The 209530-nt window shown below is 42.0% G+C and overlaps 2 protein-coding genes across 8 annotated transcripts in view; both read left to right on the forward strand.

Moving 5' to 3' along the window:
• Positions 1–5086, forward strand: part of usp33 (ubiquitin specific peptidase 33) — a 129921-nt gene extending 124835 nt beyond the window's left edge. For 2 of the 3 annotated variants that reach the window (XM_072273338.1, XM_072273337.1), the window contains exon 25: positions 1–731. This exon is cut by the window's left edge and continues 452 nt beyond it. Coding sequence is in view for 1 of the 3 variants with exons in the window: in XM_072273339.1 (XP_072129440.1) it covers positions 744–898 (155 nt within the window). In the remaining 2 variants the exon portion in view is untranslated. The other variant, XM_072273339.1, reaches the window with a different exon arrangement.
• An 18883-nt stretch (positions 5087–23969) lies between these two features.
• zzz3 (zinc finger, ZZ-type containing 3) lies at positions 23970–206820 on the forward strand. 5 transcript variants are annotated; one of them, XM_072273340.1, is made up of 13 exons: positions 23974–24031; positions 63888–63970; positions 97171–98728; positions 162585–162723; positions 168779–168926; positions 169292–169422; positions 172031–172102; positions 174618–174719; positions 175620–175715; positions 184839–184994; positions 199965–200099; positions 201679–201779; positions 204326–206820. In XM_072273340.1, the coding sequence occupies exons 3-13, from the start codon at positions 97236–97238 to the stop codon at positions 204468–204470; spliced, it is 2718 nt and encodes a 905-aa protein (XP_072129441.1). In that variant the 5' UTR covers positions 23974–24031; positions 63888–63970; positions 97171–97235; the 3' UTR covers positions 204471–206820. The 5 variants fall into 5 exon arrangements, with proteins under 5 accessions (XP_072129443.1, XP_072129441.1, XP_072129442.1 ...); XM_072273341.1 differs by lacking the exon at positions 23974–24031 and adding an exon at positions 25285–25515; XM_072273342.1 differs by lacking the exon at positions 63888–63970 and having other exon boundaries at positions 23970–24031.
• The last annotated feature ends 2710 nt before the right edge of the window (positions 206821–209530 follow it).

Raw genomic sequence — 209530 nt, forward strand, 5'->3', positions numbered from 1 at the left:
ATAGCACGCTAACAAGCCCTTGCAGCCCAACGAGCCTGCGCTGCCCAAATACACCATGCAACTAATTAACATACAAACCCTCTACATCTTTGGAATGTGGGAGGAAACCTGAGCACCTGGATGAATTCTGGCTTGGGCACTATGGTCGCATGGTGCTATTACAACTCGGGGTGTTCCATACTCCAGATTTCAATTCTGATACCTCCTATTCCACGTTCTCCCCATGACCATGTGGGTTTCCTCTGGGTGTTCCAGTTTTCTCTCACGGACCAGATAGGTACCGGTTATTCGGTCAATTGGTCATTGTAAATTGTCCTGTGATTAGAGTGATGTTAAATGGGTGTTCTGCAAGAAATTTCTAAATGAAATCTCTTATCATAAATCATAAATGAAATAAAATAAATAAATGAAATCATAAATCCACACATTCACAAGGAGAACATACAAACTCCTTGCAAATAGCAGTGGAATTAAACCCACCAGCACTGTAATAGCAATACATTAACCCCTACACTACCATACTGCCCTGGTTGATTTAGAGCCAATTAACTTGGCCACTTGTAGAGGTATCAAAAATAAAATATCAGCTTTGTCTTAGCAAATTCAAAAACTCATTCAAGACATTTTCAATAAGGGTTGTGATTTTACGAGGCTGCTTTTACATGATTGAGTCCCAAGAGGTGTAAAATGCAATCTATTTTTGGGTGGTGGTGATAACCAAATTACGTAACTTTCTCACCCAGGAGCGGATTCCGGCCAAATTTCAGAGGAGACATGGAACTTCCTGCACTCCATCTATGGAGGGGGCCCAGAGGTCGCTCTGCGGCAGAGCGTCAGCCACCAGGATGTGTCATGTGTAGAAGAAAAAAATGAGGTTGAAATCCGCCCTGTCCAATAATGGTTAAAGGCAAACGTTAAAAAACTGAAACTGAGATGAATTATGCTGAAGCTTAAGCATTCCAGGATGTGAGATATTTTCTGAATATAATTCTTTCAGTGGCATTACAGTATGTGTTTGGGACAATCACAAAGTAATCCCTGTTTTGTAACGTAGTTTAATGTAGGTTTCTGGTCTGCCTGTACTGAAAGATGGATGTGTTTTCTAGGTGATATCTGATGTAGATTTGGTTGTGAAAGGCCCATGCACTGAAAGTGTACTAGTATGAAACAAGTTGCTTATATTAAGTCAACTCAGGAAAGCACTGATTTTTTTTTTTGCACTGCACTGTGGATAACACATTGAAAATTGCAAATGCCTTGTCCTTGTGACAGTAAGCAGGTAAGAGAATATTCCTGAGAGCTCACAACAATTATAAACATGAGTCGAAGTATAATGTCTAGGCCAAGTTAACTCATGCACACATTGATAGAAATTATAATATTCAGCCCATTATTCTTTATTCATTTCATAAAGAAAGCCATTCAGCCCAATATTTTCATGCTAGCTCTTCAATTGGATATAACTTGCTTTCTCTACCTTCTGTCAATAGCTATTAAATTTCAGTAATATTGCCTCTCTCTTGGTATAATAGGTTTCTAAATTATAGGGAGAGTGAGCACGTTTCTATTCATCAATTTGTAAACCAATTGTAATTATCTTACATTGTTTACATCCTTTCCAATTTTCTTTTTTATGAAAACTTGTTAAATTAGTATAACATTCAACCATTCATGAATATAGCCAAGCAAAACAGTTCTTTTCATGCCAAGGTACAAAACATATTATCAACAGCACATAGCACATAAAGCCTCTATGATTACGAGAACAAAAAACAATACAGAAGAAAAATATATATAGCTCAAATCTCTGAATGGCATGACCTGTAAATTGATGGTACATGGGATGTTGTCCTGGTCCAGCTTATTGAATTACTTTGACTATCTTCTTTGCTGTAGAACCACTCCTAAATTAATTAGCACTCAGTTACTGTCAGTTTTGTCTGAGTTTTACAGTTGTGAATTCAAACTCCCCTCTGGAGATTTTAACATCCAATTTACACTGCTGTACTGTTGGAGGTGCTATAAAGGTACCAGTACTCTCGGCAAAAGATCAACCCTATGCCGGGACATTCTCTCAACAGCCCACTCTGGTGTACTGCTGAGGGAATTGAGGATGCTGTCCTCCTACAAGACTGTCAACATCTGTCCCACATCCAAGATCTAAAGATCCCAGAATCCTGACCCAACCAATTCCATTAAATCCATATCAGCATTTGTGTATACTCTGCTAAGAATGCATTATTTTAAAAGGAATTTTCCCTGAGTAAAGCATTTTGGGCTGCTTGAGAGGAGATGTAATTTTTTTTTTACCTCAGCAACATATTTAGCTGCAATTTTCCCACACCAATTTTCTGGCATATTTGCTTTTAAAGATCATAAAATACACATGTTCCCTTCAGTGACATCTGTGGACCTGATTACACCACATTGGCAGGCAGAGAATGGCCAGCTGCTCCATAAAGTTTGCTGACCCTCATGGATGGAGCCCCCAGCCTTAGAAATACTTCCTCTTGGCAGCTCGCTGAAGCAAAACTTGTCTTAACACCATAAGTTTACAGATTTCACACTCCACCTTCAGAATAATCAAGAAAGGTAAACTCAGTGCATCAGCCTTTCATTTGTGGTTGAGTTCAGTTCAGACTCTGAGTATAATTCTTGTGTAGTTTCTCAGGAATATTCCACTAAAAATGCAGGTGATTCTTCACTAGGCAAACACTATGTAGCTGTTGCAAAAACAAGCCTGAAGCACGTTAAACTGACTAATTATTCTTGTGTGACAACCTTGAGTTGATCCTTTAAATATCAGTCTCCTTAGCATGTGCCTCAGAGGAATGTTCCATCAATTTCGAACAACATGTTAGTACGAATGTAACACTTCTCTTTCCAACAGGTTTATCCCTTGAGCGTTTTTTGTATTAATTTATTTTTTAAATGCACCTGTAAATTTCAGCTGCAACTGTGACTGATTTAAGTTTAACTTGCACTTTGTAGAAATGATGATGATCTTACTGCATTTTTTTAACGAATAATCATTTGTAAGGATTGTATGAATAATTTAATTGTACATTAGCAGAATCAGGCTCCAGCAGCGTTTAGAATGAAGCACTCTCCCTCTCGCCTGTGCATGTCGTTTGACTTTAGAATCATAAATGTGAACACGTGCTGCACTGATACAAATCTGGAACTGTGGAAGTAAAGTTGGAATGCATAAGTAGAGAATGTTTTCTTTGCCTTTCAATCCTTTACAGTAATGTTCAATAAATAAGTGACATGAGCTCTTCCCCTCCCCCTCTATTTACACTTTGATATTCTGACTTTCTCTTGGGTCTCTGGTTATCCCTGACAAGTATATATCTACACAGGGTGTGAATGAACAGAAAGCCCTGGGTGTATTGTTTAGCAACAGTTGATGTTCTAGGGTCATAGAGCCATACAGCACAGATACAGGCCCTCCTGTCCAACCAATTCATTCCGACCACAGTGCCATCCGTCTAGTCCCAATATCCTGTGTTGGCAGTCCACCATATCCAACAATGACAGGAGACCCGTGTGGGAGAGTTTTAAAAGTGGAAAAGCCGCTGCACTAGGGCAGTTCAGTCTTATGAGTCCAGTGGCATGAGCAGCCGTCACAAACTAAGGTATTCCTTGGTTGCAGTGGATGACCATGACCACACCTGTGCTTTGTCATGCCCTTCGCTCTGCACAGAGCATTACAGAACAGTCTTCTTGGCTGTTGGATTTCACTGTTGATCTCATCCGCCCAGTTCACTGCTAGCACAGGCATGTCGCTATCTCACCAGGGTATGAGGTCCACCAGCTATCCTCACCTAGTTTAGCCCACCTGTTGAAACGGTATACTAGAGTGTGGCCGCTGTCACATGCAAACAGCTACTTGGAGCCACAGGTGAGAGCTGAGTGTCTGGTGAGGACCAAAGGTGAGTGAGCTGCCCCAGAATGGACATGACAAGCCCCTTCACCAGAGCTGCTACCCTTCCCTGGACAATTCATGCACCCCCCACAACAATTTCCTATATTTCACTGATATCCACAACATCCCCACGCAAGCCCAGCCTCTCCATATACCTAGCCAAGTGCATCTTAAATGATGACTGATTTAGATAGGGTGTATAAAGAGAACTAGTTCCCATTAGTATGTATTTCAAGGACCAGAAAGCTGATTTTCAAACATTCCAGGCAAACAATTCATGAAGGATATGAGGAATATCTGTAAAATCTGGAGCTTGTTGCCACTATGGGTGGGATAAACTGAATTGATCAAGGTTGCCAAAAGTTGACTGAATAGGCTACTAAGAAAAACAATTTGCAGGCCTGTGAAAAAGTATAGGAGAATAGCTGCCCTAAGAGTCATCAGCGCTTTGATGGGCTGAATGGACTTGTGTATCATAACAGTTCCGAGCCACATAGGTCAGGCCATATCTGGCGAGAGAAACGATTAATCCTTTGGCTTGGTGATTAAAGATACAGGAGGTGACTAGGCAAACTGAGAACATTACAGTGTCAAAGATCAAAAGTAAAATTATTGTCAATGTACATGTGTGTATGTTGCCATATACAACCCTGAGATTTGTTTTCTTGCAGACATGCTCAGTAAATCCAATAACCATAATAATAGGATCAATGAAAGACCACATCTAGCTGGGTGACAACCAGTGTGCAAAAGACAACAAATCATGCAAATAAAAAGAGAAAAGGAAACAATAATAATAAATAAGGAAGCAATAAATATTGAAAGATAAAGTACCCTTTAAAGTGAGTCCATAGGTTGTGTGAACTGTTCAGTAATGAGACAAGTGAAGATGAGTGAAGGTATCCCCTTTGGTTGAAGACCCTGATGATTGAGGGGTACTAACTGTTCTTGAATCTGGTGGTGTGGATCCTGAGGCTCCTGCATCTGTTTCCTGATTGTAGCAGCAAGAAAAGAGCATTACCGGGATGGTGGTGGTGTGTGGGGAGTGGTTCCTGATGATGGATACTTCTTTCCTGTGACAATGCTCTATGCGGATGTATTCATTGGTGTGGAGGGCTTTACCCATGATGGACTGGGTTGTATTCATTACCTTTTGTAGGATTTTCTGTTCAAGGGCATTGGTGTTTCCATACCAGGCTGTGATGTAGCCAGTCAATATACTCTCCACCACACATCTATAGAAGTTTGTCGAAGTTTTACGTTATGCCAAACCTTTGCAGGACAGGTCCTCTGAAATGATAGCACCAAGGAACTTAAAATTACTGATTCTCTCCACCTCTTATCCCCTGATGAGGACTGGTTCTTGGACCAACAGTTTCTTCCTCCTGAAGTTGATGATCAGCTTCTTGGTCTTGCTGACACTGAGCAAGAGATGGATCTTGTGACACCACTCAGTCAGATTTTCATCCTTCCTTCTGTATGCTGAATCATCGCCACCTTTGATTCGGCCAATAGCCATGGTGTTATCAGCAAACTTAAGTGTGGCATTGGAGCTGTGCGGAGCCATACAGTTATAAGTGTAAAGTGAGAAGAACAGTGAGCAAAGCACACAGCCTTGTGGTACACCTTTGCTGATTGAGGTTATGGAGGAGATGCTGTTACCAATTTGAACTGACTGGGGTCTGCAAGTGAGTAAATCCAGGATCTAATTTCACAAGGAGTACTGTATTGAGGCCAAGGTCTTGAAGCTTATTCATTAGTTTAGAGGGGATTATAGTATTGAATGATGAGCTGTAGTTGATAATGAGCATCCTGACATATGCATTTTTGCTGTCCAGATGTTCCAGGAATGAGTGAAGAACCAGTGAAATGGCACCTGCTGTGGACCTGTTGTGCCAGTAGGTAAATTGGAATGGATCCAAGTCGCTTCTCCAGACAAGTAGAATCTATTGTCATTTAACTATATACATGGATACTGCCAAACAAGACAATGTTTCTTCAGACCATGGTGTAATGGACAATACAAAGATGCGTGGCGGGGTGGGGGGGCAGGTAGTTTTGTCGAAGCAAAGAGCTACAGAAGGGCTTAGATTAGGAAACTGGACAAAGAAGTGGCAGATAGAATACAATGTCGAGAAGTGTACAGTCCTGCACTTTGGAAAATAAATAAAAGTGTAGACTATTTTCTAAATGGAGAGATAATTCAAAAATTTGACATGCAAAGAAACTTGGGAAGTCCTCATGCAGGATTTCCTAAAAGTTAATTTGCAGGTTGAGTTGATGGTGAAGAAAGCAAAAGAAATGGTGGCTTCCATTTCAAGAGGACTACAATATAAAAGTAAGGATGTAATGTTGAAACTGTGAGGCCTCACTTGGAGTATTGTGAGCAGTTTTGGGCCCCGTATCTAAGAAAAGCTAAGGATTCAAATTAGGTTCACAAAAAATTTTCTGGGATTGAAAGGCTTGGCATAAAAGGAGTGTTTGATGGCTCTGGACCTCTACTCACTGGAATTCAGAAGATGCGGGTGACCTCATTAAAATCTATTGAATGATGAAAGGCCTCGAGAGAGAGTGTATGTGGAGAGGATGTTTCCTATTGTGGGGGGAGTCCAAGACTAGAAGTCACAGCTTGGAAAAGAGCGTCCATCCTTCTAAAATGAAAAGGAAGAGGAATTTCTTTAGCCAGAGGGTGACGTATCTGTGGAATTTGTTTCCACAGGCCAAGTCACTGGGCAGAGGTTGATGGATTCTTGGTTAATCAGGGCATGAGGGGATATGGTTAGATTCGATAGATTCTGGCATTGTAACGGGTGAGTGGAAAACTGTAAATGTTACTCCACTATTTAAGAAGGGTGGGAGGCAGCAGAAAGGAAGCTATAGACCTGTTATCCTGATATCAGTGGTTGGGAAGTTGTTGGAATCGATTGTTAGGGTTGAGATTATGAAGTACCTGGAGGCACATGACAAGATAGGCCAAAGCCAGCATGCTTTACTGAAAGGAAAATCCTGCCCAACTAACCTACTGCAATTTTTTGAGGAAATTACAAGCAGGGTAGACAAAGGAGATGCAGTGGATATAGTGTACTTGGATTTTCAGAAGGCCTTTGACAAGGTGCCGCACATGAGGCTACTTGGCAAGATAAGAGCCCACGGAATTACAGGGAAGTTACTAATGTGGGTGGAGCATTGGCTGAACGGCAGAAAACAAAGAGTGGGAATAAAGGGATCCTATTCTGGCTGGCTGCTGGTTACCAGTGGAGTTCCACAGGGGTCAGTGTTGGGACTGCTGCTTTTTACGATGTATGTCAATGATTTGGACTGTGGGATTAATGGATTTGTGGCTAAATTTGCTGAAGATACAAAGATAGGTGGAGGAGCGGGTAGTGTTGAGGAAACAGAGAACCTGCAGAGAGACTTGGATAGCTCAGGGGAATGGACAAAGAAGTGGCAAATGAAATACAATGTTGGAAAGTGGATGGTCATGCACCTTGGTGGAAGAAATAAATGGGCAGTCTATTATCAAGATGGGGAGAGAATTCAAAATGCAGAGATGCAAAGGGACTTGGGAGTCCTTGTGCAGGATACCCTAACTGTTAACCTCCAGGATGAGTCGGTGGTGAAGAAGGCGAATGCAATGTTGGCATTCATTTCTAGAGGTCTAGAATATAGGAGCAGGGATACTCCAAGTGTGGTCTCATGAGTGCCTTATAGAGTCTCAACATTACATCCCTGCTCCTGAGACTCCATAAGGCACTCATGAGACCACACTTGGAGTATTGTATGCAGTTTTGGGCTCCTTATTTTAGAAATGATATACTGACATTGGAGAGGGTTCAGAGAAGATTCACGAGAATGATTCCAGGAATGAAAGGGTTACCTTATGAGGAACGTCTGGCAGCTCTTGGGCTGTATTCCCTGGAGTTCAGGAGAATAAGGGGGGATCTCATTGAAACATTCTGAATGTTAAAAGGCCTGAACAAGTTAGATATGGCTAAGTTATTTCCCATGGTAGAGGAGTCTAGGACAAGAGGGCATGTCTTCAGGATTGAAAGACCTCCACTTAGAACAGAGATGCAGAGAAATTACTTTAGTTAGAGGGTGGTAAATCTGTGGAATTTGTTGCCATAAGCGGCTGTGGAGGCCAAGTCATTGGGTGTATATAAGGCAGAGATAGATAGGTTCTTGATTAGCTAGGGCATCAGAGGGTATGGGGAGAAAACAGAGGAGTGGGGATGACTGGAAGAATTGGATCAGTCCCTGATTGAATGGTGGAGCAGACTCAATGGTCCGAATGGCCTACTTCTGCTCCTATATCTTGTGGTCTTATGGAGAGAAGGCCTGAGATGGGAGCTGAGAGGGAAAATGAATCAGGCATGATGAAATGGCAGAGCAGACTCGATGGGCCAAATGGTCTAATTCTGCTGCTATATTTTATGGTCCTATGGTAAAACACAGTAGTACACATAACATGCAATAACTAGGAAAGTAAGAATAAAATCTACAAATGAATTACGTATAAATAAGCAAAGTGCATAAATTAAATATTGTAGGGTGTAGAACAAATTAATCGATGACACTTTGAATGCAATGTGGCAGGGAGTTCAGAAGCCTAATGGCCTGAAGGAAGAAACTGTTTTCCATCTTGACCATTCTTGTCTTTATGCATTGGAGTCTCCTGTCCGATGGCAGAAGGTCAAAGCTGGATGGATGGATGGGATCCTTGATAATACTAAGGGCCCTGCGTACACAGCGCTCCTGATAAATGTTCCCGGAGGATGGTAGGGAGACCCCTATGATCCTCTCAGCTGTTCTCATTGTCCTTTGTCGGGACTTCCAGTCCAATGCTCTGCTGTTCTCATACCAGATGGAGATGCAGCTTAAGCAGGAATTGATATGTTTCATCATCAACCTCACGAAACACTTCACTGTGGATGGAAGTGCTACTGAATGATAATCATTGAGGCAGGTTACCACGTTCTTCTTAGGCACAGTACAATTGAAACCTGTTTGAAACAGGTGGGTACCTCAGACACTGCGGCCAGTTGAACAGCATAGGTCTTTAGTACTTGGCCAAGTATCCCATCTTGAGTCAGATGCTTTCCATGCATCTTGAAGCATGCTGTCTTGCAGACCTCAGATTGGCCCCAATCCTGAACGGTCTCAGCTCAAAACATTGTTTGTTCATTTTCGTTGGTGTTGCTCTGGATTTCCAGCACTTGTAGGATCTTTTGTATTTAAGATTTTTTTTTAAAAGATGAGCTTTATTTCTTGCTTGTAGATCAAGTTCAATTTTATTATCATTCAAACGTATACATGTATACCGCCAAATGAAACAACATTCCTCTGGACCAGGGTACACAACACAGTACATGTTACTCTCACACAACACAAAGTAATATTACCACGAATAAATTAACAGATAACAAGATGCATTTCTGACACAAGTTTAAAAAGTGAACAGTATAACACTGCTGGTGCTTCATAGGTGGTAGGAAGTTCAGCAGCCTTGCGGCCTGGGGGAATTAGCTGTTTCCCATCCTAACAGTTCTTGCACGAGTGCTACAATACCTCCCGCTTAATGATAGGGGTCAAGGAGATTGTTGGATGGATGGGAGGGATCATTGACAATGCGAAGGGTCCTGCACATGCAGTGCTTTGATAGGATAAACACAGCAAAGTGCGTCATTAGCGTCATCGACCGACACGGTCCAAGGATGTGTTGTGGGCAGCTGCTAATGTCACGATGCATACAGTTGCAACATAGCATGCCTACAACTTACTAACCCTAACCTGGAGGAAGCCCATGTCATGGAAAGAATGTAAAACTCCTCCCAGACAGTGGTGGGAATGGAATCCTGATCAGCGTTCACTGCTGCTGTAATAGCGTTATGCTAACTGCTATGCTACCGTGCTGCAGGATTAGTCATTTTGACCCTTAAAGTCTGCTCTGCCGTTACGTACTGGCTGATCCCGGCTTATCTGGTAGACCTCTGTATCGGCCTCTCAGGTCTGCTCTGCCATTCCATCGTGCCCCTGATCCCGGCTTACCTGGGAGACTTCTGAACCTTGTTCAGGTTGTTGCTCAGCATGAAACGGGAAGGAGGGGACATCACAGCCACAAATGAAGGTATGCTCACTGCCATTTATCTGTACACTTGCTTTTCAGCAAGGATCTGCAGCTAGCAAATTATTTTTCATTCCTTTGTAACTGTTACAGAACCACTGATTCCAATTGGAACTTCCTTTTTGATTACTTCAGATTCAGATTTATTTATCACAATATACCGTGAGATGTGTAATTTGCATTAACAACTGGGGTAGACCACAAGTGTCACCACACATTCCAACATAGCATGCCTGCAATGCTCAGCAGAACAACAGAACCTGTACATAATGCAGACCTTTGAGCGTGGACAAGAGGCCTAGAGACTCTAGCCTGACCTGTGCTGCTCCCACATCACTGTCCCTTAACCCTCATCTGGCCCCTAACTTCTTCACATTCCTATCCCTCTCACTCAATGTCAACAAGACCAAGGAGGTGATTATTGACCACAGGAGGAGGAAACCAAAGGTCCAAGAGCCAGTCCTCATCAGGGGAATCAGAATTGGAGAGATACAGCACCTTCAGAAATTCCTTGGCATTCTCATTTCAGAGAATCTGTCCTGGATCCAGCACATAACTGCCATAACTGAGAAAGCATTGCACCGTCTCTACTTTCTTAGAAGTTTGCACAAATTCCACAAATCATCTAAAACTTTGACAAATGTCTTTAGGTGCTCAGTGGAGAGCATCCTGACTGGTTTCATTGTGACCTGGTATGCAAACACCAATGCCCAGGAATGGAAAAATCTGCAGAAAGTGGGGAATACAGTCCAGTCTATCACAGGCAAGGCCTTCCCCACCATTGCGCACACCTACAAGAATGCTGCCACAAGAAAGCATGCCTTATCAATGACCCCCATTGACTAGGCCATGCTCTCTTCTCACTATTACCATTGAACAGGAGGTACGAAAGCCTTAGTCCCACACCACCAGGTTCAGGAACCGTTACTAACCCTCAACCATCAAGCTCCCGAACCAGTGTGGACAACTTTACTCACCTTAACACTGAACTGACTTCACAACCTATGGACTCTCTTTCAAGTGAGTTACTCTCATTATTTGCGTGATTTGCCTTCTTTTGCACATTGGTAGTCTGTCGGTCTTTAGTTATGTATAGCTTTTCATGAATTCTGTTGAATTTTATTTTCCTGTAAATGGCTGTAAGAAGAAAGAATCTCAGGGTAGTATATGCTGACGTACATACTTTTGATAAATTTACTTTGACTTTGCTTTGAATCTAATCTCAAGAGTGGATGTGTTTTTTGTGAGCAAATTTGAGAATTGGATTAGTAGTGAAAAACTGGTAAAAAGAAGGGGGAGGGGGAAGGATTACCGGAAGTTGGAGAAATTGATGTTCATTCGATCAGGTTTGGGGGCAACCCAGTTGGAACATGAGGTGTTGCTCCTCCAGCCTGAGAGCGGTCTCATTGTGGCAGTAGAGGAGGCCATGGACCGACAGGTCAGATTGGGGATTGGAATTAAAATGGCTGGCCACCAGGAAGTCCTGTTTGCTGCGGATGGAGCGAAGGTGCTTGACTAAGTAGTTCCATAATCTATATCAGGCCTCACCAGTGTCAAGGAAGCACCATCGGGTGCAGCAGATAGAGTATTCCCTACCCTCTTCCATCCCACACTATGCTCCCCCCATCCCTTACCTCTTCTCTTCTCACCTGCCTATCACCTCCCTCTGGTGCCCCTCCTCCTTCCCTTTCTCCCATGATCCACTCTCCTCTCCTATCAGGTTCCTTCAGTCCTTTACCTTTTCTACCTATCACCTCCCAGCTTCTTACTTCATCCCCCCCTTATCCCACCTGGCTTCACCTTTCACCTTTTAGTTTCTAATATTTCTCCTCCTCCCACATCTTCTTAATCTGACTTCTCCCCTTCTTTTCAAATCCTGATGAAAGGTTTCAACCTGAAATGTTGACTGTTTATTCATTTCCATTGATGCTGCCAGACCTGCTGAGTTCCTCTGGCATTTTGTGTGTGTTTCTCAGGATTTCCAGCATCTACAGAATCTCTTGTGTTAATGCTGCTAATCAGACGGAATCAGTTTGGGTGGCTTTTGTTTTAATAAGAATCTTTCGATTAAAATGGGTATTTAAAATATTTTAACTGCATGAAATGTCCTTCCTCAGCACTGGGTTTGAAAATTGGAAGATGTATTACTATTAACGTGAAATAAATGTTCCATTTGCTTTAATAGTCTATCCTCACTGTACAGTTACACCTGTTTCTCTGCTTCAGTCAGCACTTCTCAAATGATCCTTTGTCTTTCAATCCTTCAGTGTTAGCTCCGAGGGTGGGGACAGATGAAGTTGGCTCAGTTAAGCTGGGGTTCTCACATCAGATGAGCACAGCATCTCAGTTTTTTTTAGAGACACAGCACAGCAACAGGACCTTCTAGCTCAACAAGTCTGTTCTACCCATTTACACCCATGTGACCAATTAACCTACTGACTTGTACGTCTTTGGAATGTGGAAAACTGAAACACTCCCACATTGTCATTGGGAAGAACATACAAACTCCTTACAATCAGCAGCAGGAATTGAATCTGGACTGCTGGTGCTGTAAAGCATTATGCTAATTGTCATGCTACCCTGGTTCCTTAAAGTTGTTATAGCCGGGTATGGTAGCGGACATAAGCTCCCACTGCCTAATAAATGCTCCAAGTGAAGGTGCATTTCAAATAGCCTCTGACAACTAAGTCCCGCTCCTGGCCTTCATGTGTAGCTTAGCTGTTAAGCCTGGCAGAGCCATTTCTACTGACGCATCGCTTTACAGCAGCAGCGATCACCAGTCAGGGTTCTATTCCCACCGATGTCTGTAGGACGTTTATACCACCCCCCCCCCCACCCCCCGGTGACCATGTGGATTTCCTCTGAGTGCTCCGGTTTCCTCCCACTTACCACAAATGTGCAGTTAGGATTCATAAGTTGTGGGCATGCTATGTTGGTGCCAGGAGCATGGCAACTCTTACATGTAGATCAGTGTTTCACAATTTTTTTTTAGTCCAATGCCCCCCTAAAGCACCTTCATACTTGCCAATGCCCCTCTTAGGCACAATATACTTTCTGGTGCCCCATAGTGTAAAAACATTTCTACCACATGCTAACATGAGAAAAATTATTCTGCTTTAAATTTTTATTTGTCTTTAAAACTAGCTTACAGAGTACCCATGTGTTGTACAGCAGTTTTGATGTATTGTGATCCTTGAGCTTGATGGGTTTTAGCAAGAGTTGAAATACCTGGTTCAAGCTGTGACAGCAAAATCCTTAAGTCCACATGTATAACAATGTCCAGCGGTTTCTGTTTTTTGTGAGTATATGGTTCACTGCACTGAAGCCTCTTTCAACATTGTGGGAGGATGGAAATGCAATGAAGAACAGTTTGGTTTTTCTCCAAAGACCAGGAAACTCCATATGACACTGTAGCCACGTACCACAAACACTGACATTTTTGAAAAGCCTTTTTGCTTCTTCATCAGTCTGAATTTCGATAATTTCTTCTTGCAAGCTCTCTTCCTGTTCTTCCACCTTGCAAAGAAATGGGTTAATTATCCCGTCCGGAATTTCCAGATTGTTCAAATCCTTGAATCGATTCTGAAAATCCTTCTTTAGTGAGTGAAGGTGTTAGCAGTATTTTTGCAAATCACTGTCTGTGAAAGAGAGTGCCATATTTTCCATGCAGGGAAACTGTGAGAACATTCTTCTCCCAGTGTTTTGTTTATATATTTCCAATTTTCTTATAAAAGTGGACCTTGCACTTTTTGTTTGAATTAATTGAAAATCTCACCCTGAAGTTTCATATTTAGAATGTTCATTTTGTCATACAGATCAGCTAGGTATGCCACATCTCCATGCAGAAGTCCAATCTTGCTTCCCAAGCTTTTGCCAACTTTGAGCAAAAATTCAACCACAGTGTCAAAAAGATCGAAGAAATGTTTTAAGTAGTAGCCTTTTGACAGCCAACGTACTTCAGTGTGAAGGAGTAAGCGTTCAAACTCTTTATCGTTAACTTGGCATAACCGGTGAATTTTTCTGCTATTTAATGGATGAGCTTTAATTTTGTTGATAATAGATATTACAAGAGTCACGCTTGAGAAAAGTCACTGGCTGAGGTTTTTGACTGTGGTATGTTGATGATGAATTACACAGTGGATAGCAAACAGACTTGGAATTTTGTTGTTCATATATGCACTAAACTAACATGGTGACCTGTCATATATGGTGTTCCACCTGTTGCACAAGAAATGTTTCTATCAGAATACATTTATCCTTAACATACATTTTGAGCTTGTTGTAGATTGATTCTCCATTGATTCTTGTTTTTAACTTTTTATAAAAAAGAATCTCTTCATAAACTTTTCCATTTTTGATAAACTATTAGCAATGCGTCATTATCTCACACTGTTGACTCATCCAGTTATATCCCAAATTCAGTTTTTTGTAGCTCTGTGCATAGTTGATACTTGATGTCTTCACTTATTTTCTCAATACGACAAGCTACAAAGTTATTACTCAGAGGAATTGATTTTAAGATAGTGGGTGAGAACAGTGGTGAGCACTTCTGACACAGCAGGCATTATTAATGTGTCACCAATTATGAGATTTTGCATACTTTGCTATCATTTTGGAAATGTTATAAGAAGCAATGAGACCATTTTCAAGGTTATTTTTAGCTTTCTTGGCAAATAACTCAAGTGTGCAATGCTTTTCAAATGCTTCTTTCATCTTCTGAAACTGGAATCTTCAGGGTGTCTTTTACAGAAGTGTTCCTGCAATCTTGATGGTTTCATGACTTCATTAGACAGTACAGTATTACAAATAAGACATATTGGGTGTCGCTGACCTGATGGGAATGGAAATTACATTGACGAGCATTCAGATTGGAATCTGAATGTTAGTCAGGATAGAGCTGGTGTTGGGGAAGCTACCTTTATACTATTCCAGTTAGCGTGATTGACCAATCACATAAGGTCTCATTATCCCCAGTGATGGTTCTTGACTGCTCATATGAAGTCAAGGTCACTTTGAACAGCTCAGGAGGAATCCTTGAGGTCAGCAGGTTCAATGATTGGCTCTATTTTACCATTTGGTTCCAGCCAGTGTGGTATCATTTAGAGACCTGTTTTCCATAGATTTGTAGAGAAATCTGAGAGGGTGTACTTGACTTACTAACTGTTAAATTGCATGAGCTTGTACCATGCCATGAATCAAGGGGCACTGTTGGGCACCCTGTTGTTAATTTATGCTCCCTCAATAATGTCTGTAAGGTTGGATGAGATTGTTGGGTTCAAGTGCATTGTGACGATGAGTGCTCACGCCTGCAGAGCTATGGTTTTTGCCGGGTTCCAGTGCCTCATCCTTTTTTTCCGAAGAGCCTGCTCTACTAACAGTAGATCAGGTCTCTTGTCTCAAGTTAGGGTCAGCTTACTGCCACACCCCCCCATCAAGAATCTTGAATGCCCCGCCCCCTTTGATGACTTCTATTTCCTCTAATGCCCCCTTAGGGCACATAACCATGCCCTTGGGCATCACTGGTGTGAACTGTGCTCAGCACAATCCTCATTAATTTAGAAACATAGACATAGAAACATAGAAAGCCTACAGCACAATACAGGCCCTTCAGCCCGCAATGCTGTGCGAAACATGTACTTAATTAAGAAATTACCTCGGGTTATCCATAGCCCTCTATTTTTCTGAGCTCCATGTACCTATCCAGGAGTCTCTTAAAAGACCCTATTGTATCCGCCTCCACCACTGTCGCCGGCAGCCCATTCCATGCACTTTACCACGCTCTGCGTAAAAAAAAACTTACCCCTGACATCTCCTCTGTACCTGCTTCCAAGCACCTTAAACCTGTGCCCTCTCGTGTTAGCCATTTCAGCCCTGGGAAAAAGCCTCTGTCTATCCAAACGATCAATGCCTCTCTCTCATCATCTTATACACCTCTCATCCTTCGTCGATTTGATTTGACGCAAAGACACATTTCACTGTTTTGATGTTTCAATGTACATGTGGCAAATAAAGCTAATCTTTGAAAATGCCTTCCCCATCCACTCCCCCTCCCCCACAACTGCTGTTTGAGCCACTGAGTTCCTCCAGTAGTTTGATTTTTGTTCTTAGACTCCCATCATTTTGCAGTCTCTTGTGCTGCAATTTTCTGTTGGGATTTAATATATCCAGCATCTGGGTTTTATTTTCCTTTTCTGAACTAGTAATTTGACACCTAAGATGTCCATTACTGGTCAAAGGGCTTCACTAGAGCAATAACGATTACTTTAAAATCTTCTAAAAATCTGCAGAGACATTTCTAAAGCAACTTGTGTGTTTTATAGGCAGGTAAAATGGTAAATTGGTTTATTATTGTCACCTGTACTAAGGTACAGTGAACAACCTTGAATGCCATCTGTACAGATCATTTTGTCACATCAGTGCATTGGAAAGGATTCAGGTAGGTGAGAATTGTATGCTTTAGTTTAAATCAAATCTGTTTCTGATTCTGAAGTACTCTTAACTGGTACTTTTTTCACTTAATGTAACAAATTTTATCAGTATAAATTATTTAATGCACATGGATAACCAGTGTTGTTGGCAGAATCTCAGATGGAGATGAGGAAGCGTACAGGAGTGAGACAGATCAGCTGGTTGAGTAACATCGCAACAACAACTGTGCACTCAATATTAGGAAGACCAGAGAACTGCCTGTGGTTTTCAGGAAGGGGAAGTCAGGAGAAAACAGGACAGATCCTGGACATTGATATCTTGGATCATCTACCCTGTGCCTAAAACAGTGATGCTATCAGGAAGAAAGCATGCCGGCAGCTCTAATTTGTTAGGAATTTGAAGAGATTTGGTATGACAGCGAGGACTCTTGCGATTTTCCATGGATCTACAGTGGAGAGCACTCTGACTGGTTGTATCACAGCCAATGCACGGAATCACAAGAGGCACGGAAGATAGTAGACACAACCTGCTCCATCATGGGCACAACTGTCCCAAAAGTGGGGCCTCAAGCAGATGGCATCCATCACTCATGACTACCATCTGTGACATGCACTTTTCTCATGACTGCCATCAGCGAGAAAGAACAGGAGCTTGATGACCCACACTCAATGAATCAGGAACACCTTCGGCCCCTCTGCCATCATATTTCTGAATGGTCCATGAACAATACCTCATTATTCCTTTCCTTTGCACAAAATTATTCATTTTTCTAATATAGTACAAAAAGTCAGTAATTCTTATGTCTTTGCTTTGTACTCCCGTCACACACAACAAATTTCATGTCATATAATCCATAAATCCATGAGATATAGGAGCAGAATTAGGTCATTTTGACCACTGAATCTTCTCCATCATTTCATCACAGCTGATCCATTTCCCTCCCAGCCCCAGATTCCTGCGTCTCCCTGTATCCCTTCATGCCTTGACCAATCAAGAATCTATCAACCTCCGCCTTAAATATACCCAACGACTTGGCCTCCACAGCTGCCTATGACAACAAATTCCACAGATTCACCTCCTTCTGGCTAAAAAAATTCCTCCTCATCTCCGTTCTAAATGAACACCCCTCTATTCTGAGACTGTGCTGTCTGGTCCTAGTCACCCCAACATAGGAAATATCCTCTCCACATCCACTCTACCAAGACCTTTCAACATTCAATAGGTTTCAATGAGATACTCCCCTCATTCTTCTGAATTCCAGGGAGTACAGGCCCAGAGCCATCAATCATTCTTCATATGATAAGCCTTTCATTCCCAGAATCATCCTCATGAACCTCCTCTGAAACAAGGTCAGCACATCCTTTCTTAATTAAGGGGCCCAAAACAGCTCACAATACTCCAAGTGAGGCCTCACCAGCACTTTATAAAGCCTCAACATTACATCCTTGCTTTTATATTCTAATCCCCTTGAAAATTAGTGCCAACATTGCATTTGCCTTCCTCACCACCGACTCAACCTGCAAATTAACCTTTAGGGAATCTTGCTCAAGGATTTCCAGGTCCCTTTGCACCAAGTCAGTAATAATCAAGTCTGTTTCAAATTCTGAAATACTCTTAATTGGTACTTTATCAGTTAAAATAACAAATCATATCAATGTAAATTATGTAATGTGTTTTTAATTTCAAATGATCATTTTAATCTGTACATGAATAAGAATTTGTGGCAGATAACCTACCAGGTTACAGAGTGAGAGCAGGGAAATGGGAGTCATAAAAGTAGATTCATCTTTGGCTGATGAGGAAATGTAGCGCCGAATTGCACACTGCTGTGCTATTAACGTCTATGATCTTATACTTGTTCATTCATGGTACATGGGCATTGCCGACTGGCCAATAGTTATTGCCATTCCCAGGCTGCCTGAGGGTAATTCACAGACAATCACATTTTGTTCCGCGATTTTATAATCATAATAACAGAACCTCATGCATCATGCAATCCAAGCAATGGCTTGTTCTGCTTGGCCTGTTTCGATCAGTTGGAAATTTCAAAGCATTCAATATTTTCCTCAGCAAGAAATTACTAATTTTAATAGTGCAATATAAATATTCTTCTTGTAAGTTTGTGAGAGGCGCAGGCTGGAGTAAACAGCCAGTATCTTTCTTCTGGGGTCTAATCCTAGAGGGTGTGTGTTGAAGGTGAGTGGGGGCAAGTTTGAAGTTGATGTGTGGCCCAGGTTTTTTTTTCAGACAGAAAATAGAGGGTGCCTGGAATGTGTAGTGGAGACAAATATGATAGAGGTGATTCAGGGGTTCTTAGATAGGCACATGAATGTCAAAGTCATCATATGAGATCCATTTTCTTTCAGGCATTTACAGGAAAATAAAGAAATAATTTCATAAATAGAATTAATGAAACATATGTTTTAACAAAGTCTGACAAACAAGCATTGTGCAAAATAAGACAAGTAGAAGAATAAATAATATTGAGAACATGAGCTGCAAAGTCCTTGCAGGTTGTAGAATCAGTTCAGAGCTGAGGCGAGTGAAGTTATGAAGTGAGTGAATGCAGAGAATGGAGGGATATGGACATTGTGCAGGCAGAAGGGATTAGTTTAGTTCGGTGCTTAATTACTAGTTTAACTAGTGTAATGCCCTGGTTCATACCTTTATTGTTATGCCGTAGGTATTTCATTTTGTAATCCTGTAAGAGCAGTCTGTTCTGCTTTCAACCTGTTTGGGTTACTGTTGAAGATAAAGGATGATGAGGAATGTGTGCCATCCAATTAGTGGGAGGTTTTTTTTGGTGAGGGACAATAAGGTTGGTCTTGGACTTTTGTTCGAGAGGAGATGAAGGGAGAAGACGCTGGGGAGAACCGGTCGTAGCTTACCCGTTTGTTCGAGGTGGGTTGCGACCGACGTTCAGGAGGTGGTGTGGGCGTTCACACTGACTGAGGGCCCGGCGCGTGAGTGACAAAGACGTTCAAGATGAGCTCCAACTTGTGCACATTGGACTGTTTCATTAGAATGGGCCCTTTTCTTTTTGTTTTTCTTTACTAACCCTTTGGTTAAGATTCATAAATATAATTCCTTTAATCGTATGCAGTGTGCTGTCTGTTATTTTGTGGCACTAATTGGTACCAGGGTGGCAAATTACACAGCATCCACACAAACCAACCGGGGTTTGGGGTGGGAAGAGCCGTCTCAATCTCACGAGTTTGGCAGGACTTGAGAGTGTCTTCCCTAGACTCACGCAGCCAAGGAAACGAGGCTGTTTCACTGATTAGTCTTGGGGTCCGAGTCCATAGGACGCTGAGAGCAGCTGCGCAGGTTGACGCTGTGGTTAAGAAGGCGTACGGTTTATTGGCCTTCATCAATCATGGGAATTGAGTTTAGGAGCTGAGAGGTAATGTTGCAACTATATAGGACCCTGGTCAGACCGCACTTGGAGTACTGTGCTCAGTTCTGGACGCCTCACTACAGGAAGGCTGTGGAAACTATAGAAAGGGTTCAGAGGAGACTTACAAGGATGTTGCCTGGATTGGGGAGCATGCCTTATGAGAATAGGTTGAGTGAACTTGGCCTTTTCTCCTTGGAGTGATGGAGGATGAGAGGTGACCTGATAGAGGTATAGAAGATGATGAGCGGCATTGATCGTGTGGATAATCGGAGGCTTTTTCCCAGGGCTGAAATGGCTAGCACAAGAGGGTACAGTTTTAAGGTGCTTGGAAGTAGGTACAGAGGAGATGTCAGGGGTAAGTTTTTTCCCTACACAGAGAGTGTTGAGTGTTTGGAATGGGCAGCCAGCGACGGTGGTGGAGGCGGAAACGATATGGTCTTTTAAGAGGCTCCTGGATAGGTACATGGAGCCTAGAAAAATAGAGGACTATGGGTAACCCTAGGTAATTTCTAAGGTAAGGACATGTTCGGCACAGCTCTGTCGGTTTTCTATGTTTCTAACATTGTGGACCGAAGCAACACTCTGTAGGGCTTTTGAGCTGAAATATTGATAAATGCTCTCCTCCCAGAGGTGCTGCTTAACCCATGAGTTCTTCCAGTAGATTGTTGCTCCAGATTCCAGCATCTGCACTCTCTCTTGAAATTATACTAATGTAATTGTAAAATACCCCATAATTAAAAAAAGTACCTTGTAATTAAATGTGTTCATGAATATAATCAATAGATTTTATAAATAATAAAGGTACCACAACCTTCACTTTGAAACTTTTTAGAGCTTTAATAATTTTACATTGTCTGTGTTTCAAGTTGCAACACTGTTACAAATTGTATTAATAAACAGAATGAAAGTTGGCAGCTCATTGTTAATAAACCACTGTCCTGTTGAATGCCAACGCCATCCAGTCAAAACATTTTAGTTTTGGCATTTTGCCTGTCAGTTGCTTTGACTCCCTGATATCATTTACTTTTGTTATGAGTTGTGATTTGTGTTTGTTTGATGTGCATATTACCAAAAAAAAATTAAAATGCAGCATAGTTTTCAGGCCGCGTCAAAAAAAATTCTTGCTCAGAACAAAGCAAATAATTATAGGGAATGTTGAGATATATATATATTTTTTTCCATATAAAATATTTCTGTTTTTTGTAATTATAATCTACATTGCATTAAATGAATGAAGTCATCACATAAGGTATAAAAACCTGAAAGCACATATCATCAGGCTGAAGGACAAATTCTGCTGTTATAAGACTATTACATGGTTCTCTAGTGTGATAAAATGGACTCCTGCACTCACAATCTACCTCGTTATGATCTTGCACCGTGTTGTCTACCTGCACTGCGCTGTCTCTGTAGCTGTTACACTTAATTCTGCATTTTCTTATTGTTTTACCTTGTATTACCTCAATGAATTGTGCAATCATTTGATCTGTATGTGCAGTATGCAAGACAGGCTTTTCACTTTACCTCTGAGGCCTCCGTAGGTCAGAGTCAACCATGGGTGTTGAATCCAAGATAGACAAGCCTGGGCAGTACGATATGGGGAACAAGCTGTTGCTCACCTGGCAAGCTCCCCCCTCCACGCATCTGATGGACCCAAAGGAACGGCAGAGACCGATACAATTTGGCACCAGCAGCATCGCAGGAGTTGCCAGTCAGCATTGAACTCAGTGTGGCCTGAGGGACTCCAGCTCTGGATTTTTCCCCTGGGGTTTACTCACAAAGCCTTCCCCATAAGTGGGTATAGCCACAAGGCAGTAGAGGTTTGAGATCAGAGCAACACACATCAAAGTTGCTGGTGAACGCAGCAGGCCAGGCAGCATCTGTAGGAAGAGGTGCAGTCGACGTTTCAGGCCGAGACCCTTTGTCAGGACTACGTCAGAAGTTAGTCCTGACGAAGGGTCTCGGCCTGAAACGTCGACTGCACCTCTTCCTACAGATGCTGCCTGGCCTGCTGCGTTCACCAGCAACTTTGATGTGTGTTGCTTGAATTTCCAGCATCTGCAGAATTCCTGTTGTTTGCATTTGAGATCAGAGTTTTCTTTCTCCTAGATGAGCTTCCAATCATGGCTGACAAACCCCATCTGCCTGAAACGACGGGTTTTAAGCACCTGTTACTTGCCTTTGCCCCTTCTGCCAGCAGAAATGTTTCCACTGGGCTTAGTAGTTAAGCCACTCGTGAAGGCCAGGAGCTGGCTATGGCTGTCAGGGGGCTATTTGAGGTGCACCCCTTTGGGAACATTTAATAGTGGGAACTGGTCCTGGACTATAACAATGTTAAGGGACCACTCTACCTCAGTACATGTGAAAATAATAAACCAATTCCAATTCCAATTTCACCAGGCTCAAGGACAGCTGCTAGCCCACTGTTACAAGACTAATAAACAGTCCTCCAGAATAATAAATTGTACTCTTGACCTACCTCGTTATGATCTTGCACCTTATTGTTTGGCTGCACTGTACTTTCTCTGTAATTGTCACATTTCATTCTGCTTTCTGTCATTGTTTTACTTTTGCGTTTGTTTTATTGTTTCTGTTTTACTGTTGTTGGCTGAATCAAAGGTGGTGATGAATCAGCAGCTAGGAGGGAGATGGCTGAGTGGTGATGCCACAACAACAGCCTCTCACTCAGTGTCAACAGGAACAAGGAGCTGATTATTGACTTCAGAAGGAAGAAACCATTCAGAATTGGAGGTGGAGAGGGTCAACAACTTTATCATTTCACAGCATCTGTCCTGAGATCATCGTGTATGTGCCTTTTCAAAGAAGGCACAGGTGCACCTCCATTTTCTTAGAACTTGGCACAGATCTGGCATGTCAACCTTCTGTAGATGCCCAGTGGAGAATATTTTGACTGGTTGCATCATGGCCTGGAATGGAAGCACCAATGTCTAAGAACAGAGAAGCCTACAAAAAGTGATGAGTATAGCCCAGACAATCACAGGCACTGTTGAGCACATCTGTAAGGAATATTGCCACACGAAAGCAGCATCCATCATCAAGGACTCCCACCATCCAGGCCATGCTCTCTTCTAGGTGCTACAGTTGGAAGGAGATGCAGGAACCTCAGGTCCCATACCACCAGGTTCAGGCACAGTTATTAACCTTCAGCCAGCAGTGTGGACAACTTCACTCACCACAACACTGGACTGGTCACTAAACAAAGCCTCACTTTCAAGGGCTCTGCACCTCATATTCTCAGTATTTATTTATTTGGTTATTTTTGTGCAAAAGACAAACTGCAAATACAATGGTTGCTTTTCAGTCTTTGCATGTAGTTTTGAAATTTATTATATTTCTTTGTTCTGCTGTGAATTTCTACAAGAAAATGAATCTCAGGGTAGTATAGGGTGACAATATACATACTTTAATAATAAATTTACTTTGAACTTTGTACTATTTCAATGCACTGTGTGATTTGATCTGTATAAACAGTATTCAAGACAATCTTTTCACTGTAACAATAATAAGCCAATTTCAAACATCCATACTTGGTCCAGTAACAAATTATTGCTCCCTTTTATTTAAATGATAAAGTGGGTGAGAAAAGCATGAATTTAGAAAGAAACGATCTTGAAGATGTTGGGAGGAATGACAGAAGATACACAGGCCTGAAAGCATGTACCACCGGGCTTGAACAACAGGATGGACTTCTGACCTCACGATCTACTTCATTATCATCTTCCACTTTATTGTCTACCTGCACTGCACTTTCTCTATAGCTGTTATACTTTATTCTGCACTGTTATTATTTTACCTCGGTTGACCTATTGTGTAATGATTTGATCTATATGAGCAGTATGCAAGACAAGCTTTTCAATGTGACAATATTGAACCAATTCCGAAACAAAGTAATGACTTAAGAAAATATTGCACTCTTTTACTTGAAGGGTAGAGTAGATGAGAAAAGTAGGAATTTGTTTAGAAATGGTCTTGCTGGGAGGAATGATAACAGAGGGAATACCCTACTACTGGGTGCTCTCCCTGCACTGGGCAGGGGATGAGCCTGGCCAGGCCGCCCCAATGGATTCTGGGAGGCGGCATGGCCAGGGCCAAGATGGCGGGCGGGCGCGCTGCAAGCCGTTGCGGAAGTGAGGTAAGTGGAGCGGTGGCCCCATGGCCGCGTCTCCCCCTTGACCGGTGGGATGAGGGGAGGAGAGGAGTATGTGTGATCGAGCGCAAACGGGCGAGGCTAGCTGCCGGTGTGAAAAGAAACCGAAGCGGGGGGAGGAAGGAAGCAGAGAAGTGGGGAGTGAGGAAGGCCGGGGCGGACGGAGCCTGCGGCGGTAGCAGCAGCAGAGGAAGGAGCGGGCGGGCCCTCCTCCTCCCCGCAGCCAACGGCGCCACGCGGTCGGGCGCTGAAATAAACCCAACTCCGTCACTCAGCCGCGGGAGGGGGGGGGCGGATTAAACTACCCCCTTCCCTCCGGAGGCAGCTCATTGTTGCTTTGATGCTTCAGCTACTCCTCCATTTTATTCCTCGGTTTTCTCGCCGATTTTTGTTTTCACTCTTACCCCCCTTCAGATTTGTCTCCAATTGGGGTCTAATTGAGAGAATGTGTGGGTGAGGCAGGGATAAACTCGGGTTGGGATCCTCTGGCGAGAGAATAGACATTCTGAATCCTGGAAAACAACCCTTTTTGCATTCCCCACCTCTCCAAACTTTTCCCAACACTCACACTGCATTTCTCTCTCATTACCCCCTTGCCTTATCCCCCTTGACCCGCCTTCACGTCCGCTTGCTTCCCTAGCCCCGCCTCGACACCCCCCAACTTTAGCCTCCTCTCCCCTCACCGTCCTCTCTCCCTTTATCCTGGGGACCCAATACCACCTCTCCTTTCCCACTTTACCCCCTCCCCACTGTGCTCCAAACTTTTCCCCAATCACTCTCCAGAAGAAATTACTACCCAATGCCCTTTCTCAACTCGTACAATTGTAAAGAAAGAAAAGGGAACAGCGAAGTTCCTCCTGATGCTCTAATATATTTTCAAAGGGGCTGTTCTGCACGTTGAAATGTTGCTCCCTGCACTGGGGAGTTAAAAAAAAATCACTTTACAAAATAGCGTGAATGTGAAATAATATTGCCTGTTATTGTACATTGTTTCCTGATATTGTATATCAGAAAACTTGTAATTTCTTAATGCACAAGACAATATACATACCGTATATTGCTTGCATTCTGTCACCATTGATTTTTTAATGCCTGCTCATTTATGTGCTTGTATGTCTCTATAAGGTACATGTTTTGTGTGCGTGTGCGCGCATGCAGCCGCCTTTTTCCACTCGGAGTGTCCAACTGCTGCATTAATTTCATTTGCTGTAGACCTAGTGGCCAGTGTGCCTCGCAGCTCGGCTTTGTGTGCACTTTGTGGCGAAGCAAGCCGTTTTATTTGGTGATAAATATGCGGAACACGTGGCCTTAGTGCAGTTTCGGCAGGGATGCAGCCCTGTGGCTCCCGGCGAAGGTTATGTTTGTTTTTTTTTTGGCTTTCAAAGTCCCGGCCACTTTTTGTGTGTGTGGAGCTCGTTGCGTGGCTGAACGCAGTCCTTCGCATATGTTGGGATAATGGTCATTTTAAGGTCAGTTTGCAATCGGAAACATCTCTGAACATTAGTTTCTTTTTGTGTGTGTCTGAGACAGGTGGAAGTTTCCACGTGTGTGGAGGAGCCACCCGGTTGGGCCATGTGTTTAATCGCGTCTTTAAAATACCGAGTAACGTGATCAAATCGCTTTTTGTTTGTATTATTATTGCAATAGATTTATATCTAATCGTATCCTTTATTACTCAGTGGACGTATTACTGTTAATATTCCAATTTCGCGCTGATGTATATGTATTCAAGAAAATAACGCAACCATCTGGCTAAAACTGATTTTTTTTTATCTTGCGCTGCTTTGATTCATACCCGTCTGTTCCTGTCTCTAAAGGTCTCAATCAAAAGTGCCAAAACTCGGGCTCTTGTGTCTTGGAAGAATAATGGAACTCGAATTACATAAAGATTAGTTCTCTTATAGTGGCGGCTTGTTATTTTGAATTTTTGGATATATCGGTTGGAAAAGGATGGGACTGTTTGTTAGTTTTGCTTTCGTCATTGGATCATAGACTCTGAGCAGGAACTTCTGGTAACGGAAACATGATCTAAATGAATTGTGGGATAGTCGATGCAAACTCTGTATGTGGCCTTTGGATTCGTGGTGCATAGCTATGTATTTAAAAATATATATATTAAAAATTGCCATTTTGTGTTGTGGGTAATCAGCTTTATTCTATGCTGAAGTATGAAATTGTCACAACTTCAGAGTTTAAAAAGCATGTTTTCCAGGGTTAAATTCTAAGGTCAAAGTAACTTTATTATCAAAGTACATTTACAGCTCCAAGATACAATTTTTTTGTGGGCATACTCAATAGAATAATAGCCATAATAGAATCAATGAAAAAATGCCCCAAATTGGGCATTCAACTGGTGTACAAAAATTAATAAACTCTGCAAGCAGATAAAGAAGTAATAATAAATAAATATGCAATAAATATTGAGAACAAGAGATGAAGAGTCCTTGAAAGTGAGTCCATAGGTTATGAGAACATTTCAATCATGGGGCAAGTGTTTCAGTTGAGCACATCTACATGAAACATTGCTTGAGGAGTAATAACTATTCCTGAACATGGTAGTGGGAGTCCTGTGATCCCTGTACCTTCTTTCAGATACCAGAAGTGGAAGAGAGCATGCCCTAGTTAGGGGTCGTGCTTTCCTGTGACAGCACTTTCCGTTGATGTGCTCGGAGTTGGGAGAGGGCTTTATCCGTGATGGACTGGGCCGTATCCTTTTGTAGGATTTTCTGTTCAAGGGCATTGTTTCCATTTAAGGCTGTGATGCAGCCTGTCAATATACTCTCCACTATACATCTGTAGAAGTTAGTCAAAGTATAGATGTCATGCAGATTCATCTGCAAAAGCTGCACTGACTGACTTTTCATGTTAGTACTGCATTTTAGAATTTGGTTGAGTTTTGTGTGGGGGAAATAGAAAATAAAGAACAAAGCCATACCCATCCAGATATTTTGGCTCTCAAAAGGTTTGATATTAAATCCCAAGCCAGTGACTTGATTTCAATGATGTGTTTAGTGCCTCACTGCTGTGGACTGCACGGTCTTTTGGGATGCTACACAATAGCCCTATCCGTTCATGTGGTATTATTTTGAAAGATAGTAGGCTGTATATCCTTAATGTCCATGTCTACATCCTTAAATGTACTGGCAATATCTTTCAATCAGAATTGCTTGCAAACATTTTGTCTCCTCTTTGTCAGTTTGTAGCTTATAGGAAACCTGTGTGCAAATTGGCTGCTGTGTTTCGGGCATTGTAAGTGTGAGTGCACTTTTAGAGTAGTTTGTTGTATTTACAGCACATTGGGGTAAGAACTCAACTGCAAAAGATGCAGGAGCAAACCGGCCCTGCAATTCACATGGCTCATCCTGGGCATTTCATCTCCACTGTACTACCAGATCCATTTGTCTAAACTCTTGTGCGCTCAGTGATCAATTTTCCTTGTATTATGAACTGATATATCAAGTCAGCCTGTAAAATTTAACTGCATGTTCTGATGTACACGTGACGAATATAACTAATCCCTCTTTAGACATGTATTTAGTTCTGTTAAAAAGTACCATTTTCTGTTTCTGTCAAAAACATCTTTTTTTCATTTTCCACACAAACCATGTTCCTGTAATCCATTTGTATCTTTTGCTCACTACTTAAAATTGTTTTTCAGGTATGGGCGGTATCAGCTAGGCCCACGTGTATTGCTCCTCCCTAATTGTAGTTGGACAGAAGAGTTTGATGGGGGTATATTAGGGGGTATTGGAAGAGTTAACCACATTACTGTGTCTTCAGTCACTTCTAGGCTTTTCAGATTGTAACTCAGTGCTCCTTAATGGCACCCCATTGCTGGATCTGAAACAGACCTGTTCTGTTCTTCTCTTGGTTTTCTTTAACTAATCCTGCCCTGCGCTCATGAAAAGTGCTGTATAAAAGTTTCTTTCTGTTCCTGATGCAGTATGCTGCCAGCTTTTGGGGTATCTTTGAAGATCTTTTCCAGTACTTGGGGATATCACTGGGAAGCTGACTGGTTTGGTGAATAGAGTACCTGGGTTAATGTTATGTTGTTCCATTGTTCAGTGTTAGACCAATTTAAATGCCTCATTTCCTGGCTGAGGCCTGTTGTATCTTGCCTCTGCACCTAACCAAACATTGTTTCAGTTAATATATAGTAAATAATGCACACATGCTGTTGAGTCAGATGTGATTTTTAAAAAGTATTTAAAAATTGAGTTAATCTAAATAACTCATGGAATATTAAAATGATGCACAATTTTTTAAAAAAGTGCAATTACATAAAATTAACATACTTTGCTTGTTAGAGTAACATACAAAATGCTGGAGGGGACTCGGGGTGAAAACTTGACCTGAAATGCAACTGTTAGATGCTGAGTTCCTCAGGCATTTTATGTGTGTTACTCTGGATTTCCAGCATCTGTAGAATCTCTTGTGTTTGTACGCTGCTTGATACTGTCATTTTTGTTCACTGAAAAGCAATGTATAAAGATGATTTGCCACCTTGAACTGGCACGGGTTCAGCCAATAGACTTGTCTGTGTAATATTAGGAAGTCCAGGGTAGTCTGTGTTCCCTCTTGAACTTCATTAGGAATCTGGTGGTGGATCGTAGATGTCCTGAAGGCTGGAGTTGAAACTACACTCAAATCAGTTTTCAGATTCAGATTCATTTATTTGTTACATGTATATTGAAACATACAGTGAAATGTGTTGTTTGTGTTAACAACCAACATAACCTGATGATGTGCTTGGGGCAGTGTGCAAGTTTGTTCACACATTCCAGCGCCAACAAAGCCTGACCATGATGTTCAGCAAAACAACACAAGCAACATTATAGCCACAGTAACAAAGCAAAACAAGTCCCATTCCTCCATTTCTCGCGCACACTCACACACAGACAGGTCTCCAACTCCAAAACAGGTTTCCTCCAGGCCTCCAGATTTGCAAGCATTGAGTCTCCAGCTTCTGGACATGCTGACTCAAGGCTTTAACATTGAGCCTTGACTTCGGTATTGACCAGTATGATTCAGTATCTGTGTGTTATTCATTTTTTTTGTTGTTTGCGTGATTTGTTCCTCCCCCCCCCCCCACATGTTTGATGGTCTTGTGTGTGTTTTTCCTTTAAATGGGTTCTGTGCTGTTTCTTTGTTTTGTGGCTGCCTGCCAGATGACTCTCAAGGTTGTATACTGTCCATACTTTGATAATAAATGAACTTTGACCCCAGAATTCGCTGATGTTGGGACCCTGAACTCCAGACTTGTACAGGCCTCTGATCCCAGGAGATGCTGACCTGGCGGTCATCAGCCCTCCTGCATCCCACTCTCATGGACCTCTGATCCCAGGAGATGCTGACCTGGCAGTCATCAGCCCCCCCTGCATCCCACTCTCATGGACCTCTGATCCCAGGACCCACCAACCTTGGAGGATCTCACTGAGTCGGGGTAAGGAGGGGAAACTAGCCCTCATTCTCAGGGCCTTGACCATGGGGATTGCTGGTCTTCATCCACAGCACTGCCTGCCACCTGTCTATGGGGATCACTTGCCTTTGACTGTCGAGTACTCTGATCTGGACTAAGGCCTGACCTCTAACTCTCCTTATTCCTGTTTCTCAGTCTTAACGCCAAACTCCCTGTGCTGTCCCCAAACCTATCCATATGAACCTTAAAAGAAAATAAGTCAGAGATCTTGACAGACAGCACAACTCGGTGTTATCTTGACTGGAAGGTTTTATGTAAAACATAAGGTTAAACAGCATGGAAACAGGCCTTACTGTTCAGATGATCCGTGCTGACCCAACTGTGCATCTAAGCTGACCTTAATTCCTTTCATTTGCCCTAGATCCTTCTAAAATAAAAGTTAACAGATCCAAGAAATTTTACTAATTTTTATTTAGATTTGCAGAATGTCTTTTTTTAAATTCCATTTCATTCCTCTGCAGACATGCAATTAAAAATCTGCATTTTAAATTGGCTTTTACATTTAGTCACTGGGGCGGAATAAAACATCCCAAGGTGCTTTAAGCCAGGAGTCCCCAGCCTTTTTTGCACCGCGGACCGGTTTAATATTGACAATATTCTTGCTGACGGGGCGGGGGGGGGGGGAGAGGGTGTTGTTCAAGTAGGGTTAAACTCACCTAAACATGTCTTTTACAGTTTGGGTTGCCAACTTTCTCACTCTCAAATAAGGGACAAAAGTAGTCGTCAAATCCTGGGACATTTTACTCCAGGAAAGACTACCATGACCATGAAGCCTTGCGCGGGTACCTGTGTGCGCATGCGTGACGTGTGCATAGCCATGTGCATGCGCGTGCGTGCTGATTTTTTCCCCCCACAAATCGTTTTGCTTTAATCTTCCTGACTATACTGTACATACATTATTTCTACTTTATATAGGCCGTGTATTTATCATATCATTTCTGCTTTCACTATATGTTAGTGTTATTTGGTATGATTTGGTAGGTTATTTTTTGGGTTTGGGAACACTGAAAAATTTTTCCCATATAAATTAATGGTAATTGCTTCTTCGCTTCACGCCATTTCGGCATGGAAGGTTTCATAGGAATGCTCTACCTTAGCGGGGAAATATGGGACAAGGGCGGTCCCGTATGGGACAAACCAATTTAGCCCAATATACAGGATGTCCTGGCTAATACGGGACAGTTGGCAACCCTATGTTCAAGTTCAACAGTGCGTGACAGGGAATGAGGAAAGGTGCAGCTGACTCATATCGTTCCCTCACGGCCCGGTAACACATGCTCTGCGGCCCAGTAGTTGGGGACTGCTGCTTTAAGCACCTATTGGACACAGTAGATACAAAAGCAGATGCCCAAAAGACTGGTCACAGGGTTTTAAGCATGTGATAGTTTGTACTTGTACAAGAAGTTTCTTAGGGCAGCTAGCAAAGTTTAAAACATGAGATTCTGCAGATGTTTGAAATCTTAAGCAACGTACATAGTGTTGGAGGAACAAAATGTTTAATGCTGTGCAGGCCCAAAGCATTGACTGTTTTATTTCTCTCCATAATGTTGCTTGACCTGCTGAGTTCCTCTGGCATTTTGTGTGTATTGCCAGTAAAGTTTTCCTTGAAGTGTAGTTACTGTAACACAAGCAATGTGGTAGAGAATTTGTGCAGAAAAGCTTTTATTTAAAAAAAACACATAATAATGACCAACTAATCATTACCCAGAGCTAGTTTACCTGTTCTTGGGGGTGGGGGGATTTCCTTGCGATCTTTTGCTCTCTGCCAATGAAGGTTTAAAATTTCACTCAAAAGATAGCACCTGTGACAGTGCAACACCTTCTAGCATTGCACCCAAAATAATAGCTTAGGCTGTGAATGCTGAATCAAATATAACAAATATAGCATCTCACTCAAATATAAGACTTCTACCAGTTTTTTTTAATTTCAAAATATACTTTATTCAAAATAAATATATACAATAAACCATTCAATAACTTTTCATCCTTTACATACGTTTGCATTATACTCACCTACGTGGCACTCCAGTAGTTCAGCTCAGCATATCATTGTTGAGGGGTATACTCCCCGCCCACTGACCCCTCCCATTCTCACGGGTGGAGAAACCTATACTGTGGTCCTTCCCCACCGGGCCCTTGCGGTGGCTGCACCGAGTTTCAGTGCGTCCCTCAGCACGTACTCCTGCAGCCGAGAATGTGCCAGTCGGCAGCATCCTCCCACGGACATCTCCATGTGCTGGTAGATCATCAAGTTTCGGGCCGACCAAAGAGCGTCTTTCACCGAGTTTATGATCTGCCAGCAGCACCGGATGTTGGTCTCCATGTGCGTCCCCGGGAACAGCCCGTAGATCAGAGAGTCCTCTGTTATGCAGCTGCTGGGGATAAAACATGACACTAGCCCATCCATCCTCCTCCACACCCTCTTTGCGAACTGGCAGTGTGCAAAGAGCTGGGTCACAGACTCCTCCTCATTGCAGTCCTCCCGTGGGCAGTGGGGTGCGGAGACGACGTTTCGGGCGTACAGGAGGGCTCTGACTGGGAGGGCCCCTCTCACCGCCAGCCAGGCGAGGTCTTGGTGCCTGTTGGTGAGATCTGGCGGTGAGGCATTTTGCCAGATGAACTGGACGGTCTGCTCAGGGAACCACCCCACTGTGTCCATCACGTCCTTCTCCTGCAGTGCCTGCAGGACACTATGTGCCGACCACTGCCTGATGGCCCTGTGGTCAAAAGCGTTCTCCTGGAAGAACTTTGCTACGTAGGACAGGTATGCCGGCAACGACCAGCTGACTGGGGCGTTGCACGGGAGTGGGGCCAGACCCATCCTTCGTAGCCAGGGCGACAGGTAGAACCTGGGCACATAGTAGTACTTGGTGCCCACATACCTGGGTTCTACACACAACCTGATGCAGCCACATACGAAGCTGGCCATCAGGGTGAGGGCAACGTTGGGGACGTTCTTGCCCCCGTTGTCCAGTTGAGTCACTGAGAGGATTTGAGATGGGGTACCAACAATTGAAGTTGGGAATGTGTATGTGTCCTTAACTGAGGGGTTCTGTGATCTTGGAGATTTGTAAAGGGAGGTGTGATAAGTCGCACAAGTACTTGAGGGTTTTTGAAAATAAGGATAAATATTTAAAATTTGATGTTGATAAAGTTTAAAGGAAAGGTGGATTCTCAAGATTCCTGTGAAACAATGGATTCAGTACTGACTATGTCTGTGACTGCAGTGTGTTTGAATAATGTCTCACAGCTGCCTTCTTTGGAGCAAGATAATTAAAGTTTACCCAGATCCGCATAGATGTCTCTGGGCTTTTCACACCTTTTGATTTTGACAAAAAACAGAACCTGATGAAAATTAGACAGAACATTCCTTTCTTAATTAAAGCATAAATTTGGCGGATGTTCTTATCTTTGTAATTAAGTTGTGGCTCCAGCAAACCAGGTAGGACATTCTTTTATTTAATTAAGGTGGCTGGAGTGTCTAATAAATTGATTGTACTTTTGTATCAATAGTCTATTGACCTGACCGGAATAGTTATCAAACTGATTGTTCCTTTGTATCGGTGGCCTTATAACTTCCGACAATTCTGACATCAGGCAGTGAACTTGTAGAACCGCCGGGGAGATGAGAAAGGGTCTTTCCCTGATGTTGGGTCTAAGTTCACTCGCCGGCTGAGCTCGAAGAAATAAACGAATGGAAAGATAAGTAACGATCTCTTTGTGCTGTCGTTATTTGATCTAGCAAAGTTACGTTTACAGTGTGCTTTTAGAGATGAAGGTAATGTTGGTAAGTAAGTGCAGAAGCAAACAGGATTTTGAGTTAGAATTTAGGCAGACAAAAAAAACATGAGATTTTGGTGGGTGAAAGATGGAAAATTGGTCAAAATACTATTGGAATGGTAGGATCTTGAGATCGAAAAATTTATATGTGAATTACATTTCTGATAAATTGAGCCAGAGAGCATGGAAGTGACAGTTGGAAGTGAATTGGTAAAGGACAGCGCACGTAGTCACATTTTTACTTCCGATAAAATGGAATGCTGTTATTTTGAGGGATGTTGTTAATGGTTGGCGAAAAGAGCTTGAGAGAGGAATAAAGAACATGACTTCTGACTTTTTGATATTTACCTGGAAAACATTTTAATTCACCTAATATTAGGTATTGGCTATGTGCACTTATGTCAGAGGCAGTACAAGAACTGCCAAAATGTGTGGTGAAAGAGCTGTCTTCAAACTTGCATGTTGAATCTGATTTGTTTTTTTCTCTATGATGTTTCCAACAGAGAGCATGTAAATGAGAAGTTGGGGGAGTTGAGGGAAATGCGAGGATCTATTCTTGGGGGTATTTTTTTATTAAACAGTTGTATTTTAATACTGAATTGCTATGCAATCAAATCAAATAGCTGGTTTTGAGTCCATTATGTTATGACCATCAAAACTTCATCTTGGTATTAGAGGAATCAGAATGGTCACTAAAACAAGCCAGAGTTTCAAAAATAAAACATATAATTTCCTGATTTTTATTTTTCTGCAATTCAGCTAAGCATCGTTTTAAGATTACATATACCCACGATTGTTCTTGTTGTGTTGCAACAAATACTTCAAGAGAGTGCAGAATAAAAGGATTTGTGCATTTTCTGTAGGATAGGATATGGATGGACTGATCAAGTTGGCGTAGACTCTATGTATATTTTGTCCTTATCATTAACTAGTAATTTAAGCTTTATGTTTGTGATGGATTATTTAGAGCAGTCTTACTTCCTGGTCTCTAATTTAATAATCTGGTTCTGTAATACTGAATTTTAGCCAGACTGGTTCAGGTTCATCAAAGTTTTGAAGAGCAATATTGTTTATTTTCGTTCTTAGATTCTTCAAGGTTCAAATCTCATGTGGAAAACTTTTGTGTCTGTGTCTTATTACAAAGCATGGGAGGAGTTGGTAGAGTGGGGGCTGATATTGCTGTACCATATGTAGTAAAGTATTCACATATTTTATGTCAGTGATTCGTGAGACACTAGCTGAAAAGGAATCCTTAAAAAAGTGCATTGTTTCTTCAGACTGTGAAGCAATGTGTCTTTTCTTCTCTGTCCTGGATTTCTTTTGAGTCACTGTTCTAGTAGTGGCTTTATTCCAGTAGCCACTTTGGATACATGGATAAAGTTCCAGTTCAGCTGTGGTCTTGCGGATACCAGTGCTTTATATTTGACAGATCATGGGCAGCATATGCTGTGATTTGCCGTGCATGGTGAGAGATGATCAGGGTTTCATCCACCCCTTCTCCCCCCCCACCAAAATCTTGCTCAGATATATCTGAAAAACGTTTGGGATACAGTGTTTCTGTTTAACAGTTGGGTGTGGATATTGCATGGTACTTGGGAATATAGTTGCCACTCCCACATCAGGATATATAAATTACAATGGCTAGTTTGTGTCAGATGCCTCCATAAGCCTCTCTTCCTTGTGTTTCCCAACTTTTGTTCTGCTGTTCTAAGAGTACTGAAAGGTCCCATGGATGGACTCTTGACCTAATCATCTACTTGTTTTGGCCTTATTGCCTCGCTGCACTGCACTTTCTCTGTAACTATAACATGGTCTGAATTCCATTGCTTTATTTAGCACTATCTCAGTACATTGTTGTAATGAAATTATCTGTCTGGGTAGTATGCAAGATCATCTTCCACTGTACCTTAGTACATGTGACAACAATAGACCAATTTGCCATGTATAGACCAATTTTCTCCACCATTCAATCAAACTGATCCTTTTCTCCCCTCCTTAACCCCCCTCCTTGGCCTTCTCCCTGTAACCTTTTGTTGCCGTGCTCAATCAAGGATCTGTCGAGTTCACTCTTAAATACACCCAACAGTGACCCCCACAGCTGCCTGTGGTAATAAATTCCACAAATTTGCCACTCCCTGGCTAAAGAAATTTGTTGGCATCTGTTTTAAATGGACGCCCCCTATCCTGAGGTTGTGCCCTCTTGTCCTAGTCTCCCTCACCATGGGAAACATCCTTTCCACATCTACTCTATTTAGGCCTTTCAACATTTGGAAGATTTCAATGAGATTCCCTCCTCCCTCCCCCCCCCCAACCTTTTAAATTCCAGCGTGTACAGACCCAGAGCTATCAAATGTTCCTCATGTGACAACCCTTTCATTCCTGGAATTATCCTTATGAACCTCCTCTGAACCTTCTCCAATGCCAGCACATCTTTCCTTAAATGAGGAACCCAAACTATTTGCAATACTGAAGGACAGGCCTCACCAGTGCCTCAGCATCACATCCCTGCTCTTCTATTTTAGACCTCTTGAAGTGACAGCTAACAATGTATTTGCCTTCCTCACCACCAACTCTACATGCAAGTCAACCCCTAGGGTGTTCTGCACAAGGACTCCCAAGTCCCCTTGCATCTCATATTTTTGGATTTTCTCCCTGATTAGAAAATAGTCTGCACATTTATTTCTACTGCTGTAGAAAATGACCATGTATTTTCCAACTTTGTATTTCATTTGTCACTTTCTTGCCCATTCTCCTAACCTGTCTTAAGTCCTTCTGCAGCCTACCTGTTTCCACAACACTACCTCCACTAATCTTCATTTCATCTGCAAACTTGGAAACAAAGCCATCTATTCCATCATCTAAATCATTGATATACAACATAAAAAGTAGCAGTCCCAACACCAATCCCTGTGGAACACTACTAATCACTGGCAGCCAACCAGAAAAGGATCCTTTTATTCCCACTCGCTCCCTCCTACCAATCAGCTAATGCTCAAACCATGGCAGTAACTTTCCTGTAATACCATGGGCTCTTAACTTGGTAGGCAGCCTCATGTGAGGTTCCTTGTCAAAGGCCTTCTGAAAGTCCAAATATACAACATCCACTGCGTTCCTTTATGTATCCTGTGTGTAATCTCTTCAACGAATTCCAACAGGTTTGTCAGGCAAGATTGTCCCTCATGGAAACCATGCTGACTTTGTCCTATGTTGTCCGTATCACCAAGTACTTTATAACCTCATCCTTAACAATTGACTCCAACATCTTCGGAACCACTGAGGTCAGGCTAACTGGTCTATAATTTCTTTTCTGCTGCCTTCCTCATTTCTTAAAGAGTGCCTTCCCTCACACCCTTCAACATCTGGCACACTGCTTGTGTCTTTTACATTGAAGACTGATGCAAAATACTCATTTAATTCATCTCCCATCTCATTGGCCAACGTTATTATTTCTCTGTTATTTCTTGTTTGTTGATCAACCTCAGATTTAATTTCTTTGCTATTAGTTGTCATGCCTTCAGTTGCCATAGCCTTGAGTTGTTGCATCCTTCCCTAAATCACCTTGCCTTTTTCTTTCACATTGCCCTTAGAACTGTCTTTGACTGAGTTTTATGTATTTGTCACTTCCAATATTATTTGTAATTGCACCAGTGAAATGCTTAGATATACTTGTTTGGTTAAAATGGTGCCTCATTCTCTACTAGTTAGGTATGGAGATGTTGGCTGAGTTTTCATTTTCCCAATGTAATGTGGAGATGAAGTGGTGAATTGTAGTAACACACATAAAAGTTGCTGGTGAACGCAGCAGGCCAGGCAGCACCTCTTCCTAGAGATGCTGCCTGGCCTGCTGTGTTCACCAGCAACTTTTATGTGTGTTGCTTGAATTTCCAGCATCTGCAGAATTCCTGTTGTTTGGTGAATTGTAGTAAGCTGTTTACTGCTTAGTGTTTACCTGTGCTGTGCACTACATGCATTTTGACTTATATTTTATTAACGAATGGCAATATTTTGGTTTATGTGCTGTGTGTGATATATTTTGTGGGTGCACCCTGGTCTAGTGTAGGGGTTCCCAACCTGGGGTCCACAGACCCCTCGGTTAATGGTAAGGGTCCAAGGCATAGAAAAGGTTGGGAACCCCTGGCCTAGAGGAACATTGTTTTGTTAGGTTGTATATACATACAGTCAGATGACAGTTAACTTGAACATGTGACTATTGTCTGAGATCAGATCAATTGACACATACTGAGAAAGAAAGTTAAAGGTGTACGAACCTGCATTAATAATTTCTCCTTTTGCTTTCTTAGGATACATGAACGAAATTTCTCTGTATGTTTGGATATACATGTAGCAATTAAGTTAACTTTGACATTGTTCCAATGTAGGAGAATGTTCTTGTTTACGGAGACTCTGTACTCATTTAACCAATTGGGTTATGTGTGATATTCAAAGGCAATAGGGGAAAAATACTGAATTAATTACTACATAAATATTTGCCCAAGAGCACTATCCTAAATTGCATTATTGTGATTTATTCTAAACTTGTTCAATGGTTATTGTATTTTTAATGTAAAGAATACACCAGGTTTTAAAACAGGAGTTATTTATTTATTTACGTATTTACTTACTGAGATACAGCATGGAATAGGCCCTTCCGACCCTTTGGGATGCCACCTAGCAGCCCCTGGCTTAATCCTAGCCTAATCAAGGGACAATTTACAATGATCAGTTAACTTATCAACTGGTATATCCTTGGACTGTGGGAGGAATACCACATTGTCACAGGGAGAACATACAAGCTTCTTACTGACAGTGGTGGGAATTGAACCTGGGTCACTGGTAATGTAAAGCATTGTGTTAACCACTGCACTACCAACAGAAAACAAAGGAACTCTTAATTTTTGATGGCTGCTCACTGGTGAAGTGCTTTGCTTTCACTTGCCTCTACCCATATCTCACCAACTCTTCATCTCTTAATCCTTTAAACTTCCTTCTTTGCCCAGGTTCGAACGTTTCCTTGAATAGATTGGTATCAGATCTTTATTCTGAAGTGCTTTGAGGGATTATATCAGCTGTAAAAAATAAATATATAAATTGGTTTTCAATCCTGTTGGAATAATGAACTTTTGAAAAGTTACGAGGGGTATTTGATAAGTTTGTGGTCTAAGGTAGAAGGGGTCAATTTTAGAAAACCTAGTGCATTTATTTTTCAACATAGTCCCCCCCATTATTTACACACTTAGTCCAGCGGTTGTGGAGCATACGGATCTTGGACCTCCAGAAAGTGTCCACAGCGGGGTGATTGATGAGTTTGTGGCCTAAGGCAGAAGGAGATGAGTTATTAACTTCAAACTTTCTGCATAATCACTCAAAGCGTTGAACTGCATGTGCATGTAATGAGAGCTGTATAACTTTCCCTTTGCACTAGGCCACAATCTTATCAATCACCCCAGCTGTGGACACTTTCTGGAGGTCTAAGATCTAGACTGCTGAACGGATCCTGACCTGGATCTGGGCCGTACCCTCCAAATATCTGGACCTGCCTCTCGTTTTTTTTTGCACTACCTTACTTTCCATTTTTCTATTCTCTGTTTATGATTTATAATTTAAATTTTTAATATTTACTATCGATTTGTAATCCAGGGCGTGGGAAGCGCAGAATCAAATATCGCTGTGATGATTGTACGTTCTAGTATCAATTGTTTGGTGACAATAAAGTATAAAGTATATGCTCCACGACTGCTAGACTAAGTGTGTAAATGTAGGAGGGGACTATGTTGAAAAATAAATGTGGTAGGTTTTCTAAAATTGACTCCTTCTACCCTGGGCCACAAATTATCAATCACCCCTCGTATTTTCACCTCTTGAAGGCAGTTGAAATTTGCATCTAATCTTCAGCATCTCAGAGATGGCGATTTAGCACATTTTATTTTCTGCTGTTTATATATTGCAATAGTACATATAATATAGTACAGCACTGGAACAGACTCTTTGGCCCACAACGTCTGTGCCAATCGTGATGCCAATCTAAACAAATCTGTATCTCTGTTGCCTGTCTGTTTAAGTGCTGGTTAAACATTGCTGTCTTATCTGTTTCAACCACTTGCCTTGGCAGCTCATTCTAGGTACCTACCACCTTCTGTGTAAGACGAAGAAGCTTGATATTTCCATCCTGTAAAAATAAAATCAAAGACCATATATCCTATTTATGCCCCTCATAGTGTAATAAACTTCGACAAGGTCACACATCAGCCTCCTGTGCCTAAACTGAGGAGGAAAAACAAGTTTGTCCAAAATCTCCTATGGCTAATATTCTCTCATCCAGGCAAGGCACTTAACCTCTTGTGCATCCTCTCCAATGCCTCCTTCCTATCATGTAGTGACCAGAACTGCACATAATATTTCAAATGTGTTCTAACCAAAGTTTTAGACAGATGAAGTGTAACTTTTATACTTGATGCCCTGACTGAAGGCAAGGATGCCATATGCCTTCTTTACTAACCTGTTCATTTGTATTACTGTTTTCAGGGAACCATGGACTTGCACGCCAAGGACCCTCTGTATATCAGTTCTCCTGTAGGTTCTGGCATTTACTGTATAATATCCTCTTCCACTTAACCTGGCAAAATGCACCTCCTCATACTTGTCTAATTAAACTCCACTTGTCATTTCGCTGTCCAAATTCCCAACTGGTCTCTGCTACTGTATCCCTTGTACTTCTTTTCTCACAATCCGCAATTCCACACATTTTTGTGTCTTCTGCATCATTGAAAAGTTTTTAGGATGTTCCTTCACCAGGTTCACGTTGTCCACTTTCTGAGAAGCATTATTGGATAATGTTCATAAATTTTGCCATTCACTGTTGCTTCACAGGTTTGATATCAGTAACACCAGAATTGCTGCTTTTGGTTGCAGTAAGGAATTCTTGGGATTCAATTTTGGAGATTAGTTATGAGAGGTAATCAGTATTGAAGACAGTAAATTCAATCCTAGTCTTGGTCCTGTTGTAGTTGGATTCCAGCTTGGATTTGCTTACTGGGTAGTATTATTTGTCAATATGAAGGACTGTCACTAAATTTTAATTTTGTGAACATTTGATATCATAAACTAACTTACAGTTATTTGTAGTTGTAATCCATCATCAAGGACCCCCACCATCCAGGCCACGCATGCTTCTCACTACTACCATCGGGCAGGAGGTACAGGAGCCATATGTTGTCCCACCACCACCACCAGGTTCAGTAAAAGTTATTACCCTACACCCATCAAGCTCCTGAACTGGTGTAGTTAATTTCAGTCACCTCCACGCTGAACTGATTCCACAATGTACAAACTCAGTTTCAAGAACTCTACAGCTTATGTTCTCAGTATTATTTATGTTTTTTATTTGCATAATTGGTCTTTCTTTGCATATTGGTCGTTTGTCAGTCTTTGTTTATGTATTATTTTTCAGAAATTCTATTGTATTTCTTTATGTCCCTGTAAATTCCTGCAGGAAAATGAATCTCGGTAGATTAGAACATAGAATAGTACAGCACAGTACAGGCCCTTCAGCTCACAATGTTGTACCGACCCTTAAACCCTGCCTCCCATATAACTTCTCACCTTAAATTCCTCCATATACCTATCTAGTAGTTTCTTAAATTTCACTAGTGTATCTGCCTCCACCACTGACTCAGGCAGTGCATTCCACCACCAACCATTATCTGAGTAAAAAACCTTCCTCTAATATCCCCCTTGAACTTCCCACCTCTTACCTTAAAGCCATATCCTCTTGTATTGAACAGCGGTGCCCTGGGGAAGAGGCGCTGGCTATCCACTCTATCTATTCCTCTTAATATCTTGTATACCTCTATCATGTCTCCTCTCATCCTCCTTCTCTCCAAAGAGTAAAGCACTAGCTCCCTTAATCTCTGATCATAATGCATACTCTCTAAACTAGGCAGCGTCCTGGTAAAACTGCTCTGTACCCTTTCCAATGCTTCCACATCCTTCCTATAGTGAGGCGACCAGAACTGGACACAGTACTCCCAAGTATGGCCTGACCAGAGCTTTATAGAGCCGCATCATTACGTCGAGACTCTTAAACTCTATCCCTCGACTTATGAAAGCTAACACCCCATAAGCTTTCAGGGATCTGTGACATGTACCCCCGGATCCCTCTGCTTCTCCACACTACCAAGTATTCTGCCATTTACTTTGTACTCTGCCTTGGACTTTGTCCTTCCAAAGTGTACCACCTCACACTTCTCCGGGTTGAACTTCATCCGCCACTTCTCAGCCCACTTCTGCATCCTATCAATGTCTCTCTGCAATCTTTGACAATCCTCTACATTATCCACAACACCACCAACCTTTGTGTCATCTGCAAACTTCTACCCCCACATCCAGGTCGTTAATAAAAATCATGAAAAGTGGAAGTCCCAGAACCGATCCTTGTGGGACACCACTAGTCACAATCCTCCAATCTGAATGTACTCCCTCCACCACGACCCTCTGTTTTCTGCAGGCAAGCCAATTCTGAATCTAGCTGGCCAAACTTCCCTGGATCCCATGCCTTCTGACTTTCTGAATAAGCCTACCGTGTGGAACCTTGTCAAATGCTTTACTAGAATCCATGTAGATCACATCCACTGCACTACCCTCATCTAGATGCCTGGTCACCTCCTCAAAGAACTCTATCAGGTTTGTTAGACACGATCTGCCCTTCACAAAGCTATGCTGGCTGTCCCTGATCAGGCCATGATTCTCTAAATGCCCATAGATCCTTTCTCTAAGAATCTTCTCCAACAGCTTTCCCATCACAGACGTAAGGCTCACTGGTCTATAATTACCCGGACTATCCCTACTACCTTTTTTGAACAAAGAGACAACATTCGCCTCCCTCCAATCCTCCGGTACCATTCCCGTGGACAACGAGGACATAAAGATCGTAACCAGAGGCTCAGCTATTTCTTCCCTCACCTCATGGAGTGGCCTGGGGAATATTCCGTCAGGCCCTGGGGCCTTACCTGTCCGAATGCATTTTAACAACTCCCAGCTCCTCCTCTGCCTTAATATCAACATGCTGCAGGACATCAACCTCACTCATATTGTCCTCACCGTCATCAAGTTCCCTCTCATTGGTGAATACCGAAGAGAAGTATTCATTGAGGACCTCGCTCACTTCCATAGCCTCCAGGCACATCTTCCCACCTTCATCTCTAATCGATCCTACCTTCACTCCTGTCATCCTTTTGTTCTTCACATAATTGAAGAATGCCTTGGGGTTTTCCTTTACCCTACTCGCCAAGGCCTTCTCATGCCCCCTTCTTGCTCTCCTCAGCCCCTTCTTAAGCTCCTTTCTTGCTACCCTGTATTCCTCAGTAGACCCATCTGATCCTTGCTTCCTAAACCTCATGTATGCTGCCTTGTTCCACCTGACTAGATGTTCCACCTCAGTTGTCACCCATGGTTCCTTCACCCTACCATTCTTTATCTTCGTCACCAGGACAAATTTATTCTTAACATTCTGCAAGAGATCCCTAAACACTGACCACATGTCCATAGTACATTTCCCTGCAAAAACAGCATCCCAATTCACACCCACAAGTTCTAGCCTTATAGCCTCATAATTTGCCCTTCCCCAATTAGAAATTTTCCTGTCCTCTCTGATTCTATCCTTTTCCATGATAATGCTAAAGGCCAGGGAGCAGTGGTCACTGTCCCCCAGATGCTCACCCACTGAGAGATCTGTGGCCTTACCCAGTTTATTACCTAATACTAGATCTAGTATGGCATTCCCCCTAGTTGGCCTGTCAACATACTGTGACAGGAATCCGTCCTGGACACACTTAACAAACTCTGCCCCGTATAAACCATTGGAACTAATCAGGTGCCAGTCAATATTAGGGAAGTTAAAGTCACCCATGATAACAACCCTGGCATTTTCCCAATCTGCTTCTTGGTATCTCTGCTGCTACCAGGGGGCCTATAGAATACTCCCAATAGAGTAACTGCTCCCTTCCTGTTCCTGATTTCAAACCATACTAACTCAAAAGAGGATCCTGCTACATTACTCACCCTTTCTGTAGCTATAATAGTATCCCTGACCAGTAATGCCATCCCTCCTCCCCTCCCCCCCCCCCATCCCTTTTAAAGCACTGAAATGCAGGAATATTGAGAATCCATTCCTGCCCTGGTGCCAGCCAATTTTCTGTAATGGCCACTACATCATAATTCCATGTATGTATCCAAGCTCTCAGTTCATCACCTTTGTTCCTGATTCTTCTTGCATTGAAGTACATGCACTTTAGCCCTTCTACTTTACTACCTTTACACCCTTTATTCTGCTTCTCTTTCTTCAAAGCCTCTTTATATGTTAGATCTGGCTTTACTCCATGCACTTCTTCCATTGCTCTATCGCTCCGGGTCCCATCCCCCTTGCAAATTAGTTTAAACCCTCCCGAACTATGCCAGCGAACCTACCTGCAAGGATATTGCTCCCCCTCAAGTTCAGGTACAACCCATCCAATCTGTACGGGTCCCACCTTCCCGAGAAGAGATCCCAATGATCCAAAAATCTAAAACCCTGCCCCCTGCACCAACTCCTCAGCCACGCATTCAGCTGGAATCTCCACCAATTCTTACCATCACTGTCATGTAGCACTGGCAGCAATCCTCAGAACGCCACCCTTGAAGTCCTGTTCTTCAGCCTTCTGCCTAGTTCCTGAAACTCACACTTCAGGACCTCATCTCTCTTCCTGCCTAGGTCGTTGGTACCAACATGTATCATGACTTCTGGTTGTTTTCCCTCTCGTGCACCCGGTCAGAGACATCCCGGACCCTAGCACCCGGGAGGCAACAAACCATGCGGGTGTCCTTCTCATGTCCACGAAGTCTTCTATCTGCTCCCTTAACTATAGAGCCCCCAGTGACGACAACTCTCCTCTTCTTTGACCCACCCTTCTGCACTACAGGGTCAGACTCAGTGCTGGAGGCCCTGCTATCATGGCTCACACCTGGTCAGTCGTCCCTGCCAACAGTATCCAGGACAGTATACTTATTATTCAGGGGAATGGCTACAGGGGTGCTCTGCACTACCTGTCTACTCAGCTTCGCTTTACCCCCTCTGACTGTCACCCAACGACTTGCTTCCGGCAGCCTAGGTGTGACTACCTTCCTGTAGCTCTCATCTATGGACTGCCTCATTCTCCCTCATGAGTCGAAGGTCATCCAGCTGCTGCTCCAGATTCCTTACACAGTCTTCCATATCGCCTAGCCACATGCACTTCTGGCAGATGTGACTCTGCGGGAGAGGGGAGTTCCCCAAGACTGCCACATCTCACATGAGAGGCACATCACCGTCTCAGGAGGAATTGTCCTGGAGCAAGCTGGTCTTCCGCCTCTTCTCGTTGAAACCTCTGGAGTCAAAGCCCCAAAGCTCCACTCCGTCACTGGCCACTTTCCACTGTTCATATTGGTGACGTGTATACTTTGATGTATATTTACTTTAATTAGATCTGTTTGATTTTTGATAAAGGTGCAGTATTTAAATTCTATGACTGATTCAGCATCTTGGTTTTTAAAAAATGATATGTTGTGTTTTGTCTGGCAACAGGAAATAGCTTGAGAAACACTGAAAGAAAACAGTAATGACTATCATTTAAAAAGTGATCCTTTTTCTAATTTATGGGTTATGAGAAGGACACTGATTATTAAGGGTTTCTTCCTCTTTAAATATGATGTCTGAATCATTTCCATTGATGTAGTCCAGCTGGTTGTTTAGAGCAACACACAAAAATGCTAGAGGAACTCAGCAGGTCAGGCAGCATCTATGGCGAGGAATAAACAGTCGACGTTTCGGGTCTCTGTCTTGATAAAGAGACTCAGCATGAAACTTTGACTGTTCATTCCCCTCAATAGATGCGGCCAGACCTGCTGAGTTGCTCCAGCGTTTTTTTGTGTGTTGCTGTGGATTTCCAGCATCTGTAGAATCTCTTGTGGTTGTTCAGACTCACTGAATTAGCAGAAATGGTGGAGCGGAAGGTACTAAGAATACATGATCCCTAATATTAATCAGCAAGGTTATCCCATTGCTTTCAAATTAGCCATTTATTATATTGTCTTGGTGCAGTTTGAATATTGCTCTGTAATGTCATAAAGGACCAAAAGTCTGCACTTGCAGATTATTCGCCTTCAGAAGTGGGAGAATTACAATTGATGTGGTATGGGATTCATGAAACAATGCTGGGCTGTTCACTTAGAGTTGCGGAGAAATGGGATGTAAATTATTTGGAAATTGTTCTATCTGATATTGGATTCCATAAACAATTCAACCTTTGTTAACTTGACAATTGTTTATAATCCAAAGATGTTTCAAAGCCCTTGACAGACAATGGATTACTTCTGAAGTATATTGATGATTTAATGTGAAACGTATAAAATAATTTTGAGCAGACTAAGTTTCATATAAACTGCGAAGTGGTACTGACCAGTTAATCTGTTGCTCATTATTTTGGTAGAAAGATGGGCATTGGTGGAATATTTCTCTGCCCGTAGAGTGTGACTCTGAGAAGGTAGATGACGATCCGGTTCAGTCGCATTTGAACAACAATTTTTGACAGTGAAGAACTCTCAATATTGCATCAGAAACAAATGCTGGAAGAACTCAGTTGAACAGCTTCTGTGGAAAGAGAAACCAGTCTGCATTTTGGGTCAGTAATCCTTCCTCAGAGCTTAGGGGGGCGGGGGTAAGTGGAGAGTTTCAAAAGAGAGCTGGGGTGAGGAGTGAGGTGCAAGTCAAAAGGACTATGTGGACATAGGTTAAGACAGATTGGATGAGCAATCGCTCAATCTGTGTTTGGGTTCATCAGTGCAGTGGAGGTCAAATTGTAAACATCGAATGCTATTGACTGGAGTGTAAGAAATGCAAATGGCTTGCTGTTTTACCTGGAATGATTTGGCGCCTGGATGGTGGGAAGAGAAGAGGCTTGCATCTCCTCTAGGTACATAGAAAGGTGCCAAGGGACATGGAGTGATGAGTGGATTGCTTGTGAGAATGTGGGAAGTGTGCATGTGGCTGATTGTGCAGTGAATTGATTAGCGAGGCACTCTTTTGGGTGTGGGCTTTGAAGTGCGCATGTTTTCGTCTGGGTTGGCTCAGTTCATTGCTCCCACACTAAGTTGTCCACTATGTACCATAATTAACACGACTTACATTTAATCCTACTGTGGTGTCGTTCTGGCTTCGCACATATGTAACAGGTAGGGACAGAAGAGCCAGTCAGGGATTGTCACTAGACTTTGGGTTTAAAGTATGAAATAATTTTGTGTGGCCAGTGTCATTAATATCAACCTTCGATTCTCAATGATGTTTCCTATCATGGGATAAGTGCTATATGAAACTCTGCTGGTAATGATGTGTTGTACCACCAATGGTTACAGATATTGCTGTGTGAGCTTTTTGTACCAAGGTCTGAATGGTCAAATAAGACAAATTCAGATCATCACATGAAAACAAAGGTGCTTTATTTCTGTTATTGTTGGTAAAACAGATAAACCTTGTTTATGGGTCTTTTATTTCATCCTTCCCATCCTGAAGCTGTGTGGGACTATTGCCCTGATCTATTGGCAGCCAGTTCCTGGATTGTAATCCGTTTCCTGATTGTGCTGTGTGGAGAGTTCAGCTCATATTAATATCAAATTTTCCGTGTTGACAATGACCTGTGGTTGGACTTTCCATAGTTGAGTGGGAAATCTGGAGAGCTTTTCATTACAGGGAGACGTTATACTGACGAGGGAAAGCTTCAGAAGTTTTTACTGGTTCTTTAAAAATCCAGTTGAAAGTTCTGAAAATTCTTGATGCATTCGAACTGCTGCTCTGCTTTGTCAAAATAAATCGTTGAAATGTTTCAAGAATAAATTAACCCAATTTAGGTCCCCAGATGAAGCAACTAAATCTTACTGTGCTAAGTATTTGCAATGCTTAAGCTGATATCTTCCAGAGAATCTCAATTTTCTTTGGTCTTAGGCCAATTTGGAGTCTTGACTCCTGATTTTGACTGGATTTATATTCCTGACACCAGTGTAAAATCATATCCTGCTTTGAAGAAAGTGCATTTTTATACAAATCTTAAAAAAAAATTGACAATGGAACACTAATTGTATTCAACTTGGTTCCTCTTGGGGGGCTGTTGATGTCTTGGGTGAAATTTTTTCATATTAGTTAGCCCTACCAAATTATACCAACAGTGCCTTTGTAAATTATATCCTCCTGAACCTGGATTTTATTTAAAGAACATCATAAGTAGGTGATAATGGGTTAGGAATAACAATGTAAATAGTAACTTGCAGTGAATTATAGGTTCAATGCCCAATACAGACATATAAGCACAGACTTTTGGCCAAATGAAGTTGTGGGAGAGAGCTACTCTATTGGGAGAGCTGGTTTTAAAGGAGATGTTATATGTAAGGCTGGTTTGCACTTCCATGATGGGTGTAAAAATCCTGTGGCAATATTTTGGACAAATTGAGTTATTCCCAATATTCTAGTCAGCATTTATCCTGCAGTTATGATTTTAAAGATAGTGATTTACGTATTGATACTTGTGGTAGTTCACTGAGGGCAATTTGGCTGCTTCACAACCTGCATTGCAGTCACCTCACACTAATAGTACTTTATCACCTGCAATGTGCTTTGAGATGTACTAAACATATGAAATGGAAGCTGGATGTAGGCCAGCTGGCCCTTCAAGCTTGCTCTGTGCTTCCTCAAGGTTGTGACAGATCTTCAGCACCATTTTCCAGAAATGTCTATATAACCTACGATTCCCTTTGAAATCCATAAATCTATCAGTCTATGTTTTGATTGAATTGAATGCAAGCTGACAAAGTCTACATTCTTCAGGATAGAGAATTCCAAAGGTTTGCCGTTCTCTGAGTGAAGGCTTTTCTCTTCATTTCAGTACTAACCGGTAAACTTGTCTTTCAACTAATGCTGGTGGGCGAGAAGACCTGTATTTACAAGCAACACACATAAAAGTTGCTGGTGAACGCAGCAGGCCAGGCAGCATCTCTAGGAAGAGGTACAGTCGACGGTTCGGGCCGAGACCCTTCGTCAGGACTAACTGAAAGAATGGCTAGTAAGAGATTTGAGAGGGGGAGGGGGAGATCTGAAATGATAGGAGAAGACAAGGGGGGGGGGATGGAGCCAAGAGCTGGACAGTTGATTGGCAAAATGAGAGGATCATGGGACAGGAGGCCTAGGGAGAAGGAAAAGGGGGAGGGGAGGAAAAAGCCAAGAGAATGGGCAAGGGGTATAGTGAGAGGGACAGAACATTGACTTCTCAAACTTCTGCTAATGCCCTACCTCCCCCTCGTACCCCATCCATTATTTATTTATATACACACATTCTTTTTCTCTCTCTCCTTTTTCTCCCTCTGTCCCTCTCACTATACCTCTTGCCCATCCTCTGGGCTTCCCCCCCCTCCCCCTTTTCCTTCTCCCTGGGCCATCTGTCCCATGATCCTCTCATATCCCTTTTGCCAACCACCTGTCCAGCTCTTGGCTCCATCCCTCCCCGTCCTGTCTTCTCCTATCATTTTGGATCTTCCCCTCCCCCTCCCACTTTCAAATCTCTTACTAGCTCTTCCTTCAGTTAGTCCTGACGAAGGGTCTTGGCCTGAAACGTCGACTGTACCTCTTCCTAGAGATACTGCCTGGCCTGCTGCGTTCACCAGCAACTTTTATGTGTGTTGCTTGAAATTCCCGCATCTGCAGATTTCCTCGTGTCTGTATTTACAACGTGTGTATTGTTGGGGTGGGGATAGTTCAAAGGAGAGGTGTGAAACAACCTATCTTATTTACACAGAGAAGTGGATGCTGAGCTGCCAGGGGTGATAGTGAAGTCAGATGCGATAGGTGTATCAGATGCGATGAGATGTTCTTGGGCACATAAATGTACAGGGAATAGAGAGATGGAGCCTTGAGCAGACAGAAGGGATTAGCTTTAACCAGTGTGGCACAAGACTGAAGATTGAAGGGCCTTTTCCTGTGCTGTTCCATTGAACTGCTCTCCAGGGTTCTAGACTCCTTGGCCAGGAGAAATATTTTCCATGCATCTAGCCTATTAACCCCATTATGTTTCTATATTTTAATGAGACATCCTCTTATTCTTCTGGAGTCTCGGGAATACAGTCCAGTCTGTTTGATCTTTCCTTGAAAGGAAAACCACTCTCCCTGGAATTAGCATGGTGAATCTTTGCTGCAATCCCTTCCGAGATAAGGAGAGCAAAACTATACACTATACATCTACATGTAGAGATGTATAGTGATGGTCCTGAGCCTGTACTTGCTGGAGTTTGGGAGAATGGGGTGGGGGGTGGGGGAGGTTGATAGATTCTTGATTAGTCAGGGTGTCAAATGTTATGGTGAGAAGGTGAGAGAATGGAAGTTGAGAGGAATATTAAATCAGCCATGATGGAATGGCAGAGCAGACTCTGGGCTGAATGACCTAATTCTGCTGCAATGTCCTATGGCCTTCTCTATGTGTGATGTAGTCTCGGCTTAGTACACTTCTTTATCCTGTATTTATATCATTGAAACAATCTCTATTCTCCCCTTTTCCATTGGGGAGAAGATGCAAAAGACTGAAAATTTGCACCACCAGCTTTGAAGATAGTTCCTACCTTCTTGTTATACATAATGGTTCCCTAGTATGATCATTTAGACTTTTGGCCTCACAATTTACTTCGTTACGTTCTTGTACCTTTGTCTTCCTGCACTGCACCTTAATCTGTAACTGTTACACTTTATTCTGCAAACAACAGGAATTCTGCAGATGCTGGAAATTCAAGCAACACTAAAGAAAAGTGAAGGGGGACAAACGTGAGGCCCTTACTGAGAACAGAGCGTTCTGCCTCTGACAGTTGAAGGTCGGAGGGGATGGTAAAGACCCGGCACGGATGAGAGCTCGGTGTTGCTTGACACTTTATTCTGCACTGTTCATTGTTTTCCTTGACACACAGAAATAACCAGTGTGCAAGACCAACTTCATTACCTCTCATTGTATGGACAGTAATAACCAAATTTATTTGCTTGTAATAAATACAACATTATAATACAACTGTAAAGGACACTTTGAACTTGCACTTGGAATCTTGTGTGCATTTCTGGTCACCATGTCAAAGTAAGGATGTGACTAAGCTTGAGAGTTTACAGAAAGCATTCACAATAATGTAGCCAGGTCTAGAGATGTATAGAGAAACTGGGTAGGCTCTTTTCCCAGATATGAAAGAAGCTTAGGGGGTGACCATATATATTTTTATAAAAACATCTGTTTATTGATTGACAGGCAGCACAGAATAGGCCCTTTCGCACCTTTGAGCTATGCTGCTCAGCAATCCTCCAATTTAATCACAGCCTTATCACAGGTCAATTTACAATGACCAATTAATCTATCACTCTGTACTTCATTGGACTGTGGGAGGATACTAGAACACCTGGAGGAAAACCACGCGGTTCTGTGGAGTACGTATGAACTCCTTGTAGGCAGCGGCAGGAATTGAACACAGGTCACCTGCGCTGTAAACTGTAAAGCATTGTACACTACACTATAATGTCACCACTGTCATGAGGGGCAGAGATTAGGTAGACGGTCACCGTTTCTTTCCCTGGGTAGGGAAGTCTAAAACTACAGGTCATAGATTTAAGGGGAACTGAGAGACAATTTTTTTTTTTTGCTGTGATGAGTACATGGATGAGTTAGTAGAGGCAGGTACAATTACAACATTTAAAACCTGTTTGGACAGGTACATTAGAAAAGTTTTGCATGGGCATGCTGGGCCAAAGAGTGCTACATAACTAAATATTCACTGCACATTCATATTATTATTGCAATTTGCAAGCACAACCAAGCCTGTTTAAATTGTAACATTGTTTGCTTTCTCATCATTTCAGAATTACCTGATTTTGTACACCAAAGTGGGTGAACACTCTTTCCCTCATTATATCACCCATGTTCTTACCTAGTCACTCAGCTTGCTCAAATTCCCTTGAAGCCCCTTTACGGCCATCTTTGTAAACTTATTTCTGACTTTTATCTTGACTGTACCTCTTCCCACTCTTTATCTCCTGTAAAAATGCTATTCCATTTTCTCAGTTTCTTTGCCTCCACCACATCTGTTCCCAGGATGCAGCTTTCTGTTCCAGGACATCAGAGATGTTCTCCCCTTTATGAATGGGATTTCTCTCTCTCCACTATTGGTGTTGCCCTCACCTGCATCTCCTCCATTTCCTGTACATCTGCGTTCAGCCTATTGTCCTGTTACCTTAATAATGTTAGTCTCTCTTGTCCTTGCCTACCATCCCTTCAACCTCCATTTGCAACACATCATCCTTTGCAACTCCTGGCATCTCCAAAGGGATCCCACCACTAAACATAACTTTACCTTACTCCCGCTCTCCAATTTCCACAGAGGTTGCTCCCTCCTGGCACTATTCTTGCAAGTGGCCTAAGTGCTACCCCTGCCCACATCTTCTTCAGCTTTTCAACTCACAAGTGAGCATTGGCCATCAGCAACCTTGTTCCAGTTCAGCCTGTCTTGTGCATGTCTCTCCAGCTGTGACCATGTTATTCCCACTTTCCTGGTGTCGGTTAACACTTCCCTCCTCCATGTAGACTTGGACGTACCTCGATTTCGCTTGCCCTGAGGGTTCCATATGAGAGCTTGTCTGGTGATACTATTCGGGGGCTTCCTCAATGTGTGTCCCATCCAGCACCACTTCCTTCCCTTGATCTCTGCCTCAATTGGTGTCTGGTTGGTCCTTATGCCATAATTCTGTATTGTTCACATAATCTGTCCATGTTAGCCCCAAAATCTGACGCAAGCATTTGTTAATGAAGGTCTGGATTTTTCTGATTACTTCTGATGTCAGTCTCCAAGTTTCAGAGGACAGATTTGACATTTGAATTGAAGATTCTCAATTTGGTTCTTAACTTTAGTTCATTTGCTGCCCAAACTGGACGTAGTATAATGAAAGCTTCTGTGGCTTTTTGGATCTTGGACTTCACATCCTCATCTGTACCTCCTTTCTTGTTGACAATACTTCCCAGATAGACAAATGACTCAACTTCTAGAGGAGCATTTCTCAGGATAACTGCGTTGTTTCCTGTATTTAATTTTAGTAATTTTGTTTTCCCCACATGAATGTGTAGCCCTATTTTCTGCAATGTGGAGTCTAGAAGATCTATTTTCTCTTGCATCTGGGCATGGCTGTGTGACAGTAGTGCCAAATCATCAGCAAAGTCAAGATCTTCTATCTGTCTGAACAATGTCCACTGTGTTCCTGCGCACATACCCTTTCCCTTACCTCTGTTCAGGGCCCCAAACAGTCCTTTCAGATGAGGCAACACCCTGCCTGCCAATCTGCTGGGGACATCTAATGTGTCCAGTACTCCTGATGTGACCTTCTGTACATTGGTGAGACCCATTGTAAATTGGAGGACTGCTTTGTTGAGTATCTCCGCTCCATTGCCAGAAGCGGGACTTCCTGGTGACCAAATATTTTAATTTTGATTCAGTGCCGACGTGTCAATCCATGACCCCCCTCTTGTGCCAAGATAGGGCCACCCTCAGGATGGAGGAGCAACATCTTGTATTCTGTCTGGGTACTCTCCAGCATGATGGCATGAATATCAATTTTTTTCTCTCTCCCTCTCCTTCCAGTAAACAAATTTCACCCCACTCCACCACTTCTTCTGTACCCCACTCTGTCTCACCTCCCTATTACTTCCCCTGGGACCTCTTCTTCCCTTTCTCCTATTATCCTCTCTCCTCCTATCAGATTAATATCTTCTCTAACCCTTGATCTTTCCCATCCACCTGACTTCACCTATCACTTTCCAGCTGGCCTCTTTCCCCTCCCCCACCTTTTTATTCAGGCATTTTCCTCCTTCCTTCTCACTCCCAATGAAGGGTCTCAATGAAGGGAAATGTCCACTTGCATAGACGCTGCCTGAACTGTTCAGTTTCTCCAGCATTTTGTGTGTGATTCTTTTCTCAGAATTTTGTTAATAAATCCTTTGTTATAGATTTTATCATATGATTTGAGGCAAACGGGTAATTTGTTCTTTTTGGGAAAATAACGAAAACTACAATCAGTGGTCACATTATTAGGTACACCTGTACACCTTGTTAATGCAAATATCTGATTGGCCAGTCATGTGGCAACAGCTCAGTGTATGAAAGCTTGCAGACAAGGTTAAGGGGTTCAGTTGTTCCTCTGACCGAACATCAGAATGAGGAAGAAATGTGATTGGTGACTTTGACCGTGGAATGATTGTTCATGCCAGATGGGTTGGTTTGAGTATCTCAGAAACTGCTGATCTGGGATTTTCTTGCACAACAGTCTCCAGAGTTTACAGAGAATGGTGCAAAACCAAAAAAAAAATCCAGTGAGTGAGAGTTCTGTGGGCGAAAATGCCTTGTTAATGAGAGAGGTCAGAGGAGAATGCCCAGACTGGTTCAAGCTCATGGGAAGATGACAGTAACTCAGATAACCAACAGTGGTGTGCAGAAGAGCATATCTGAATGCACAACGCGTTGTACCTTGAAATGGATGGGTTACAGCAGCACAGACTGCTCAGGGTTCTGCCTCTGTACCTAATAAAGTGGCCTCTCAGTGTATTTCACTATTTTGAAAACCACCTTCTCACAAAGGTCCCCATACACCTGGATGTTTTCTTTAAGGGGGCAAGTAGCAATTTTTTCCATATAATAATTTTTAAACCTGTTATGAACACTACGATTTAGCTGTCTCAGATAGGACTAAACTGCCTTTCCAGTTGATGGCTCCTAGCAACAATGCTGTCTGGTGCTTGAACTGTTTTCTGTATTAATTGAGTCTATTTGTACCTGATACAAGGATTTGACCTGCACCAGTCTCTGTATTTCCACAATGGTAGATAATTGCTTAAATGAGGTGAAGGCTTGAAAGGAGGTCAGGAAGGCAGAGTAGCAGACACAAAGATTTGCGAGTTAAAAACATAAAAAATCTGTTCCTCAGTGTCTGGAGAACTTCTGGTACAGTGAATTCTGTGTTGGAAATTAATGTACTGGGGAAATGGACTTTTCCTGGCTGAATCTGAATCTGATTTTTTTCTGGAAGTGCGCATTGAATCCAACGTTATTACTGCAACCTTCAGACTGTTGCATAGACTTGTGCAGCTATGGTGGATGATCGGGATATTGGAAGAAATTTGGTTCAAATAAAAATTCACGGTAAATTTATTATCACACAATATTTTATATGTTGCCATATACTCCCCTTAGATTCATTTTCTTGCAAGCATTCACAGTAGAATAAAGAAATAATGGTATCTATAAAAACGCATACAAGATAGGAAAAAATTGTGCAATGACCACAGACTGTAAATACAAAAAGAAAAACACAAACAAAATAGTAATGATAGATAAACAATAAACATCAAGGAAATGAGATGAAGAGTTCCGGAAAATGATTTGTTGGGTTCCAGGAACAGTTCAGTTTTGGGGTGAGAGAAATTATTCCCACTGATTCAAGAGCTTGATGTTTGAGGGGTAATAACTGTACTTGAACTTGATGTTCTCAATGGTGGGCTATTGGGTGCTGATAATCTGCCGGGCAGTTTTCTCCACATGCTGGAGTGCTTTGCGGTCTGATATGGGACAATTGTCATGCCACGCTGAGATACTGTTGATGAGTATGCTCTCAATGATACAGTGGTACAAGTCCGTCAGTATCCTGGGACAGAGCTGAGCTTTCTTGATGCTCCACAGGAAATAAAGGCGCTGTTGCGCCTTTTTGATCGGGATGGAGGAGTTCAGGGATCAGGTGAGATCCTTGGAAATGTGGACACCAAGGAATTTGAAGCTTGATACACGCTCCAGTACAGCTCCGTTGATGTAGATGGGGATGTGAGTGTGGCTCTGATGCAATCGGCCAGTATTCTCTCCACTGCACATCTGTCAAAGTTTGTCAAGGTATTAGATGACATGTTGAATCTTTGCAAAATTCTAATAGAGGCACTGCTGTGCTTTTTTTTGTCATGGCATTACGTGCTGGGCCAAGGACAGATCCTCTGAAATGATAATGGGAAGGAATTTAAAGCTGCTGACCCTCTCCACCTCTGATGAGGACCTGTTTTCTCCTTTTATAGTCAATAATCAGCAGTTTGGTTTTGCTGACATTGAGTGAGAGGTTGTGGCACCATTCAGCCAGATTTTCAGTCTTCTGATTATGCTGCTTCATCACCACCTTTGATTTGGCCAGTGACGGAGTTTTGTTAGCACACCAATTATATGACATTGGAGCTTTACTTAACTTCAGTCACAAGTGTAAAGCAAGTAGAGCAGGTGGCAAAGCGCACAGCCTTGTGGTGCACCTGTGCTGATGGAGATTGTGGAGGAGATGTTGTTGCCAATCCAAGCTGACAGGTCTGCAAGTGGAAAAAATCGAGGAAACTGTTGCACAAGGAAGTATTGAGGCCAAGGTCTTGAAGATTATTGACCTTAATGGTCTCTGTTGCCCACCAATATACAATATACCCTGTCTCCTTAAAATCTTCTCAGTTTACAGCCATTTAGGCAATGGAAATTCACCCTTAATAGAATTTAGAGAGTGCTATCCAAAAATTTTGAGCTAGAGGATATTCTTTTCAAATCAAGTCTTTGATGCATACACCAATGATGCAAAATTGCACGACAGAAAATTGCAATATGGACCATTTTCTAAAAATGCATCTCCCCCATAATGCAAGATTACCTGTATGTTCAACGTCTTCTCTGTCCCTCCACTATACCCACCAATCACACTTACAGTTTAACTGGATAAAAAAGGTTACATATTTTTAAAACAAGGTCAAAAGTACCATATCCTGCATAGAACCCATCTGCAGCAGACCTTTCTTTAATTGCTTTGGGTATTGATTTGCTATCAACAGAATGGGTCTTCAAACGTTTCACGAAATGTAGAGAGAGTTGAGGTCTCGTCGCTGGCCATATGGGACCTGGGGTTAGCCCATAGCACCAGGAACCTTATACCAGGAGTCTGTAACTTGTAGCAAATTGAGCTGCCCACTTTAGAGATGAGGAGGTTTGCTTCAAGTAGGACTGAGATCGAGGTGCTTGAATGCAATTTTCACTGTAGTAAAGATTAATTTCTTATGCTTCCTGAGCAGGAGTTTAAGAATTATGATAGTTTCACCATGCATTTCTCATTGGTGTAGAAATGTGGTCCTGATGAAGGGTCTCAATCTGAAATGTTGATTGATTGTTCCTCTCCAGCAAGTCCTGCCTGACTTGCTGAGTTCCTCCAGAATTTTGTGTGTGTTGGTGTAAAAGGAGTTTGGGGTCTAGCATGGTGACTTAGTTGAAGTAAAAGCCAAGGGATTATTATAAGAATCTGGTCATGGTTTCCTACAAAGTGAAAATCGTCAGAGAAAATGCCTCACAGATGAATAGTACAGCCACACTGCACTGTCAGACAAATTTCTCCTTTGCCCTCTCTAACCTTGTGAACAAACTACTAAAGTCCTTTTATACCACCTTTCTTCCAAGAACCCCAAACCTTATCCCTTCCCCTGATAACACTACTTCCTAAACCCTCTCCTAATCCTTGAGCCTGTGCGTCAGGAGTGCAGCAGGGCTACTGTCTGTTCATGTGTTCACAGAGTGCAGAGAGGATGCAATGGAGGAACATCACTGTGCCTGTTATCCAAGTCTTCATGCCCACAGTACTGAAACTAAAAATAAAAATAGAGAGAATTTATTATTTATTTTGTACAAGCCTTGACTATCCTCTCTCAGTCTAATGTTGGTATCAGTTGTTAAACAATGGATCACTTTCTCATCACTGATAAAGTGTCTTAATATGAGTGTTAAGCATCTAAGAAGCATCTCTGTGTATAATATGGGGTTACAGACAGTTCTCTAGGAATGCAACCCTTCTAACCTGGGATCACCTACCTGATGAGGTAAAAGTAGAGGGGTGTTGAGCTGAATTTTCGCTCGTCTGGTTACCATATTGTTGCTAGCAATAGTGCATCAAGATTTACAGGATCTCAAAGTAGGACTTATTGACTGAAATGTATATTGGCAGATACTGAAGCCGGGACACCATACAATTTCATTTTGATTGAGTATTTTTAAAAAAATGATGAAATTATTTGTCTGTGTGAAACCTCATGACGTATTGCTCAGAGTAAATAGTAATTGACCTTATAGCCATGCAAAGAAGGACCCGCTGTGTAAAGATCATTGCCTATTGTCTGATATGTTTATCTCAGTGTCTGAGATAAATGACTGGAGCCCATCTGTTGTATTATTTAAAACAGAAAAAAGACCCATTAGTTGATTATTTTCACATTGACCATCCTGTTCGTATACTAATCCCGATGCAGGATTTCTGCCTGAAATGTTAATCATTCTTCTCCCTACACAGATGCTTGTTGGGCCCGCCGAGTTCCTTCAGCAGATTGGTTATTGCTCTGGATTCCAGAATCTGTCAGCTTTTGTTTTTCTCATTTATAGTACTTGGTCTATAACTGACTATATCTTGATGATTCAGGTGCCTGATGAGCTGCTTCTTAAGATGTCTTGAGAGTCTCTGCCTTATCAGTGAAATTTTCCTGGTTGTAACCAATCTCTGGATGAAAGATTTCTTCTTCCATCCCTTCTGATCTTGCTTTAAAGCTGTGTACTCTAGTCTTTGACATCTCTTGGTATTTACCCTATCTATCCCTCCCATACTTTCATATACCATACTTTAGTAAGGCCTTCAACAAGGTCCTGCATGGCAGGCTGGTCTGGAAGATTAGGTCCCACAGAATCCAGGGAGAGCTGGTGATGTGGATTCAAAATTGATTCATTTGATATTCATATAAATAATATGGATGTGAATGCATAAAGGGCATTTAGCAGATTGCCCTTCACTTAGGGCATTTTGTTCCAATTGTGTAAGTCATTGGTGAGGCCACACAGTACTGTGTATAGTTTCGGTTGCCCTTTTATATGAAAGACATGGTTAATGTGAAAAGAGTTTAGAAAAGATTTGCAAGGATGTTACCAGGAACAGAGGGCCTAAGTTATAGAGAGGTTTGGTGATGTTATGTCTTTTTTCCTTGAAAAGTAGGAGAAGAGGAGCGACCTTATGCTCAAAATTATGAGCGGCATAGATAAAGTGGATGATAACAGTCTTTTCCCCAGGGTAGGGGAGTCTAAAACTAGAGGCCATGTAGGATGAGAGGGGAAAGGTTTAAAAGGGACCTGAGGGATAATTTTTTTTCCACACAAAGGGTAATGAATGTACGGAATGACCTGCCACTGTGAGTGGAAGTGGTTCATTTAAGAAGCACGTGGAGGGGCAGGGCTTTGGAGAAATGGGGTGTATGGAGGAAGTGGGGACGAGTTGTGTGGACAATGTGATTGGCAAGGACTAGTTAGGCTGAAGGGCCTGTATCTTTGCTGTATTGTTCTGTGAATCTGTTAGGACCCCTTTAGCCTCTGTTACGTTTGTACATAAAGGAAAACAAACCCAGCCTGTCCAGGCAATGTCCTGTTGAGTTTCCTCTGTGCCCTCTCAAGTGCAGTCTTTCCTACCATTGTGTGGAGATTTGAACTAAACACAGTACAAAATAATGGAAGGGTTCAGAGTGGACAGTGCCTCCATGAAACACGTAATGCAGCAATTCCTCATTCCCCTCTGATACAACAATCTTGTCCTTAAAGTTCTCAGTCTAGTTCTCTAGCAACACTACATTTGCTAACAGGATGCTACACAGAGGAACTTCTATTGCTTGACCTTTCAGCCTAGCTTGGAATCCTCCCTTCCTCCCTCTTTTCCAGCAATGGGGATGCACCTTTGTCCGCTTAAGGGTGCTGTTCCTGCATACTTGAGTGTTAAATACACTGAGTCCTTCAGAAGATCATGAAATCGTTAGTTCATTAAGATGGTTCAAAAGTACATTGCTTAAAGGGAAATTACATGCTGCATATTGCAGTGAGATTAGTTCAAAAGAGGGTATATTTAGAAGTTTTGTTAACAGCCTGCAACTTTGGTTCACTGGCGCTACCTTGGCAAAATTTCAATCAATAAGCTTCAAGACCTTGGCCTCAATAACTCCTTGTGCAATTGGATCCTGATTTCCTCATTTGCACACCCCAGTCCGTTCAGTTAGGCAATAACGTCTCCACAATCTCCATTAGCACAGGTGCACCACAGCCTGTATACCAGCTGTGGGCTAACCAATGTTTTAAAATTATACTAAGTCCTCCGTGCTCTTATACACTATGCTATGACTAATGAAGGCATAGTGTTGTCTTCACCATCCTGTACTGCCAACCCCTGGGACTCTTTGAACCTGTCCGCTAAGATCCTTTTGTTTGTCATTACTCCCCAGGGCCCTACCATTCGTGGTATATATACCACCCTTTTTAGGTCTAAAATGCATCACCTCACATGAGGGTGAAGTTCCATCTATCATCACCTTGCCCAAATTGCCAACTGATCAATAGTGTACTATAGCCCAAGACTACACCACAATCTTTGTGTCCGCTGAAAACTTATTGATCAAACCTCTTCTTCTTATATTTATTAAAGATGGACTGTTCTTCCTGCATTTTTCTAACCTGATAGGTTATTTGGATGGAAGCGATTTGGGGGAGATGTGGCCTGGGTGCAGGTGGATAGGACTAGACGAGATCAGGCTGGAATGGACTAGAGGGGCTGAAGAGCCTGTTTTCATGTGCTGCAGTTTTCTGACTTCCTAGTTTGTGGCACTGGCGTATAAAATATGTAGTGGTAACTAAAAAGATAAATGTCTCCAGAAGTTGTGTCTCATCCAAGCTAAGTGAAACTGGGCATACTTACTTTTGAGAGCGTGTGCCATTTCAGCATACACCGGGATTGTTTGCGTTACTTCCTGCAAGTGATGGGGACTTTGCTGACTGGATGTACTGCGTCATATGACATGGGCAATTATGGTCTTCCATCTGCCTTTAATCTGTCACTCTGCTCTTGTTTTCTCTAACTATGACCATAATGGTTTTGTAGAAAAGTTTGCTCAGGCCGCCTTCTGGGCTGTGTCTTTACAAGACGGGTGACCCCAGCCGTTATCAATACTCTTCAGAGATTGTCCGTCTGATGTCAGTGGTCATATAACCTGGACTTGTGATGTGCACTATCCATATGGCCATTCACCACCTGCTACCATGGCTTCACGTGACCCAGATTGGTGGGGGTGAGGTACTAAGCAGTTGATGCACCTTGCTCAAGGGTGACCTGCAAGCTAGTGGAGGGAAGGAACACCTGGCACCTCCTTTGGTAGAAATGTGTCTCCACCCTGCCACTGACATAGAACACTGCAGTACAGGAACAGGCTCTTTGGCCCATCTGGTCCGTGCTGAACTATTAATCTACCTAGTTCTAGTCTCAGTGGATGCAGCCTGCTTGCATTTACCCTATCAATACCCCTCATTTTATGGATATAGGGTGCAAGTTGAATCAAGAGTTAAAATTGGCATGTCGCAAAGGTAATGCTATGGTTGTTATGGGGGATTTTAACATGCAGGTAGACAGGGAAAATCAGGTTGGTACTGGACTCCAAGAAAGAGAGTTTGTGGAGTGCCTCCAAGATGGATTCTTAGAGCAGCTTGGACTGGAACCTACCAGGGAGAAGGCAATTCCGGATTTAGTGTTGTGTAATGAACCTGATTTGATAAGGGAACTCAAGGTAAAGGAGCCATTAGGAGGTAGTGACCATAATATGATATGTTTTAATCTACAATTTGAGAGGGAGAAGGGAAAATTGGAAGTGTCAGTATTGCAGTTGAACAAATGGGACTATGGAGCCATGAGGGAGGAGCTGGCCAAAGTTAACTGGAAAGATACCCTAGCAGGGATGATAGTGGAACAACAATGGCAGGTATTTCTGGGAATAACACAGAAGGTGCAAGATCAGTTCATTCCAAAGAGGAAGAAAGATTCTAAGGGGAGTAAGGGGTGACCGTGGCTGACAAGGGAAGTCAAGGACAGTATAAAAATAAAAGAGAAGTATAATATAGCAAAGATGAGCGGGAAGCCAGAGGATTGGGAAGCTTTTAAAGAGCAACAGAGGATAACTAAAAAGGCAATATGGGGAGAAACGATGAGATACGAAGGCAAGCTAGCCAAGAATATAAAGGAGGATAGTAAAAGCTTCTTTAGGTATGTGAAGAGGAAAAAATTAGTTGAGACCAAAGTTGGACCCTTGAAGACAGAAACGGGGAACAAGGAAATGGCAGATGAGTTGAACAGGTACTTTGGATCTGTCTTCACTAGGGAAGATGCAAACAATCTCCCAGATGTAATAGTGGCTGGAGGACCTAGGGTAATGCAGGAATTGAAGGAGATTCACATTAGGCAGAAATGGTGTTGGATAGACTGATGGGACTGAAGGCTGATAAATCCCCAGGGCCTGATAGTCTGCACCCCAGGGTACTTAAAGGAGGTGGCTCTAGAAATCGTGGACACATTGGTAATTATTTCCCATGTTCTATAGATTCAGGATCAGTTCCTGAGGACTGGAGGGTAGCTAATGTTATCCCACTTTTTAAGAAAGTAGGGAGAGAGAAAACAGGGAATTATAGACCAGTTAGCCTGACATCAGTGGTGGGGAAGATGCTGGAGTCAATTATAAAGGATGAAATAGCAGCACATTTGGATAGCAGTAACAGGATCGGTCTAAGTCAGTGTGGATTTACGAAGGGGAAATCATGCTTGTCTAATCTTCTGGAATTTTTTGAGGATGTAACTATGAAAATGGACAAGGGAGAGCCAGTGGATGTAGTGTACCTGGACTTTCAGAAAGCCTTTGATACGGTCCCACATAGGAGATCAGTGGGCAAAATTAGAGCACATGGTATTAGGGGTAGGGTACTGACATGGATAGAAAATTGGTTGGCAGACAGGAAACAAAGAGTAGGGATTAACGGGTCCCTTTCAGAATGGCAGGTGGTGACTAGTGGGGTACCACAAGGCTCGGTGCTGGGACCGCAGCTATTTACAATATACATTAATGAGTTAGATGAGGGGATTAAGGGTGACATTAGCAAATTTGCAGATGCCACAAAGCTGGGTGGCAGTGTGAAATGTGTGGAGGATGTTGAGATAATGCAGGATGACTTGGACAGGTTGGGTGAGTGGGCAGATGCATGGCAGATGCAGTTTAATGTGGATAAATGTGAGGTTATCCACTTTGGTGGCAAGAACAGGAAGGCAGATTACTATTTGAATGGTGACAAGTTAGGAAAAGGGGAAGTACAACGAGATCTAGGTGTCCTTGTTCATCAGTCACTGAAAGTAAGCATGCAGGTACAGCAGGCAGTGAAGAAAGCTGATGGCATGTTGGCCTTCATAACAAGGGGAGTTGAGTATAGGAGCAAAGAGGTCCTTCTGCAGTTGCACAGGGCCCTGGTGAGACCACGCCTGGAGTATTGTGTACAGTTTTGGTCTCCAAATTTGAGGAAGGACATTCTTGCTATTGAGGGAGTGCAGTGGAGGTTCACGAGGTTAATTCCCGTGATGGCGGGACTGTCATATGTTGAAAGATTGGAGCGACTGGGCTTGTATACACTGGAATTTAGAAGGATGAGAGGGGATCTGATTGAAACATGTAAGATTATTAAGGGACTGGACACGCTAGAGGCAGGAAGCATTTTTCCGATGTTGGGGGAGTCCAGAACCGGAGGCCACAATTTGAGAATAAGGGGTAGGCCATTTAGAACGGAGTTGAGGAAAAACTTTTTCACCCAGAGAGTTGTGGATCTGTGGAATGCTCTGCCTCAGAAGGCAGTGGAGGCCAATTCTCTGGATGCTTTCAAGAAAGAGTTAAATAGCGCTCTTAATGATAGTGGAGTATAGGGATATGGAGAGAAGGGAGGAACGGGGTACTGATTGTGGATGATCAGTCATGATCACAGTGAATGGAGGTGCTGGCTCGATGGGGCGAATGGCCTACTCCTGCACCTATTGTCTATTGTCTATTTTGTATACCTCAGAATACATCAGACGTTTGGCAAAATTGATGAGGATTTGCCAAGTGATTCCTGTCCAACCTTCTCTGCAAGTTAAGAAACCCGTAGGTAGTGGGTCCGGGGTCCTGGACCACTGAGTTAAATCTGGAATTGCTTTGTTCAGCTCTGCCATTTTTCTCCAAGGTGTTTGCCTTTGTAGTTTAGGTAGCACTGTTTCCTGAGAATGAGAATGTACAAATTCCACTCCAGAAATGATGAGCCTTTCAACAGAGACCATACCTCCTTCCAAAGTTGGATGTAAAAGTTTCTTTGGCACTGTTTTGAAGAAAAGCAGGGGAGTTATCTTGATGTCCTAGCTTACATTTGTTCCTTGAGTTGTAAAGACAGGTTATTTGTATGTTAGCACATTATTGTTTGCATGACCAGTCACTAAATAAATTGGCCTCAGTAACTTTGCTTCAAAAGTACTTCATCGACTCTGCCGGCACTTTGGGGATCCTGAGGTTGTGCAAGGCGCTATATAAATGCAAGTTTCTCTTTTTTTGCAACTTATGACAGGAAAGCTGGACTTTGCAAGAGCTTTCGTTAACCGGGGTCCAGGGACACCTACGCTTCTCCTGGGATGCCTGGAAATTGTTCAGGTGGGTCCCAGAGGCATTTCTTTCTAAGAAGATTAAACTGATAGTTGTGGAACTTTATTATCATAAATCATTAAAAATAAATATTCTTGATAGGATGTAGTCCCACTGGCATCCTGCAGTGCCTCACTGATGTCTGTTTGGATCGTGTGTGTCAGTAGGCTATTAACAGCAAATGTAGAAACGAGTGAGGTCATGTTCTCACAATATCCATATGGAAACGTCAGTGCCTTTGAACGGAAAATCCTACAAAATGTAGTGGATTTGGCCCAGTACATCATGGGTAAAGTCCTTCCAGCCATTGAGCACATCAACATGAAACACTGTTGTAGGAAAGCAACATCCATCATCAAAGGGTCCTCACCACCCAGACCATGCTTTCTTCTTGTTTTTGCCATCAGGTAGAAGGTACAGGAGCCTCAGGACTCGCACCACCAGGTTCAAGAACAGTTTCTACCCCACAACCGTTAGGATTTTGAACAAAAGGGGATAGCTTCACTCATTTGCCCATCCTTTGAGATGTACCCACAACCAACGATCTCACTTTAGGGACTCTTGTTATCTTGTGTTCTCATTATTTATTGCTATTTATTTATATTTGTATTTGCACAGTTTGTTGTCTTCTGGTTGGTCTTTCCTTGATCCTGTATTGTTACTATTCTATAGATTTCCTGAGTATGCCTGCAGAAAAATGAATCTCAGAGTTGTATGTGGTGATATACAGGTATTCTGGTAATAAAATTTACTTTGAACTTAGTATAGTTTAGGTCCACTTGTATCTTCTGGATAAGTAATTCTTGTTTCTGTATGAAGTCTTCCTTCATTGTTTTTTTTGGCTTTGTCTACACAACTTTAACAGTCTTTTGTGCAGAAATATTGTCAAATATTAGCTGCGTTACAAAAGCAGTGATTAATCCAAAAAAAAAAAATTTGGAATATGAAAAGGGGTGATCTCGCTTCTCTGTTGGCTATGTCTGAATGGTAACAAAGTACATTTACGTAGTGGTGGTAAAAATCTTCTGAGGTGTATATATTTCAATGCTAGGAGTATTGCGGGGAAGGCGGATGAGTTGAGGGTGTGGATTGACACATGGAATTATGATGTTGTAGCAATTAGTGAAACTTGGCTACAGGAGGGGCAGGACTGGCAGCTTAATATTCCAGGGTTCCGATGTTTCAGATGTGATCTAGGCAGAGGAATGAAAAGTGGGGGAGTAGCATTTCTTGTTAAGGAAAATATTACAGCAGTGCTCAGGCAGGACAGATTAGAGGGCTTGTCTACTGAGTCCGTATGGGTGGAGCTGAGAAACAGGAAAGGTATGGCCACATTAGTGGGATTGTATTACAGACCACTCAATAGTCAACGAGACTTGGAAGAGCAAATCTGCAGAGAGATAGCAGGCAACTGCAGGAAACAAAGTTGTGGTGGTAGGGGATTTTAATTTTCCATACATTGATTGGGACTCCCATACTGTTAGGGGTCTAGATGGTTTAGAGTTTGTAAAATGTGTTCAGGAAAGTTTTCTAAATCAGTATATAGAGGGACCAACTAGAGGGGATGCAATATTGGATCTCCTGTTAGGAAACGAATTAGGGCAAGTGACGGAAGTCTATGTAGGGGAGTACTTTGGTTCCAGTGATCATAACACCATTAGTTTCAATTTGATCATGGACAAGGATAGATCTGGTCCTAGGATTGAGGTTCTAAACTGGAAGAAGGCCAAATTTGAAGAAATGAGAAAGGATCTAAAAAGCGTGGATTGGGACAGGTTGTTCTCTGGCAAAGATGTGATTGGTAGGTGGGAAACCTTCAAAGGGGAAATTTTGAGAGTGCAGAGCTTGTATGTTCCTGTCAGGATTAAAGGCAAATTGAATAGGAATAAGGAACCTTGGTTCTCAAGGGATATTGCAACTCTGATAAAGAAGAAGAGGGAGTTGTATGAAATGTATAGGAAACGGGGGGGGGGTAAATCAGGTGTTTGAGGAGTATAAGAAGTGCAAGAAAATACTTAAGAAAGAAATCAGGAGGACAAAAAGAAGACATGAGGTTGCCTTGGCAGTCAAAGTGAAGGATAATCTAAAGAGCTTTTACAAGTATATTAAGAGCAAAAGGATTGTAAGGGATAAAATTGGTCCTCTTGAAGATCAGAGTGGTCAGCTTTGTGCGGAACCAAAGGAAATGGGGGAGATCTTAAATAGGTTTTTTGCGTCTGTATTTACTAAGGAAGCTGGCATGAAATCTATGGAATTGAGGGAATCAAGTAGTGAGACCATGGAAACTGTACAGATTGAAAAGGAGGAAGTGCTTGCTGTCTTGAGGAAAATTAAAGTGGATAAATCCCCGGGACCTGACAGGGTGTTCCCTCGGACCTTGAAGGAGACTAGTGTTGAAATTGCAGGGGCCCTGGCAGAAATATTTAAAATGTCGCTGTCTACGGGTGAAGTGCCGGAGGATTGGAGAGTGGCTCATGTTGTTCCGTTGTTTAAAAAAGGATCGAAAAGTAATCCGGGAAATATAGGCCGGTGAGTTTAACGTCAGTAGTAGGTAAGTTATTGGAGGGAGTACTAAGAGACAGAATCTACAAGCATTTGGATAGACAAGGACTTATTAGGGAGAGTCAACATGGCTTTGTGCGTGGTAGGTCATGTTTGACCAATCTGTTGGAGGTTTTCGAGGAGGTTACCAGGAAAGTGGATGAAGGGAAGGCAGTGGATATTGTCTACATAGACTTCATTAAGACCTTTGACAAGGTCCCGCATGGGAGGTTAGTTAGGAAAATTCAGTTGCTAGGTATACATGGAGAGGTGGTAAATTGGATTAGACATTGGCTCGATGGAAGAAGCCAGAGAGTGGTGGTAGAGAATTGCTTCTCTGAGTGGAGGCCTGTGACTAGTGGTGTGCCACAGGGATCAGTGCTGGGTCCATTGTTATTTGTCATCTATATCAATGATCTGGATGATAATGTGGTAAATTGGATCAGCAAGTTTGCTGATGATACAAAGATTGGAGGTGTAGTAGACAGTGAGGAAGGTTTTCAGAGCCTGCAGAGGGACTTGGACCAGCTGGAAAAATGGGCTGAAAAATGGCAGATGGAGTTTAATACTGACAAGTGTGAGGTATTGCACGTTGGAAGGACAAACCAACGTAGAACATACAAGGTTAATGGTAAGGCACTGAGGAGTGCAGTGGAACAGAGGGATCTGGGAATACAGATACAAAATTCCCTAAAAGTGTTGTCACAGGTAGATAGGGTCGTAAAGAGAGCTTTTGGTACATTGGTCTTTATTAATCGAAGTATTGAGTATAAGAGCTGGAATGTTATGATGAGATTGTATAAGGCATTGGTGAGGCTGAATCTGGAGTATTGTGTTCAGTTTTGGTCACCAAATTACAGGAAGGATATAAATAAGGTTGAAAGAGTGCAGAGAAGGTTTACAAGGATGTTGCCGGGACTTGAGAAACTCAGTTACAGAGAAAGGTTGAATAGGTTAGGACTCTATTCCCTGGAGCGTAGAAGAATGAGGGGAGATTTGATAAAGGTATATAAAATTATGATGGGTATAGATAGAGTGAATACAAGCAGGCTTTTTCCACTGAGGCAAGGGGAGAAAAAAACCAGAGGACATGGGTTAAGGGTGAGGGGGAAAAATTTAAAGGGAACATTAGAGGGGGCTTCTTCACACAGAGAGTGGTGGGAGTATGGAATGAGCTGCCAGATGAGGTGGTAAATGCAGGTTCTTTTTTAACATTTAAGAATAAATTGGACAGATACGTGGATGGGAGGTGTATGGAGGGATATGGTCCGTGTGCAGGTCAGTGGAACTAGGCAGAAAATGGTTCGGCACAGCCAAGAAGGGCCAAAGGGCCTGTTTCTGTGCTGTAGTTTCTATGGTTCTATTGTCAAAGTATGTATACATATACAACTTTGAGATTCTCCCTTCTGAAACAGAAAAGTTGTGCATTAAGCTCCATGTTCAATACTTCATTGATGCCGTACTGCCATCTTTTTAGTGTGATGTGATGTGCCGAAGCCCCACCTGTTTTCTTGTATGGACAAAGAAGACCCCGTTGTGTTGTTTTGAAGAGAAAAGGGTTCTTCCAATGACTAAGGCAGATTATATTATAATAGCAACACACATCAAAGTTGCTGGTGAACGCAGCAGGCCAGGCAGCATCTGTAGGAAGAGGTACAGTCGACGTTTCCGCTAAGGCCCCACCTCCCCCTCGTACCCCATCTGTTACTTATTTTTATGCACACATTCTTCCTCTCACTCTCCTTTTTCTCCCTCTGTCCCTCTGAATATACCTCTTGCCCATCCTCTGGGTCCCCCCACCCTTGTCTTTCTTCCCGGACCTCCTGTCCCATGATCGTCTCGTATCCCCTTTTGCCTATCACCTGTCCAGCTCTTGGCTCTATCCCTCCCCCTCCTGTCTTCTCCTATCATTTTGGATCTCCCCCTCCCCCTCCTACTTTCAAATCCCTTACTCTCTCTTCCTTCAGTTAGTCCTGACGAAGGGTCTCGGCCTGAAACGTCGACTGCACCTCTTCCTACAGATGCTGCCTGGCCTGCTGCGTTCACCAGCAACTTTGATGTGTGTTGCTTGAATTTCCAGCACCTGCAGAATTCCTGTTGTTTATATTATAATAGTTCTGATTCTGGAATTTTGCCTTATCATTGCAAGTATCTCTTTCCAGAGGTCAGATTCCCGCAAAATTCAGTGTTTAAGTGTGATGAAAATGTTGCTAGAATGCTCTATATAGTACATTTCATGTACGTTTGTATAATATACAGTGTCTATATATGATAAATTTGTTGACTGTAATTTTATATATAATTACAGACCACAGGTAGAACAGGATCCCCTTTTCTCTCTATCAACCCCTTTTCAGGGTATAAGACCACAAGATATAGGTGTAGAATTAGGCTATTTGGCCCATCGAGTCTGTTCTGCTATTTCATCATGGTGGATCCAATTTTTCTCTCAGGCCCAATCTCATGCCTTCTCCCCATATCTGTTTATGCCCTGACCAATCAAGAACCTGTCAATCTGTGCATTAAATATACATAAAGGTTTGGCCTCCACAGCTGCCTGTGCAAAGAATTGCAGAGATTCACTGCTCTAGCTAAAGGAATTTCTCCTCATCTCTGTTCTAAAAGGATGCCTCTCTATTCTGAGGCTGTGTCCTCTGGTCTTAGACTCCCACCATAGGAAACGTACTCTCCACATCCACTCCAAGTCTTTTCACCATTTTATAGGTTTCAATGAGGTCACCCCTCATTCTTATGAATTCTAGTGAATACAGGCCTAGAGCTATCAAACGCTCTTCATATGCAAGCCATTCAATCCTGGAATTGTTTTTGCAAGCCTCCTTTGAACCCTTTCAGCACATCCTTTCTGAGATAAAGGGGCCCAAACCTGCTCACGATATTCCAAGTGAGGCCTCACCAGTGCTTTATAAAGCCTCAACATTACATCCTTTTATTTTCTAGTCCTCTTGAAATGAATGCTAACATTGCATTTGCCTTCCTCACTACGGACTCAAACCTGCAAATCAACCTTTAGGGAACCCTGCACAAGGACTCCCAAGTCCCTTTGCACATCGGTTTTTTATATTTTCTCTCCATTTTAAAAAAAATGGTCAACCTTTCCATTTTTTTCTACTAAAATGCATGACCATAAACTTCCTGACACTATATTCCATTTTCTCCTAATCTAAGTTCTTCTGTCGCCTTTCTACTTCCTTAAAACGACCTGCAGCTCCACCTATCTTCATATTCTCCGCAAATTTTGCAATAAAACCATCAATTCCTTATCCAAGTTATTGATGTAAAATCATATAATGTACAAAGAATCTGTCCCAACACAGACCCCTGTGGAGCACGGCCAGTCAACCAGAAAAAGCTCCCTTTATTCCCACTCTTTGCCTTCTGCCAATCAGCCACTGCTTTATCCATGTTAGAATCTTTCCTGTAAAGCCATGGACTTGTTACTGGTTAAGTAGCCTCATGTCTGGTACCAAAGGCCTTCTGAAAATTCAAGTACACAACATCAACCAATTCTCCTTTGTCTATCCTGCTTGTTATTTCTTCAAAGAATTCCTACAGATTTGGCAGGCATGATTTTCCCTTGAGGAAACCATGTTGACTATGGCCTATTTTATTGTCGGCCTCCAAGTACCCTGAGACCTCATCCTTAATAATCAACTCCAACATCTTCCCAACCACTAAAGTCAGACTAAGTGACCTATAATTTCCTTTCTTCTGCCTCTCTCTTTCTTGAAGAGTGGAGTGACATTTGCAATTTTCTAGTCTTCTGAAACCATTGCAGAATCTAATGATTCTTGAAAGATCAATACTAATGCCTTCACGATCTCTTCAGCCAGCTTTCTCAGAACCCTGGGGTGTACACCATCAGGTCGAGGTGACTTGTCTATCTTCAGGCCTTTCAGTTTCCCAACAACCTTCTCCCTAGTTATGGTAACTTCACACACTTCATTCCCCCTGACACCTGGAGCTTCCACCATATTGCTAGTGTCTTTCACAGCAAAGACTGATGCAAAATACTTATGCAGTTTATCTGTCATTTCGTTGTCCCCCATTACTACCTCTCGAGCATCGTTTTCCAGCAGTCTGATTTCCATTCTCGCCTCTGTTTTACAATTTATGTATTTGAAGAAACTTTTGGTATCTTATTTAATATTATTGGTTTACTTACTATCGTATTCCATTTTTACCTTGTTTTTGACTTTTTAATTGCCTTCTATTGGTTTTTAAAAGCTTCCCAAACCTCTAACTATGCACTAATTTTTTCTCTATTATATACCCTCTGGCTTTTGTGTTGGCTTTGTCTTCTCTTATTTGCCATGGTTGTGTCACCTTTCTTTTGGAATACTACTTCCTCTTTGGGGTGTATATATTCTGTACCTTCTGATTTGCTTCTGGAAATTCCAACCATTGCTGCTCTGCTGTCATCCCTGCCAGTATTCTTTTTCAATCAATTCTGGCCAACTCTTCTCTCATGCCTCTGTAATTCCCATTACTCCACTGTAATACTGATACATCTGAAATTTCAGGGTGAATTCAATCAAATTATGATTACTCGGCCATAAGAGTTCTTTTACCTTAAGATCTCTAATGAATTTTGGTTCATTGCACAAACCCAATCCAGAATAGCTGATCCTGTAGTGGGCTCAACCACAAGCTGCTCTAAAAAGCCATCTCATAGGCACTTTAGAAATTTCCCCTCCTGTAATGCAGCACCAGCATGATTTTCCCAATCTACTTGCATATTGAAGTCCCCCGTGATTATTGTAACTGTGCCCTTTTGGCATTTACTATTTCCCATTGTAATTTGTAGACCACATCTTTACTACTGTTTGGGATTCTGTATACAAATGCCATCATTCTTTTTAGCCTTGCAGTTCTTCAGCTCTATCTACGACGATTCAAATACCTTCCAACTCTATGTCACCTCTTTTTAATGATTTTGATTTAATTTTTTACAGCAGAGTAATGCTGCCCCCTCTGCCTTCCTGCCTATCTGGGACTGCCAGTGATCTAACAGTGAATGAGGCTGACTGGATCTCTCGTATCAACAATACCCATAGTTCACCAACTTTGCATAGAGTCCAAGATTCAAGATTGTTAATGGCATTTCCAGTACACAAGTGTAAAAGGGAACAAATTAATTGTTACTCTGGGTCTGATGCAACACAAAATCCTAATAAGAAAAAGAGTACAATAATTAATAAACAATATATATAAATACATAAGATAGCTTGTATATCTAGATTGTATGTACATAAAGTGATGCAAGGTGACTGACTGGAAATGATAAAGTAGTGGTGGTTGGGGGTATGGAGGAGTGGGTTAGTGAGTGGAGGTATTGTTGCTTGGGGAAAGTAATTACCGTAATTTTTAGTCTGGTAGTTATGACGTGGATACTACATAGCCTCCTTCCTGAATGGAGTGGGACAGACAGACACACCCTCACACCCATCCTTGATGGTGGGTAGGCTGGTGATGCTTTGGCAGTTTTGATTGTCCGTTGTAGAGCCTTCCTGTCTGCTGCAGTCCAGTTTCTGTACTACACAGCTGGTTACGATGTTCTCTACTGCGCACCTCTAGATTGACATGAATACGGATGTGCATAGCTCAACTCTCTTCAGCCTCCTTGGAAAGTTAAGCTCGTAGTGAGCTTCCCTGTTGTGCTGAATGTGGTCTCGAACCACGAGAGGTTGTGTGAGATAATGCAGTCTCAAGAGCTTGAAACTGCTTGCAGTTTCCACTGATGTGCCGCTGATGTAAAGAGGGTTGTGAGTGGTGTGAGTTATTCTGAAGTTGATGACCATCTCCTTTGTCTTGTTGACATTGATACTGAGGAAGTGATTATTTGCCTGACATCAGGCCTTGAGCTATTCCAGCTCTTCTGTCTAGGGCATCTCATCATTGTTGATGATGAGTCTCACCACTGGTGAACTTGACAATGTGATTCATAGTCAACTGCTGCCCCTGTGTAAGCCATATCCAGTTTGCCTTGTGGTTTAGTAGTTGCATGCACTGGGTTGTGCATCACCTATGTTTGCTTAACACATATATAAAAAAAGTTGCTGCTGTAGCCTATCCACTTCAAGGTTTGACATGTGCATTCAGAGATGCACTTCTGCACACCATAGTTGTAATGCTACTTAGCTGAGTTACAGTCACTTCTGTCAGCTTGAACCAGTCTGGCCATTCTCTGATGAACTCTTTCATTAAGAGGGCATTTTCACCCACTGACTGGATGTTTTTTTTATTTTTCACACTATTCTCTGTAAACTCCATGGACCCCATTGCTTAATGGTATTTGTTCATGGCATTAACAAAAAGGTTGGGAACCCCTGCTCTAAGGACTCTTGTGCATGAAAATCCCAAAAGGCCAGCAGTTTCTGACATACATAAACCAGCCCGTCTAGCACCATCAATCATTCCAAGATCAAAGTGATTTGGATCACATTTCAGAATCAGAATCAGGTTTATTATCACCGGCATGTGATGTGAAATTTGTTAATTTTTTTTCACTATTCTGATGTTTGGTCAGAACAACTAAATCTCGTGACCACGTCTGCATGCTTTTATGCATTGAGCTGGTGCCACATGATTGGCTGATTAGATAATATGCATTTTAGAGCAGGTGTGCCTAATAAATTGACCATGAGTGCAAAAAGAGAGCGAAATAGTGAGGTAGTGAAAAAGCATCTCGTGCTTTCCTGGTGTGTATGTGACAAATAAACTCTTCTCAGGCTTCCAGCTGGTTACAGACTATACCCGGCTAGAAGCCTGAGAAGAGTTTAGTGATGGCAGAGGGAAGAAGTTATTCCTAAAACATTGAGAGTCAGTCTTTGGGGATTGTCCTGGATTGTGAGGGTCCGTAGTGATGGATGTAGCCATCTTGAGCAATAACCTTTGAAAATGTCCTTGATGATGGGGAGGCTACTGCCCATGATGTAGCTGGCTAAGTTTACAATGTTCTGCAGCCTTTTCTGATCTTGTGCCTCCGTACCTGTGCAACCAGTCAGAATAGTCTCCATAGTACATCTGTAGAAATTTGCCAGAGCGTTTGATGACATACCAGATCTCCTCAAACTCTTAATGAAGTGTAGTTGCTGGCATTCCTTCTTTGTATGTTGGGCCAGAATACACCTTCAGAGATGTTTACACCCAGAAACTTGAAGCTGCTCACCATTTCCACTGTCGACCCTTCGAGGACTGGTGTGCGTTCTTCCGACGGGGTTGGGATAGGACATTGAAGAGTACAACACAGGAACAGGCCCTTTGGCCCACAGTGCTGTGCCGAACCAATTAAATTTGTAATCAAATAGCCGACTAAATTAATCCCTTCTGCCTACTCAATGTCCATATCCTTCCATTTTCCTCACATTTATGTGCCTATCTAAATATATCTTAAAATTCTCTACTGCATCTGCCTCTACCACCATTGCAGGCGCTCATGGGGGAGAAAAAGGCCCCTCGCATTTTCTTTAAAATTACCACCCCCCTCCCACCTTAACTGCCTGCCCTGTGGTATTAAACAGTTCAACCTTGGAAAAAGATGCTAACTGTTACCTCTGTCTCTCATAATATTATAAACCTATCAGATCTCCTTTCAGTCTCTGTTGCTCCAGAGAAAACAATCCAAGTTTGTCTAAACTCTTATTATCACGCATGTCCTCTAATCCAGGGAGCATCCTGGTAAACCTCTGTCCAAAGCCTTGATATCCTTCCTGTAACAGGGCGGCCAGGCAGCCAGAACTGTAAGCAGTACGTCAGACGTGGTCTAACTAGAGTTTTATAAAGCTGCAATGTACCTTCCTGACTTTTGAGTTTAGTGCCTGGGTTAGTAAAGCATGCATGCCACATGCCTTCTTAACCACCCTGTCAACCTTTGTAGCCACTTCCAAGGAGATATGAACTTGGATTTGAGATCCTTCTGCTCATCAACACTGTTAGGGTCTTACCTCGTTATATTTGAATGGAAGTTGGGGATGGGGATGGCTGCAAGATTACGCCTTTATCTCTAGATTACGGACATGAAGAACATTCTCCCAGATTAGGATGTCAGATTGCAAAGTAGTGATTTCTTCTGGCTATGCATGCTTTGCCATTTTGGGCGAGGATCCCATGGTGATCAGCTCAGATTGAACTGGAGTTTGACTTCAAGGGAAAGCTTGGCTTAATATTTGAACTCAATAACTGGAAAGAAAGATTAACTGATTAACTAAATTGTCTTCATGCAACCATTGCTTTCTAAACTTCCAGTGGCCTTACATTGAAGGTTGTTTTCAGTGAAAATCCTTTATTCAAATGCTTATGAATTTTTTATGAATATTTGCATGGCTCACTCCTTGGAAAATGCAAACTAGGGTAACTTTGCTGAGAGGCAATATGAATAAATGATAAATTATATAACTTAATGCTATATATGGAAAATGATCCAAAATGACCATCTACATTTCTTCATTGTAGTTAATATTTTTGCATCATTTCCTATCTCTTGGTTAATGTGCAAGGCTTTTTTGAAAAAAATTCAGTGTGCTATGAATATGATACAGGTGACTGAATGTAATGAAGGACCATGAAGAGAATCATTCGGCCATGACAGTACAGAAATAATCCCTGTCTGTGTGGACCATCAATTGTCTAACTACAGAGCCATAGCAATCCAGTCTCTGTTCTACTATTTAGGATTAGTTCTAGTTTCTTCTTGCTTCACTTAATAATGTCATTCGGTAAATTGCAGGCTTTGAGTGACAGGGAGGGGGATAAGAATGAAGTACTTTTGTTGTTTCATAGAGAGAATTGGATCACTCTTGGTTCTTCAATAAGCATTCTGATTCAAACCCATGATGTTTTTTTTGACTGGCACAGTGGTTGGAACTGATAAGACTGGAGCAGCACAATCTCCCCCTCTTAAGTATCACTAACTCTGAAGAGCAGAGACCTAAGTCACAGTATGTGGGACTTCTCCAATGCCTGAACAATGAATGCAACGTTAGCACTCCAGTGATTGATGTGTGTTTCTATCCTGCAGGATAGGTGGAAGAGGCAGGAGGAGCAGGAATCCTCCAGGATTTTGATAAACATTGATTTTATAGGCTGATCACCAGGATCACCAGGCAAGTTAGAACATAGAACATCACAGCACAGTATAGGCCTTACGCCCACAATGTTGTGCCAACCTTTTAACCTACTTCTCTATGATCAATTTAACCCTTCTCCTACATAACCCTCCATATTTCTATTATTCATGTGCCTATCTTAAGAGTTTCTTGGAGTCTTGGTTATGTCACCACTGATGCCTGGTAGACAATCTCTGAAGGGTATTGATAATGGCTGGGCTCACCCATCTTGTGAAATCACTGTCCAGAAGAAGGCAATGGCAAACCACTTCTGTAGAAAAATTTGCTAAGAACAATCAGAGTCAAAAACTATGTTCGCCCTTGTCATATGACGTGGCACATAATGATGATGAATATGTCTGCCTTTACCATTACCCCTGGCAGATTGTCCAAGCAATCACCACTATGTAAAGATAAACTATTTCAGACATCCCCCCCCCCCCCTATACTTCCCTCCAATCACCTTAAAATTATGCCCCTTATGTTAGCCATTTCTGCTCTGGGAGAAAGTCTCTGGCTATCAACTCGATCTATGCCTCAAAGTATCTTGTACACAAAATTCTCGCTGAAGAAAAAACCTTATAGGGCTGCACTGGAGTGTTATCCTAAATTTTGCGCACTGCTCTCTAACGTCAGACTTCGAACTACAGCTTGGTGGAGACACGAGAACTACCAACTTTGTGGCAGCTTTTGCTCAGACACAAATACAAGAGAGATGATGGATTTTTACAGTGTTGGGAAAGAAAGTGAAATAGTGACACAATGGAAGCTTGTGAGCCAGACATTGAAAGAAACAGGAATGCTTGAAATAAAATCAGATTTGATGTGGAAGGAAAATGAAGAACTGTTAAAAAGAAAATTGATTGCATTTTCCACAGTATTCAAGGTAGTAGCCATGGTAGCCTAGCAGTGAGCGCAACACTATTACAGCTTGGGACATCAGAGTTTGGGGTTCTGGTTATGTGTCCTTTGTAAGGAAGTTTGTATGTTGTTCTCGTGTGCCTGGTGCTCCAGTTTCCTCCCACAGTCCAAAGACATACTGGTTAGTCTGTGGTTATTGTAAATTGGTCCTGTGATTCGGCTCTGATTGAATCAGTGGATTGCTGGGTGGCATGTTAGGCTGGAAGGGCCTGTACCGTATGTTATCTCTAAATAAATAAAATAAAAGTGACATTGTCAATACAAGCAGATTTATGTGTAAAAGTAAACAAATAATAAACACTTATTGTGCATTGTTTAAAATACCTTTTTGTGGCTTAAGAGGAAGATCATCAGAAAGATTAACGACTGCTGGCAGGATTTATGATAACTTAACAATGACATTCTTTGATATTTAAAAATGTGCAATAAAACAGCTGTTTTTCAGAGTGCAGCTTGCTCATACTTTGTGATATAAGAGGGGAAACGGTGAAGGACCACACACAAGATGCTGGAGGAACTCAGTGGGTCAGGCAGCAGCTATGGAGGGGAATAAACAGTCAACGTTTCAGGCTGTGACCCTTCCTCAGGACTGGAAAGGAAGGGGAAAGAAGCCAAAATATTAGGTGTGGGGTAGGGGGAAAAGTGCAAGCTGTATTCTGCAGGGGTTCATAATGGTTTTTATGCCATGGACCTCCACCATTATCCGAGGGGTTCGTGAACCCCAGGTTGGGAACCCCTGAAGGTGATAAGTGAAACCAGGTTAGGGGGAAAGAAATGAGTGGTTTAGGGGAAATGAGGTGAGAAGCTGGGGGGTGATTGATAGAGAAGGTAAAGGGCTAAAGAAAAAGGAATGTGAAAGGACATCAGTGTGGAGCATGGGAAAAAGCGAAGGAGGGTACGCACCAGAGGGAGGAGAGAAGGGATAAGTGGGAGTCATTATGGAAGCAGAGGTGGTACTGGCCACCAACTGAAATAAACAGTCGGTCTGCCTTCTGACAGGAGAGAGTCTGCTATATTTCAATCTGAAGGGTATTATGAATGGATTTAAATAATAATTCCCAACATTCACTGTGCAGTTACTGTTTCATATGGTTGTGCCTTGGCTCTGAGCTCTCTGCTGACACTTTTTTTTGGAGATGGCTAGGATTCCAGTGTACATTTCAGTTCTGGGCAGTGCATAGTGATACATTCCATAGCTGCATGGATATCCTTTATATACTCACATTATGCAGCAAGGAAGTCCTGAAGCGTTTTAAGTATTTTTCTTCACATTATTTCAATTTAGATTCATTTGGAAAGAAATTGCAGTGTTAAATTAAGTTTTACTCATTCTACAAATTTGTAATGAAAGAATCTTTTAAGCTTTCTCTTCTAATTGCTTAAGTCAGGCAGCTAACTGGGCCTCATTAGAAGGTGGGAGAGGATAAACTAATGGAGTATATTCCAGATCAGCCTTATAATTTTTGCTTGGCATTCAGCCCATGTCTCTGTTGGATCCTTTAGTAAGTATTTTTAAGTGTTGGTGTTGATTGTTTTGGGGAGCTACTTAGCAGCGTTTCATTTGCAGATTGTAATGTTTCCTAATTGCTGACAATCAGTGCGTGTGAATCCAAGGCTGCTTTTCTTACAGAGTTGGAATCCTACATTCCCCCCTCCTCCCTTCTATGCTGGATTTGACAATTGCAATTAAAACAGAAAATCTCCTTGTTTTTTGACAAGCCCCTTTGTCCCAGCTGTCCACTCTTCCCCACCACCACCAAAGCACCCACCTTCTAAAATCTTGTAACTTGAAATGTTTCTGACCTTTTTGGGTGTGATTCTGGTACCTTCTATCTGAATTGAAATACGATTGCTTTATTATTGTCATTTATTGACGTACTGTGAAAGACTTGTCTTGCATAAGATTCACACTGACCCATTCATTTCAACGGTGCATTGAGGTAATATAATGTAAAAAATAACAGAGTGCAGAATGAAGTGTTAGAGTGACAGAGAAAGTGCAGTGCCAATAAACAATGTCATAACCAGAAGAACAAAAACAACAGGAATTCTGCAGATGCTGGAAATTCAAGCAACACACATCAAAGTTGCCAGTGAACGCAGCAGGCCAGGCAGCATCTCTAGGAAGAGGTACAGTCGACGTTTCAGGCGAGACCCTTCGTCAGAACTGTCCTGACGAAGGGTCTCGGCCTGAAACATCGACTGTACCTCTTCCTAGAGATGCTGCCTGGCCTGCTGTGTTCAGCAGCATGTGTGTTGCTCATAACCAGAAAATACAGGAGCAGCATTAGGCCATTTAGCCCATCAAGTCTGTTATGCCATTCCATCATGGCTGATCCTGGGTCCTACTCAGCCTACTTTTTCATCATATCCTTTGATACCACTGGAGAAGGGGAAGAAGAAGGAATATTTGGTTTGGGTGGGGGTTTTTTTATTATGTCAGCTGCTTTACCAAGGCAGTGAGAAGTATGTGTTCCATGGAGAGGTGGACTGGTTTCTGTGATTTTCTGAGCTTTGTCCTCAACTCTCTGTGGTTTCTTGCAGTCACGAGCAGAGCAATTGCCACATCAAGCTGTGATGCATCCAGATAGAATGCTTTCTGTGGTACATTAATAAAATTGGCACGAGTCAAAGAGGACATGCCAGATTTCTTTAGAGGCACTGTGAGCTTTCTTGGCTGTGACATCAATGTGATGGGAGCAGGACAGGCTATTGGTAGTGTTCAGTCCTAGGAACTTGAAGCTCCCAACCCTTTCAACCTCAGCACTGTTGATTTAATTATGAACATGTGTATTGCCTCTCTTCCTGAAGTCATTGACTATTTCTTTGTTTTGCTGACATTAAAAGAAAGGTTGTTAGCTTGACACCATGTTTCTCAGTTTTCTAGCTCCTTTTTGTACCCTGATTCATCAGTATTTCAGATTTAGATCAGAATTTGGTCATGCAATCATGAAAGTTTATGGAGTAGAGTGGGGTGGGGATCTCCCTCCTCAGCACTTTCCTAACAAGATGGTAGAATCACAGCCTGAATGATTGTGGAGAAAATGCAACTGACTGAATAAAACCCGGAAAGTAAGAAGTGGGTTCAAAAAAATAATTCAGCACCTTAAAGTTGTTAAACCACAGAGGAAGAGGCTATTCCACCCTTCAGATCCTCACTGGTCTTCATGCTGGTTTCATCACCTCCCTCCTCATATTTCCCTGTATTCCTGTGCATTCTATCTGACACAGATCCATTGACCCCCAAGATTTTTTTTTGCCTTCTCCCCGTATTTCTTCATGCCCTGACTTAGATGAAGTTCAGACCACATTTTATGAGTAATTAATACAGAAAATCAGGTAGTTGCAAAGGGTTCACGAACTTTTTCTTGCAACTCTGTCCACAATGGTGACTCTGGCTTCAGGTATGTTGGAGCCTGTTAGGATGGGTATAGTCCAGAGTTGCCTGATTTGAATTACAGAATCACAGAATCCTAGATTAGGGGATCTCCCAGTTTATCCATGGTGTGGTTTGGGAACATTTGAATCGTCCTCTTTGAGATAATTTCCAGGTTAAGATATATGTTTCAAGGGAAGTTTACCTTTAAATTGTATTTTTGTTCTTCGAGTGTTCTCTTCCATTTCGTAGGTATTGGCTTCTTGATGTTGGGTGATATTGACAAAATATGTGTACTGCTCCTCCTACCTTGCCCATAGGGTATTAAGATTTGGTTTAGTATTTGGTTTGGAACTGGATTTACAGATAAACAGAAGGCAGGCTTTCAAGTTTGTTTTTTCTGACCTCCTGATGCTCCTGAATTTGTTTTAAGGTGTAACTGCTCTTGGAGTGAAGCTCTGAATTCCTTTTTAGACACTCCCTTGTGACTCCTACTTCAGTTCTAAAGAATAGAAAACACCTGTATGTAAATCATTTTTACACTATTGCACTGCAGTTATTATATAGACTAGACAAAGTGCAGTCTTGGTCTAGTAGCAAAGAGGTCCAAGACATTTGGAAATCTGCGGTATAGACTTCCGCATATCTGTATGTGGACAGGCACATGCCAGCAGGGAACACAAACTGCTTCTCAAAAATGCTTCTTCCAAAAAGTGCTATAGAGCTAATGAGACAAATACTTCCCATCATCTTAAATGTTTCTTCCCACAGGCAGTTAATGATCAACCATTCTAGTTAGCTCCCTCCCCGCAACCCCTCCAACCCCCTCTATTTATTACCCCAGTCACTGTAAACCACTTATTATATTGCTATTTACATTGTAAATACAAGCTGGTATTTGTGTATTTATACACATTTTATACCATATCCATGCTTCTAACTTTATTTTTATGTAATTCTTTATAACCATTGTATGTTGTTTTTGTTGCATGTAGCACCAACACAGCACAGCAAATTCCTGTTAAATGAAAATGTATACAGCGAATAAAGTTGTTCCTTAGTCTTTGTATTTTGATGTGTACAAGATGTTAAGAGGCACTGATACACTGGACAGAGAGAGACTTTTTCCAGGGTGGAAATTGCTAATATGAGGGGGAATAGTTTTAAGGTAATTGGAGCAAAGTATATGTTGGGGGGGTGGTTGGTGTCAGAGCTAAGTTCTTGTACACAGTAGTGGGAGCGTGGAATGGTGGTAGAGGCAGATATATTGTGGGTATTTAACTTAGATAGACACATGGATGATAGAAAAATAGAGAGTTATTGGGAGGGAAGGGTTAGATCTTGGATAAGGTTAACAGGTCAGCATAAGATTGTGGGCTGAAGGGCCTGTACTGTTCTATGATTTATGCATGTACTTGCTTAAGCCCTTAGTCTGTGGCTTCCCTGCAAAGCCCCATCCTGATTCCCTCCTTCGGTCTTCCTGCTTTGCTGCCCTTCTTGCAAGTGTTTCCTAAGGTCCTGTTACTACCTCTCCTCATCCCCACCTCATCTGCTTCTCCACTCACTGGGCACTTGCTCTCTCCCTAAGCAAGTTTGCCTGCCCGCTTATCCTCCTTCCACTCCAGTATAATCTTGTATGCGGTGATGTGCTGGGGCAATGGCATTAACACGGGTGATGCCAACAGGCTCAATAAACTGATTAGAAAGGCTGTTTTCGAAGTTAAACTCAACACACTGGAGACTGTGGCAGAACCCTATGGAAAAACCTGGCAATTCTGGACGATGTTTCTCACCCTCTGCATACCACCTTGGCTGAACAGAGGAGCACTTTCAGTGATAGACTAGGACAACTGCGCTGCTCCAAAGAGCGCTATATGAGGTCATTCTTACAGTCGGACATTAGGCTCTATAATGAGTCAACCTATAGCCAGGGAAGTGATGACCCCCTTCTGTTAGGCTGTTTGTGGCAATTTATTTTTCATTCTTCTCTTCTAATATTGATATCTGCGTGCTTATAATGCTACTCTGATGCTAATTTCCTTTGTGATCAAGAATGTGTCTTTATCTATTCCCACACACCTTAAGCCAATGTCGCCATTCGTTCTTTTGATCACTGCTCCCAATAGCTCTCAACCCTCCTCTGAGACCCAGCAGTATGCTGCCTGTCACTTGTGGAGTAACTGAGACTTCCCGAACCTTTCCTGCAAATCCTCTGGGAAACCCTTTGCTGTCAGTGTGGTGCTGCCTGATGTTGGCAGATGATGGATGACTGCGTGTGGCTTAGCAGGTCCCTATTTCGATTTCCCAGCTGAAGGAGGTGGGAATGTGAGCATCTCTCTCTGCTATCATTACCGCTGCTCACACAGTACTCTAAATACCCCCTGTTTCCGACACTGCCTTTAGACTCATGAGAGCATTGTCCCTAAACTCGAAGGACCTTTCTTTTTTGTGCTGTCTTTAAATTCACACAAGTTGAAACTGACCCAACAGCTAAGTTCCGTTTCCTGAAGACTGTAAATTGTTTGGTTATACAACTAACCCATAAATTACCAATTTCTCTCATTTTGCCACAGTGGGATTTGGTCTCATGACTTTAAAATTACAAGAAAAAGCAATAATCAGTAGATTACTGAGTTTTCATCACACATTGGATGCTTGGTCAAATGGTGGTCATCTTCATATGATCATTTTAAGTGATCATCATATGACCAAACATCCAATGTGTGATGAGTTTATAGACATATTCAGAGGCAAATCTCTAAATAATTTCCATTGAAGCATAGCAGAAAATAGTCCTTGCTCTTAACTGCAAACCAAAGACTCTCAACTAACCTGTCTTTACTGTTCGAATTGCCTTTTGACAAAAAGGTCCATGAAAAGATCTTGGACAATGAGATCAGCTGTTGGGGGCTATTGCTCAGCAAGGACGGACATCGATGATGAAATTCTTATTGTCTTTGGTTCCCATTCATAATGTTGACTTTGGCTGCCCCTCAGCAGCACTTCCTCGAGAATGAGATAGGACAGAGTAGGGCAGCTCAGTGGTGGAGGCATACTTAGATCAATTGGCAGGCTGGAGAAAGTGTCACAGTCAGATACAAAGTGCTTGGTCTATCTAGCAGCAAAGAACCCTGACCTTTTTATTATTTAGAGATACAGCATAGTAACAGGCTCTTCCATCCCAAGGTGCCATGCCCCCCAATTATACCTATGTGACCTATCAACCTGTAAGTCTGTGGAATGGGGAGGAGCATCCAGGGGAAAGTCACATGGTCATGGGGAGAACATAACAAACTCCTTATAGATAGTGGCGGGAATTGGACCTGGATGTTGACGAGGGTAAAGCGGTGGATGTTGTCTATATGGACTTCAGTAAGGCCTTTGACAAGGCTCCACATGGAAGGTTAGTTAGGAAGGTTCTATCATTAGGTATTAATATCGAAGTAGTAAAATGGATCCAGCAGTGGCTGGATGAGAGACGCCAGAGAGTAGTGGTGGACAACTGTTTGTCAGGTTGGAGGCCAGTAACTAGTGGTGTGTCTCAGGGATCTGTACTGGGTCCAGTGTTGTTTCTCATATACATTAATGATCTGGATGATGGGGTGGTAAATTGGATTAATAAGTATGCAGATGATACTAAGATAGGTAGTGTTGTGGATAATGAAGTAGGTTTTCAAAGCTTGCAGAGAGATTTAGGCCAGTTAGAAGAGTGGGCTAAAAGATGGTAGATGGAGTTTAATGCTGATAAGTGTGAGGTGCTACATTTTGGTAGGACTAATCAAAATAGGACATACATGGTAAATGGTAGGGCATTGAAGAATACAGTAGAACAGAGGGATCTAGGAATAATGGTGCATAGTTCCCTGAAGGTGGAATCTCATGTGGATAGGGTGGTGGTGAAAGCTTTTGGTATGCTGGCCTTTATAAATCAGAGCATTGGGTATAGGAGTTGAGATGTAATGTTAAAATTGTACAAGGCATTGGTAAGGCCAAATTTGGAGTACTGTGTACAGTTCTGGTCACTGAATTATAGGAAAGATGTCAACAAAATAGAGTACAGAGAAAATTTACTGGAATGTTACCTGGGTTTCAGCACCTAAGTTACGGAGAAAGGTTGAACAAGTTGGGTCTTTATTCTTTGGAGCGTAGAAGGTTGAGGGGGGACTTGATAGAGGTATTTAAAATTATGAGGGGGATGGATAGAGTTGACTTGAATAGGCTTTTTCCATTGAGAGTAGGGGAGATTCAAACAAGAGAACTTGAGTTGAGAGTTAAGGGGCAAAAGTTTAGGGGTAAAATGAAGGGGGACTTCTTTACTCAGAGAGTGGTAGCTGTGTGGAACGAGCTTCCAGTAGAAGTGGTAGAGGCAGGTTCAATGTTGTCATTTAAAGTTAAGTTGGATAGCTATATGGACAGAAAAGGAATGGAGGGTTATGGGCTGAGTGCAGGTCGGTGAGACTAGGTGAGAGTAAGCATTTGGCACAGACTAGAAGGGCCGAGATGGCCTGTTTCCGTGCTGTAATTGTCATACGGTTATATGGATCACAGGCTGTAATAATGTTACGCTAACCACTACGGTATAGTGCATCTTTGTACATTTCTGAGTCATAGTTGATCTGCAGCAATGGGGAGAGAGAAAGAGACTTGTGTTGTTGCAGCAAAATCCTTCAAAACCGTGAGCAGAATGTCAGCTTCCTCTTCTGATCTATTATCCCCAGCACTAAAAAATTGTGTCATTCTCAACAAGTCATGGGGATCTTAGCATACACCTGCTTAAAAGTAGCGAAGCAACTTTAGGGATAGCACTAAGAACTTTGAGCCCATTTATCAGGAGCCCATTGGATCGCAGTGCATGAGACTGAGGGACTGCACCATCCCTGCGTACTCACCCACCACCCTCACTGAAGCTCTAGCCCCACCCGTGGCATTTATATTTGGAACTGGCCGAGACCACTCAGCCTCTCAATTCTGCTCCACCATTCAAAAACATAGTTGATCTAGTTGTAACATCAATTCTGCATTCCTGTCTAGATTTCATAAGCTTTCAGCAAATTATCTTTTTATCAAGTATTGTAATTGTCTTAAAATATTCAAAGAATCTTTCTATTGCTATTTGAGGAAGAAGAATCAAAAACTCACCTTCTGAACAGTAAAAATTCATCTAATTTCTGTCTTAAATAGGTACTCTTTTTATTTTTAAATAGTGACCCCTAATTTGAGATTCTTGCACATTCTCCTTTCCATATCCACCTTGTCAAGACCTCTCAGGATCTTGTGTTTATTCAAGGTCCCCCTCCTTTCTAAACTTCTGTGTCTGCTAGCCTGTCCATACTTCCCAAATAAAACAACCTGCCCATTCAGGTAGTTAGCAAACCTTCGAACTGCTTCCAACAGGTTTGCAGATAATGAGACCATTACAATACACTGTTACTGTACTGTGGTCTCACCGATGTGCTGTGCCTGCAAAGTAGCCTTTTTGTTTTTCAGTCAAGCACTGAGGCAGTCAAGTTGCTCTGCCTGACCTCCCAGTCAGGTCTGCTTTGATTTGCTTTAATAATCTTTGATATGGTACTTTATCAAAAGCCTGGAAATATAAGCTTTGTAGTCCCTTGCCAGTTAGATGAAATGTTTTTGTTTTCCTGCCAAAGTGGACAATTTTACATTGTGCTCTATTTAGACTGTAAGACATAGGAGCAGAATCAGGCCATTTGGCCCACTGGGTTTGCCCTGTCATTCCATCATGGCTGATTTATTATCCCTGATAACTTTATTCTTCCCCCTTACTAATTGAGTACCTATCAGACCCCGCTTTAAATATACCCAATGACCTGACATCCACAGCCACTCCTGACAATGAATTCCGAAGATCTACCGTCCTCTGGCTAAAGAAGTTCCTCCTCATCTCTGTCCTAAAGGAGCCTCCTATTCTGAGGCAGTGCCCTTGGGTCCTTGACCGTATCACTATTAGAAATATCCTCCCCAAGTCTTCCAAATCTCGGCCTTTTAATATTTGATCAATTTCAATGAGATCCCCCTTCATTCTTCTAAGCTCCAGTGAGTACAGGCTCAGAGCTATCAAATGCTCAAACGTTTGCGAGATAGGTTTGCAAGATCTTTGTCCTGTCGCTGAACTTATTTACATTCTTTTGCCTAGTGATGTCCTCTTGAGAGTTAACTTGTCTTTGTGCCATCATCAAATTCAGCAACCATACCTTTGTGCCTCAGTTAATCTTACATGAAGTGTAAAAAGCTGAAGTCCCATCACCAACACTTGTGGCATACCCGGAAAAGGACTTATTTACACCCACTGTTTACCATTCACTGTTCTATCAAAATCAGTATATTTTCTCTAGACAATAAACATATTTTTCTTAATAATATTTGATATAGTAGTTTATCAGATGCCTTTTGGAAATATAAGCACCCATGTTACAATTGTTCAGGTAATAGAAATTTGCCTTTTAAAAATTCAAAAATCACTTCCCAAAAATTTTAGATATAAAATGAAATTTGCTCTCAAGGAATTTTGGGAATAAATGTACTTTTTTTTCTCAACCCTCATTTCTTGATGCATGAGCTGATGACATGTTATGGGAAGTTGCAGTACAGTTTTCTAGGAATGCAACCCCCCCCCCCCCCAATAACTGCCTGTTTGCCTGTATGGTACATCCTGATTTCCTTTATTCTACAGCACGTTGCTTCAAAGAATTAGTAAAATGAGATGTCCCTTTCACAAAACTATATTCATTTCAAAATTAAAAAAAGCTGCAGATGTTAGAAGTCAAAGTTCAAAGTAAATTTATTTTAAAAGTTCATATATGTCACCATATACAACCATGAGATTCATTTTCTTGCACTCATTCACAATAAACAAAGAAACACAATAGAATCAATGAGAAACAGTCACAACAAGACAGACAAATTACAAAAGTGCAAAAGACAATAAACTGCAAATACAGAAAAAAGAAAATAATAATAATAAGTAAACACCAGATATCAAGAAAATGAAATGAAAACCCCTTGAAAATGAATCCTAAGGTTGTGGGAACAGTGCAATGATGGGGTGAGTGAAGTTATCCCCTCTGTTTCAAGGGCCTGATAGTTGATGGGTAATAACTGTCTTTGAACCTGGTGGTGTTGTGACTTGAGGCTCATAGCTTCTTCTTGATGGCAGCAGTGAAGGGGGCGCGGCAGCAGTGAAGAGGGCATGGCCTGAATGGTAGGGGGTCCTTGATGGATGCAGTTTACCTGCAATGGTGCTCCCCAGTGCGAAGACGAAGAGTTGGACTCGACTTAATGAGTGAACAACAAAACAAAGTGCTCGCTGTAGATGTGCTCAGTGGTGTGGTAGGCTTTACCTGCAGTAAAACCAGATAATGCTGGAAAGGCACAGAAGGTCAGGTATTTGTAGAAACAGTACTACAGGTCAAAGGCTCTTCAACTCAAGCCAAATTCTAACTCGACCTGAAGTGTTAATTTTCTTTCTCTTTTATTCTCTATCTAACCTGCTGAGCATTCCAGACATTAATATTTTATACTGTGTTGACTTTGACTGATCGCCTTGGATTTTCTAACGCCCTTCCCTATGTCAAATGTTAAGTCGACCCTCCCATCGTTTTTTTTTTCCATCGTTTTTTTTTCCATCACTCACCTTATTGGACTAAGGGTGTTATATTTTTATTACCAATCTGTCAAAACATTCTGGAATCTTAAGAAAATTTGAAAAAGTAAAAGTGATGCATCAAGTCTGTGCTAGCCATTTATGTGAAGAGCCCATGGTGCAGTCCATCATCCGTCAGCCCACAGCTCCAGCAGTTTATACAGCACTGCTATCATGATTGTATGATTTCCTTTTTCCCTTCAGATTGCCAGATTACAACTAGTCTGTTATGCAGTTTGTACTGTCTATAGTGAAGATTTGATGCAAATTGCCTGTTTAATTCATTGCTTCCTCTGTTTTCCCAGTATTGATTCCTCAAACCTTTTTTTTGGTTTACATTTTAGGATGATATCTGCTAAAACATGTGTTTTCATATTATCTTATATGTGCACTCCTTCCATAAACTTCCTAAATTTGTATGTTCTTTCCAGTCTTTGATCTGCCATCTATTCGGTGCAACTCAGTTTTTTTTTGTTTAGATTTGATACCATCTTTAGCTTTTAAGTTTTTCTATCTCGTTAGAGTATGTCCTGTGTATTCTGAAAGATACCCCACCCAACCACCTTTCTCCCTACCTGGTTTCACTAATTAGCTGCCTGCTTGTACTACTTCCCCTTCTCCCACCCTATTCTCCTTTCCTCTCCAGTCCTGATAAAAGGGTCATGGCCCAGAATGTCAGTTGTTTAACCCACATCATGTATGTTCAGTTTATCCAATGCATGTGTGTGTGATCCCCTTAAATGTCCGTCTTGGATCCTGGTTGCTTAATCTATTAACCTAATATGCAACTTCACTGTAGCATGTTGTACTTCCCTCCCTTCATTATTGCCATTATTAAAGTTTAAAACACTAGTCTCGGACTGAATGTAAAATTTAATCGTGTTATGATCTTTGCTATTTTGAGGTACCTTCCTGATGAGGTAATTCATTAATCCTAGCTCATTGTACAATTGTATAGCTTTCTGTCTGTCTGGCTTCAGATCATGAGAAACTACCATGAAAATATTCTACGATCTCATCAAGGCAACCCCTGCCTATCTGATTTTTTTTTCCATTTAATTTGTAGATAATGTTCTTCATGCTTCTCACAGTAACCTTTGGACCAGCTCACATTACTTTCTTTATATTCTGTCTTGAAGTCTGGTTACTTTTAGGAGGCTTGTTCACAACAATCACAAGTGTCTTCTTTCCTTTATTAGTTGTTTATCTCCACCCAAACCACTTTTATACCCTTGTAGCAGTAGTGTTTATCCATTCCTGTTGGATTAAGCATAATTAATTTGGATTAAGCATAATTAATGAAGTCATCCCAGCAACTTTCTGTAGCTCTTGGTACTTTGCAAATGTCATGTAGCAGTTTAGTGTGTCACTCAAGTTCAGTATAATGTTCTCCTAAGGGGTTATTTCCTTAATGGAGAATGCCTGTGCTCAACTTTTTGTAACATGGGGAAGGTTGAAGCACAGGCAGCCACCAGACGGTCCTTGACAGATTGGAGTCAGGGTCAAGTGGCAAGGAATGCAAAACAACTAGGAGACTTTTCACTGTTGTGGCCTTCCTCAGTCTTCGCTACCATTGTGATGTCATCATCTTCTGCCAGCTCTACTGTTGAGGTCTTGTTGGATCAGTCTTTGTCTGGAACCTTGACCTTATCTCCATGAGTGACCCTACAAGGAGCAAAGCTTGGGATGGCATCACTCTCAGGATCCCAGGAACTCACAAGCCTCTCCACTACGACGAGGTGATGATCCTATCCTCGGAGAAGTCATGTACCATTCAATATCCGTGTCCTAATCTCTGTAACGGCTGCCAGATCATACTCCTTCATATTTTACAACCTCAGTTTTGTTTTCAAAATCCATTTTGTTTTCAAAATTTTCTTGTATGTAGATTTTGGAGCCTTTGGTTTTATTCTTATTTTTGTAACCTTTATACCCATTTTTGTAAATTTTATAGCCATTTTTGTTTACTGATTTATTCTTGGTTTTGTACTCCACTTTCCTCCTTATCACAGTCTGTTTATCATTTTACATATTAATGCCTTACTCTCCAGCCTTGTATCCCCATTTTGATTTGGCATATCTCTGCGTTTTAGTTCCATTGCCTCCCTGTAGTTAATTTGTAATTCTCTCTAGTGTATTTAATTCATACAGCATGGAATCAGACCCTTCGTTTCATCAAGAGCTGCTGCTCTCTATTCACCTCGTTATGTGGCTTAGTGGAACACTGGTCTAGTTTGGTTTAGTATGGTTTAGGTGTAGCAATTGTTATCTCTGAGAATCTACTGAAGCTGGTATCTGGCTCCTCATTCTAACTACACAGAACTTTTCTCTGCTCTATCTGTGTTGTTGGCACCCATGCATGCCCTCCCACTAAATTCTAATCTGGCCCAGCATAGACATCCTGAACTTTGGCTCTGGGCAAAGCAGTACGATCTGCTTGAGTCTTGTTTTGCTGTAGAGAACATTGAAAATCCAATTCAGTGTACTGTCTCCTGGTACTGCTGTGTTGTTCTCACACCAGTGGCTCACCGTACTGCAGGATTGTAGCCAACTGGTGCATCAACTCAGCTGACTTCACATCCACATAACATGTGACAACATGAAAGCATGCAACAGAGATGATAGAGAGGACAGGCAGATAATAGATTTTGATTCCATAATAAGTTACAAGCAATGTATAATACTTTGCAAAAGTCTTATATAGGAAATTATGGTTGGGAAAAGGGTAGGGGAAGAAGTGGGAAGCATCAGAGAGGGATCCTGTAACGATCAATAATCAATTGTTTGAAATCAAATGACCTTGCTTGGTGTCTTGGGACTGGGTGTGTCTACTGCCTCACCCCCTGCCCCTGGCACTGTTCCACACCCCTCTTGTGGCACTCCACTCTTGCCATTCCCAACAACCTCTGCTCCTGCCAGATTTACAAACTCGCTTTCCGCTCCATGTTGACAAATACAGTACTGAGCAAAAATCCTTGGCAACCTAGTATGTGCCTAAGACTTCTGCACAGTACTGAAGACATAGTCAATGCTGCAGGAAGTTACTGTTTGTTTTGTTGAAGGATAAATACAATAGCAAGTGCCTCCACTTTAGTATCATGCCTTTGGATATTTTGCTTCTTATCTCAACTATTGTTTAATGACTCTCAAGTGGCACTGTGCAGTACTTCCTGTGCTGCGTTTTCCTTCTGTTCTGGTTATGAGGCCGCTGGTGACCCTCACCTAGTTTAGCTCGCCTTTCGAAGCAGTGTACTGGGGTGTGGCTGCTGTTGCATGCAAACAGCAGCTTGGAGCCACTGGTGAGAGCTACTCCACTAGCACACCCAGCTATAACAACCTTAAGCCTACCATGAGGGCCACATGGTAGTGTTGTGGTTAGCACGTGCTTTATAGTACAGGTGACCCAGGCTCAAATCCTGCCGCTGCCTGTAATGAGCTTATACGTTATCCCTGTGACCGTATGCGTGTCCTCTGGGTGTTCCGGTTTCCCCCCCACAGTTCAAAGACGTACAGGATGGTAATTTAATTAGCTATTGTAAATTGTCCCATGATTAGGTCAGGATTAAATCGGGATTGCTGGATGTTGCCACTTGAAAGGCCTTAGGGGCCTATCCCATGCCATATCTCAATAAATAAATAGACATTTTGACTGACCTATTTTTTAATACTTCTATCAGGTCACTCCTTCAGTTTTTTTCACTCTAGGACAAAACAATTTCTCCCCACACTTAGTTTTCCCTACAGAACAGAAAAGAGGAGGAATTTCTTTGGCCAGAAGATGGTGAGTCTGTGGAATTCATTGCCACAGACAACTTTGGAGTCCAAGTCATTGGGTATATTTAAAGCAGAAGTTAATAGGTTTTTGATTAATAAAGGCGCCAAATGTTATGGGAAGAAGGCAGGAGAAATGGGGTTGAGAGGGAAAATAACTCAGGCATGGTTGAATTTTGAAGAATTCTCAAAGGGCCAAATGACCTATTTCTTCTTTTATATTTTATGGTCTTATAAATTTGGTAGTGCTCGGTGAGTACATTTTCTTGATTATTAGATGTTAAAGTGTTTATAGCCCAAAACAAGTAAAATCACTTTAAAAATGTTATTGTATTCGTATCATAAATCTAGAGAACCTAAGTCTTAAGGGACTGTGGGAACAGAATTAGGTAAGTTTAGAAGATGTTCAGAACGCAGGACTCCGAGTTGGTATCCAGAACATTGAACTGTAAATGCATTGATGTAAATTTGAAACTGATTAAGTCAGCTGGGGAATTTAAATTTATGCATTTATATAATATCAGAGAATGAACTATTCTTTCCTTATCCAATCTGGCCTTTATCAGACCCTAGACTGGTCTATGTGATTCACTTTAGTCTGTATGAAGCAGCCAGGAAGGCAGTTGGAAGAAATGCAGCCAATCCCAATGATATCCATGCCCCAGGAATGAATTGAAAAACTGATTAAGCAATACTTCTCATCCTTTTCATGAATCTTGCTTCTCCCAACTCTGCAGACCACCTCTGTCATTGTGCTCATCTGCTTCTGGTCTCCAAAACATGATTTTCTTTAGCCCATCATTTTCAGTCACACCAACAGCTATCTGGCCTCTATATTTTGAAGTAAAATTCCTAAAGCTTTGGTTTGACCATGTCGGCCACTTGTTCCTTTTATCTGTTACGGCGAACCAAAATAACCAACACCTGTTGGTCAGCTGACAACTGATTCCAGGCTGACTTTCACTGGTTGTTGTTCCTAATTACGCCTCGAATGTTCTTGGTAAGTTGTTTAAGTAGTCGTTCTCTGGATGCTCTGTTTATTTTTGTGTCTGCATGGTTTTACTGAATAAGCGTTTATTTCACGTTCCCTCTTTGTTCTACTTCTTGGGTCAAAGTCTAATTGGTAGTTACAGGTGAGTGAACACAACAATAGCAATAAATGCCATTGAACAGTTTAGTACAGGTACAGGCTGTTCAGCCCTCAAGGTCAGTGCTCACCATGCTGCCAGTCTAAACTAATTCCATCTGCCTGCATGTAATCCATATCCATCTATTCCCTACCTGTTCATATGCCTATCTAAATGTTCCTTAAATATGAAGATTTTGCATGTCATCTAAAGCTGTGATAGACTTCTATGGATGTATGTTGACTTGCTGCGTCACAGCCTGGTCTGGAAACACCAATGTCCTTGCATGGAAAATCGTACAAAAAGTATTGGTTACAACACAGCCCATCACGGATAAAGCCTTCCCCACCACTGAGCACACCTAGAAGAACTGGGTACATTGGTCCTAAGCCAGACCAATGTACCTGGTGTTGAGACCCTAATTACTGTTATGCAACTTCATTAGAAGAAGAGATTACCAGATGGATTGAGGAACAGGTTCAAGGATATTCTCAAAACCCCCGGGAGGGCGGGGGGGGGGAGAAATTGCAGTATCTCTAGAGTTGTGGTCCATGATCTGTCAGAGTAAGGAAAAAGCTTCATGATGGTGTTGACAACCTTGAGTCCATGCTGCAGGAACACACAGAAGTCCAGTAAAAAGGGTACAGCACATCCTAACTGTAGGAAAAAGATGCGTGGGTCCCACAATGGCCTTGCGACTCATCTCAGGATCGACAGCACGGTAATCATCCTTGATCCAAGGATCAGCTAAAAAGAAGAAAAGGAACTAGTGTCACTCATATTGCGCATGTAAATTTATTTCCAGTATTTATTTATCAATTTTCTAAATGGCACTTGTTTGTAAATGAACTCTTTAAAATGTATCATTATGGACTGTAATTATGTTACATCTGGTGCTTCAGACTGTTGACAATGTTGTTTTAACCCTTTAGCTTAAATACATTTTGGTTCTGAAAGCGATCTTAAATTCACTGATTATATTGCTGCTGCCAAATTGATCTAATTGAAGCCCATATTATAATGACATAATGAGTATATCAGCAGTAAGAACTCATTAATGTTCATTATTTCAAAATAATGTTCCATTGCACCAAAACTATATGATGATAAGATGCTTTAACTGTCCTCTCATGCTGGGGTAATCATGACTGCATTTTATAAAATGAAGCAAATGGAATTATTTGTCATGTTAAGGTTGATTGATTACAACAAAAAAATCAGTAATACGTTGAACAACTACAAAATCTGGCGTAAACACAAAGGTGTTCTTAGCCTTTAAGTTTTTAATATTGAACAATAAAATAACTTAAGTATGTGCAGCTGCTATTTGATACAAAAACAATGCTTTTCTTGGTCTGAAACTTCTGCTCTTTATTCTCCATAGATGATGCCTGATCTACTGAGTTCCTTCAGTATATTTTGTGTTACTTTTCACATGTTACTAGTTCAATACAAAGGATTTTTGATGTTATTTGCATGCAGTGCTCAATTGTCATTAATCTAACCTGCTGTTACAAGACTATTGAACATTCCCCTAGTGCAATAGAATAGATTCATGACTTCACAATTTACCTCATTATGACTTGTACTTAATTGTTACTTATTGAGATACTACACGGAATAACCTCTTCCGGCCCTTAGAGCCAAACTGCCTCGCAATCCCCTGATTTAACCCTAGCCTAATCACGGATAGTTTAGAATGACCAATTAACCTACTAACTGGTATGTCTTTGGACTGTAGGAGGAAACTGGAGCACCCGGAGGAAACCCATGCAGTCACGGGGAGAATGTACAAACTCCTTACAGGCAGTGGTGGGAATTGCTAGTACTATAAAGTGTTGTGCTAACCACTACACTACCATGTCACCCTGCACTTCCTCTAACAGGAGCACTATATTCTGCATTCCATTATTATTTTACCTTGTACTACCTCAGTGCACTGTTGTAATGATTTAATCTGTAAGAACTGTATGCAATTTTTTCACTGTACTTCAGTACGTGTCAATAATAAACCAATTTGCCAATTTTTTTTCTTCCAAGGGCATGTTTTAATCAAGTTACCTCTTGTTCTTTTAAAGCTCAGCCAATATAAGTCCTATTTGGATAAGATTATTTCAGTATTTCAATGTTTGCAGATGAAATATATTTTGAAAATTTGCAAACTCAAAGGAAGTAATTGACTTAAGAAATATTTTGACTAAAATTAACATTCCGGTTGAGGTAATTTAATATACAGGAATGTGAAGAGATGAGAAATTGTTGAAAGAATGGGCATGGATCATAAACTAATATCATGCAGTAATTATATATATAAAACTAATATAAACAGCTTTGATACTGGATACCGTTTGAACGTTACTGGACTTGGTAACTACAGGAGCAAATTTAAATTGATAATTATGAGAACCTTTGGAGATAACATTTTTATTAAAGGAGTGAAGGGTTAGTTTATGAAGAAAGGTTGATCGGGGTAGCCTATATTCACTGGAGGATAGTAGACTGACATGTATGATCTTGAAGGGTATTTCTAAGGTGGAGGAGCACACAAAATGCTTGTGGAGCTCAGCAGGTCAGGCAGCCGCTTTGGAGAGGAATAAGTGACTTAGCAAAGACTAAATGGGCTGAAGGGCTATGATTCTTTGAGCAGTCAGCATTTTGGGCCATGACCCTTCATCAGGACTGGAAAGGAAGGAGGAAGAACCATCCTGGCCTTCCTCCGGCATTTTGCGTTTGTGTGTATTGCTCTGGATTTCCACCATCAGCAGAATCTCTTGTGTTTTTGAAAAGGTGGATGCTAATTGGTTGTTCCCCTGTGGTCCATAGTTTGATTAGTTGGCTGGTGGTGTAGCGGCATCTGCATTTGACTTTGAGGCGAGTGGTCCCGGGTTCAAAAGCAGCTGGCTTTTTGTGCGCTTTTCATCCGTGCTGCTGGGTTGAGGGTCAAGCTAGCAACTTGGCCTCATAATAAACAGACAAAATGGTAAAGAAACAGCAAGGTTGCTGCCCAATGTATCGCAAGGTGCGGAGAGGAACAACAATTAAAATAGTTTCAGATGGAGGTGAAGAAGAACTTCTTCTCCCAGAAGGTTGTGAATTTTTAGAACAAGAGTCAAGGAATATGAGAGGCAGGTGGCAAAGTGGTGTTGAGGTTAACATCAGATCAACCATGATCTTATTGAATGGTGAATGGGCTTGTGAGGACAACTGATCTATTCCAAGGCAACACTCACAAAATGCTGGAGGAACTCAGCAGGACTCAGTCGATTTTATTCCTTTCCATAGATGCTGCCTGACCTGCTGAGTTCCTCCAGCACTTTTTGTGTGTTGACCTATTCCTGCTTCTGTTTTTCAGTCATTCATACTACAAATCATGTTATTCCTGATCTCTTACCTAATAATTTCAGCAACTCACTCTGGAATAAGGAGCATGACTGAGAAACCCATAAATCTTACTACTGTTTTTGCTTACACTATTCACATGAAATGTGGTCAGTCATTCGTGTTGAGTGGTAGTTGGATATGTCTGTAGAAAAATAATTATGATTTTCTTGTTCTTTTTTCAGTATTTGAGATTTTAGCTTTCATATTTGTACAGTACTTTTGTACTGGGGAAAATACTTTCATGTCATAATGGATATTTATAGAACAGGGAGGTCCGTTCAGCTTATCAAACCATGTTGCTGACAGCTCTTTCTGAGATCAAAGAGACTGCTCCACTGCCTCGTTGTTTCCCCATTATTCCTGCTTAGGAAGGAGAGATAAATGCTTGCAGTTTCAACTACTTCCTATGGCAGGACAGCTTCTTGCCCCAGGATCTTTTTTGCAATTGAATTCTTTCACTTCAAAGTCAAATTTGAGCTTATTGCCATATGCACAAGTACCTGTCTGCACAGGTGTAATGAAAAACTTGCTTGACGCACATAGCATCCTAGATGCAGCATTCACAAGAAAAACATAAACATAAATTATACACAATCTTTACAAGAAAATGCAATTAGAACCAAGAAAGGCCATTTTGGTGCAAAGTGATCATAGTGTTACTAAACTGTAGTCAAAGGTTTGGTAGCTGTTCTTGAACCTGCTGGTTTGGGACTTGTGGCTTCTCAGCCTCTTCCTCGATGATAAAAGATGGCATGGCCCGCAAGATGGGGATCTTTGATGATAGAAGTTGCTTTCTTGAAACAATGCCTCCTATAGATACTACCAGTGGTGGGGAGGGATGTTCCGATGTATGTATTGGTTAGAGTCAATTACTCTGTGCATCTTCTTGCAGTGTTGTGCATTTGAATTGCTTTAGCAGATGGTGATGCAACCAGTCAGGATACTTTCAACTGTGCATCTTGAAGGACAAAGTAATAAATAGCTGAAAACAAAATGCTTCAATACTATTAACAAGAGAAAACCTGCAGATGCTGGAAATCCGAGCAATACACAAAATGCTGGAGGAACTCAGTAGGCCAGGCAGCATCTATGGAAAAAAAGTACAGTCAATATTTCAGCCCAAAATGTCGACTGTACTTATTTCTATAGATGCTGCCTGCCTGCTGAGTTCCTCCAGCATTTTGTTTGTGTTGCTTCAATACTATTATACATGGCTAAGTCAAATAGTTTTTAGATGGTATTTGTATGCAATATGTTTTCTTCACTGCATCCATCTTAACTTTACTCTTTTCTTTTGTATCCTCAAGGTTTTCTTCACTTGGTGCTCATGAGACAATCATGATGGTGATATTTTAGGAACTTGCCACATAGTATGGCTGCTTTTCGATCCCAGCGTGTTACAAGGTCTTCAGTTGGGTCGAATGGTTTGGATGAAAACTTCTGCGGACGAACTTTGAGGAATCGGAGCATAGTTCACCCTGATGATTCCTCCCCTCTTCCTCAGTTAAGATCGCGATCACCGAAGAAGAAGCAAGAAGCCACACCACAACAGAAAGGCACAAGCAGTGGGAAAGTTAGTGAATGTAAGCAGCACCAGACCCGAGAGTCCTGGGCGAGCCCTAGAAAAAGGGGACCCTTCTGTTCTGAGAAAGATATTCACGAGAAAAAGCCTTTGGACATCTGTGACCCGGTATTACCCGTCTTCAAACGGGTAAAACGATGCTCCCGCTCAGAGCCTGTGGATGGCTTGGAGGAAGCATCACCACCAGTTAAGAACGAAAAGACTTCACTCGAGCGGAGAGGCTCGGCTGTAAGCAATGATGGGGACTCAGCGCAGCTCAAACGTGCTCGACGCTTTCTTTTACTGGATGATTGTGACAAAAGGGAGATCAAAAGAGTGAAGGACTTGGATGGCGGACATGAGGATTCATTGCTGCTGAAGGAGGTGTCTGCTCACCAGGCTGCTAATGGGATCAATGAGAAAGATGTTGCTGCTGCTCCAGAGCATAGTGAGTGTGAACCTCTTCATTTGAACAATAAACCAAAACATGTTGATATGCGCGCTCCCATTTCACCAACAGAAACTGAAAACATTAATTCCGGTGGTCATTCACCACTGCTCAATGGCAGTAAGTTGGCCACAATTTCAGAGCCTGATGTGCCTTCTAGAGACTCGGAGTGGGAAGACCACAAGACAGTAAGTGACTGCCACTCTGGGTCGCAAACCAGTCAGTCACAGCAATCTACTGCTTTTTTAGCAACTGAAAACCCATCGCAAATCAGGGAATCAGAGGAAGAAGTCGACGTTGTGGGGTATAGCTCATCCCTGTTGAAGGAGCAGTGTTTTGAAAATACCGGTTGCAGTATAGATGCTGCTCAGGATGTTGAACAGATCTCAGGGATGGCTGACTATTCTGCAGTGCCAGACTCTGGATTAGGGTCCTTCTTTAAATCCCAAGAACACAGATATGCACTGAGAACTTCGCCAAGGAGGGCTGCAGTTAACAAGGGCAGCCCTCAAAAGATGTGTTCACCCCCCAGGGACAATGGGCAGGTGGAAGATAAATTTCCCAGTCTTAATGAATGTGACATGGACATCGGTGCAGTAGTGGCTGCAGACAGGGAACGTTGTGCGAAATTGGAAGAGGATGACTCTCAGGCTAAAAGGGAGCTGCCTCTAGATGGGGCTGGAGACAATTGCAGTGGTAATGTACCCAACTCACCTGCGCAGCAGGGGCTGGATAGAGGGCATTTGCCCCCAAGCAGGGAGAATAGCAGCCAACAGTCTAGAGAAGAGGAGGAGGAGGAAGAGCCTGATGTATACTACTTTGAATCTGACCATGTGGCACTGAAACACAACAAAGAGTATGTGTAACTATGGTAACCATGACATCAGTTTTTCTTTGTTCCCTTTTTCAAACGACGTCTGGTTTTGCCTATTTTCACAAAGCACGTTGAATGCAAACAGAATTATTTGTTTTGCTGATACCTCAACAGTTTATGAATATCCTTTGTACATACGTAGGGAAGAAAAGTTGTTTGAGAGTACTTAAAATGTTGCTGACTTCATGTGTACGTAGCATAGGTACATCAGCATGGAGGTAATTTTCTTGCTAAAGGCACTGATTTGGTAAAATGTGATATGAGATTTTGGAGTTTGGGGGAATCATGATATGGAAGCTAGAACCATTATTGATAGGAATATTATGTGCAGCTCTATGTTAATTGAAAAGATATAGTAGAGAATGTTCTTTTACAATGTTTTTATATAGATAACTTCCTTATGGAATGTATCTCTGGTGAGACTATGACTAGATTGCAAATGTTGGGATGTATTTTTTGATGTGGAGCCCACTGAAAAATAATTTGAAACCTCTTCTTAGTTTTAGTTTAATTTTATCATTTTGTGTTTAATACCCTTTGTCGCTGATATATTCTTTGTTTGGATAATTAGAATCCCCAAATTCAGTAGTATGGACCTCAGTGCGTGCAGCATTGCAGTATAATTTTCTTCATTTGTACATGAGCCAAATTCGCTTCCCCAAGATCCCCTGCATTTGCTTAGAGAATTTGTGAGTTTGTTAGCAAAAAAAAAGCATTTCTTTGATAAAGCAGTTTGATAAAACCATAGTCAAGTTTTGAATTTCCGGCATCTTTATAGTGGACGACTTGAAATCATTTTTATATATATATATAAAGCGCCATCCTGCCTTGGTAGCTTTGCACTTGTGTATTCATCGGTACTTTGTCCAGCAGTTGGCATGAATATGAGCAGGTGTCGCGAAAGGAGATCTTTTATTTTGAAAGCACTATTCATGGCCCTAAAGCACTCTGCAGCTTTTGAAATATTTTTGAATTTGTACCATATTGTTGTTTAGGAAGTGTAGGAGGCACTTTGTGCACGGAAAGAGCTCACAAACAACATCAGATTAATCACCAAATAATCAGTTTTCAGAGTTTTATTGAGGATAAATGTTGGCCAGGATTTACCATTTTGCTTCTTTAAATGATTCTGTTGAATCGTTTATGTTTCTCAGAAAGTAGCCACAGTCTCTGTTCGTTATCTCATATGAACGAAGGCACGCACTACAATGATGCACTTGTACTGAAGTGCCAACAAGGTTATGCACTCAGGTTTGGAATGAGCATAAACCCTTGATGCATTTGAGAATGTTACTAATAAAGGTTGGCTTTGTGAGCAATTGCTTGTTGTGCTAAACCAGAAAGAGATAGATGATGATTTCCCCAACATCATTTGTACATGAGCCAAGTTCACTTCCCCAAGATCTCCTGCATTTGTTTAGAGAATTTGTGAGCTTGTTGGCAAAAATAAACATTTCTTTGATAAAAAGGAAGAAAACAAACATAAGTACTTGGAAGGCCATTTCCCCCATTTAGCCTGATCTTGGCTATCTGCACATAGCTTCACCCTTCAGAGTGTGGTTTGAGTAAGGAATGAGCTGTAGGCAGAGGTGTGGATGTGGATTCAATTTCAACATTCAAGAGAAAATTGGATAGGACATGGATGGGAGGGGTAGGGAGTGCTATGGTCTGGGTGCAGATCAATGGGACTAGGCAGATAATAATTCAGCATGGGTGAGATGGACCGAGGTTCTGTGCTCTAGTACTCTACAACTCCAGCTACCTTTTCCTCCATGTTCCTTGTACCCTAAATTACCAGTACCTTATCAATCTTCTATTTACAATTGACCAAGCACCAATTGCCATCTGATATAAAAAAAAATCTCACAATAATACTAAACTCTAATGTAGCGCATACAAAATGCTGGAGGAGCTCAGCAGGTCAGGCAACATCTATGGCAATGAATAAACAGTCTCGTCCTGAAACATCGACTGTCTATTCATCTCCATCGATGCTGCCTGACCTGTTGAGTTCATTCATTATTTTGTATGTGTTACTTTGGATTTCCAAAATCTGCAGGATCTCTCGTGTTTATGTTTTAATGTAGAAGTGTTAACCCATTTTTGAAAAGTCTTGGATCCAATTTTAGACTTGACCCCCACCCCCAACCAGTGGAAGCACTTTCAAGAGTCAAGATTATTTTTGTCATTCTCAGTACGTAGGTGTAAAGGAGAATGAAATGATTGTTACTTCTGATCCAATACAGCATAAACAAAACAAGCATAAAGAACACAATAAAAAAAAGATAAGTATTAAGATATACAGGCTGATTGTATGCAAATGAAGTGATACTGGGTACTGTACATAAAGTGACTCTGACAGGAAATGATAAAGTGGTGGTAGGGTGAGTTAATGGGTGGAGGTGTTGATCAGCTGATGGTTTGGGGTAAGTAACTGTTTCTGAGTCTGGTGGTCCTAAGTGTAGATGCTGTGTAACCTCTTTCCTAGAAGTGGGACAAACAATCCATGAGTAGGGTGGGTGTAATCCTACATGATGGTGATGGCCCTTTTCTGGCATATCTCTAATGATTCCCCTTAATGTTATGTCAGTGAAATCACCCCTTAACCAGGTTGACAAACCTGATGTCTGCATTCTCCTTCTAATTTAATCGCTTGGATTTAAAATACCATTCAGATAAACATTCATCTTCCAAAGGCAGATGTTTCTGATGGTGTCTAGACTGCTCTCAGTAATCAGATATGATCTAACCAGAATGTGGTACAGCTGGAGTTTAATTCTACCGGCTCTGAATGCACTCGTGTTTATACTGCACATGGGACTCGAGATTGCACCAATCTTTCCTCAGCCTTTCACAATATCTAGCCTTGAACTTCTCAGTTTTTACCGGCAGCTGAGAAAATACACCCGAAGGCCCACTTAAAAGAAAATAATTTTACGCTCATGAACTTCTGTGTCAGCAATAGTTTATAATGTTAACCATGCACTTGCTTGAAGAATGAAGATTTTAAACTGTAGATTTTGCACATGGTCGATTGACCAATTTCACTTGTTTGTGAACATGTCACTAACTAAAAATACAAGTGACACAGATGACATATAGGTTTACACATTGTTGCTAAAAATTTAATTGCAATTAATTGTAGAAATCAAAAAGTAATGTATTTACCAAAGCTTTTTCTTAAATACCTGCAAAAGCTGATTTTGTTCAACTTTGATAATTACCTAAAAGGCTCCCGTAAATGTTTTTCCTTTAAATCTGAAAATTATTTTTGTTGTTGCTGGTGGTGTAGATCAGGGTAATAACCCAAAGCTACGAATTTGAATTTTGCCATGGAAATTTGAAAATATGGTTAATAATCAAGATTTATAAAAATGTAGTCGTAATAATAATGACCACAAATCTTCCTGACTCTTGTAAAAACCTGGTTCACTAATATCCTTTGTGAGACAAAATTTGCCGCCCTGACCTTGCTATAACTCTTGATCTGCTGCAGTGTGGTTAACTCTCAGTTTCTCTCTGAATGTCAGACAAACACCCATCCACTGTATCACATCCATCAAGGAACAAAAACAAGTATTAATCCGCAGTGAAGATGGGAAAGGGAAAGGTTAGGACAAGGAGCATACCTGATGAGGTTAGTGTTTCCCTGATGGAAGTTTGAAGCAAAGTCATCTGACCAATGAGTTCATGGGACAGTTGGAGAGAGAATTTGGTCCTTTGTTGCTGGAAAAAAAATAAAGGCAGTTTAAGAACATAAATACAGTAAGAATTTCAGTGTGCAGGGTGTCAGGACCTACGCAGCAGATCAGCCTGTGCTGATGGAGAGAGGAGAACAAGAAGAGAGAGAGAGAGAGAGCTCCCTTGCGCGCACACCCCCCTTCTGTGCCCACCCCCTCGGACACACCCCCCTCAAAACCCCTCCTCCTGTCCTTGCACTCCCTCGTACTCCCTCTCTCATTCTCCTGGAGGAACCCAGCAGACCAGCAGGTTAGCTAGAGCTAGTTTCTATATAGAGGGATAAACAGTTGACATTTTAGACCGAGACCTTTCATCTGGATTCTTCCCCAGGGCATCACTGCTCAATACAAGAGGACATGGCTTTAAGGTAAGGGTGGGAAGTTCAAGGGGGATATTAGAGGAAGGTTTTTTACTCAGAGAGTGGTTGGTGCGTGGAATGCACTGCCTGAGCCAGTGGTGGAGGCAGATACACTAGTGAAGTTTAAGAGACCACTAGACAGATATATGGAGGAATCTAAGGTGGGGGCTTATATGGGAGGCAGGGTTTGAGGGTCGGCACAACATTGTGGGCTGAAGGGCCTGTACTGTGCTGTACTTTTCTATGTTCTGTGTTCTGTGGACTAGAAGGGAAGAGGGAAAGAAGCCAGAATAAGGAGGTAGCGGGGAAGGGATGGAGTACAAGCTGGCAGGTGAAACTATGTAAAAAGGTTGATGATGTGGCCCATCCTGATACAGAGAGAGCTTCTCTATTGAAATCAATATTGAATTTCGAAGACAGCAAAGTACCCTGACAGGAGCTGAGGAGCTCTTTCCTCAAGCTTATATTAGTCCTCATTATAACAGTATGAAGGCCAGATTCAAAAAGGGTGGTATGGAGTATAGGATAAAGATAAGTTGAGTGGAGCAAGAGCAGGCTGAAACAGTGGATAGGTTGGGGCAAATCTGTTAGTGGATCTTCAGAGTTCAAAGTAAATTTATTATCAGAGTACCTATATGTTACATATACTGCCTTGAGATTCATTTTTTTTCAGGCATTAGCAGGAAAAAAAGTCAATAGAATTTTACAAAAAATAACTAGAATGACTGACAGACACCAGTATGTAAAAGAAGGGAAACTGTACACATACAAAATAATACTGAGAGCATGAGTTGTAAATAGTTTGAGTATGAAGGTTATAGAATCAGTTCAGAGCAGTGGTGAGTGAAGTTATCCACACCAGTTTAGGAGCCTGATGGTTGTTGGTTAATAACTAGTGTGTGGATCTTTAACAGGATGCCAGAGGTGGGCTGTGGGATAGGGAGCTCCAAGGCAGAAAGCTATGGAGGGAAGACCTCCCAAGGAAATGGTCTCCTTTATTGCCTGAGCGCTATTCAAATTCCAATGTAAATTCATTATCGAAGTACATATTTGTCACCATATATAACCCTGATATTCACTTTCTCAAGGGCGTACTCATGAAATCCAAGAACTATAATAGAATCCGTGAAAGACTGGAACCAACAAGGTGGACAAACAACCAAGGTGCAAAAGAGTAACTTAATAGTAATAATACATAAATAAGCAATAAATACTGAGTACATGAAATGAAAAGTCCTTGAAGGAGAGTCCATAGGTTGTGGGAACAGTTCAGTGATGGGTGAGTGAAGCTGAGTGAAGTTATTCCCAATGGTTGAAGGGTAATGACTGTTCCTGAATCTGGTGGTGTGAGACCTGAGGCTTTTGTACCTTCTTCCTTATGGTAGCAGCGAGAAGAGAGTATGTCCTGGGTGTTGAGATCCCTGATGGTGGACGCTGCCTTCCTGCAACAGCACTCTGTGTAAATGTGCTCAGTGTAGGGGGGGGGGGGGAGGGGGCTTGAACCGTGAGATCTTTGTAGGATTTTCCATTCAAGGGCATTGGTATTTCCATCCCAGGCTGTGGTGCAGCCAGTTGATATACTCTCCACCACACATCTTTAGAAGTTTATCGAAGTATTAGATATCACGCTGGATCCTTGCATACATCTAAGGAATTAGAGGCGCTGCCGTGCTCTCTTTGTAATTGAACTTACGGGCTAGGCCTGGGATAGGTCCTCTGAAATAAGGATACTGAGGAATTTAAAGTTTCTAACCCTCTCCACCTCTTATCCCCTCATGAGAACTAGCTCATGGACCTCTGTTTTCACCCTCCTGATGCATCTCCTCCTCCACATATGGTAATGGAGATTGTGGAGATGTTAGACAATAAGACCTTAGAGCAGAATTAGACCATTCAGATCATCAGGTCCGCTCCACCATTTCATCATGGCTGATTCCAAATCTCATTCAACCCCATACACCTGCCTTCTCACCATATCCTTAGTTGCCATGACCAATCAGGAAACTATCAGCTTCTGCTTTGAATATACCCATGGACTTGGCCTCCCCCGCAGTCTGTGGCAGAACATTCCACAGATTCACTACTCTTTGACTAAAAAAAATTCCTCCTTATCTCTGTTCTAAAAGGTCGTCCCTCAATTCTGGATACCTCCACCAGAGGAAACATCCTCTCCACATCCACTTTATCTAGTCCTTTCAGCATTCACTAAGTTTTAATGAGATTCCCACACATTCTTCTAATTTCCAGTGAGTACAGGCCCAAAGTTACCAGATGCTCCTTATATGTTAACCCCTTCATTCTTGGAATCATCTTCGTGAACCTCCTCTAGATTCCAATGACAATACTTCTTTTCTGAGATAAGGGGCCCAAAACTGTTGACAATACTAGTTACTAGCCTGACTAGTGTCTTGTAAAGCTTCAGCATTATTTAATTGTTTTTCTGTTCTATTCCCCTTGAAATAAATGCCCACATTGCATTTGCTTTCTTCACCTCAGACTCAACCTGTGAATAAACCTTCTGGGAGTCTTGCATGAAGACTCCCAAGTCCCTTTGCACCTCTGATGTATGAATTTTCTCCCCATTTAGATAATAGTCTACACTATTGTTCCTTTTACCAAAATGCATTTTCATGCATTTTCCAACACTGTATTCCACTTGCCACTTTTTACCCATTCTTCCAGTTCATCCAAATCCTGCTGTAATTGCATTGCTTCCTCAGCACTACCTACCCTTCCGCCTATCTTTGTATCATCCGCAAACCTTTCCACAAAGCCATTAATTCCACTATCTAAATCATTGACAATGTGAAAAGTAGCAGTCCCAATACTGACCCCTGAGAGACACCACTATAGCCACTGGCAGCCAACCAGAAAATGCCCCCATTATTCCCACTCGCTGCCTCCTGCCTGTCGGCCATTCCTCTATCCATGCTAGTATCTTTCCTGTAAAACCATAGGATTTTATCTTGTTAAGCAGTCTCATGTGAGGCACCTTATCAAATGCTTTCTGAAAATCTAAGTCAGTGACGTCCACTGCCTCTCCTTTGTCCACCCTGCTTGTTACTTCCTCAAAGAATTCTAACAGATTTGTCAGGCAAGATTTTCCTTGACAGAAATTATGCTGACTGACTGATTTTATCATTAGTCTCCAAGTACCCCAAAACCTTGTCCTTAATAATGGACTCCAGCACTATCCTAGCCTCTGAGGTTAGGCTAACTGGCCTATAATTTCCTTCCTCTTATCTTCCTCCCTTCTTAAAGAGTGGAGTGCCATTTGCAATCCTGTAGTCCTCCGGAACCATGCCAGAATCAAGTGATTCTTGAAAGATCATGACCAATGAAACTGTTATTTCTTAAGCAACCTCTTTCAGAACTCTGGCATATAGTCCATCTGGTCTAGGTGGCTTATCCACCTTAAGACCTATCAGTTTGCCTAGCACCTTTTCCTTTGTAGTAGCAATAGCACTCACGGACCTCTGGCACACAATAAAGACTGAAGCAAATTACTTATAAAGTGTATCTGCCGTTTCTTTGTCCCCCAGTACTACCTCACCAGCATCATTTTCCAGTGCTCCAATATCAACTCTCATCTCCCTTTTATTTTTTATATAACTGAAAAAACTTAGTATCCTGCTTTGTTTTATTGGCTAGTTTGCCCTCATATTTCATCTTTTCTCTTCTTAGAGCCTTTTAAGTTGCCTTTTGTTGGATTGTAAAAGCTTCTCAGTCATCCAGCTTCCCACTCACTTTTGCTACATATGCGCTTTCCTTGGCTTTTATTTCCCTTGTCAGCCACGGTTGCCTACCCCTGCCATTTGAGAACTACTACTTCAGTGGGACATATCTAGCCTGTGCCTTGTGAGCTATTTCCAGAAACTTCAGTCATCTGTGCTCCGCTGTCATCCCTGCCAGCATCCTCCTCCAATCCACCTGGGCAACCTCTCTCATGCCTCTGTAATTCCCTTTATTCCATTGTGATACTGCTATTTGTGTCTTGTGTTTCTCCCTCTCAGATTGCAGTATGAATTCAATCATATTGTGATCATGCCTCCTAGGGGTTCCTTTACGTTAAGCTAATTAATAAAATTGGGATTATGACACAACACCCAGTCTAAGATGGCCTTTCCCCAAGTAGGCTCGAGCACAAGCTGCACTAAAAAGCCACCTTGCGGGCATTCAACAAATTCTCTCTCTTGCGATCTGACATTAATCTGGTTTTCCCAATCCTCTTGCATATTGAAGTCCCACTTTACAATTGTGATATTACCCTTTCCAGCCCCCTTTGTAATCTCAACCCCACATCTTGGCTACTATTTAAAGGCCTAAATATGATTCCCATAATGGTTTTTTCACCTTTACAGTTTCTTAACTGCACCCACAAAGATCCAACATTCTCTGACACTGTCACCTCTTTCTAAAGATGTAATTCCATCTCTTACCAATAGTGCCACACCACCGCCTATGCCGTCCAGCCTGTCCTTTCAATACAAGATATATTCTTTTATGTTAAACTCCCAACTATGACCTTCTTCCAGCCACAACTCAGTGATGCCCACATAGTCATACCGACCAATCTTTTGCAGCATGGGTTCATTCACCTTATTCTGAATGCTACATGCATTTACATACTGCACCTTCAGTCCTGCATTCTTGACCCTTACAAATCTTGCCTCTGTGGTACAACTTTGCTCTTTGCTCTGCCTGAAGTTGTACCCAATCATTGGCTTGTCCTTCCTTACATTTATATTACATATTACATCATCTGCTTGTAAACCTGCTGGCTCATCCTCAGCTCTATCATACTGGTTTCCATCTCCTGCCATAATAGTTTGAACCACTCCCATGAGCTCTAGTAAACCTGCCCGCAAGAATATTGGTCCCCCTCAGATTCAAGTGCAACCTGTCCCTTTTGTACAGGTCACACCAGACCCAGAAGTCCCAATGATTCAGAAATTTGAACCCCTGCCCCTTGTTCCAATTCTTCAGCCATGCATTTATCCGCCACCTCGTTCTATTTCTATCCGCACTGTTGTGTGGCACAGGCAGCAATCCTGAGATTACTACCCTTGAGTTCCTGCTTCTCAGCTTCTTTCCTAATTTCCTGTATTCTGTTTTCTGGACCTCCTCCCTTTTTCTGCCAGTGTTGTTGGTACCAATATGTACCATGACTTCTGGCTGTTTACCCTCTCTTTTCAGAATATTGTGGATGCTTTCAGAAACATCGCGGACCCTGGCACCTGGGAGTCAAACTACCATCCGTGTTCTCTTTCTGTCCCCCTAACTATAGAGTCCCCTATTACTGCTCCCATCCTCTTCGGTTTCCTGCCCTCCTGCCTTTCCAGCCACAGGGCCAGACTCGGTGCCAGAGGCATGGCCACTGTCACTTCCCCCAGGTAGGCCCCACCCCCCCAACAGTACTCAAAATGGAGTACTTATTTTTGAGGGAGACAGCTGCAAGGCTGCTTTCCAATACATGGTGTTGTTGGCAATCTGATCTGATTGGCATCTGCAAGTGAGGAAATTGAGGATCCAATTGCATATGGGGGTATTGAGACCACGGTCTTGAAGCTTATTGATTAGTTTTGATAGTATTGAATGCCGAGCTGTAGCTTATAAAGAACATCCTGATGTATGCATCTTTGCTGTCCAGATGTTGCAGGGTTGAGTGAAGAGCCAATGAAATCACATCTGCTGTGGACCTGTTATACTGGAAGGCAATTTGGAGTGGATCCAAATCATTTCTCAAGGAGGAGTTGATGTGTTTCATCACCAACCTCTTAAATCACTTCATCACTGTGGATCTAAGTGTTACTGGAAGATAGCCATGGAGGCAGGTTGACGTGATTGATGCCTGCTTGATAGGTACCTCAGACAACTGAAGCGAGAGGTTAAAGGTATTGGATGAACACTCCAGCCAGTTGGCTTGATATTCAGTGGTGGGTGGGGTCATGGTTTAGAGGGAACTCTTAAGGAGAGCAAATATCTGAGAGCAAACATTTGGTTTCATTGAGATAGAGATCACTTCACTGGACTACTGCAGTGCTAACTTTGTTGTAGGGTTTGATGTCATTCTGCAGGCAGTGGGAAAAATATCCCTCTAGTGTTTGATGTCTGTGTCATTATAGATTCTAAATCGAATTCTGCACGTTCAGAAGGGTGTAGTTTCGGGAGAGTTGGGGGGGGCACTGGAATAAAATCAAGGTGGTCTATGTTGCTTTGGCGATTAGCAATAAATAGGTCTAAAGAGAGCAAGAGGCAAGAAGAAGAATCGGGGCTAGAGAGAGAGCTAGAAAGAGGTGAAAGAGTCTAAGGAAGACTCCTGGCCAAAGAAGGTAGTGGAATATCAGGCTTGAGATTTTACTTGGCCTTTTCCTCACTTTGCCAGTTGTAGATCCACACTGGCCCTGTGGAGCCAGTAGTCCAAGGAAAAAGGTTTAGGCCTTACCAGGAAAATTCTTATCCAATACATGATTCAAGGCAGTGTTTGTGGGTTTATATAACATTCAGATAACTGATAGAGGCAGGGAAGAAGGGAAAGAAATATGATCTCTTAAGTTGCAGAATGTTCTTACTTGGAAATATATCATTTGTTGTCTTGGATGTCTATCATCAGCACAGTAGGAGTGATTTCACTGCAGGATTGCTGTATGTCAAGGGAGTTCACCATTACCTTTACAAAACTCTGGTTAGACCACATTTAATGTATTGTTCATTACAGGGGACGTGGAGACTTTGCAGAGGATACTTACTAGGATGCAGTGTGGTTTGAAGAATGTGCTGTGAAGAGAGGTTGGACAAGCAGGGGCTGAGGGAAGATTTGAATGAAGTTTATAAAATTCTGTATGACACGAATAAACAGCCAGTATCTTTTTGCGAGAATGAAATAGGGTGGCACGATAGTGTGGCGGTTAGCATAATGCTATTCCAGCACCAGCTATTTGGGATAAATTCCCCCACTATCTGTAAGGAATTTGTACATTCTCCCCGTGACCATTTGACTTTCCTCCAGGTGCTCTGGTTTCCTGCAACTTTCTAAAGATATGTGGATTAATAGGTTAATTGGTCACATGGATGAGATGAAGTGGCAATGCCTTGTTGTACCGGAAGTGCTTGTTACTGTGCTGTATATCTAAATAATAAATAATAAAATTTCCTGTGCTAGTGGGCATGTATTTAAAGTGAGCATAGGAAAGTACAAAGAAGAGGAAAGGTTTTTTTTAAACACAGTTTATGGTGTGGGCTATGGAACACACTGCCAAGGGTGGTGGTTGAGGCAGGTAGCAAAGAAGTGCTCGAGGCTCAGCACGTGAAAACACAAAGAAAGAAGTGATTATATTAATTAGGAGCAATTAGTTTTAATTTATTTGGTACAACAGTGTGGCAGAAGGACCTGCCCTGTGCTGTGCTCTTCTATGTTGTTTTACCTCCCTGAGGTCATCTAGGGCTGAACAATAGACAATGGCGCCCCCTCAAAAGAAAACATTTAAAATAACTTGGCTTTGTCTTGGTGCACTAAGATAAAACTTAGATGGAATTTGTTTATAATTTATCTGTTCTTTCCACTGAAGCCATTTCCTCCCTAAAATGCATTACTGAATCAGCCATGTGTACTCTGTAATTCAGCAGCTTTTTCACTGGCACTTTCTTCATGTCAGGGAACAAATTAATAACTTATTCAATTCATTTTTACACTCTTTCATGGTGTGATTTCATCTTCCAAACTCTGGCTTGTTATTACAGAACTATTACATTTTTGTGCCATGTATTGGATAAGAAAAATTTTCCTGGCAATGCCTAAACCTTTTTTCCTTGGAGCCTTGAACAAATTCCCTAACAGCAGATTCCATTCCTCCCTGATCTAAACTTTTGCAGCCTTGAATTTAGCTTCCTTCCTTATATTCATTTTCACCACAGCTGCTTAATCCTACCATTGTAATGTTCCATCCTGACACAGCTCGTCTGTTGAAACCCTCAACCATACCATTCTTGGTTTTCACTATTCTAATCTTGTTTTGGCTGACCTTCTATCTTCCACTCTCCCTTGACTTGATTTCATCCCAGTCCCTGTTGCCAGTTTCATAAATGTTCAAATTTTGTTCACACATCACCCACCTATGTTGTTGGCTCCCGGTTCACCACCACTTCATTATTATAAGACCATAAGGCATAGAGGTAGATTATGCCTTTGGCCCATTGAGTCTGCTCTGTTATTCTATCATGGCTGATTTATTATCTCTCAACTCTATTCTCCTGCCCTTTCTAATCATGAGCCTATTAACCTCCGCTTTAAATAGACCCAATGGCTTGGCCATCACAGCTGTCTGTGGCGAGGAAATTCCACTGATTCACTATCGTCTGGCTTAATCCTCTGGATATTTAGGCAAGATGGCGGTGCAACTGGTTGCAATGGCTTCTATGGGGTCAACAAAAGGTGCTACTGTTCCACTTAAATGTATGTTTAATGATCGCATGATCCTGCTGTATGTTAAGAACTCAAAGGACTGCAGGTCTAAACAATCAGTGAGATGCTCCCTGGTGGAGATAATGAAACAGCTGTGCAACGTGCTGCTACAGTCTAATAGTGAGTGACCACCATAGTCACTTTTCTTGTGGTTGCAAGACCCCTCTGGACATTGTTAATCTAGTACGCTGCAAGTTTGATTTGCTGATTTATTGGATGGGAGCAGGGGTGGATGGAGGGGGCTGAGTCCTGGGTCATAGCTAGGACTAGGCCTGAACCTTGGTGTCGTCTGTTTGTGGCTGCCCAGAGTGAGGAGACAAAGCCGTTGGCATTCACCAGGGGTGGTCTGGCATGATGTCTAGAATGGATTCGGAGCTGCCCTCCCAGGGTTTCGCTCGGCAGAAGACCTGTTGTGGCCGACTGCGGATCTTTTAGTGGCACTCAATGGAATCGGGCCTCGAGCTGCGGGGTCGCTTGCTTTTCAACAGCTGGAGGTGAGGCATACAGCCATTGTACTCTACCAGGGGCAGCACAGCGCAGTTGTGGTGACTGAAGATTTAAAAAGGACTGAGGAGTCTGGACTGTATACATATATATTTGGCTGGTTATATTTTGTATATGTGAGACTAAGTCTCATAGCCACAGATTCACCTAGTGGGATTTGGGCGTCAGGACAAGGACCGGGCCTCAAAGCCACTGTAGTGCCTAGTTGACAGATAATATTGATAGGTTATGTATATCTATCTGGGTTGGGCCTCGGAGACTCTTATTACATGTTCTGATCTTGTGTGTGACTGTTGGAATGTGTCTTTGCACCTTGAACCCATGGTAACACTGTCTCGTTTGGCTGTATTTATATATGGTTAAATGACAATTAATCTTAAATTGAATTTAAAAAATCCTCTTCATCTTTGCTGTTCAGTCAATCATGGAAGTATGTGATGCTCTTGAATAATAAACGTTCCCCTGCCCTCTTCCAGTGCCACAAGAAGATGAAGTTTATACTAGAACTCATTTCCTTCCACTGAACCAGGACACACCCTACCCATACAGAAAATATTCATCTCCTTAAGTATTTTTTCTTCGTCCTAAAGTATTTAAAGAAGCAAAGTTATATGGAAAATCTTTACTATTTTTCTGGTTCACTTTACCACAAAGTGAAGATTGGAGCTCAAATTTGAAATAATAGTTGGTGACAGAACCAAGCAGTTAAGTGTGGTCACTTTCTTGGTATGATTCAAACTATAGGTTTAGAAGTATTGACTTTAACATGTTTTTTAAAACCCTGTCCTGGCTTGAATGTATGCATGGTTCAGTCATGGTTATGTTTTGTTTAATGGTAACTTAATGTTTAAATCTAAATTTAAATGAAGCTTCTGTGTAGAAGAGTAAATGATTTTTTCCAGTGTTAGTGATGGTTGAATTCTGGGCTTCAACATTGATGTCCGTGTTTTTGACTGGTGAACTTAATTGTATGGTAATTGCTCAGAGCAGGCAAGAGACTGGGTGTTTTTTTTAAAATCCATATTTAACCCTAATGTTTACTGTGTGGCAATAAATTTTAGAGTAGAGTTTTAACATACCTATTAGAAACAATTGAACCTCCTGTTCTCCTTTGCAATTGTAAAATTCTGTATTTCTTTGTGTTTCTATGTCTTCCACACTTTTCAGATAAGCTCAGACTTAAAAGAATGTTAATTACTTATATTTATCAATCATCGTTCAGAAGAGTGGGTTAAGTTGGTTAACTTAGAATATCACAGAAAGGTGCTGCAATATTTTACAGGTTTCCCCGCCATCCGAAGGTAGAGCGTTCCTGTGAAACGGTTTGTAAGCCGGAATGTCATAAAGTGAAGAAGCAATTACCATTTATTTATATGGGAAAAATTTGTGAGCGTTCACAGACCCAAAAAATAACCTACCAAATAACACATAAAACCTAAAATAACAGTAACATATAGTAAAAGCAGGAATGATATGATAAATACACAGCCTATATAAAGTAGAAATACTTTTCTACAATCATTGCCGCACTGTTCTCCGTAGCGAAAATCTCACGCAAGCGCTCTCGGCAGAAACACTCTCTCCAGTAACCCTTAAGCTATGAAGCTGCCAAATCATACCAAATAACACGTAAAAATACACAGCCTATACAAAGTAGAAATAATGTATGTACAGTGTAGTATCACGTACTGGAATCGGGAAGACAGCGCCGTGCACACTGATGATGGTGTGTTAGGCTGAGTCGTCGGAGGTTGTGATGGTGCAGTGGTCCCCACCCTCCGGGCCGCCGACCGATACCGATCTGCGAAGAATGCAGCAGTAGCCGGGACACACCCAGCACATCTTTAAGAAAAAAAAGCCAAAATAAACAAGCTAATTAACAAGGTGCCGCCCAGCACATAAATGTCGGCCCAGATCAGAGACGATGCAATCGGCAATTGCCTCTGATCTGGGCCGACATTTACGTGCCGGGCGGCACCTAATTAATTAACTTGTTTATTTTGGCTTTTTTTTCTTAAAGATGTGTTGAGTGCATTCCGACTACTGCTGCGTTCTCTGTGGCAATGTATCGGTCCGCGGCCCAGGGGTTGGGGTGGTGGGACACTGGGGTGTCATCTCATCGTCGTCTGTTCCCATCAGGGCAGGCAGGTCGTCATCTTCTATGTGTGCCTGCCTCGATGTCAAAGGTCAAGGTTCATCGTCTGCTGCGGCTGATGTGGAAGGCTTGAAAAACGACAGTATGCTCGACTGCTTAGCCTCGCGCATTTTTCTATCATACAGTTCTTTATAAGCACTCAAACCATCCTGCAAATATGCCCTAAACCGATGTACCCTTTCAAAATTAAAGTCGTACTTTTCTGCTATTATTGCAGCAAAAATCTCTTGCAGTTGCTTTACGTTCAGTTCCTGGACGACTTCACTTTTGGTCCGTTCGCTACTGTATTCGGTTTCGATTGTTATCCTTTCCTCTTCCAATTGCATCAGCTCTTCATCTATCAGTTCTTGGTCATGGGATGCCAAAACCTCTTCAACGTCATCTTCGTCAGCTTCCAGAAGCTAAACTCACTTTGTCCTTACTTCATTCACCACAATCGAAACGCTTCATTATATCTAGTTTTACGCTAGGTGTAACACCCTTACGAGCTCTTTTAGGCTTTTCCGATACCTTAGAACCCATCTTGCTAACAGCTGCTCACAGGCACATGCCTAAGCAACGCCGGCTAGAATGCAGTTCCGGGGGAGGAGCTTGGCTGCTCGGGGTGTGCGCTGCCTTTTTTCGTAACTGTGAAAACACCTTTTGTTAGCGAAAACAGGTAACTAAAGTAAGTCTCTCGTAACAGCAAGGTTTTGTAAAGTGAACATTCGAAAAGCGGGGGACACCTGTATTAGGTGAATCTTATTTAAGTATGGGGGGGAAAAACCTGATTAGAAGATCACAATTATTTTTTAATCATTACTCTAGCTTTTTTAATAACATCATAAAATCTTAGCTTCTCTTGGATAGTATTGAATTACAATTTTCATCTGTAATAGCAATCAATTAAGTCATTCTTAAGATCTTGATCAAGGAATTATTTCCGGCAATATTCTAATTGCCTGTAGTAAGTGTAATGTCGATACTACAGATGTATTGTAAGTAAATTGTAAGAATATGTCATAGATAGCAATACACCATAGGGCCAGTACTTTCTCGTTTTTATTAATTTTGGCAATTGCAACAACCTTGACTAAAGTATCATAGTCCTAAATAGAGCGGCATTATACAAAAAGTGGGATAAGGAAGAAAAATAGCCTGTAATTAAAGAAAAAGTCCAGCAAGAAGATGGAAGGAAGGTCTCCCTAAGATTGATAAACTATAAGAAACCTGCTAGATATAGAATCATAGGCTCATAGAACACTACAGCACAGAAACAGGACCCGACCTATCCTTCTCCATAATTTTCTTGAAACTAATGACATTATTAGCGGGCTTTTGGTGTCGTAGCATTTGCACTGGACTTCAAGGTGAGCGATCCGGGGCTCAAATTCGGCCAGCACCTTGCACACTTTCTATCTGTGCTGGGTTGAGTGTCAAGCTAGCAACCCGTAAAAAAAAAACAGGCAAGAACGCCTAAAGAAACAGTAAGTTTGCTGCCCGGTGCGCCAGAAGGCGCTGAAAGGAACAACAGCAATGGCATTATGATCACTAGAAGCAAAGTTCACCAACTTTCGTTACCTGCCCTGTCCAGTATCTCACTCTCTCCTTAAGGAAACAATTAAGGAAACTTTCCTGAACACATTCGACAAACTTTATCCCATCTTGCCTTTTTACAGTATTGGCGTTCCAGTCAATATGTAGAAGGTTATCACAACCTACTGTTGTCATTTAAGGAAATAGCATGGCTGTATTGCATCTTACATATCCTTGCTGAAGATGAGGGAAGCTATCCCCTTTGGTTCAAGAGCCTGATGGTTGAGGGATAATAACTGTTCCTGAACCTGTTAGTGTGAGTCCTGAGGCTCCCATGCCTTCTTCCTGATCGCAGCAGCGAGAAGAGAGTATATCCTGGATAGTGGGGGTCCCCGATGATGGATACTGCTTTCCTGCGATAACACTTTGTGTAGATGTACTCAATGGTCAGGAGGGATTTACCTCTGATGGATTGGGCTGTATCCACTACTTTTTGTAGGATTTGCAGTTCAAGGACATTGGTGTTTCCATACAGGTTGGGATGTAGCCAGTTGATTCACTCTTTACTATGCATCTATAGGTTTGTCAAAGTTACAGATTCACAAGAAAAACAAAGTAAAAACACATAGCGCTATCTTTACATAAAAGAACACAATTAGATCAAAAATGTCCATCTTCTTGTAAAGTGGTCATAGTGTTGTTCAACTGTTGGGATTAGGGTTATGCTGGTTTGTTCAAGGACCAAGTGGTTGAGGGAAAATAGGTTTACTTGAGGACCTTGTGGCGTGGGACTTCAGGCTTCTGCCAAATGGGGAAGATGGCATGGCCTGGGTTGTAGGAATCTTTGATGATGGATGGTGCCTTCCAGAAGCAGCAGCTCCTTCAGAAACTACCAATAGTGGGGAAGGGTGTGCCTGTGATGTATTGGGCAGAGTTTACAATTCCCTCCAGCCTCTTGCATTTCTGCACATTTAAATTGTCATTACCAGACCATGATACAACTGCCTAGAATACTTTCAACGGTACATCAGTAGAAGTTTGTTAGAATGTTTAGTGACAAGTGGAACCTCATTAACTTCATAAGAAAGCAAAGACACTGCTGTACTTTCCTTGTGATTGAATCTATGCCCTGGGCCCAGATCAGGACATCCAATATGTTAACATCCAGGAATTTATAACTGCTGCCTCTCTTCTCCACCAGTTTCCCCCAGTATAGACTGGTACAGGTTCACTCTCCTTCCCCTTCCTGAAGTCAGCAACAACAGGACCCATTAGATCTGTGCATTAGAGAATATTGGCTTGACTGTTTGTTCTCTCCACTAGCTTATTGCTATAAAAAGAACAAAGGAAAACTTGCAATGATACAAACTGTACACCAATCTGTCAAGTTGATCAGCTTTGCAGTTCACAGATTGTTCACTAAGCAACGATGATTGATGCTTCAGTACAAACTATATCGTTCAAGCTGCAGTGAGGTAAATGTCTGTTTATTTTGGCTGCTTTAGGTTGAGGAAGGAATGTTGGACTTGCTCTGGGAAAAATAGCTTTTCTTAAAGAGGTGGAAAAAATAGCTTTTCTTCAAATAATCTAATTATTTAGATTATATAGATTAATTTAAATAAATTGTATAGATATTTTAACATCTCATCTGAAGGATTACCTTTTGAGAAATGTAAGTGCGCATTTGTTAAGAACTGGAGGTTAAAGACTTTAACAATTTAACAGATGCCGAAGATTCTGTGGATATATGTACAGTAAATGTGATGTGCTTTATACAACAGATTGGGAGTCTGCTTATGCCAATGAATTGTATCTAGTTTCTCAATTTTGCCACTCAACACTTAAAACAGGTGTCCTTTAACCTTGATTTATTAACTTCTTGGGATTCATTACATGAAATGGGCCGTGTGTGTGTGTATGTTTGTGTTTACTTGGCTGAGGATCTGAGATATCAGCCATTAATTCTGGGACATGCATAAAATTTGATCTTTGCACAATAAAAATTGACACAGTTTGCTGCAAATATTGCCTCAAGTAATGTCACCCTCATGAGGATAGGTGTCAAATATTAGCTGATGAGAATCAGTTTCTAATATAACTTTGTTATATTAGAATGATGCATAAATTTGTGAAATGTGCCATATTTGTTTGGAGGACAGCACGGTAATGCAGTGGTTAGTGCATTGTCAGGAATCACCGATCGGGGTTCAATTGCAGCTGTTGTCTGTAAGGAATTTGCATGTTCTCACCGTGACAACGTGAGATCTTTGCGGGTGCTCGGGTTTCCTGCTGCATTCCAAAGTTGTATAGTTAGGATCAGGATTAGTAAAATGTGGGTATGCCATGTTGGTGCCAGAAGCATGGCAACATTGCATGCTGCCCCCAGCACATCCTCGGATTATGTTGGTTGTTGTTTCAAAACAATGCATTTCATTGTATGTTTTGATGTACCCGTGACAAATAAAGCAAATTATTGTCACCAGGGCTGCAGCATAATGCAGGACTGTGAAATGTTTTCATTTGATATAGCAAAGCTGCAGCTGGTTGAACTTTGAAGTTGGTGCGGTCTTTCATTGATTCTAATATGGTTAATGGATTTCTTGAGTATGCCCGTAACAAGGTTGTATATGGTGACTTATAGGTACTTAGATAACAAATTTACTTTGAACTTTAATCCTTAAAGACTTGACATTAATCTGGCACATGCATTTGAACAATATGTAACAAATTACTGCTGGTTACAGCACTGTTGCTGGTGCCAATTCCAATTGAGAATTGCCCAAAATAAATATTGAATTTTGTTCTTCCTTTAATTTGTTAGTACAAACTGAGGAGTAAGCCTTCTATCAGCATGATTAAAATGCCAGCCACCCTCTATATAGCAAGGGAGCAAAACCAAACACCCATTCAAATAAAAACGCAAACAGGAATTCTGCAGATGCTGGAAATTCAAGCAACACACATCAAAGTTGCTGGTGAACACAGCAGGCCAGGCAGCATCTGTAGGAAGAGGTGCAGTTGACGTTTCAGGCCGAGACCCTTCGTCAGGACCCATTCAAATAAAGTTATGCAAACCTCTTTGTGCTATTGTTCAAGTTGTCAGCTCCTTCTACAGAGGGGGCGCCAGGAAGCCACAAGGAAATGAGAATCTTATTATTGGGCGTGAGTGTTTCATTTGGGGATGCAATGCCTGTAAAGGTGATAATCTAATCTAAAAACTAATTTAGTTCTAACTTTAAAAAAGGGTACGTTGATTGTATTAAAAGCAAAGCACTTGCTGGATCTGCCGGAAAAGAATAAGGGTGTAGATTTTAATGCCTGGCTGTTTCAGAAATTCAGTGTAGGGTCAACTAGGTAAACTAAGCTACTTCTGTGCTCCACTGTTGCATTCTTTCATGATATAACTTGCCAGATTCACTAAGAACTGGAAGATCCAGCTTAATAAGAGGCAGATTTCCTGGTTGCTGATTATAGTATATTAGTACCAGTTTCTTTCAATACCCTTGTCAAGACTTGAGGACCTGAGTTCTAAGAAAGGTTGAATACGTTAGGACTTTATTCCCTGGAGAGTTGGAGAATGAGGGGAGATTTGACAGAGGTATACAAAATTATGAGGTGTACAGGTAGGGTAAATGCAAGCAGCCTTTTTCCACTGAGGTTGGGTGAGACTAGAATTAGAAGTCGTGGGTTAAGGGTGAAAGCTGAAATGTTTAAGGGGAACCTGAGGGGAAACTTTCACTCGGGTGATGCAAGTGTGGAACAAGCTGTCAGTTTAAGTGATGGATATGAGTTTGATGGCAACAATTAGGAGAAGTTTGGGATAAGTGCAGGCATGGGAGGAGTATGGAGTGTCAAAGAGATTAGGCAGACTAGAACAACAGGAATTCTGCAGATGCTGGAAATTCAAGCAACACACATCAAAGTTGCTGGTGAATGCAGCAGGCCAGGCAGCATCTCTAGGAAGAGGTGCAGTCGACGTTTCAGGCCGAGACCCTTCGTCAGGACTAACTGAAGGAAGAGTTAGTAAGAGATTTGGGAGGGGGAGATCCAAAATGATAGGAGAAGACAGGAGGGGGAGGGATAGAGCCAAGAGCTGGACAGGTGATTGGCAAAGGGGATATGAGAGGATCATGGGACAGGAGGCCCAGGGAGAAAGATGGCGGGGGGGGGGGAACCCAGAGGATGGGCAAGGGGTATAGTCAGAGGGACAGAGGGAGAAAAAGGAGAGTGAGGGAAAGAAAGTGTGTATAAAAATAAATAACGGATGGGGTACGAGGGGGAGGTGGGGCATTAGCGGAAGTTAGAGAAGTCAATGTTACACCATCCTCCGGGTCCAACATATTATTCTCCATAACCAGCCTCCAGGTCCAACATATTATTCTTTGTAACTTCCGCCACCTCCACTTCCACCTTAGTGGATCCCACCACTAAGCACATCTTTCCTTCCCCCCGCCCTCTGCTTTCCGCAGGGATCACTCCCTACGCGACTCCCTTGTCCATTTGTCCCCCCCATCCCTCCCCACTGATCTCCCTCCTGGCACTTATCCTTGTAAGCGGAACAAGTGCTACACATGCCCTTACACTTCCTCCCTTACCACCGTTCAGGGCCCCAGACAGTCCTTCCAGGTGAGGCGACACTTCATCTGCGAGTCGGCTGGGGTGATATACTGCGTCCGGTGCTCCCGATGTGGCCTTCTATATATTGGCAAGACCCGACGCAGACTGGGAGACCGCTCTGCTGAACACCTACGCTCTGTCCGCCAGAGAAAGCAGAATCTCCCAGTGGCCACACATTTAAATTCCACATCCCATTCCCATTCTGACATGTCTATCCACGGCCTCCTCTACTGTAAAGATGAAGCCACACTCAGGTTGAAGGAACAACACCTTATATTCCATCTGGGTAGCCTCCAACCTGATGGCATGAACATCGACTTCTCTAACTTCCGCTAATGCCCCACCTCCCCCTCGTACCCCATCTGTTATTTATTTTTATACACACATTCTTTCTCTCACTGTCCTTTTTCTCCCTCTGTCCCTCTGACTATACCCCTTGCCCATCCTCTGGGCTCCCCCCCCCCCCCTTGTCTTTCTCCCTGGGCCTCCTGTCCCATAATCCTCTCATATCCCCTTTGCCAATTACCTGTCCAGCTCTTGGCTCCATCCCTCCCCCTCCTGTCTTCTCCAATCATTTTGGATCTCCCCTCCCCCTCCCACTTTCAAATCTCTTACTAACTCTTCCTTCAGGCAGACTAGAAGTTTGGTATGTACTAGATGGGCCTGTTTCTGTTCTCTACTGCGCTATGAACTCTGGCTGTTGTATGATCAGCAGGTTTAGAGCTGGATGGATTGTACTGCACACATTGCCATTTTCTCAGTTTGACAACCGTTGGCCTCTCTTCATTATCTGTCAAATTTGAGAGATTGGAGAGGTATTAGAGTATGCCAGGGAGTGGCAGTTCCTCTTTAAACAAAGAAAAATCTCAGAGGAGTTGTATTAAAGTCTCCATCATTGAGCTGGGAAGTGGGAGTGGAACGTTGCAAGAAGTTGAATAAGGTTGTGCTCCAATTCTATATAACATTGTTCAGGCTTCAGGTGGAGTATAGAAGGCAATAGTGCTGAAGAGGGTGCAGAGGAGATGGACCAGAATGTTGGCTGGGATGAGGAGAAAATGGTTCTGCTTTCCCTGGACTGTTGAACCAGGGAGGAGGTTAAAAGGGAACATGTGACAACTTATCTATTACACTAATGTCCTTCAGGGGAGGGATCTTGTCGTCCTTACCTGGCCTGGCCTAGGTGTAACTCCATACGCACAGCATTGTGGTTGACTCTTAAATACCCTCTGAAATGGCCTATCAAGCCATTCAGTTGTATCCAGCCGCTATAAAGAAAATAGTAAGAAATGAACCCAGATGGACAACCCACATCGACCTAGGCACTGGGAATGACAATGTCAAAGCCAGCCCTGTCAACCCTGCAAAGTCCTCCTCATTAACATCTGGGGATTTGTGCAAAAGTTGGGAGAGTCGTCTCACAAACTAGTCAAGCAACAGTCTGACATAGTTGTACTGACAGAATCATACCTTACAGTTTACACTCCAGACTTCACTATCACCATTCATGGGTATATACTGTCTCACCGGCAGGATAGACCTAGCAGAGGTGGTGGCACAGTGGTGTACAGTGGAGAGGGAGTTGCACTGTCACCTCTCAACATCGACTCTGGACCCCATGAAATCTCATGGCACCAGATTAAACATGGGCAAGGAAATGCTCCATGTTGAGCAGCACTTAGAGGAGGCACTGAGGGTGACAAGGGCACAGTAGGTCTCTGGGTGGGGGACTTTAATATCCATCACCATGAGTGGCTCAGTAGTACCACCACAGGCAGAGCTGGTCAGGTCCTACTGGATATAGCTAATAAACTGGGACTATAGCAGGTGGTGAGGGAACCACCAAGAGGGAAAAAAAAACACATACTTGACCTCATTGTCACCAACCTGTCTACTGTGGAAGCATCTGTCCACGACAGCATTGGTAGAAGTTACCACTGCACAGTATTTGTGGAGACTAAATTCCTTCTCCACATTGAGGAAATCCTCCACTGCTTTGTGTGGCACTACTACAGTGCTAAATGGGATAGACTTTGAACAGATGGAGCAGCCCAAGACTGGGCATCTATGAGGCTATTAACAGCAGCGGGAATTGTACTCAACCACAATCTGTAACCTCTGGCCTGGCATATCCCCCACTCTAACATTACCACCAGACCTGGAGATCAACCCTGGTTCAATGAAGAGTGCCAGAGGGCATGCCAAGAACAACAACAGGCATATCTCAATACGAGGCGTCACCCTGGTGAAGCCACAATACAGGACTACTTGTACGCCAAGCACCATAAGCAGCAAATAATAAACAGAGCTGAGAGGGACCATAACCTGTGGATCAGATCTAAACTCTGTATTCCTGCCACATCCAGCCGTGAATGGTGGTGGACAATCAAACAACTCACTGGAGGAGGAGGCTCCAGAAATATCCCCATCCTCGGTGATAGAGGAGCCCAGCACACGTGTGCAACAGATAAGGCTGAGGCACTTGCAACAATTTTCAGTCAGAAGCGCCGAGTAGATGATCCAGTTTGGCCTCCTCCAGAAGTCCCCAGCATCCCAGATGTCAGTATGCAGCCAATCTGATTCACTCCATGTGGTATCAAGAAATGGCTGAAAGCACTGGATATTGCGGAGGCTAAAGACCCAGACAAGATCCCGCCAATAGTCCTGAAGACTTGTGCTCCAGAACTTGCCACATCACTAGCTCTGTTCCGGTACGGCTACAACACCGGCATCTACCCAGTAATGTGGAAAATTACCTAGGTATGTCCTGTACACAAGAAACAGAACAAGTCCAACCCAGACAATTACTGCCCCATCAGCCTACTCTCAATCATCAACAAAGTAATAGAAGGGATCATTAACAATGCTATCATGCAGCACCTACTCGGCAATAACCTGCTTACGGATGCCCAGTTTGGGTTCTGTCAAGGCCACTCAGCTCCTTACCTCATCACCTCCTTGGTCCAAACATGGACCAAAGAGCAAAAATACCAGAGGTGAGATGAAAGTGATAGACCTCGGCATCAAGGCAACATTTGACTGAGTATGGCATCAAGGTGCCCTAGCTAAAATGGAGTCGATGGGAATTAGGGGGAAAAGCCTCTACTGGCTGGAATCATACCTGACACAAAGGAAGATGGAAGGTGCTTGGAGGTCAATCATCTCATTCTCAGGACATCAGTGCAGGAGTTCCTCAGGAAAGTGTCCTAGAACTAGTCTTCTTCAGCTGCTTCATCAATGACCTTCCTTCCATCATAAGGTCAGAAGTGGGGATGTTTGTGGATGACTGCACAAGGTTTTGCACCATTGGTGACAATATCTAGGCTTCAGCTGACAAATGGCAAGTAACATTCGAGCCACGCAAGTGCCAAGCAATGACCATTTCCAACAAGAGAGGCTCTAACCATCATCCCTTAACATTCAGTGGCATCACCATCACTGAATCCCCTAATATCACCATCTTGGGGGTTACCATTGACAGGAAACTGAACTGGTCTAGCCATATAAACACCATGGCTACCAGAGCAGGTCAAAGGCTAGGAATCCTGTGGTGTGTAACTCACCTCCTGACTCCCCAAAGCCTGTCCAGCATCTACAAGGCTCAAGGCAGGAGTGTAATGGAATATTTGCCACTCGCCTGGATGAGTGCAATTCCATCTACACTCAAGAAGCTTGACACCATCCAGTACAAGGCAGCCCACTTGATTGGTACCCCTTCCACAAGCATCCAAAGCCTCCACCATTGACAAACAGTTGCAGCAGTGTGTATTATCTAGGAGATGCACTGCAACAAACACACCAAAATTCCTAAGGCAGCTCCTTCCAGACCCACGGTCACGACCATCTAGAAGGACGAGAACAGCAGATACCTGGGAACACCACCACTTGGAAATCCCCCTCCAAGTCACTCACCATCCTGACTTGGAAACATATCACTGTTCCTTCATTGTCGATAGATCAAAATCATGGAATTGCCTCCCTAACAGTACTGTGGGTGTAGCTACACCTCAGCAACTGCAGTGGTTGAGGAAGGAAGCTCATCACCACCTTCTCAAGGGCAGCTAGGAATGGGCAATAAATGCTGGCTTAACTGGTGACACCCACATCATATTTCGATAGAGGAGACAGCAGGAGGTCTTCCCCTTATCAGTGGTGAATAAATCTAGAAGATGTAGATTTAGGATTAAGGTTAGAGATTTTGAGGGGATCTTTTTCACCTAGCAAGTGATGACTGCCTGGAAGGAGTACACATCCAGAGAGAGTGGTAGAAGGAGAGTCACTGACTCCGTTTAAGACATGTCCAAATTAAATGCATGGAAGGCTACACGTAATTTGATGGAAGATATGATGGGTATAGATTGCTGCCCGTTGATCAGTGCGAATGATCTGTTCCCTTGCTTTGTGAATGTAGGTAATTTCTCCCCAGTATCAGTTTATCGGTTTATTTAATTTGAAAATGGTAGTTCTGTTGATTTGGATAACTGAAGCCCTTCCGTCTAATTCCTCTGCTGCTCTTTCACTTGTTTAATTACATTTGATCATAAGTCATGCAGCAGTATTAGGATGTTCAGCCCTTAGAGTCTGTTCCACCATTCCATCATGGCTGATTTATTAACCCTCTCAACCACACTCACCTGCCTTCTGCTCATAACCCTAACTAATCAAGAACCTATCAACCTCTGTTTTAAATATGACTTGGCAATGAATTCCACAGATTCACTACCCTCCAGCTAAAGAAATTCTTTCTCATCTCTATTCTAAATGGATGCCCCTTTGTTCTGAGAGTGTATCTTCTGGTCCTCACAAAGATGTTTCCCTTTTCAGCTGTGTGATGGAAACTTGATTGCAGTCAAAAAAGGAGCAGTGCATTTAAATATCCTGCATGGAGGTTAGTGACCAGTGGTGTGCCTCAGGAATCTGTTCTGGGGCCCCTTCTCTTCATGATTTTTATAAATGACTTGAATGAGGAAGTGGAGGGATGGGTTAGTAAATTTGCTGATGACACAAAGGTTGGGGATGTTGTGGATAGTGTGGAGGGCTGTCAGAGGTTACAGCGGTACATCGATAGGGTACAAAACTGGGCTGAGAAGTGGCAGATGGAGTTCAACCCGGGTAAGTGTGAGGTGGTTCATTTTGTAGGTCAAATATGATGGCACAATATATTATTAATGATAAGATTCTTGGCAGAGTGGAGGATCAGAGGGATCTTGGGTTCCAAGTCCATAGGACACTCAAAGCTGCTGCGCAGGTTGACTCTGTGGTTAAGAAGGCATACGGTGCATTGGCCTTCATCAACCATGGAATTCAACCATGTAAGAGGTAATGTTACAGCTATATAGGACCCTGGTCAGACCCCACTTGGAGTACTTTGCTTAGTTCTGTTCACCTCACTACAGCTAGGGTGTGGAAACTATAGAAAGGGTGCAGAGGAGATCTACAAGGAAGTTGCCTGGATTGGGGAGCATGCCTTATGAGAATAGGTTGAGTGAACATGGCCTTTTCTCCTTGGAGTGACGGAGGATGAGAGATGACCTGATAGAGGTGTATAAGATGATGAGAGGCATTGATCGTGTGGATAGCCAGAGGCTTTTTCCCAGGGCTGAAATGGCTAACACAAGAGGGCACAGTTTTAAGGTGCTTGGAAGTACGTACAAAGGAGATGTCAGGGGTAGGTTTTTTCACACAGAGAGTGGTGAGTGCGTGGAATGGGCTGCCGGCGACAGTGATGGAGGCGGAGACAGGAGGGTCTTTTAAGAGACTCTTGGATAGGTACATGGAGCTTAGAAAAATAGAGGGCTATAGGTAACCCTAGGTAATTTCCAAAGTAAGTACATGTTCAGCACAACATTGTGGGCCAAAGGGCCTGTATTGTGCTGTAGATTTTCTATTTTTCTAAACCACTATGTATATGCCGGTGCATTTCTTTGTATGTGCATGTGGGGCAAAGCTTTGGCTTCCACATAACTCCTGTCACTCACCTTGATTGTATGTCAAGGTGGGTGACACAAGACTTGCCAGCCTGGTTTTCCTGCTATATACAATTCAGAATTAGGCTATATGTTGTTTGGAGCACTAAAATATACTAGATTTCTGAATTGTTTAGGTCTCGGGCCCAGGTTTTTGGGGCACATTGTCCAACTTGGAATTCATTTGTTATTTTTAGAGTTTAATATTTCAAACATATGTTTGACTTGGCAAAGTTGTAATGGTAATATTTTCTCAACTAGAAATTGGATAATAAATTCTAGTGTTAAAAGGAGCCACGTCAAAATTGAAGTGAAGACATTATAAATACCCATTATTGTTATTTCATCTTTGATGCGAGTATCTATAACAATCTTTGATTGCTTTCCAAAGCCCCAGATATTCGCATACTATCTTCAAAGAAACATCGAGCCTTCCTCCTCTCTCCCCTCCCCAGCCTACTCAATGTCATTATCTCTCATCATTCATATTCAATGTCTTTGTCTGCTTTCTCCTCATATTCTGTTAGCCATTAGTACTATATTTAACTTCTTAAATTGTTTAATGATTTGGCCTCAGTTGACTTTGTCGTGGTTTCTCGTTTCTTACAAGCAACAAGGAGACGCAGAAAATCCTTCAAGAAGTTTTAAACTTTAATTTGCAAATCAAAGCTGAGACAATCAGAAAGCTAGTAGCTGACTGCCCATCGAGGCTTGTACACAGCATTCTTTATAGCAATCTCCTATCTTAGCTACATTATCATATCCAGATGGCCTGTGATCACATATCATCAATACATCCGCTCTCGACCTTCCACTATTGTTTTACTCCCCAATTTAATTATGTCCTAGTTTACTTTTTAGACCAGGTGCCCCCTCATCCCTAACCACAGTTATTTCTTAATTGGTCTTGTTTTGACATACTGCCACATATTTCATTACCTTACTTGCCACCGTTATCTTCCTACTTGGTTTCATTCTAGTTCTCTTCATGAATTAATAGTGATTAGGTCAAAAGTCATGGCTACATAGTGAATACCCTCTATTCAGCTAGCAGTGGTTACATAGTAAATATAGAAAATATAATGTGTGCATTTGAGTGAATACTGAAATACTGTTGAGTAAATACTGTAAATACTGTAATACATAGAAAATACAATGTATGCGTTTACATTTTCCAATATAATCCACCCTTTGAGATCCACAGGGTCTCATACAGAGAGAGAGAGAGGACTGAGAGTCTATGCACAAAAGCTCAAATAAAGCCCTGCACTTACTCCCAAATTTGGGTTCAACTATAGTTTTCTGCGCTTAAGACTCAAAGTGTTCTCTCCCTAACTCCCTAGGCCGCTGAGCCAAAAACCCATCCCTTCGTAACTGAGACAAGAAAAAAGACTCAGGAGCCTTCACAGCCTAATCCCCACATATCTCATCTCTCTCCTGTTCGTCTTGCATGTCTTGTAGACTGTACGAATACATCATCGGTGTCTCCTACTCCATAGGGCTCGACCCAACAATTTCCAGGAGCATTGGAAACCGTTTCATTGCAGCACGCACTACAAGCGACTTGAGGCATGGAAGGAAACAGCACAGAATGACCGCACAGCTCAGCAATACAATACCAATGGTTACTGCAATCTTGGTCAGCCATGCTCCCCATCCTCCTAGTTTACTATTTAACCAGTCAAAGAACTGATGTCCAAACCCTGCATTTTGTTTAACTTCCTTTCTTAGATTTTTCAGTTTATTATTGCTCTGGTAAACGATCCCTCCGGACTAGTGTTATTCTGGTATAAAAGTACAGCACTGTTCCCCAAACATTACGCAAACTCCTCCTTTCTCTGCCAATAGCCAGTCTAGTACCTGCCTATTTTGCCACGCCACTCTACTGGTTGCATCTAGCTGCTGCCCCAAGGCCTCTAGTGCATCATCAGTGTAGTTAATGAATCTCTGTTGATTATAATATATATAATTTATCCATTCAACATTTTTACTAACCCCTATTATAGGTGTAAGTGCCTCCCAGCCGGCAGCAATCTCATTTCTTGCCTTAAATTCATTAGGTATACCTCTCGGCTGTCCTATACTGTCGATTTGGATCGTTGGATCAAGTTCATATTTCCTCTTCCTTCGTCGCAGTATCTGCTGCTTCAGGGCGTCAAATTGTACTTCAGGGGATACTACAGCTTCTTGAATCAGCATAACTCGTGTACATGTACCTGTCCAACCGAGGGGGAGCGTGGATCTCAGACCTCCCTCCTGCCCACAGAGCCACCAGGTATCTGCTAACGGGATGGTCTGGGCATCCAGTGCACCATCGGGCAGAGGGGTACCTGTCTTGTATCTCTGGCCTGGGGTTACATCCCAAGTCTCAGCACAGTTACCACTGAAATGTCCAACCAAGAGATCACCCGTCCGTGTGAAACATTCATAACTCAAATGCTCCTGCACTTTGAGCTTTTCAAATGTGGATGTCTGGCTTCTTTTATTTATAGCCCACGGTCTGCTGTAATTACAGTTAGAGGCAAGCTTGTTTTGATCATACTGCGAGGAAGCCTGGTATAACATACACCAATAAGGGCACATTGGTGTGTTATCAATACATTTCCGATAACAAGGATCTATCCTGCTACAAATTCCCATACTGCAGGTCTTGACTATACTTGGACACTGCTGCACACACTGCCCCCTTCGCTCCTTTCGCCATTGCGCGCAGGTGGAAGAGTTGTATGGCATGGGGACTACATATTGTGCTGGATTTGCTCTTGAGCATAGATAACAATTCTGTCTCTTCATCATCCCTGCTGTATAATTTGCCCGTTGGTACCATATGTTCTGGTACCATGGTACGGAGGTAATCGTTGTGCTCCTCTTACTCCTTTCTCTCAGGTTTTGTGGGATCCTAACAGTCCCATGCCACATCTGCCAAATTAATGGGCTCCAAATCTGCACAAGAGTATCTGAGTGTATCATCCCGGGGGGCAGGACTGGTCGTCCCCATTATCTGAAAGAGTACTACCATCCATAACCCCATCCTCAGGATCTTCGGGCCTGTCCTCAGGACCAAAAATTTCCCTTATTACTTGGTCAAGTTCCTGCAGTTCAGTGTCAGCTTCTTGTTGCTCTTGTCTGTCCCCTACTGTTTGTTCCTCTTCACCACTTACCTCGGTTGGCACACCTGACTGTACCTGCGGGATTGCTCTAGTGCAGTGATTGAGATGATACCAGGTGGAGCGTCCTTCCACTTGAACTGCGGTGGGTGATGCTTTGGTTACTATAAAGGGCCCTTCCCTTCTGGGTTCGTTCCACTTTCTTCGAAATGCTCGCACGTAGAGCTGATCGCCTGGCTTGATTGGTCCTTCCCCTTGATCAATCTCTGGCTCTTTCTGTTTTTCCTGTACATAAATAGACTTATGCATCATAGTTAATTGCCGTATGTATTGTTTTAATTCCAATTCCAGTTGTTCTAAACTAGGCCCTTTATATGGTCCTCTCCACCGGGGCACTGGCATGGGCCTTCCGGTTAGCATTTCATGCGGTGTTAGACACGTCATCCGATTAGTCTGCGTGCGGTAACTCATTAATGCTAACGGTAGTGCATCGACCCAATTAAGTTTAGTATCTGCACAGATTTTGTTTAGTTTGGTTTTTAAGGTCCCGTTAATTCTTTCCACCATACCCTGCGACTGAGGGTGATACACACATCCAAATCTCTGCTTTATTCTCAGTGCTCGCAGAACTAACTTGACCACTTTTTGAATGAAAGCTGAACCATTGTCTGAGCTAATTTCTGTCGGTATCCCAAACCTTGGGATCACTTCGTTTGTCAGGAATTTCACCACTGTTCCTGCCCCTTGATCTTTCGAGGGTACTGCCTCTACCCATCTGCTGAATCTGTCGATTACCACCAACGTGTATCTTTTCCCTCTTACTGTTTTTATCATGTCAACATAGTCAATCACTAGGTGTTTAAATGGCCCTTCAGGTACGGGTATATGACCTATTGGGGTTGTAATTCCTTTCCGATTATTATTCTGCACACATACCTCGCACTGTGACAACACATGGTCTACTGAAGCCTGTAAATAAGGCGACCAAAATCCATCCTTTTTTATTTTCCTTATTACTTACCCCCTTGCACAATGATCCATCCCATGTGCTTCTGAGATCAGGATAGTCAGTAAAGGGGTAGGAGCTACCAGTAGGCCATCTTCCGTGGTCCATAGGCCTTCTGGGCTCTGCTTGGCCCCCCTTCGTCTCCACAGTGTTTGTTCTGCCAAAGTTGCCTTTCCCTGTATTTCAATTAGGTCCTCTACCGTAGGTTCCGGCTCTAGACTTACCTGGGGTGCGCTGACAACGGATGTACACCCTGACGCTTTCCTGGCTGCTTCATCTGCAGCTTGATTTCCCTTTGTTACTGTATCGTTTCCTTTTTTATGTGCCTGGCATTTTACTATAGCTAGTGCTTTAGGTTTCATCAGTGCTTTTATTAGATCTAAAATCTGCTGACAGTGCTGTATGGGACCTTCATTGCTCTTTTTAAAACCTCTCTGTTTCCACACTGTAGATTACTCCCCAAGCTTGTATGTCCTGCTTCCTTCATTATTTTCCTTAGTGGTGTTACAATTTCAGCATATTCCCCAATCCAATCTGAACTATATCCTGTCAGTCCCAGAAACGTCATCATCTGTCTCACTGTCTGGGGCTTGGGAGCTTTAGTTATAGCCTCAATTTGATCCGGCGCTATCGCCTTCACTCCCTTGGATATCACTCTACCTAGGTATTCTACCTGTTGCTTGCAAAATTGCAGCTTCTTTCTAGATAACTTATGCCCTCCATGCGCCAGTCTCTCTAAAAGGATTATGGTATCCTATTCACACTGTCCCTCACTTTCGGAGCAAATCAACAAATCATCCACATACTGTATCAATGTACTTTCCAACGATATGCCCTCTAGGTCCGCCTTTAACACTTGATTAAATACGTGTGGTGAATGTTTAAATCCTTGAGGCATTCTAGTGTAGGTATACTGGTTGTTTCTGTATGTAAATGCAAATAGGTACTGACACTGATCTGCCAGGGGAACGCTGAGAAAAGCCGAACACAAATCAATCACCGAAAAATAGTCTGCCTCTGGTAGGACATTAGTCAAGAGCGTGTGTGGGTTGGGAACTACCGCTGGCCAGTCCTCCATTACCTCATTCACCGCTCGCAAGTCATGCACCAGTCTCCATTTAGATTTATCCGCTTTAAGGACAGGTAACAGTGGGGTATTACATGGGCTGTCTGTCCTTGAGTACTCCTGCCTCCAGTAGCCCCTGTATCGTTGGCGCTATTCCCTCTTCTGCCTCTGGTTTCAGGGGATATTGTGGTCTCCTGGGTGGAACTGCTCCCTTTTTCAGCTTTATTTCTACCGGACTAGCTGTTCTTATTTTCTCTATATCCGTGTCATGTTGTGACCACAGGATAGATGGTAACCTATCCAGCTTGTTATCTCTCTGCTGGCTTTCCTCCTTACCCAATAACGTCAGGTGTGGTTGGGGAGTTACTTCGACCTCCTACCATATCTATATCTACCTCTATTTTAAAGTAGTCGTTGTCTCCCAATACCCACACCTGTGGCATAATTTTCCTCCACACCGCCACGGTTCTAGCGTGCTTTACTAAGGGTCCTAGGTCTTTAGACTGATGTCCCTCATTTACCAGCAGTGTTATGAGGGACTCAGCTTCCGGTATCCTGTACCATTTCTCCAAGAAAGTATCCCACCTGACTTGCAGGGCTGCCCCTTGTCTCCCAATTATTATAGCTTCTCCTCTTAGGTGCTGCCGGTTACCTGCCTCCCTGTACCATCTCTCCTCTAACTCTCTGTTCTGAGTTTCGTCAAAAATCACTGTGCAATGTAACTCGGATTTGAGCGCTACAGCCTGGGGCAATGTAGCCTGCACGCCCTTTTTCCATTTTTCCCAGATTTCCCAGATCTGATCTTCTGTGCCTCCTATCCAAAAGACATTAGCTTTCTTGACTTCCCGCACTAGTAATTGAGCATTTACTCTTTCCACACTCAACCCACTTCTGGTACATTCTAATTTTAATTCTAGTTTTAATAGGGCATCTCTGCCTAGCAAATTCACCGGAGTTCCTTTGGACACTAATATTGGCAAAACTATTCCTTTGCTGCCCATCCTTAATCTCACTGGAGCTGTACATTGTGTCAACTGTGTTTTTCCCGAGAACCCTACAGTCTTAATAAATTTTCCTGACATGGGAAGGTGAAGGACATACTGTGGCTGTACGCAAGTATACGTGGCTCCAGTATCTATCATCATTGGTGTCAGCTGCCCTTCTAACACAACCTGAACAATGGGTTCCTCCTCTGCCTCCCTTGTTATCACTGGGTAGTGTCCCGTCCCACCTGGGTTCTCTGGGCACCCCTAATGTCTTGCATAGGGGTTCACGGGTCCATTCGGCGCTGCGGGGTCTGGTCCTTGGCTAGACTGTGGTTCCCCTCTCATTGATTCCCGCTGGTATGTGACAGCCCATGGCCTAAGTGGACAGTCCCTTCTTATGTGTCCTGGCTGGTTACATCCCCAGCACCGTCTCTGTATCTCTCTTCCCCCCTGTTTTCTTACTGGTCCTTCCTGCCCATAACCCCTCTGCCCCCCTCCTTGGGATTTCCGGTCCTGTCTGGGCTGCTGTTTAAATTTATCCTGTCCCTGATAGGGCATTTGTAGAAAAGCACCCCCAAAGACGTTTATTATTGGCATGGGGTTTTCTGGGCCCTGTCTTACGGCACGACTGGTCCCTCCATATAATGGCATTTCATTCATTTCAACGGCTGTGCTTAAATTGGTCATTGCTGGCAGCATCTTCTTGCCTTTTTCTTTTTCCTTCTTTTTAAGTTCTTCAAGCTGCATTTGTATCAGCTTTCTCTGCACTTCTTCTTGCTGCTCAGTCAACTTTCGTTTGTCTTTTCGATATTTTTTGACCGCATGGACTACGTGGTCCCTGAATTCCTGTGGGGTCATTGACATCAGTCCAACCACTTCCTCAAGTTTAGACTTAACTTGGGAAGGCATCGCATCCAAAACAGCATTTCGGAACATCCAAGTTATAAATGGGTTGCCTTCCACCTCTTGTTCAGTTTCCAGTCTCCACCTTTTCAACTGATTTTCTATATAGGCTGCTGGATTTTCAGTGTCTCCCAGTGGATCCCCTTTCATGGCTTTGGGGTCCATTTTGGGTGGATAGAGCTCCCTGAGGGCCCCCCATACCCTCTGCCTCACTGTGTCAAATCTGGCCCCGTCAATCAGTGTGCTATCCGCATTCTGTATGCCAGCCGCTTCCATCAACTCTTGTAGTTTGGAGGTTCCCATCAGCCTTATCAGCAGCGCCTTTAAATCTCCCATAGCCAACATTCGTCCCGTGGTTTCTTCCTCAAAGGCCCTAATCCACTTCCCTGCACCCTCATGTAGGCTGGGCAGGGTGTTTTTCAGCCCTTCCAGGTCCTGGGATCCCCAAGGAATATACTGCACTTGTCCCAATTCTTTTACTAACAACGGCATCATTCTCCCTTTCCTTTCCCACATCTCCTGACTCTCCTCCTCGCCTGACTCCCCATCTGTTTCTGAGCACGTTTTCACTGGCTGCCACATGATTCTTTCCAGGGTTTCCTATCTCCCTTGGCCTCCTCGTGGAGTTCTTTCTTTCTGCCTTGAGCTAGCATTTGCTTTGGCTCATGCGAAATCCTCAAACTCTCGTTGGAAATTCAGTCTGCGCTGTAATTCCCTAATCTCTCCCTCTGTTTCTAATATCTGCCTTTTCACTCTCTCTTTTTCCCCTTCAAGGCTCCTGTCTCCTATCCTCTGCCTACATTCTCTGGCACCCTCTCTTTCGCTACTTAACTCTTGCTCTCCCGACAAGTTACCTTCTGCTCTGGCCTGTTCAGTTCCGTGCCCATATAACAAAGATTTCTCTTCATCCCTTTTCGCTTTTAATTCCTGTAACCCTTTGATCTCTTCTATTATTTCCTGTCTCTCCTGCTCTATCTTTGCCCTGTCTTCCTCTATTACCTTCCATAGTTCCTCCCGCTCCTTTTCGTGATTCTTTCTTTCCTCCTCGGTATCCCAGACTTTAATTTCTCCATTTAGATCCACTCTTCCTGTTATCATCGGACACTGCTTAAGGGTTTCTTTCTCATAATAGGGAGGAGGTTTTTCTACGTCTTTCAGGTCTGGGTATAAAGCCGAAACCGACTCCCTGTTATGCTGTTCCTTTTCTTTATCAGACTGCTCGTTTCGTTTCTCAATGTCTTTTTTACTTAGTATTAATATACCTCCCGTCTTTCTTAATCTTTCTCCCTCCATCCTAAAGAGTTTTAACACTTCCATTTCTTGTTCCCTTTTTCCTTCTCTTTTCTTAGATTTATCTTTGGGTTTGTGATGTTTAATTAGCGCTTCCATTTCCTCACATAAGTTTACATCAAATATTCCTTCTCTTGGCCATTTTGTGACCAGTTCTTTAGTTCTTTTTTCCCATTTTTCTGAAATTTCCACGATCTTACCTTGACACACCGGGCATTTTCTGCTCAATATTTCTATTGCTGTTCCTTTCTCTGTCATGTTGCTCTCTTTTTCCTTTTTCTATTATGGTATTTTTAGAATCTCACTACTTGCCTACTTAATAGTACTATTTTTCTAACTCTATTTCTATGTCTAGCCTTATGGTTTATCTCACCAGCGTCTGAATTCTCTATCAAACTATCTTTGTCTCTTACTACGTTCTGCCCGTGCAGACCCCTACTTAGGGCGGTATCCACAGAACCTTTTACACCTCGCCTATGCAGACCCTTACACTTCTTAAGGCTGTATTCACGAGGATTTTTAATTTGCACCTCGCCTATGCAGACCCTTACACTTCTTAAGGCGGTATTCACGAGGATTTTTAATTCTCCTTCCCTGCCTGTTCAGACCTTTGTTTCGTGCGAAGTGGTATCCACAGGGACTTACCAACACCACGTGGAATTTTCTTACTTAACTTATTATTACTTTATTCGTACTTACCCCGACTGCAGTGTTCTTGATTAATCCTCTGAGCCTCCTTTTTTCCCCGATTCTGCCAGATTCTTTGGATCGGAGAGACCTTTCGGCAGTTGCTTCACACTTCTGAGTCCCCGAGACCCCCCAAAACCAACAGAATTCTTAGTCCGAATTATCGCAAAAAGCGCTCACTTTTTTCTTTGGGTGCACCCTTAATTCTGTTAGCCTCATGAGGGTTCCCGAGGGACCAGGAAGCGTCCCAATCTGCCGTTCCCTTCCTCGCGGGTCTCTATCCGATCCTGTTCGTGATGCCAATTTTGTTGTGGTTTCTCGTTTCTTACAAACAACAAGGAGACGCAGAAAATCCTTCAAGAAGTTTTAAACTTTAATTTGCAAATCAAAGCTGAGACAATCAGAAAGCTAGTAGCTGACTGCCCATCGAGGCTTGTACACAGCATTCTTTATAGCAATCTCCTATCTTAGCTACATTATCATATCCAGACGGCCTGTGATCACATATCATAAATACATCCGCTCTCGACCTTCCACTATTGTTTTACTCCCCAATTTAATTATGTCCTAGTTTACTTTTTAGACCAGGTGTCCCCTCATCCCTAACCACAGTTATTTCTTAATTGGTCTTGTTTTGACATACTGCCACATATTTCATTACCTTACTTGCCACCGTTATCTTCCTACTTGGTTTCATTCTAGTTCTCTTCATGAATTAATAGTGATTAGGTCAAAAGTCATGGCTACATAGTGAATACCCTCTATTCAGCTAGCAGTGGTTACATAGTAAATATAGAAAATATAATGTGTACATTTGAGTGAATACTGAAATACTGTTGAGTAAATACTGTAAATACTGTAATACATAGAAAATACAATGAATGCGTTTACATTTTCCAATAACTTCTGTAGTGCAGAATTCCACGGGTTCATCACTCTTTTGATGTAGAAATTTCTCATCACTGAATCTCAAATGGCTGAACAATGCCTTTGGTCTTGAAATCCCCCTATCAATGGGAACATTTGGGACGACTCAGTTCCATCAGGATTTTCAAGCAACACACACAAGAGTTGCTGGTGAACGCAGCAGGCCAGTCAGCATCTCGAGGGAGAGGTACAGTTGACGTTTCGGGCCGAGACTCTTCGTCAGGACTAACTGAAAGAAGAGCTAGTAAGAGATTTGGGAGGGGGAGGGGGAGATCCAAAGTGATAGGAGAAGACAGGAGGGGGAGGGATGGAGCCAAGAGCTGGACAGTTGATTATGGGGTGGGAGGCCTAGGGAGAAAGAAAGGGGGCGGGGGAGCCAGAGGATGGGCAATAACGGATGGGGTACGAGGGGGAGGAGGGGCATAAACGGTTTTCCATCAGGATTTTATAGGTTTCAGTGAGTTTCCCTCTCAGTCTTCCAAACTAGCACATATAGTCCCTATCACTCTTCATACATCAGTCCTGCCATCCCAGCAATCATTCTGGTGAACCTTTAAGGCAGTCCTTCCATATGAACAACATTTTTTCTTGGGTAAGGTGATCAGAACTGCACACAATTATAATGGTGTGGTCTCACCAAGGAATCAACCAGAATCAGGTTTATTATCACTTCTACATGACATAAAATTTAATGGTCAGCAGTAGCTGTGTAGTAGAAAGATGTAAAACTGCTATAAATTACAAAATAAAACATTGTGCAAAATAAGAAAGGAATAATGAGGTTGCATTCAAGCGTTTGTGGATCATTCAGAAATCTGATGACTGAGATGAGTAAAGTGTTCCTGAATTGTCAAGTACAAGTCTTCACGCTCCTGTACCGTATCCCTTATGGTGGTAATGAGAAAAGGGCAAGAACCAGATTGTGAAGGTCCTTAATGGTGAATGCTTCTTTGAATTGAAGAACCGCCGCTTGAAGGTGCCCCTGATGAGTGGGAGGGTTGTGCGCATGCTGAAACTGGCCAAGTACAACTCTCTGCAGGCTCTTGTGGTCCAGTGCATTGCAGCTTCCATACCAGGATGTAATGCAACCATTCGGAATGCTCTGCACTACACCAACAGAATCAACAAACTCATTCATAAGGCCGGTGATGTTGTGGGGATGGAACTGGACTCTTTGATGGTGGTGTCTGAAAAGAGGATACGAGGGTCAGAGCTGTCTCTATTTCCTGAGGAGACTGAGGTCCTTTAACATCTGCCGGACGATGCTGAGGACGTTCTATGAGTCTGTGGTGGCCAGTACAATCATGTTTGTTGTTGTGTGCTGGGGCAGCAGGCTGAGGGTGGCAGACACCAACAGAATCAACAAACTCATTCGTAAGGCCAGTGATGTTGTGGGGATGGAACTGGACTCTCTGACGGTGGTGTCTGAAAAGAGGATGCTGTCCAAGTTGCATGCCATTTTGGACAATGTCTCCCATCCACTACATAATGGATTGGTTGAGCACAGGAGTACATTCAGCCAGAGACTCATTCCACCGAGATGCAACACAGAGCGTCATAGGAAGTCATTCCTGCCTGTGGCCATCAAACTTTACAACTCCTCCCTTGGAGGGTCAGACACCCTGAGCCAATAGGCTGGTCCTGGACTTATTTCCCGGCATAATTTACATATTACTATTTAACTATTTATGGTTTTATTACTATTTATTATTTATGGTGCAACTGTAGCGAAAACCAATTTCCCCCGGGATCAATAAAGTATGACTATGACTATACATCTATAGAAATCTGCAAGACTCTTTGCTGACATACCAAATCACCTCAGTTGCCTAATGAAGTAGAACTGCTGGCATGCCTTGTTCATGATTGCAACATTGTGTTGGGCCCAGGGACAGATCCTCTCGGATGTTGGCAGCTAGGATCTTAAAGCTACTTATCCTGTCCATCAACACTTAGAATACGCTGGAGGAACTCAGCAGGTCGGGCAGCATCCGTGGAAAAGATTGGTCGACGTTTCGGGCTGGAACCCTTCGTCAGGACTGTAGGGGGGAGGGGCAGAGGCCCTATAAAGAAGGTGGGGGGAGGGTGGGAGGGAGAAAGCTGGTAGGTTCCAGGTGAAGAACCAGTAAGGGGAAAGATAAAGGGGTGGGGGAAGGAAGGCAGGGAGGTGAAGAAAGAATAGGGGGAAACACAATGGGTAGTAGAAGGAGGCGGAACCAAGAAGGAGGAGGTCGGCAGCTGGGGGAGGGGGCATAGAGATAGGGGAAGGGACGGGGAGGGAATTACCGGAAGTTGGAGAATTCTATGTTCATACCAAGGGGCTGGAGACTACCTAGACGGTATATGAGGTGTTGCTCCTCCAACTTGAGTTTAGCCTCATCATGGCAGTAGAGGAGGCCATGTATGGACATATCGGAATGGGAATGGGAAGCAGAGTTGAAGTGGGTGGCTACTGGGAGATCCTGTCTGTTTTGGCGGACAGAGCGGAGGTGATCGACGAAGCGGTCCCCCAATCTGCGTCGGGTTTCACCGATGTAGAGGAGGCCGCACCGGGAGCACCGGATGCAATATCGATGTAGAGGAGGCCGCACCGGAAGCACCGAATGCAATAACCGATGTAGAGGAGGCCGCACCGGGAGCACCGGATGCAATAACTGATGTAGAGGAGGCCCGAAACGTCAACTGATCTTTTCCACGGATGCTCCTCCAGCGTGTTGTGAGTGTTGCTTTGACCCCAGCATCTGCAGATTATTTTGTGTTTACGATTCGCTACTCCGCTGCGAAGTCTCTTCGAGGTATGCCTACCTTGAAGAAGTTTAAATCCTCTCTTCGACGGGAGTTCAGTGAGACCCTCTCTCACTGCTCCCCCTCTGTAATCTCCGCCTCTATACTCCAATCCCTATACACCTCCATTCCCCATGAAGAAGGCCTCAAAGCCCTCTGCTACTTTCTGGATAGTAGACCTCACCAGTTCCCCACCACCACTACCCTCCTCCAGTTGGCGGAACTGGTTCTCACACTCAATAACTTCTCTTTTGGCTCTTCCCACTTTCTTCAGACCAAGGGTGTAGCTATGGGAACTCGCATGGGCCCTAGCTATGCCTGCCTCTTCGTTGGTTATGTGGAACAGTCTGTGCTCCAAAGCTATTCTGGTACTGCTCCCCAACTTTTCCTTCGGTACATTGATGACTACATTGGTGCTGCTCATGCTGAGCTCGTCAATTTCATCGACTTTACTTCTAACTTCCACCCAGCCCTCAAATTCACTTGGTCTATCTCGGACACTTCTCTCCCCTTTCTCGATCTCTCGGTCTCCATCTCTGGAGACAGACTGTCCACTGACATCTTCTACAAGCCGCTGACTCTCATAACTACCTCAACTATACCTCTTCCCACCCTGCCATATGCAAAAATCCCATTCCCTATTCCCCGTTCCTCCGTCTCCGCCGCATCTGCTCTGAGGATGAGGTTTTCCGTTCCAGGACATCTCAAATGTCCACTTTCTTTAAGGATCATGGTTTCCCTTCTGCTGTCATCAATGATGCCCTCACCTGCATCTCCTCCATTTCCTGCACTTCGGCTCTCACCCCATCCTCCCGCCACCACAACAGGGACAGAGTTCCCCTTGTCCTCACCTACCACCCCACTAGCCTCCGGATCCAACACATTATCCTCTGTAACTTCTGCCACCTTCAACAGGACCCCACCACTAAGCACATCTTTCCCTCTCCACCCCTCTCCGCCTTCCACAGGGATCGGTCCCTCTGCAGCTCCCTGGTCCACACGTCCATCCCCACGGATCTCCCACCTGGCATTTATCTCTGTAAGCACAAGTGTCCCCTATCCCTATGTCTCTCTGCCCCCTCCCCCAGCTGCCTACCTCCTCCCTCTTGGTTCCACCTCCTTCTACTACCCATTGTGTTTTCCCCTATTCTTTCTTCACCTTTCCTGCCTATCACCTCCCTGCCTCCCTTCCCCCACCCCTTTATCTCTCCCCTTACTGGTTTTTCACCTGGAACCTCCCAGCCTTCTCCTTCCCACCCTCCCCCCACCTTCTTTATAGGGCCTCCGCCCCTTCCCCCTACAGTCCTGATGAAGGGTTCCGGCCCGAAACGTCGACCGATCTTTTCCACGGATGCTGCCCAACCTGCTGAGTACCTCCAGCGTGTTCTGAGTGTTGCTTTGACCCCAGCATCTGCAGATTATTTTGTGTTTATCCTGTCCATCACTGGCTCCTCAGTAAATATTGGTTTATGTTCTGGATAGTGGCAGTAATGTACCCCTAACCTCATACACAACTTTTCTGCCTATGAAGGTCAGCATACCCAGTTGTCATATTAACCACCTGTATGCTTTCAACAATTTGTACACAAAGACAGTTAACTGTTGCTGCATTTCCATGTTTCTTAATTTTTTGCCTTTCAGATAATACTCTGCTTTATTTTAGACCAAAGTGAATAACTTCACATTTGTTTACATTGCACTGTATCTAATTTGCATTTGCCTATTCAGTCAACCTCTTTGTATCATTCTGTGGCCTTTCTGCATCCTCTTCGGCCACATGCGCCTACCAGGCTTTCTGTCATCTACAACCTGGAGATATTGCATTTAATTCTCCCATCTAAATATTTTATTTATATATATATATATTTTGGATAACTAGAGTCCAAGCAGTGAACGCTGCTCTACTCCACAATACATACATGCCTGCACTTGGGAATTTTTCTGATTTTTGTTTCCGGTCGCCCACCAGCTAAGAGTATACATCTCTCCCAACTCCACCTGTTTTAAATTCGTATTCTAATATTTGATGTTGCACTTATTGAAAGCCTTTTGTAAATCCAAATGAGAATCTACTATTCTCACTGTACCCACCTTATGGCCTACATTCTCAAAATGTTCCAGTAAGTTTGATAAATCCTTTCCTAAATCCATGCTGTGATTTTTCTCTGATTCTGTCACTTTTTTCCAGATGTTCTCCTACTGAATCTTTAATAATGGACTCCAGCATGTTCCACTGTCTGGAAGTCAAACTAACAGATTTATAATTCTGTTTTTTTTTTAGCTCTTTTCTTTAAGCTGTAAGATTATATCACCTGCCCTTTCATCTGCTGGAGTTGATCCAGTGTCTAAAGAATGTTGGAAAACAACTTCCAATGCATCCATTACTTTTTGAGCCTCTTTTTTTTTAAACTACTGGGGCACTGTGGTTTTATCTACGTTCAATTCTTTCAATTCCCTCAACACTGTTGCTGTACTAAAGCATTTTCTCCTTTCTTGACTCTAGGTTCCCTAATGTTTCTGGGAAGTTATTTGCATTGTCTTTTCATTGTATCAAAGATCAAAGTAAATTTATTATCAAATTTGTCACCATTTACTAGCTTGAGATTTGTTTTCTTGCAGGCATTTATGAAAAAATAAAGAAATACGGTAGAATTTTTGAAAACTGTAAATAGCAAAGGCAACAAACAATCAGTGTGCAAAAGGAGACAAGTCATGCAAACAATAATAAAAAAAATAATACTGTGCTGTAGAGTCCTTGAAAGTTAGTCTATAGTTGTGGAATCACTTGATTTTTTTTTAGGCACTTAGGCCTGTCCACCTGATTTCCTTCTACCCCCTCAAATCCCATTGTTGAAAAAATGAAATAGTGAATCCCAGAAAAATGTCATATTGGGTTTGGCTGTGATGAGCTTCATAATAAGCTGCTACCTTTATATCAAGACTATGTACAAATAATGATGATCTGCAAGCAAGTAGCTCAATGAAAGGAAGGGAGAGAACTGCTTAGAAAGAAAAAAAATTCATAACATGATGGTACATGCAGTTTTAAAAGTATATGTCTAATAACTTTCCAACCCTATCCTTTCTGGCTTAAAGTTGTTCTACTTTGCCACTAGGCGGCAGCAAAACTACATTTTGCATTCTATCTGCATAATAGTATCAGTACAGGTCCCCAATATTTTATCAAATTAGCCTGTTGTGCAGCCCAATGGGATGTCTTGCCATGTAAAAGGAACTTGCTTAATGAATATGTTGTAACAAATGCTGTAAAGTTCAATTATGCAGTTCTGTTTTGAATGCTTTTTAATAGAGAGTTCTCCTGCGATTTCTTTCTCTAATCTGTCTCTGCAGCTATCATCGTCAGGACTGGTGTCAGCTGCCTCTCCACCCTTTCTCTTGACCAAGTGATCTCCTATATGCTGTCAGCTGGTGACATTCTCTGTTTAACCTATAGATGGCTGTAATTGATTGTTGACTTAACACAACTTCAGCTGAAGCTTTAACGTTCAAAATATCCCAAGATACTTCATGGATGGTAAGGGAATGTCTCGGGTGGTAAGGGTCCTTAATGATGGATGCTGTCTTCTTGAGTCATCACCTCCTGAAGATATTCTCAAAGGAGCGGAGGGTTGTGTTAATGGTGGAACTGGCTGAATCTGGTTTAAGATGGCACTACTGAAGATGAGGGACAGCTTACTGGTGGTTCATAAAGCAAGAAGTACAACCACGGTTTACAAAGCAGAACCATGGTTTACAAAGCCCAGGTACAGAGTATCATGGAGCATGCCTGCTTATCGTGGATGAATGTCTCACAGAGTGTCCTCAGCCAGCTTGATTCCATTCAAAGAAAGGCTCTCAGGATTATAGGTGTAGGTGAAGCCACAGCTCGTGAGAAGCTAGCCATGAGTAGCTTACACCACAGATGACAGGTTGCTGCAGCTACTGTGCTATACAAAATACACACCAGCCGTAGCCCTGCAGACCTTCGCACCATCCTTTGAGAGACGGCGCACCACACGATCGAGTTTATCTATGCCTGCTCATGCTGTTTCTATGCCTGATGCGAGAACCTACACACTAGATAGAACCTTCCTTCACTGTGCTATCAGAATTTGAAACAGCCTTCTAGATACTGTGGTTGGAAACATCTGCGACGATGGGGTCCAAGCCTTCAAGAGTCGAGTACACAAACATCTATCATCTCTGGGAGGAAAGTCACATGCTTCTTCTTAAAGCTATCATGAAAGGGACCAGGATGGCAATGCTTGGTTGTTGGCTAGGTCGGGTTAATACCCGACTTTCAAGAGTACTTGTGAGTTATATTCTGGCAGGACTTAGTCCTTAAACTGCTGGAGAACAGTGTGGAAAGAACAGGCGCTGTTTTCTCCCGGTAGGGATTAGTTTTTAGTTCCAAGTGCTCCTGCCACGCTTTGTCACCCAGCAACCTTATACGTCAATTTCTTTGAATTATGGAGGACAGCATGTGTATAAATGTCTCTCTCCAGTAGACTTCATTATGATCATCATGACTCCAGTATTTCTACTATTCTTAAATGTTTTTTAATCGCCCACGTGACTTTTTGTGTTCTATCGCTGAGCAGCAGTGAACCATCTGATTCGCCTATCAGAGTTCTCTTTGAGAACTAGTTGACTTGATCAGCATTTCTGATCTGGCTATTGTTCACGATTGCACTTAATTAAAAAGAAATACTTAATAGCATTTTTTTCTTCTACTTCTGTGGTGAATTGTGGTGAACTATCATTGTAAACAATGAAGGGATGAATAGAGGTGAGGCTGATTCAAGGGTTGATGCGTCCAGGTGCGAGGCAAAGTTGGAGCGAGCTCAAGGCATGTTCGAGGAGAAGTGGTCAGTGCAATGTCGAAGCGTGTTTGAATCAGAGGCAGAGGCAGACCAGAGGAGTGGAGAAAGGCGGGAGCAGAGAAGTTCTGGAGCCCATCCACCTAAACTGAGTGCAAAATTGGATCGATCTAAGCACCGGGCCAATTTGGAAAGGTCAGGTACGGGCCAGAATGTGGTGGTGGGTTCCAGGCCCAGAATGTATCGCTGTGATGGAGCCTGGGTCAGAGTACGGGGGACGACCTGGTGTCTTGGTAGATGGACTGAAACGGCAGGGTGTTGGGGCTGGAGTCAAGGGTCATTACAGTCCTGCTTGCAGCTCCGTGATGTTTACTCCACTCTCTGTGTCGCTCAGGCAGTATCCTGCTCCAGGCTTTCTGTCTGTGAGCTTCGCAACGATTTGTCCGCTGTGTGACTGAGGTTGAGGCTGTGGCTGCTCCGGGTTTCATGTCTATGGACTTACTTTCATTCTGAATGCAGTTTCTTACTTTTATTGTTTGCAAGACTTGTGGGTCTCCCCCCTGCACGTTGGATGTTTGTTGATCTTTTTTTTAATGGGTTCTTTCAGATTTCTTGTTTTGTGGCTGCCCTAAGCAGATGAATCGCAAGGTTGTATAATTTATACATACTTTGACAATAAATGGACTTTGAACTTCCAACCCCCTGTAGCTTGTGCATTGGAGCCTCCATACCAGGCTGTGATTCAACCAGTTAGAGTGCCCACAATCAGCACCGTCGTTATCTTATGACGTGGCCACTTGTGGTCTATCCATGATCATAATTGTTCTTGGCACATTTTTCTACAGAAGTGGCTTGCCTTTGCCTTCTTCTGGGCAGTGTCATTACAAGACAGGTGATTCCAGCCATTATCAATATTCTTAAGAAATGGTCTGCCTGGTCACATAACCAGGATTTGTGATATGTGCCAGCTGCTCATACGCCAATCCATCACCCACTCCCATGGCTTCATATCACCCTGATTGGAGGCCTAAGCAGGTGCTACATCTTGCCCAAGGGTGACCTGCAGGCTAATGAAGAGAAGGTGCACCTTACACCTTCTTAGTGTAGAGGCATATCTCCATCCTGTCACTCGATTTCCACAATACAAGTGCAGGAATTTCCAAATTTCCTCAAGCTCTTAACAGTAGAGCCTTATTCATGACAGCATCAATGTGTTGTGCCCAGGACAGATTCTTTGAGATGACCCTTTCTACTGCTGTCCCCTCTGACTTCCCCTTCTTGAAGCCCAAAGGCCAGTCAATTTCTTTGTTTTGCTGATGCTGTGTGTAATTTTATTGTTCTGATACCTTGAACCAATTGATTTCTCTCAATTATGTACACCTCCTCATTGTCATCTGAGACAATGAGTGATTAATATCTGGATTTTGCTGCTAGAGAAGATGGTAAAATCAGAAATGATTACCACATTTAGGAGATAGAATATTTATACAGACAAGGTTTTAGAAGAATACACTTCCAAATGGATTAGTGTAGGTAGACAAAATGATTGGCATGGGTGTAGTAGGCTGTAAGGCCCGTTTCTGTGCTGTACGATGTTATGATTAAGTGATCATTTAATTTTGTGACATTGTAATAATAAATATTGGTAGGTGAGAGCTCCCATGCTGCTTAAAGTGGAGAGGATGTCTGGATCCTCTGATCAACACCGTATGAAGAGGATATCACCTCTAATATTGCTTCTCTGTCTTGGGATAAATTCCTGAGCAGTGTTCAGGCACCTGCAATGAATGTTGAATGTTGTAACTCAAACTTGCGAATGTTATTCACTTAGTCACACATGGCCTAGACTTGAACCCAGAGGTGGAGTGCACTTCACAGTAAATTGAGTTATTTACAAGATTAGTTATATGGCCTGTGGAATTCGATCTGAACCCTTGTCTCTAAATGCAGCAGGTCCTCTGTGCACAGATTGTATATGTGCCAAATAACAATTTTCCCCATGATGTTCATTTCTGAAACTTTCCCGTCACTGAGGTTAAACAGATTGCCCTGTAGTTGATAAGATTGTCCTTACAACCCTTTTATTTCGAAGCATGCCATATTTGCCATTTTTCAGTCCTCTGGCACCATTCCTGTAGCTGGAGAAAATTGTAAAGCCTTATGCAATTTTCACCTCAATCTTAGATTCATTTCATCCAGCTTCTGTTTGGCAGAGCCAACATTTCTCCGGCTTCTAAAGTTGTACCTCACACATTTACCAAGATTTGTGTATCCCAGTGAGATTTACTCACCACTAAATTTTGAACTTATACAGGACTGTTTTCTCTTTTTTTTTGTTTGTTGGTATATGGTGATTTCTGCTTACTGATCAGGAGTGGTGACATCATGGACTGGGTAGGTTGCTCTGAGATAGTACCAGACGTGCTCTTGTCAAGGACAGAGTGGTATCTGAACAAGTCTTCAAAGTCCTTAGTCATCCAAATTGTCTATACTCACCAGAATTCAGAAGAATGAGAGGGGATTTTATAGAAGCATATAAAATTATGATAGGGATCGATAAGATAGAGGCAAGAAAGTTGTTTACACTGATGAATGAGACTAGAACTAGAGTACAAAGCCTCAGGGTTCAAAAGAAAAGATTTAGTATGGAGATGAGGAGAAACTGTTTTTCCTTAAAGCATAGTGAACCTGTGGAATTATCTGCCCAGGGGAGCAATAGAGGCTACCTCATTAAATATGGCAGCACCTTCCAGACGCACGGCCACGACCATCTAGAAAGACAAGAACAGCAGATACCTGGGAACACCACCACTTGGAAATCCCCCTCCAAGTCATTCACCATCCTGACTTGGAAACATATCGCTGTTCATGGAATTGCCTCCCTAACAGCACCGTGGATGTGCCTACACCTCAGGGACTGCTGCGGTTGAAGGAGACAGCTCATCACCACCTTCTCAAGGGCAGCTAGGGATGGGCAATAAATGCTGGCTTAACTGGCAATACCCACATCCTGTAAATGAATAAATTAAAAAATATATATACATATTCAAGGCAGATTTTTGCATAGCAGGGGTATTGAGCATTATATGGAAAAGGTAAGTTGGTAGAGCTGAGTCTATGACCTTATCAACCATGATCTTATTGAATGGTGGAATAGGCTCGATGGGCTTCATGGCTTAAACTTATTTCTTATCTTTTTTATGTCTTTCAAAGAGTGAGATAAAGGGGGCCTTTTCTGGTTGGCTGCAGTAGCTAGTGGTATTCTTCAGGGACCATTGCTTTTCATATTACAGTATATATCAGTGATTTGGATAACATAATTGATGGCTTTGTAGCCAAGTTTGTGGAGGGGCAGGTAGCTTTGAGGAAACAGGGAGTTTGCAGAAGAACTTAGATTAGGAGACTGGGCAAAGTAGTGCCGGATGGAATATAGTACAAAGAAGTGTGTGGCCATACACTTTGGTAGAAGGAATAAAGGCGTAGACAGTTTTCTAAATGGAGGATATTCAAAGGTGCACAGGGTCTTGGGAGCCTTCATGCAGGATTCCCGAAAAGTTAACTTGCAGATTGATGGTCAGGAAAGTAAATGTGATGTTAGCATTAATTTCAAGAGGACTGGAATATAAAAGCAAGAATGTAATGTTGAGGCTTTATAAGGCATTGGTCAGTCCGCATTTGGAGCTTTGTGAGCAGTTTTAGGCTCCTCATCTAAGAAAAATTATGCTAGCGTTGGAAAGGGTTCTGAGGAGGTTCACAAGAATGATTCCAGGAATGAAAGAGTTAACTTATAAGTAGCTTTTGGCTCTTGGCCTGTACTCACTGGAGCTTAGAATAATGTGGAGGGATCCTGTTGAAATCTATCAAATGTGGAAAGACCTAGATAGAGTGGATGTGGAGAGGATGTTTCCTATAATGGGGGAGTCTAGGACCAGAGGGCAGAGCCTCAGGGTAGAAGGATGTTCATGTAGAACACAGATGAGAAGGAGTTTCTTTAGCCAAAGGGTGGTGAGTCTGTGGAATTCATTGCCATGGATGGCTGTGAAGGCCAAGTCACTGAGTGTATTTAAATCAGCTGTTGATAGGTTCTTGGCTAGTCAGGGCGTCAAAGGTTATGAAGAGAAGGCAAGAGTATGAGGTTGAGAGGTATAATAAATCAGCTATGATGAGTGGTAGAGCAGAGTCAATGTGCTAAATGGCCTAATTCTGCTCCTATGCCTTCTGGTATGTGCTGTGTGACTTATGTTGATAATTACAGCTACAGTTTTGCCTCTCATTGGGGTAGAATGTTGATGATGATGGTGCTAATGTAACCATGCATGTTGTAGCTGTTGGTGAGTTGCTGACCTCTGCTGTTTTTCATCTGTTCTTTATGTCACAGATTTGCTACTGGAAGATTATCCTTTATATGCTGGTGCATTTACTTTCATTTCCTGGAACTTCCCATGATTGCTGAATTAGCCGTTTATGGCTAACTAGCTCCTGGATCTCTTGGTCATTTTCATCAAACTAGTGTTTTTTGTTCAATGTAAAGAGGTGAAGAGCCTCTTCACAAATGATAAGTGGTGGATTTTAGGACAGTCAATTTAGAGTGGATATTGTGGCTCCTGGTGATTGGTAAGTTGACTAGGAATCGTGGTGGTTAAGAAGGCATATTGAGCATTGGCCTTCATTAGTCAGATCAAGAGCCACGACCTAATGTTGCAGCTCCATAGAACCCTGTGTGTATTGTGCTTACTTCTTGCCACCCCATTATAGAAAGGATATGGAAGCTTTAGAGAGAGTGCAGAGATTTACCAGAATGCTGCCTGTATTAGACAGCATGAATTATGAGGATAGATTGCACAAGCTAGGGCTTTTCTCTTTGGAGAGAAGTATACAAGATGATATGAGCCAAAGGGTGAATAGCTGGAGACTTTTTCTCGGGGTGGAAATAGCTAATAGAAGGGTGAAAGCTGCCTTTAGCACAGCATTTCTGAAAGAAGTTCATGTTCTAACACCCATAATAGAACTTCAGGGTGATTGGAGGAAAGTATTGGGGAGGGGATGTCAGAGGTAAGTTGTTTTTGCACAGAGAATATGGGGGTGCATGGAATACACTGCCAGGGTTGGGGGTAGACTCATATACGTTAGGGATATTTAAAAGACTCTTAGGTAGACAAATAGATGAAAGGAAAATGCATGTTCTTGAACAGGCTTTTGCATCTTCTGCTGATTGGAGAGGGGAGAAGAGAGAATATCTGGGATGTGTGTGGTCTTTGATTATACTGGCTGCTTTACTGAGGCAGTCAGAAGTATAGACTGAGTCCATGGAGGGGAGGCTGGTTTCCATGATGTGCTGAGCTGTGTTCAGAACTCTCTGCAGTTTCAGGTGGTCTTGGGCAGAAGAGTTGCCATACTAACTGCTTTGAAAAGGCAACTACTATGCCCATCACCACATGGACCACCAAAGTCCATTAAAAATATATTGCTATTCTTTTGCCTGCCAGTCTTCTAAAAATTCCAGTCCAGGTTCTCTCCCATCCCACTAAAATCAGGCCTTTTCCAAATGAGAAGTCCTGTTCATAGTTGAAATCATAAAAATTGAATCATAAAAGTTGCATCATGCAGAAGGTGGTCATTTCGCACATCGTGTTTATGTTGTCTGTAAGTGCAATCAGGCCGAATTCCATCTTCTAACACTAGATCCATGCCCATTCTGACCATGTTGCTTTGAGTGCTCAGCCAAGTACATTTAAAATGTAATGAGAGTTCAAAGTAGATTTATTATCAAAGTACCTTTATGTCACCACATACAACCCTGAGATTCATTTCCTTGCAAGCATACTCAGTGAATCCAAGAACCGCAATAGAATCATGAAAGATGATTCTGTTGCAGACAGGAGGGACAAACAGCCAATGTGCAAAAGACAGCAAAAAGAAAAAAAGAAAGCTGCCTTTAGCACAGCATTTCTGAAAGAAGTTCATGTTCTAACACCCATAATTATTTCTTCATCTCCCTTCAACTTTTCTGCTAACACTTTAAATCTTTGATGCATTTTCCAAGATTCTTGCTATTTATTTGACCTTATGTTGTCATCATTATACCTAAAATATCCTGTCTCTTTTCTATATAAAACAGCCTCCCTCATTGCTGCAGTATCCTCAAAAATCTCCTCTTTACTGCAATTGCATCTTTTCTGTATTGTGACCAGAACTGTTTTTGTATGTAAACTGTGGATTAACTAGTGCTGTATACAGTTAAAGCACAAACAACCCTAATCTGTGAGAGGGAAAAAATTCCTTCTACTTTCATTGATTTAAGTGTACGTTACTAGGACTACTATTCCCCGTGTTTCCCCCCACTGTCCCACTGACACTTGTTTGATATGTCCTACCTCATTACCCAGAACCTGAATCAGAACACCTTCTGCATTGCAGTAACTAAAGATGCAAAATAGCCTGCAGTCTCTAAATGCTCCATTTTCCAGTCCTCTGAACATGCAGAGACTGGAATATTTTCTGCCCAGCCTTTAATGGTAGAATACAGAAGCTGACCCGAGTTGCTCAATCCAGCCTCCTCTCAAATGATTGCCATACCTCTTGCTGAGATGGAGATTTCAATTTCCCACACTATATTCTTGTGCCCTATCCAAAAGAATTTGCTGAATTGCTGCCAAGTGTGTAGAATCACAGGATTTTTTTTTGTTATGTGTACGGTGAGGATGAATGCCATTTGAGAACTGGGCTGATGCTGTTAAAACTGTTCTTGGGAAGATTCCAAGATGAGAGATTATTAGCAACGCTGGCAAAAAATGAATTGGAACTATTTGGAGAGTGACACAGACGCCTTTTTCTTTAAATACTTTTATTGTACTCAAGTTGCAGGATGCTGGTGCTTTGAGGCCCTGACTTGGGCTTGTGAAAAATTATTCAATTAACTGTAGCACTCTGCTCTCTTCTTATAGCCTCATTTTTTAAATACCACTGCGTCCAAGCATATATCCAGACCCCTTTGATATTTCGTTTCTACTCTACTTCCACCGTCCCTTCAACCAGTATAAATTACAATGGATATCTGCATGGATATAAAACAAAAATTTGAAATAAGTCCAATCTGAAGCCCAGTGCTTAGTTTTTACCTTACCCAACCTGACACACATGTTCTTTGATTGGGTACCTAGGCTCTGATGTGAAGTTGTTCTTAAATAAATAACTTTCTTCTTCGACAACCCCCAGCATTTGCCATTATGTTTATATATGCTTGCTAGACACTGCTAACTGCAATGGGTCTGGTGGGACTGCTGATAAGTTAGTTAATAGTATTGCGGGACTTTTGCTGACATTAGAGTTGAAGGGCAACTTTCTTCCTGGGAATTTTGAGCTTTGGAGTATTGTGAGCTGTTTTGTGCCCCTTATCTAAGAAAGGATGTGCTGGCACTGAAGAAGGTCCAGAGGAGATTCGCTGGAATGATCCCAGGAATGTGAAGATTAAGGTATGAGGAGCGTTTGATAGCTCTAGATCTGTACTTGCTGGAGATGAGGGAAATGGGGGGGGGGGGGGAACGCGCAGTGGGGACGGATCTCATTGAGACCTATTGATTATTGAAAGGCCGAGAAAGAGTGGACTTGTAGAGGGTGTTTCTTATGGTAGGGAAGTCTAGGACTGAAGGGCACAGCCTCTGAATGCAAGGACTTCCCTTTAGATTAGAGATGAGGAGGAATTTCGTTAGCCGGAAGGAATCCTGATTGAGACGTTGCAGAACCTGGGCCTCTGTACCTCTCTCTGCAGTTGGATCCTCAACTTCCTAACTGGAAAACCACAATCTGTGTGGATTGGTGATAACATGTCCTCCTCGCTGACGATCAACACTGGTGCACCTCAGAGATGTGTGCTTAGCCCACTGCTCTATATACACATGGCTGTGTGGCAAGGCATATCTCAAATACCATCTATAAATTTGCTGACGATACAACCATTGTTGGTGGAATCTCAGGCGATGACGAAAGGACGTACAGGAGTGAGAAATGCCAACTAGTGGAGTGGTGCCACAGCAACAATCTGGCACTTAATATCAGTAAGATGAAAGAGCTGATTGTGGACTTCAGGAAGGGTAAGACAAAGGAACACATACCAATCCTCACAGAGGGGTCAGAAGTGGAGAAAGTGAGCTGCTTCTAGTTCCTGGGTGTCAAGATCTCTGAGAACCTAACATATTGATGTCGTTATAAAGAAGGCAAGGTAGCAGCTATACTTTATTAGGAGTTTGAAGAGATTTAGAATGTCAACAAATCTACTCAAAAACTTCTATAGTTGTACTCTGTGGAGAGCATTCTGACAGGCTGCATCATTGTCTGGTATGGAGGGGCTACTGCACAGGACCGAAAGAAGCTGCCGAAGGTTGTAAATCTAGTCAGCTCCATTGTGGGTACTAGCCTGCAAAGTACCCAGGACATCTTCAGGGAGTGGCGTCTCAGAAAGGCAGCGTCCATTATTAATGACCTTCAGCACCCAGGGCATGTCCTTTTCTCACTGTTACCATCAGGTAGGAGGTACAGAAGCCTGAAGGCACACACTCAGTGATTCAGGAACAGTTTCTTCCCCTCTGCCATCCGATTCCTAAATGGACATCAAATCTTTGGATACTACCTCACTTTTTAAAAAAATATACTGTATTTCTGTTTTTGCATGTTTTTAAGATGTATTCAATATATGTAATTGATTTACTTGTTTATTATTATTTTTATTTTATTTATTTTTTTCTCTGCTGGATTATGTATTGCATTGAACTGCTGCTGCTTAGTTAACAAGTTTCACGTCACATGCCGGTGATAATAAACCTGATTCTGGATCTGTGGAATTCATTGCTGTCGACTACTGTGAGGTCAAGTCACTGGGTATATTTATAATGGAGGTAAATGGGTTCTTGATTTGTAAGGATGTCAAAGTTTACAGGGAGAAGACAGTAGAATGGGGTTGAGAGGGATAATAAATCAGCCATGAAGGCGTGGTGGAACAGACTTGATGGGCCATATGGCCTAATTTTGCTCCATTGTCTTATGGTGTTTGAAATACAAAGTCAAAACAGTGAACCATATTCTGCTGAAAATTCACAGACCCCTGGAGCCATATTGCCTGCACTGAACATGATGCTAAATTTAAGCTAATCCCATCTTTTTTTTTATTAATTCATTTATGGGATGTGGGTGTCACCAGCTAAGCCAGCATTTACTGACCATCCCTAGCTGTCCTTGAGAAGGTGGTGATGAGCTGCCTTCTTCAACCGCTGTTGTCCCTGTGGCGTAGGTACACCCACAGTGCTGTTAGGGAGGCAATTCCATGGTTTTGACCCAGTGACAATGAAGGAACGGCAATAAATTTCCAAGTCAGAATGGTGAGTGACTTGGTGGGGGATTTCCAAGTGGCTGTGGAGGCCAAGACAATGGGTGTATTTAAGGCGGAGATAGATAGGTTCTTGATTAGCCAGGGCATGAAAGGGTATGGGGTGAAGGTAGTGGATTGAGGATGACTGGAAGAATTGGATCAGCCCATGATTGAATGGCAGAGTAGACTTGATGGGCCGAATGGCCTACTTCTGCTCCGATGTCTTATGGTCTTATAACACAGAGAATGGTAAATGCATGGGTGCCCTGCCTGGGGTGATGGTATAGGCATATATATCAGGGAAATGTAAGAGACTCTTGGATATAAGAGAAATGGAGGCAAGTGATAAAATGATCTTAGAGTAGGTTAAAAGACCCATAGACATAGGAGCAGAATTGGGCCATTCAGCCCTGCAAGCCTGATCTGCCATTCTACTATATCTGATTGATTAGCCCTCTCAACCCCATTCTCCTGTCTTCTCCCTGTAACCTTTGACACCCTGACTAATCAAGAACTATCAATCTCCACTTTATATATACTCAGTGACTTGGCCTCCACAGCTGTCCATGGCAATGAAAACCATAGATTCACCACCATCTGGATAAAGAAATTTCTCCTCACCTCCGTTCTAAATGTTTGTCCCTCTATTCTGAGGCTCACCCACTATAGAAAGCATCCTCTCCATGTTCACTCTGTCTAGTCCCTTCAGTGTTCAATAGGTTTAAGACCATATGACCATAACACATAAGAGCAGGATTAGGCCATTCAGCCCATCAATTCTGCTCCACCACTCTGTCATTGCTGATCCCGGATCCCATTCAGACCCATACACCTGCCCTCTTGTCATAACCTTTGATGCCCTGACCAATCAGATAACTATCGCTTTAAATATACCCATAGTCTTGGCCTCTACAGCAGTCTGTGGCAGAGTAGTCCACAGATTCGGCACTCTGGCTAAAAGAAATCACTCCTTGTCTCTGTTTCAATGACAACCTGCCTCATTCTTCTAAACTCTAGCGACTGCAGTCCCAGAGCTGTCTGTATACATCTGTACATGCGGATGTATAGTGTATAGATTTGGTCTACTCTTGTTGCATTCCAGAAGTGGAGAATGCCTGAGGCAGCGTAGCATGGTGTCCGTGCTCGGTTTGCAGCTGGCCTGTCCCGTCGGTGCTGTCCTCCAGTATTCAATTGGAGAATGAAAGCTAGATTGCATGTGTGTGTGTTTGCAGACTGCTGGGAACTGCACTATCAATTTGTGGGGCACGTCACCCTGGGACTTGGGTGAGATATCTATTTTTCTTGTGTCATTGTATGTTTGCTTGCTTTCTTGAATGTGTTGTGTATGCCTTGTGCTGTGTGTTTTACACCTTGGCCCCGGAGGAATGTAATTTCGTTGGCTATATTCATATATGGTTGAATAATAATTGAACTGAACATAACTCGGAAGGGAATGCAGCAAGGGTTCACCAGGCTAGTTCCTTCAGTTAGTCCTGACGAAGGGTCTCGGCCTGAAACGTCGATTGCACCTCTTCCTAGAGATGCTGCCTGGCCTGCTGCGTTCACCAGCAACTTTTATGTGTGTTGCTTTAGTTCCAAGGAGAGTAGTTTTTCATTCAAGGAAAGATTGAACAGACTGAACTGTATTCCCCAGACTCCAGAAGAATAAGAGGATGTCTCATTAAAATATAGAAACATAATGGGGTTAATAGTCTAGATGCATGGAAAATATTTCTCCTGGCCAAGGAGTCTAGAACCCTGGAGAGCAGTTCAATGGAACAGCACAGGAAAAGGCCCTTCAATCTTCAGTCTTGTGCCACACTGGTTAAAGCTAATCCCTTCTGTCTGCTCAAGGCTACATCTCTCTATTCCCTGTACATTTATGTGCCCAAGAACGTCTCATCGCATCTGATACACCTATCGCATCTGACTTCACTATCACCCCTGGCAGCTCAGCATCCACTTCTCTGTGTAAATAAGAGAAGTTGTTTCACACCTCTCCTTTGAACTATCCCCACTCCAACAATACATATACTGTAAATACAGGTCTTTTTGCCCACCAGCATTAGTTGAAAGACAAGTTTACCAGTTAGTACTGAAGTGAAAAGGTTTGCCTTCATTCAGAGAATGGCAAACTTTTGGAATTCTCTATCCTGGAGAGTGTAGACTTTTTCAGCTTGCATTTAATTAATTCAAAACATAGCTTTATAGATTTATGGATTTCAAAGGGAATCCTAGGTTATGTAGACATTTCTGGATAATGGTGCTGAAGATCTGTCACGACCTTGAGGAATCGCAGAGCAAGCTTGAAGGGCCAGCTGGCCTACATCCAGCTTCCATTTCATATGTTTAGTACATCTCAAAGAATGTTGTAGGTGATAAAGTACTGTTAGTGTGAGGTGACTGCAATGCAGGATGTGAAGCAGCCAAATTGCCCTCAGTGAACTACCACAAGTATTAATAAGTAAATCAATATCTTTAAAATGATAATAACTGCAGGATAAATGCTGACTAGAATATTGGGAATAACTCAAGCTGTCCAAAATATTTTCACAGGATATTTGCATCCATCTGTAGTTACAAACCAAGCTTAGATGTTACTGTTGTCTAGTCTCCTCTAAAACCAGCTCTTCCAATAGAGTAGCTCTCCCCCACAACCTCACTTGGCCAAATTTCTGTGCTCATATCTGTATTGGGCCTTGAACCTATAATTCACTGCAAGTTACTATTTTCTTCGTTAGATATTCCTAACCCATTACCACATACTTAAGATGTTCTTTAAATAAAACCCAGGTTCAGGAGGATAGAGCTTATAAAGGTACTGTTGGTATAATTTGGTAGGGCTAACTAATATGAAAAAAAATTCACCCAAAGCATCAACAGCCCCAGAAGAGGAACCAAGTTGAATACAATTAGTGTTCCATCGTCAATTTGTATAAAAATGTACTTTCTTCAAAGCAGGAAATGATTTTACACAGGTGCCAGTAATATTATAAATCCAGTCAAAATCAAGAGTCAAGATTCCAAAATGGCCTAAGAACAAATAAAATTGGGATTCTCTGGAAACTATTGGCTTAAGCATTGCAAATGCTTAGTACAGTAAGATTCAGTCCAAAGTTTGGTTTCTGCATCTGGGGACCTTAATTGGGTTAATTTGTTCTTGGAGCATTTCAAGGATTTATTTCAACAAAACAGAACAGCAGTTCAAGTTTGAATGCATCAATAATTTTAAAAAACTTTCAACAGGATTTCATAAGAACCACCAAAACTTCTGATGCTTTCCGGAGTTAGTATAATGTCTCTCTGTAATAAGATCTCCAGTATGTTACTCCAAATTTCGCACTCAACTACGAGAAGTCCAACACAGAAAATTAGATTTCAATATGTGCTAACTTTTCTGCACAGCACAATCAAGAAACAGATTACAAACCAGAAACTGGCAGCCGACGGAGAAAGCAGTTGCGGACAGCTGCGGGATGGGAAAGATAAAATAAAAGGCCCATGAACAGGATTTATCTACTTTACCAACAATAACAGAAATAAAACACCTTTGTTTTCATCTGAATCTCAATTTGTCTTATTTCATCATCCAGACCTTGGTAGTAAAAGCTTATGCACAGCAATAAAATGTCAGCACAACATCGTGGGCCGAAGAGTCTGTACTCTGCTGTATTGTTCTATGCTGTATGTTCTACTATTAATTATTAAATCACATATTTGGATGCTTTCTGAAGAGCATTTTTCTTTGTACTGTGCCATTAGACTCCAGAGAAGCTTGAAAACAAAATGAACTGAACTTGTGTTAAAAATTTGTTTTTAAAGGCGGTCTTTAAAATACTTAAGAGGGCATCATTTAGTTGTTTCCCATCCTCTGGATCAGGAGAAAAACTTTCTTTCCTTTCAAGCATTGGAATCCTTACAAGGAGAAGGCAGGATAATAGGGTTAAGAGCGATAATCAATCAGCCATGATGTAGTAGTGGAGCAGACTTAAGAGGCCAGATTATATAATTCTGCTCCTATGTCTTATGGTCTTATCACCTTATGGAATTTGTATGGGAAAAATTGGCATTTGGACAAGACTTTATGTGTATCGTCATGCATGGAGATGTTTCTAGATAATAAGCCATAGAAAGCAGTGACAGATGCTATTTGTCATTATTAGGATTTTTGAAAAAATGTATGCACCAAACCATTGTTTCCTGGGGATGTAATGTTGTAAATTAATCTCAAACCAGCCAAGTCTGATGGATTCTACCTTCAGAGTTTACATACTTTATCTCTAATCAGTAAAGCAAGCTCTTAGTTTATGAAGTTAAAATGTCGCATTTTGCTTGGAATATGTGATTTATAGCTCCAGGAAGAAAAAACGAACCTTTCAATCGCACAGCACAGATAATCCTTATGACATAATAGGAAGGACTTAGCCTTGTAGAAAGTGTAAGGTGGATCAAACAATGTAAGTGAAATCCTTTCTTAGGATTTTGACATCATTGCCAAGGCCAGGACTAATTACCCCTAAGAAGTTTGTGGTGGTGGTGGTGAGCTATCCTCTTGAACTAAGGATATTTGTTCTAGTGATCTGTTTCCAACAGTAAACTTGAGCTTCTGCATTCTTTCTTCAAGTGGACTGAATGTTGTTTGCAGTATTCGAATAAACAGCAAATTAAAGGCTGCCAAACAGTATAAATGTCGATACTATAGTTTTTCATGCTGTACTTTATATATTTTAAACAAGCTTTATTACTTAAGTTCATGGAGTTCAACAGCACAGAATGAGGCCTCTCATCCCAATTTGTCCACGCCAATGCGAGTTTCTTCCGAAACAAGTCCTATTCACCTGCATTTGATCTGTATCTCTCTAAACTAGGGGTTCCCAACCTTTTTTATGCCATGGACCCCTACCATAAACAAAAGGACCATGGACCCCAAGTTTGGAACCCCTGTCCTAAATCTTTCCTGTCTATGTACCTACCCAAATAGTTTTTAAATGTTGTAATTGTACCAACTTCCATAACTTCCCCTGGCAGTTTGTTCCATCAACCCACCATTCTCTGTATGGGAAAATTAATTGTCTTTCTTAACTTTCTCCCCTCTAACCTGAAACCTATGCCCTCTATATTCATTCAAGGGATTTGGGCTTTTGAGGTTAACCCAGCATTTAATTGCCTATCCCTTGTTGCTCTTGAGAAGGTGATGGTAAGCTGATTTCTTGAATTGCTGGAGTCTTTCAGGTGTGTTATACACCCACAATGCTGTTAGGAAGGGAGTTCCTGGTCTTTGATCTAGCAATGGTGAAGAAAAAATATTCAATCTCTCCTTATAATTCAAGCCCTCCAGTTCTGGCTTTGTCCTTGTGAATCTTTTCTGCATCCTCTCTTGCTTAATTCTTCCTCTGCTATGGCAAACAAAACTATACTCAATATTCCAGGGGGGTTTCACCAACATTTTCTACAGCTGTAATGTGACATCTCAACTCCTGTACTCAGTACTGCATCTGATGAAGACAAGTTTGCCGTATTCCTTCACTTCCTTGTCTGTTTGTGTTGCCACTATCAGGGAGCTTTGTATTGGTATCCCCAGATCTCTCTGTTCTCTGACACTTCCCATGGCCCTGTCACTCACTGTGTATGTCCTTTCCAAAATGCATCACTTAGCTCTTGTCTGAGTTAAATTCTATCTACCATTCCTTGGCACACTTTCCAATTTGATCAAGATTCTGTTGTAACCTTCTCCACTGCCCACCAATTTTGGTGCCACCCACAAACTTACTAATAATCTTCCCAACATTCTCATCCAAGTCAATAATGTATATGACAAGCAGTAATGGACCCAACACTAATCCACGTAGCACGTCACTGACAACAGCCTCCAATCTGAAATATTACCCTTCATCACGGCTGCAGAAAAGGTGGACGTCATGGAGGGATTGTCTACGGAGTCTCTGTGGGTGTTAGGAACAGGAAGGGGTCAATAACTTTACTGGGTGCTTTTTATAGGCCGCCCAATAGTAACAGTGATATCGAAGAGCAGATGGGAAAACAGATCCTGGAAAGATGTAATAATAACAGAGTTGTTGTGATGGGAGATTTTAATTTCCCAAATATCGATTGGCATCTCCCTAGATCAAGAGGTTTAGATAGGGTGGAGTTCATTAGGTGTGTTCAGGAAGGTTTCTTGACACAATGTGTAGATAAGCCTACACGAGACTGTACTTGATTTGGTTTTGGGAAATGAACCTGGTTAGATGTCAGATCTCTCAGTAGGAGAGCATTTTGGGGATAGTGATCATAATTCTATCCCCTTTACAATAGCATTGGACAGAGATAAGAACAAACAAGTTAGAAAAGCGTTTAATTGGAGTAAGGGGAATTATGAGGCTATCAGGCAGGAAATTGGAAGCTTAAACTGGGAACAGATGTTCTGAGGGAAAAGTACGGAAGAAATGTGGCAAATGTTCAGGGGATATTTGTGTGGAGTTCTGCATAGGTACGTTCCAATGAGACAGGGAAGTTATGGTAGGGTACAGGAATTGTGGTGTACAAAGGCTGTAAAAAATCTAGTCAAGAAGAAAAGCTTATAAAAGGTTCAGAGAGCTAGGTAATGTTAGAGATTCAGAAGATTATTAGACTAACGGAAAGGAGTTTAAAAAGGAAATTAGGAGAGCCAGAAGGGACCATGAGAAGGCCTTGGCGGGCAGGATTAAGGAAAACCCCAAGGCATTCTACAAGTATGTGAAGAGCAAGAGGATAAGGTGTGAAAGAATACGACCTCTCAAGTGTGACAGTGGGAAAGTTTGTATGGAACTGGAGATGGCAGAGGTACTTAATGAATACTTTATTTCAGTATTCACTCTGGAAAAGGATCTTGGTGATTGTAGTGCTGACTTGCAGCAGACTGAAAAGCTTGAGCATGTGGATATTAAGAAAGAGTTTGTGGCTGGAGCTTTTGGAAAGCATCAGGTTAGATAAGTTGCCGGGACTGGATGTGATGTACCCCAGGCTACTGTGGGAGACAAGGGAGGAGATTACTGAGCCTCTGGCGGTGATCTTTGCATCATCAATGAGGATGGGAGAGGTTCCGGAGGATTGGAGGGTTGCGGATGTTGTTCCTTTATTCAAGAAAGGGAGTAGGGATAGCCCAGGAAATTATAGACCAGTGAGTCTTACTTCAGTGGTTAGTAAGTTGTTGGAGAAGATCTTGAGAGGCAGGATTCATGAACATTTGGAGAGGTATAATATGATTAGGAATAGTCAGCATGGCTTTGTCAAGGGCAGGTCGTGCCTTACGAGCCTGATTGAATTTTTTGAGGATGTGACTAAACACATTGATGAAGGAAGAGCAGTAGATGTAGTGTACATTGCTTTCAGCAAGGCATTTGATAAGGTGCACCCTCGAAGGCTTATTGAGAAAATAAGGAGGCATGGGATCCAAGGGGACATTGCTTTGTGGATCCACTACTGGTTTGCCCACAGAAGGCAAAGAGTGGTTGTAGATGGGTCATATTCTGCATGGAGGTCGGTGACCAGTGGTGTGCCTCAGGGATCTGTTCTGGGATTTTTACTGTTTTGTGATTTTTATAAATGACCTGGATGAGGAAGTGGAGGGATGGGTTAGTAAGTTTGCTGATGACACAGAGGTTGGAGGTGTTGTGGATAGTATGGAGGGCTGTCAGAGGTTACAGCAGGACATTAATAGGATGCAAAACTGGGCTGAGAAGTGGCAGATGGAGTTCAACCCAGATAAGTGTGAAGTGGTTCATTTTGGTAGGTCAAATATGATGGCAGAATATAGTATTAATGGTAAGACTCTTGGCAGTGTGGAGGATCAGAGGGATCTTGGGGTCCAAGTCCACAGGATGCTCAAAACTGCTACGCAGGTTGACTCTGTGGTTAAGAAGGCATATGGTGTATTGGCCTTCATTAATCATGAAATTGAATTTAGGAGCTGAGAGGTAATGTTGCAGCTGTATAGGACCCTGGTCAGACCCCACTTGGAGTACTGTGCTCAGTTCTGGTCGCCTCACTACAGGAAGGATGTGGAAGCCATATAAAAGGTGCAGGGGAGATTTACAAGGATGTTGCCTGGATTGGGGAGCATGCCTTATGAAAACAGGTTGAGTGAACTCTGCCTTTTCTCCTTGGAGCGACGGACGATGAGAGGTGACCTGGTAGAGGAGTATATGATGAGAGGCATTGATCGTGTGGATAGTCAGAAGCTTTTTCCCAGGGCTGAAATGGTTGCTGCAAGAGGACACAGGTTTAAGGTGCTGGGGAGTAGGTACAGAGGAGGTGTCAGGGGTAAGTTTTTTTACTCAGTGTTGGAGTGCGTGGAATGGGCTGCCAGCAGCGGTGGTGGAGGCGGATGCGATAGGGTCTTTTAAGAGACTTTTGGATAGGTACATGGAACTTCAAAAAATAGAGGGCTATAGGTAAACCTAGTAATTTCTGAGGTAGGGATGTGTTCGGCACAACTTTGTGGGCCGAAGGGCCTGTATTGTGCTGTAGGCTTTCTGTGTTTCAATGTTTTTTTTCTATCTCCTTCCCCCAAGGCAGTTGATCAGCTTACCCTTGACCCTGTGTGATCTAATCTTTTGGACCAGGCTCCCATGTGGGACCTTGTCAAAGTTAAAGTAAATTTATTATCAAACGATATATTACCGTGAGATTTTCTTGCTGGCGTTCACAGTCGATACAAAGAAATAGAATGGAATCAATGCAAACCTACGCACAAAGATGGTCACACAACCAACGTGCAGAAGAAGACAAGCTGTGCAGTACACAAAAAAAGATAATAAATAAACAATAAATAACACCGAGAACATAAGTTGTAGAGTCCTTGAAAGTGAGTCCATAGGTTGTGGAATCAATTCAGTGTTGAAGTGAGTGAAGTTATCCACGTTGTTTCAGGAGCCTGATGAAGCTTTGTTGCTGCCTCAGTGACATCTTCAGAAAGCTCAATTAAATTTGTGAGACAGAATTTTTCATGCACAAAGGCCATGCTGACTATTCTTTTCGAAATCAAAGTCAAGTTTACTGTCATACAACGTAGTACATGTGTGCATAGGTGCAAAGAAAAAAACTTGCAGCATCATGGCATATAGCATCGACAATAAAAACAAATTAAACACAATTGTTACAAAAGTACAATTAGGACAAAAAGAACATTGTAGTGCAAAGTGGTTATAGTGTTGTTAAACTGTACTGAATAGGGTTTTGCCTGTTATCTCAAGAACCAAGTGGTTGAAGGGAACTGGACGTTCTTGAACCTGATGGTGTGGAACTTCTGTACCTCCTGCCCCATGATAGCTGTGGATAGATGGCATGGACTTTTCAAATGCAGCCTGTTGCTCAGAATCCCCTCCAGTATCCCTACCACCACTGCTGTTGGCCTCTCCGGCATGCAGTTCTCCTGCTTGTCCTGGAGGCCCTAAAGTATTTTTTATTAAGAGTAACTTGATTTTTTAAGAAAGTGTACTGGAGATCTTTATATCAAGGCCTGGTCATGTTTCTCATGCTTCACTTTGTTTAACTCTTGTCTTGTTCAGGATAATATTGTAATGCACTTTTTTGTGTTATCTCTTATCCAGTTACCAGAGGCTGCTACAGACCATTGCTGTATTAGAAGCCCAGCGGGCCCAAGCTATTCAAGATCTGGAATGTTTAAGCAAATATCAGAAGGAAGGACTGAAGGAACCCATAGCATTTGTAGAAAATCTCCAGAAGAAGGTAGAGCATAACCAGATCCTAATGAAAACTGTGAGGCTTCAGTATTCATTGGAGAAGTGGCAAGGATCTTTTTATCCCAATGTGTTTTGCTTGTACATTTCCAATTTATTTTTTACTATATTTCTCAATTTTGAAAACTAGATTAACTAGTTGAACAACTGAATTGTCAAAGCAACACACACAAAATGCTGGAGGAACTCAGCTGGTCAGGCAATATCCATGGAAATGAATAGACAGTTGACATTTTGGGCCGGGACTCTTCTTCAAGACTGGAAAAGAGGGGAGGCATCAGTATAAAAAGGTGGGGTGGGGGGAGGAGGATAACTAGAAAGTGATAGGTGAAGCCAGGTTGGTGGGAAAGGTCAAGGGCTGGAGAAGAAAGAATCTGATAGGAGGGGAGAGTGGACGATAGAAGAAAGGGAATGAGGAGGAGACCCGGGGGAAGTAATAGGCAGGTGAGAAGTAAAATGTCCGAGTGGGGAATGTGGGGGTGGGGAATTGGTTTACTGGGAAGAGAAATTGATGTCATTCTATCAGTTTGGAGGGTACCCAGACAGAATATGGCTGGCTGGTGGCGTAGTGGTATCAGTGCCGGACTTCGGAGCGAAGGCTCCGGAGTTCGAATCCAGCTGGCTCCCCTGGCACGCTTTCTATCCGTGTTGGGTTGAGCGTCAAGCTAGCAACTCGGCCTCGTAAAAATAAGAAAGCCTGCTAAAAAAACACCATCATGACAGTGTCCCGATGACTCCACTCGGAGTTAAGGGCTTTCTTCTTCTTTCTTCAGACAGAATATAAGGTGTTGCTCCTCCACCCTGAGGGTGGGCTCATCTTGGCACAAGAAGAGTCCATGGACCAACGCGTCAGAATGGGAATGGGAATTAAAAATGTTTGGCCACTGAATATACAGAGACCAAACCCAAAGTTTTGTTTGTTTTATTCCATTGTATGCAAGCAGGTTGAAAGTAAGTAGTATAGAGCAAAGATAAAATTCCATATGGGTGCTTAATTGTCTACAGGATTTGGGACACATTGGATGCTGTGATCTGTCAGAGGACAGAGTGCATGAATTGAAGGAAGCTCTATTGCAGCATCTTGTTTGTGTAAATGAAATACCAGAAATCAGATCTATACTGAGAAGCTGAAAAGTATAAGCTGCTTGAGAATCTCATTGGGTTGAGCAGCATGTGGGGAGAGGCATGTGAACTTTGTGACATTTCAGATTGTGACCCCGAATTAGCACAATTTTTATCCCCGCCCCAGAAAGACTTAATTCTGCTTGGGGGTGGTGTACAGTAGCGTAGCAGTTAGCACAACACTTACAGCTCTAGAAGCAAGTTTATATGTTACTTCTCGTGTGCATGTGGGTTTCCTCTGGATGCTCCAGTTTCCACTCACAGTCCAAAGACATACTGGTTTCTAGGTTAATTGGTCATTGTAAATTGTTCCATGCTTAGACTAGCAGTAAATATATGAGTTGCTGGGTGGCCTGGCTAGAAGGGTTTGTTACCCATTGTATCTCAGTAGTAAAAATGAAAATAACTAAAATATACAGCTCAACCTGCTCCTGATTCCAACATTTGAAGTCTCTGTCTCAGCAATGAAAATGTAATTGATTTGATCCCAGAAGAGGTTCAATAGGAGTTTTTAAGATATAGGCAGCATAGGCAGTATTTCACATCTAGCTAATGAAATGGTGTTAAGAATTAAACATGTAATGTGGACCTGGACCTGGCAGCCTACCAAATAGAAGTTGTGGGGTTTGTTTCTTGGAAAAATATAGTTGAGTAATCTCAGTTTTTGTAGCAAAGTGGCAGTTTCTGGTACAGATAAATTTACCTTCTCCCATCTCCAACCCTCCTGCTCTTGAACACCCTGCTCAGGTTCTCAGCTCTGGATCATTTTCATCTTGAATTGCAAACCGTTTCAACTTCAGCACACTTCTCCTTGAACCTCACCCCTTCTGAAAGCGTTGCCCTCCACTTTCTCCGCACCAATCCCGACCTTACCATCAAACCCACAGATAAAAGGGATGTTGTTGTAGTGTGGCAGACTGAACTCTACTTTGCTGAGGCCAGGTTGCAACTCTTAGACAACCCATCATACCTGTCCCTTGAAGAGGACCCCAGTCTGGACCATCAGAACACTGTCTCTGATACCATCACTGACCTCATGAATTCTGGAGAACTTCCATCCACTGCCACCAAACTCATAGTTCCCTTACTCTGCACTGCTCACTTCTACCTCCTACCCAAGATCCACGAACCAGACTGTCCTGGTAGGCCTATTGTTTCAGCCTGATCCTGCCACACTGAACTGGTGTCCTCATACCTCGACTCCTATCCATCCCCTTTGGTTCAATCCCTTCCCACCTATATCTGTGACATGTTTCGTGCTCTTGATCTCCTCAATAACCCTGACTGCCTCATTTTCACCATGTTTGTCCAGTCCCTATACGCTTCTATTCCCCATCAAGAAGGCCTTAAATCTCTCTGTTTCTTTCTCAATAAAATAACCAATCAATTTCCCCACCACCATCACCCTCCTCCATCTGGCAGAACTGGTCTTCCCCCTCAACAATTTTTCCTTTGGTTCCTCCACAAGCCCCCGCAAGGGCCCCAGCTATGCCTCCCTCTTTGCTGGCTATGTAGAACAGTTGTTCCAAACTTTCTCCAGTAATACTCCCCAGCTTTTCCTCCGCTACATTAACAACTGCATTGGTGCTGATTCATGCGCCCATGCTGAGCTCTTCAATTTCATCAGCTTTGCCTCTAACTTCTACCCTGCCCTTAAATTCACCTGGTCCACTTTTGACACCTCCCTCTCCTTTCTCCACCCTCCATCAACACCACTCAGGGCCCCAAACAGTCCTTTCAGGTGAGGCAACATTTACCCGCAGATTTGCTGGGACCGTCTATTGAGTCTCCATCTGCCAAAAGCAGAACTGCTCGGTGGCCAAACATTTTAATTCAATTCCCATTCCTGTTCTGACATGGTCTTCTTTCATGCCAAGCCTCCAACCTGATGGTGTAAATATGATGGCCTGGCTGTCTCAGGCGGATGTTAGGCTGACTTTATGGAGGATGAAGCCTCACAAGGTGGCAGGCCCTGATGGAGTTTCGAGTAAGGCTCTGAAAACTGGTGCCAACCAACTGGCAGGAGTATTCAAGGACATTCAAGTATTTCACCCTCTCACTGCTACGGTTGGAAGTTTCTACTTGCTTCAGAAAGGCAACAATTATATCAATACCTAAGAAGAGTAGTGTGAGCTGTCTTAATGACTATCGCCCAGTGGCGCTCACACCTACGGTGATGAAATGCTTTGAGAGGTTGATCATGGTTAGAGTGAACTCTTGTCTCAGCATTGCAGTTTGCCTATTGCCACAATAGGTCTATGGCAGACGCAATCTCAATGGCTCTTCACACCGTCTTAGGTCACCTAGACAATTAACAAATACTTATTATCAGGATGCTGTTTGTTGACTATAGCTCAGCATTTAACACCATCATTGCTACTATTCTGATCGATAAATTACAGAACCTGGGCCTCTGTACCTCATTCTGCAATTGGGTCCTCAACTTCCTAACCAGAAGACCACAATCTGTGTGAATTGGTGATAATATCTCCTCCTCGCGGATGATCAACACTGGCGCACCTCAGGGGTGTGTGCCTAGTCCATTGTTCTTCTCTCTCTATACTCATGACTGTGTGGCTGGGCATAGCTCAAGTACCATCTATAAATTTGCTGATGATACAACCACTGTTGATATAATCTCAGATGGCGATGAGAGGGTGTACAGGAGTGAGATATGACAGGTAGTTATGTGGTGTTGCAGCAAACAACTTTGCAATGTCAGTAAGACAAAAGAGCTGATTGTGGACTTAAGACAAGGAATCACATACCAATCCTCATAGGGGGATCAGAAGTGGAGAGAGTGAGCAATTTCAAGTTCCTGTGTGTCAAAATCTCTGAGGATCTAACCTGGTTCCGGCATATGCAGCTCTAAAGAAGACAAAAAAGCTTCATTAGGAATTTGAAGAGATTTTGTTAACTAAAACATTCAAACTTCAATAGATGTACCATTCTGACAGGCTGCATTGCTGTTCGGTACGGGATGGGGGGCGGGGGGGGGACCAACGACTTCTTCATAGGACCGAAAGAAGCTACAGAAAAGGGTAGAATTGGTCAGCTCCATCTTGGGTACTAGCCTCCGTAGTACCCAAGACATTTTCAAAGAGCAGTCTCTCAGAAAAACGGCATCCATCATAAAGGGCCTCCATCACCCAGCATATGCCCTCTTCTCATTGTTACCGTCAGGAAGGAGGTATAGATGCCTGAAGGCACACACTCAGCAATTCAGGAACGGATTCTTCCCCTCTGCCATCCAATTTCTGAATGGACATTGAACACATGAACAGTACCTCACTTTTTCAAAATGAATATTATTTCTGTTTTTGCAGTGTTTTTAATCTTATATATAGTGTGGCGTGTGGCCAAGTGGTTAGGGTGTTGGACTAGCGATCTGAAGGTTGTGGGTTCAAGCCTCAGCCGAGGCAGCGTGTGTGTCCTTGAGCAAGGCACTTAACCACACGATGCTCTAGTTTACCCAGCTGAGAATGGGTACCGGCAAAATGCTGGGGGTTAACCTTGTGATAGATTGGCGTCCAATCCAGGGTGGAGTCTCGTACTGTCAGTCACTTCACTCCCTCCCCTCTCCTCTTCTTCTATTCCCCATTCTGGACTCTTACCTCTTTTCACCTACCTATCACCTTCTCCCTCGCTTTCTCCTATGGTCCACTTTCCTCACCTATCAGATTCATTTTTCTCCAGCCCTTTACCTTTCCCACCCACCTGGCTCCACCTATCAACTTTTAGCTGTCCTCCTTCCCCTCCCCCCCCACTTTTTATTCTGACATCTTTCCCCTTCCTTTCCAGTCCTGAAGAAGGGTCTTGTCCCAAAATGCCATCTGCTTATTTCATTTCCATGGATGAGTTGCTCCAGCATTTTGTGTGTGTTGCTTTGGATTTCCAACATCTGCAGACTTTTTTGTGTTACAGAAAAAATTCATTTTGTAGTGAGCCAATGTATAATTTCAATGCAGTATCAACTAAAATGCTGGGAGCCAGGGAGATTTGCAGCCTGTTTGGAAAAGTTTAACAAACCTGTAACAAGTACACTGAAATAGAGAATAATTTTAAATTTCATAGGCTCTTTTAGCACAGTAGGAGGCTGGCTCAGTGTGCCTGTGCTGATCTCCACTTTCTTACTATGATCCTGCATTTTCTATTAAAATGAAGTATGTAAGATGGTGAGACCTAACTTGGAGTGTTATGTACAGTTCTGGTCACCTACCTATTAGAAAGATTTGAATAAGTTTGAAAAGCTAGAAAGAATATTTATAAGGATGTTACCAGGACTTGAGGACCTGAGTTAAAGGGAGAGGATGAATGGGTTGGGACTTTATTCCCTAGACTTAGAGCATAAGAGATTGAGGGGGGTTTTGATAGAGGAATACACAATTACGAGGGATACAGACAGGATAAATGCAAACAGGCTTTTTCCACTGAAGTTGGGTGAGACTAGAACTAAAGGTCATGGGTTAAGGGTGAAAAGTGAAATGTTTAAGGGGGATATGTGGGAGCAGTTCTTTATTCAGAGAGAGTTGTGAGTATGGAACGAGCTGCCAGCAGAATTGGTAGATGAAAGTTTGATTTGAACATTTAAGAGACATTTGGATAGCTACATGGATGGGAGGGCATTTTCTGGAGGCAGGAAAATGGAACTAGGCAGAATAATAGCTTACGTGGACAAGATGGGTAGAAGGGCCTGTTTCTGTGCTGTAGTATTCTAAGTGCATCAAATTCCTTAGTGATAAAAAGTTGATGAATCTGCTTCCTTTAGCCTTTCAGTCGCTTTTTTTATCAGAGGTATTTGCTCAAAATATTTCTCTACTTCTGCAAATCTCAGAATCATCGACAGTTACTTTAGCTGTGTCTAAGAACATGCACCTGATGAGGTCAAATTTATAACTAATGAAAACTTGCCGTTAATGTAGGTTGACATGGGGCTTCCTTGTCCGCAAAGAGTGGTTCAGCTGCCTCAGATTCCATGGGACCATTATACATCTGGAATTGGACATTTTGATAAAGAATATAGAAATAAGAAACACAACACAAGGAGGTTAAAACTCATCTTTGACAAAGGTATAATGTGTTCATGTTCAGTTTCCTTTATACCCCACTTTTTCATAAGCCCTTATTAAAATGTAGCTTAAAATCTTACTAAATCTGTGTATTTCTCTTTCTGGATGTCATATGTCTTTGTAGAATTATTTTATTGTTGATCGTAGAGTTTTACAACAGAAAAAAAGGCTATTTAACTCTTGAAGCTTGTGTTGGCTGTTTCCAATAGATATCCAATTAGTGTCACTCCCTTGCCTTTTCCCTATAGCTTAATAATGAATTAATTGGTCCTTTTCCGATATAAGTAACCCATTGTTATTTGAAAACTGCATTTGGTTTTTCCTCTAATTTTATTTAACATCTCAATGTGTTCTTGTCTCACTTAGGATTGCCTCTGAGACCAAAAAGTCCCATGGATTCCAAGAAAGATGCAGAGTCATCATCCTCTTCTTTTTACTCCTCAGTGTTGCCTTCTAGTGATGCACCTGACATAATGACATCAAACAGTCGTACACAGGTAAGAAACATACTTCGAAACAGTTGTGAAAATTAATTACTTGCAATGTTTTAATTTAGTGCTATCTTCAGAAAGAAAATACAAAGTTGGTACAAAGTTTTGCCTCAAAATAAACTGTGTAAATTGGAAGACTCAAATTTATGTTGCCTTCGGATTTAGTCTTAGTTTTACTATAAAACCAATGGAAAGCCGTATTGTTATGTTGCAGTACTACAGTAATACATTTTTTGGGAGTGGGGGAGGGGTCACAATTTTTTTCCTGCCAGTATGATTCTTTTACAAAAAGAAATCCTTAATTTGTAAGGAGAGTAATAGATTTTCTTCACTTTTTTCACTTTAAATTTGAGGCTATGAGCTAAAGTGATCTTTAGAAGTATGTAACTGAAGTATGAAAGGCAATATTAATTTTGATAGAAATGATTTTCAATGAACAAAAACTATAGAAGAAGAATTAGGCCATTTGGCCCATTGAGCCTGTTCCATCATGGCTGATTTATTATCTCTCTCAACACTGTTCTCCCGGCTTCTCCCCATAACCTTTGATGGCCTTGCTAATCAATAACCAATTCAACCTTTGCTTTAAATATACTCAATGACTTGGCGTCCACAGCCATCTGTGGCAATAAAATCCACAGATGGGTCCCAGCTATACCTGCCTGTTTGTTGGCTACATGGAACAGTGTATGTTCCAAGCCTACACAGGTGACCATCCCGCACTTTTCCTACGCTACATCGATGACTGTGTTGGTGCTGCTTCCTGCACATGTGCTGAACACATTTACTTCATCCACTTTGCCTCTAACTTCCACCATGCTCTCAAATCCACTTGGCCCATTTCCGACACCTCCCCTCCCTTCCTCGATCTCACTGTCTCAATCTCTGGAGACTGCTTATCCACCAATGTATATTACAAACCCATGGACTTTCACAGCTACCTGGACTACACTATGTCAATCCCTGCTTCTTGTAGAAATGCCATCCCCTTTTCACAGTTCCTCCGTTTCTACCACATCTGCTCTCAGGATGAGGCTTTTCATTCTAGAACAAAGGAGATGTCCTCCTTTTTCGAAGAAAGGAGCATCCCTTTCTCTACCATAATGCTGTCCTGAACCGCATCTCTTCCATTCCTTGCATGTCTGCTCTTACCCCATCTTCCCGCCATCCTCCCAGGGATAGGGTTGTTCTTGTCCTCACCTACCAACCCACCAGCCTCCACGTCCAGCACATAATTCTTCGAAATTTCCGCCACCTCCAATGGGATCCCACCACCAAGCATATCCTTACCTCCCTCCCTTTCTGTTTTCCACAGGGATCACTCTCTACTGGACCCTCTTGTCCATTTGTCCCTCCCCACTGATCTCCCTCCTGGCACTTATCCTTGCAAGCGGAACAAGTGTTTCACCCTCCCCTACACCTCCTCCCTCACTACCTTTCAGGGCCCTAAACAGTTTTTGCAGGTGAGGTGACACTTCAGCTGTGAGTCTCTTGGGGTCATTTACCGTGTTCAGTGCTCCCGGTGTGGCCTTCTGTAGATTTGGAGATGGAGATGTAGATTTGGAGATTCCATCCGCCAGAACAAGTGGGATGTCCCAGTGGCCACCCATTTTAATTCCACTTCCCATTCCCATTCCAATATGTCCATCACGGCCTCTTCTACTGTCATGATGAGACCACACTTAGGTTGGAGGAACAATACCTTGTATTCTGTTTGGATAGCCTCCAACCTGATGGCATGAACATTGATTTCTCAAACTTCTGCTAATGCCCCCCCCCACCCCTCTTCACCTTTTCCCATCCCCTTTTCCCTCTCTCACCTTATTTCCTTGCCAACCCATCGCCTCCCTCTGGTCTTCCTCCGGCTTTTTCTTTCTTCCATGGCCTTCTGTCTCTTTCACCAATCAACTTCCCAGCTTTATACTTCATCCCTCCCCCTCCAGGTTTCACCCATCACCTTGTGTTTTTCTCTCCCCTCCCCCCCACCTTTTAAATCTACCCTTCAGCTTTTTTTCTCCTGTCCTGGGAAAAAAAACGACGACTTGACTTTTTTCCATAGGTGCTTGCTGGCTTGCTGAGTTCCTCCAGCATTTTGTGTGTGTTGCTCGGATTTCCAGCATCTGCAGATTTTCTCTTGTTTGTGATTCAACACCCTCTGCCTAAAGAAATTCCTCCTAATCTCTGTTCTAAAATGACGTCTTTGTATTCTGAGGCTGTGCCCTCTGGGGCTAGACTCCCCTACTCTTGGAAAGATCCTCTCAGCAGAATTATGCCAGATTGATCTCACTGTGAAGAAACTTGCACTGGACAGAAAAATACAACATGGTTTGCTTTCAGCTATAAGAAATACTGTTTGAACCAGCTTTAAGTTATTTGTTTGTGGAATGTTGTATCTGTGATAACCAAGTTAGCAGTATGTTGAGTAGGTGGTGAAGCATTGGGAAATGGCCCCATGTGCATAACAATAATTTGTACAAAGCTGCATGATGCTGCATTTTAAATTAAATATGGTGAGTTTACAAAGCAGAATTAGAAAATGAAGCTTATTATTTTTGAATACATTGTATGAAAGATGATATTTAAAGACTTTTCCCCCTGTTGTAAACATTTTCAGGTAATACGAGGAAGAATTTGTGATGACTCCAAATCGGAAACATTTAACCAGCTATGGAGTGTAGAAGAACAGGTGAGTTTTCGATCCACAGGGCACACGGGACATAGTGCACATGAAGCTAGGGCACTGAGCGCAATGGTAGCGTCGCACCTAGAATAAGGCTACTATGGTGCCAGCAGCCCAGCTTCACTTTCTAGCATTGTCTGTAAAGAGTTTGTACGTTCTCCCCATGACTGCATGGCTTTCCTCCATGTCCCCCAGTTTCCTTCCACATTACAAATTTGTATAGGTTAGATTTTGCAAACTGTGGGTATACCTTGTTGACGCCGGAAGCTTGGCAACATTTGCAGGCTGTTCCCAGCACATCCACTGACTTTTGACAATTTTCCTGAGATGTAGCCAGGATATCTGCTACCTTCCTCTGTGAAATCCATTCTGTTTTCTTCACTGACTTTGACCAGCAACAAACTGAAGCTAATTTAACCACCCATCATTTTGCCTCAGTATGTCAGTAATATCTGCATCATCACTACACTTCATCTGAGCCTGATTAAGGTTCCTGGCCCAAAATATTGACTGTTTACTCCCTTCCATAGATGCTGCCTGACCTACTGAGTTCCTCCAGCATTTTATAAGACCATAAAACATCGGAGCAAATAAAGACCACTCAGCTTCACTATTCCATCATGGCTGATTGATTATCCTTTTCAACCCCATTCCCCTGCCTTCTCCCCTTAACTTTTGATGCCCTGACTAATCAAGAGCCTATCCCCTCGCACTTTAAATATACCCAATGCCGTGGCCTGTGTGGCAATGAATTCCACAAATTCCATACCCCCGGCTGAAGAAATCCCTCCTCATCTCCGTTCTAAATGGATATTCTTCTATTCTGAGGCTACACCCTCTGATCCTAGACTCCCCCACTATAGGAAACATCCTCTCTGCATTGGTCTCGAGCCATCAAGCGCTCCTCATAAGTTAACCCTTTCATTCCCAGAATCATTCTCTTGAATTTCCTCTGGATACTTTCCAGGGCCAGCACATATTTTCTCAGATAAGGGACCCCAGACTGTTCACAGGTCTGACCAATGCCTTATAAAGACTCAGCATTACATCCTTCTTTTTATATTTCTCGTCCTCTTGAAATGAAATTGCATTTGCCTTCCTTACCACCAACTATACATTAACCTTAGAGAATCCAGCTTGAGGCCTCCCATGTCCCTTAGCACCTGATTTTTGAATTTTCTCCCCTTCTACCAAAAAGCATGACCATACACTTTCCTACACTATACTCCATCTGCTACTTCTTTGCGCATTCTCCCAATCTATATCCTTCTACAGACTCCCTGCTTCCTCAACACAACCTGCCCTTCCTCCTACCTTCATTTTGTCTGCAAACTTGGCCACAAAGTCATCAACTGTGTCATCCAAATCATTGGCATATAATGTGGAAAAAAAAGTAGTCCAAACAACAACCCCTGCAGAACACCACTAGTTACCAACTAGAAAAGGCCCCCCTTTATTCCCACTCTTTGCCTTCTGCCAATCTTCTACCTATGCTAGTATCTTTCCTGTAATACCATAAGTTCTTATCTTGTTAAGCAGCCTCATGTGTGAAACTTTGTCAAAGACCTTCTGAAAATTCAAGTGTACAACATCTGCTGACTTTCCTTTGTCTATCCTGCTCGTTATATCCTCAAAGAATTCCAACAGATTTGACAGGCAGGATTTCCCCTTAAGGCAACCATGCTGACTTTGGCCTATTTCATCAAGTGCCTCCAACTACCCCATATTGTTTATGTTGTGGATGTTGTTTACTTCAATTTTTCAGAAGGCCTTTGACAAGGTGCCACAATGCAACATCTCCTCAGGAACTCTGGTGCGCATTTGTCTGTGCTACTCAAGATTTCCAGCATCTGCAGAAGTCTTTGATTCCTTCACATATCCCCACTTTTAATTTTATACACTTCAATTAAGTCACCCCTAAGCTGCTTTTGTTGTAAAGAATATCATCCTCTGCTTAACCAATCTTTCCCAATGGCTAGTGTTCCAACCCTAGGAATTTCCCTGCATCTTTTAAGTCATAGGAAGAAGAGTCATGGAATCATAGAACATTACAGCACCAATGCAGGTCTTTTGGCCCATCTAGTCCTTCCAAATTATTATCCTACCTCATCCCATCAACCTGTACCTGGACCATGGCTCTCCATACCTATCCATGTACCTATCCAAATTTCTCTTAAATGTTGAAATCAAATCTGTGTCCACCACTTCCATTGGCAGCTCGTTCCACACTCTCACCATCCTCTAAGAGAAGAGGTTCTCCCTCATGTTCCCCTTAAAGATTTCACTCTCCACCCTTAACCCATGACCTCTCGTTCTAGTATCACCCAACCTCAGTGGAAAAAGTCTGTTTGTGCTAACCCTATCTATATCCCTCATTTGCCTACAGATTTGCTGTCCTATCCCCCTTCACTCTATTAGGAGGTCTAAGGTACGCTTCCAACAGAGGAATTGTCCCTCTTTGACAGAGCAAGACAAAAGGAAATATTTTTACAGTGAAATATCTTTTTATTGCTTTTGATAGAAAAGATTGGAGGAACTGCTCCTTAAATATCCCCCCGAAGAAGTGGAAACACGACGCTGGCAGAAGATAGCAGACAAATTGGGCAACCGTACTGCCAAGCAGGTAACTGCGAATGTAACTCTGTTGTTCTGCTGAGCATGTTGGCATGCTAGGTTGATGCCAGAATATGTGGCACTATTTACAGGCTGCTCCAGCACATTTTTGGATGTCTTGATTATTAATGCAAACGGTACATTTCACTGTATGTTTCGATGTACATGTGATAAATAAATCTGAATCTGAAACCTAATTCGTCCTCGATGTCGGCTTCATTGAACTCGCATCACAATTGTATATCGTGTATAATGATTTATTACATGCTTAGAAATGTTCATTATCACATAAATAGTTGAGGCCCAGTAAACTGTTTCGAAAGGCTGGCTCTATAGTCAAACTGGACGCACTGAAAGTTGTGGTAGAACAAATGACCCTACGAATTAATCAAGAAAACAGCTGCAATTTTCTTCAGTTTTGGGGATACTAGCCACTTAATTGGGGCAGGGAACTGTTGCCAAAAGTTTCTAACTAACATCAGTTGCGTGCACTTGCGTGGCTGTTAGACACTCCTTCATTAATAAGTATTCAGTACATTAAGCCTGTTCCACCATTTCATTATGCCTGATATATTATACCCACCAACCCGTTCTCCTGCCTTCTCCCCATAACCTTTGTTGTCCTTAGAAATCAAGAACTTCGCTTTCAATATATCCAATGACTTGACCTGCTCAGCTGCTTATGGCAATGAATTCCACAGATTCAGCGCCCTCTGGCGAAAGAAATTCCTCCTCCTCTCTATTCTAGATAGATGTCTTATTCTGAGGCTGTGTCCTCTGGTCCGAGATTCCCCCACTTTAGGATACATCTCTCCATGGCCACTCTATCTAGTCCTTTCAATATTCGAAATTCTAGCCTTCTGACGTTATAGTGAGCTATTAAATTTTTGTCTGTTTTCTTGTTATCCAGGTTGCCAGCAGGGTGCAGAAATATTTTATTAAGTTGGCTAAAGCTGGAATCCCTATTCCAGGAAGAACTCCAAATGTGTACCTGCATTCAAAAAAGGTATTGTAGTTGTGTGCATGATATTAAATGGATAAAACATGGCGACACATTTCTCTTCCTGGTTATGCTTTTAAAAAAGGGTTTATTGATATTGGTCACGTACCAAGATACAGTGAAGATTCTTACATACTGTTTATACAGATTAGATCATTACACGGTGCTTTGAGGTAGAACAAAGTAAAACAAGGGTCGACAAGGTAGCGTGGTGGTTAGCACAACACTTTACAGTACCAGCAACCTGGGTTCTATTCCCACCACTGTCTGTAAGAAGTTTATACGTTCTCCTTGTGGCTGCGTGGATTTCCTCCCACCTTCCAAAGATGTACTAGTTGGTAGGTTAATTGGTCATTGTAAGTTGTCCTGTGATTAGGCTGGGATTGCTGGGTGGTGTGGCTCAAAGGGCTGGAAGGGCCTTTTCTGCACTGAATCTCAATGAACAATAACAGAATGCAGGAGAAAGCATAAAAGTTACAGAGCAAGTGCAGTAGAGGTAAACAGTAACGTGCAAGGTGGTGATGAGATTATGAAATCAAGAGTCCATCATATTGTACAAGAGGTCCTTTCAAGAGTCTGGTAACAATGGGATAAAAATGGTCTTTGAACCTCGTGGTACATGGTTTCATGTTTTTATATCTTCTTCCTGATGGAAGAGGGGAGAAGAGAGAATGTCCAGTGTGGGTGGCTCTTAGGTTATGTTGGCTACTTTGCTGAGACAGTGGAAAGTATAGACAGAGTCCATAGAGGGAGGCTGGTTTTCGTGATTTGCTGAGTTGTGTCCACAGTTCTCTGCAGTCACAGGCAGAGCAGTTGCCTTGCGAGGCGGTTATGCATCCAGATACAATACTTGATGGCACATTGATTAAAAATTGGTAAGAGTCGACAGGGTTTGTCCTTTTCCAGATTTTTTGACCTTGGCTCAGTGTTCCTGAGTTTAACTGGGGTGAAGGAGCCTCCACAGATACTGTTGCTGAGATTTTGCCATTAGTCCATTAGAGGGAGTGCTTGTGCAATTCTGACTTGAAGAGCTGTTTCACAGAAACTGTAATTGATTAGCTTGTTTATTTATTATTATTATTTTTGTTTTTTTTTCCTCTGTTCTAGATTATGTATTGCATTGAACTGCTGCTGCTAAGTGAACAAATTTCACATCACATGCAGGTGATGATAATTCTGATTCTGACAATTCAGAATCAGGTTTATTATCACTGACTGGTATCATTAAATGTGTTGTTTTGCGGTAGCAATACAGTACGTCAATGGAACGTAGTGGTTAGTGTGACATTATTACAGCTCGGAGCATCAGTTCAATCCCAGTGTCCTCAGTAAGGAGTTTGTTCGTCCTCCCCGTGGAATGCATGGGTTTTCTCCGGATGTTCCGGTTTCTTCCCACAGTCCAAAGACATACAGGTTAGTAGATTATAATTTGTCCTGTGATTAGGCTAGGGTTAGATCAGGGGTTGCTGGGGCATCTTGACCGAAAGGACTGAAGGCTTATTCTGTACTGTATCTCTAAATAAAAATAAAATACATTTTAAAACTTATAAGTTACAGCGAAAGAGAAGTTAAGTAGTATGCGAAAAAAGTGAGTAAAAATTAGTGTTCATGGGTTCGTGGCTCATTCAGGTATCTGGAGAAGGAGGTGTTTCCAGAATGATGAGTGTTTTTTCAGGAATTGATGGTGGCAAACTCATTACCTTCATACTGTCCTGTCTATGTAATGTGAGTTAGTGTTAATTCAGTATAACATGGGGAAGTGACACAACTTTACTATAATTGGTAATAAGAGAGAGAAATGAGATGAGATCTTTTTTGTTCGATGACTGAGTTATTTTGGTTCTGGCAAGCACAGCTGTGAAGGATGATGGAGGCAGAGTTAATCAGCAATTTTCACACGGATTGCTACTTGGAGATATAAAGCCTAAGGAGAGGTTGGACAGAATTGCATTGTTTTCTCTGGAACATTGGGAGGCTGAGGGAAGACCTGATAGAAGAATATAAAATTATGAGGGACATTGATGAGCTAGATAGTCAGTCTTTTTCCCATGGCTAGAGGACATAGATTTAGATACAAAAACCTGAAAGCATGTACCACCAGACACAAGGACAACTTCTCTTCCACTGTCCCAGAAGATTGAATATTTCCCTGTATAATAAGATGGACTTCTGAACTCACAGTCCACCTCATTGTGACCTTGCATCTTATTGTCTACCTGCACTACACTTTCTCTGTAACTGTAGCAGTTAATGCTGTATTCTGTGTTGTACCTTGTACTACCTCAGTTCACTGTTGTAATGAATTGATCCATATAGATAGTGTGCAAGATGTTTTGCACTCTGCTTTAGTACATGTGACAATAGTAAGTCAATTTACCAATTTTAAGGTAGGGGGAGTGTTTAAAGGAACTGTGTGGTATTTTATTACAGGTGTCTGGAATACACTACCGGGGTGCATAGGGAAGCTGAAGCGATATGGCATTTAAGAAGCATTTTAGATAGGGGCATGAACATGTTAGGTATGGAGAGAGATGGATTGTTGAAAGCAGACCAGTAAGTTTCATTAATGTGGGAACATGGGCTGGTGCCTATACTGTACTGTTCTATGTTCAATGTACAAGGGTCAGGACAATGGGATGAATGAATAGCTCTTCGTAAAATTTGTCATTGGATGTTTTGGAGTGGAAGCTAAAGTCTCCCAAAGTACTTGATGTGGAGATATTACTAATCATATATGGGCAAATCATATTTTCTACACATGCACTGTAAAAATATATAAAACAAGCATAACACGAGGAAATCTGCAGATGCTGGAATTTCAAGCAACACACATAAAAGTTGCTGCTGAACGCAGCTCTTCTTTCAGTTAGTCCTGACGAAGGGTCTCGGCCCAAAACGTCGACTGTACCTCTTCCAATAGATGCTGCCTGGCCTGCTGTGTTCACCAGCAACTTTTATGTGTAAAACTTAAAGCATTATCAGCATTAATAATTGTATTGCAAGAGATATACTTCTAATTTTATCACATTGGCGTTGTAAAGCTTAAAGTATGAGGTAATGAAACCTTTATTCATGACTGACAATTGTTAATTAAAGTTGTGATTTTTGGTGTGGCAGGTTCTGATTTTATGTAAAAGATGAAGTGCGGGTCTCACTAAGGAAAGCTTAAACTGCGAGAGAATGCCACCTTTTCCACTGAGGTTGGGTAAGACTAGAACTAGTGGTCATAAGGGTGAAAGGTGGAATATTTTAGGGAAACCTGTGGAGGGGGGACCTTTGTGCAAGTATGCAACAAGCTGCCAGCAGAAATGGTAGGTGGGGGATCAAATGCACCACTTAAGAGAAATTTGGATAAATACTTGGAAGGCAGGGTTAAAGGGAGCTATCGTCCAGGATCAGGGGTTCCCAACCAGTGATCCATGAACCCTTTGGTTAATGGTAGGAGTCCATGGCATAAAAACGGTTGGGGAACCCTGGTCCAGGTACAGTTGATGGGACTAAGCAGAGTAACTGTTTGGTACAGACTAGATAGGTCGAGGGGCCTGCTCTGTGCTGTAGTACTCTATGACTTGAAGTAACCTGAGTACTGCAAAGACTAAAATTTAGAGTATCTTTCAGATTAGATTGTTAAACAGAAGCCAGGATTTGCAAGTGTTTTAGGTGATATGAGAGCTTTGTTAATGGGGCAGAGTAGCATAAATGGGTGAGGAAAGCCATATTATACTGAAGTTGGTGTACATCAGTTCCTGCAGAATTCACCATTTTGCCAAATGTTCCAGACTCCTATAGGCTGGTAATGGACTACATTCTGGATTTGCATAATATTTGTTATTTTGCTTCAGTTAAGTTTAATCAAGAATATAAATAGAAATAATTTCAAACTGCCCAAAACTAATTATATTTAATGGAGCAATACAACCCTACTCTCAATTACTGTGCTTCTCAGAAGTATGAAGGGTGTTTTGGGGAGTAACGTGATACATGGTATATTCTTAATTATCTTCTGATTCGGGTTGCTCAGTGTAAGAATCACACAAGGTTGGAGCGGATTTCGAACTAGTTTCCACATCTGACCACGTGACCTCTTTGGAATGGAGCATCATGTCAGTCAGGCCTCCTGCTCCTGATGCTTTTCAGTGTCCCAATTCAGGAGGGGTGATGCTGAGAACACATGAGAGAATTTGGTTGAAGTTAAAGTTTATTGTCGTTCAATGAGATACATGTATACAGCCAAACAAAGCACTGTTACTCTGGGTACAAAATGCAGTACATATAGTCACACACACCACATATAATGATCCAGCACATACAGTCACTGATTAATATTGGCACAAGTCTCTGAGTGGCCTGGCCTGAAGGTTGGCAGGCTGACATAAAGTGCAAGCAAAGTGGATGCTTATGTATGACAGTACAATGTTACAGGCACCATTATAATAAAACACAGTGGTATAAACTTGTGAAAAAGCAGCAATAAAAGGTTAAAAATAACGTGCAGAATAAGAGTGTGTCTGTGAGCTAGGGAGTGGCAGGGGCATTCAGACAGGGTGTGCATGCGTGTTGGGTGGCAGCAGTATTAGGAATTCTTAAGAAGTCTAACAGCCTGGGGCAAGAAGCTGTAACCCAGCCTGACAGTTCTGGCTGTTATGTTGCAGTACCTTCTGCCTGACAGTGGGAGGTCAAAGAGATTGTGAGAAGAATGAGAGGGGTATTTGTTTTCTACAATTCCACCCCCAATTCTCTCCCAGCACACCCCCTTTCTCTACCTAAGAATATTATGATTTCTTCACCAATTTTAAAACATTTGCTCATCCTTTCTTTGCCTAATTTAACATCTGTTCTTACTTGTTTTAATTCATTTCTCTCATTTCAACATCTGTTCTTATTTGTTTTTTATTCCTTTCTCTCAACTGTTGCTTGCTTAACACAGTCTGTCAATCTTTATCTTTTCCTCCTCTTTGGTATAGTTGGCCCACACACTGTCTGTGATAGCCAGCCATGCTGTTTTTCACATGTATAGCTTGAGCAGCTAAGGTGCAAAATGTGATATGGGTGAAGAGTAATGTATTCTTAAAGGTTGTTTCAATGTGTGCAATCATTGTGATTGGTTTAGTCTGGGTTTGGCTGAACTAGAGTGCATTATAACAGCAAGTGTTCGCCCCTTACGGATGCTTTCTTGTTACTAACACATCTACAATCACATTGTTATTCCTTTGTTCCCATGCATCACTATGTTGTAGGGGATTAAGGATGCAAAAACCATGTTTGGAGTTGAGTATGTTGGTCTAATGCCCCATAGTTGTACTGTGAGAGTGATAGGATGCTGGAAAGGTTGTGTCTCAGTTAGTGTTTCCTGCCTTTAGATCTGAAAAAAAATAATTCAAACAGCAGGGCATTCTCCCAGTTAATTCTCTGAACATAAACTCAGTAGCCACTTTATGAAATACTGAAGGAACCTAATAAAGTGGGTACTGCATATTTGTTCACGGTCTTTTGCTGCTGTAGCCCATCCACTTCAAAATTTGACATGTTGTGCATTCAGAGATGTTCTTCTGCACACCACTGTTGTAACAGTTACTTTGGCTTCCTGTAAGCTTGAATCAAAGTGTGGTCATTCTCCTCTGACCTCTCTCATATAATATGGTATTTTCTCAGAACTGCTGGTCACTGGGTTGTTTTGTTTCTCACACCATTCTCTGTAAACTCATTGTGTGTGAAAATCCCAGGAAAACAGCAGTTTCTGAAATACTCAAACCACTCTGCCTCCATAAGCCAAAGTCACTTGGATCACATTTCTTCCCCATTCCGATTTGGTCTGAATAACAAAGGAACCTCTTGACCATGTCTGCATGCTTTTATGCATTGTTGCTGCCGCATGATTAGCTGATATTTGCATAAATGAGCAAATGTACAGCTGCACCTAATAAAGTGGCCACTGAGTGCAGTTTTGCTTATAGAAAGATTATTAGGGCGCCAGTTCATTGCAGGCTTGCTTTCATGACAACAATGACTGTACTTCAAATGTTGTCCACTGGGATACTTTGAGGTTGTGGTGAAGCAAAATATAAGTTTGCAATTACAATTTGAGAAGGCTTTGCTCCACATAGGCTGTTTGACCCACTGAATTCCTCCAGTAGTTTGTTTTTTTTTTGCATCATCTGCAGTGTTTCTTCAGTTACTCAACCCCTGAGCTCTGAGATTCTCTGTTTTAAATGCTTCCCCCTTCTCTTTCCTCCTTTAACATACATAAGACATAAGAAGTGCCTTTTTAAAAGTATTAACCCCCCCCCCATGGAAGTTTTCATGTTTTATTGTTTTACAACATTGAATCACAGTGGATTTAATTTGCTTTTTTGACACTGATCAACAGAAAAAGTCTCTTTTGCGTCAAAGAGAAAACAGATGTCTACAAATGATCTAAATCAATTACAAATATAAAACACAAAATGATTGATGGCATAAGTGTTCACCCCTTCAAATCAGTATTTTGTAGATGCACCTTTGGTATGTATTTTGTTGTATTCATTTTACCCTCTACCTTCACAAGCCTTCCAGGGCCTGCTGTAGTGAAGCACCCCACAGCATGATGCAGCCACCACCACGCTTCACGGTAGGGATGGTATGTTTTTGATGATGTGCGGTATTTGGCATATGCCAAACATAGCATTTAGCCTGATGACCAAAAAAGCTCAATTTTGGTTTCATCAGACCACAGAACCCACTTGTAGCTGACTTCAGAGTCTCCTAAATGCCTTTTGGCAAACTCTAGCTGAGATTTCATGTGAGTTTTTTCAATAGTCCTTTTCTCTTTGCCACTCTCTCATAAAGCTGCGACTGGTGAAGCTATGGGCAAAAGTTGTTGTATGCTCAATCTCACCCATCTCGGCCACTAAAGCCTGTAACTCCTTCAGAGTTGTCCTGGGTCTCTTGGTGGCCGACCTCACTAGTCTCCTTGCATGGTCATTCACTTTTTGAGGACAGCCTGCTCTAGGCAGATTTACAGCTGTGCCATATTCTTTCCATTTCCTGATGATTGACTTAACTGTGCTCCAAGGGATATTCAGTGACTTGGAAATTTTTTTTGTATCCATCTCCTGACTTGTGCTTTTCAGTAACCTTTTCATGGAGTTTCTTGGAGTGTTATTTTGTCTTCATGGTGTTAGTTTTTGCCAGGGTACTGACTCACCAGCAGTTGGACCTTCCAGATACTGGTGTATTTTTACTACAGTCAATTGAAACACTTTTGACTGCACACAGTGATCTCCATTTAACTAATTATGTGACTTCTAAAACCAGTTGCCTGCACCAGTGATGATTTAGTGTATTATATTAAAGGGGCTGAATACTTATGCAATCAGTTGTTCTATATTTATAACTAATTTAGATCACTTTATAGAGATCTGTTTTCACTTTGACAGGAGAGTCTTTTCTGTTGGTCAGTGTCAAAAAAGCCAAATTAAATCCTCTGTGATTCAGTGTTGTAAAAGAATATAACATGAAAACTTCCGGGGGGGGGGGGGGGGTGATTACTTTTTATAAACACTGTATGTACTTCATTGACCATTGACCAAAGCTATTTGTTACCTGACATTTTATCTTCAGTAACATTGAGGATCTTTTTTTGGTGTGATAACATCCCAGTGAAGAACTTTGGGATGTTGTGGCTATGTTAATAATAATTCATAAAGAACCAATGTTGTTGTCTTTGCTCCCACTATGCATGTGTTTCAGGTTACCCCACTATGGGAATGATGTGGTGGCTTTGGAGATAGGTCAGAAGAGGTTTACCAGGATGCAGCCTGGATTAGAGGGTATTACCTGTAAGGAGTACTTGGACAAATTTGGATTGTTTTCTCTGGAGCAATGGATCCTGAGAGAGGTCATAGAAACAGGCTCTTTTGTCTATCTACTCCATGCCAAAACCATTTAAACTGCCTACTCCCATCGACATGGCCATGTACCTATCCAAACTTTGCTTAAATGTTGAAATCAAGCTTGCATGCACCATCTCGTTCCACACTCTAATGACTCTCTGAAGTTGTTTTCCCTCATATTCCCCCCAAACTTTTCACCTTTCATCCTTAACCCATGACCTCGGTTGTAGTCTCACCCCAACTCAGTGGAAAAGCCTGCTTGTATTTACCCTGCCAATGCCCCTCATAATAATTATATAGAATTAAGAGAGTGATAGATAAGGTAGAGAGCCAGAAACTTTTTCCCAGAGTAGAAATGTCGAATTTAAATTTTAAAGGGCATAGCTTTAAGTTGAGAGGGGAAAAGTTTAGAAGGGTGTGCTAGGCAAGTTGTTTTTACATGGAGGGTGATGGGTACCTGGAATACACTACCAGAAGCAGATACAGTAGTGTTATCCAAGAGACGTTTAGCTATTACCATCAGGGAGGAGGTACAGGAACCTTAGATCCACACCACCAGTTTCAGGAGCAGTTATGACCTTACAACCATCAGGTTCCTGAACCAGAGTGGGTAAGTTCACCTACTTCAGTGTAGAACTGACTCCACAACCTGCGGACTCATTTTAAAGGACTCTGCATCTCATGTATGTTTATTTGTTTGTTTATTTATTATTTGCCCATTTGGTTGTTTGTCAGTCTTTATTACGTACAGTTTTTCATAAGTTCTTTTGCATTTCTTTATTTTCCTGTAAATACCTGTAAGAAATCAAATCTCAAGGTAGTATATTGTAACACATATGTACTTTTGACAATAATTTTACCTTAAATTTTTGAACTTCTGGTAGGAACATGAATGTGCACGGAATGGTGAAATACGGATCATGTCCAGGCAAAAAGGATTAGTTTAAGTTGACATCATGCTTGGCAGAGATATTGGGGTGAAGAGCTTGTTCCTGTGATGTACTGTTCTGTGTCTGTTATTCTGATTGATATTTGGAGATAACTGATGTAACAAGTTAGCTTGAATTTAGTGGAATATTGGTTAGGGAGGACCAAAAGATGAAAATAAAAGGCCAACCTGTTGAGAAACTCCAAAAATTTTTTGTTCTACATCATTTTCATTGTTTGTAGTAACTTACCTCCTGTTTTATTCTGCAGGAACAACATGGCCAGGGTGAATCAATGAGTCTAAATCTTTCATTCTCTTTTCAAACTTTAGTCTTCAAACAGACGCCAGCACCCTCTCAATAAGCACCTCTTCCGGCCATCCACCTTCATGGCATCGCATGAACCTCCAGTCTACATGGATGATGAAGATGACCGGGGCAGCATTTACAGCAGTCAGCTAGATGCAGCTGCTGATGACGAGGTCTCGGTAAGTCTCCATAAAGAATTAATGGCCCATAACACCAGGAGCAAGGTGTCTTGCAGTCTGTCCTATTCATCAGATTTTTCCTTTCAATCTGTAGTTTTAAATTGCAGAAACAGAGAAACAGTATCAGATCCTAAGGGAATGTTTGGGCCTCTGTTGTACTTTATTTCATTACATCTCTTAATTAATAAATCAAATCAAAAGTATGTGATTTTTCAACTTTCATTCTAAATATTCATAGTGTGCATATTGCAAAAAACATTTAAAGTTCCGCACAGTTTTCAGGCCATGTTTTTAAAGAAAAAATGCTCAGAGCACTGGTTGGTCCATGCGGCTGTAAAAAAAAATGAGAGGGAACGTTGCTGAACAATCCTGCTAACTTGTATTAGGAAAACATATATACAGCATGTTGTTTTGCGTTTCACTTCTAATATCCAGATGCACATTGCTGACAGATTTATCTCACACTGAATTAATATTGAGAAAGCAAGCTATTCAATGTTCCTTAAATATCTTGCCTTTCAAATCCATATAACGATTGACATTTAAATTGTGAGCCTGAACTTCAAAGGCAAATTTTTGACCTTTTCAAGGTTTCAGATGCTTAAATACCTTGAGAAGTGTGGTAGTTCCTTTTTTTCCCATCTGTCATAAATAAATAAAATTGATAGATTATCTGAAAAATACTAGTCTGTTGAAATCCCTTGAAAAGGTAAGTTTAGTGTAGTCAGTGGAAATGAGTAAAGGAGGAGGTTTACTTAGAATGGTGAAACTTGAGAGGGGTGAGTTAGGAAGGCTGAGAAATACAGTAGATTCCAGGTTGAGTACTGTACACTTTAAAAATATTGACACCAGTTGGGATGTAAAATGTGTAGATGGAAGATTTAAACTCAGCACAAGCACAATTGAAGCTTTGGAGAAGGTGCAGAAGAGGTTTTCTCTCCAGTCCTGATGAAGAATCTCGGCCCAGAACGTTGACTATACTCTTTTCCAAAGATGCTGCTGGCCTGCTGAGTTCCTCAAGCATTTTGTGTGTTTCTTGGATTTCCAGCATCTTCAGATTTTCTCTTGTTTGCAGAAGAGGTTTACCAAGATGCTGCCTGGCTTAGAGAGCATGTGCTATCATGAGAGGCTAAACAAATTTGGTTTGTTTTCTTTGGAGCGGCGGAGGCTGAAGGGAAATCTGATAGCAGTTTATAAGATTATGAGAGGCATAGATAGAGTAAACAGGGAGTATCTTTTTCCTAGGGTAGAAATGTCTAATATTAGAAGGCATGCATTGAAGGTTCAAGGGGGATATGAGGGGTAAGTTTTTTTATGTAGAGAGTCGTGGATGCCGGGAATGCACTGCTTGGTATGGTGGTAGAGGCAAAAACATTAGAGGCTTTTAAGAGATGTTTAGATAGGCACATGAATGCGAAGAAGCTGAAGGGATGTGGACATTGTGTAGGTAGGAGGGATTAGTTTTTGATTTACTTTTTAACTAGTTTGGCACAACATTATGGTCCGATGGATCTGTTCCTGTGCTGTACCGTACTTCCTACATTCTGTTAGCTGAATTACCCCCTTTTTGTTCAGTATGTTTGGATGATCCTGTGTGCTAATGTTTTTGTGCTCGGATGTCTGTATGGTTGTGTATATGCACATCCTATGTTCAAAGTTCAAATAAAATTTATTGTCGGGGGGGTCTTCCGGGTCATCAAGGGCATGGCGGCGTAAGGAAAAGGTCTCTCGACAAAAAAGAAGGTAAACTGCCCCATAATTGAATTTAGACAAATACTTAATATTGCATAACTATATTAATAAAAGGGGCAAGGATGATGTCTAAGAACAAGATTAAAAAGTCCGCTCCAAAGGCTGATAAACATAAAGAGACGCGGCAAGGCGACGGGCCTAGCGCCCCCACGGCAAGCCAGGACGGAGATAGTGAGGGGGAATCGGTGACTCTGTCCTTGATTCTCGAAGAGATTCGCGAGTTCTGACAAGATAACAGCAAACAGCTGGAAGATATTAAAGGAGAAATAGTAAAAACTAACTCGCGGATAGATGAAGCCGAAGCGAGGATTGTTGGAATTGAAGAGAAGCTACAAAACGCAGAGGAGGTGATAGCAGAAATGCTGAAGCTGCAAGACCAGCTCCAGTGGAAACTAATAGATCAAGAAGGGAAAATGTGAGGATTTACGGAGTTCCCGAAGGAACTGAAGGTAAACCCGGATTGATGATTCCCTTCGTGGAGAGGCTACTTAGAGAGAACCTTGATATACTGGCCGCAAAAGGCCTACAGATAGAAAGAGCTCACTGTGCGTTGGCACCAGAGCCTCCAGCAGGCGCCCAGCCCAGATCGATTCCGGTCAGATTTCTCAGTTACAGAATGAAGGAAGAGGTGCTTAAAAGGGCATGGCAAAAGAAAGGTTTCATGTGGAACAACTGTAAAATCAGTTTAGACCACGACTACGCACTGGGGATTCTTGCCAGACGGAAGGAATATACGGAAACACGGAGAGTCCTGAAGGAAAACAACATCAAATTCCAGACCCTGTATCCAGCTCGGCTAAGAGTCTTTTACGACGAAGGGACAAAAACTTACGCTACGGTGGAGGAGGCAACGTTGGACCTGGCGGACCGGGGACTACCTATTAAAGTTATCACCCAACCAGAGTCGCTACTGTAGAGGATTCGGCAGAAGTCATGGCAGTTAGTGGGGCGAGGACGCTCCACACGAACCAGAGTGTCAAACTACAAGGAAAAGCTGCAAATATTCAGACGCGAATGTACAGAGAACACAGATTAATTAAGAGAAATGACTGAAAAGAGTAAATCGGACTTAAAGGTAAAATGAAAACTGGTAACTGAAAATAAACTAGACGGAATAACTTGAATGATAGCAATATGGTTGAGACATAAATAGGAGAAAATTCTCTATGATTATTCAAACTGCTGAGGGCCCTCTAACACAGGGTGAAGATAGAGATTATCCTTCTGAACTGAGGCAGGTCGGTGCTCAGGCCTCACTGTGGGAAGTCGGGAAAAATTTTCAAATGTTGCACGTTCAAAATTTTCTAGGGTGTGGTTATATGTCTTGGTTTACTGTTGAGAAGGGATTGCTTACTGTTTGGTTAGAAAAGGAGAGTGTTTTTTTTTCTACTAGAGAAAAATGCAAACTGAATTGGTAAAAATAATTTCCTATAATATTAATGGTGTTTTGAATCCAATTAAAAGAAATAAGATTATGTCTAAATTGAAAAAAGAGAGGGCACAAATAGCTTTCCTCCAGGAAACACATATGAGCCAATCTGAACATGGAAAATTAAAAAGAATGGGCTTTAAGCATGTATTTTATTCATCATATAAATTGAGTCACAAAAGAGGGGTAGCTATTTTAATATCAAGTACTCTTAATTATGAACATATTTCAGAGACTAGAGACAAAGGACGGTTTGTAAAAATCACAGGAAGAATAGAAGGTACAGAAATAACATTGCTGAATGTTTATGCTCCTCCAGGTTGTGAATGGTCATTTTATAGACACATTTTTGACCTAATGGTCAGTTCTCAAGGGGTAGTAATTTGTGGAGGGGATTTTAATATTAGATTAAATCCTATATTAGATTCTTCAAGAATAGTTACTCAGAATAAACCTCTGACTCGGAAAGTGAATTCATTGATGGAGGAGTTGGGAATTATAGATGTCTGGAGGGAATTACACCCTACTAGTAAAGAATATACATATTACTCTTTCCCTCATTCAGCCTATTCAAGGATAGACTATTTCTTTATCTTTAATACAGATAGACTCAGGATAAAAAACTGTAATATTGCAACAATTGATCTGTCAGATCATAGCCCAGTCTCTATGTCTCTAATCCTGGAAAGGAAAATGAGGAAAACACTATGGAGGCTAAACTCACATATACTTAATAACCCGAAAGTAATGGAGGGATTAAGGGGAGAAATCAAAGAATATCTAGACCTTAATGACACGGGAGAAACATCACCAGTGATCTTATGGGATACATTGAAAGCTGTACTGAGAGGGAAAATTATTTCCATTACCACTCACATGAAAAAAATCAATGCACAAAAATTAGCAGACCTTCAAGGAAAATTAAAACAACTTCAAGTTGTAGATAGCAACAAAAATAATTCAAATCGAAAACAGGAAATTAGGAAATTGCAAAGTGAAATTGACGATATTTATACGTTGGAAACTCAGAAATTTTCTTTACCTGAGACAAAAGAATTATGAAGTAGGAGGTAAATCAGCTAGATTATTAGCATATAAATTACGAAAACAACAAGCAGACAATACAATTCATAAAATAAAGAATCCAAAGACAAAGCTTGTGGAGAGTACAATAGGGAAAATTCAAGAGAGTTTTGAAACATATTATCGAGAGCTGTACTCCCAACCCCGGGCCCCCAATGAGCCCTATATAGACAGTGTATTGAATTTTTTAGATCTACCTAAACTTACAGATTTGCAAAATGAAAGTTTATTAGAACCAGTAACTGTCAAAGAACTGAACATGGCCATCTCTAGGTTAAAGGCTGGAAAGTCCCCGGGTTCTGATGGGTTTACTTCAGAGTGGTACAAGTCCCTGAAGACACAGTTAGCCCCATTACTACTTAACACCTTTAATTGGATCTTGCAGAGAGGAGAAACTCCACCTTCCTGGAGAGAAGCGATTATTTCAGTTATTCCTAAAGAGGGTAAAGATAAACTAGAATGTGGCAATTATCGGCCAATTAGTGTTCTTAATTTAGATTACAAACTATTTACATCTATATTAGCGCGCAGATTGGAAAAGCTTTTACCTGGCCTAATCCATTTAGACCAGACTGGATTTATTCAACAAAGACAAACACAGGACAACATAAGGAGAACTCTGCACATATTAGAACAGGTTAATAAGAACGAGAAAGAGACAATGGTAGTAGGATTGGACGCTGAGAAAGCTTTTGATTCGGTTAGTTGGGCATTCCTATACAGAGTGTTAGGAAGATTCGGCTTTCAAGAAAAGTTTATTAAAGTAATTCAGACTCTATATGACAGCCCTACAGCCCGAATTAAGATAAATGGGGACCTCTCTGACTCCTTCATCTTAGAGAGAGGCACTAGACAGGGATGCCCAATTTCTCCTCTCCTTTTTGCGCTATATATTGAACCGCTTGCCCAACTAATAAGACAGAGCGAAATCGTAGAAGGTATCAAGGTGGCAGGGATTGAACAGAAAGTGGCGTTATTCGCAGATGATGTTTTGGTCTATCTGAGTGAACCAGAAAAATCATTTATAGGATTGTTTACACTGTTGGATGACTTTGGGAAAATATCAGGTTATAAAATAAATGTAAAGAAAACGCAGGTTATGCCTCTAAATTATACACCATCCAAAAAGTTGCAGGATACATATGATCTTAAGTGGGAAGCTAAATCATTAAAATATTTAGGAATAACCCTGCCGAAGGATCTTTCAACACTGTCACAGGTAAATTATGGGCCATTAATCTCAGAGATAAAAGCAGATATGCATAGATGGAATCTTAACCCCTTTTTAAGTTTAAATTCAAGGATAAATACTATAAAAATGAATATTCTTCCTCGGTTATTGTATCTTTTCCGTACTTAACCGGTGGAGGTGGATGATAATCAATTCAGGGAATGGGACAAATGGATTTCCCGCTTCATTTGGCAAGGAAAGAAACCTAGAATTCGATATAACACCTTACAGTTAGGGAAGGAAGGAGGAGGTATGGTTCTTCCTTGCCTGAGAAATTATTTTTATGCCTCACAGATAACCTCTCTGTTATATTGGTGTAATAGGGAATATAAGGCTAGATGGAAGGAAATAGAATTTGGACTAGTTGACAGTTTTCCTCTTCAGGCCTCAATAGCTGACAAAGGATTGATGGCCCAGTTGGAAAAATTTAAAAACGCTTGGATAAATCTTACATTAAAAGTATGGCAGAAGGTGGTTAATTCATGTGGAATTAATAACATGTTAAAACTCTTTAGATGGTGTACATATGATACTGAATTCCTTCCCAACAGAGGAGATAAAAGATTTGAGCTATGGATAAAGAAAGGTCTTACAACCTACCTCTCATTTATAGATAAAAGAGTATTACAAAGTTTCCGAATCCTGCAGGACAAACATGGCCTAGAACATAATGACTTTTTTAGGTACCTTCAAGTACGAAACTATGTTAACCAGAGTTGTAGATATACAGACCTATCAACAGTAGAATTAGAATTTTTAAAGATTCTGAATTAGGCTTGCAGTTCAATACCTAGTAAATCAGTTTCTCGATTATATAATGCACTCTCCCATGCTAAAACTGTAAATACACTGTATATTAAAGAGAAGTGGGAGAAAGAAGCGGGGTTGGTACTTTCAGAGGAGGCTTGGGGGAAAATCTGCAGCTTTCAATGGTCCTCGACTAATTCTTTGACTTGGAGAGAACATTGTTGGAAAAATATTATAAGATACTTCAAGACCCCATATTAGGAAAAATATAAAGATACAAATGTGATGTGTTGGAGAAGGTGCGGCTCCAAGGAGGCAAATCATTTTCATATTTTTTGGGATTGCCCTAAATTAAGTCTATTTTGGGAAGGTATTCATAGAACATTAGTTAAGGTACTTAGGTCCCAGATACCTCTGAACTTTGAGACGCTCTATTTGGGGCATGTATTGTTTCTTGAACAGAAGGAAGATATAAAGTTGCTGCAGGCCCTCTTAGCGGCAAGTAAGAAATTAGTCACTAGAAAATGGCTAAATCCAATACCACCTACATTAGAAGATTGGTACGAAATTATCTTGGAAATATTTAAAATGGAAAAGTTGACTTACTCCCTGAGAACTCAAAAAGAAAAATTTTATCAAATCTGGAATAAATGGATTGAATATATAACCCCAATGCGAGTAGACTTTAGATGACTCTCCTAATGATTTATACTGCTCTTCTCAACAACACAGTAATATTGCTAATGTAAGCACCCCTAGTCTAAATGTTTTTTTTTGTTTTCTTTTGGAAAATAGAGAATTAACACAAGTAAAGGAAAAGATTTGGGGAAGGGATAAAAAAAAATGAAAAAATTAAGTAAATAAGTACATAGGGATTGGATAATTATGTCTGCGGGCAGGAGCAAGCATGAACAAATTAGGATATAAACACCTACAATGGTTGATACATAGGCTTATATACAACATTTTGGACCAGTGGAAATGGCCCAGAAGGGTTATATGGAAACTATTATTACCATTTTTCTTAACAACTAATTCCATTACTTAGCCTAATAGGTTAGATTTACCACAGTACATAATTATCTATTTAAATGTTTATTTTCCTTTTATATCATCTCAATGTGTACTTAAGAATGTATAAATAATTGTAGTTTTATACATATAAAAAAATGGAAAAGGTTATATGTGTGAAAAAAGTACATGATATTTGTGAATTCCTTATCCAAATAAAAATAAAATTAAAAAAAAATTTATTGTCAAATCATATACAACCTTGAGGGGAGGAGAAGATGGCGCAATGCAGCGCACGCAGCTGCTCCGAAATGATATTGTATTTGTAAGTAGGGGCCATGCACAATCCTGATTTGATGGAGGCAGATGTGAGAAGCACGGAGGAACATCTGGAGAAACTTCTGAAATGCCTGCTTCGCTGCTGTTGCTACTGTGCAATCGAGAATCTCCGGAGGGGAAGGCCCCAAATCCTCGGCTTTGCCTGTTGCCAGGGCTGGGGTCGAAGCGCTCAGCAGAGATGGTGCTCGGTGTCGGGGGCTGGTCGGGGGCTTGAAGTTTTTGAACGGACTCAAGAGTCGGTTGTGGTCGGGTGCTTCCAGAGTGCTGCATCAGCAAGTTTAAGGTGCTGGAAGTTAATGGCAGGAAGAGAGTTTCTCTTCCTTCTATCGTCTGCGTGAGATGATGGGACTTTTGAGAGACTTTGAGACTTTTTTTTAACCGTGCCCATAGTCAGTTCTTTATCAAATTACGGTGCTTTGCACTGTTGTAACTATATGTTATAATTATGTGGTTTTTGTCAGTTTTTTAGTCTTGGCTTGTCTTGTGTTTCTGTGTTATCATTCTGGAAGAACACTGTATCATTTCTTAATGCATGCATTACTAAATGACAATAAAAGAGGACTGCGTATCCTCATAATCTAAAAAACTTCAAAAAAAAAACCTTGCCATCGTGTACAGCCTTGAGATTCATTTCCTTGTAGGCATTCACAGTAGCTATGAAGTAGCACAATAGATCATGACAAAGACGGACGAACAACCAATGTGCAAAAGATAACAAACGGTACAAATACAAAAAAAAATCATAAATCTATAAGCAATAAATATCAAGAAAATGAGTTATAAGAGTCCTTAAGAGCGAGTCCATAGATTGTGGAATCAGTTCAATGTCGGGGGTGTGTGAACTTATCCCCTCTGGTTCAAGAGCCTTATGGTTAAGGGGTAATAGAGTGTTCCTGTACATGAGCATGGCATGGATGGTGTCGGTCATTGATGATGAATGTCACTTTCCTGCTTCAGCCCACCTTGTAAATATTCTCAGTTACCTGTTATTGACTGAGCTGTATCCACTTTTTTTTGTTAGTTTTTCAGTTCAAGGGCATTGATGCTTCTATACCAGACTGTATACTTTCCACTTCACATCTGTAGAAGTTAGTCAAAGTTTTAGATGACGTGCTGAATCTGCACAAACGTCTAATAAAATAGAGGTGCTGATGTGTCTTCTTTGTAATGGCAGTTACATTCCACACCCAGGACAGATCCTCTTAAATGGTAATGCTGAAGAATTTAAAGTTGCTGAACCTCTCACCTCTGATCCCCTGAGGAGGACATTAGCGCACAATTTCCTTCTGCAAGTTTTTAAAAGCTCCCCAATCCTCTTCCAACTACCTCTGGCTTCCTTGTATGCCCTCTCTTTTGCTTTTACTTTGGCTCTGACTTGTCAGCCACGGTAATGTCCTTCTTCCCTTTAAAAATTTCTTCTTATTTGGAATGTATCTGTCTTGCACTTTGTTCATTTTTCGCAAAAACTACAGCCATTGCTGCTCTGCTGTCCTTCCTGCAAATGTCCCTTTCCAGTCAACTTTCGCCAGTTTCCCTCTCATACCATTGTAATTTCCTTTATTCCACTGAAATACCAACACATTAGATTTTATTTTTTTCCCCCTCAAATTTCAAAATTGTGATCACTGTTCCCTAAGTGTTCCTTAACCTTAAGCTCTCTTATCACCTCCCCTTTTAGAAAATAGTCCACACATTTATGCATTTTCCAACATTGTATTTCATTTGCCACTTTCTTGCCCATTCTCCTAGTCTGTCTAAGTCCTTCTGCATCCTGCCTGTTTCCTCAACACTACCTGCCCCTCCACAATCTTCGTATCATCTACAAAATTGGCAACAAAGCCATCTATTCCATCATCTAAATCATTTATATACAGCATATAAAGAAGTGGTCCCAGCACCGACCCCTGCGGAACACCACTAGTCACTGGCAGCCAACCAGAAAAGGATCCTTTTATTCCCACTTGCGGCCTCCTACCAATCAGCCAATGCTCTAACCATGTTAGTGACTTTCCTATAATACCTTGAACTCTTAACTTGGTAAGCAGCCTCTTCTGAAATTCCAAATATACAACATCTACTACATCTGCTTTATCTATCCTACTTGTAATCACTTCAAAGAATTCCAATAGGTTCGTCAGGCAGAATTTCCCTGAAGGAAATCATGCAGACTTGGTACTGTCTTGTCCTGTGTCACCAAGTACTCCATCACCTCATCCTTAACAATTGACTCTAACATCTCCCCAACCACTGAAGTCAGGCTAACTCGTCTATAATTTCCTTTCTGCTGCCTTCCTTCTTTCTTAAAAGAGTGGAGTGACATCTGCAATTTTCCAGTCCCCTGGCACCAAGCCAGAGTCCAATGATTTTTGAAAGATCATTTCTAATGCTGCCACAATCTCTAACGCTACCTCTTTTAGAACCCTAGATTGCAGTTCATCTGGTCTGGGTGACTTAATGTACCTTTAGGTCTTTCTGCTTTTTGAGCACCTCCTCTCTTGTAATAGTAACTGCACCCACTTCTCTTCCTTCACACTACAACATCAGGCATACTGCTAGTGTCTTCCACAGTGAAGACTGATGCAAAATGCTCATCTAGTTCATTACACGTGTGTTGCTCTGGTTTTCCAGCATCTGCAGAATCTCTTGTGTTTTTGTATATAATAATTTTTTGTGTGTATTTCTGCACTCCTTGCAGCAAAAATTCGGGCAGGTGGAGCTCGTTAGCCTTGGGTGGCAGCCTGCCTAGAAGGAAAACTCTGATTTCAGGCCTCTGCTGCCTTGTAGCCATACCCACCCATGGGAAAGGCTTTGGGAGTAAATCCTGAGGAAGAAATCCGGAGCCGGGGTCCCTAAGGCAGTTTGATGTTGTTTACAACTTCACTCTGGCAACCTCTGTGACAACACTGGTGTCAAGCTGTATCGGTGCTTGCCCTTACCTTGGACTACATCAGTGACGTGGAGAGTGGGAACCCGCTGCACGGGCAACAACCAGTTTCTCAAATCTGCCCGCCCAGGTTTGCGCCCTGGAGAGGACACAGTCCACCAGAGGCGCAAACCCATGATGCCCTGGCATCAATGGCTGCCTACTACCCTACAGCAAAAAGTTTTTCTTCAAACCTTGATCCATAGTCTAATATTTTATGATTATTTTATGTTAGAAATGCCTCTTGCTGATAAATGAATGTGTTCATGTTTATTGTCATAAATAGGATATTAATGCCACAAAACTTAATTTTATGCAGAGGCAACACTACATTAACAACATGACAGACATAAATCAACATTGACTTAAATTAACATAAATTGTGCATAACTTACGCATTTATAAAAATACACTAGTGCCATTGTGTTTATGTTGTTTGTTGAAAGTGAGAAAAATAAATTACTCTGAGGTAGTATTAAGGTTTTTCACACAAAATGCTGGAGGAACTCAGCAGGCCAGGCAGCATCTATGGAAAAAAGTAAGCAGTACTGATGAAGAATCTCAGCCTGAAACATTAACTATTTACTCTTTTCCATAGATACTGCCTGGCCTGATGAGTTCCTCCAGCATTTTCTGTGTATTGCTTTGGATTTCCAGCATCTGCAGATATTTTCATATTTTAGGTTTGTCAGTTTCTTCAAGATCCTGATCGGAGTGGGGGAGAATAAAGAATATTAAGTTATTATTTGTTAATGTTTCTGTTGAAACATGCCCTTTAACAGAAGTCTCACCTCATAGCTGTTGTTATTCAACACTGAACATTATTCTGCCCCTCATCTGCTCTCCATTCCATTGTGGCTGATTTATTATCCCTTTCAACCCCATTCTCCTGCCTTTGATGCCCTTAATAATGAAGAACCTATCAACTTCTGCTTTAAATATACCGAGTGACTTGGTCTCCACAGCCGTCTGTGGCAATGAATTCCAGATTCATCACTCTTGCCCTGAAAGACTTACAGAATACTAATATGCAAATGCCTCCAAGCTTCTCCCAAAACATTCAATTCTTAAGCTAGGCTAGAGTAATGAGTTCTAATATATCTGGAGAAATTAAACAAGGTCTCATACAGAAAGGTACAATGTATGTTCTGTGATTTATACTGCTTGTAAGTATGCACAGTGCTTTCTCTGACTGTGACCTAACTGATTAGTTTTGTATGTTTATCATTACTGTTTTGTTCTTACACTGTGTCCCTATTCATTAAATCCTGTCTCTTCCTTTACAAGCCTGCTCTGTCTAAAATTATTACAAAGTAAATAGAATGTTTGTACTTTATACAAAGTCTTCAATTCTTCAATTGAAGATGCAATCTCCCTTTGATAGTTTTTTTTCCATTTCTTGGACAAATGTTCCAGAAAACCTTCCACAACACTTAAGTGGTGTTAATATCAAAGCTTTGTCTGTTTATTGAATTTCCTGAGTCTGTCATCAGTGCCAAGTAGGAAACAGTTTCATTCTCTTGGGTCCAATCTCTTTAGCAGTCCTATACATGTCTCCTGCCTTACTTCAAGGTATAGTGAATATAAACTGTCACAACCTTAATCTTTCTTTCAAGTCCTTTATATGAAAGTAAGAGAAATGATAAATTATGTTGGATATTATTGCAAAGGTCTTGCTGCTGTACTTAATAAAGCATTGCATTTTGATGTTATCCTTTGAAGGATGAAAGCCCTGAATTTGGATAGACACTAGCAATCAACTCGTATATCCCAGAATCTTGTCACCAAGAATTTAAAACAGTAGAAAATTAATAGAACCCATTGTAGTATCCTATTCAAATGCATTGTTCTTTAATATGGCAACTGCTCTACCCATGACTGCAAGAAAATCTACAGAGTTATGAATACAGTTTGCCACATCAAAGAAACCTGCCTTCCCTCCACAGGCTCTGTCTACACTTTTTCCTGCCTCAGTAAAGTAACCAACATAATCAAAGCCCCCATCCACTGCATATACAGATAAAGAGTGCGAAGAGATCATGGAGAGGGGAATCATTGTTTGGGAGGGGTATACTGTAATGCTAAATAAATCAATTGTTTGGAATCAAATAGCCTTGTCCAGTGTCTCAGGCTGGGTGTGTCTGCATTTGCACCACGCTTCGCCCCAGCACTGCTTCTCTGCCACCTGTCCTTTACCCCTCCTGCAGTGCTATTCCCAATATCCTTTCCTCCCATCAAGATTTACAAACTTGCTCTCCACTCCACGTTGACAAATACAGTACTGTGCCAAAGTCTTAGGCCCCCATCTATTAAAACTGTTCCTATCATCTCCGATAATGAAATAAACTAATGGGACTGGGAACACATGCATGCTTATGGCTCAATTACACTTTATTTTACTTGTACACAAGAAGAGCAGCATGGCCCCTATCACCACAGTGTTCTGTGGCCTGGACAGAAAAATACTTCTTTTCTCGAGAATTGGCTTATCAGTTGCAGATAATGACCATTTGTAAGTTGCATATGCTTGTGTATCTTACTTGCAAAATCAATTGTCATTCGCAATAGAGATGTTAAAAGTCAGTAGAAACTACAAGCTGAGCACCAGTGGTACCTTGAAGTTTGTAAAGTAATTGTTTTAGTTGTGTGTGCCTTGGATCATTTATCGTGTCTAGACCCCAGTGTTCAAAGGGAAGTGATGCTCTTCGAAGCCCTTTCTTATAAGGGCCACCAGCATTCTATCTGCAGTCTCTCCTTGCCTGGATATTGTGTTAGCCTTGTCTTACTACAACTTCATGACTATTGACCTCTTCTACGCCTCACCCGAGTTCCATTTCTGTGCACTGTCGCCTTGGAATTATTTTACCCCTGGCTCACATTTTTCTTCCTCAGCCTGATTTGTTGGGTGGACAAATCAGGCTTTGAATGCTCTGTATGGTTTAATACTGCATCTGTTGGTCCATTTACAAATGGTTTTGTTTTACAATTTTTTAATACTTTTCATTTTGACAATATAATTAGAGGTATATAAAATAATATAAAAACTTGTGGAATGGATATATTGTGGCAATGTCCAAAGTTTTACGGAAGTAACTGAACATGCAAAATAGACAGTTTGTAAATTTTTGACACACTTTCCTACATGTTCTGCATTTTTATTGATGTGTGCTTTCTCATTTTCATCATGTTGTCCCTGCGTAGTTAAGCTTGAACACTGGCAGTCGCATCTCCAGGACAGAGAGTGTAGGTTGTGGGCAAAATGCAGAGTGCATAATTCCCTGACACTGTATACAGTCGAGGGGGGGGGGGTGCCCCATTGCCATTTTTGGGCGAGACCCTTAGTGATAATCATTTGGCACTATTTCAAAGCTGTACGGGATTCTTCACCCACTGTCCCAGATGGCCTGTTACCTGAACATTGTCATGCTGTTTGTTATTATCACATTGGACACTGCACAAATACGTTATAAGAGTGAATGCATGTCAGAAGCAGTTGGCAATAAACTACTTTGATGCGTATTGCAGTCATGAAAAGGGACTATAATAAGGTTGGTTTTTAAAAATTGCAAGGGTAGAAGGTGATGACGAAGGACTCGTGTGACCTGTTGGTCTTGCATCACGTGCTGTGCCAGTGATAGGCGGGTAAGTATTGAGTCTAGAGCAATAATATCAGATGAAGAATCATGAATAGTGCTGTGCTTCTTAAATATTTCTGTGTTTACACCCATCTGGATGTACTTCATTATCTAAAATGAGGCTTGCGGATAATGGAAAGGCTGGCATTTCTTAGACCATAAAACTTAAGAGTAGAATTGAGCTATTTGGTTCACTGAGTCTGCTCTGTCATTCCATCATGCTTGATTTATTGTCCCTCTTAGCCCCTTTCTCCTGCCTTCTTCCATAACCTTTGATATTCTTACTCATCTGGAACCTATGAACCCCTGCTTTAAATATACTCTGTGACTTGGCCTCCACAGCCATCTGCAGCAGTGAATTCCACAGATTCATCACCCTCTGGCTTAAGAAATTCCTCCTCGTCTCTAAAAGGGACATCCTTCTATTCTGAGGCAGTGCCCTCTGGTCTAAGGCTTCCCCACTATAGGAACATCCTTGCTTAGAAATGTACTTTTAAAGCTCAGTATAATCCATTTTGACTGTCAGTTGCTCTCCCAGTTGTGGCCCATTTATGCCAGTATCAGTTGCTGACAGGTCACATTGAATGAGCCTACAGCTCACCGTACAGAATTCCAGAGTGCAACAAAGCTTCTCCCCACCCTTCTTAGAGAGTGAGACCAGTATGGCCTTTCTTAATACCAAGTACAAACTACAGGTACTTTCTCTTTCTATGTCTAATGCAAGGCCATCCACTAGAAAAGCTAACTCTTTCTCTCCCCACAAATGGTGCTTGATCTGCCAGTTCTTTTTTCAGCTTGCATTTCTTGTCTGTTTTTTCAGGATGAAGAAAGTATTCCACCTTCATGTCGACACATGGCAGAATACAAAGAGTTACTATGCTTGAAGAAACTGCGGAAGCAGAAACTTGATCTAATACAGGGGGAAAGCAGTTTTGTACAACATATTGGGTATAAGGTAGGTTGAAGCATTGTGTATTTTGAACCCCACTCCCTACCCTTTGACCACTGGGGTAAAGCCTCAATTAGAAAGCCTGTGAATGTCCTCAGTGAATGAGGAATAGAAGTGGAATTGTTGGTCACAAGCTGGAGGAAGAATTCCTTGGTGCTGCAGTGCTAAGTGATGTTTTGCACATCGTAGTCTCTTGCTGCTCAGGTGAATGACACTCTGTGACCACAATGTGAATTTGCAAAATGATTTTTCCTATGTAAAGCCACAAAAAAAAAGGTTTTATTGAAAGTGACAAGGGAAACCAGCCCACTAATGCAGTCTGTCCTCCTTAACTGAAGTACCCCATTCTGAGCATCATCCTGGTGAATCTCTTCTGTGCCCTGTCTAGTGCATTCATTCCCTTCCTATATGTTGTCCTAGGCATAACCAGTGACAGGTATCACAGGAGCAACGTGGCCCAAGTTTCCTGCACGATCCGCAAGCAATATTGTAGAGGGAATTATATCCTCAAGTGGAAATCACACTGGAGGCACATGGGTGACTGTTGACATGACTTGCTCTGTCAAATTGTGAATCTTGAAATCATTTTTCATTTTGTGAAAAAATAGATATGTACTTGTGTTTGGGGGGGAGGGGGCGGGCAAGAAAAGGAACTATATGGTTGAATTTCCAGGTGATTATATCTAGATGGAGCAGTGGCATTCCCTGGAGGAAAGGCGAATAATATGTAGTTACCATCCCACTTTGGCCCAGTGACAGAGGTGGTGTTGATGAATATACTAATTGCAGATTCCTGCTAATTAGCTGTAGATGTATTTATATTATTTTCTATCTGACTCGAGAATTGGGGCATAATGCTGTTTCAGTGCCATCAATCTGGGTACAATTCTGTCACTGTCTGAAATGAGTTTGTATAATCTCTCCATGACTGTGTGGGCTTCCTCTCGCGTCCCAAAGACCACCTATGGGTTGGTAGGTTAATTGGTCATGAGTGTAACTTGGGCAGTGCGGGCACATTTTGCTGTGCTGTATCACTAAATAAAATAAATAAGTATGTAAAAACTGAAAGCATTCCCTGTTAAGCAGTATGTTGTCTTGCCTTTACAAAATATTGCCGTAGTGTGTCCATGAGTGGTACAGCCTTGAGGGAGTTAATTGGAATATAGCTGGCCTGTCAGTCAGGGTCCACCATGGGTGTTGTGTCCTAGCTGTTCTAGTTGTCAGAGGCGATTTGAGGCGCATGCCATTAGGAACATTTAATAGGTAGTAGGAGCTTATCCCCATTACTTCTCCCGGCTATAACAAACTTAAAGAGCCAACTGTGGGATTATGGGGGAAGTAAAAATGGAACATCACTGGTGTAACAGGCTCTTCGGTGCAGGCTCGGTGTGCCTGCCCTTGCAGTGTGATTCGATGTACTGCTGACTGATCTGCTCCTGGTACTGTTTGTTCCAGTATTGGTTGCTGGTAATTGTTTCTCTTTCTTTTGTAGCATGTGATCCTGCAGTGAACATGTGCGGCTGTTGTATTGCAATAAGTGATTACCTCTTCTCACATAATTTTAAATCTGATTTTTTACTGTCAGTGTGATAACTGTGGCATGGAGCCAATTCTTGGATTACGATGGCATTGTCAAGATTGCCCACAGGACAACTCGGTAGATTTCTGTGACAGTTGCTCGGACTGGTAAGTTATCTAACCTGCACTCAGTCCTGTGGCTGTTTGCACATAACTTATTGTGTAAAGGTACTTTGCAATCTGTATGGAAAATTAGTGGAAATACACAGGAGACCTGTAACCTGAAACAGAACCCATACTTTGGTCAGTAATTTTCTTCCTATCACCTCTCGTATCCAGGCTCTTCTGTAGTTGTGGACTCTTTATATTCTTTACCTCTGATTTTTACATTGTCCATTACCTCTTCTGTCATCCACGATTGTTCTTTTGGGCATAAATTGGTTCTCATCATGTTAAATATATATTTTGAATATCTCAACTGCTTTTCCTGTTCATTTATCTTTTCTACATATTTATTATGGATAAACTTATTATGGAAACGTTCTTTTCCATTGTTCAGTGGTTGCCCTTGCCCAGACCTAGATTCCAAACTATCGGGTTTAAGGTAACATTAAGTGAATGGTTCTTCCATTTCCCTCCGTAGATGCTGTCTGATCTGCTGAGTTCCTTCAGCAGATTGTTGCTGCAAATTCCAGCAGTCCCTTATGTCTGTAAAATATCTGCTCTTGTTTTACGTGCCTCCCTTAGCAACAACCACTTTTAGATCATGTTTATGGAAGAAAGTTTCGATTGAACTAAGGGATTAATGAACCTTGCCCGCCCTCTCTCAGCAACATCTCTCCTTATGTCATTCACGGTCCCCAATCCCACACAGACATTCCTTCCACCCTCCTTTTGCAACTTTAAACAGTTCAATTTCAGCTTTTCCTCGTTCTGGTGGAAGGTCATTGATCTGAAATGTTCGTGTTGTTTCTCACCCCAGAGATCCTCTCTAAATATCTCCACCATTGTCTATTTATATTTAATTTTCACTTAATTTTGTTTGTTGGTTTCACTAATTTTTTGGTTTACACTTGATGTACAGTGTTGAGATGTTAGCTAGATCTGGTCCCTCATTCATCACTAAATCTATCGAATGCTGCCCTTTGTTATTTCTAGGATAGACTACTGCAGTTACCTATTCTGAGCACACTTTGAAAGGTCACTATTTTCAGTCATGAGTTAAACTTTACAGCTTACAAGTCTACACGAAGATTAAAATCGTTTATTGGAGTCACCTAGGTTGCTACATGCTTGTCTGATTTCTGCATATATGCTCCCTGCTTCACCCGCTACCAACCTAACTAGAATTGACCATTCAACAGATGCTACTCTGTTATGTGAATCAAAGAGGATGTTCTCTCATTTGTTTCAATTGATATTGTATCTATGATGATCACTCACTGAATGGTAAAAAGGAAAAAAAATACTGAGGGCAAGAATTGCTGCCCTCTTTGCAGGTCTTCTGCACTAAGAGCAGAATTATTTATACTAGAGAATAAGAAAATGGCAAAGGAATTAAGCTACCTGGTGTCAAAAAATTCTGCCAAAAATACCATGTGACTGAACCCCCTCATCCCTAGCATTATGGTAACCTTCCCTTGTGCTGTCATTCGGGGCCTCATCTGCAGTGAGCACAATACTGCAGTGAAGCCTAAAAACAGATGTTCATAAAGGTGTTTGAAGCACGATGTCCTTGTTTTTGTATTCAGTCCCAAGTGTACCCCTTAATGGACATGTAACTTGGAAGAGACTGGTTGAGGGATCAAATTTACTGTCCTGTAAATAAATCCTTCACCACAGATTCCAGCATTTGATGCTACCCTGATGGCTGAGCAAGTTCTCAGGTTGGGCAGATGATTTCCACTGGCAAGCAAACTCAATATTTTTGTTCACACGGAAGATTGGATCTGGAGCACTCAATCCAACAGAATATAATTACAAGAAATTCTGCAGATGGTGGAAATCTTGAGTAATACACACAAAATACTGGAGGTACTCAGCAGGTCAGACAGCACCTATGGAGGGAAATAAATATTTCCATCCTAAGGAAGGGTCACAACCCAAAATGACAGTTGTTTATTCCTGCCCATAGGCGTTGCCTGGCTTGTTGGTTTTCTCTAGCATTTTGTCTACGTTGCTCAGTCCAGTAGAATAATTGGTCTTAGAGCTTGAGTTCGTCTTTACCACAGCAGCTTTGTATATGTATGCAACAAGTTAATTTGGTAAATTGATTTTGTTATTGTCACGTGTGGCGATGTACAATAGAAAATCTTTTTTTTGCATGTCATCACACCAGTCACTTCATCACATTGGTTCACTGAGGTGGTACAAGGGAAAAACAGTAACAGAATTCAGAATATGGCGTTACATATAAGTAGGATCTGAGGGTACAGACTCAAAACAAAGGGATATCCCTTTAAAACTGAATTGAGGAAGGATTTCTTCAGCCAGATGGTGGTGAATCTGTGGAATTTGTTGCCACGGGGTCTGTGGAAGCCATGTCACTGAATGTAGTTAAGGCAGTGATTGATGGGTTCTTATTTGGTGAGGTGGATAAAGGTAGTGGGGAGAAGGCGGGAGAATGGGGTTGAAATTAAAGTTGACTTGTGTTTAAAGTACAGTTTCAAATCGTTCCAAGTTGGTTATTGTCTTTTTGTTCTCTTTCCATGCAGCCTGTATGAAACAGAGATTCACAAGGGTGACCATCAGTTGGACCCTATCTACAGAGCTGAGACATTTCTGGACAGAGATTACTGCATGTCTCAGGACACTAGTTACAATTACCTTGACCCAAATTACTTCCCAGCAAACAGATGACGAAGAGGGCATAGTTGGGGAGGAAGAAAACAAACTCCTAGTGGGCGTTGGTTCATGCTCTTTGGTGCGTCACGATGAAGAAGGCTCCATTTGTTGATTCCATGCACGGATCAGAAGGGTCCAGCTGCTGTTTCAAGTGTGCCCACAACTGATGGCTTCAATGGGCATCCTCAACTGTGGCCCCATGCTCCCTGTGGTCCTTTATAAACCATTCAATGGCAGCTGAACATTCCTAACATGCAACATGTTTCCTTGAGATGCCTTCAACGCATGTTCTCTCTTCCTCTTTCTTTCCCATTTTCTTCCCCCCTCTCTCTTCTCTCTCTCTCCTCCCTCTTCTCCCTTCTCCTCTCCCCCTCTCCCTCTCCCCCCCTCCCTATCTCTCTTTTTCTCTCCCCTACCCTGTCCCCTCACCCCTCCCTCTCTCTATCTCCCTGTCACTCAAAGTTCAGTTGCTCTCTGTTGATGGAGATGGAAGAGGAAGGGAAGATCTGAAGGTTGCAGAACTAGCAGGCCCAGTCATTTAATTCCAAAGGCGAGATCGGTTTCTGTGATACTGACTGTTCTCTTAAACCATAAAATGATGTAGATAAATGTCTATTTAGATGAGTATTTATGGAACCACATGATACATTAGATTTGCTATTATGTCGTGTAGTATATAGTCCTACCTACACAAAGAGAAGGCTGCCTTTTGGTGTCGGAAGGGAAGTTTTATGTTTTATATAAGAGAGTTTAATGAGCTAGTAAAGTTGATGGTAGAGGTGCTGAGTCTAGTTATGATCCAGTGCGCTGGGTCTGCTGAACGTAACCAGCTGCCTCCTCCCAAGTAGGTCTCTCACCTTCCATCTCTCAGTCCCTCCACCAAGCAACAACACAAAGCACTACATGAGGCAAAGAATCTTGGGAACGATAATAAAACCTGGCTGCATTTTTCTTTGAAACCACCCCTCCCGCATCCTTCCCACAAACAAAGCTGCACAGTTGAAGTTTGAATACAAGTCAGTCGTCAGTGAACGTGTTTTTAGATGTAATGTGATATAAAACGACTATGTAATGTGTACAAAAAATATGGTGAATTAAGTACAGTGGTAGCAACAGTGTACACTTTATACATTATATATCTATACATGTGTGTGTGTGTTTGTGTGTATATGCACACTCACACACACCCACTCACTTCAAATTCAATAGAGCCCCTACCATAATCCCATAAAATGAGAGTTGGCCATACAACTCATTAACAAAACTGCCTATAAAAGATAATCAAGTATTATAATAAATTCCCTTTTTTGTAGTCTGCACATAAGCTCAGTTTGCTGAAAGATTGTATTTTTACTATGTATTTAAATGATTGAAACTAGTCAGCAGTGAGCACGGGCTTCAGCTGCAAATGTTTTTACCAGTAGTTGTGCATTGAATAGAACATTTTTGTACGGTTTCATTTTCTGGCCTCATATCTGTGTGTATGCAACATGTTCTTATACAGATCTGTACAACTGTCAGGAGAGCTGTGAGAAATAAAAACCACGTGGAACTAGTCTCCTTATATCATAGTTCCTGTCTTTAATTCACAGCTTAACACACAATCGGTTCTCTTTACACAGCAGATTTTTGTTGGCTCGGCACTGTTACAGTAAGTTTGGATTTGATAAAATGGCAGCATGCTTGGACACAGCAGCCATTCCAGGTCTAATCAAAGGTGTATTTGTTCGTCCTCTACATCTTTTTTACAATTGCAAGGCTCTGCTGGATACTAAGAACATCACCCCATCAGCGAGTTATTTGATAGCGATGGAGCTGGACGTACTGCGTGCTGTTATTGTGTTGTCACCTGGACTTGTGTACCATTGTGCCAGGGTAGTGTGATTGTCCTGGACATTTTTATTGTGATCGCAAGACTCTGTTCGACATTGGTAACAGAAAATACTGCAAGTCCGGTTCACTGGTTCACTGGGGACACTGGTGGAAGGGGAGTTGTGTTGCCTCAGTTGTTGTGTGAACAAAGTCTCAAGCTTTTGGAGTCATCTTCGGTGGCCACAGGTAAAGGAGACACGGCAGCCGGCTGCGTGCTGCTGAATTTCATGCTATGTGGGGGCTGGCCCTCCCATTACTGCTTCTCTCCAGCAGTTTGCTTGGTGTAGTAACAAGCTGGACTAGGGCAACTCAGGGACTTGGGCTATATTATTATTACTCTTTTTCTCTTTGTGACTATATGTTTTTTTTCTGAAATCATAACCATTTGTGCTGTATCTGTGAGCTGTTGGTAATGTACTTTGCACCTTTGCCCTGGAGGGATGCTGTTGCGTTTGGCTGTATTCATGTACGCTTGAATGATAATTAAACTTAAACCTGAAACTTTCTTATGTAGTTTTAATCAAATGGAAATTTGTATTTAACCAATTTTTTAAAAATTCAGAGTAAATTTATTATCCAAGTATATATTACCATATACTATTCGGAGATTTCATTTTCTTACAGGCATTCACAGTATAACAAAAATATACAATAGAATCAGTGAAAAACTGAACTTAAAGACTGACAAACAACCAAATGTGCAAAAGGAGACAGACTATGCATTAAAAAAAACACAGAAAAATACTGAGAACGATTTGTGTAGTCCTTGAAAGCGAGTCCATAGGTTGTGGAATCAGTTCAGAGCTGAGTCGAGTGAAATTATCCACGTTGGTTCAGGAGCCTGATGGTTGAAGGGTAATAGCTGTTCCTGAATCTGGTGGTGTAGGACCTAAGGCTCCTGTGTCCCTGTCCGTTTGGCAACAGCAAGAAAGCGTGGTCTGGATAGTGGGGGTCCTTGATAATGGATGCTGCTTTCTTGTGGCAGTGCCCTTTGTAGATGTGCTCAAAGGGCATCCTTGTTAGGGGCATATAATATCACAATGTCATCAATGTTTCTCTGAGGGGGTGGGTCAGGCACTTCAGGCCAAAAAATGGCCCCCTTTGTTTTTCTTCAGTGTCTAGCACTCTCTTCCGAGTCAGAAATGTCTTTCCAGAGGCTTGAACTTAAGATGGTGCTCACAAAATACAGCGACGTTTTGTGGGCCGCTCTCGAAACTACTAGAAATTATACTGATGTTCTTTATCTATACTAGGATCATTGCAATCTGCAGCCTGTAGTTTTCCTTTAAGAAATATACTTACGAACCGTATAAATGATCTTCTGAAGAATAGTGAACTTTCGGTTATGTTGGTACAACTAAAGACAGCTTGGCCATTGCTGTCAGTGGACGCCGTGTGGGGGCCAGAGAGTGGAAAGCAAGACAGCGTTCTTCATGCCAGATAAAATGTACTGGTTCCAATGTGTCACATTTAACTAAAATTACTGTACTGATGTGTACAACAGGTCTGCAAGGATTTCAAAATGTATCATCCAATGTTACATGTTTTAGTAACTGTCTAGCTGCTGCCAAGCCAGTGTGAAACATTTCCTGTGAAAGCATCTCGCTGCACTCAGCTTGTAAAAAAAAAAATCCCTTGTTTCTAATTTTGGCAGTGAAGATCATCATTATATACCTTTTTATTATGGATAGGGTTTAGAGAATTGAGGGTGACACTGCATGCTGTGCGCCAACAAAATCTTGAACATGTGTGCCATAGGTTCATCCTGTTGTCTACTTCTCTGCAGTCTCTCCAGTACAACTATTTCCTTCCTATAGTGCAATGACCAGAATGGCACACAGTTGTCTAAATGCAGTTGATCTAGTGATTTGTAAAGTTCCAATACAATGCCTCAACTTTTCTGTATCCTGAGCTGTGAAAGCAAACATGCCAACTGTGTTCTTCACCATAATGCTGGAGGGAATCAGCAGGCCAGGCAGCATCTATGAAAAACAGTAAACAATCCTGATGAAGGGTCTTGGCCCGAAACATTGACTGTTTACTCTTTTCCATAGATGTTGCCTGGCCTGCTGAGTTCCTCCAGCATTTTGTGTGTATTGCTGTGATTTCCAGCATTTGCAGATTTTCTCATTTGTGTTCTTCACTGTGCTATGACCTATGTTATCTCCTTTTAGGAAATGACGCACTCCACAGAATCTCTGTTCACCCACATAAATCAGTGCCCTACCATTAACGGTTTTCATTCTACCCCTGTTCAACTTTCCAAAATGCATCACCTATTTGTAGAAATTAAATTCCATCTGCCTACGTGCCACTCAGCTTTCCGTATGATTTATACCATGCTTCTGAAACCTCACCTGTGGCTAACAGATGGCTGAAACATCTGTCAGGGCCTCTGTTATCTTCTCTCTTGCTTCTCATCAAAACCTAGGAAACATCTCATCCAACCCTGGGCGTTTAGCAACCTTTGGGAGTCCCATGATACAGAGCAGTTCTCGATGATCCAATATCTGTTGCTGAACTATCTTCCACACCTTTCTCAGCAGGCTTATTTCCCACTGAGGTTGTGTGAGACTAGAAACAGAAGTGACAGGATAAGGGTGGAAGGTGAAATATTTAAGGGGAAGTTGGGGGAGAACTTCTTCACTTACATGGCAACATTGAAGAGAAGTTTGCATAGATAACATTGCGGTTGCGAGTTGGTGGGATTAGCCAGAATAACATTTAGCCAAGACTGGATGGGCTTGTTTTCTGTGCTTTTGATAGGCTTTTACAATAAGCCGATGGAGTCAGATTCTGAGTGTTCCTGGTCAGTAGTAATTATTTAGTCATTCATTGTGTTGCAAAACCTTGCTTAGCCCAAATTACTACAGTAGCTGCACCTTAAAAGTGTCCCAACTGGCTATAAACTACTTTGGGTCTTGAGCAGTTAGAAAGTTTCCACTCAGACAGCGGAAGCATCTTTTTATTTATCTCACAGCTGTTTGTGGGAGTGTACTGTATGCAAATTGACTTAGTCATAGAACACATTAGCACAGAAACAGGCTCTTCAGCTGTCTGTGTTGAACTATTACTCTACCTAGTCCCATCAACCTGCATCCAGACCATAGTACTCCATACCCCTGCCATCTATGTCCCTATACAAACTTCTACTAAATGTTAAAATTGAACCCACATCCACCACTTCTGCTAGCAGCTTGTTC

Source organism: Mobula birostris, chromosome 12, assembly GCF_030028105.1.
Source record: "Mobula birostris isolate sMobBir1 chromosome 12, sMobBir1.hap1, whole genome shotgun sequence".
In the NCBI taxonomy this organism is placed as follows: Eukaryota; Metazoa; Chordata; class Chondrichthyes; order Myliobatiformes; family Myliobatidae; genus Mobula; species Mobula birostris.

Coding starts and splice junctions, on each gene's coding strand:
- zzz3 (XM_072273342.1), top strand. CDS start 97,236: ATGGCTGCTTTTCGATCCCAGCGTGTTACAAGGTCTTCAGTTGGGTCG. Junction 98,729..162,584: donor GCACTGAAACACAACAAAGA/GTATGTGTAACT, acceptor TCTCTTATCCAG/TTACCAGAGGCTGCTACAGA. Junction 184,995..199,964: donor CTGCTGATGACGAGGTCTCG/GTAAGTCTCCAT, acceptor CTGTTTTTTCAG/GATGAAGAAAGTATTCCACC.